The sequence below is a fragment of the Mauremys mutica genome, chromosome 6 (assembly GCF_020497125.1).
Source record: "Mauremys mutica isolate MM-2020 ecotype Southern chromosome 6, ASM2049712v1, whole genome shotgun sequence".
NCBI lineage: Eukaryota > Metazoa > Chordata > Testudines > Geoemydidae > Mauremys > Mauremys mutica.
This window is the reverse complement of record NC_059077.1, coordinates 46,612,125-46,857,569: the sequence shown is the minus strand read 5'-3', so window position 1 is coordinate 46,857,569 and position 245,445 is coordinate 46,612,125. Positions and strand designations below refer to the sequence as shown.

At 42.3% G+C, this 245,445-nt stretch overlaps 1 protein-coding gene and 2 long non-coding RNA genes across 6 annotated transcripts; 1 reads left to right on the top strand and 2 right to left on the bottom strand.

Moving 5' to 3' along the window:
* Nucleotides 1-6,560: 6,560 nt before the first annotated feature.
* On the bottom strand, nucleotides 6,561-10,831 carry LOC123373360. Its single transcript, XR_006580686.1, has 4 exons — nucleotides 10,545-10,831; nucleotides 9,610-9,728; nucleotides 7,200-7,256; nucleotides 6,561-6,918 (listed from the first exon to the last, which is right to left on the bottom strand). It is a non-coding gene; the product is annotated as an uncharacterized LOC123373360 (long non-coding RNA).
* Nucleotides 10,832-10,931: 100 nt separating this feature from the next.
* FCHO2 (FCH and mu domain containing endocytic adaptor 2) lies at nucleotides 10,932-231,715 on the top strand. 4 transcript variants are annotated; one of them, XM_045020803.1, is made up of 27 exons: nucleotides 10,932-11,138; nucleotides 33,569-33,689; nucleotides 40,959-41,050; nucleotides 54,028-54,102; nucleotides 57,032-57,173; nucleotides 57,266-57,418; nucleotides 66,945-67,049; nucleotides 83,626-83,724; nucleotides 96,573-96,669; nucleotides 126,453-126,497; nucleotides 128,453-128,525; nucleotides 133,505-133,529; nucleotides 159,336-159,390; nucleotides 165,156-165,334; nucleotides 166,293-166,304; nucleotides 170,203-170,227; nucleotides 171,831-171,873; nucleotides 177,004-177,098; nucleotides 192,690-192,793; nucleotides 200,280-200,409; nucleotides 205,769-205,880; nucleotides 206,492-206,647; nucleotides 208,751-208,883; nucleotides 210,747-210,946; nucleotides 215,631-215,695; nucleotides 230,661-230,825; nucleotides 231,130-231,715. In XM_045020803.1, the coding sequence occupies exons 2-27, from the start codon at nucleotides 33,672-33,674 to the stop codon at nucleotides 231,150-231,152; spliced, it is 2,421 nt and encodes an 806-aa protein (XP_044876738.1). In that variant the 5' UTR covers nucleotides 10,932-11,138; nucleotides 33,569-33,671; the 3' UTR covers nucleotides 231,153-231,715. The 4 variants fall into 4 exon arrangements, with proteins under 4 accessions (XP_044876738.1, XP_044876737.1, XP_044876740.1 ...); XM_045020802.1 differs by lacking the exon at nucleotides 33,569-33,689; XM_045020805.1 differs by lacking the exons at nucleotides 33,569-33,689; nucleotides 166,293-166,304.
* LOC123372596 lies at nucleotides 25,036-32,341 on the bottom strand. The gene is made up of 3 exons (XR_006580361.1): nucleotides 32,244-32,341; nucleotides 26,260-26,379; nucleotides 25,036-25,382 (listed from the first exon to the last, which is right to left on the bottom strand). It is a non-coding gene; the product is annotated as an uncharacterized LOC123372596 (long non-coding RNA).
* Nucleotides 231,716-245,445: the final 13,730 nt, after the last annotated feature.

Sequence of the window (245,445 nt, the reverse complement as noted above, 5' to 3'; positions counted from 1 at the left end):
GCCAATCAGAGTTGTAAAGTTAGAGGTTTAGGCTTTTATATAATTTGGTGGATTTGCATTCTGTTTCTGTTCCTGCTGTATTGTACAGTTGTAACTTGTTTTTAATATTAATTGATATGAGGCTTAATCACTTATCTATAGCACACTAGCACAGTTATTGACTTTTAAAATTAATGTGTTTTGGAGATAGCTATTTTGGAGGTGAGGTTTTCAGAACTGGTAGCATTTTCAGAAAATAGATGGGCTTTTTTGGATACTTTCAGAGCAAAGTGACAATACTTAGCTAATCAGTATATGAAGAGTTGTTGTTCCCTTCAGATCAACCCTCTGTCTTTTAGTTGTAGAGAGACCCAACATAAGATGAATGACTTCAGATGTTTCATATAGTTCACTGAAAATACACATAGATAATCTAGTTCTAGGTTTTATCTCTCCATGTGCATTTATAAGACACCCATCACTTTGGTTTCTAGGTGCCAGCTGCCTTTTACCTGCCTCCCCTTGAGATGAATCAGTAGGAACCCAAACATTATTTTCAAGTTGATCTGTTTCATCTCCTTGTGTCTCAAGGAGTCCTGTTAAAACAGATTAGGGAACAAAGCTTGTATAAGATTTCCTCCTGTTAGAAGACCCTAAGATACTTTAGCCATTTATCAGAGAAAATTGGGGTAAAAAACTCCAATACTGGTTTCCAGAGCTTACAGCTAAGAAAAGAGTCCTTGTTCCTTTCTTCCCTCTCTTAACAGGTCTCTTTCAGCCTCTCAACAGGTTGTACAGTGACTTGTTCCTCAGTACTAAAATGCAGGATGCCCAAGCGGTCATATAGGATCGGAAAAAAGCAAGAATTTTATCTGGGCAATAGATTTAATGAGATGAGAGATGGTCCAGTGGTTAGGACACTAGCTTAGGAATTGAGAGGGGAGATTTGGATTAAATTCCCTGCTCTACCATGTATTTCTGTGGGACCACCCATTTAATTTCTCTGTGCTAGTTCACCATCTGTAAACAAGGGGATAATATTTCCCTCTCTCACAGGGTGTTGTGGGGATCAATACATTAGAGATTGTGGAGTGCTTTGAGAGCTGATGAAAATGCTACCTAAGAGCTAGGTCTTGATTAATCTGAAATGTGGATCTCTAAAATATCTCTAATTTCTCTCCTTGCCATATTAGGAGAATGGTAAATAATGAAGAGGACAGGTCAATTGACACAGAATGATCTGGATTGCATGGTAAACTGGGCGTGAGCACAGAGTAGTACGCATTTTAATATGGCCAAATGTAATATGGCCTATACATCTAGGAACAAAGAATGTAGGCCATACTTTCACAGTGTGAGAGACTATCCTGGGGAGCAGTGATTGTGAAAAAGATTTGGTGGTTGTTGGATATTCAGCTGAATGTGAGCTCCGAGGTGGTGCTGTGGCCAAAAAAAGGGCTAATGTGATCCATGCATGTATAAATAGTGGAATACCTAGTAGGAGTAAGGAGGTTATATTACCTCTTTTGGGCACTGGTGCAACTAGAGCTTTGACTGCTAGACTGAAGAGTAAATTGCCATTTTTTTGTTCCCCACGTAGGTACTTATTCCTGTGATTAAATTACCCCTTAACCTTTTTAAGATTGAGCTTCTTGAATATCTATTTATCATAAGGCATGTTCTGTAATCCTCTAACATTCTCATGAGGCTTCTCTGAAGCCCCTCTTCTAACGTATCTGTCCTCCTTGAATTGTGGACACCAGAATTGGGCAGAGTACTCCAGTAATGATTTCACTAGTGAGTAATATCACCTCTCTAATGTTAAATAGCCCCCTGCTTATACAGACAATGGTAATCCTTTTAACTATGCTTTTCAATATTTTTTTCATTTGCGGACCCCTAAAAGAATATCAAATGGAGGTGTGGACCCCTTTGAAAATCTTAGACAGTCTGTGGACCCCCAGGAGTCCATGGACCACATGTTGAAAACCACTGAGCTGATGATATTTCTGAGCTTTTCAGAGTGTCTGCATCCCAGGATAATCTTCTATCTTTTGTCACCTGCGTTCTTTGTTCCTTACATTTGTCAGTAATAAAATCCATGTTCAAAAGAACCCACTTTACCAAAGCGATACAAATTGATCTGGGTAAGTGATGTGACCCCATCGTTTACCACTTCACAAATTTTGTAGTCTGTAAATTTTACCAGCAACAATTTTTATTATCTTAAAGATCCATTAATATAAAAATTTAATAGCATTTGGCCAAGAATAGATCTATGCAGGACCCCACTGGAAATGCCATCACAGAATAATAATTCCCCATGTACAATTACTTTTTGAGATCTATCCATTAACCAGTTTTTAAATCTATTTAATATGGGCTACACTGATTTTTGTATGGTGCTATTTTTTACCAGAAGGACAAGTAGGCCTAAATTAAATGTCTTACAGAAGTCAATTATGTCAATACAGTTGTGAACTAAACTTTTAATCACAGGTTTTCTATAAAACCATGTAGAGTGGCATTAATTATGATACTCTCCTTTAATATTTTATTGATTGTGTCCCATATGAACCTTTCTATTTTTCCTGGGGTCAGACTAACTGACATCTAGTTACCAGGGTCATCCCATTTACCCTTTAAAATATTGGTACATGAGCTTTTTTCTAGTTCTTTGGAACTTTGTGTTCAAAAACTTCTTTAAAAAAATCAACATTAATGGTTCAGAGAGCTTCTTGACCAATTATTTTAATGCTCTTAGGTGCAAGTTATCTGGTCCTGCTAATCTGTAAAATGTTTAAAGTTAATAGTTGCAGTTTTAACATCCTCCCTAGTTACTGATGGAATAGAAAATATTTCATTATCAAGATATGATATGAATAAATCATCCTGTTTGTAAAGAAACACAACAAATGTTTCTTCAAGGCCTGAGCCCTATGTATGTTCCACTATGGGTGTGGGCATTCACTCCACACACGTGCACTCAGAGAATTCTTGTAAGCAGAGTCTGTTGGTCCACACATGTGGCCTTGCCTTCCTCATGCTTTCAACCAAAGGCAAAAAAGGCAAGAACAGATTAGATAGCTCTTCTTCAATTTCTTCCATCTCAAAATATGGGAATGGAGCTTCCTTTTTAATAATCCTCCACAGAAAATTAGTAAACCCTAGGAAATCCATTCTTCCTGTAATGCTGGACCTTAAAGCAAGCCTGTTGATGATCCATATTTTCGATATCTAAATTTTGAGGCAGTGTTGATTTTTATGACAGTTCAGATGGCTTTTTTTATCCTCCTGCTTCAGCAGAAAGGATGGAATTTTGCTGAATAGTACTAGTTGCTTCCTTCTTTGCTTTTCTTTTGACTCATTCCCTAAACAGATTATTTCTATAGTGATAAGTTTTTAAGATTCACTTAGCTGATTTGGACATCCCATATTTTTCTTAAGTTAGCTTAATGTTTGTGTAAAGCTCTGAATTGATGTCAGGAAACTAAAGTGGCCAGGGCCCTGTTCTTCTGGCTTTTCTCTGCCTCCCTCTCTCCCCCCTCCCTCCATCCCATAGTGGACACAGTAGCAGGGCAGGAGCCACTGTTTCATTCTGAAAAATGAGATGTTTCTAAAATGTGAAAGTGAGGTTATGACTCCTCTCCCAGATCTCCTTACAGTACAGGAACTATGGCTAGGAATGAGGCTCCCAAACGATTATCTTGCTTATGGGAAGGAGCCTTGAGCCTCTGCTCTGCTCCTCCAGCCTTTGCTGCCATCTTCTGGTCAGAAAAATAGTTACAGCTGTAACTCTATTTCCATTCCTCTCTCCCCCACAAAGCCAATACAGGCACTAACGGTGTTACGACAACACACTCGCTTATTTTAAATAAATGAATGCCTGATGCTGACTCCCTCCCTCATCCCTTCCTTGGACTTGACCCTACAGAGTGGTGGTGGTGTTCCACCATGCTTCCAGCACATCTATCACTTCTCCAGAAACACTTCTCCAGCTCTGTGCAGTCTTGAGACTCAATCAGGTTACAGTGCCAAAAGGGATCTAAAAGACCTGTTTTGCCCTGAGATTCTGTGAACCAGCCAACCTTTCCTCCAGTCGGATTATGCCATGACACAATGCACTATTTTACATTTCACAGACCAAATTGGGAGGAACTGACTAAAGAAACAGCTTAGAAAACAGAAACCTATTATCTATCCACTGTATAGGCCCCAAGACAGTAACAGAAAACTACTTGAATTAACACTGATGCTAATCAAATGCAAGGTGTGTTGCCAACAAGCAATGTATGACCTCTTCAGAGAGAGAGCACCCAACAGAGCTTACATCAGAGGCCTTGCCTGATGACACTTCAAGCTCTGTTAGCCCACCTTCTCTTCCTCTCACTCCACCCTTCAGCTCCTTGGCCTATAACAGACACACTGCATTCACCTTTTCAAACATCAAATCCAAGAAGATCCACAAGTAAGGTAAATTCTCTCCAGGGTGTATTTGATTTAAATAAATTCATTTAAATCATGATTTAAATCGCTAGTCAGAAAGATGCTATTTAATCATGGATTTCTACATAAAAGTGCATTCTTGTTGGTTGTTATAACCTTAATACATATTCTTCACAACTCAGAGATAGATGTAGGTTTCATTTTTAGAAGGTACACGCTATTCATTTTTAAAGTGATTTATTTTGAAAACTTCAGATTAGTTTTAAAGCTATATCAGAAAATGAATGTTTGGTTATTTCATTTACCAAAGGTAATTGAAGCAGATATTTATGAAGTCATTGGGAAATGAACAATCTCCAATTCAATAGGTTAATCATTAATATTTGGAGGATTTTCTTGCCATGCTGTATTAGGAGGAGAACATCACCAGACAGACATTTAAATTGTTTTATGTAACTAAAACAACGTTATGTATTCTGGATTTTTTTCTTCAACAGCAAACATAATATTTTAACAGAACAAGCATATGAATTTTTGAATTTAGTTAAACATTCAAGTTTTTTAAAATTTGTTTTTGTTAAAATTGTTAACTAAAATAGTTACATGAAACATTTAAAAAAAATTAAATAGAATGTCAGCCAGGTCAACATGAGAAACTTAAAATGTTGGCTTCTGCAGCTAACTCGGTCGTCTTCAGCTTCATTTTCCTGTTTGTACATAATCTGGAAAAGAAAAACAAGCTTTCCTGCTTTTTCAGGTCTCAAATGATTTCTCAATTTGGAATGATATAGTCCAAAGGAAGAAAATATTCTTTCTACACTGGCAGAAGAAGCTACTGCTGTTAAGTGATATCACTTTAACAGTCTCTGAATCCAAGTGCTTAAGTGACTTCCACCAGTTCACTGGTGTGACTTTCTTTAAAACATCATCAGTAAACATATTTCTTGAATGGTTCACCCTTAACTCTGAAGTTTATTATAGTTGGCATTATGGAGGAATGATTTCTGAATGTCGATGTCATAGCCAATTCCTCTTCTTCAGCAGTTAAGGTTTGACCCTGATACTGAGTATTGAGAATATTTGCAAGAAAATGAGATGGAGATAGTGCTTGTCCCATTTGTTTTTTTAATGCTTGTGATTTAACTTTGTCATTGCATATTTCTCTTTTTAAGATCTCACCCAGTTTCAACAGCATCAGCAATAAAACAGTTTTTCTCTGCATTTTGTTCAAGGCTACAGAAATAGGCTTCAGGGTACTCAGCATGTGCTCGACATTTCTTAACACTGGGCTTAAGAGAACTTTGACTGTGACAGTGCCATCTTTTTTTTCCCCACAATTTTGTTCACAAACTGTCATCAGATTAGGCCAGTTCTTGATACAGTGCTCAAAACAGTCCACTACTGAGTTCCATCACATGTCTTGTGGGAGAGTTAGCTTGGTTCCTTCCACTTTTTTCAGAGCAGCTGCTGCAAAGTGGCCATTACGGAAGTATTTTGCAATTTCAGCAACATCAGTGTTCCAGAAATAAAGGCTAAAATCTTTGGCTAGGAGGTGCATCAAATGAGCACTGCAAACATATGCTATTACCTTGGGATTCTCTTCTAAATAATTTCTTCCTATCTTGGATACATTTGCAGCATTGTCTGTGACCAAGCTGCATACTAGGCATTTGAAATTTTTTTCACGGTTTGTTACAGCTTTTACTGCTACTTCTCGTAAGTATTCTGCTGTGTGTGCATTTCCTGATGTATCAATTGTTTCTGTAAGGAAAACATTCCCTTCTTTTGTTGTCACACAAGCACATACAACAGGATCATTGTGGATGTTGCTCCACCCATCAAGACTCAGGTTAACAATTTTACCCTCTAGACCTTTTGCACACTGGTCAATTTCTCTTTCATATGAAAGGTGGGGAAGGATAGCTCAGTGGGTTGAGCATTGGCCTGCTAAACCCAAGGTTGTGAGTTCAATCCTTGAGGGGGCCACTTAGGGATCTGGGGCAAAAATTGGTCCTGCTAGTGAATGCAGGGGGCTGGACTCGATGACCTTTCAAGGTCCCTTCCAATTCTAGGAGATAGGTATATCTCCAATTATTATTAATTATTTTTATGCTTTTATCCAGCAATTTGCCTGCTACATCTGCTCTGCTAGGTGGACTGTATCCTGGTCTTAATCACTGAGCCATGTTAATGACGTGTGGGTTCTCAATTGTGCGGAAAGGAGAGTTTGTTGCATAAACAAACCGGGCAGTTTTTTCATCAATTACCTCTTTTTGGAGTCTGCTGGTTCTTATCACAAACTTATCTATGGTTGTTTCTGGATGATGGAGATTTTTGTCTTTCTTTTTGCTACAGGTGATATACTGTGGCTATGTGATATACATGTTGTGTCTGAAACATTATCAGTGGCAGATAACTCTGAAACTATAGAAAATGATGGTGATCTTGAAGGTGGATAGTCTTCAGAATCCTGTATGTTGAGGATGGATTCTCCTAAACAAAATAAGTCAATGCATTTATTTAATTATGATTACCATACTGCTCATTTAGTATTACTCATTGCATTCACAGACACTCAGTACTACTTTAAAGATGAAATTGTAAGAGGAAGATCTGCCTATTTCAGCTATTTTATTTATCACAACTGCATCTAAAATGATAGTACCATAGAGTAACAACTATATATTTTGCTCAAACATGAGAATTCAAGAATCTTCCAGAAGGAAGACAGGCAGTCCTTAAGAAAGAAGTATGAAATAAAAAAGTTTACCAACCTGAAGATCCTGCATGTTCAGACATATTCCTTTCATCATCTTCAACACAGCTTCCTCCTGAGAAGGAACACATCTTATGATGATGTTTCATTTGGGCAACCAGGCCTTGCATTTCTTTGTTGCATTGTTTGCATTTTGCACACATGCCTGTCTTACCCACTGTAGAGGCACTTCATTAAAATATTCCCAAACTGTGTGTATTTTACAGACTGCTGCTATTATAGGTTTTCCTTTCTAGTGAGAGAATGGTATGGTAGATCTCAGATCAATGAAGGCTACACTCAGAACGACCTCAAGACTTCTGGAATATGCTGCTCAAACAGTTTTACTTTTGTTTCTGCCTATCCCTCCCTTCTCACATTTATCTCCAGACTCTGCCCCGGATAGAGAGTGGGCTGGAAACTCCACTATTGATGGCAGAAAATTAAAGTTGAAACAAAGCATTTCTTCAAGCCTATACTGAGGCTGTGTAATAGGCCAAGTAAACTTTCCTATTGGCCTCCCTTGAAGCTGCCAAATCCGGCCCTATTGAGCTATCCAGCGTGATAAACAGTGTCATCAATCCTAAGTGCCTGCAGTACAAAACAGAACCCAAATAATGTGAAAGAACTATTATCCTACTTCGCCAGAAAGTTCCTGTATATTAACGAAGGCTTCTCCAATTTCATGGATCCCCATATATGTTCCAGAGTTCAGTACATTAATTCCTCAAGGGCTACTGGGATACCCTAAAAGAATCTCAACCCAAGTCTCCCAACTGGGAGTCTGACCCATGCCCTCACTGGCTAATGAAAGAGTCTTGAACAATTTCTGATTGAAAGTGCCAACACTTCATTTAGTGAATTAATCTTCCTTTCCTCCTTCAAACATACAATAATTTGACCACTACTGAAGAAATCCACCTTGGATGTACCGTATTTTTCCTTGTATAAGATGCCCCCAACTTTTCTAACCCCAAATTCAGGTTTTTTGTTTTGTTTTGTTTTGTTTTGTTTTGTTTTTGCCGCTCCAGCCGCGCTTCAGCTGTCCCCCCCCCCCCGACTTTGCCGCTCAGGCACAGGAAGAGAACGCCGAGGTAGGGGTAGAGGGGCCGAGGAGGGCCATGCGCCCCGGCTGGTCTCCGGCGGCGGCCCTGCCCGGCTCCTGCCGCATCCCTCCCCGGCCCCGCGTCCCCGGCCGCCCGGCTCCCCGCGTCCCCGACCCCGCGTCCCCAGCCACCCGCTCACCAGCCGCCCAGCCCTGCGTCCCCAGCCGCCGGCCCCCCCGGCCCCGGCTCCCCACGTCCCCGACCCACCGTGTCCCCAGCCGCCCGGCGCCGCCCGGCTCCCCAGCCGCCCGGCGCCCCGCGGCCCCGGCCGCGCAGTTCCCCGGCCGCCCGGCTTCCCAGCTGCCCGGCCGCCCGGCTTCCCAGCTGCCCGGCTCCCCGCATCCCCCGCCGCCCGGCTCCCCGCGTCCCCGACCCACCGCGTCCCCAGCCACCCGGCTCCCCAGCCGCCCAGCTCCCCGCTTCGCCGCCCGCCCGGCCCCGCTTCCCTGCTTCCCCGGCCGCCCGCCCGGCCCCGCTTCCCCGGCCCCGCTTCGCCGCCCGCCCGGCTCCGCTTACCCGGTCCTGCTTCGCCTGCCGCCTGGCCCCGCTTCCCCGTCCCGCTTTGCCGGCCGCCCGGCCCCGCTTCCCTGGCCGCCCGGCCCCGCTTACCCGTCCCCGCTTCTTTGGCTGCCCGGCTCCGTGTCCCCATCCACGGCCGCCCGGTCCCGCTTTGCCGGATCCAGCCACGTGCAGGCAGCGCGGTAAGGGGGCAGGGAGGGGGTGTTGGAGAGAGGGCAGGGGAGTTCAGGGGTGGGGGGGTGGATAGGGGTTGGGGGGGTCAGAAGGCAGGGAACAGGGGGCTTACTTCCGTGTATAAGACTACCCTCAATTTTTAGTCTAAGGATTTTAGGAAAAAGTATAGTCTTATACATGGAAAAATACGGTATCTGTTCTACTGTTCTGGAGCAAACTCATAGAAAAGCTAGTCAATGGATAACTACAATTCATTTAATTGAAGCTAATATCCTAGAACCCAGCACAATCTGGATTTAGGCTGGGATGTGGGCTGGAACTAGGGTGACCAGATGTCCTGATTTTATAGAGACAGTCATGATTTTTGGGTCTTTTTCTTATATAGGCTCCCGTTACCCCCCCCCCCCCATCCTGATTTTTCACATTTGTTGTCTGCTCACCCTAGATAGAATCCACTTTAGGTTCTGATATATGATGTGCTGCTGTCAGTGGATAGTGGCCAGATGTCCATTCTCGTCGTCCTGGGCCTATCTGTAGTATTTGACGCTGTTGACCATGAGAGACAGCAGTTCCATTTGAGAGAGGTGGCAGCGGTACAAGGTAATGTGCTAAAATGGTTTGAGTCCTTACCTGGAGGGGTACACTCAACGAGTAGTGATGGGAAACTGCACCTCCACTACTAAATTTCTCACTTTTGGAATCAGGCAAGGATAAATTCTCTGGTCCTGTTCAACATCTATATGCAGCCACTAGGTGAACAAGTAAGACATGTATGCAAGTGTCAGCACTATGCAGATGACACAGATGGGATGAAGACTAAGTGGAGATAAGACCATACTACTGCCATCAACTCCAAGTTCTCACATAGCAAAATCCACAAGTAATGCTATTTGCCTTGTCTGGTTGGATTGGAAACTCCCAGCCTGACAGATGATGAGCTGGCCTTAGTTATACCTGCCTTTGTCACATCTCCTCTGGACTATAGTGCTGGAATCCTCATGTGGGCATGAAGCTATCAGAGGTCAAGGACCTTTTGCTGAGAAGACCTGCTTCAGCAGTCTCTATTAGTCCTGTGGGATACTACACACATATCAAACCTGTCCTCTGATCTTTACACTGGCTTCTCAGAGGATGTTAAGTCTTTATAGTGTTTGTTGTCTGGATTTAGGATTTCTAAAAGATTGCCTAAACTTCTGCCATGAAAACTTCAGTCAAGTCCATTCGTTTTGGAACAGTAGAACTCAGGGTAAAGTTTGTCTGTGTAGGAGAGGGATCAGTCTCGGGGGTTGGTCCAAGACTGGAATGAACAACTACAGGAACTAAGGAATATCAGAAACCTAATCTAACCTCCATTTGCTCCAAATGCAAAATGTGCACTCCTTTGACCTTGCCTTTTCTCTTGTGCACAGCAGCCTGTACATTTAGAACTTGTTCCCTTCTGGGGGGATTTTTTTTATCTTCTCCATAGTGCTTCCTAAGTGATAGGCCTCAGCTGAGGTTGTCTGATCAACATGGCCACTGGCAGACCACCCTCTCGGAACTGTAACCTTCCTCTCCCTCCTCACCTTTGCTTCTTGACTGACTGACTGAAGAAAGGAGTGTAGTTGAATTTTTTTTCCTGTTTTTAGAAATGGTTTACTAAGGTAGACTTAAAATATTACCACCTTCCATCGAACCTGCCTAAAGGGTTTGTTGGTTGCGTGCGAAAGTTTTTCCTTTACAGAGCCGCCTCCCTCCTTTACTAGGTTAGTTCCCCACATACATTAGCAGTGGCAAAGAGCGAAGCGCAGGGTCTATGCCTCCTGCTGCCGCCTGGGGCAGCGCGGATCCCGCGCTCTCCCCCGGCCGGGCCCCTCTCAGACCCGAGCGCCGCCCGCTCTCTACGCCTGCGCACAACCTTGGCCGGGGGCGGGGCGAGAGGTGCAGAGAGACGCCGGCGCCCTGGGGGAGGTGGCGGTGGCTGGCTGGCGCGTGCGCGGCAGGGCCGTTTGGGCTGCAGAGTGGCTGCCGCACAGTAACGGGAAGGGCGGCGCTCTGTGGCGGACGGCGGCGGTGGCTGTTTCCTCCGTTGGGTCTTGGTGGCTGAGGCCGTCGGGGCCAGGCTCATCCAGCGCTGAGGCGGCGGCGCGGTCATGGCGTCTTTCGTGGAGAGTTTCTGGGTAGGAGCTGTTGGTTGTGTCCGCTCGGGCCGCGGCTCGCTCCCGCTCTGCCAGCTGCCGGACATAGCCCAGTCCCCACCGGGGCAAGCCGCTCTGGCTCCGACGCTACCCCGGGGGTTGGGTTTGGGCCTTGGTGCGGGAGGAGATGAGGGTCGGTCGGATTCCCCTCGCTCGCGCGCCGTATCCCCGGCCTCTCCCGCTGCCGGCAGTCCTGGGGCCTCCCCGCCTCGCTCCCTGCTGCGGACGGAACAGGACAGGGGTGTCCGGGACGCACACGGAGCCGTGACCCGGTCCCTTCTGGCACGGGGCGCAGCCGAGGCTGGGGAGCCCCTTTGCCGAGTGTCCCACCCTGTTGCAGCTCTGGGGAGCCGGCTCCCTGGCTCGTGCCGAGGCTAGGGGCAGGCTGCTGTGGGTAGAAGCGGGCGCAGCTCGCTGTGCGCTGCCGTTGGATATGCGCCGATTCACGGTCCTGCAAAGCACTGGCTGGGCATATTCCAGACATGGTGACTTCTGTGGCATTACCGACCATTTATCTCGAGGGATGCTCTGGAAGGGAACTCCGACTAGGTCTAATTCGTTTCTAATCTCTCTGATGTTTATTAAAACTCTACTTCAGAGTTACAGGTTATTCATTTAACTTTTCATACAATAAAACTGCCCCGGTAAATAGCACCTATTCCAGCGTACTGCACTTGTACTGTTATTAGCAAACACAAACTGTGCTTCCGAAATCATGCCCTCCCTGTGAAATATGTTTTTCTGCCAACATAGTGGGAGCGATGCAGAGTAACATCAGGAATTTATAGCTTGTATTGAATCCTAGTTTTTTAATACCTTCCAGAATTATTCATTTAAATTATCCTGTAGTTTTAACTAATTTACTTCATTGTCTCTATACTACTACAGTGACGTTTTTTAAATTTTAGAAATATCTAAATGGAGAGAAATAAACTAAATGTTTTGAGAAATTGGTAGTCTTAATTTCCTGATTCGAGTTACTTACAGAACTGTGAATAATGGATACATGTGCATTGTAGAGAATTTTGATTTGTTTTAACTGGATTAATCCTTTCCTCAGAAAAGTTTTCAATGTTTTGTAATTATCTTAAGATTGTGTGTAGAATTTTTAAACTAACCTTCTGCATTGAAAGGTCTTAATTCAAATTTAAATTTTAAGGTTTAGCGTGTTTATCATTAAAATGTTATGTGTAACTTGAAGGGCTCTGTTTTTGTAGAAATATGGCCCTTTTAAATGTAAAGCCTATAGGTGTATCTATAATCTTGTGGGGCCTTAGAGCTCTGATGTCTTTGCCTTAATGTTTTTATAATACAAAGGTTTACAAATGAGCCATGATAGTTTCAAAGTACGTATTTGCTAAAAATGGAGCAAGGATAACATCACAAGGGAAAGTGTTGCTTTCGGTATTGTCTGCTTTGTAAATATGAATAATAGTTCTCCTTATTTACAGTAAACTAATTTTATAAATGTAGTGGAAATTTTAAGGAATAACTGCATACATGTTTTGTTTGCAGTCTTAAATTCAACAAATTTCTTAAAACTGCATGTTACATCCAGTGTAAAAATTCTGAACAGTACTACAGCATTGGAGGGGAATGCATGTTTAACTACCATATGAAAACTTTCTTTAGCTTTGTAAATAGCATTTAAAAGGATGCTTGGTAGTGTCTGGTGTCAGTTGGTTAACAGTAGAAACAAACTTGTAACCTTTTGGTGTTACTTTAACAACAGATAGAAAAATAAAATCACATATATCCATCTGAAAATTTAGTTCCTACTGTTAACCAAGAAGCACAAAATTATTGTAACTGAGATTAGATATTTTTCCTTTTTATTTACTTTGTGCACTTTTCTCAATTTATGTATAGTGCCTTTAACTGTTTAAATGTCCAGTTGTGCTTTGTCTCATTGGCAAGTCAGTATCACTCATGCATTGCTATGGGGGAGGAGTTCACATGCACATTCTTCCCCAGGTCCTCTAAGAGAGTGTACCCTAGTAGCTATAGCATTAAGGATGAGGCACAGCAGGTGTGTGTGCACACTGAGACAGGAGAGAAGTCTTAGTTACTTAGTTAAAAAACAAAGAAGTCGATAATGTCTATTTAATTTTGAATGAAACATATGCAATATTTTCTGACGTGAAAAGTATCTATAAAATCTCAAACCGCAGGTATATTATTGTCTAGTATAGTCAAATGAAATGTAGCTTAGTGCATTTTTAATGTTTTTAAAGCTTAGTCTGTCCCCATCAACATTTCAGATCAGTTCGTTGTTCAATATCATTCTTTCCACATTTCAGATAGGACAGAATATAGACCCTACAATTCCAAATGTATTAAAATGTGTAAAAATGTTGAGCATTTACAATTCAGACAATAAGGGGGGGAATAATCCAGTGCACTTAGATGTACAACATATATCCAACAAAGGTATAATTTAAACATCCTTTACCTTTACAGACCTAATGGATAGAACACTGAAGTAGACTGAGAATTGAGTTCTTCTATTCCCCACTTGGCCACTGGCTTGCTGGGTGACATTGGGAAGTGACTTCACCTTCTTGTTTCCCCATGTGTAAAACAAGGATAATTTTGGAAAGCACTTTGAGATTGACTGATGAAATGCACTATATAAGAGCTAGATATATTTATTACATAACATTCAGTTACTCTCTTTTTTTAAATTCTTCATTTATTATTCTAGAGTAAGGAGGCTGGCCATGAAGGGGAAATAAATTTAGACTACATTCTTCAGTAACTATTTTAAGTGATTACAGTTTTTGAAACTCATTTGTTGTGTGCCCTTGCCGAACCGGAGTATGTTCCAAGATTTTAGAATAAATGTTTTTTTATGTAGCAGAGGTATCCAAATTCAATCCACAAAGTTGTGAATTAGATGTTCATAGTACTGTGATTACAAATGATAGACATGGTTTGATGTGAACCCAAAGTGGAGTTGAAATCTGGAAAAAAGTCTCAAAATGTACAGTTCAGGATTCTTTTAGAAGGAAAGGATGAGACTTTCAGAGAAAGGAATGCTTGGGGTAGAAAATGAAAACATGGTTTTGTAATGAATCCATATCTATTTAGTGTTGGAATGTACACCAGTCTCCAGTTGAAACTGCACGTATGCCACATGGGAAACTAAACCATGGATCTTGTGCCTTACATGGGCCTCCACTGGCTTGAATGCTTATCCTCTTGGTAGTCATTAGGGAAGACATCAGAAACCTGATGGTCTGGTCTGATTCCATTCAGAAAGAGGGCAGTGACACATGCAAACACCCTATTTATGTAATTCTGTCTCCAGTACATTAAGCTGCTACTTTTAAGGACTTTTTTGAGAAAAGTATTCAGTAATGTACTGATGTAAACAAAACAAATGTATTTAAAAGTATTGTTTTCTTTTCACTGGCGAAAATTAAGAAACTTTTTAAATAATAGGTTTCTAAATGTTGCCACTTTTAATGGTATTTGAACAGAGGCCAGGCTTTTTTGAGAGTAGTAAAAAGTAGGTATATCTTTTTCTTTAGTGTCTGTATTCTATGGGAATATTTTAAAATACAGTACAGTAACAGAAAAAAAGATATATTGCTTTAATATAAGTTTAATACAGTTTTTTTTTCTGTTGTTGTAGGGTAAAAATACAAGACAAGTAGTGCAGATTATAAATGATTTTTTAATTCATTGTTATGAGGTAGTGTTCCAAGCATTCAGATCACTTGACTGAATATTCTCAACACTCCTAATTAGGATGTTGTCACAGAACAATGAGTACCTGATGTTATATACAATGTATGCTGGCTTAAAGCAGAGATATCAGTGAAATAAAAAGTTTATGAAAAGTATTCCTATTGTAAAAAAAAAAAAAAAGGAAAAAAAGAAATTGTAGTTTGTCAATGTGTTTTGATACTGATGCAGTAGAGTAACAATTGCTCCCTTACTCTAATAATGACTGCATTGTTGTCTTGCTACTTTTCTAGAAGAGGCCCATTGAAAACTCATCCAAACTTATTAAAATGTTTTATGAAGAAGCTAGGTACTGAGTAGCTGATGTTCAGGAGCTGAGGAAGAAAAAAGAATATATTCAGTGAATAAGTGTTATTCAGTACTTAGATAACTGGTACATATTCCATGTGGTATTAATTTGAGTAGAATTGTGGTTCTCAGACTGTCAACTGCAGAATAAAATATTTCAAGTGCAGACTAGCAGAGACAGAGATGTTAGGAAGGGATCATGGGCCATAAGAGGATCTCTTTTTGAGATGTTGACTCAAAATTTAAAGTTGGAGAACACTTGAACCAAACCACTGGTTTTTAAATTGTCGGGCATGCCCCCTGAAGGGGAAGTCGATGAGGTTATCGGGGGGGGGGGGGGGTGCGAGGACTTGACTGCTTAAGCATTTTTCTTATTTCTTCAGTGTTGCTGAGAAATTTCTCAAAGGTGAAAGAAATATTACTTGTTCTTTGAGTGTATTTTTCCGCAGATGTACAGCCCTCACTCCCCTTCCTCATTTGTACGGAGACAAGGTGGGTGAAATAATCTTTTATTGGACCAACTTCTGTTGGTGAAACAGACAAGCTTTTGAGCTTATATAGAGATCTTCTTGAAGTCTGGGAAAGGTACTCAGAGTATCACAGCTAACTTCAAGATGGAACAGATTACTAAGCATAAGGAGTTATGACATGTTGTAAGAGACCATTCAACGTGAAGTGGGCAGTTAACACCTCTGCAATTGTGGACAAAGGAGTGTTGTTAGATTCCAGATTGGATTTATGGCTCATTACAACAATGTTTTTACTGAGTTCATGATTTTTTAGTGTCTAGCAAAGTTATGAATTTAAGCTCCTGGGCTTGTCTTTTGAAGGCGTTCCGCAGGTTTCCTTTGAGGATGAGGATTGAGAGGTCAGATGTGGAGTGATCATTTTGTGAAAAGTGTTTCCCCATGGGTATTTTTGTCTTTTCTGAATAAATTCATTTGGGAGCATGGTGATTGCCTTGTTTCACCCAAATAGTTGTTGTTAGGTCATTTAGCGCACTGGATGAGGTATACCCAATGTTGTGATAGGCATGTGTAGTACCCATGGATCTTGAAAAGTGTGTTATGGAGCCTATTGATCATCATGGCATTAGAGATGTGTTTGCAGGTTTTGCATCTGTTATGGCAGGGTCCGGTGCTGCTTTGAGTTGGTGTGCCCTCATCTATGGGGAGCTTGTTTGTGATGATGAGCTTGGTGAGGTGGGGGCATTGTTTGAAGGCTAGAAGAGGGGGTTGGGGAAAGATTTCTCTCAGGATGTGGTCCCTATTGGGTATAGGTTGTAATTGCTTAATGGATACTCCTTATATTTTCCAGTGTGGGGAGGTATGTGACAACTAGAACTGTGTGACTGGTGCTTCCCACCCTGTATTGAAGCAGGTTCCCCTGGGATATTTGGGTGGCTGTAACTGTACAGGTTGCCAACTCACCACCACGGCGCTTCCTGCTGGTTGCTCCGGGAATTAGCTCTGTCCAGCTGTGGAGCACCCTCTGCAGGTAGTGTCTCATCCGTTGTCTGCCCTGCTGTTTGTCTGGGACCCACGTTGCTCCCTGGTTTGTGGCGTCCTCTTCTGGACACAGCCCTCCAGCTGTGCCCCACTTGGTTCTCTCCCCTTCCGGGGGTTTCAGCAGTCCTCAGTCTGCAGCTGCCCTTGTGGTCAACTGCATTCCCAGAATCTAGCCCCTTGCCTCAGGGGCAAGCCAAAGTCTGTATCGGGCCATGCTCCTCTAGGGCCAGGTGCAGTGTTAGGGGGACAGGGGGACCCAGGCCCACCCACTACCCCGGGTACTGGCTAAGGGATCTTCTGGCGTCAGCTATGTCCTGCCCTCCTCCTCTTCCCTCTACTGCTCACGCTCCGTTTGGCCCTTGCACCTTCTCGGCCCTTTCTTTCAGGGGCCTCACCCTGGCAGGTATCTGGCTGGAGATTTCCCTCTGCTCCCCTGAGCCTGCCCAGTGCTGCTCTGTCTAAGGTGCACAGCCACTCCAAGGGCTGCTATTAATTCTTTATCTGCCAAAGTGGGGCAACTGCCCCACTACAGTGGCCCATTCCATGATGTGATCTACTTCTCTGGAGTGTCTTTCATTCCATGATGTGATCTGTTTCTCTGGAGTGTCCTTATTTGGTGAAGACTTTCTTAAGTATGTTAAGATGTATATCCTGGGTTTTCTTTTCAGAATATATTCTGTGGTATCTGTATGCCTGGTTGTATTTGGGGTGGTTACTGGATCTGTGAATGTAAGTGTGGTGATCTATGAGTTTCTTCTGTATGGTCATCTGTTGGGTTCCATTGTTGAAGCTAATCATGGCGTCAGGGAAGTTGATGCTGGGAGTGGAGTCCTTCTTAGGATTCTTGGAAATGGAAGAGGGAATTTGGGGTCAGAATTTTCAATGGCACTGTAGAGACAATATGCTTGACTGGCAGCCATTGATAACTATCATTTTAAATATAAATATAGCAGGATATCCTTTTTCAGGGGTTCTCAAAACTTTCTGCAAATACAGGCATCATGTCACATACACCATTGCAATGAAATCACCTGTGGAATGTGGCAGCTATTATAAGTATGTACAGCAGTCCTGTCCAGCTGTTCAGGAAAAGGGGTGAAGAGCATGTTATCCAGTTAAAACTGTAGGAAATATAGGTACATTGCAATTAATCAGTTTGGAAATCATTGGTGATTCATTTTATATCCATGTATCTATCCCAGACTTGCTCATGTTCAGGTGCTACAACTCTTTTGCATACAGAGCGTGCATTGGAACTAATGAGAATTCTTGTAGGATTAGGCCGTTAATCTTTTCATCTACTGCAATGACATCTAATGTAATTTCTAAGACCCTTCAGCCTAAGACTTCTAAGGTAGCTAACTACTGCAAACATTTAGCCATCTGCCAGCTGTTCCAAGGGTAGATTATTTCATGAAGCACAAGGAAAAAGTACTGGCTGAATCACCAGAGTGAGAGAAACATTCATTGTTGCATACCAAGTTCCTGGACATTGCTGCTATTAGAATAGTTTCACAGCAGCTGAGAAATCTGATCCAACACAGCCCCCAAATTGCAAACAAGTCACAAAGAGCAAACACACACCCTGAATTAAAGGTGAAGAAATCTTCCTCACTATATCTTATGGTTGCTTCCAATGTTCCCTCTAATTTTTTCCATCCATGTGGTGGAATAAATTTTGTTACATGCACCGAGGTATGTGCCTATGTGTGCCACCAGTAGAAACAAAAAACCTAGATATAATATATATTTTTAAAAAGTTACCATAGGAATAATTACTCCAGCCAGGACAGGTTAGGCGTTTTAGAACTCAGCTTTAATTTAATTCTTTGAGTATTAAGAGAAATAAAAATTATGAAATGTATAGACTAGTCAAAACACTAAAATAACACTTTGAAAGAATAAAATTACAGAGAATATATGTGCATTGCAAGAAGTACCAAAGGTAACAACAATACAAGTATGTGTTGGGAGGTGAGTGTGACACAGAGTGTGTGTGTGTGAGAGAGAGAGAGAGAGAGAGAGAGAGTGTGAGCTGGCTGCTGGGGAAATCTGAGAAACAGTGCACTATCTCTTTAAGAAAGGCATTCAGACACCTCACTATTCAGACCATGGCAGCTCCAAGTCCTCCTGAGCCAGGCTGTCCCCTCTCCCCTGCTCTGTGGAGATGGGGGGCAAAGGGGAGGGGGACACTCTGAAATCAGCTCCCCCCCTCCCCCCCTCCGCTCAGCACAGCCAGCAGGAGGGTCCCGGGAGCAGTTGCAGGATGGAGCCATGTGGGGAGAAGGGCACCTAAACACATGCTGTGGGCTGTGTGTGATCTGCTATCAGCTGGGCGGCACTTAAATCTCTGCTGCATGGCTGCCCAAGCATGCAGTTTACAAGGAACACAGGTTGCTTCCCCCGGTTGACTCATAGGCGCTGACTTTGTGGGTCCTCCGGGGCTGGAGCACCCATGGGGAAAAATTGGTGGCTGTTCAGCACCCACCAGCAGCTCTCCACCCAGCTCACCTCCACCTCTGCCTCCTTCCCTGAGCGCGCTGCCTGCCATTTTTTCCCCCTGCGCTTGCGTCACGAAACAGCTGTTTCGTGTGGCTGAGAGGGAGGGGGGGAGGAAGGGGAACGCGGCGCGCTTGGGGAAGAGACAGGGTGGAGTTGGGGTGAGGACTTTGGGAAAGGGGTTGGCATGGAGGCCGGGAAAGGGTGGGGTCAGGACAGGGCCGGGGTGGAGGGGGCGCGAGCACCCACCCGTGCTGACTACCATAATTTCACTGCATCCAAATAGAGATTCAGCCAGTTCTCATCCATGTTCCAATCTCCTCAGACTGTTTTGTTAATTTTCTTTATAAACAATTGGGTAAAAGGCACGTATTTATCTGTTGCTACTAAGATTTTGAATAAAAGCTTGTCTACACTAGGTTTCTTAGGCATGTTTAACTCCATCAGTGTTAGATACATTGGGAGCCTTGTGTAGATAAACTGCTAGTTTTGTTTTAAGCAGTGTCTGTCATGGTACTTAAAACACTGTTGGCCTGCTTATGTTAGGAATCATAATTTTACTAACCCTGATGGACCTGAAATAGTAAACATTTCGTGAGTTTTCAACTGTAGACAAGATTAAGTGGACAAGGATAAAGTAGATGAGGGAGATGTTTCAGCATCTTTGTCCTGATTTCCTTAACCAGAATGACAATGTAAATTGAAATATTTAACAGTCCACAAAAAAAATCAGCAATATGCAAACTCATATGCCTTATCAGAATATTGTTGCATAGATTTGTATAGGGTTGCAAAGTTCCAGGCCTGTTGAATCTATTTCAACAGCGGGACAATATTTTAAATTATTTTTGGTCTGTTTGTGTCAAGAGTGTTTTACAAGTTCACTACTTTCTTCAGATCAGAAGAATTTGTATACATTGCTGGACAGTATTATAGCAGTTAAATCATTACCAACTTGGTTAATGTTTCTAAACTAATCTTTTATTTCTAAAGATACCATACTGAATGGATTCTTTCTAATAATAATAACTAATAGTAGTTGTGGGCAATAGTAGCAAGAGTATGAACTGAGCCCCCTGCTGGCCATCTCTCACCAACCCTTGCAGAGTATAACGGCTGATCTCTAGACATTGTAGTCAGTTACTTTGGTCAGTGCAGCAATTCCCCTGGGGGCTCTAGTGCCACCTGGGCTGTTACTCTAGCTCTCTTCCATGCTCCAATGACACTCATCAGGTATCCTTTTCAACCTGCCTTCCGGTCAACTTAGTTCAGATTTCTACATTTGAGGCCTTTGCTGTAGTGCTTTGGTGCCTCATTTGTTGTTGGGTAGCCTTAAGGTTACTTGGCACATCAACCCTTTGATTTTTGGTGCTTGAACCGACTTCAGGTACATGAGATCTCTGAGGTGGGTGTGATGACAGCAATGGTGTGATCCCAGGGATGCTGCAGGCATTTGAGTTCCCCTGAAGGCCTGGAAGAAGCTTGAAAACTTCTTATGCTGGAGAGTACTTGAAGGCTGAGATTGCACTGTATTGTCGTAAGCCGGCCTCTCACCTGTATAGCCTTTTCTTCAAGGGCGAACAGAGAGTCTGTTAGTAAAGCCAGCTTTCAGTGACTGCTTTTAATAGAGATCAGCAACACCATGCACTGGGTGTTTAGCCTCAAGGCCACCACAAGCTGAAGGGTCCTACATTCTCTTTTAATAAGCAAAGTCCAAAGGGTTTTTGAAAGGCTTCAAAAAGTTTTGCTGGTTTGCCACTAACCATTACTCTGCCAGATCTTTTATTCTATGGCCCTTGGTCATGTGTGTCCTGAGTGTTTGTTTTGAGGCTACAAGATCAAGGGTTGGATTTTTTGTTTTGTTTTGAAAACTTTTCAGATTACACCCTTTTCCCCATTCCTATTCCTTGGTGTTAAGACTTGGTGCTGCAGGAAATCCAGTTGCTCTAGACAAAGAGCCATCAAATAATGTCAGTGGATAAGAAGATAGCGTTGTGATGCTGGCAAACCAGATTGGATCATGGTCTTAGGCCAGTTCACTTGTTTGTTAGTATAGATCAAAAGTGAGTGTTAGATTTAAGAGTATATTCAGGCTGATTTACTTGCTATTAGGATAGATCAAAGTAAGTGCTGAATGTATAAGCAGGACTGGCTATAGGCACCAACAAACCAAGCACGTGCTTTGGCGGCATTCCGGTTGGTTTAGGTGTGTGGGTTTTTTGTTTTGTTTTTTGTTTGTTTGTTTTTGCTTCAGCAGTTGCGCTCTCAGAGTTTTTTGTTTTTTGTTTTTTTTTTTACTTGGGGTGGGAAAAAACCTAGAGCCGGCCCTGTGTATAAGTGTATATTTAGATGTTTAAACGTCCTGAAAACTAATGGGCCATTACTTGCATTGTTCTCACTTACCAATTCCTGTTATAATATAGCAGCAAACATTTACATTTGTGTAAAACCCTGTAACTAAATTACCCACCAAAGAAATCTTGTGAAATGCTAATGAAGGACTTAAGGACTTAGAAAATGCTGCTTTCAAAGCAACTGATCATTGTGTGAGATATTTGAGGTCAAGGACTCAGTATAAGCAAAAGAAAATGCCACATGGTTAAAGAGACTGTCAGTTTGTTTTCTGTGAGAAGAAGATAGAGGATCTGTCTTTGAATTCATATTTATATCTCTGGACTGTTTGGATTCTAAAAGGGCAGAATAACTGAACAAGAGGATGCAGATCCCCATAGTTATTCTGGGGAGCCCTGAAAGACTTTTAGGAAACTGGCAGTCTATTACATCACTGCCACCATTTGGAGTTGCAAACTCTGATTTACCGGTTGTTCTATTTTACCTGCTTTAACCTCTCAATAACTTTCTTTTTTTTTTCCCCTTAGCTAATAACCTATACTTAGTTTACTATAGAATTGGCTGCCAGCGTTGCCTTTGGTATAAGGTCTGGAGTACCAGTTGATCTGGGGTGAGTGACTGGTCTATTGGGACTGGGAGAAAACTGATGTGTGTTTTTTGGTTTTAATATCCTTTTATCACAAGGTTGTTTGGGTGTCAGGGTAGACTGGAGAGGCTAAGGGGGCTGTCTGTGACTCCATGGCAAGACTGGTATAATGATCCATGAGTTCACATTTGTTACTGGCTTGGTGAAATCTAATTATAGAACATACCACCAGTTTGGGGTGTCTGCCATTGTTTTCTGAAAGTCTGCCCTGAGATAGGCACTCACAGTGCAGAGCCACTCCAGACAGCATGACAATCGGTTTCTTCCAGATACTTCCTGATGAACAAAAGATGAGGGTATTGACTCATCCTGAATCCGTAACTGATCCATGAAAAAGTCAAAGATGATTGCTCAGGGAGCAAGTGTATCTCTGCCTCTTCTAGAAGAGTACTCATTATATGCTCTAGACCTGTAGATGTGTACATACATGTACCTAGAGCTGCAGTTCCTTACATCCATGTAGAGATACTTACAGTGGTTGGAAAATATTTTCTATTTGTAATAAGGAAACAGCACTACTAGTTTGTTTTGCCTTTTGGGATCTGGTCCACTCTACATGTTTTTACAAAATACTTGGTAGCAGTCATGGCCTATGTATGCAAGCTGAGTGTGTCCCTTTTTTGGACAATTAGCTGATCAAAGACACCACTGAAATATGTCATAAGGTCAGTTTGTCACACTGGTGTATTGAAATCACTAAAGTTCATAGTAAACTACTTAAAGGGCCAACTTTTCCTCAGCGCACAATTGGAGAATATATGAGCCCTACTAAACACTGATCTCAATGCAAAACCTTCCTGTCCCAGGATAGGATCAAAGACATTTTTCTTCAAGTGATTGCTCATGTCCATTCAATAGGTGTGTGTGCTCGCACCCCTGGAATGGTGCCTCTATGGCACGGTGTAAGGGGTGTGGCGCGCTCTCCCGACCCCTCAGTTCCTTCTTGCCGCCAGTGAAGGTGCATCGGAACTGCTCTGCTCCAGCTTGTGCAGCTTTCCTCTTGAACTCTTGTTCATTCATAGTTAGTAGTAACTGTAGTTCAAGTAGTTTAGATTAGTGTTAGTTTAGTTTAGCGTACCTGTGTTGGGCCATGCCCCGTGCCCCAGGCTTTAAGTTGTGCGACACTTGCAGGCGGCTGATGCCAGTGAGTGATCCACACATGGACTGTTTACGCAGTCTGGGGGAAACCCATCTCAGTGATCGCTGCAAGATTTGCAGATCCGTCAAGCCTTGGACCAAGAAGGAAAGAGACATTCGGCTTCGAGGCATTTTAATGTAGTCGGCGTTGACCCCAGCTCTGGTGCGCTGCTCCGAGTCAGCACCAAGTACCGCAGTGTCGGTACGTGGCAATCCTTTGGTGCCTTCCACCAGTCGGCACCGCTCCCCGTCCGCGGGGCACACCAAAAAGGCTAAGAAGAGGTCTTCTCCGCCGAGACACCGGAGCAAGACCAGGGGAGAGACTAGACCCATATTGGGCAGTTCTTTATCCGTGTCAGCCTCCAGACCTTTGACTCAGGTTGAGCAGAACAGCCTGGCCCACTTGGCGCTGATCTCCCCGAATGTCCCGGTGCCGTCTCTTCCGATACCAGGGGCACCACCGCCGTTGGCTCCCCGGTCCAGAGACAAGCCACCACTTGGATCTCCACCTACTCGGTACCGTTCACGGTGTAGGGAATGTTCCCGATGTGGTTCACCACTCAACAACTGCCCCGTGCGCAGTCCATGCTGGTCTCCATCATCCCCCACCAGGTTGTTTGGTTGGGTTCCGCCTGGCAGGGGTTCCAGGCACTGCTCTGCCTCAAGGGACCGTAGACCTCATGAGGGGAGTGGGCCCCGTCGAGACCGGGACAGACGGCACTGAAGGTCCTCATCTCCGAGAGGATACCGTAGCCCATCGAGATACGGGCATCGACGCTGTTCCCGTTCTTCGTCTCGCTCCAGGACCCCGCCGCGCCACCCCTTCCGCAGTCCTGGGCGTCGATCGCTGGCACCTTGCCATCGCAGATCCACCTGTCGGAGCTGATTGCGGAACAGCTGCTACTGGTGGTACTCCCGCTTCTCCACTCCAGGATCACGGTCTCATGATCGGCACCGTTCCCGACATCACCACTCCTCCCAATCCCAGGACAGCGGCCGGTTGTATGCCAGCCCAAACTCCCTTCGTAGTCCTCAGTCGATGGGACAGGCTAGTCGGTCTGAACAGCCTGTTCCGCTGGTGCCACAGCAAGTGCAGTGACACCGGGCTCCTTGGCTGGCACCGTGGTACCAATGGGCCCTGTGGGCCCCGATGCAGCCCCCGGTGGTGGCTTGTTTGGTGGCCGGAGCCCTTGGCAAGACTGGCCTCCCAGAAAGGAGTCAATGGGGCGTTCATCTCTGGTTCAGCGCCCGGAGGGCAACCAAGTGGTTGGACCTCCAGTATCAGTGGGTACGCAGAGTACCTCATTGCCCTAATTGCTCCCCGATGAAGCAATTAGGGCCCCTCCTCCACCTGTTCCGCAGGAGGACTCTAAGGCCCACCAGGAATTTTGAAAAGGGGGGCATCGAGCCTCAGCCTTCAAGCCGAGGAGGTGGAGGAACCCTCAGACTCTCTTCAGCGTCCTCTCAGCCTCGGCACCAGGCAGGAGTGCCACGAAGGGGTGGCAAAAATTTCAAATGCCTTGTGCCAAACCCTGGCTTCGTTGCCCCCCCATCTTTAAGAGGGCGGAACGCAAGTACTTTGTGCCCACCAAGAGGCATAAATACCTGTACAGCCACCCTAACTCCTTGGTGGTCAAGCTGGTCAACCACAGGGAGAGGCAGGGCCAACCAGCCCCTACTCTGAAAAATAAAGACTCAAGGAGGCTGGACTTATTCGGGAGAAAGGTTTATTTGTCCTCAAGCTTCCAGTTAAGGGTGGCAAACCATCAGGCCCTCCTGGGACGGTATGAGTTCAGTTTGTGGTGCTCTCTGCCCAAATTTGAGGACTCCCTCCAGTAGCGTGACAAGAAGGAGTTCAAGGCTCTGGTAGAGGAGGGTACAGCGGCTGCCAGGGCGACCTTGCAGGCAGCGTCGGATGGCACAGATACGGCTGCAAGGTCTGTGGCCTCCATGGTGTCCAGGAGGAGGGCTTCGTGGCTTCTGCTGTCGGGGCTATCCAGCGAGGCACAGAATTCCTTGCAGGACCTTCCGTTCGATGGCAAGGCCCTGTTTGCGGAACAGAGGGGCGTGAAATTGCACGGCTTGAAAGATTTCTGCACACCACTTAAGACACTTGGGCTCTTTGTCCTGGCTCTGGCCAGGACCAAGTTTAAGCCTCAGCAGGCTCCCACCCAGGCCACCCACTCTAAATATGAGCCCCCTTATAAAAAGTGATGGGACTGTAAAACACCCGTGGAGGCAGTCCCTGTCTGCCCCCCAGCCTGGGCCTTCCCAGGGCAAAAAAGTAGGGAAAGGTCAGTTTTGACGGGACGCCTGGGGGCAACTTACCAGTTCATACCAGGGATCCACCCGCAATAAAGCTTCCCTTCTCCAACCAGTTGTGTGCTTTTCTCCCAGAGAGGTTGCAGTTGACCTCGGACTGTTGGGTCCTTAACACCATCTCCCAGGGCTACACCCTCCAGTTTACCTCTGCCTCGCCCAAACACCCTCCATCGCCATCACTCCTGGGGGACCCCTCTCACGAGGCCCTGCTCAAGCAGGAGGTGGGGAGGCTCCTTGGCCTAGGAGCGGTGGAAGTAGTACCAGCATAGTTCAGACATGAGTACTACTCCCGCTATTTTCTTATCCCGAAGGCCAAAGGGGGGGGTGCTCAGGCCCATCTTGGACCTGCATGGCCTGAACCAGTACATGGTAGAGCTCAAGTTTTGCTTGGTCTCTCTGGCCTCCATCATCCCCTCCCTGTATCCCGGGGACTGGTACGCTGTCCTCGATCTACAGGACACGTTCTTCCACATTCATATATTCGAGGGACACAGGCGTTTCCTCCATTTCATGGTTGGGCAGGAACACTACCAATTTACGGTCCTCCCATTTGGCCAGTCCCAGGATATTCACAAAGTGCATGTCTGTGGTGGTGGCCTACCTCAGATGTCATGGGGTTCAGATCTTCCCCTATCTCAACAACTGGCTGGTCAAGGGCAGCTCCACGTCTCAGGTGTGGGATCACGTTGCGCCCCTCCTGTCCACGTGTGCCACCCTGGGCCTGTTGGTAAACGACACCAAGTCCACGTTAATCCCAGTGCAGCGCATAGAGTTTATCAGGGCAGTCCTGGACGCAACATCGGCCAGGGCCTCCCTCCCACTGGACAGATTCGAGACCCTGAAAGGGCTCATCGACACAGTCACAAAGTTCCCTGTGACCACAGCCAGAGCATGCCTCCAGCTCCTCGGTCACATGTTGGCGTGCACATGTGGTTTGCCACGCCAGGCTCAGGATGAGGCCTCTCCAGCTCTGATTGGCCTCAGTGGTTTTCCCAGTCCAGAGACAGGATGGACAAAGTCCTCCCTGTACCCGAACTGGTGATAACCTCCCTGCAATGGTGGTCCTCCCCAGGGAACATGCTCCACAGGGTCCTGTTCAGGGGCAGGCCCCCCTCGGTGGAGCTGATGTCTGACGCGTGGGACCTGGGGTGCGGAGTCCATGTGGGGAACGTTCAGACCCAAGGTCTGTGGTCCGTGCAGGACCTTGCCCTGCATATAAATGTCGAGGAGCTCAGGGTGGTCTGGCTGGCATGCGTGGCCTTCCGCTCACTCCTAGAGGGCAGAGTGGTCAAGGTTCTCACGGACAATACAGCCTCAATGTTTTACATCAGCAGGCAAGGGGCGGGGTCCACTCCTGTGCCAGGAAGCCCTCAGGCTGTGGGACTTCTGTATAGCCCATGACATTTGCCTACAAGCCCGCCACTTACTAGGTGCCCGGAACTCGCGGGCGGATCGTCTGAGCCGAGACTTCTCCTCTCAGCATGAATGGTCACTACACCCAGAGGTGGTGCACAGGATTTTCCAAGAGTGGGGAACTCCCCAGGTGGACCTATTCGCAACTCAGCAGAACTGCCAGTGTCCCCGTTTCTGCTCCATGGGTTGGACGTGGGCGCCATCTCCAATGCCTTCCTCCTATCCTGGTCGAGCCACCTTCCCTATGCCTTCCCCCCGATCCCGCTGATCAGCAAGGTCTTGGAGAAGATAAAAACGGACAGGGCCCGGGTCCTTCTGATTGCCCCGGCCTGGCCAAGACAACATTAGTATGGGACTCTCACAAGCCTGGAAGTCGCCCTGCCGTGGCCATTGCAGTCCCACCCAGACCTGCTCTCCCAGCACCAGGGCCATCTCCTCCACCCCAACCTAGTGGCACTCCATCTCACGGCATGGCTGTTCAGTGGTTAGGCCAGGAGGAAAAGACATGTTCAGAAGGGGTTCAGCGCATCCTTCTGGAAAGCAGACGGCCCTCCACGTGCCGGGCCTACCTGGCGAAGTCTCAATTTTCCCAGCAGGCAGCCGATCAGGGCATTTCGCCTGTGGCTGTTCCTATCCAACTCGTTTTAGACTACCTCCTTCACCTTAGAGCCCAAGGCCTAGCACCCTCATCCATCACGGTGCAGTTGGTTGCCATATCAGCCTTCCACCAGCCAGTGCAGAGGCACACGGTATTCTCCTATGCTATGACTGGCCAATTCCTTAAGGGATTGGATCGTCTCTTCCCATACGTCAGGTCCCACTGGGGGCCTAAACTTTATGCTGGCCCGGTTGATGGGTCCCCCATTTGAGCTGCTAGCTATGTGCTTCTGGTCACACCTCATGTGGAAGGCAGCCTTTCTGGTGGCAATCAAGTCAGCTAGACGAGTCTCGGAGCTCAGAGCCCTGACCTCCGAGCCCCCGTACAGGGTGTTCCATAAGAATAAGGTCCAGCTCTGACCACATCCTTCGTTCCTCCCCAAGGTGGTCTCCACCTACCACATGGGTCAGTACATCTTCCTGCTGGTGCTCTGTGTGAGACGGGCTCTGGCCTTTTATCTGGAGCGGACTAAGCCGTTCGGGAAGTCCTCGCAGCTGTTCATCACCTCGGCTGAACACATGAGAGGTCGCCTGATCTCCCCTCAGTGGCTCTCCAACTGGATCGCCTTGTGTATTCATACATGTTACGACCTGGCATGAGTCCCCCTGCCTCCGATCATGAAGGCACACTCAACTAGGGCGCAGGCCTCGTCGGCTTCCTTTTTAGCCCATGTTCCCATTCAGGACATTTGTAGGGATGCCACATAGTCTTCAGTACACACATTCACCTCACATTATGCGATTGTCTCCCAAACCAGGGAGGATGCTGGGTTCGGCAGGGCTGTACTCCGTCCTGAGTGTCTGTGAACTCCTACCCACCTCTAACAGATATAGCTTGGAATCACCTATTGTGGAATGCACTAGAGCAATCACTCGAAGAAGAAAAGACAGTTACCTTTTCCATAACTGTTTTTCAAGATATGTTGCTTGTGTCCATTCCACATCCCGCCAACTTCTGTTGGAGTTGTCTGGCAAGAAGGAACTGAGGGTGGGGGGAGCACACAGTGCCCCTTATATCACACCATAGAGGCACCACACCAGAGGTTGCTAGGGGTATTGTTAAGGGAAAAACTTCCAGCACCAGTGCACGTGGGGAGCACGCACGCCTATTGTGGAATGGACACCAGCAACACACCTTTTCCGTAACAGGTGTTCTTCAAGATGACTGTCTTTTTCTGCCAAACTGATATGCAAGAAACAGCTAATGACAACTAGAACAATGCTATGCATGTTGGGACTGATGGCCGCAAATTAATTTTTTAAAACCTATGGCACATCGCTACACAAGGCAACCTCGTTTGACCCTGAGATCCCAGTGGAAGCAAGAAATTTGGGTTCTTATATCACATGCAGTTAACAGATGACAATCAACTCAATCTGCATTTGGGAATAGACTTCCATATTTCTCTTGTCCAAACTGTAGCAACCACAAATGTATCAGGGAAAGGGAGCCTGTGTATCAGAGGCTCCACATCAAAGGACTTGGTGTATTCAGGAAAAACAATTACACAATGTTTTGGACAGGAGGGTAGTCCTGGATGCATTCAGAGCTTTCAGATGACTATTATCCCCAAAGGTGGTGTGGTTGAGAAGTCCTATTGGGCCACTGTTTATATAAAACAGGGACATGCTAGATCCCCTCTGGGTCAGAAAGCCTTGCTTATATAGGAGTGGTTGCAGGTTTAGGAGTTTTTTCAATAAATTCTTCCAGTGAACATTCCGGAATAGAAAGCTACTTGTCTTCGTACAGCACTGAGAAGAAGCTCCATTAGCAAGATATCCACTGTAGAAGTAGGCTCTTGTAGTTGTCTTGGAGCCCAGGAACAACACAGGTTTGCTAATCCTAACAGTCCCGTACTGGCCCAGTCAGCTAGGGTTCTAAATGCCATGGTAGGTGGCCAAAGCCAGTTCCATCAGGCTGAGAATCTGGACTCAGATCTTCATACTGATTGGGATACCCTGCTCTGTCCCATCCCAAGAGACCTTCCTTAACAGCCTGGCTCCTGACAGGATAAGGAGCTTGTAGCCGTGGTGATCTTCAAGAATATACTTTGTTTCTGATGTTTTTTGGAAATCATCTACCAGAAGGACCTACACTTCCAATTGGAAGAGTTTGTAATGTGTCTCAAATTAAAACCAAAAACCCTTTTAGGTTTACTTTAAAACTTTGAGGCCTGATTCTCCTTATACCAGCTTTACACTAATACAACTTGATTTCAGTGGAGTCACCTGATTTACACCAATGTGAATGAAATAAGTTAGTTCATTGGTATATTAATAAACCTTAAGGAACAGCATATTTTACTGAGTTTGTGGAGGAGGAATTGGTTTTAAAATAAGTTCTGAATATTTGAAAGTACAGGCATGAGCATGAACAGTTTTTTTTAAATATGGAGATATATACCTATCTCATAGAACTGGAAGGGACCTTTAAAGGTCAAGTCCAGCCTCCTTCCTTCACTAGCAGGGCCAAGTACCATCTGTGACGATGCGGTTCTGGCGGGACCCAACTGAGAGTGCCAATTCAGGACCAATTGCTTAAACAGGGAAGTTACAGCCCTAGGCTGGGGTTTTTCCACCTCTAAGGCAAACCAAACCAGCCAGACAAAGAGGACTTTGATTTCACCCCACTGGCTAACCACAAGTCACACAAGCAATTTCCTTAGACTCTCCAGTCTCCCAGTATCACCACCAGTCCCACTCGTCCTGGGGATGAATGGTTATGAAAACCAATACCCCAATAAAAGAAAATGGTTCTCTCGATCCCAAAGAATCAAGCCCCAGACCCAGGTCAATATACACATTAGATCTTACCCACAAATCACGCTGTTGCCAGTCCTCTAGAATCTAAAATCTAAAGGTTTATTCATAAAGGGGAAAAAGGTAGAGATGAGGGCTAGAATTGGCTAAATGGAATCAATTACGTACAGTAATGGCAAAGTTCTTAGTTCAGGCTTGTAGCAGTGATGGAATAAACTGCAGGTTCAAATCAAGTCTCTGGAGTACATCCCCTGCTGGGGTGGGTCATCAGTCCTTTGTTCAGAGCTTTAGTTTCTGTCAAAGTCCCTCCAGAGGTAAGAAGCAGGATTGAAGACAAGATGGAGATGAGGCATCAGGCTTATATAGGCTTTTCAGCAAAATGGAGTCTGGAGTCACATGGGCAAGTCCCTGCATACTTTGCTGAGTTACAAGGCGTATCTGCCTTCTCTCCATGGGTCAATTGTGTAGTTGATGGTCCTTAATGGGCCATCAAGCAGGCTAGGCCGAGCTAACACCAACTTGTCTGGGGTGTCATCCAGAAGCATAGCACAAGTTTGAAATGCAGACAGGATTGAGCCAATATTCATAACTTCAACTACAAAATGACACATGCATACTGACAGCATAATCATAACCAGCAACCCATAACCTGATCTAAGACACCTTATATGACCCCCTTTACATAAGATTTGGTGCTACTACAGGACCTTGGTTGCAGCCATGTTCTGTATGGTCCCAGATTATATCAATAATGTCACACCATCCCTGACAGATTTTTGCCCCAGATCCCTAAATGGCCCCCTCAAGGATTGAACTCACAACCCTGGGTTTAGCAGGCCACTGCTCAAGCCACTGAGCTATCCCTCCCCGCAAAGTTTAAAGTTCCAAAGAGAAGCATTCAAAAGTCAGTAAATCTCATGTTAAAGTTGTTCCAGGAAGGAGATTTTTGCTATAGATGTATTGTTTTCTGTTCCTCTTCTACTTGTTAAATGTAAACCTTATCATAATCCAGTTAATGTATTCCTTTAAAATATACATGCTTTGGAATATGACAGAGTTAGTAGTGCCGGGACAATCGTAAATCTTAGAATTACCTGTTTTTATGTTTGTTTGATCTGACAACCTTATCTTTGCACTTAATTCTAGAGTTTTGCACTTAATACTAAAAGTGAGCTCTTCAGAGTTGACCAGAGCCCCAACAAAGAGAGGCAAATATTCCTAGTCTTGTTTTGTGGTGAATGTGGAAGAGTAATTTTAATATGAACACAATTAGTTGTTCCTTTTCTCATGTATATGGAAACAGCTCTAGTTTCTATTTTTTGTTCACCTTTTGCATGCACACACAATAATTAACATTTCTCAAAAGGCTGGCTTTTTGTTTATAAGGTAGTGAACTGTCTGTCATAGGTGTGACAAGAGGAGTTAAGTAATACCTTTTATTGAATCAACCTCTGTTGGTGAGAGAGACAAGTTCTTCTGTGTGTCTCGAAAGCTTTCCTGTCTCACCAACAGAAGTTGGTCCAATAAAAGATATTACCTCATCCACTTTGTTTCTCTAATATCCTGCCACTGACATGGCTACAACTGCACTATCATATGTGTATCATATATGCCTTAAGGAGCTGAAAGTTTGGAAGTGTGGTCATGGATGCTGAATTTGATCTGTTGGATCAGCTTCACCTTGTGGGCTTCTGCAGGTTTCACCTTTTAAATTGAAAAGCTTTTCAAAATCAGTACATAGTTGTTTAGTTTTACCAGTAGCCTCCTGTAGAGTAGATTCCACTGAAACGTTCAAGAATGACAACTTGACAGATAACCAGTAATGTAGGCATTGCATTTTCAAATACATTCTAGGGTTAATGTGTGAGAATGTGAATGAGTATTCTAGAATTTCAGTTCCATTGTTAATAAAGAAGGAAATATCTGGTCATGGCACTACTTAGGATGGCATGACGGGTCTTGCACCATCTCTATAGGGTTGTAGTTCTTGTAATAAATGGAGTATTGACCAAGAACATAAGGACCATAATTCATTATAATGTAGTATGTGACCTCCAAATGATTGCTGCTGTTTCATTTATAACTTTGTGTCTTAATTAAAATGTTTCTATAATGGTTTCTTGTTCAAAAAGGGTGGGTACAAAGGCACGTCAATTAAAATGAGTGATGATTTGAAAACAGGAAATTATCCAAATTTCATTTAATATGAATTCAAAGTTAGAGACCTAACCTTTTTATGGATTAAAATAAAATCCTGTTAAGTCTGAGGACTTTTTCCATCTGTAGTTTTTTAATAAGTATGTTCGCCTGTTTCATAGAGTGTTGGGTTTTTTTAGGCTTAAACAAGTCCTATTTAAATTGTGTATCATAACAGAATATTTTTCAAATTCCTTTATCACATTACTATCAGGGAGTGGAGCAGTTTGCTATCTGAATTTTTGATAGATTCTAAGCAAAGTGCATAAACTCAGAAGATACCAATTAGCTAATACAGCTCAGATAAAATTGCATAATTGACTTTTGTCAGATGTTTATTATCTTACCTATCCTTGAGGGGACAAGACAATCTATGTTCTAAATTTCTATAATCAAAGACAAAGTTTGATCATGGACAGAAAGGACTGCTGCTTTGGATCTGCATGTATTTACTGTTTGTTTGTTAGCTCATCTGCTGAGTTTTGCTGATTAAAATAGTGTTGATCGCTGCTTTTCCCATTAACTGTAAGACAGTAGCTGTCTTGTCTAGTGCAGGAAAATTCAGGATAAACTTAAGAGGTAACACATTTTACACACACTTAAGGTAGGAGCTAGATCTGTATTTTTGTTTTATGCTAATAGACTGTTAAGATTTTGGTCCAAAGTAGACAGTTCTTGTACTTTGTACAACTGGATTAAAAATGTAGGAAATCAGTACTGCTGCAGATGAGCCAAGTTAATTCTGGCTACTATACCAAATATAAGCTTTAAATTCAAATTTGCTACATATAAAACATGAGAATTTCTTCTTGGAAATTTCAAGATGTATTACGGTAGTTCAACAAAACAGGGAGTTCCTGTAATTGGTTTCCTGTTATGTACAGGTTGTGGAAAAACTGAATTCAGACTCAAGAGTTGCTGACAGGGCTACTTCATTTCCATGAGAACATTGTACATTTGTTTAGTTGCTGATGAAGGGAAATTGAAATGAAACATCATCTAAAGGTTAGCTACCTTCACTTTCTATGACCCTTACTTTTTTGTATGCATAGTTGGGGTCAATAATATCCTTACATAGGCCTATTTAATAGAAGTATTTATGGATACTGGAAGCCTCATTTTCTCTTTGCCCTGCTCTCTTCCCTGACATCTGAGAAGGACCCCCTTTATGACAATGTGAGAGGGGCAGTATCAGTGTGAAGCCCAGCTGCTGAAGAGAAAATCTTCAATGCTCGTGGGGGGAAAAGAAAGCAATACCAGAAGTCCTAATTAGCCAGTGATGATTGTGTATGGAAGGGTTCACACACACAAAGCTGCAGTCTTGTTGGGGAGACTGACACAATCCCCATCCAACAGATACTTTTTACCCCATAGATGTTCACAAAGCGGTCCTTCAAAATGATGTGAGGAGTATTGAGACTAGCCTCCCTGGAGATGTTCTAGGTGAAAAAATGGCTCTCCTTCTACTCCAATAGAGCCATATCTGCTGGTGGAGGATTGGGAGGGAAGTTGGGAAATCAGTATCTGATTTCACTGCCTCTCCACATTATAGCAGAGGGTGGTAACTGTTGCTGAAAGAAACTGGAAGATCTGAATCCTTAAGTACATACATACTATTCTTACAGAAAAATAACTGACCAAGTATTATTATTTTATCATTGCTTATTATTGGTTAATATAATAATAAAAGCATCCTGATTGGTTATATCACAGTGTTTTAATATCATGTGTTGCAAAGCGCCACAGGAGACACATTAAAGAGCCACTTGCAGCTCAGGAGTCTGTCTCAGTATCACTACCTTAGACAAACTTTTAAGAAACTTTCCACTCTAACGGATTAAGGCACGTCACATGCACCAGATCAGTGTGCCTCTCCAGCTGCCAGAGAATTGTCTCATGCTACTAGCCCTGAACATATTGTCAGAGGAAGGACCGTAGGGGACCTATTGGACCTCAGGAGATGGATCTTGAGCCAGATGATCAAACCTCATCTGATGAGAATATTTGGGTTTCCTCTGCCGCCACCTCCATCAGAAGATGTGATTCAATTCCATGAGCTGGTAGAGAGAATGGCCTCCACACTGAAAATTCTATCTGTGTCAGTGGAAGAGGTATCTCATTCCATATCTGACTTTTTGGGGTGTCCTTCCAAGGGTAAAATCACTCTCCCTGTACAGAAGGGGGTACAAACACAGCTGGTTGTAGTACAGTGCCTAGCACACAGGGGTCCTGGTCTGATAGGTGTTGTGATGTAACTACTGATGGTACGGTGCTACTACTACTCTACTAGTATGTGGCTGAATCCTGCCTCTGGACAAGTTATCTCCAAAAAAGGCCAATGGTCTCTACCAGTTGAGGGTTTTTCCTGTTTCATATACACCTTGTTCCTAATGCACTAGCTGCCACTGCTGTTGTCCAGAGAATAAGAGGAGGGATGGGCTCATTTCACCCCGTTGAACAGGAAGTTAAAAAGCTAGATGCCCAGGGAAGAAAGATCTTTTCTTCAGCTTCATTGGGCATTAAAGTATATAATTAGTTAGCTGTAGTGTCCAGATACCAGTACTGTCTGTGGAAGAAGATGTCTATATTTGATAAATCCATACCTGAGGAGCAAAAGAAACTGGTCAAAGCTTTGGTTTCTGAGGACTGGTTAGTAGCCAGACATGCATTAAGAGCTTCCTTTGGCTCCTCGGATGCAGCTTGTAGGATAGCTTCAGCTATCACCTTGAGGTGCCATTCATGGATCTGATCATCTGGTCTGCCTCCTGAAGCAAGAACCCGAGTGGAAGGCCTTCCATTTGAAGATGATGAATTCCTTAGTGTTAGAGCTGATATGCAAAAACCAGAGGGTACTAGAGCTATGGCTATAAGCCCTTAAGATCTCTGTCACTTAGAAGATTTGGCGTTCCTATTTGCAGATCCCCAAGACAGCCTATTTTCTTAGTTTTCAGCCTATTTTGCTCCCAAAAGATTAAATCAGCAACAGCCGAAAAGAAAAATTTACATGTCTCCCCCAAAAGGGGAACTGGCTACGTCCTCACCTTCTTAGCAGAGATATTTGAGAGCCTCAAACCAGCTATGAGTCATTTACCTACTGCCTAGCTCCCCTCCTCCCTTTAGAAAGCCAACTTCTCCACTCCTTCAACTTCTGGTGAGTGCCATCATTGCAGACACAGAGGGATTCAGGAAGTCATTCAGAGGGGTTTCTTCATTCAATTCGACATCCACTTCCTCCCAATCCCTCCTTCAGGGATCCCTGTCACCAGTACCTGCTAAGAACAGAAGTCTGCTCACTATTGGAGGCAGGCGCTATAGAAGAAGTCCCCCTTCCCCCCCCCCCCCCCCCCCCGAAAAAAAAATGGAACAGGGATTCTATTCCATATTTCTGAGGATGAAGGTCTTCTACCCATTCTAGATCTGTGAAAGCTCACTTCAGCAACCTGGTAATTCATGGACATTGGAACCCCTGGAAAAAGAATATGCATATGAACATATTAGAATTGAGAGCAGTTTGGCGTTCTCTCAACTTCTTTCTCCCACATCTGCAAGACAAAGTGATACAAGTGGGTCAGATAATATGACAGCAATGTTCTATGTCAGCAAACGAGGAGCTCATTCTAGACAGCTGTTCAAGGAAGCTGGGGAATTGTGGAACTGGTGCATTCATCATGACATTTATCCCATAGAGCAAGTCAGCAGCCTGTGGATCTTTTGAGCAGGAATAGAAGACAGCAGCACAAATAGTCACTTGAAGAATTCAGTAGTAATGAAATATTCTCTTTGGGAGTATCCACAGATAGATCTGTTTGCAATGAAATGCAATTCAAAATGTCCAAAGTTTTGTTTTAGAGCAGAAGCAGACATTCTATAAGTGTTGTAAGTAAGACCACAAGAAGTAATTCTTCTGCTCTACTCCATGCTGATTAGGCCTCAGCTGGAGCATTGTGTCCAGTTCTGGGCGCCACATTTCAGGAAAGATGTGGACAAATTGGAGACAGTCCAGCGAAAAGCAACAAAAATAGGTTATGTTTTCTAGACCTTTACTCATGAGGGAAGATTGAAAAAATTGGGTTTGTTTAGTCTGGAGAAGAGAAGACTGAGAAGGGACTTGAAAACTGTTACAAGGAGGAGGGAGAAAAATTGTTCTTCCTAACCTCTGGAGATAGGACAAAAAGCAATTGGCTTAAATTGCAGCAAGGGAGGTTTAGGTTGGACATTAGGAGAAACTTCCTGTCAGGGTAGTTAAGCACTGGAATAAATTGCCTGGAGAGGTTGTGGAATCTCCATCATTGGCGATTTTTAAGAGCAGGTTAGACACAAATCTGTCAGGAATGGTCTAGATAATACTTAGTCCTGCCATGAGTGCAGGGTACTGAACTTGATGACCTCTTGATCTTTTCCAGTCCTATGATTCTACGATTCTGTCCATATCAGATGCATTTCTGTTCTAGTGGGGAATAGATTTTCTCTATGGTGTTCCCTATCTGTACTCATTCAAAGTATTATAAAGAAAATAAGAACAAGGTCAGAATATTTTGACTTCCCCAGCTTGGGCAAGACAGAAATGGCTTACAGACCATCATCTATCCAAAATAGTTTTTGTCTCTCAGTAACCACAGATTTCCTGACCAATTTGAGTGGTTGGATTTACTTCCCAGAACCACACTCTTGATAGCATGGACCATGGGACCTTGAAACATCCCATTTTATTTGAATTCAACAGATTTTACTAAATTCCAGTAATAATCAACCTGCGGCTGCTATGACCACAAATGGAAAAAGTTTTCTATTTGGGCAAATAATATTAAGAGATCCAGCATCAGCCTCCTCTATTCAGTCTCTTCTAGAGTATCTGCTTCATTTTAAGCCATTAGGAGTCTCTATATCATTCATTAAATTACACATAGGTATTTCTGTGCACCAGGTACTAACTGATAAGACTGTATTTACCCATGGCACAGCTGAGAGATTCATGGAAGAATTAATGAACGTTTTATCATCCAGTCAAAGAACTTACACTAAGAAGGGATCTTAACAAGACGGCTTGAGTTAAATTGAAAGAGGGTCTATTCACTGCTGTAAAAAAATTTCAGCTATTTTCCTAAGGAAAGGTTCATTTTCAGGTGTTGGTATAACCATTAAAACATGTTGATTTGCAAATAAATATAGCCTTTACACTAAATTTGGTAAGTTTTATTAGCTAAGAAGATGCACTTTATTTTTGCAAACGTATTTAAACAATTACAGACGCTTCCCGACTTACGCAAGGCATTCCATTCTGGAATACCTTGTGTAAGTCGAAAACGTATACCCAACCATTATTCGCAAAACCCCCCCCCCCCTCAGATTTCTAGCTTACTAAACTTTTTTCATAAGTGCGGATTTGCGTAAATTGGGTTTGCGTAACGCGGGGGGCATCTGTATGTAGCTTTAACATACATTTATTCAGTATCCTCATTTTTACATTTTGTTATGTTTGAAAATCGTGAATATTTCTTACGATGCGATTTTGTACTTCGACTTTGTCAAGCTGCATTTGAGTGGGAATTGGAAATTGTGTTAAATGTGAAGGGAATTAAGGTCTTAAGGTTTGGAAAAGGTTGAGAACCACCACATTATGAAAAGTAAAGGGAATAACTTCTAACATTAAAGTTCAAAAGTGGTGTGTTTCAAGATATTTAGAAATATGTTAGAGTGTGAATTGTGGAGTTTGTGGGGACTGTGTTGGTTTAGCTTGGGGAGACCAAATAGATGTGAAGAAAATAGAACAGCATTTTATAAAGGGAACATTTTTTAAATGTTTCCTCTGCAAAAATTAATGGTTTACTTTAACACATGTATAGAAGATTCTGTTGTCCTCTGAAGAGTTATTGTGCCCAAATTTGGAAACTAAATTGTCTCATGAAAATATAAACAGTAATTTTAGTTCTGTAGTAAGTTTAGTAGTCATCTATTGTTGAGCCAGTGTGCAAGGACTGTTTTATAGCTTTACGTTGGTCTACATTTTAGATGCACAAAGCAGTGTGATAACTGAAAAGGGGAGTAGGTATTGAATTGGCTACGGTTAGCATTTGCAAATAGTCTATCTAGAGTAAATAAATACTGTTCTGGCTTCTGCTCACCTTGATTTGCCGATTATTGATCTTAAGGTATTTTCTGATTTATGTCCCTGCGTATGCAGTACTAAGAATTTTCTTGCATTGAGTTTGGTAACATTGGCCTTAACTGTTGATTGAGCCAAGACTTCTCATTTCATTTTTTTTCAGTTTGGAGTTAGACCAGTAGTTGAAACAAAAAGACTACACAAATAAAGTGGAAAGACTTAAATCTGTTAGCCAAACAAGTTATATTTTTCTATTAATCAGATTTTTCTGTTCCTTTTTTCTGAGCAATGAGCTCCAGGAAACTTTGTGCCAGCAACACTACACTAGTGTTAAATTTTAAAAAAATGTTAATCCATTTATAGTTTACTGTGCTTAAATATATGCAAGATAGTCCATTTACATACCTGTAAAAAGACTAAATTGATACAGACGTGTATGTGTAAGTGCAGCTAAATCAAACTGCAACTTGCTGATTTTCATATTCACCTTTTTTGAACATTGTGATGAATGGTAACCAGAAAATTAAAATAAGATGAATACTTTTAATGTTGTTTGGAACTAGTAAAGCAAAAAAAACCAAAATTACTATTAGGTAGATCAGTGATACTCAGACTGAGGCTCAAGAGCCACAAATGGCTCTTGAATGTGTCTCCTGTGGCTCTTTGCAGCACATGGTATTAAAACACCGTGTGATTTAATTATTAACTAATCTAAGATACTAACCAGTCAAGATGCTTTTACCGTGTTATTAATCCAATTGTAGTTGATAAAATAATACTTGGTCAGTCATTTGCTGTGAGAATAATATACTATACACTAAATATTTCCCCTGTCACACTGTTTTTAAATATAAATATATAGTACTATAGTAAATGAAACAGTGAATTCACATTACTGTGGCTCTTTTGGGTAATGTTGATCGCTAATTTAGCTCCTGAGGTCTCAGTATCACTGAGAGAGATGAATGAAGGTGGTCCAGTTCAGATTGCTATTATATTCCGTTGTTTAATTGTTATATAGAACACCTTTTAAGTATGCTTGGTACATTATGAAAATAACTGTCTATGCCACTTAGTGCTCTAAAATCTAAATATCGCAAATATAATTGATAGGCAAAGGGGGATTGTAGGGGATGGAAGAGAGAGATTAATGGTTTTAGCCATTTTACCGAATATTATAGAGGGAGATGTGACAAAATTTGGCACGGGCCTGAATTTGAGGAAAGAAGAATGTGAAAAGCGAGTTTGAGTGACCAAGAGGACTGTGGACTGGTTAGTAGTGATGGAAAAGAGGGAAAGGGTAGGTAGTGCAGAAGGAAAGAGGAGTTCAGTGTTTGACAAGTTTGTTTTGAGAACATGGTGTTGAGACATCCATGAGGAAATATCAGAAAGACAGGAAGATAGATGAGTCTGGAAAGAATGGGAGAGATTGGGTTGGAGAGAGAGATTTAAGTAACCAACACAGAGATAGTAACACACCATGGGAGTATATTAGGTCATTCAGGGAGTGTGTGTAGAGGAAAAAGAAGAGAGGATGAAGGACAGACTTTTGGGGAACAACAACAGAGGTTGAGGGTCAGGGAGAAAGAATGCAGCACTGAAGGAGTACCTTGCAAGGTGTGGGAAGTTAGGAAGGTGGGGATATAGTAATACAAAAGCCCAAGGAAAAGAGGGTCTTCAGTGTAGCATACAAAATGTGCATATGAAAGAGTGGCCATGACTTGGCAAGGAGTTCATTTGTGACTACTGGGTTAATTGTTTGCAGTGTTTTTGTAGCTGTGTTTGTCCCATCATACTAGAGAGACAAGGCAGGTGAGGCAATATTTTTTTATTAGACCCAGGGCTTTGGAGCGGAGCCCGGAGCTGGAGCGCGGAGCAGTGGAGCTGCAGGTTTTTGCCTGGAGCTGGAGCAGAGTCTGAGCACAGCTCCAAAGCCCTGATTAGACCAACTTCTGTAGGTGAAAGAGACAAGCTTTCAAGTTACAAAGAGCTCTTCTGAAGGACAGCTGAAGGACACCTACCGTGTCTCTCTATTGGGTTAATTGTAAACTGAGTGGTTAGGAAATAAGCTGGGCTGGAGCAGATCAAGAAAGCAGTTGTTGTATAATTGTTTTAATAAGTTGTGCTTCATAGTTTTGGTTAAACTATAAGGTCTTTTTATTAATCTTTAGGGGGAAAGGAACAATGGCTTTGATGTCCTCTATCATAACATGAAACATGGACATCTATCAACAAAAGATCTAGCAGATTTTATAAGAGAAAGGTAAGTATTTACCTTACTATTCCTGAATTTTAGCACACCTGTGTGTGTTTACTTTTGAAAGTTTGATTACGTAATGTGATGGTATGTATATATTTTTTATGGCTTTCACAGGCTCTGCTATATTTTTCACCCCTTTCAAGGTTCTTTAGGCATACTCTGTTTGCTTACAAATGCATGTTGTCTCTTGCGCTTCAGTTATTAGTTCATTTCTACTTTGCGGATTTGATTTAGCTGACATTTGCATTAGTGAGCTAAGAAGGGTAGAGATAGAGATGCCAGAATATTCAGTGTCAGTAGTCAACTGTTTTAAAAAAAAAAAAAAAAAAAAAGTTGAGTGTACTGTTATTTAATTGTTTGAAGAAAACCATTTATTTCTTTTCTTAGGCAGTAAAAACAATATTTGTTCTAGAAAGATTAGCGTGATCATTGTGCATAAAACGAGAACAAAGACACCCCCAGGCTCTAGTATAATACCTTGTAAAATGAAATTCTCAAATTTAAAAAAATAGCAGAAAAGAGAGACTAGGAATGAAAATAGAGTAAATGGGGATGTGAGAAAAGAATATAACCAATATATACCATATTTTCAGAATTGGCAGGAGTGAGCCGCAGGACTAGCAACGTGATACTAAGGCCAACAAAATGTGGGTGTCATATCTGTACATGATTACGGGTAAATGCTCAGCAAAAACATAATGCAGACTAGCTTTTTTTATCATATCTTTCACCATTAATGGGACTCATAGCAAAGATTTTTTTTTGTTCTTGCTTATACACATAGTGTAGAGCACAAACTAGAATTTTATAATTCAGATTGTTTCTCAAATGACTTTAGAAAAGAGCCCTTAATATAGATATAATACTGTAACTTACAAAAGGGCACATTTTTATTGGACAAGTATAGATTTGTGGAACTCTTACTCTAAGTCTTTTGGTTTTTTTTAGGGTACTTTGAAACTTAAGGGACTTGACATTTAAGGACAATATTTTGTTTTTAAAAAAGTAAATATGTGAATTCTCTTCAAGGAATATTAGACTTCATTGAGAGTTTTGTATAAGTAAGTATTGCAGGTTTAGGACCGTCAACAAGAATTGACCCATATAATTTCAAGATATAGCTAAAGGAAGTTTAAAACTCTAATAAGAATATTATTGTAGTTTGATAATGTAAAGAAGGAAAACACAAATTGTGGAAAATGATTGATTTGATCATTTTCACGATTTCTCATGCACTCATAAGAATATAATCATTAGAGGCATTCAGTTCCCAGATATTTCTTTAATTAATCTTAGTTTTAACCAAAATTGAGATTCATTTGAGCATTTATTCTTAGGTGAAAATTAAATAGAAGAGGAGCTAGATTTCATTATAAAATCAAGGTTGACACAAGGGAAAGTGAGTCTTGCTGTTCTCCAAAAGCCCATCTCAACACACACACACTTCTGGAGCAAAGGAAAGTTTCAGATTGAAAAAATAACTTTATTTTGTATTAAATTTAGGTTTTTAATTAATGAAAAGCAGTGATAACACATAAGGACCTGCACACCTAGCCATCCATCTAAACAATTTTCTTTTAACATACTCACTAGCACCATCCAAGTCCAAATTATGCCATAACCACGTTTTCTGGCAAGGTCAAGGCATCAGATTCAGCCCATAGACTACCTGAATTCTGACAGTGAAACAACAGATGCATTAAAGATGCAAAGACAACAGTGCATTAATTTACACTTCGTTCTGATTTAGGAGGTTTGAGTTCGTGGGATAGGCACATTAACTGAAAGGGACCACTAAAACATTTAGCAATTTAATATATTAATACTGACATTTAATAGTCATTAGGTTTCAGTACCAATACTCCACTGAATAGGGTGCCTATCCCACGAACTCAAACTAGGTCCCATATCTTCCCAAGTGCCAAAAGCTCTGAAAGTTCCTTACCAAGCTGCCAAAACTTCCAAATTCCCATGACATCTTCTTCAATGAAACCTTTTTTGTTGTCACGGAAAAGATTTGTGGCACATAGAAAACATACGGATTAAAATAAATTGAATTTAATAATTGAGTACATGAATGATGTTGTATTGATATTCAGTTCCATTTTAAATTGGATAAAAACCTCCAATTTTGAGCTTACTTTGAAGGCACCACAGTCATTTTATTCTGCACCATTGGAATATTATAGAAGCTGGATGTCCTTTCTACAGAATTTAGGTCTATGTTGCTGTGGATTATGCAGTGCTTTTGCTATATTAAGATCCTTACAGCACTCAGAGCAGCAAGAATCTGAAATATTAATATTTTTAAAATCAGACTCTTTAAATTACTTTTTTATTGCATTTAGTGCCCACATTTCAGTATGTTCTGTCCAAATATATATGAGAAAACAGTCCCCAAAGACATTATAATATAAAAAAACAAAGAACATGCCAAGGGAAGTGGAAGAGGTATAAAAATATATACTTTGAGGGTAGCTGACATTTATTGTTTAAAACAGTGGCTCTCAACCTTTCCAGACTACTGTACTCCTTTCAGGAGTCTTGATTTGTCTTGCATGCCGTCAAGTTACACCTCACTTAAAAACGACTTGTTTACAAAATCAAACATAAAAATACAAAAGTGTCACTGCACACTATTCTTGAAAAATTGCGTATTTTCTCCTTTTTACAATATAATTATAAAATCGATTAGAATATAAATATTGTGCTTACATTTCAGTGTATAGTATATACAGCAGTATAAACAAGTTGTATGAAATATTAGTTTGTACTGACTTTACCAGTACTTTTATGTAGCCTGTTGTAAAACTAGGCAAATATCTAGATGAGTTGATGTACCCCCTGAAAGGCCTCTCTGTACCCTGAGGGGTACACATACCCCTGGTTGAGAACCACTCATTTAAAGTGAACGCCTCTCTACTTAAAACATAATTTCTTGTAGGTATCATGGTAGAAATGAGGAGAGCTTGAAATAAGATAATGTATAAAAGAGATATTTCATGTATATAGTCATTTTAGAAGAAAGTGCAAAATCAATTTTGGGAAGAGACGACAAATTGGGTTAGATTAAAGTTGGTGTCACTGGCAGCGATGTGGGAATACAATAAAAGATGCATAGATAGATAGATAGTGGGCAGACATGCAGAGGCCTTTGAGATGAAAGGGTAATATGTCTGAAGTGATGAGGAAGGATGACCTTAGCAGTTGAATTTTGAGTGAATTATAGGAGAGGGAGTAATGTGGGTGTCAGGACAGAGAGGAGGAAGTTACGACAATCAAGTCAGGATACACAGGCCTGAATATTGTATCATCCTTAACTTCACTTTATTGTGCTTAGATATTTCAATATTACAATCTGGAATGGTGTCAAGTTTCAGAGGGGTAGCCGTGTTAGTCTGTATCCACAAAAACAACAAGGAGTCCGGTGGCACCTTAAATCTATTAGTCTTTAAGGTGCCACTTGACTCCTCGTTAATCTGGAATGGACATTCTATGATTTTCTATTAAAATGCTACAAAAAATAATGTACAGTCTCATTTAAATTGAGTACACATTTTCTTTTATTGTATATTTGCAATTATTGACCCACCTATTATGTTCATCTTTACCCAGACCTTCTCTGAGATTAACCAGTCTAGCCTCCCATATGACTCCTTTGGTTTCTGAAAAGTTAATATTTGGGAAGAAGAGGATGATTTATGAAGTTGTCAGTATTCTTTTGGGAAGACAATTATCTCAAGATTTTATTTCAGGATAGTTTCTGCTGTTGAAATAGAATGGTCTCCTTCATCACTCTTCCTCTATGATATCATATTTGTTGCAACCAGAGTTAAATGGGTCTGGCACTAAACACCTTTGGATTGACAGGATGCAGTGAATGTACAAAAGTCCTGTCTTAGTTATTTGCCTGTTATGTTTACTTCCATTTATTATGATAATCTGTTACCCTTTTAAATGCCAGTTCCTCTTTTTAAAAGTAAATTTGATTGGTTCACAGAAATTATTTGTATGGGAAGTATCCAAAATACTTAAAGCATTTTCTTGAGGTTTCTAGGACTCGTGGCTTCCTACATTTACATAACATTATTTGCCAGACTTCAGTTAGATCTTTTACATGATGAAATCCCTTTGTACTGAATAGAGTGTGAGAATGCCTGCAAAGATGTTTTATTCAGTACCTTGTTGTGGTAATGACAGATTTCTCAGGCAATGCATGGTGAGCTCATCTGGACCATCTAACAGTACACAGTTTCTGGAATTTTGAAGAGTTTGAGTTGCACAAAAATATATTGGGTCTGAAGGCAGTTCTGTTGGGGCTCCCCTTCAGGAGGCCCAGTGACATTATTAACTGGGAATGTGTTTATTTGTGTTTGGCTAAAAGGAATTAACCAGGGAACTGATTTTTATTTTATATTTTAATTTAAACATATAAAATTAGTATAGGGATTTACAAAAATAAAAATGAAATCTGAAAAAGAGCTGCGTGTCTTTCAAAACAAAGTAGGCAAAAGGATATTAAGCAGAAGAAAAACAAATTTAGAAAAGAGCAAAATTAGATTTAAATCAATTAGAAATAACCAGAAGCAGAGTTGCTTTATTTTTTAAATTAGAAATAGCTATGGGTTAAAAATGGCAGAGTTTACATAAAAAACAGATTAGGCAAGGTCTAACTAAATTAAACAGTTTTTCTTTACTTTTTGAACAAATTGGGCTCAGGTACATTAGCCTTTGCAGATGCATCATCTAATCACTGTTTTCCTCCTCCCACTCACTGTTTGTTACACTCATTTGTTGAAACTTGTCTTATATTGGATTGTAAGCTCTTTGGGGAGGGGACTATGTTGTACATGCATTCGTACAGTTCCTATTGCAATGGAGCCCTGATTCTGATTTGAAGCCTATGGGTACTACTGTAACTTTCCAAACCAAAAAAAAAAAATCTGTGTTGTCCTTGAGTACTGTCAAGCTTAATCTGGCAGCTGGCTCATTTTACCATCTTCCAGCAGAAGGATTTTCTGCTTATACCCAGGAGTTGTATAAATAAATCATTGTTTGTGTACAGACTTATGACATTTCATGCATAATGGTACTTGAAGGTCTCAGATGTGCTTCAGTCTTCATTGAACAAATTCCATCAGATTTAGAGTTTCCATCTCTAGACGATGCCACCTGGAACTCTACTGACATAGTTACACAGCATTACTTTGACTAGACAGTTAGATCAGGCATTTTGAGGAAGCTGCCCTATAATTTAACTAACCCTACTCAGACCCACTGTTTTGCAGGATTGTTACTGCTAGTTACAAATTGCTAGTTACTGCTAGTTCCCAAGATTCGGATTTATATTGACAATAATTAGTTAATTCTTAAAGCAGTATAGATTAGCTCTCTTCACCCTTCACCTTCATTATTTGAGCCTTTGCTAAAGTTTTAGTGAGTGAAAGGAATTGAAGGACAGCCCTAAAATGGATTACTTCTTTCCTGGGCAGTCATAGGATCATAGACATGTAGGGCTGGAAGGGACCTTGAGAGGTCACCTAGTCCAGCTCCCTGCACTGAAGCATGACTAAGTATACTTAGACCATCTGTGACAGGTTTTTGTCTGTTCTTTAAACCTCCAATAACTGAGATTCCACAGCCTCCCTTGGAAGCTATTTGCAATTGATCACTGTCCTCTTTATAACAGCCCTTAACATATTTGAACACTGTTATTAGATCCCCGTTGTCTTTTCTCAAGACTTAAACGTGCCCAGTTTTTTTAACCTTTCCTCACAGGTCAGGTTTTCTAAACCTTGTACCATTTGTCTTGCTTTCGTCTAGACTCTTTTCACTTTGTTCACTTCTTACTTATAGTGTGGTGCCCAAAACTGGATACATTACCCCAGCTGAGGCCACTCCAATGCAGAGTAGAGTGGCACAGTTACCTCCCAAGTCAAACATAGGACAGTCCTGTTAATACGCCTCAGAATGGTATTAGCCTTTTTTGCAACTGCATCACATTACTAACTTGTATTCAATTTGTGATCCATTATAACCCCCAAATCCTTGCCAGAAGTATTACTACCTAACCAGTTATTCCCCATTGTGTAGCAGTGCATTTATTTTTCCTTTCTAAATATGGTGCTTTTCACTTGTCTTTACTGAATTTCATCTTATTGATTTCAGACTATTTCTCCAAATTATCAAGCTCATTTGGAATTCCAATCCTGTCTGCCAAAGTGTTTGCTATCACTCCCAGATTGATACTATCCACAGATTTTATAAGCATACTCTCCATTATCGAGGTCATTAATGGAAATATTGACCAGTACTGGACCCTGGACAGATCCCTGTGGGATTCCATTAGATATGTTCTCCCAGTTTGTCAGTGAACCATTGACAACTACTCCTTGAGTGTACAGTCTTTCAACCAAATGTGCCCCCCCCAACTTATAGTAATTTCACCTGGGCCCCATTTGTCTAGTTTGCTTAGGAAAATGTCACGTGGGACTGAGTCAGAATACTTACTAAAATCAAGATATATATCCTATCTGCATCTTACCCCCCCACCAGGCCAGTAATCCCATCAAAGAAGATTAGATTGGTTTGTGTGACTTGTTCTTGACAAATCCATGTTGTCTTTAATTATCATCCTGCTGTTCTCTACTTGCTTACAAATTGATTGCTTAATAATTTGTGTCTTTCTCTTTCCAGGTATTGAAGTTAGGATGACTGGTCTATAATACCCCAGATTCTCTTTGTTTCTCTTTTTTAAGGATAAGCACTATGTTTGTCTTTCTCCAGTCCTATGGGACATCATCTGTCCTCCATGAGTTCTTGAAGATAATTGCTAACAGTTCCGAAATTGCTTCACCTAGTTCCTTAAATGTCCTAAAATGAATTTCATCATGCACTACCGACTTGAATACATCTGAATCATCGAAATTTTCTGTAACCTGTGCTTTTTTCCTAATTTGGCTTGCATTCCTTCTCCTTTATTTTTATATTAATTGTGTTAAGCTCAGGGTGGATAAAAATCACTGATTAAAAAAAAAATCAGATTTTTTTATTTAAATCAGATTTTTTTGATAAAATGCTTTTTGAGGGAAAAACCTGTCTAAAGATAGTTTTAATTAAGATACATTATAGCTCAAATATATCTCATCATGGAATAGGGATTATAAATTCTAATTCTACAGTATGAAACAATATATTCATGTTTTCTTAAACAATAATGTTTAAGAAAAGTTTTGTAAATGAGTTTTAATAGTTCATGGATTAGGGACCCAATTTTATGGGCTTCCAGGGGCTTCTGTATAGATTTAGGTTAATCTTTGTGTCTACCCAATGGGACTCAGTATCTTCTAGACTGACCACTATCAGAGATGCTTAGTTTTGCAGTTCTCAAACTGTGGATTTGTGTCTCCAGAGATAACATGCTTGTTAACAGCAAAAATGTTTTTAAATAAATAAATAATGTATAGAGGTGAGAAATAACCTGGGGCAGCTCCAGGCACCAGCACAGCAAGCACATGCCTGGGGCAGCGTGCCGGTCACCCTGAGAGTGGCAGTTAGGCAGGCTTCAGCAGCATGCCAGTGGCTTTGGCGGCAATTCAGCGGCGGGTATGCTGAAGGTGCGGGACCGGCAGATCACCCACAGAAACGCCGCCAAATCTGCGTGACTAACAGACCGCCTGCAGGTGTGCCACTGAAGGCCGCCTGACTGCCATGCTTGGAAATAACAGACTTCCACCCTATTGTCCTTCTGCAAATTTGTGTACACAGAGGCCATCCCTTACCTCTCTCTAAAAGTGCAGAGTTTCAAAAAGTACAAAGAAGATTGTTGGGGGCGGAATAGATCTGGACAAGGAAAAGTCTGGAGGTAACTGTGAGAAGGGAAGGACAGGCAGTAGAAACAAAAGTGAAAATGTTTGAGCAGCATATTCCAGAAGTCTTGAGGTCTTTCTGAGTGTGGCCTTCATTGATTTGAGATCTACCATACCGTTCTCTCACTAGAAGGGAAAACCTATAATGACGGCAGGCCATAAAAGAGACGCAGTTTGGGCATAAGAACCATTCAAGAAGTATATGTGTGCTGATGATGCTTTAAAGAAAGTCACACCAATGAACTGGTGGAAGACTCTTAAGCACTTGGATTCAGAGACTGTTGAAGTGATAATCTCACTTTTAAGAGCAGTAGCTTCTTCTGCCAGCTTCTTCTTCCTTTGGATTAATTCATTCCAAATTGAGAAATCATTTGGGACCTGAAAAAGCAGGAAAGCTTGTTTTTCTTTTCCAGATTATGAACAAACAGGAAAATGAAGGTGAAGACGACTGAGTTAGCTGCAGAAGCCAACATTTTAAGTTTCTCATGTTGACCTGGCTTACATAGTTGATTTACTTTTAGGGTTTTTTTTTGTTTTTTTTAAATTCACTTAACTGTTTTAGTTAAAAACAATTTTAACAAAAAACAAATTGATTTTAAAAAACTTGAATGTTTAACTAAATTCAAAAATTCATCTGCTTGTTTTGTTAAAATATTGTATTTTTGCTGTTGAAGAAAAAAATCCAGACTATATAATGTTGTTTTAATTAAATAAAACAATTTAAATGTCTGTCTGGTGATGTTCTCCTCCTAATAAAGCATGGCAAGAAAATCCTCCATATATTAATGATTAACCTGTTGAACTGGAGATAGTTCACCTCCCAGTGACTTCATAAATATCTTCTTCAGTTACCTTTGGTAAATGAAATAACCATTCATTTTCTGATATAGCTGTAAAACTCATCTGAAAAGTTTTCAAAATAAATCACTTAAAAATGTATAGTGTGTACCTTCTAAAAATGAAACCTACATCTATGTCTGAGTTGTGAAGAATATGTATTATGGTTATAACAACCAACAAGAATGCACTTTTGTGTAGAAATTCATGATTAAATAGTCTTCCTGACTAGTAATTTAAATCATGATTTAAATCAAATTGAATTAAATCAAATCTACCCTGGTTAAGCTTCAGATCACAGTTAACCTTTTTAGTGATGACTGAAGGAAAATAGGCATTAAACATCTCAGCCGTCTTGAAGTTATGTTATTAGCTCTCCTTCTGCGCTAAGTGGTGGACTTATGTTGTCCTTCCTCTTTTTCTTGCCTCTAATGTACTTATAGAACTTTTTCTTATTGCCTTTTATGTTCATTGCTAGGTGTAAATCATTTTGTGTCTTAGCCTTTCTTATTTTGTACCTACATACATGTGGTATTCTTTTATACTCATCTGAAGCAATCTGTTCATGTTTCCACTTTTTGTAGGATTTCTTTATTATTTTCAGGTCATTAAAGGGCTCCTGATGAAACTATATTGGTCTCTTGCTATTATTCCCATCTTTCCTCCTAATCAGACTAGTTTGCTATTGCATCTGTACCGTTATCAACCTCCTCCTGTTTTTGTAGTCTGTGATAGACCTCTACCTTGACATAATCCTTGTTCCCCTCACTCCTCCCTTGCTTTTATTTTTACCCAGAGACTTTCAACTGGTCTGCCTCTGACCTCCTTCTGGGTCTCAGAACAAGTGTATATATTCTTGATAGATAATGCAACACCTCCTTCCTTTTTTCCCTTCCCTGGCCTTCCTGAACAAGCTATACCTCCGTATACCAATATTTCAGTCATGAGATTTATCCCACCAACTCTGTAATGCCAATTGTCATAATTTTATTTTACAATCTTATGTTGTAATATTTCCGTTTCTTCCTGTTTTATTCTCCATAGGCTTGCATTTGTGTGTAGGTATCTAAGATGTTGAGCAGATACCTCCACTGTTATCCCTCTTGTTGCTCCTGTGACCCTATTGTAATTCTTCATTTTCCCTCAGTGTCTATCCCTCTGTTACGGTCACCTTTTTTATACCTGTTTGTGGGCATTTGTTACCTGACTGCTTTGGACATACTTTAAAAACATCCTCGTTATGTTGGTGAGTTGGTACTCTTCTTTCCACTGGAACTTAGGGTTCCTCACTCTATTCTGGCTCAGTTTCCTAGTAGAAGTTTTGCTCTTAAAGGGATGAAAAGCAACGAAAAGGTGGGCTGCCCCACAATTTTTCCTCTTCTTTGAAAACCCCCAGTTTAACTATTGGGGATACATTGTAGATGAGCTATGTGACTGCTTGGATTGTTTTTGTATACATTTTTGTATACATTAACAACTAATTTATGTGAACACAAGCAGCCACCTTACTGGTACCTAAAACTCAGTTTAAACCCTGCTGGACCACAACATGCATTGCACCTTGAAGTCAGTAAACTTATTCAGAGCAGCTGTTAGTGAATTTCACAGGAAGGAACCTTTGCTGGAAAAGCCATAGAGAGCCATCTGAAGGAATCAACAGTTGTGCCACATCTAATCTTAAATGTGCCGCAGATTAGGAGAGGCACCATCTCAAATAAATGGATCCCAGATCATTCAGGTCTTTATAGAATGTAGCCAGCACATCAGATTGCACCAGGAAGCAAATAGGTACGGTTAATGGAGAGCATGAAGTGTAAATGTTACATGCTCGTGGTGGAAAGCAGCAGCATCCTGCACCAAGTAGGACTTTATGGTGATATTTATGGGCATCCTCAAGTCAGGTACATTATAGTGAGCCAGCCTCATGGTGACAAAGTCATAGATAAAAGGCTAGCAAGGTCTGAATTGGAGAAGAGGCCACAAACTTTTGGTCAATCTTGTGTAGAATAAGGCACTGAGCCACCTTTATAACCTGACAAATCTAGGAAATAATATATGATGATTATAATAAGTGTGTGTGTGTGTATAATATATAAAAATACATAAACACATTTTAATTGTCTTTGGGCAGGTCTACACGTAAAAAGCTGCAGTGCTTTAGTGAAGATGCTGCTACGCTGATGAGAGAGCTTCTCCCGTTGGCATAGTTAATTCACCTCCGTGAGAGGTGGTAGCTATGTTGACAGGAGAAGCCCTTCTGTGGACATAGCACTGTCTACATTGGTGTTTAGGTTGGTATAACTGCGTCTTCCGAGGGTGTAGATTTTTCCTGCCCCTGAGCAACATAGTTATACTGATGTAAGTTTATAGTGTAGACCTGGCCTTTGTAATGTGGTATAATCAAGGGCAAATTGTTCAGCCATACAATTAATAGAAGAGCAGAAACATCAAAAAGGAGAGAAAGGAAAATGTGCAATGCATAAACAATCAGTTATTAAGCTGGCAAATTTCTAGTATATAAAGTTTTCAGATTTCATGAAAATATACTACTTTGTGTTTCCCTGTTGACATCAGGTAACATTAACTTGGAGACCCTTAAAAAGTAAAAAAGAATTTTTTGAAATAAACTATCATGTTTGTAAGTGGAAAGCCTTTTCTTTCACTGTAGTTTCAAATGTGCTCGTTTTAAATTTCTTCTTAATAAACACACAAAGTAATAAAATGATGATCTCTTGAAGCCTCTTCCTTTAAAATGACAATCCAAGCCCTTACTCATAGCAGTGTTTTCTTAGAAAGATATCTGCAGATCTGTTTTTAATGTTCCAGTGATGCCTCTTAAAATGTTCTACAGAGCTTTCATTTTTTTAAATCCGAGGTAAAACATCAAGTTTTTGACCCATTGTTTTGTTTGAATTATAAAATGTATTTAATGTAGCCCCTTCCCTATCAGAATTAGATAAAAATTGAGTCCAGCATTTAGGCTGGATCTTTGTTTTGGAGGGTAGGGATGAGACAGAGGGGAACTCATATACGGAGTCTTCTCCTCCCTAGTCATCTTACTGGGAGTTGAATAAATTGATCTTCATGCTCTCTGGTGAAATTTCTTAAGTGATTACTTCTTTCTGGGTATCATATTACCAAAGGAAATGCCTTTGCCTAGAAATTCCCATTACAAGGGAAAATCAGAAACCACCCTTCAGCAATGAGCAGCTATAATCAAGACAACTGGGTTGGAAAATTCTATAATCTCCCCCACAACATTTCAAAATTTTAACAATTGATCTAATAGGTAGGAAAATAAAAAAGTCAGTTCTTATGAGGCTTACTTGGTTTCAAAAGAGATTAACTCACTAAATGAGGAAAAATGAAGGTGGAAAAGAATTCAATATGTACAGATGAGCTTCTCCAAAAATATTTCTCAGGTCATTCAAACAAAAGCACTCTAAATACCATGATGACATTATTCCTACCATGCTGTTACTCCAACCCCAAACAACATGTAAAATCACAGTATGCCATTATAGCAGTTCAGAGGGATCTTAAAAGATGAGCTAGTTCTTAGAATTTCTCTTTTAAATACCGTTTTAGTGCAACTTCACCAATTAATGTGATTGCTTTGTTTATTTTTAGTATTTGTCTATTTGAATGTCGTTTAATATCTTATAAAAGCATGTGTTACAATTGCACTACTCTGTAATTCAGAAATTTATAGACACCTCTACCTCGATATAACGCTGTCCTCAGGAGCCAAAAAATCTTACCGCATTATAGGTGAAACTGCATTATATCGAACTTGCTTTGATCCACCGGAGTGCACAGCCCCGCCCCCCCGGAGCGCTGCTTTACCGCATTATATTTGAAGTCATGTTATATTGAGTTGCGTTATATCGGGGTAGAGGTGTACTAAAACAGCCTTTGACAAATCATCCAGCAGCGTATGGATGCAGAATGGTTTCCCCTTCCCACCTTATTGTGAAGCTCTTGAGACAGTTTGATAAAAGTGCCATAAGAGCTGAGTTTCTTCAGTGTTTGTAAGCACTATTCTGCCGCACTATTCACCATCTCTGATTTTTAGCACACAGAATGTAATTTGGTGGTGGATTTTATGAGGATGCATTGAAAACACTGCCTTTGTCATTTTAAAACAATACATGGTAAGCTGTGTTTCCTTTGCTGTTCCTTTAAAGCATATATATTCATGGATCCTAATAGCTTTATTGATTTGTGATTTGGATTACTTAACATTAGGAACTTTGTATGTTTTGTTTTTAACAGGGCTACAATAGAGGAGGCATATTCAAGGTCAATGACAAAGCTAGCCAAATCAGCAAGCAATTACACGCAGCTTGGGTAAGTTAATATGTGTTTAAAAGAAAAATTATTAATCCCTGAACATTTATGCAATTAAGATTTCAACCTGAATGTTGCATTAACAGAATTAAAGTTCTAGTAACAGCCTTAACTCTGGAATCTTTTAAAATGCATTGTATTACAATAAGGCTTTTAATTACATGATTATGCAGCAGTTATAAAATCCACATGGATATATGAAAAAAGGATTATAGAAATAGGTGCAGTTTAAATATAAAATGGTTCACAAGTCCATTTACTCATACAGTCTTACTGGAGGAACAATTATGGAGATAGCTGTTGTGGCTCTGTAATTAAGGTAGAATTCCATTTTGTACTAAAGCAGGGATTCAGGCTTTTGGTTATGTATGAAAAATACAACAGATCTTCCCCAAAGTTACAGCAGGTATTCTCTGAGTACAGATTGAATTTTCAGAAAATTCAGAGTAAATTTGTTAGTTTCAAATTAAATAAAAAATGCATTCTATAAGAAATGTAGCATCTGTCAGTATTTTCTTTGTCCTGAATTATCTTAGTAACAGAAAAACAGAGTCTTCAGCCTTTCCATATAGGTAGAATTCATTGAAATCTTGTGCATAGGCTGTATTTAGGAAATTAAGTTGAAATTAAATTAATAGTTTTATCTAATTGTTGTTTGGCTAGAGACACGGTCAGATCAATAGCTCAGTTAATTCTTAAGTGGGCCCATTGTGTTGTCAAAGATAACTCAACCAATCACCATCCTTCCTTTTATAGCTAATTTGCTTGCAACAATTTTGTTGGTTGTGATGAGCTAGTAGTACACAGAGCACATCACCGGCCACCGCCAATACCAGGAGTGAGCGGGCGTGGCTTCGTGCACCCGCAGGGGGGAGGAGACTTGTGAACCCCCCCCTGCTGGACTCTATTCCCTGAGCCCTAAACCCACCGAACCGAACTCCACCATGTGAGGGTCGTCCCATCCCCATTATCCAGCCTGCTTATTCATGCCCATGACTGTCTGTAACCTGTTTGTATGAGTGATGTACCCCCACTGCCTCCTGACTGTATCTTGAACCTACCCACCGTACACCCCACATTGGGGACATGACAGACTGTATATGGTATATGCTGTCCAATACCAAAACCGCTAATATCCCCCTACAACCTGTATGTTACCCCCAATGACACAATAACTGACGCTTCAAACACTTTGTATCGTTTATTTTCAAATATTCTCTAATAAACTTTAAATCTGATAAAACTGGACAGAATCACCAATACATTTTGTCTGCTTTGCACTGCAAAGTAACTGTAAATACAGCTTAACTGGGCAATGCTTTCTAGCTTATTTGTGCTGCTCTTGTGTGCTAGTGAAACTGTTCTTAAAAGTTTTAAAAAAAATTGCAATGGTTTATGCTTGATATGACACCATCTTTAGAAATATCACATGGCAAGATTCACTGTAGGTGTCAGGTTCAGTGTTCAAGTGTGACATTTTTAATACAACAGTACTTTTTTAAATTTTAAGATGACGAAAGTTAAGATGGCTTGTTTGAGAGTATATATGAATATATGAGAGTATATATCGATCCTTGCTTCAGAGAGCGGACAGTCAGAAAAGGTAGGATGAACAGAAACAAACAACAAAGACTGCAAATTGTCAAAAATACAGAATGTTAATTTCAATCCCCCCCTGCCCTATAACAAGCACTTACTCTGTCCTGGTGCCGTAGCTAACTTGTACTGATTGCCCAAGAGATTTTCCTTCCTCCTTACATAAATAGATTCAGCCTCAGTCAGGAGGAAAAACAAAAGTGGGGGGAGAGGGGAAATGTGGCCGTAAATGTCGGAAGACCCTGCTCATAGCTACTTTCCCAACTCCATGAGGGGAGAGGCTCTCACTATTCCCTGGGAGATGGGGGAAGCTGTTGTAGAGGGAAAGAATATTATAATGCATATTTGCAGGGATACACTAATGGACTTGAACATTAATTCTGAATCTCCTTTTTAGTACTGCAATCTTAACATGGTGCTACTGTAATGTTTGTATTTAACTCCTTATTTTCTTAATGACAAAGATACATTTTTTCAGTTATTTCATGAAACTTTGCCTGCATTTATTTCAGTCTCTGATCGTCACTGCATCATTAATACCAACTATGCTTTTAGAGATATCTAAAAGAAGAAAAATCTGCCCCAGAACAGGCTTGAGAAATTTCAGTCCAGAAGGTTGTTTTAGAAAGTGTAAGCCACTGAATATAGGATCTTAAACCTAAATGTCATTTTAGCCAAGTATGCTAAAACAAGGGTTTTGTTTTGAGTTTTTCGAGTTATCTGATAATGACAAAAGATTTTCCTGTGACTTTCCAAACATTTTTGCTATAGGCTAAGATCAAGCATGAGGTTTCAGCCAAACAGGTAATTTTTCTGCATTATAAGCATCTAAAAATCTCATCCCATCCTTAGTGAGGTTCTGCTCTGAAAACAGCCAGCCTTGCATGTTCAATCTTGCTCTGAGTCCACGTGGGTGTTTTACTTGCAATATCACCAGTATGATTAGTAACAGCTGTGCATTTCTATTATTCAGTTGGTTTATGCGGGTATAACAGATTGGAATGTATATCTTGTACTTACAATGGACAAGATTGAGTAAGTTTGATTCTGTTCTGTTTTATTTATGTTGACTGTGCATGGTTAACAGGAGGAAAAAAGCAGTAAACATTTAATTTTGTCTTTGAAGTTAGTAGAGAGGACTTTGAATAGGAAAAGGAATGGATTTGAATAAGAATGTGTTTTTTTATATCATTACTCATAGAGGAGAGTGCACTTAATAAGCATATCATCAATACCTCAGGGTTCTATTATAAAATTGTAGCTTGTTTTAAAAAGAAAAAAATGGAATTCAACATTAAATAATGTTTCTCCTCCCTGTAACCTTTATTTTTAGGACATTTGCACCAGTTTGGGATGTTTTCAAAATATCAACAGAAAAAGTAGCAAGCTGTCACTTGGAGCTTGTCCGGAAATTACAAGAGCTAATAAAAGAAGTGCAGAAGTATGGAGATGAACAAATCAAAGCTCATAAAAAGGTTACTCACTCTCCATTTTATGTGTTTTCAGTTGCTTGTTACAATTAAAATATTAAACTGGTCATTTTTGACAAGTATGTGATATTTGACAGACTAAAGAAGAAGTTTCAGGAACTTTGGAAGCAGTGCAAAACATTCAGAGTATCATTCAGGCCCTACAGAAATCAAAAGAGAACTACAATACTAAGTGTGTGGAACAAGAACGTTTGAAAAAGGAAGGCGCAACACAAAGAGAAATTGACAAGGTAATTTTGCAAAGTCTTATTTAAATGCAGTGTTTTGTCAAGTTGTTTAGTAATTTATGATGCATTTTGTGAATTGGCTCATTATTATTACTTTAAGAGAAATATTCAACATCAAAAATTGCAATAGATAAGTTTAATCTTTCCCGTTTCATGTGAAACATTGAGTGCCTGTTTGTAACCACTATTTTCTCAATGCCTTGTCTCTTGATTAATTGACCTGTTCACTGTTAAATGTTGTGCAAACTGTGTAGTTTAAACGCATTATGCAGTTTTTATTTTTTTTATGGCATTTATTGAAATTGGGTATAATCTTTTCAGCACCTGCTACATCCTTTTATTAAATCTAGTGCAGTCAAATATGTAAATACCAAATACCCTTATTTTAAAATGCAGGAGTTGAGGTTATGCTTCTATTTTGCTTAGTTGATTACACTTTTTGCTTTAGAGTCTGATATAAGTAATTATTTACTATTATCCTAATGCCTGGATAATAATACAATCAGAAAGTTACTGACAGAAGTTAACATTCATTCATTTTTCTTTTAGCTTCATTGTCTAAGATTCCAATGACCTCTTAAGCTATTTTCCTGTTTTTCTTTAACAATTTAATTTTTTTCTGTGAGAATGAAATGAGGATGAAAGGGGAGATTTTTCCATGTTGGAAAAAACTGGCCTGGCCAAAGATACCATTTATACTGAAATGGCTTGAAGAGGTATTAAACTGTTTTAGTTCTGTTATGTAGTTATTAGTCTATCATGAATCCTAAATATTTGGAACAAAGAGAGGTACTGGTTAATCTTTCCAGCCAGTAAGAAATTGAATAGTAGATGAGATTGGATAACCTCATCTCTGGAGAACAATGCATACCGGGCTGGGGCCAAATTTCCCTCTTCTAGGGCCCAAATTAGAATCCAGTTTACCACAAATGTGAAGTCTGACAGGGTTTTGTGCTCTCAGTTGGTTCAAAGGAAAACAAATCTTCATATAATCACTCTTGAATTGTGGCAGTCATGCTAGGCCTGTTAACGTTCTAGGACTTAATCAAAGGAAGACGCATAAGGTATGTCTACACTACGGGATTATTCCGATTTTACAGAAATCGATTTTTGGAAACAGGTTGTATAAAGTCGAGTGCACGCGGCCACACTAAGCACATTAATTTGGCGGTGTGCGTCCATGTACCGAGGCTAGCATTGACTTCCGGAGCGTTGCACTGTGGGTAGCTATCCCATAGCTATCCTATAGTTCCCACAGTCTCTCCCGCCGATTGGAATTCTGGGTTGAGATCCCAATGTCTGATGGGGCCAAAAATTTGTCGCGGGTGGTTATGGGTAAATGTCGTCAGTCAATCGTCCCTCCGTGAAAGCAATGGAGACAATCATTTTGCACCCTTTTCCCTGGATTGCCCGGGCAGACGCCATAGCACGGCAACCGCAGAGCCCATTCAGCCTTTTTTCACTGTAACCGTATGTCTACTGGATGCTGCTGACAGACACGATATTGCAGGGCTACACAGCAGCATCCCCATGCCTTTTGCATGTTTGTAAAGACGGTTACCAGCCCTACTGTACTGGCTGCTGCTTTGCAAGTTGGTAATGACGGTAACCAGTCGTACTGTACTGTCTGCTGCTGTCATGGGTGCTCCTGGCCAGCCTCAGTGAGGTCGGTCGGGGCGCCTGGACAAAAATGGGAATGACTCCCCAGGTCATTCTCTTCTTTAAGTTTTGTCTAATGGAGAGTCAGTCCCGCCTAGAATATCAGGCAAGCTTACTAAAGAACCAGAGAGGACAGCCGCTCCGGGTCAGAGCCCCATACATCCTGCAGAAATGATGAGCTGCATGCCATTCTAGGGGGTGCCCCTGCAACAACCCCACCCGTTGCTTCCCTCCTCCCCCACCCCTCCTGGGCTACCATGGCAGTTATCCCCCCATTTGTGTGATGAAGTAATAAAGTATGCCTGAATTTGAAACAACACTGACTTTATTGCCTCTGCAAGCAGAGATCAAAGGGGGGAGAGGAGGGCGGTTGGCTTACAGCGAAGTAGAGTGAACCACCATTCTGCACTTGCTCAGCCTATAGCTGAAAATGGGAATCTGTGATAAGCACTAAAGTAGAAGCACAGGCAGGACTGAATCTCCATATGTGTGTGGACCTTTGATTGACACTGGTAAAATACAAAATGTCCCAGGATATGTATGTTGGGGGACATTTCTAAACGGCAGCTTAATTTTTTTATTTGCAGCAAAATGTAGAGGTCTAAGTATCTGATTGTGAGCCCTAGTAGCAATGGGTAGGCTGGGGTAGGCGTGACCACGCGGTGCTGCTGACTGGGAGAGGGCCTGAGGCAGAAGCCTCCAGCTGGCAGGATATTCCAGGCAGGACTGAATTTCCATTACACAAAACTTAAAGAAGAGAATGACCTGGAGTCATTCCCTTTTTTGCCCAGGCGCCCCCGGCCAACCTCACCGAGGCCAGCCAGGAACACCCACGGGATGACGATGACGGATATCAGTCATACTGTACCGTCTGCCATCCGCAAGGCAAGGCAAAGGGATGCTGCTGTGTAGCACTGCAGCACTGCGTCTGCCAGCAGCATCCAGTAGACATACAGTGACATTGAAAAAAGGCGAGAAATGATTATTTTCCCTTTGCTTTTACAGGGGTGGGGGCTGATGACATATACCCTGAACCACCCGTGACAATGTTTTTGACCCTTCAGGCTTTGGGAGCTCAGCCCAGAATTCAAAAGGTTTTCAGAGAGTGCAGGAACTGTGGGATAGCTACAGTCATCAGTCGCCCCTCCCTCCGTGAATGTCCATTTGATTCTTTGGCTTTCTGGTATGCTTGTCTCAGCTCCTCAAGTTTCATGCAGCACTGTGTTGAGCCCCTGTTGTGGCCTCTGTCCATCATGGCCTGGGAGATTTTTTCAAATGATTTGGCATTTCGTCTTTTGGAACGGAGTTCTGAAAGAACAGATTCATCTCCCCATACAGAGATCAGATTCAGTATCTCTCGTACGGTCCATGCTGGAGCTCTTTTTTGATTCTGGGACTGCCTGGTCACCTGTGCTGAAAAGCGCTCCACGCTGGGCAAACAGGAAATGAAACTCAAAAGTTCGCGGGGCTTTTCCTGTCTACCTGGCCAGTGCATCCGAGTTCAGATTGCTGTTTAGAGCGGTCACAATGGTGCACTGTGGGATAGCTCACAGAGGCCAAAACCATCGAATTGCGCCCACGCTAACTCTAATTCGAAATGGCAATACCAATTTCAGCGCTACTCTCCTCGTCGGAGAGGAGTACAGATATCGATATCAAGAGCCCTTTATATCGAAGTATAGGGCTACGTTGTGTGGACGGGTGCAGGGTTAATTCGGTTTAACACTGCTAAATTCGATATAAACTCGTAGTGTAGACCAGGCCATACTCAGAATCTCGCGACACAGCAGTAATGCCAAAGTGGCAACAGGAGACATAGGGTGTATCTATATTGCAAAGAAAATCCTGCAGCACCGAGTCTGAGTCCAGTTCAATTGGCTCGGGCTGTGGGACTAAAAATAAGAGTATAGATGTTCCTGTTTGGGCTAGAGCCCAGGCTCCAAGACCCTCCTCCCCTTTCTAGGTTTCAGAGCACATGGTCAATCCAGAGCAGGGACGTCTACACTGATATGTTTAGACCTGCAGCCCAAGCCCCACAAGCCAGAGTGAATTGACCCGTGGTCTGACATTCAGTGCTGCAGGCTTTTCATTGCAGTGTAGACATACCCTAAACTCGTTGAGGGAAGGTCTGCTTTCATGTTCTCATGGGCAGAGGTGATCCTCCTCTCAGTAAAATATCTCCACATGCCTCCCACTTAACTGCACAGTGGACTGGTTCAGTAGATCAGAAGTGCTCCCAGCTGTGGGGTTGCTGATGTTGGAAGTTTTTTGGCAGAAAGAGAGACCTGGGCATGGATCTGATCTCAATTTAAAAAGAAAAAAAAAGTGTCAGTTGATTGTGTACCTGCTGCAGAGGAAGGAAGAATCTACTGACTTTGCAAAGGATGGGTTTGCCATTCCATGGAGTATTCCTTAATTTATGTCTTCCCTTCCATTTTCCTCGGGACAATCAAGAGGTAGTCTGCAATTCCCAGACTAATTCTTATTGCTCCAAAATGATCAAGGAGTTTGATACATGGATCTCTTAATCCTGTCCTGAGAGAACAAGGTCCCTCTTCTTCTGTCCCACCACTTTTTTGGCAGACACCAGCATCCGGATCTAGAAACCCAAAGTCTCTTGACCCTGGTCTGTGACAAGACACTAACTCCTTAGGAGTACCTTGAACAGGGTAGCCTTGATGGTATTTTATTCATGCAAAAAGAGTACTTCCTTTGCCTATCATTTGGTGCGGACAGTTTTCTCTTGCCTGGAGCAGGCCAAATGATCTCTGCTTGATGGACTACATTTACAAGGGACTAGCCCCCAGCTCTAAAGAAGCCCAAATGTTGGGATTTAGCATCCTAAAACAGTCATCAGATTGGGGGACAGTGAGATCCTTCCATCTATTTTGTTTCTTGAAAGTTGTGCTATTTCGCTACCTCCTTTCAGATCCCCTGCTTGTGGTGAAGCACTGGAATGGGTTACCTAGGGAGGTGGTGGAATCTCCTTCCTTAGAGGTTTTTAAGGTCAGGCTTGACAAAGCCCTGGCTGGGATGATTTAGTTGGGTTTGGTCCTGCTTTGAGCAGGGGGTTGGACTAGATGACCTCCTGAGGTCCCTTCCAACCCTGAGATTCTATGAACTCTGGAGTGTTAACCTTATTCTACAGTGATTATATGAATCCCTGTCTGACTATTTTTGAGGCCCTCCACTTATTGGACTAGAGTTTTCTCACCTTCGGTGTGGTTTTCTTGCTGACTATCCCCTTGGTTCAGTAAATAGGATTGCTGGCTGTCCTCTCACCTTAATTTTCACCGACAACAAAATTGTCCTTTGAGCTTGTCCTAGTCTTTAGTCTAAAGTCATCTTGTCTTTTCACTTGAACCAGGACATCTCTTTTCCTAGCTTCTGCCCCAGCCTAGGAGGAAAAGCCATAGTTTACCTAGATAGACTGGAACTGTGCAGGAGGGCCAATTTAGTTGACATACTCATCAAAGGCTTGATGAAAGGACTTAAAAGGTATATTATAGCAGAATAGATAAGATCCAGTGTCCAGGAGTGTTACATGTCTCTGGAAATGTCTTGTACACTTAGAATCAGAACACTCAAGCTGTGTAATGTCCAGTTTGTGAGTAGAGAAAGTTGAAGTATGGGTTGATGATTCATGCAAAGGCCCTCATTTGGCACATTCTCCAAATCTTCACTAAACACTAGTGACTGACTTTCAGGCATTGGCTGAATATACAGCTGCATGAAACAGTGCTCCCATTTGGAGCTACCAGTTCTGTCTATATTATGTTCTCTTTGATTCCATTTTACTCAAAACACTTCGGAGACATGTTATCAAAGGTTGTACCAGTCAACTCTGGATAGAGTGGTCTCTGACCACCTTAGGAGGACAGAATATATCTTTATATCACAAACATAGGGAAACAGTTGTTATCAGAAGACAAGGAATGTGCACCTCTGTGGTGCAATGGTGGGTGTCTACTGAAAGTTCATCATACAATCAAACATTGAACAGATATTGTACTCTGAGGCATCTGAAAGGAAAGTGTTTGAAAAATCTTATTACCAAATCGGGTAACCTTAAGCAACTATCTGACACAAATCTTAGTACTTGCTTGTGTTATGGTTTCATCTTGCTCCCTGTTATGTTAGCACAAAATCTTGAACTGCTCCGTTTGTAATGACTTTACAATATTTTTTGACTGACAGCCAAGTTTTTAGTTACAGTAAATCTACCAAATGGAGTCACAACAATTGCTTGTTGAGTGTGTTTGTGTACACATGCAAACATCCTGGTTGTAGAATTCTGAAGATGTTGTTTGATTATTTGCTATTCACTTGTTCAATAATTTTCCTCGGTAAGTTTCACAAAGTAGTTAAGTTTTCCTTCTTCAAAGCACAAATTGCTCTTCCTGTGCTTAGTTCATACATAGTTATGAGATAAAGAACCTTGATTTTTGTCTGTATTATAAACCATAGATGCAGCATTTAGACTGCTGTTTCAAGTTTAAACCATTTTTTAAATTTAATAAAATAAGTCTTAGCTTAAGTCTCATAACTTGACATTTCCTTGCTTTTTAAGGATTTGAATTGGAGAGATTTCACACTTAACCTTAATTTTTTTAAACCAAGTGTTTGTTTACGAAATATTGTGAGTTTTTAATACTGCAGGTACAGAAGGGTATTTGGAAAGTGGAGGGCAGGAATGTCTTCTTCCTCTGTTTCCCTATGGTTTGTGGAGATAAAAAGGCATGGGAATAATGAGTCAAGGGATTAATTGTATGTCAGGAATGGGAAGGGGCCAGGGCTAGGGTTGCCAACCGTCCAGGATTGTCCTGGGGTTTCAGGAATTAAAGGTTAATCTTTAATTAAAGATTGTCATGTGATGAAACCTCTAGGAATATATCCAACCAAAATTGGCAACCGTAGGCGGGGCTGGTGCATTCCATCTCTACCCTCTTTAATTCCAGTACAGTCGTTTCTGCTATGCAAGACCAGCCATGATTCCTTGGAGTGGAGAAATTTCTGTCTATGCCACAGAGCTTTGGCAAAGGCTGGAAAGCCCCAGCACTCTTAGGGTACACCTACACATCAAAAAAAGGCCCACGTAACGAGTCTCAGAACTAGAGCTTGGGTTCGTGCAGCAGTGCTAAAAAGGGCTATGAAGCTGCTTGGACTAGGGCTGGAGTCTGGGCTGTGAGACCCTCTACCCTCACTGAGTTTCAGAGCCTGGGCTCCAGCCTGAGTCAAAATGTGTGCAGCACAAGCCTGAGTTAGTTGACTGGTGCACTGAGACTTGCAGCCATGGCTTGCTTGATTGATTTGCTGTGCTGGCATACCCTTAGTTTCTGTTCCTTTGGAGCCCTGGCTGCTACTTCCCCTGATTGAACTGAGGTTCACAGAGACTATGCTCCTTAGTTTTCAGTTTTGTTTTCTAATCAGGGCACAGAATGTAACCATCCTTTTCTTGAGGACAGTCTGGCTTTAATTCTTTTGGTAATGATGACATTTTTTACAGGGATAGTGTTATTTCATATTTCAAGTCTTTAGTGAAATAGTTGCCATCTTTACAGAGGACATGATTAGTTTCAGTGGGTTGCATCAGTCTGATTGAGTTGTGGGGAATAGTGGTTATTTTATGTAAGAGCCAATTGTGATTATAACAACAAAGATAATACACAACAGTAATTAACTTTGTATATCTAACATGGTGGGTTGTAATTAAGGATTCAACTCTAGTTTTTTGAGTTCTAAATGTACAGAAAGTTTAAGGAGAAATCATCTGGTTTTTTTAACAAAAGGCTGCAAAAAAGCTGAGACACTTAGGAAAAAACATTAAGTTCTGTTTCTAACTAATTCTAGTTCAAAACTGGTAAGAGTACAAAGCCTTCAGAAAATTCAGTCTTTGCTTATGGATTATATGCCGTAAATTTTGAGAAGCGTTCTTTGTACTAAAAGGGTCAAATTCCTATTTTACATTAAAAACTGATCCCAACTTAATACCGAGGCACTGCTATACCAATATATTTTAAGATTATTAATGCCTACAAAAAGGAAAAAAAAAAATTCTTGTGGTTTCAAATAATGAAATTATTTTAGATTTGAAGTTAAGAATGGACCATTGTGATCATCTAATCTGGCTTCCTGTATAACATAGGCCACAGGACTTCCCTGAATTAATTCCTGTTTGAACTAGAGCAGGGGAGGGCAAACTACGGCCCGTGGGCTGGATCCAGCCCATCAGGGCTTTCAGTCCAGCCCACGGGATTGCCAGCCCCATGGCACAGTGGGGCTAAGGCAGGCTCTCTGCTTGCCCTGGCCCTGCACCACTCCTGTAAGCAGCTGGCACCATGTCCCTGTGGCCTCTTGGGGGGGGGGGAAAGGGCTCCGTGCACTGCCCTTGCCTACAGGCACCGCCCCCCGCAGCTCCCATTGGCCAGGAACGGGGAACTGCGCCCAATGGGCGCTTCAGGGGTGGTACCCACAGGCGAGGGCAGCACACGGCGGAGCCACCTGCCCCGCCCCACCCCCAGGAGCACTGCCAGACATGCTGGCACTTCCAGGAGCAGCGTGGGGCCAGGGCAGGCGGGGAGCTTGCCTTAGCCTCGCTGTGCACTGCTGCTACTCCCGAGCCGTTTGAGGTAAGCAATGCTGGGCTGAAGCCCATGCCCTAAACCCCTCCTGCACCCCACACCCCAATCCCCTGCCCTGAGCCCCCTGCCACACTCTGCATCCCTCCTGCACCCCAACCCCTTGCCCTGAGCTCCTTCCTGCACACTGCACCCCCTCCCACAGCCCGCACTCCCTCTTGCACGCCAACCACCTGCCCCAGCCCTATATACATGGCTCTGCATACAATTTCCCCACGCAGATGAGGCCCTTGGGCCAAAAAATTTGCCCATCCCCTGAGCTAGAGTGTGTCCCTTTTAGACAAACATTCAATCTTGGTTTTAAAATTTCCAGTGACACAGAATCCAGCACAATTTTGAATCCGCTTTCTGCACTTTCTATTTTCTTTATTTTTCCCTTTTCGAAAACCAGATTCTCCCATTTTTTTGCCTCTTGAGTCTTCCAACAGTTTTTTTAAATGTTATTTGAAACTGTTACATCTTATTTGCTCTGTATTCTGACCCTGCATTTTTCCTGCACCTTTTCCTTATTCTTCAGTTAAACATCTATTTGTGATGTCTAAAATGAGCTAATCAGTTACTCCTTAGCAATGTACAAAATTCTTACAATAGGTAATATAGGTAATAACTGGAGATATACCAATCTCCTAGAACTGGAAGGGACCTTGAAAGGTCATCTAGTCCAGCCCCCTGCCTTCACTAGCAGGACCAATTTTTGCCCCAGATCCCTAAGTGGCCTCCTCAACAAACAATGTATGGAGTAGCTAGTGCCAATAGGGGAATCTAATAAGGCCTATAGTATATACTTTCTTTCCTCTTTTTCCATCCCCAGAATAGTCGGTATCCAAAAACATGTATTCTGCTACCTTTTCTCCCTGCTGGCTCTGCTACTCACCACTTTCTAGTCATCTGCTTTTCATGTCAGACTTGTAGTTACCTTTACCTTTTATGACATTTCCCGAAGACCAGGTGCACCCTGAAATGTGGCACTTCCAATGATGTATTTCATGTACAGTATGGAGTTTGAATAAAAATATGATCATTTATTGTAAGTGCCTAAATTACCATTCAGTGGAATCTTAATAAACACATTTTACTATCTTCTGCCTCATGTCCTGTTGGACATTTTGGTATAAGTCATACCCATCTTCATCTTTTCAGTAATGATAAATATAAATTGCCTTAGGTTGGAATAAATTCATTGAAAAATATAATTGTATTCTAATAGTCTTTGTGTAATCTGTTCTTTACAGGCATCAGTAAAATCAAAGAAAGCTACGGATACCTATAAACTCTATGTAGAAAAGTATGCTGCAGCTAAATCTGACTTTGAAAAGAAAATGACGGAAACTGCACAGGTAAGTGCTGGATTATTTGCATCCAGTCAAGTTTGATTTTAGATGGCCCCAAAGGGACAAAGAATTTGAAGAGCAATACATTATAGAATCATTGTGAAGTAGGTCTATTTGAAGTTAATGAGAGCTGCATATTTTTAAAAGTAATTTGGGGGACACAAGATAAATTTAGGATGACTGTTCTGTTTCCACCCGTGAGATTCCTGAATGGACAAGTGTAGGCATGGGTGTTCTAGGATTTTTGAAGGTGAGTATTGGGAAGAGAAAGTGATCTTTTGTGGGGAAAGATAGATGTGTTTGCATGTTCTTGTGGGAAAGCCGGTGATTGCTGTAGCTGGGCGTTTGATCCAGAAGGAAGTTCTTGTATTAGAGTTCAAAAGGCAAGATGTAGTAGGGCAAGACTTAGGGTCCAGGAGGGGAAGACTTGTGAAGAATAGTCTAGACTCTTTTATCTTTTTGCTAGAAGGAATGAGAGCACTGGAGTGAGTTAAAGATTTGTTGGGGTTAGGTGGGAGGATGATAGGCCATAAATAGGAATTCTGCGTGGATATAGCAGTTAGGTAAAGGGGAGAAGGGACTGAGCAACAATCTTGGTTTTGACTCCCCAAAATCAGTACATGCTTCCTCCTTTTTTTCTGTTTTAAGTTTATGTGAACAGTTGTTCCTTTTCGATAGTGTTGTTTTTAAGTGTTTTGCATTACAGAAAAATATATAGGGCAGCAATGCAAAGTAGTAGAGTGAGAAGAATAACAGTCCACTCTAACAATTTCTTTAAGGTTTACTTGCTAGGATGAATGCATAGCCAAAAATAATATTGTAGTATTTTAGTTGTCAAACTCTTGCTTCCTGAGTTCTCCTACAACAATCCAGTCCCCTTCTCTCAAGTTTTATAAAATGTCAAATCTGAGTTGGAGAAAATTCACTTATGAAAGAATGTCCTGGTTGGGTCATTCTAGTTGTTACTGGTGGTTCTGAAATTGAAAGTTCCTTGTAAGTGGAGGGTAAGTGAAATAATTGCAGCTACTCTATTTTCCCCTACTGACAGGAAAGCACTGTAATCACTTATCTAGACTAGTGCTGAAAAACTCAGATGGAAAGTTAATTGTTAAATTTCTTCCTCTTGAGTATGAAGACTTATTTGCTAATATAATTGAATCAGAAGTTCTTCTTCAAGTGATGGTCTCTTTTATAGTCCACTGAGGGTTATGGGCTGTGTGCCTAGAGCCAGAGCTTTTCCAATATAGTAGTGTCTGTTGGTCCACGGCGTGTGCCCTTGTATAGCCTCGTGGTTTTGCCCGAGGCAATAAAGGGCGGGGTGGACCAGCTGCATCTTCAGTTGGTTCTCACTGCCACATGGTCTGAGTCAGAGCTTCTGCTGTTCTCTCATCTTTGGTGACACACTTCCCAAACTTTCCAGAAAAAACGACTGGAATCATCATGAGGAGGAAATCCTGGTTACATTGCTCAGGCTTTCCTAGAGAGTACAGAGCACCGTTTCATGTATTGGCTATCCCGCTTCTACCATGCTTGGTCCCAGATAACATCAGACCGCTGGGCTCTTCACACGGAAGAGTGGGATATTCTCTCCAATTCTGCTCCTCCCCTCCCTCCCAGCCCCCTTCCCTGTCCTCCTTCAGGGATGCTGCTCACGAGCAACTCCTTATCCAGGAGGTGCCGATGCTCCTCACTGTAGGAGCAGTGGAGGAGGTTCCTCAGGCGCTAAGGGGCACGGGATTCTATTCCCAATATTTCCCAATTCCCAAAGCCAAGGGGGAGGTCTCAGACCCATTCTAGACCTGCGAGAACTCAACAAGTTCATGGAAAAATTGAAGTTCCACATAGTCTCCCTGAGTGCGATTATCCCTTCTCTGGATCCGGGAGACTATTATGCTGCTCTCAACCTGAAAGACGGGTACTTTCACATATCTATGCAGCCTGCAGACAGACGATTCCTCCAGTTTGTGGTCGACCACAACCATTATCCGTTCACAGTCCTCCCCTTCAGCCTGTCGACAGCCCCCCAAGTGTTCACCAAGTGCATGTCAGTCATAGCAGCCTTCCTCTGATGGAGGCAGGTGCAGCTATATCCCTACCTCGATGACTGGCTGCTCAAGAAAGTGTTCCAGGTAATAGGTGGAGTCTTAAGTCTGTTTGGTCAGATCCACCTTAGAGAGGCTGGGTCTCCTTCTCAATGTGAACAAGTCAACTTTGTTACTGACTCAAAGAATGGAATTCAACGGTGCGGTGTTGGACTCAGTCCAGGCCAGAGCATTCCTACCAGAGGCCTGCTTTCAAGCAATGGCAAACATCATAGAAGGCCTCAGGCCATACCCGACCACTACAGCAAGGGTATGCCTGAGTCTCCTTGGCCACATGGCAGCATGCACGTACATAGTCCAGCATGCCAGAATGAGGCTCAGACTCCTCCAAGCGTGGCTTGTGTTGGTCTACCATCCAGGGTGTGACGGCCTGGACCCTGTGGTCACTATTCCACCTCAGGTCCCTTTGATGGTGGCTCGACCTTCAGTCAGAGTGCGAGGGAGTCCCATTCAACAGCCCCCAGCCCTCCTTGTCCCTGATAACAGACATGTCTGCGCTGGGATGGGGCGCGCACCTGGGAGATATCCAGACGCAAGGCCTTTGGTCTCAGGACGAGCTCTCGCTCCATATCTATATCAAGGAGCTGAGGGCAATCCGACTGGTGTGACAAACCTTTCAGGCCCAGTTGCATGGACAGTGCATGGCAGTTATGACGGACAACACCACTGCCATGTTTTATATCAACAAGCAGGTGGAGCTCGTTCCTCTCCCCTCTATCAGGAAGTCCTCCGGTTATGGGAGTTCTGAATAGCCCACTCCATTCACCTGGAAGAGTCCTATCTCCTTGGAGCACAGAACGAGCTAGTGGACTACCTCAGCAGATCCTTCTGTGACCACGAGTTGTCCATCCATCCGGATAGCATACACAACATATTCAAGTGGTGGGGACCTCCCCAGATTGATCTGGTCACCACACAAAGCAACAAAGTGCCTGCAATTCTGTTCTTTCCAAAAACAGCCTGGGCTCACTTGTGGATGCGTTCCTCCTCCCCTAGACAAGACGTCTGCTGTACACGTTCCTGCCATTCCCACTCATACACAAGGTCCTGCTCAAGACCAGCAGGGACAGGTGGTGATACTGGTGGTAATGGTGTGGTCTCTCCAACACTGGTACACCACGCTCCTGGAGCTGTTGATAGACGCCACGATTATGTTGCTATTCCTACTGGACCTGATTCTCCAAGACCATGGTTGCTGTCACCACCCTGGCCTACAGTCCCTCCATCTCACAGCCTGGAAGCTTCATGGCTAAACCTCATGGAGCTCCTATGCTCAGAACCAGTGAGGGAGGTCTTATTCGGCAGCAGGAAACCTTCTACTAGGGCTACATACTTGGCAGAGTGGAAAAGGTTCACATTCTGGTATGTTCAAGACTGCACAGCCCCGCTTCAGGCGTCCATACTTCTCATCCTGGAGTGCCTACTACACCTGAAACAGCAAGGCCTGGTAGTTTCATCCATCAAGGTGCATCTTGCTGCCATTTCAGCCTTTCACCCAGGAGTGGACGCATGTTCAGTCTTCGCCAGCCCCATGGTCGGCTATTTCTTCAAGGGTCTGGAACATCTATACCCACGAATTAGACAACTGGTCCCGGCGTGGGACCTTAACCTGGTCCTCTCCATGCTAATGGCCCCCCGTTTGAACCACTGGCGACTTGCTCAGTCCGCTACCTGTCATGAAAGGTAGCCTTCCTAGTCACCATTACCTCTGCTAAGAGGGTATCTGAGTTAAAGGCCCTCACATGAGACTCCCTACCCATACGGTTTTCTATAAGGACAAGGTACAACTCAGACCTCACCTGGCCTTCCTTCCAAAGTTAGTGTCCCAATTCCATGCCAACCAGGACATTTTTCTACTGGTATTCTACCCTAAACCTCACGCGAGCTGCCAAGAGAAGAGGCTTCACTCACTGGATGTTCGAGTGCTGGCCTTTTACATCGAGCGCATGAAGCCGTTCCATAATTTGATCCAGCTGTTTGTGGTGGACTGGATGAAAGGTCTCCCGGTCTCATTGCAGAGAATCTCATCGTGGATCACATCCTGCATCCGGACATATTACGAGCTAGCCAAAGTTCCAACTCCAGCACTTACGGCGCATTCCATGAGGACATAGGCTTTCTCGGTGATGTTCTTGGCCCAAGTACCAATACAAGAGATCATCAGAGTGGCAACATGGTTTTCGGTGCATACATTCACCTCTCATTATGCCATCACCCAACACACCAGAGATGATGCAGCATTCGGGAGAGCGGTGCTCTAGTCAGTGATTCCATAACTCCAACCCCACCTCCTTGGAATCGATATGAGCAATCACTCAAAGAAAAAAAACGGTTACTTACCTTCTCGTAACTGTTCTTCGAGATGTGTTGCTCATATTCATTCCAAACCCACCTGCCTTCCCCTTTGTCGGAGTAGCCGGCAAGAAGGAACTGAGGAGGCGCTGGGTCAGCAGGGTCCTATATTCACTGCCATGGAGGCGCCACTCCAGGGGGCTCCATAGCTAAGGGAAAAACTCTTCAACGACTGTGCATGCAGCGTACGCACACCTAACTGGAATGGATATGAGCAACACATCTCGAAGAACAACAGTTACAAAAAGGTGAGTAACCATTTTTTACTTACCTATAACTGGAGTTCGTGGTGTGTGGTCCCTATCCATATTCCAACCCACCCTCCTTCTCCTCTGCTGTGGATCTGGTAGATCTGCAGTGGGGAAGGAACTGAAGATGCTGTCGGTCCACCCCACACTTTATCACCTCAGGTGAAACCACAAGGCGTACAAGGACACATGCGCAGACCAATGGACGCTACTGTTTTGAAAACCTCCAGGTTCATGGTGCATGCACATAACCCTCAGTGGAATACAGATAGGAACTACACATCTTGAAGAACCTCCTGTTACAGGTAAGTAACCTCCCCATATCAGTTTTGCATAAGAAACAGAGCAGTTAGAGCTCATAGTTAGAGAAGCACTTGATATATGCTTTTCCTTCAGTCTGTCTGGAATCGCAATTTCTGATCAAGCATGAGAAAACTAATGTCCAAAGTCTTGATAACTTTGTGTTAGCTGAAACATTCAGTTCCCAAACATATTAGAGACTGTAACAGCTGATTTCATCAGGCTTGTTGTTTTGTGTCACATTTTAGTAACTCAAAGCCAGGGCATATCTTTGATTCCATTCCTGAAATCTTTGTTGGCATGGCTTCAGAGAAGTTAGAGACATCTGTCTGAAATATCAGATAACATATTTCTAGCAGAAGACAATATAAATTTAGATGAAGACCTATTGAAGCATGGTCTTAAGTCACATATTCTATGCACAGTATTCTATTAAGTTTACCTCCATGCAAGTTAAACATCTTCCTATCATTCATTTGACTACAGTTTTGGCTTTCCAAGAAGGTGATAGAAAGTAAACTGGTTTCTATTCTCCTCTTAGTTATTGGTTTCATGAGGGATATATTGCATTGAAATAGCTACTTTGGGTAGTCAGTGTGCATGTGCCTTGTGTGCACAAGCTTGGAATCTTTTGCATAGCCATGTCTGTCAGGGCCACTCTTGTGCCCTTTGCCTCCTTGTGATTCCACCAAGGACGTAAAAGATGGAGAAATCATGACCTTTTATGTTTCCTCTTACTGCCAATGGCTGTGAGACAGACGCTGGACTGCATCCAATCAGCTCACGCTTTTGTTTAAGCTTCAAACTTAACTGTGAAGAAATGCTCTTCTTGTTATTTTAATTTGTAAATTTTTCATTGTATTTGGATATTCTGGGGAAAAAACAGAAGAGCTGACAGGGGAGAGCCCCCTGTACACGCTCCCTCATCCCCTATAGAGCAGGGCAAAGTTACACAACCATGAGAAAGACCAGACTCTCAGTGCTTGGGTTTAACCTCTGTCCTTTGTGTGATGGGTATAGCAGGTGTCTCTTCTGCCTCAGGGAAGCTCATGTTACATGCTACATCTGCTTCTCTTTATCCTACACTTGGAAGTCAAGGGCTGTGAGGCTCAAACTGCACCTCTTGGAGCAATCCATGAAAGTGGCATCAGACCCATTTGGAAGAAACATGGTCCCAACTGGAACCTTGGAGCCTTTCGTCACTAGTGCCCCAGATACCTCCTTGATATTGAAGACATCAGTGCAGAAGGTGGGACAAAGAGCCCCTTAACATTTTGTGTTGGATACAGAGCACTGCTGTGAATGCAGCTCCAAGTGGACCTTATGTTTACCTCAGGTTGAGGACCTTCCAGGCCTTCCAGTTCCAAAGATGGTTGGAGGGCGCTGTCAGGAAAGAAAGCCAGAGAAGCTTTGGCCCTGGTGCCAACATCAATACTGAGCCCTTCTCATGCTGATACCCGCACTGGTCAAAGAACCACTCCAGCACCAAAGTTTGCCATTCAGTATCCATCCTCACTTTTTCTCCCAGCACCAATGTTGGCACCATCTTGGGCACTGGCATCATCTTCACCCAGAACTGTCCTTGAAGGTACCACCATTCCCAGGGGAGTTCTCCTCCTGTTCTCCAAGCTACTCCTCTCTTGGCTCCAGCAGAAATCCCTCTCCAGGGAAACTGAAGCACCTTAGGGGATATCCAAAGAGCCCCTACAAGATGGGTAGTGGATGGTCCACCCACAACCTGGCCAATACCTGTATGATCTACCACCAGAGCCCTATTGAGCATATTGGGGCCCACCATCCCACCTGTCCATGAGTTGTGTCCCATCACATATCTCCATGAGGAGGAGGATATCCCAGGCCCTCTCTGCATTTGTAGCCAGAGCCCTCACACCAAAACTGGAAGAGCAAATGGTCAAGTTAGCAAAACTGACCCAGGAGATGCTCCAGCTTCCCTCCCCACCCACAGAATCCTCTTTTTTTCCCCAGCAAGACTGATCTCCTGGCTCTGGTGCTGACCCTGGATGACTTTTTACATAACTCCCTACTGGGTGAATCAGTTCTGGCTGATGGGCTTGCTGCACATGTCAGCACAGGTCTCAATCAGATTTCCAGAAAGCCCAGACCTGTTGTCACAGAGCCAAGAACAAATTTTTCATCCAGACCCAGCATCTCTACAACTGATTACCTGAATGCTGGCTGGAGGAGTGGAAAGGTCACTCTTTACATGTTCAGGACATCTTGGCATAAAGCAGGAAACCATCCATGAGGAAGACCCATTCCTCTAAATGGAAGAGTTTTTCCATATGGCCGACCCAACACAATCTAGTTCTTGACCAAGCCTTGATACTGAAGATTCTGGATTACTTAATTGCAATTGAAATATTCTGGACTCTCCTTCAGTTAGATGAAGGGTCATCTGATGATGATATCAGTGTATTGCCCTCTAATACTGTTACTTTTGATCTTCTATGTGACAGTATTGAAGTTCCTTAGGGGTGTGATTGATGTACACTTCCTCACTGGGAACAGAGCCTACCCCAAGATGAGACCTCAACATTGCACTCCTGAAGATAATGGAGCCCTCTTCTGAGCCATCAGAGAATGCCCTGTCTGCTGTCTGACCCCTAAAATAGTCTTTCTGGTTGCTATCACCTCAGCCAGGAGAGTAAGTTAGTTTCAGGCGCCCAGGGTTGAATTTCTATATACAGTGGACATATGAGACCTCATCCAAAGTTCATTCCCAAAGCAGTATCTGAATTTCACTTCATTCAAGTAATCAGCTTACCTATATTCTTCCCTAAATCACATTCCACACACAGGGAAAAGAAATTGCACATCCTGGAGATACCATGCACTATGCTACTACATGGACAGGACTAAATCTTTCAGACTGCCCCCATGCCCATTTGTGGTGATAGCTGGTCACTCTAAAAGCCAAGACATTTAATCTCAGACTGCCTTAATGGACTATTGAGTGTATCACATTGTGCTACCAGCTGGCAGAGATACTTCCCCTACTGTCCACTAAGGCATTACCACAGTTCAAGCAACATTCTGTGCCTGTTTCTGAAATTTACAATACCGGTATGTAGAGTAGTCCAGTGATGTTTGTAACCATTATGTACTGGACTTGTCTGCTAGAGTCAATGCCAGATTTGGGAGAGCATTCTCTCTTGCTCGCTCTCTCTGCCCTAATGTAGATGGAGATATACGAGTATACTTTATTTTGATTTGGAAATCAGAATAAATGCCTTTATACTTGTATAACTGCATATACAGTAAAGGGGTGGTTGCCACTCTAACTATGCCAGCAGGGTTAAAGCAGAAAATTTTTAAGTGTAGATAAGCCCTTATTTCTGTTTTAAACTACATATATTTTGGTTTAGCAGCTTCATTAAGTTGATTTGGAACAGGTTTAGGCTAAACTGAAACAAGTCACTCTTAAAATGAAATAATTAACTGAAATAAGCATCCACACAGTAGTTTGCACCAGTTTAACTAAAATAATGCAAATTTATGTACACAGATCCTTACTCTAGATGTTTTCTTAATTCTTGTCCTATCCTCAATGGTTAAGGAGAACAATTTTTCCCCTCCTCCTTGTAACAACCTTTTATGTAATTGAAAATTGTTATCATATCCCTCCTCGGTCTTCTCTTCTCCAGACTGAACAAACCCAGTTTTTTCTATCTTTCCTCATAGGTCATGTTTTCTAGCCCGTTAGTCATTTTTGTTAATCTGCTCTGGACTTTCTTCAATTTGTCATCTTCTTTCCTGAAATGTGTTGAGAACTGGACACAATACACTAGCTGAGGCCTTAGCATGGAGTAGAGTGGAAGAATTGCTTCTTGTGTCTTGCTCTTATAACACGCCTGCTGATACATCCCAGAATAATGTTTGCTTCTTTTTTTTTTTTTTTTTGGCAACAGTGTTACATTGTTGACTCATATTTAGCTTGTGATCCACTATAATCTCCAGATCCCTTTCCACAGTACAGGAGAACCTCAGAGTTATGAACACTGGAGTTACAAATTAACCGGCCAACCACACACCTCATTTGGAATCGGAAGTACACAATTAGGCAGCAGCAGAGACCAAAAAAAAAAAAAGCAATATAGTACGGTATTAAACATAAACTTCTGAAAAAAGTAAAGTAGCATTTTTCTTCTGCGTAGTAAAGTTTCAAAGCTATATTAAGTCACTGTTCAGTTGAAAACTTTTGAAAGAACCATAGTTTTTGTTCAGAGTTACAAACAACCTCCATTCCTGGGCTATTTGTAACTCTGAGGTTCTACTGTACTCCTTCCTACAGACTCATTTCCCATTTTGTATGTGTGCAATTGCTTGTTCCTTCCTAAGTGGAGTACTTTGCATTTGTCCGTATTTAGTTTCATCCTGTTTACTTCAGACCATTTCTCCAGTTTGTCCAGATCATTTTGAATTTTAATCCTATCCTTCAAAGAACTTGCAACACCTCCCAGCTTTGTATCATCCACAAACTTAATAAGTATACTTTCTATGATATTATATAAATCACTGATGAAGATATTGAACAGAACCGGCCTCAGACCAATCCCTGTGGGACCCATTCCATGTGCCGTTCCAGCTTGATTGTGCACCACTGATTACTATTCTAGTCATAGTAATAGAGTTTAAGGGACCACCAAATAGTCTGACCTGTATATTTCACAGCCCACCAGCATTACCCTGCGCCCACACACTAAACCTAACAACTGAAATTAGGCCTAAGTATTACAGCCCCCCAGGCAGAGAATAGAAGGGACTGAGGTGCACCGGCAGTCAAGGCTTATGGAAGGGCAGGAAAATGATTGCGTGAGATATATACAGATAATGCCAGCAAATAACCTGCACCCACATGCTGTAGAGGAAGGTAAAAAATCTTCAATCATTGCCAATCTGATGTGAGGAAAAATGTCTTCCAGACTCCAGATACATGTGTGAAGTGTGTTTTGAGCCAGATTATGACTTGTGAATTTGAGAGGCTAGATTGTGATTGTTTAAAAAAACAAACAACAAAAAAAAAACACACACACACACTGGACACCAGGGTGTTTATGGTTTTTTTGCTCTTTCAAATTGGTTAAATAACTTACTTCTCAATGAGTGTACATACTTTTTTTGTCTTTGAAGAAATATGATTTAGAACTAACTTTATTGTTAAGGGTTTTAAAAAAAAACATATACTTCATATCCAATTTATAAGTTGAAGTAATAGACTGGATTTTGGAGTGACAATCTATATAAAGATGTATATAGGGGGATGGATAGCTAAGTGGTTCGAGCATTGGCCAGCGTTGTGAGTTCGATCCTTGGGAGGGCCATTTAGGGATCTGGGGCAAAAATCTGTTTGGGGATTGGTCCTGCTTTGAAGAGAGGGTTGGACTAGATGACCTCCTGAGGTCCCTTCCAATCCTGATATTCTATGATTCTATGATATAGATAGCCAGATCTGTATAATGCAATTGGTACACATGTCCAGTGAAAGTAGAATGTTGTATTTGCATAGTTGCCATTTCAATTAATTGAGAAAAACTCAGAACAATTTAAATGTAAATGTTGCAAAACATTCCTTACAAAAAACAAGTGTAACCTAAGTACAAGTATGAACAGTTTTAGTCCAAGGGGGTAACTTTTTCACAAGGTTAGAAGGTAAGAAGAGAGGCTTGTAATAAGTTCCTACACGGGCCTAACTTTAGCACTTTTTTAATAATTGAGGTGTAAATGCTTCTGTGGCTTTTTTAGTTTGAATGATTGCAGATCCATTTAAAATTTCCATATACAAGGAAATATGTTTACTTACCAAATGTTCTGTGAAAGTCTCTGTCTCTCTTTAGTAGGTTAACACTGACCTAGTTACCTTCCTTGCTAGATTTGGGATAATATGTTCATTTTTGGTGATGTCACTTTATCTTTATTAAATTGCTGAAAAGAAACAGACAGTTGAGTGTCAAAAACAGTTATGCCTCTTCAGTGAAGTACTTGTATGTCAATCATTGAGGAAGTTTAATATCTTGGAATCCTGAGCAATTCAAAAGTCTACAGGTGTTAAATACTGGTTCAGAAATCCAGTAGTGACTTTGTATGAGTAGAATACAGTTCTGGGCAAGTAACTTTTCTTTTCACAACACTTTTTGAAAGCTTACAGGAAGGGATATGTCTAATTTTAGAAAACAGAAAAAAAAAAACCCCATAAACTTGTACTTTAAATTGCATTTAAGTATAGTTTGAATGCACTGTTTGCAACTATCTTTTTATGAACACGAATTCATGACAACAATAATATGGAAGCACAAAATCCTAGATAATAGGCCAGTTTCCATTCTTATTTAATACTACCTTAAAAATATCTAAGAAGCAATTTGAATATAAAAGCAAAATGTCTAAATATTAATTAGTAAATGTTCTTCCTTGGATTATTAAAACAGGAATTTGGAAAACTTTTTATTACACTGAATTTCCACATATTCATCACTTACACATTTTGACAAGATGTCTGTGAAAGTTTAGAAGATGTATCTATTTCTTAAATAAGAGTAGAAAAAGACTGCTAAATCATACCTTCCGTTTATTTTTTGTTGATCAGGTTCGAATCAACTTCTCAGTAGTGAATGAGAGGTGATAGATTGAGTGGTGGTAGGCCATGAAGGGCCATAAAATTGAAGACTTGTAATTTGTTCAAAGTGATAATGAAGGGGAGTCAATGGGGAATGATAAGAAAGAGGTGGCATGGTCAAAGCAATGGGCTAGGAAAATGATCTTCGCAGTAGCATTCTGAATGGATATGAGTAGGGCAAGATTGTATTGTCAAAGCCAGAGAAGGATGTGATAATAATTGAGACTCAAGATGAGCACCTAGACACTGTCTGGATAGGAAAGATGGTATTTTAGAGATGTTCTGCAGAAAGAATATGCAAGATTCAGATATAGCCTGCATGTGAAGACCTAGAGAGAGGCCCAAGTTAAAGATGATGCCTAGGTTACAAGCCTGAGTGACGGGCAGGATAGTGGTGTTGTCACAGTGATCAAGAGAGGACATAGCAAGGTGGGTTTGGGGGGGATGAGATTAAAAGATCTGTTTTAGCCATATCGAGCTTGAGCTGATGACTAGATATCCATAAGGAGTGGTCGGAAAGGCAGGCTGAGGTTTTATTTTGGACAGGAGACAGGTGTGAGTTGTCAGCATATATATTGGTAGTTGAATTTGTGTTTGTGAGTGAGATTACCTAGAGATAAAGTGTAAAGGGGGAAGAGAAGGGGACCCAAAGACAGGATGGCTCAGTGGTTTGAACACTGGCCTGCTAAACCCAGGGTTGTGAGTTCAATCCTTGAGGAGGCCACTTAGGGATCTGGGGCAAAAAATTGGTCCTGCTAGTGAAGGCAGGGGGCTGGACTCAATGACCTTTCAAGGTCCCTTCCAGTTCTAGGAGATTGGTATATCTCCAATTATTACCTTTATTATTATTATTACCTTTAACCCGGTGGAGACAGAAAGCTTAGGGTGAAAGGGCAGTAGCTGGAGAAGCAAGTGGAGACAAGGGTGGGATTTTTTAAGACGATAGAGAGTAAAATAAGTCGTATTGAGGGGAAAGAGCCAGAGGAAAGTTGGAGGTTAAGGGAGGGGCTTAGAGTATGTTTGAGGGAGATCAGGAGATGGGGTGCGGTCACTGAGGCAAATGGAGGGGTTAGAAGAGAAGAGCAGATGAAAAATTTGCCTCTGAGACAGGGAAGAAAGTGAGAGTTGTTAGAGGCAAAGTGGGGAAGGGAAGGCAAGTTGAAGGGAGGAGTAAGGTCACATATTTTGTCAATTTTGCTTTGGAAGAAATTGCCAACATCCTGTACAGCAAGAGACCTGAAGACAGGAGGAAGTGAGTGAGCGTTTGAGGAGTGAGTCAAAGGCATTGTGGGCATGGGATTCAATAAAGTTGAAGAAGCAGTTCTTCCAGTAGTATCCCTGTGGGTGTTCCATTTTAGGTGTGCATGCACCCATTTACCTTTGATCAGAGATTTTAGTTAGGCAGTGCCTGTTTGGCCTTTTCATGCACTCCAGCCCCCTTCATGCCCTGCACCGAGGATATGTAGATCTGCACAGGCAAACTGTCCTCAGTTCCTTCTCAGCTGTTCTGGATATCTAACATGCCTGCATCGTGACTAGCATTACTGTTTTTGTACTTTAGCTAATTTAGTTTAGTTAGTAGTAGTAGTTTATTTAACCTGGTAGTTATTTTAGAGAGTTTTTTCATGTGATTACAACCTCCGCCTCCTCTAAAGGGAGCTCCTCGGGGGTGGTTCTTGCCATGGTATGCTGGATCCTGGAATTCAAAAGTTGCTTCTCCTGCTGGGAATCCAGCCTGGTTAGTGATGGACACTCTTAGTGCCTCTGCTAAATAGGAGACACTCACATACCTGCAGCGTGCGAGATCTGCATTTCTTTTAAAAGCTGATCAAGGAAGAACAGAGAAATTAAGTTTAGGCTCCTGATGGAGCAAGCTTTGCAACCAGCCTTGGATCTGGATACAGGGAACCCTACTGTACACCGGCCTCCAAATTTTATTAATGCCCAATCAATTGCTGCTTTTCGGTCACCAAGATCCTCAACAAAGAACAACACAGTAGGTATTGACTAAATTTAAAGAAAATAACTTCTAGCTCTCCTAGTAGAAAACGTCCAAAAAGAACTAGGTCACTTCAGAGACCATGTGCTCCAGAGACTGCAGGTCCCCATAGAGGCTTCAAGCTGCTCCGGTACTGAGAGCTCTTTGAAGACTTCCAGTTCTTTGAAACACCATTGTACCAGTCATACCTCAGTACTGAAACCAAACCAGCTATTGTTGAAGCATGATGAATCTAGGGGTACGTCTACAATACCCACAGGATCGGCGGGTAGCGATCGATCTATTGGGGATCGATTTATCGCGTGTAGTGTAGACACGATAAATTGATCCCCGATCGCTTTCTTGTCGACTGCTGAACTCCAGCTCAGTGAGAGGTGGAAGACAAGTTGACGGGGGAGCCGTGGCGCGCCGCGAGGATGCAAAGTGTAGACCAGGCCTAGCAGAGACTCCATTCTATTTCACAGTACATCATCTTACTCCCTCCGGTCTGTATCTGAATGAATATCCCAGATGTCTGCACCTGTATAATAGAAGCTGTCTATGTCGTCAGTACTGGAGTCATCTGATAGGCCTTTGTCTCAACAATCAGTGCCTTCGGTACCTGCCCCATCTTCCAAGATGGGGCCACCAAAGCAGACAGTTCCCTTGGTAGTGACACCGATTACTGCAGACTCTTGACTGATTTAAACTAATTTACAGCCAGTTCCATAAGAATTTAGATATTCTAGAGACTTAATTATGTCAGATGAGCTGGAATCCTCCTTGTTAATCGATACCAGTACTGTGATCTATTGGGTCACCGAGACCATATCTTTCACTAGTACATCCTTGCTCTTCAGTACCGACTGCATCAGACAGGCAGTTGCATTCACCTCAGGCATCTGCTCCACTATTGGATTGTCAAAGATGATTCCTCAGATTCCCAGATTGTTGTAGGAATCCCCTGACTATTCTACAACAGGCATTCCCCCATCTTTCTACTATGAGATTGAATTCTCAGGGATAGTCTCATACCCCTCCTTACTGGCACGACCAGGATTGGATGCTATCTCCTTTGCCTTGTGTTCCACCTCAGTGCCCATATTTGGATCTGTGGGCTGTTTACTTCTCAAGTTCTCAAAGCCTCTGAGTTCCTCCCGAAGGGACCATTGAGGGAGACGTGCCTCTGTCTCATTACTCCCTCCTCAACAGCCTCAGGAGAAGTCTTTTGAAGACCAGGAAGCTAGAGTGGACAGGGAAGACACCCTGCAAACTAATATTCCATCATCCTCACTAGATGAGGCCATAATTCTGCCTACACCGTCTCTCGCTGATGACTTTAAGCAGTTTCAGGAGTTGATGCCATTACAAGAGGTCCAGAAGTCCCAGCATAAGCTTTTAGACATTTTACTTACAACAGCTTCTGGCAGGACGGCTCTACTAGTGGCTCATACTAGTGAATGAATGTTAGTGGATCCCACAAAACAATCTGGCGCGCAATACCCACTGGCAAATGGGTGGACAAAAAATATTACGGACTGGTAAAATAATTCAGATCCATGCTTCTAGAGCAGATGCTTCTGTTTCCAGTGTAGTCTTGTTTTCAATGTTAGATCTGACTTAGAAGCTCCCACTTTTATCAAGGGATACTGCTCAGGAGTCACCTGCAGTGGAGCATCCATAGGGACACTTTTGAAGAAGAGATTACTCTCCTTGAGCAATAACTGGAGTTGTTTGAGATGTGTGTGCCTGTGAGTCTCTGCTACCTGTCCTCCTTCCCCTCTGCTTTGGGATCTTGTCTGTCAGGATTTCACAATAGGGAAGAAATTGAGGACTGTTTCCCCATGCAATTCTTTATCCTCAGTACAGTCCACAAACAGGACTAGAGTGCATGTGCAGGCTGAATAGGCACTGCCACCAAAATCTCCTATCAAAGGTGCATGGGTGGAGCATCCAGAGATCCATATCTTGGAGAACTCAAGTTACGACACAAGGGGAGTGACCTCTCCTTTTGCTGAGAAGATGGCAGAACTCATAGTGAAGAGAACAAATTTGTAGTGGAGGAAGTAAGCCTGGTCATGGGATTTTCACCAGAGATGCTCTGCAGCATGAGAGCAGGAGCAAAGGAAGCAGATATCTGGGGTGAACCGGGACTTGGGGATTGGCAGAGCAGGTTTTGAGGTGGGAGGGAGTGGCAAAAAGATCCAGGGTATAAGAGAATGAAGCATGGAGAGTCAACAACCACATCAGTGGAAGAAAGGAAAGAGAGGGCTGAAAGAAGAAAAGTCATAAATGCTGAGGGAATGGAAGTCATGAAAAGGCTAAGTGACAGGATATGAGGATGTGAGGAGAGCAGGGCTGATGGGCAATGCTAAAAACAAACAAATAAGTAATGGTTGGAGAGGGGAACTCAGCAATAGAGAGTGGAGAGCAGTGCTTGTTGAAGACCCAGTCAAGTGAACAGCCCTTTTGGTGAATAGGAGTGTTGAACCAGTTAGCTTTCTGTTTGTCTCCACAGATATTCACAAGTACAGTTGCAGTAATTGTGTTTGCAAAAGTATGTATTGTATGTAAGCTTTTCAAAATTGTACTCTGAAAGAGCCACTAGAAGTTAGTTATGCAAGTACTACATTAGTTAGTTACTATTATAATTTATCTTCCAGTATACTAGAATTTGAATTTGAATTTTTTTCAAATGCTCAAATGATTGAATGATGCATTGTGATATGATAGAATATCTTTCTACGTATACTACCTAGCTAGCTTTAGTGTATCCAAAAATGCCTGCCTTCCTCTTACACACTTTATTAATAACTGTGGTTCTGATCTGGAAAGCAAATTGTGTGTTGGTGATTTATTTTTCTTGCCCAACCTGTCTAATACTGCAGCCGTAACATCTCAATTCACTAATTATTTTAACTATATTAACTGTTTTTGTCATGACTAATTGCTTCTGTTTACTATACAGAAATTTCAAGACATTGAAGAAATGCATCTCCTTCACATGAAAGAGATTGTGGAATCATTGTCAAATACTGTAAAAGAAATTCATTTACAAATAGGCCAGGTGAGTGTATTTAAATTAATCTTTATATTAATCTGACTATAAATATTTTTAGATTTCTTATATTATGAAAAGTCATATCACGTATTGTTTCAGCTATGATTGCCAGTTTTTGGTCCATGACATAGACTTGTCTTCCACTAGAAAAAGGAGAGATATGCCAGCAAAATTTTTTTCATGTAACCTTATGGTTCACTTTATGGCAATACAAGCTATGAAATTCAAATGTATAGATGCCACAACTATTATAGTACATCACTCTTTTGCCTTTGTAGGACTTCTTTATTACTTCCAATTGTGTAGACACTCGTGTCTTAATATGTAGGAGCAACATAACTAGAGAACTTTGAATTTATTACCTTTTTGAGCATGTAAAATCACAGTCTTTATGTTTACATATATCTGTGGCTTTATTCTTGAGCATGTTACAGTAAACACACTGGGCCAAATTAATAGGTAATATAAATGGCTGTATAAGGTACATGTGACCAAGTAGGTATAAATTATACTCTGAATGGGGTGTGTAGGGTTTTAGCAGGAAAACAAACAAGAGGGTATACATCTTTCTGTTTGCTTTTTCTATTACAGCCTTGTGCTCCCATTCTCTCAGTAAGTAAATTACACCCACTTACTGAGATATAAATTACACCAGTGTTTAAATCACTTCTAACTTTGGCCCACTGATTGCATTTATTTGTGTCCTCATAATTGTTATAAATTGAAATACATTCCTTATGTGCTTATACTTAATACATGTATGTGATGGATAGCTGCACTCGGAGTACATGTAGAGCCACGAGGGATATCATGCATTGTTCAGGATTATTCAGGGGCAGTATACACATTTCACTGATGATGTGTTTCTTTCAACCAGTATTCTTCAGTCTGGCAAAGTACTCATTCCTTATCCAAAAGTATATAATGCTAATATTTCAGTTACTTTTTTAAATAGTTCAGTCTTGATAAAAACAAAATATTATCTATATTCTGAAAACTAAACTAAAACTAAAAAAAAAAGCAAAATAGAATTTTATCAAACTCTGCAGCCAAACCTTATTTTTAGACTGAGAATAAGTATGAGAAATTTAAGACACAAAATAGCATCTTAACATAAATGTACCTCATTACCCATAATTACAGTTTCAATCAAGTTGCTGTAAGTTGCTGTTCTCCTTCATGACTTCTAAATTCTAATGTTTTTTTAATCAGATTCATATTTGGAAGGCTCTGTAAAGAATGAAGGTTTGGTTGATATAGAAATAGGATTATAGATAGATAAGGGTGAATCTGAATAAGATGATAGTACCTTTATAAAGAGGTCTGGGCTCTCACGTTGTTCCCCTTAGTATACCTATGCCATAGGAATTTTAACAGAAGGATAATTTCTAAAAGTTCAACATTGTGTAGAAGTTCAGTATTCAAAATGGTATGTGTTTTTGAGGCATGAAAATCTCAAATGTTAAATGATTGATACTCTCAGGCAAATAGGGTTATGTTTTTCTAATTTCTGGGCAGTTATCCTCCTGTGTCTGAAGACCATTGAAAAGGCTTCTCTTTCAGTAACTGCTCTGGATAAGTTCTGCAAATTATGAATAAACTTTGGGTGTCCAAAATTGATTTCTTCTTTACTTAAATGGTATATTTCCACCTCTGGACTTCCATACTCTCCATTTTATGGACTATTTAAATCCTTTGTCCAATTGGCTGTACCAGGTATTAGTGAAGTGATACAGGAACTGACTATTGAGAGTCTACTGGTTATGGCCTTAGTCATTCTGGAGAGAATGAATCAGTCTTTTAATTTTTAGAAAGGGGGAAGGAAGGGGATTAGCCCTGCTTTTAGACAATTGTCAGTGCTCTGGTTAAAAACCACTATAGTTTAAAAAAAAAAAAGTCTTCTGTGATAAATGAAGGGGGCGGGGGAGCTCCCTTTTATGGACCCTGCCAGCCAGTTAGCTATTCTCTACCTGCTTTACCTGTAAAGGGTTAAAAGTCACTGCTATGCGAAGGTAAAAGGAAGTGAGTGGACACCTGGCCAAAAGAGCCAGTGGGAAGGCTATAACTTTAAAATTGAACAATAACTCCCTTTTTGTCTGCCTGTCGTTCTTGGGGAGAGGTAGACTGGGCTGCAACTATGCTGTAAGAAGTTGGGGCCAGTTATGAAAAATCATCGGTATCATACCTAGAAACTACTCATTTGAAACCCCAGATATGTAAGTAGATCAGGAAATGTTTAGGAAGATCCGATCAGGTTTATCTCCTTTTATTTCTTTATGGCTTGTGGAGTCCTCTGTGCTAACCCAAGGTGCTTTTTGTTTGCTTGTAACTTTTAAGCTGGATCTCAAGAATTTTTTCTTGATGTTTAATCCTTGTAGCTACTCTTTTTAAATCTAACAATAGCCTAAGTTCCCAAATATATTTTCTTCCTTTTTGTTTTTTAATAAAATTTACCTTTTTTAAAAAAACAGAATTGGATTTTTGTGTCCTAAGAGGTTTGTGCACACGTTGTTTAATTAGGTGGTGGCAACAGCTGATTTCCTTTGTTTTTCTTTCTCAGCTCTTCCCTGAGGAGGAGAGTGGGTGACAGGGCTTGAGGGTACCCCACAGGAAGGAATTCCCAAGTGCGTCTTTCTGGGTTCTCAGAGGGGTTTTGCACTTGGGTGGTGGCAGATTTACCAATCCAAGGTCAGAAAAAAGCTGTGACCTTGGGAGTTTAATACAAACCTGGAGTGGCAAGTATTAATTTTTAGACTCCTTTCAGGCCCCCACCTTCTGCACTCGAAGTGGCAGAGGGAATCAGCCTTGACACCTTCTTTGATAGTTGATCTTCCAAATTTTCATTCACTGTCAAAATTAGCTTTTATATCAGTGCTGTTGGAACACATAATCAAGACTGAATGACAACCAGGATACATTTTTCTTGAACATTTTCGTGATAATTTTTTCCCTTTTTGTCCAAATTTGAAGTTTCAAATTTTGACCAGCTCTGATGATCAGTTATGCAAAAAGCTTGTGCATTTGAAAAATTTCAGTCAAGTTTAGAACATGTCACAGTACAGAAACTGCAGTGAGAATATAAAGTGATTTACTAATGGATCCAGATGTAAATGCTCTACTCTTGCTTCTTTTGCTTAATTAGCAGCATTCCATACAGTGGATCATAGTAATCTCATCAAACACTTATCCCCAGTATGGCTGCAGTTATATCTTTCATGAATCTCAGCGCAATTTCATCTGGGTCTTTATGTTCTAATTCTGCAACCTTTATTATCATTATTATTTTATTTTCTTCTTTTTACTTGCTGTGTGCTTCTATTTAGATCAGTTTTAAGGAGGCATATTCTGCATATTTTTAGTTGTACAAATGTTGCTGACATACACCTCTACCCTAATATAACACGACTTTGGATATAACACCGGTAAAGCAGTGCTCCGGGGGATCAAAGCAAGTTCAGTATAACGCAGTTTCACCTATAATGTGCTAAGATCTTTTGGCTCCCGAGGACAACGTTATATCGGGGTAGAGGTGTATATATTTCAAAGAGATTTCTTGTTCTTTTTTCTCCATGAGCAGATGCTGGTTCATAGTGTTTATAGTTACCCAGTTCAGTTGTCTCTTGCATTTAGGACAAGAATATGTATATATCAGAAAGCAAATTTGTCTGTTGGTTACAGTAGGGGACTGGAAGTCTGGAGACCTGGATTTCATTCCCAATTCTGCCCCTGGACTTTGTGAGACCTTAAGAAGATAATTTCACCTCTGTTTCCCAATTTGTAAGATAGACATAAAACCCATACTTGTAAAAAACTCTGATATCTTCAGATAAAATACCCCGTAAGTACAATATTCTTGGGGTGGTGGTATTTATTGCTGTCAGTCGTCCATCTTGAACGACAGTGGTGTGTCAAAGTAATTCAATTACTGTGTGTCATGCTGTTGCATTGCAAGTGGCTAAAATGTCCAATTCTTGAGCAATAGTCCTTGCCCCAAATAGTACAGGCATAAGGCTCCAGACCAGAGGATGAATCCAGCACACTACTAGCTTTTGAGACCATCAGCGATTTCCTCTTCACTTTCCTCTCTCCATGTATTATTTATTGGTTACTTATTACCACCATAACATTTGTAGCTTGTTCTTTTAATCTTTAGTATAATGGATGTTTCATTTCACCAGTATAATCCAAAATGAAGTCAGTGATATTATGTTTTATTTCATTTTCATATTGTTGAAAAATATGCTAGGTGCTTTACTGAAATACACAAGAACTTAACCTCTGTTATTAGCAGTGATGCAATGAATGGGTGACAAATGGGATGAGGCGGAACAGTGTTTACAGTAGCAAGATTATGTGGTGACTGTTTTTGGTATGTGTATTTCTTATAGCTTATATTTCACAACTCTGCCACTCCCTGTGTGTTCACTCTTTCCTTGTACGGTGTAATCTTTGCCTCTGCTCAGCCATCCAAACATGCCAGTAGTCTCTACCCATTTGTCAACTTCTCACGTAAACATCTCCTTCAACACAATTCCTTGCACATATAACACTCTCCCTCAATTTATCTGTGAGGTCACTTTTGTCTCCTCCTTCAAATCCCTGAAGAGCAACCTCTGCTGTTCTGCTTAAAAAAACACAGTCCAGCTGATAATGGGTGTGTTGAGAGGCTCTTGAGTATAGTCAAAACACATAATGTAAATAGGTATGTAATAGATATCCATCTATAAATACTATATTTAAAAAAACTATTCAAAGAATATTAAAGTTGCCAAATCACGCTCTCAAAAAGTTAGGAAATGCAAGAATTAAGGTTGCTTGTACAACCTTAATTCAGCTCCCTTGTGCATTATATGTTTAATTATATGAACTTATCCTATTTTTTGTATAGAACCCCTTCCTCAGTTGGTGCACAGGATGGATGCCAGCATGTGGCCCAGTGCATTATTTACTTAACACTGTCCAAACCCTGCACTGAATACAGAATTATTAATTTCTTCATTGGCTTTTCTGTGATGCTCTCATGGTAATATTTTTTACAAACATTAATGAATATATCTTTACTACAACCCTATGAGAGAATGTGATATTATCACCACTTTACAGATGAAGAACATAGATTCAGTCACAATTGTCAAGTGTTCACTATTTTAGGTGCCCAGTTCAGCCTACAGCCTGAATTTTAGCATTTTATAGCAGTTTGTGTTCTCAGCAGAGTTCCCATCAGCCTCAGTTGCATTTGTGAATATTCAGCATGTAATCAGACCCAAATGCCTCAGGTTGGGTACCCAGAAAATAAGGAACACACAGTGGCCACTTGTGGAATCTTTTTTTTGTTTTATGACGTACCTGGCATCACATAGGAACTCTGTGTCATAGGCAGGGTTATAATCCAGTTATTCAGGTGACATTCAGCTGCATTAACCATGACATCATCTTTCCTTTCTGAAGTTCTCAGCCTCATTCACTACAAAAATAGTTAAATCTTCTTTAGTTAAATGAAGCTACTTTAAATATGTTGGATATGTAAGGAACAATTTTTATCAAAATTCATCAAAACATTTTGCAATTACTGAATTACTAAACAAAGGAAGTATTATCTGCAGTTAGTGAAAAGAACTAATTGGTCCTGACCACCATCCCTTCAAGGTTTTAAAACTAGTAGATCTCATCTTCTCACACTTCATTTTTATTCATAGATTAGAAGAGGAAAAAACATTCCTCCTTTTTCAGCTCTCAGTTGGTTTCTTGACTTGGAACAAACTAATCATCAACCTGAACGTTGAATAAATTAAAATGAAGAAAATATTCTCTCTGCAGCTGCAGAAAAGGCTACTGCTGTTAAAAGCTGTTTTAACTTCAATCAACCCTGATTTCAGGTGTTTGATTAATGACTTCCACCAGTGCAGTGACTACATTTAAAATTTGGCAGCAAGTTTTTTTAAATTAATTTCAATTTAAAAATATATGTTTTTAAAGATTTTAATAGATTATTGTAAATCTTAACATTGTCATAATTTCAAGTTTATTTTTAAATAGATTTGTTTTTAAAAAATCAAATCAAATTTTTTTTTTTTTAGTCACCTATTTTTATTCAGGCAACTAATTGTATATTCCTCATTTTCAGGGTGCCCATTTTAAGATGCAGCAGTCTCATTTGCAGAACTACTAAGCACTCTCAGCTGCAACTGAAGTTAGTGGGCACTGTGTTATATAATGACTATCACCTGATTCTTCAGAGTACTTAACATCACCATTTGGCGACCCAAAATTAGTGGACTCTTTTTTACCTTAATCACTGAGCCTCAGTTCCCCATCTGTAAAATGGGCATAACAGTAGACCCTCACAGGAGTTAATTAGTTAATGTTTAGTGAAGCATTTAAATGAGTACCATAACACAGCCCATGAGAAAATTAATAATTATGTATTTAGAGCAGGGTTTTAATAGTGTGCGGTTAATAAGACATGGGCCTCACATAAACAGTGAGGATAAAACAAAATGTTGTGCAGCTGCTCATTTAGTGAGCACCATCTATTTTCTGCACTGAATGAGGCAGGGGGTTACTGGGTTTTTTTTTGTTTTGTTTTTGTTTGGGTTTTTTTTTAAACAGATGTGATCCTGTAATTAAAGATGGAATCATAAAATGTATACATAAAGATCCTGAATGAAAGTTGCACAAGCAACATTAATTCTGGACTTGCTTATATTTTGAGTGTTTGACTTTGCAAACTTAATGTGTTTTTAGCATGCATGCATGTGTGTTTTAAAATGCTGTGGCTATATGTCTGTTTTGTCTTGGAGCCTTGGGGTGGGGGCAAGGTAAATAGAGAACAAATGAGACATGCTGATGCTTTGTGTGGTAGAGAATGTTCCTTGCTATGTGTGTTTATAGCATGGAATGTAATGGGGCTTTCTGCCTGATTGGAGCCTACCACAATACATATAATAAATATTTTGTCCAATCTCTAAATAGGATTTTAGCTAGATGACTGTACTTAACCTGTAGTACTTTTAAAATTTTCTAAGCCTCAAATGTACCCTCAACTTTTCTGGTATTTCACGTGTATAAATTTTTTTTTTGTTCTTCGAGTATGTCTCTCTGTATATCTCATTGTATGTGCACATGTCTCTCACATGCACCGGTTTGGATTTTTTTTAATAGGAATGTCTGTTGGGGTTGTGCACATGACCTGTACCACCTCATGCTCTTGTGCAAGGGCAAAAAGGGCGAAATGGCTGCAACCTTCCCTCTGTTCCCTCTTACTGCTTGTGGCAGTGAAATGGAATCTGGCAAGTGTCTTACTGCTACTTTCTCTGTGTTTCAAGCTCACTTTCTATGCTATTTTGGTGAAGAAACTCTCTTCACAGTCCTTATCTCTTATGTTCTTTAATTTCTTTATTTTTCTTTTTTGAATGCCCAAATTAAACACAGATTACGACCCCCATCCCCATATATCTCTTTATACTGTGAGACAAAGTGCCCCACACTAACCAACATGGTGAACTCTAAACCCTCAGGGTTTAAACTCTCTCTCATCCCCGATGGACTCATTCCCCTGGTCAATGGGCATAACTAGTTCCTATTGTGTTTGGGGAAGACCCACATCCCTGATCAGTGTTTGGTATTGAAATCCTTCTCGTTGAGGATTTGCAAGTCAAGGCACTTACAGATGAAACTATACCCATTTGAGCATTCAATGCATGTCATCTCAGACCCAAAGGAGATAACCACCTACAAAGAATCGAAAGGGTTGTCCTCAGTGAGTACCTCTGGGAGCAGACACTGCACTCTGGCAGTGACAGAAGGACAGGGGAAAATAACACCATAGAAATTGACCCTAAACATCTTACAATGGGGGCCTTTGGCACCGGCCACTGCTACCCTAGCTTCATCAACCCCTTCAGCATGAGTACTGACAGATTTGGCATTGGGCCTCACCACCAATGTCTCTGGCATGAGAACTGGCACCAGCACCCCAACACCAGAGCAAGACCAAAAGGCAGGGCCAGGCAGAGTCAGACATGGCTTCAGACACCACCCCAAGAAGACAAGAATAGACATCATTCCTTCTAAAGGCAAGGTGTCTGTCCTCCTTTGAGAGTAGTACTAGGTAAACCAGCAGTGACACTGGCACAGACACAAGCAAAGACACCCAGTGCTGATTACAGGATCAAGATGTGCCCTCATGGAACAGTTGAGATCCCTTCCTGGGAAGTCCATAAATATTGGGATAATGCCAGGTACCGAAGGTGCTATTCAAAGAGTGTTACTCTTCATCACAGTCAACTGACCAAGTCTTCTCTCCAATGCTGAACAAGGATGATCTGCCTGTAGGCACTGAGAGAGAGTCTGTACCAGAGATTCCTCATGCAAGGCACCACCACAAGAAAGACATGAGTTGCATTGAGCTGACCAGTCAGCAGAGGGCCTGTATCCATACTCTGTGCCACCCTGGCCATACTGATGCTATTGGGGACCTTTATCTCAAATGTCCCACAGTAGATTCCCTTCCTGTGGGTTCAGAAAGAAGCGATTGAGCTCCTTCGGCAGCATCACTAACTAGACACTGCCATCTGTCCATATGGGTCAGTGATCTGGAAACTGGGAGCAATGCAAAAATCACAGCACCTTCAGTTTCCTTTGAAAGAATAGTCCTTGTCACAGGACTAGGCAGTCTTGTTGGCCTGTATGTGAGGCCCTGCCCCAATGGCTGGTGACTTGAAAGCCTTTCAGGATCTTTTGTCTCACATCATGGAGATTAGATCTCAAAACAGTGATTATACAAGAGAAATCACATAAACTCTTTGACATTTTTGACCGTGTAAGTTTCAGCCATGATTGCTCTCCCAATTAATGAGGTCATATTAGAGCCAGGCAAAGGGGCACACTCAAACCACCATCCAGCCTATTTCCAAAGTGTTGAAGAAATGTTATAAAGTGCCCCTGAAAAGCTTCAAACACTTCTGCTCCCACCCGAATCCAGGATTATTGTCAACTGCAGCAGTGCAGGAGAGGTTGAAATTGATTAAAGGAATGTCCAAAGATAAAGATCTTTAAAAAGCTAGACTAGTTCAGGCACAGAGTCCACTTGGCCACCTCACTGCAGCATCATATGGTGAACAATCAGGTGTTGTCAGGAAATTATATTTGGCAAACATGGGAAAGGGTAACTTTCATCCTGGCAAAAGTACCATAGGACACTAGAGGGAAAATAAGAGGTCACATAATTGCTGGAGAAACCCTATAGACAGCCATGGATGCCTCTGACCTGGCCACAAGCTTAATGGCCATAGCCGGCCTCTTAGCTGTTAGGATCTGGAATACCAAGAGAAGTCTTAGACACTATCCAGGACCTACTGTTTGAGGGGATGGAGCTCTTCAGTAAGAAAACATCGTCTAACATGAAAACCAGCTATAATGTTATGGACTTGCCTCGCTGTATTCTACCACATGCTGGCACGCATGTATGTGATGCTGCTTGCCAGACTTCATTTGTGAACCCTCCAGCCAAAGCTGTTCTGTTCCCCAAGGAGACATTAATTACACAGGAAAGCGTCAATGCCACATTGTGTCACTTCAGAACTGATTTGTGTTGCCTGTGAAGATTTGCACTATGTAGTTTCAGAGGACAGGCAGGTGGTTGGATCCCACAAATGTGAGTACCCTTTTCAGTCCCTATCACAACAAAGATACTCATTATGGACATCTTCTGGATGATATGCAACTACAATCCATCAGATTAATTTTTACCATGTTTGTGCCTGTCCTCTTAAACCCTATAGTGAAAGCTTTGTATTGTCTGTTAAAGATATGCATTATGTAAACAAACAAGGGAGTGCCTGCTCCTCAACTCTGTGCCTAGAGGCTATCAAATTCTGCACTTGGTGCCATTAGAATGACATGACCCTGATGGCCCTTCACCTCCCAGTAGTCAGAACCAGCCTTCTGGATTTCCTGAACAGGCAATCAGTGACCAGTCACCAACGGTCCTTGCACCAGTCCAATAAGACTGATAGTCTGTCATTGGGGATTCCTCACAATCGACTTGTTTGCTGCCAAGAGCAACTCCAGTGATCAGAACTACATCTCCAGAGGAGATCTGAATCCAGGATCATTATCAGATGTCTCAGTCATGCAGTGAAACAGAAGCTTACTGTCTGCTTTTCCTTTGATTTCCCCTGATTGCAGGGCAGCCTGCAAAACAAAGAGAGACAAACTTCTCTCACCATGATCATTCTCATAGTTTCATACTGGCCAAGTTAGTTTTGGTTGACAAACCCAGGGCAGATATCAGTTCAGCCTCTGATCCAGCTTCCGGTTCACCTGGACCTGATCTTGCCCAAAGCCACACTTGACAACAGAAGAAACAAAATTGTTCACACTAGCTGTTCCAAGGATATTCCTTTTGTTATACTGACAGGACCAAACCATTCACACTGCCGCTCCAGTTTTTGATAGATATAGCTGGACATTCTAAACGTCAAGCCATCACTTCACAGAGAATATGTAAGTGGATAACCCAATGTATCTTGCTGTGTTACTAGCTGACTAGAGTACCTCTCCCACTGAACATCAAGGTTTACTCCACAAGAGCAAAAGTAACATCCTCTAACTGCTTCAGGAATGTGCTGATAGCTGTGACTTGTAAGATCATAATGTGGACTAACCCACTAATTTTTGTCAAACACTGTGGCTTGGGACATAGTGGCTATTTTGGGAGAGCAGTACTTGAATCACTGCTCAATTGATGTAGCTGAAACGTCTCATCCCCGCTGTTCTGAGATACTGCTTGCCATTCACCTACAGAGACATACTTAAAGAAGAGAGAATGCTTGCTTACCCTACAGAAACTGTGGTTCTTCATGGCATCAGTGTGAATCCCATGACCTCCCTCCCCGACCTCCCTTTTCATAGTCCTCAGCTACTACGGCTTTGAATTGCAAGGAAACTGTGTGTGTGGTCCATGGCTGTTGCACCCTTTATGCCCTCTCATGGAAGTACAAGGAGGGACAGTGCTCATGCGTGACCCAAATGGACACTGTTGTTTAAATAAATAAATAAAAATTTGCTCTTGTGTGCATAGGGTAAGTAATTGTTTGTCATCATTTTGGTTTTCTCCTCTCTGCCACCACTTATTACCAGTGGACCAGGCATATGCTTGGTTACATTAGAATTATTTGATCTTTTTAAGAAAAATATTTTGGTTTTGTGCCAATTTTGTTGATTTGTATGCTGTTTTCATGTTTTAGACACTCTTTATCCAGCCTGGTGGACAAGTGATTGTGCTAGTGGCAATATGCTGTATATGGGGGACTCATAGCAGAAACAAGCAACTTCTGCTTTCTTCCACCAGATGCCGCCCATTGCCTCTGCAGTATGCTGAGTTTGAGTGTATCAGAGGTTTGAAGGAGTTATGAAACATTGCTAAGTTTCTATTAAAATAGTTTTATTTTTTGTCTTGCTAAATAGTACTTTATTTTCTTAATTCAGTTCCATCTTTATTATCTGAAGCTCCTTGTTATCTGAAACAGGGTCATGTTCTCTGATTTCTACTCATTATATGGGGGGAAAAAATCCCTCAGTAAACTGAAATTTTCTACATTTTAGAGAATTCTGAACTCTCAATAAATTGAAAGCAGCAAAGAGTCCTGTGGCACCTTATAGACTAACAGACATACTGGAGCATGAGCTTTCGTGGGTGAGTACCCTCTTCATCGTATTCACCCACGAAAGCTCATCTCCAATAAGTCTGTTAGTCTATAAGGTTCCACAGGACTCTTTGCTGCTTTTACAGATCCAGACTAACACGGCTACACCTGATACTCAATAAATTGAAGTTATCCATATTCCCTTATTGTATTTGGATAATCAAGGTCAAATTTTGCATAATGTTCAAGTGTGTATACCAGGAAACAGAATATTATCTTGCCTTTTAAAAAGTTAAAGGAATTGTCAGTGTTTACTGGAAAGCTTTCTTCCCCAGATTTCAGGTCTATATTTGTTTCATATGCAATTGGGATATTATACTCACTTATTTTAGGCAAAACTCTCGAAGTCCGTGCCTGGACCTTAAAAAGCTTTAGAACATTATACTGTATTATGCTTTTTTAGGAGTTATGGGGCTGTGTTAAAAATATTTAAGCAAGCTTTGGAGTCAGTGGTTTTTCCTACAGATACTACTCTGAGGTCAGCATAATTATGTGTAAACAATAAACTTTATTCTTTCCTATAATTTGTTAATGCATTGAAATGTAACTTTATTTATAGTTCAGAATTGGAATGTCTATATCCTGAGCAATTTAAAAAAAAAATTGTGCCTAGTAGATTGTTCTGCTGCTGTTTATTATTTTAACATTTTTATTTCTAAAATACCTATCCATGTTGCTGGGTTGGAGAGGCACTTTCTGAGCACTGCTCTTAGCGAGGTACGTGGAAGCTATTATTGTACAATGTTACATGTTTACACTCTCGCTCACTGTTGCTGTCCCAGAATGCTTGTCTTCCTAATTTATGGACGAGACTGTCTATCATAATTGTTGCTATGTATAATCTTTTCTCATCATTTATTTATAAAAAAATCAGTTTAGAAAGAAGAAATGGAGGAAAATCCTAGATCCATTTTCACTAACAGTCATTCTCTGCTTTGTCCCTCCTGTGAATCCTCCTTGGCACATACCTAGGGTTACAGGAACAAAGTGGTTTCATCGCTAAGATGTCTGGTCATGTTCTTCAGCCTTTTAAGAACTTATTCTGGAAGACCTTTTAAACACTTAACTATAGGAAAATCAACTGTTTTAGCTAATCAGTTTCTCCAAATATTGTTTTTTACCTTTATTTCATTTATTTTCTTAAAGGTTCATGAAGAATTTATTAATAACATGGCAAATACTACAGTTGAAAGTTTGATACAAAAATTTGCAGAGTCAAAAGGCACTGGCAAGGAGAGACCTGGTAAGAGATTATATATGCAAGAAGAATTGGAAATATAAATTTTAGAATTTATTTGGCAAGTTTGCACATTTAATACAGGTCATTGATTTTTGTATAATGTACAGTATGTTATTAATTTGTTTATAGTCTTCAATTCTCATACAATAACCTGTAATTTTTTTATTAGTGTATCATATTACTATTACTACAGTGAGTTTCTGGACATACTGATTGACAGTTGTCTTAGCTATACATGTAGGATATTTTATTGATGTAAGTGTTGTCAGAGGGGGTTTGACTGTAGCTGTGTTTGCACAGAAAGTGGGAGAGAATAAAATCTTATATTAATTACATTTTAGTGTTGAATGGTTAATCACTGAAAACAGTTGTCAGTTAATCTCAAAGTTTAAAATTCTCTGTACTCTCTTACCTCTTCTCCTTTGTGCTTTTTGCATTACAGTTTAATCACACAATCGTATATTTATCAAATTCAATATAATTTACAACTTGCCCTAAAACTTTAGATATATGATTTTACATTTACACTAATTTATCTGTGGTAATTGTTCAGTATAACTTTATTAACTAAACTTTTATTTTCAAAATTATATATTTTAGTACTTTTGCCGGTACTAGCGTGTGGACACTCTGGTTCTGCCTCTGTGCCCCCTACCATTCAGGTGTGGCATCATGGGTGAGCCCTCCTTTAGATTCTCCTCTACTGGGCTTAGACAAATCCAAACAGACCTTCTGTGTGTTAAGAGCAGCCCCCCTTTTCAGAGGATCTCATTTATTGGCAACAAAGATGGAAGTAAACATAAGCAAGACCTTGTTCGTGTATCCGTAGAAAATTCGCCATCTTGGGATCAGTCCAACTAACTTCTTGGTCCGATAGCCAAGGGGCACTCCAGGCCAAGCTCCTCATCTGGAGCCAGGACTTCTAGATTGCTCCTGCTCTCTTCCCTTGGAGCTCAGCTGCTGTTTTTTTCTTTCAGCCTGCTCCTGTTCCCTTGACCTGGAGAACAATCTCAGGTTCCTTCCTTTCAGGGTATTTCTGTTCCCTTCATCTGTGGAGCAGTTTGTCTCTCTCTGGAACCCTCTTAGTTCCTTCCCCTGGGATACTTCTGTTTCCTACCTGGGAACTCTCACTCCCTGGGGTTGCCCTCCTTCCTAAAAGCCTCCTCAACTCAGAGGAACTTCCTCCTGGGAGTATTCTTCCTGACTGAGCTTAAGAAGCCTTTTTATAGAGTGCAGGTGCTCCTTTACTGTTGACCATTAAACAGTCATTTGGGGCAAGCGGTTACTCCAAAGTGGGTCTTCACAAGGGCCTTCATGGGCAATCTAGACCCTGACTCCTCTCTTAAGGGCCAGTTGCCCCATGAAACAATGCTTTATATATTTTCTCTTTCACCAGCAGCACAGCCTTCCTTAGGGCAAATATGTAGTGGAGTTGCAACCCTGTGCAGCAGGCCACAATACTAATCAAATACAGCCAGTCTGTCTCCATCTATGGAGGAGCAGATGGACCAAATCTGAGTTGCGCTTCATTCTGTTTTAGCCACTTGAAACATTGGGAAATATGGAAATGGCAAAAAAAGTCAAGATTGTCAGCAAAAACAACACATGCCTAAACGTGTTCGGTATCCTTGGAAATTTCCGGCTATGCAGTGGCAGACTGTGCTGGAACATTTACGGGTAGCCTTGGCAGAATTTGGTTTTGGTTTCAATTTCAAAGTATGTTTTAATTTATTTATTTTTAATTTTGAACTATTTTAATTATTACAGTTCGGGTCGGGTTTTAGGGTTAAGTCAGCGCTGACAGCAGGGCTACATTGGGCTCCCTGCATGGCATAAAGGCTCAAGACATTGGAGTGTAAGGTGTGGGGGTGGCTGCAGTCCTGTCCTAGCTTAATAGAGACCCCCAGCCAAGGCTGCAAGGAGAAGGACGAACCTCGGGCTGTGGGGGAAGACATCCCACTGCTGAACAGTTCCTGGCCTGCGATAGTCCCTGCACTTCTGGCTGATGAGGGAGTGAGCAGGACCCTAACAGCAGGGCTGATTACATTGGATCCCTGCAGGCACAGTGTCCGGAGAAGGCTGTGGTCCTGGTGGGACAGAGCAGAGCCCTGGCCAGGGTCTCATCATTCTCCTCGCAGCCCTGGCTGGGACATCTGTTCCCCAGCAGGAATGCAGCCCTCTCTGCACCTTCGAGCTGCAGTGATCCAGTGTCACCCAGACCTTTGGCTGTGTAAGGAGCCCTCTGCAGCCCTGCTGTCTAGTCCTTGCTCCCTCACTCCCATGACAGCAGGGCTGCAGAGGGCTTTTCCATAGAGCTGGTGACACCCAATCCCTACAGGGACAAAGTTGTGGGGGGAAGGCTACACTTGCATAACTGATATTGCTGGATATTTTCTTGTCAATTTCAGTGTGAGCAGAAATCTACGTTTACCAACATCTGTCGATTTAAATCAGATCCTGCCAAGCCTGTTTACAGGGCATATGTTTTTGATTGCAGCAAGTAGATGCACATTCAGGGAAGCCATACGACCACAGAAGTGGGTGGCTGTTGCCTGGTGGAAACTGGCAATGCAAGACTTCTGTAGGTCAGTTGAAAATCCCTTTGGTGTTGGAAAGTCTGCTGTTAGGGTTATGTATGTGCAGACCGTTAATGCTGTGTCCTACCTATGGGTGGTTGCCATAAGCAGAGTTCCGGAAATAATAGCTGACTATCAGAGGATGGGATTTCTGAACTGAGCTGGGGCCATTGACGGCACCCACATCCCAGTATTTTGCCCACCAAAAGGGGCAAGTGAGTTTCTGAACCAAAATGTGGTATTCTCTTGTTCTGCAAGGCTTAGTGGACCTCAGAGGCAGATACATGAATACCAACATGGGAAACACTGGAAAGGTTCACAACAGCAAGATGCTGAGAAGATTGGGATTGTACTTGAAGGGGCAAGGAAGGGACTTTATTCCCTAGAAACTACATGGTTCTCTATGGTGTGTCTGTGCCAACTGTTGTTTTGGGGTACCCTGCATACCTGCTCTTAACTTGGATCATGAAACCATATTCCGACATCAATGACTCTGGGAAAAGGGAATTCAGTTACAACCATAGTAACTGCAAAATGGTTGTGGAGTGCACATTTGGTAGGCTGAGATCTCATTGGCGCTGCCTATGCACCCGTCTGGATCCCAGTGTGGCCAGTGCTTTTAACATAATCACCACCTGCTGAACACTGCATAATGTTTGTGAAGGTAAAAAGGAGTGCTTCCCATCCTATGTCGGCACAGGACAAGTCTGGTTTACAAACTTTGTACAGGCAGCTAGATCCCACCCATGTGTCCACTCATCCTAGTTCCCAGCAGGCAAGAGAAATGATGCCATGTGTTCGCACCTCTTGGCACAGCAGGAAGGCAGAGGGTGATATCTGCCTGTGCTGAGGGTTACTTTTACACCCTGTACAGCTGCTGGAAAAGCATATGAGGGAACATTGGCACATATTTGTGGGGCTACTTACTGTTGTGAGGGTGTTGTTCCCCTGTAGCAGACAGTCATTAGCTTTTCGTTCATGTGACTATTCTCTCATTACAGATAATATAGTAGGGCACCTCACTCAGATTATCACATTAGGGTTGGGTTTGTGCGGTGGAGGGTGGCAGCAAAATTGTAATGCTGTTGTGCAGTTCTTTAGTCTTAAATGGTCACACTTATTTGCATACCTCGGTTATTGGGAGCACTCAGTTGGTCTTTGTGACCTTATCTACATTTGGTTTCAGGATGTGGGGGTGCACATATTCTTTTTTAGGTGTTCATTGTCAACAGTGCTAACTGCACTTGGTGGCTGTTATGGAGTACAATCTCAAGGTTGAAACAGGTCAATGTTTAGAGGGAGTGGGGGGCATTTAATCACTAGATAGTGGCAGATGCCTGTATTGTTACTTTAATTATTTCATTTTCCTGCATCTGAACCAAGCCATAAAGATGTTTGTTTACCCATTGTCTGTGTTGTGAATTCTGCTGCTTTTAGAGCTAGCAGTGCCTTCTGTAAGCACATAACAATGTACTTTCCTCATCCGTCCCATGTATCCTTGGGACTTCGGCTATATCTTAACCTGGGTGGAGGAGATTTGGGTGTGGGGCAGACAGAAAAGTGTTTGCAGTATGATGGCACCAGACATTTATGCTATTCCATTTCATGTGCTGTGCATCATGGGGCCGAATCCCAAATGAGAAAACACCTTACACTCATCGTACCTAGGAATGAGGGACCATACACTAGTCGAAGAAACTGTGACATTTAAGTACTATGGGAGGTGTAATTGAAATATTTTAAAAGGAAATGTAAACCAATGAAACATAACCAGACTGAATCTGACAACAATGGTCAAATGTTAATGTCTCCATGCTTGTCTTCTTGCCCTCTCCCTTACCCTGAAAAGGAGGGGAAATTACTGTGGAAAATCATTCTTTGGGACAACCAGGGATGTCTTCTGTTGGTGTTTAAGGGGGGGTACTTTTGGTGGGCTTCAGGGACTCATTGTTCTGCTCGGGGATGTCCCCAGGCAAGGCGGTTTGCGTACTGGTGTATTTTGGGTGCTGAGTTGTACGGGCTCCTGCTGGTCCCTCGGGGCGGGGATTAGGTCCTCCACCTCAGCAGTGCTCTGGGTGGCAGCCAGAGGCAGTGGTGGTGGTGGCAGCTCTTCATGAAGAGATGCAATGGCCATGGCAACAGGCAGACCCCAAACTTGTTTGACCACCAGTTCTATCAGTCTGTCTGCTATGGAATGCTCCTGTTCACTAAGGCATGCCTCCTTCTCCATGAACTGGTTCATCAGTGTCTCTTCCTGTTGAAGAGACTGATTTTTCCCATGCCCTGGTGGAACTCAAACTGCTCCTGATTCCTCCTGTCCATGTCAACGAGCACATCCTCCAGGGTCTTTCTCTGTCTGATTCTGCTCTCTCTGTGGTGCTGCTCCTGTCCTCCCAGAAGAATGTTTTCCCTCTCAGGGGCTGATGGTCCTGCCAGTTCAAAGACAAGGGTATCATTTTTTTTACTTTGGAAGAAGCTGAGAAATCCTCTCACATAACATAACTTTGCTATGGAAAGTTTTGATACTATTCAGCATTCCACGAATGTAACTGTTAGACTATTCTTGATTCTCGGACAACTTTTCCAGCGGGTAAAGAAGGCGCAGAGGTTAATTAGAAGATACATATATTGATGTTTTTAAAAATTTTAAATGTTCATAGTGTCTCAAGGGGGGGAGGAAGCAGTTCTTTAGAGGGACTATATTATTAGTTTGCAGTTTCTTCTTTAAAAGCAGGCCAACATTTTGAGAGCAGTTTTCTAGGTACCAGAATGGAAAAGAGGCTTCTTGGTCCTGTGAAGGAGATCTGGCATAGATTGCCGCATGTTTCTGTTAATGGTCACTCATCTGTATATTGCTAAATGGAGGGTTTGGTCAGCTATGAAAGTGTGGGCCAAGAGACTTGTACTGCTGGTGACCCTCAAGTCCCAGCTGGAGTTTCTGCTACAGCAGAAATTTTCTAAAATTACAAGACGAGGAGACATTTTGACTGGTTATTGTCTATCTTCTCAGCTAGCATATACAGTTTACATACCATGAACGCTGCCCACCCATCCATCCCCTTCCCAGCATCACCAGATAACATTGGTGAAATGGACAGGGAATGAAAGAGCCACACTCTGCAAATTTATTTCATTCCCTGATGTTTCAGATCAGCGCATGACTAATTCCTCGCCTCTCCACTGCAGTGGGATACCTCACTGTGTTTATTTAAATGTTAGACTGGATCTTGCTCCTGCCCCCTTCCCCTGGCTTATGCAGCATGGCTCAGTGCGTGGAGAAGGCTATACACCAGAAAAGCAACAATTTTGTAATCTTCCAGGGGGGAAACGGACTGCTGTGGCTAACTTTTCCTCAGGCAACCAAAGTTTTCCCTTCCCCTTCCTAGACCTCTGCTCTCCTCCACCTCAGCTCTCCCTCTCTCCCATCCCCCTTCCACACAGCTCCAATTTATAAAGGCCTGGTAAGATTGGGAATGGTATGGGAAAGACACTGGAACTGTATATAAAACCCCTTTGCTTGTTCCTATCCGCGCAGCCTCTGGACCATCACTGCCTGTGAGCTGGCTGAGAAATGCACAGGCACCGTGATTGTACGTTAATAATCCGTTTTATAGCTTCTGTGAAATGCATAATAATGTTTCATCAGAAATCTATAAAATCATTGATTTATAGCTGTATCTTGCTCAGGGGCTCTGAAGGGTTGAAGTGGAGCGGGAGGACTGGGCTTAAAATCACAAATGTAGCACTAGCGCAAGAAAGGATATTGGTGGGGAGTTCCATTGTAATTTACCAGACTCGGATTCTAGTTCTTACCACAACTTGGGGTCCTCCTCAGGGCTATGAGCCACTTCAGGCTCAGTACCGGGAGCTGTTGACAGCACCTGATCCATCTCATTGTAGAAGGGGAATGTGTGATGAGCCCAGAGTCATTGTTGGAGTCTTTTGCCCTGCTGTACAGGGTCCTGAGGTGCTTGATGCACTGGGCTGGAGTCTGCCCAATATCAACCTGTTCCAGCCTTTGTGAAATTTCCTGGTACAAGTGTACATTTCTGCTTCTCTGGGAGAAATTTTGGAGGACAGTATACTCCACCCATATGTTGATCAGCAGCCTGGTGTTGTCAGCGGGCCAGGAGGCTGCTCTTGGAGTAGGAGCCATATCCATATGTAATGATCAAAAGAGTGCAGCGGAAAGGGGTTCTGCTGTGGTCAAGTGCAGCTTGCTACGACTGGTGGAAATGGGGGGACAAGGAGCTTTATAGATTGGGAAAGAGGTCAGGCAGAAAAGGGTTTGTTGCATTTGGGAAAGGGAGTGGAGGACTATTGAAACGCAAGACCTGGTATATGCCTCTTACCTCTGTCCATACTGCACACTGGTGCTGGTATAGGGTGGTGCCATAACCAGCACTGCATACTTCAGGTATGCTGGTTACTTGCCTTGTACTCGCCTTTAGACACACACTTCTGGGATTCAGCTGTGATGAGCTCTCATTCAGCATAATTGAGAGATTGAGGCAAAGGTAGTTCTAAATCATCTTTTCAACTCCTCTTGGTCTGCTCTAACTTATGCCAGTGAAGATCACCCAGAGCACATGGTACTTAAAGCCTGCCTGTTTCACTGGAAGAGTGGGTGGCATAGAGGAATAGCCAGCAGCCACTTTAGGACCCTTTTCTAGCTGCAGCAGCACAAAGCATTCGGAATTTGGGCCATGGATCTGGCCCAAGGACTCCTCAAGAAGATAACAGAACAAATACTTATGTGGAAGAGCCAGAAACAACTTCTCTAGGCAGTCTTTCACCACTGTGTTCCACACGAACACCTTCAGACTCCCCTATGTCCAAGGAGCTGGTGGCAGGGCAAGGCCTTTTGTTCGTTTGTTAATGAGCCTAGTGACCTGAGGATGGGCTGATGATGAAAATTGGCAATGGCTATGGTTTTGAGTCCACATCCCCTTTCCTTGCAAGAGATTTGTCTCTTAAAAATATATATATATACCCATTTATTATCTGTTGAGTTAGTCCCTATTACTATTATTTATCTCTAGTCATCTTTGCAGTTGTAAGTACTTCAGATGAGATTAGTGTCATCCTCAGCCTGAAAAGCCTGAACAAATTAGACATGAAATGAAAGTTCAAAATGCAAACCTTGACATTTACACTAGAAACTGTTTTCTATAAAGATTTCCTGATTTCATTTGGCCTATGAGAGGCCTACCTACATGTCCTAGTCAAGAACTTTCCCACAGATGATTCCCCAAGTTTCTGGCCATAAGAGAGCAGAGTCAGAATGGGTGAGCAAGCAGTCATTAGATCCTTCATAATAGTGTCTCACTCCATTATCCACTGCCTTCACAGAAATTAGGAGTAATGTGGAATCTTTCTGCAACCAAACAGTGCCAAAAACCACACATTCTCCCTCCAAAGTCGGTGGGAGATAGCATTGTCCCAGCCCTGGCCAACTAGTTTTCTCTATCTTCTTTCCTTTTCTTCTCATACTTACAGTAACCCAGGATCCATAAAAAGAGATGGCGTCAGTAATCCTAGTAACTATTCTAGTTTGGGTTTTGGACCTACTGGAATTATCCACCTCTTCATCTGCCCTTGTAGAATAATCTGTTGTCTCAAGTGCTCCTGGTATTTCCAAAGACAGGAAAATTGTGTCTGATTTCATGCATGTAGACTGAAGACAACTAATCAGGAAAGGCTATTTTTAGAAAGTGATTTGAAATTCTCTTGTCTTCAAGAAAACTATCCACTGACTGTTTCACAGTTTGGTATTAAATTAGTTCAGGGTCCATGAACTAATTTAATACCATGGGAACAAGTGCAGATCAGCCAAAGTATCGCAGATCCTTGATTATATTCAACCTAAAAGCAAATATTCTTTTGCAGCATCTGCCTCAGATGTTTAATTCATTTTAAATTTTCACCTCCACTGATTCACAGTCCCCCTTAAAAAAAATCCACAGAGTGCCATCATGCAAACTCAGCTTCAGTGTCTTTATGCAACCTGCTTTGAATCCCCGTCTGCCCCCAGGGTGTGCTTTGGGAGCCCTTCCTTTTTCTGGGGATCAAGCGCAATGAAGGGAAAGGTATCAGGGGAATTGCTTTGTTTTTTGTTTGTGTTTGAATAATAAATTGTGGTATAAGGCAAAGGACTGAAATAGACTTGAGCGTGGCACTGATTCTCTTCTGGGCTGGTGTGAGAGCTCCCCATCTTACACTTGGTGGAGATTGCAGGCAGTTGTCACAGCCTGAAGACAAAAATGGATCCAGAAGTGCTATTGAAATGGCTGAGGGGAAAAATGACAGCTGCAGCAGCTCTTGGAGCAACAGGAGTGACAACTGCAGCAACAGCAATTCCAACAGAAACTGGAAATACAGCAGCAGTTTCTGCTCCAACTACTGGGTCAGCATGGGTGAGACATAAGTTGGCATGATATCCAGTCACCCCGGAATGGGGGAAGATATCTCACTTAAGATGGTGATGGAGGATGACACCCCCCCCCACACACACACACTCGGTCTGTCCTTAGTGACCTTTGAATGGGTAGCAGGTACCCACTGATGGCCCAGAGAGGTGTGGGCCATCAAGATAGCCCTCTGCTTGCTAGGGGAATCTCAGGCTACACATCATGCTATAAATGGGACCTCAGCACACGATTATGGATCACTTTGGACCCATTTTGGAACATTTGCTGTTCAGTGAGGAAGGATATCGTTGCTGGCTTAGATGGAAACAGTTTGCACCATACTCTCAGCCTTGTGAGGTGGCTCAATGGCTATGGGATTTCTGCTTTCACTGGAAGTACAGTTCTCAGAGGAAATAGTTTGTCATGGCATTGGAGCAGTTTTGTCAGATCCTACCAGTAGAGCCTAAGGAGTGGGTCTGCCATCACCAGGTTACCCACCTAGAGTACGCATCATACTTTGTGAAGAACTTCCTAGCACAGAACTGGATTGTAGTATCTTTGAAACAGTCCTCCTACTTGAGAATGAGGCCAGGGATGGCTGGTATTATGAGGGGTTGGCCATGTGTTATGAGGCTCCTATTGGGAACAGTCTCAATGAGCCATGGGGCTTGCTTATTGTCACAGGGTGGCCATGACCAGGGGTAGACCCCAGTATTGGGTCTGGGTCTGGAGATGATGGACTTGTGACGAGGGCATCCCTGGCTAAAGGAAGGATGGGCTCCACCTAAACCAAAATGGAACCAGATTGCTGGCACTGAAAATGAAAAAGGTCACAGAGCAGTTTTTAAACTAAGGGCTGGGGGAAAGCCGACAGGTGCAGAGGAGCACGTGGTTCAGACAGAGACATCCCTTAGAGGAGGATCTATTAAAGGAGATGCTCTATGTCCTAGTAATAAGGAGAGGATGGAAGATGATAAAATACAGGTAGGATCTGATGAGAAACAGTCAAATGAAAAAAAAAGTCCCATTCAATTACATCATGTAATGGCAGACAGTTACATAGTGACAAGTTTTTAAGTGCTTATATACAAATGCTAGAGTCTAAATAATAAGATGGGTGAACTGGAGTGCCTCATATTAAATGAGAATATTGATATAATAGGCATCACAGAAACTTGGTGGAATGAGGATAATCAATGGGACACAGTAATACCAGGGTACAAAATATACCAGAAGGACAGAACAGGTCATGCTGGTGTGGGAGGGGCACTATATGTGAAAGACAGTGTAGAATCAAATGAAGTAAAAAATGTAAATGAACCAAACTGTCCCATAGAATCTCTGAGTAGTAATTCCATGCTCTAATAATATAGCAGTAGGGATATATTACCGACCACCTCACAAGGATAGTGATAGTGACTGTGAAATGCTCAGGGAGATTAGAGAGGCTATACAAATAAATAACACAATAATAATAATAGTAGGGGATTTCAGCTATCCCCATATTCACTGAATACATGTCACCTTAGGACGGGATGCAGAGATAAGGTTACTTGACCCCTTAAATGACTGCTTCTTGGAGCAGCTAGTCCTGGAACCCACAAGAGGAGAGGCAATTCTTGATTTAGTCCTAAATGGAGCACAGGATCTAGTCCAAGAGGTGAATATAGCTGGACCACTTGGTAATTGTGACCATAATATAATTAAATTTAACTTCCCTGCCACAGGGATAACACAACAGCAGCCCAACACTTGTAGCATTTAATTTTGAAAAGGGGGACTATACGAAAATGAGGAAGTTAGTTAAACAGAAATTAAAAGGTACAATGGCAAAAGAGAAATCCCTGCAAGCTGCATGGCAAGTTTTTAAAGACACCTTAATAAAGTCTCAATTTAAATGTATACCCCAAATTAAAAAACAGAGAGAACCAAAAAAGTGCCACCATGACTAAATAAGAAAGTAAAAGAAGCAGTGAGAGAGTCAAAAAGGAGGCATCCTTTAAAAAGTTGAAGTTAAATCCTAGTGAGGAAAAAACATAAACTCTGACAACTGAAGTGTAAAAATATAATTAGGAAGGCCAAAAAGACTAGCCAAAGACTCAAAAAGTAATAGAAAAAAAATATTAAATACATCAGAAACAGGAAGCCTGCTAAACAACCAGTGGGGCCAGTGGACGATCAAGATGCTAAAGGAGCACTCAAGGACGATAAGGCCATTGCGGAGAAACTTAATGAATTCTTTGCATCAGTCTTCATGGCTGAGGACTTGATGGAGATTCCCAAACCTGAGCCATTCTTTTTAGGCAACAAATCTGAGGAACTCTCCCAGAGTGAGGTGTCATTAGAGAAGGTTTTGGAACAAATTGATATACTAAACAGTAATAAGTCATCAGGACCAGATGGTATTTACCCGAGAGTTCTGAGGGAACTCAGATGTGAAATTTCAGAACTACTAACTGTAGTCTGTAGTCTATCATTTAAATCAGTTTCTGTACCAAATGACTGGAGGATAGCTCATGTGACACCAATTTTTTAAAAAGGGCTCCAGAGGTGATCACGGCAATTACAGGTCGGTAAGTCTGACTTCAGTACCACGCAAACAGGTTGAAACTAAGATCAAAATTGTCAGACGCATAGATGAACATAATTTGTTGAGGAAGAGTCAACATAGTTTTTGAAAAGGGAAATCATGCATCACCAACCTACTAGAATTCTTTGAGGGGGTCAACGAGCATGTGAACAAGGGGGATCCAGTGGATATAGTGTATTTAGATTTTCAGAAAGCCTTTGACAAGGTCCCTAACCAAAGGCTCTTAAGCAAAGTAAGCTGTCATGGGATAAGAGGGAAGGTCCTCTCATGGCTTGGTAACTGATTAAAAGATATAAAACAAAGGGTAGGAATAAATGGTCAGTTTTCAGAATGGAGAGAGGTAATAAATAGTGGTGTCCCTCAGGGGACTGTACCGGGCCCAGTCCTATTCAACATATTCCTAAATGATCTGGAAAAAGTGAGGTGGCAAAATTTGCAGATGATACAAAACTACTCGAGATAGTTAAGTCTCAGGCAGACTGCAAAGAGCTACAAAAGGATCTCTCAAAACTGGGTTATTGGGCAACAAAATGGCAGATGAAATGCAATGTTGATAAATGCAAAGTAATGCACACTGGAAAACATAATCCCAACTATACATATAAAATAATGGGGTCTAAATTAGCTGTTACCACTCAAGAAAGAGATCTTGAAGTCATTGTGGATAGTTCTCTGAAAACATCCACTCAGTGTGCAGCGGCAGTCAAAAAAAGTGCATGTTGGGAGACATTAAGAGAGGGATAGATAATAAGACAGAAAATATCATATTGCCCCTATATAAATCCATGATACGCCCGAATCTGGAATATTGCATGCAGATGGGGTTTTCCTATCTCAAAAAAGATATATTGGACTTGGAAAAGGTTCAGAAAAGGGCAACAAAAATGATTGGGGTATGGAATGGCTTCTGTATGAGAAGAGATTAATAAAACTAGGACTTCTCATATTGGAAAAGAGACATCTAAGGGGGGATATGATGGAGGTCTATAAAATCACAACTGGTGTGGAGAAAGTACATAAGGAAATGTTATTTACTCCTTCTCATAACACATGAACTCAGGGTCACCAAATTAAATTAATAGGCAGCAGGTTTAAAACAAAGAAAAGGAAGTATTTTTTCACACAATGCACAGTCAACCTGTGGAACTCTGCCAAAGGATGTTGTGAAGGCCAAGACTATAATAGGGTTCAAAAAAGAATTAGATGAGTTCATGGAGGATAGGTCCATCAATGGCTATTAGCCAGGATGGGCAGGGATGGTTTCCGTAGCCTCTGTTTGCCAGAAGCTGGGAATGTGCAACAGGGATGGATCACTTGAGATCGCCTGTTCTATTCATTCCCTCTGGGCCTCCTGGAGGGAGACAGGATACTGGGATAGATGAACCTTTGGTCTGACCCAGTATGGCCGCTCTTATGTTCTAAAAGGAAAGAGGGGAGGGGGTTCTATCCTGGGATTGGGGAGTCCACTTTTCCAGTGGGCTGTAAGGCCACAGGTACTGGGTTTGTCCTAGTATCAAATGTGATTCTGCTGGAGCCTGTGCATCTGAATCCCAAGAGGATATCCATGGTCTAAGAGGCTGTGTAGTTCTAGCCATAGTAAATGGAACAGAGATATTAGGTCTGGAGGAGTCAGGCTCAGGGCAGACATTTATCCAGGAACAGCTGATAACCCCAAGACTTCACAGGGAAGAAAGTGGGTGTGTGTAGACTACATTCTTGGGGACATCTGACCCTATCCTATGACCAAGGTTGTCTGTGTGAGGCTGGGATACTGAAATGACAACAGCTATGACTAGGCATTTAGCCTCCCAATGGTGTTGGGCCAGCACTGGGTGCCCATAGTCGGTCTTACAAGGGGCACAGTTCTGAGAGACCCAGAGCCAGGCATCAGCACCAGGGGAAGAATTGGCCTGAGGTGATCTTTTCATTCTCTGATCCCAAACTTCAAACGAGAAGGAGGGAGGTTCTTGGAGCTCAGGACACTCCAGGAAAAAGAGATGGAAAAGGCACAGTGTTGCATTGCAAACTGGAACCCAAAAGTATGCCCATGCAAAGGACAGGACCCTTCAGACCCGCTTCATGTTGAGAGATACTGAGACCATAGCTCACAGGCTTGATTTTATTTAAAACCAGAGGCATGATATGGTGTTCAGTTAGCTGTACAGATTATTAGCTAGGGTTTTTTGTCGACCATGCTTGGGAGTCTCAATATTCCCCATTTATGCTCTTGGAGCTCAATCCTGTAAGTGCCCTGACAGGATCATGCTGAACCTAGCTCCTTATTCTGAAACTCTGCTAGAGAAGAGTATTAACCTAATCCAAGTTGTGCCATGGTCAGGTCACTTATGGATGGAGTAGATACAGGAGAGTGTGCTAGCCCAATTCTTTTGGCTGAGAGTCTACCAAGAGAACAAGGACAATTGTGCTTCCTATCTGAAGTGCCAGTTGTGTCACCCAGGCATGCTCCAGTTATGTGCAATCAAATTAGGGTGGATTTGGTGTGACCCTTAGTTTGAGTAGTTGCCAATTTATTGTAGTAATTGGGGAGTATGCCACTTGATATCCAAAATCTGTGCCTTTGTGCTCAGCATCAGCACAGGCTATAGCTAGTGACTTAAAGCATTTTCCTGTCAGATCCTGAGGGTGATCTTAACCAATCAGGGCACTTCATTCACATCCCAGCTAATCCAGGATGCATGTTCCTCCATGTTAGCAAAGTGACAAGGTCCTTTTGAAGTCATGCATCACTTAGCATAAGTGGATTATGAGAGCTGCTTAGGAGGGAAATAAAAGGGTCCCAGAGTGAGTGGTGCAACCCAGTTGTGCTGGTTCCAAAACCAGATTATAGTATCTGGTTCTGTATTGACTTTAGGAACATCAATGCGATGTGGAAATTGATGCCTATCCCATTTCATTGGACTAGTAGAATGGAACATATAGTGAGGAGATGTATGTAGCCCACGAAAATGTATGCTCACATAAATTTTAGTCTCTAAGGTGCCACAAGTACTCATGATAATATTGACACTTTGCCGCCCAGTTTTCCATGATAACTGTTGCTTTACCTGACGACCTGTACAATAATGAGCCCTGGAAGTACAGTGGTCCCTGGCATGTGCTGATGCTGTTGGGAAGATCAAATGCATTCTCTACAATTAACCAGTACTGTATAGTCCAGACTTCAGAAATTTTTTTTCCTGCAGATTGATGTCTGTGATTAGGGGCTTGGGGCTGTTCTTCCGCAGGAGCTAGATGATTGGGAGGACCTGTTATATTTCGGAAGAAAACTTCCAAGAGAAGAAAAATATTTGGTAAACAAGGGGTGCTTAACAATTAAATGATCTTCCTCAAGGCAGCAGAAGAAAGTATTTGTTTTATGCTGTTGCAAATATTTCAACATGTTTGGAAGAAGTTATACAGATCATTTTATGACTGTGACTTGCTTAAATATCCCCAAAGCATCTCAGTTTCTCAAGTTTACACTTGCATCAACATTGGACTCAGGAAAGGAAGATTGTGAGCAATAATTTTCTACGATTTAGACACATTTTATGAGCAAAATATACCGTGTGTGTGTGTGTGTGTGTGTGTGTGTGTGTGTGTATATATATGATCGAGATAAACCCCGGGCGGCAGGCGAAGCGGGGACCGGGTGTAACTGCAGTGTCTTCCTGGCAGACTCTATTATTCTGCGGGCGAGTGGGGGGCCAGAAATTTGCAGAGGACATGAATTCTGGGCTTGTTTCTTTTGTTTTAAAAGTGGGGGGCATGCCATGCCCCCTTGGTTCCGGTGCCTCAAACACTGACCAGACCTCAGAGTCTCAGAAGGGGTGGGATCAGTATTGGGGTGTATGGGGGAGGGTGCTTTTTAGGATATTTCTTTTCCAAAGATCAATAACTCTGTAGTGTTTTTAAGTGACTGTGGTTAAAAAATTCCTTTGCAAAGCCTGTATTCCTTGTTTGGTTGCCATGTTGTCCCTGAAGGGGTTAACTGAGTCTCTTTTATAATGAGATGGAAATCTGAGGAAACCTGTATAAGCAGATGGGGGCACTGGGAGGACTAAGCCATTGAGTTTGCTGTCTAAGGCAGCTTGGCTGCAGAGCCCCACATCTCAAGGAAGAGGTACAAACATGAGGTCTGCACATAAGAGTGTATCTTCAGGACTTAGAGGTAGGAACAAAGTCCCAGGCTCAGTTGGCTTAAGAGCATGTGGGATCCAGCAGTTGGGACCACTCAGAAACAGCCTGGTGTCCTTCCAGAGGGCAACCAGGTTAGATTGTCAGTTACCAACTAAGAAGAAGATCTGCTGAAGCTGGGCCTCCAGCAGACTTCTAAGCCTCTTGATATATGTAGGATTCAAGGTTTCAGACTTCCGTTACACACAGAATAAAATGCCTCCAAATCATTTGGTTTGGTTTAATGGCCTGGAGTTTGTACCCAGCCAATTTTGATTCCAAAGGATTTTCCTATGGGAGGAAGAATAATGGTATTCTACTTCTGATAGCAGCTGGATACATCAGACAAATGGGAATTCAGCATTATTTGACATGACTAGAACATGAGACTTTGGCGAAGCCCACCAAATTGCTTTCCTTAAGCATGAGCTTGTATTCAGTAGTATCAGCTAGAATCAGTGCTGAAAATGCAATTCTTCTCGTTACAAAAATGTTGTTCAACCAATGGACCAGAAGAAAATAGGGGAATGGTTTTTAGTGCATCCTGGCACAAAAAGATGAAGGTTATGACCAGTTCTAGAGCCGACATTTCAATTGTCTTATTCTAACAAATTAAAATTTCCGTCTGGCAGCAATTCATCTGCTCATGAAAGAGGAAAGTTTTGTGCTGTGTACCTGTTGAATACTTAAATACTCATTCATAGGAAATCTCAATTTCAGAATCTCTCTCTGATTTCAGAAGGTAAGGGAAGTCTGTCAAATGTAGGGTTTTTTTGTTATTTACATAATTCTTTGTAGTTATAGCAGTATATTTATGCTAGAAATAATTACTACTTTTTAGTTTGGTTTAGAGAATTGGTTAGTAAAAGGCAATACATAGAAAGTATCTAAGGATTTGTTTGACTCAGTGCATCTCTTGGAAGCATGTGATCATTGGACTTGCAAGGTTGGTTGCTTATCTTTTGTTCTTTGGCACACACTACTAGGGTATATGTACACGTACCCATATACTCATGAGCTATTTAGGACACTAAATATACTGCTCTCTAGTTGTGCAAGTTTATATTTGCTCAGCTCCCAACAGCAAACAAGATACAGCAAAAGTAGAAGCATATGAGAGATTGTCAGCAGTAGAGGCAGCAAGGAAGAGGTTTGGGTTTTTGTGGTCTTGCGTTGAAAGTAAAGTGCTTTTTGAATGTATCTCTTTGAAAGTTTTGCTGTGGCCTGTGGTTTGCAGTGCAACCAAATGGCTGGAGCTGAGCCAGGTATAAAGAATAAGTACTCAGTGAACTAGAAACACTGAAATGGGATGTCGAGAAGGGAGAAGGATAAGAGATGTCATGAGTTGGCCTTTAGGAGGAAACTGTTACAGAATCAAATCGCACTAAAATGAGAGGAAGCAAAGGTACTGAGAAGTAAATAAAGCAATTAATTTGGGTTTTTTAGGTCGTGGAAGAACAGAAAGGTTAAATACCGTATATACTCGTTCATAAGCCAAATTTTTTTGGTAAAAAAGTGAAGCATTAAAGAGCGGGGGTCGGCTTATCAATGGGTCTACACCAAAATTAGATGATTTTAAGCTCTATGGAATTATTGAATTGAATATCTAATACATTGTCGTTTTGTTTACCTGGAGCCTTCACAGGCACGGAGCCCCACAGCTCCCAGTGGCCAGGGTTTGCTGTTCCCAGCCAATGGGAGCTGCGGGAAGTGGTGGCCAGCACGTCCCTTGGCCTGCGCCGCTTCCTGCAGCTCCCATTGGCTGGGAGCAGTAAGCCACGGCCACTGTGAGCTGAGGGGCTCCATGCCTGTGGACACTCCAGGTAAACCAAAACATCCAGGCCCGCTAGTGGCTTACCCTGATGGGCCTGGAGCCAAAGTTTTCCAACTCCTGAAATATAGGGTTGGATTATGAAAGGGTCATACAGTTTTTGCTATTTTTACTTACCCATCTTGGGGGAGTCATCTTATAAACGAACAGGCTAATGAATGAGTATATACGGTAATTAAAGAGTGTGAAATAAACATACTAAACTATGCTGTCATGAAATAGAGAGGGTGCAATGGTAATGGATTGCTGGATGTATACAATTATGGAAATGAAGGCTGGCTGATAAAATAGTTGAACGTGAGGACTCTATGACCAGATTAACACACTAAGCTCTCTTCTGCACCCAAAAAAAAAAAAAAAAAAAAGATTGTAAAATGATTGTGGCCAAACAGGGTTATATTATATTTGGTGGAGGGAAAGGGAAGGTTTCTTTGGACAGAAAATGTTATCACTGCAGCTGATCAGAATTTTTCTAATACTTTTTTCATTAAAAAATGGCCTCTTGTCAGAACTGAAATTTTCACTAAAAAACTTAAATTTCTGAACCTTTTTGGGAGCAGATTTGGAAATGAAAAAATTGAATGTTTTGTTGTGTTTTTCCTTCAGCTTTTTCCTTTCCACACTTACTGGAATCCTACGTTCTTTTCCTGACATTTTAAGTAATTGATTAAAAATTTTTTTTACCAAAAATATTGGAAAAAACAAAGAATTGGTGCAGTTTGAAGCATGTGAAGGAAAATGATTTCAAAATTTTTAGCAACATTGGCTTCTCCTCTTTTTTATATCCGTTAGATATTAATGTGTTGGCAATATTTGATGTTTAGGTTATGTATGTTTGTGGTTTTAAAGATAATTTTCTATATTAGAGTCCACTATAGGCACACTTATTATAAATATAATCAAATATGTTCCAAAATAAGGTAAATTTAATTGTATATCATGTTATAGAAGTGAGAGTAGAGGAGGTATTTGCAGAATACACTCAACTTCAGAAGAATGAATGAGTGACTAGACATAATCCATGTTTAACTGATGATGCTGATACAAGCAGAAGGATCCCACAACATAAAGATTGTAAGGGTAAATAGGGTTGCAAGAACCTCATCTAATAGATTTGGGGAAGACAGAGAATCCCAGATATTAATAAGGTAGTCTAGCTAAAATAGTAGGTATTAATTAATAAAATAGTCTAGTGATAAAAATTAAATAACTCATAAATTACTGATTTTGCTCTTAGGAAAGGTAAGTAAAAACAACAAACCAATAGCCCTGGCTCTTTTAAATTCATCTACAATATAGCTGTTTTTAATACAGCTGTTTCTGCACTGCTCTCTGGGGGGTACTGTTACATTATGGTGATAGCCCAAGCCATCTGAAATACCTGTCACCCAAGAGATAGGAAATGTATTATGTTAATATAATTAAGCATGTATCTTGTAGTTCTTCACTATTTAAGTGGTCATAGAGCGGTACACAGCCAAAGTTTGACTCTTTCTATTAACAGAAAATATTCCAAATATGATTGTAGTGATGGTTACAAAATATGCATGCTACTTATCATATAGCTGTGAAGAAGTGTTTGTTTTTTCCTCCTCATTTCCATAGTCCTGCAATAATTTATCACAAAAAAGTGGTTTTGATTTCAGGAGAGGCTCTAAAGAAAGGAAGTATGAGGAAATTAAAGTGTATTAAATTTAAAAATCTATATTATGCAATATATTCTACTTTCCTAATGAAATTAAGTTGAATTATAGGAAAACAGTATTATCTGTAAGGTTGCGTATATGGTTTAAATTAGTTGGTAGGCAAGTATAACTTTTGCTGGGGGAAATTGCATTGTACATATCCAAAATTTAATTGACCTTGGCAGTGCTACAGGGTGACATTTTTCTCAAAGGTAGTCTGCTCCTGAATGATTTTTCCAATGAATTAGTCACCAATTTAACATCAAGAGTGCATGTCTTTGAAGGTTTTTTTTCCTTGAACAAACATGTTTGGCAACTGCAAGTAAATTCTCACTCCATTTATGTTTGACCTCATGTATGTCTATATTACATTGTCTCCAGGAGTACAGTCTCACAGTATTTTTCTGTTGTTCCTCCATCGTCATAGAGTTGCTGGTAGTATGTAGTGACCTTCTGCACCAGTAGTTCTATTTTTAAAGACTATATATTGATTTTCTTCATTTTGTCAGATGAAGGATCAGTGGGGCACCCCTTGACCTGTCACCTGAATGGTGTGAAGTAGGAACAGGGAAAAAATATCAACGCAGTAGCAAAGTGAGCAGCAAACATTTAGGTATCCCTGTTCCCTGCCACTTGATTCTATGAAGTTAACTCATTTCTGTGTATGAACAGTTGAAAAAGCTTTTATGCTGATTAAATATTACATAAATTGCATCAAGCAGTATTCCCTCCTGTTTTATATACAGCATTTAAATACAAGTGTTCTTGTAAGATAATTACCTATCGATCCACCCACTTTAGTTCATCGTACTCAACTTTTTGGCTTGTCTTCTTTATGTCTAAGGCATATATATATATATATATAGTCACCAACTATAACTTCATAACTGCAGGTTCCTAGCTTTTAAAAATGTAGCTATATGTTCATTTTATTGTCTAAATTCTATAATTAAGGTTGAGATGGGTCAGTTGCTGATGATTTTTTTCTGAAAATAGCCTCCATCTGCACCAAAATCTCTCAGGACATTTGAGGACCAAGGGGCATTGAAGTGACTAGCCACAATTAATGACCTCTTCAGGTGGACCTCAATACCTTCTGATTAAACATGATAGTAAATACGGGTTCTCCTATAGGTTCCTGGACCTATTATCCCTAGGAATAAACACGTCCTTAACCATTAGAAATTGAACTTAACTGCTCTCCTTCCCCTGACTGGTAAAGTCTTTCAGAAGATTTTAAAGTTCTAGAGGATTTCTGGTAGCCCTTAATTGGCCCAGGAAGCCTTGTGATCTTTTTTCACCTTACTCTGAAGCATGAGGTGTGGGTCGCTTGCTGGGATCATCTGTGTGTATATCACTTAATCAATTATAGGTTAAAGACTGTATTAAGAAATTGGTCATGCCATACAGAGAGGATAAGCTATCAACAGTGTCACCCTAAATGTGCATTACTTATCTATAAGTAAATGTATTTGGAATAAAGTATTCCATTACAGGCTTTCAATGGCAGCCTCTGCAGATGCAGCCTTTAGCAGGTGGGTCATACATGATGCAATCTATAATCTTTTTGTTCTATATATGTATTTTTTTTATTTTCATAAATTACTGTTGAAGTTTCCATTGTCTAGGCTGGCATAATCAGGTCAAATGCTGAAAGACAGTGAATTCTTCATCTTTCCAAATCTATCTTTGTTAGATATCCCAGTATGTGTTTGAAGTAGTGGTCAAGTGTTTTGACTGAAATTTTTCTTACGTAGTTCTTTGGAGACCAAATGAGAAATAACATATTTTTATTTTAACTGAATGAATCTAGTCAGTTGACTCCTTTGGGTTTAGTGGAGTAACATTACAAGACATCTGTGGTTTCCTGATCTTCACTTGCTGATGATAAACAGTTTCCTAAATTCTAAACTAGTTTAAGGGAACTAACTCCTGCATCCTAATCCCAACCCTGAGACTGACTTGTACAGTGAAAATGTGTAAGGTACAACCTCCTTATATATTGATTTCTTCATCCGTAAAAGGGAAGAGAAATGCTAGGAGTCTTCTGGAAAATCGTGCTGTATAAATTATTACTATTAATTATAATAACGTTATGCTCCATTACTGCCCCCTGTCCCTTCTTGGAATGATGGGGATCCTTGTCTCAATAATGTGACATTTTTCTTCACTCAACATGGACAAAAAGAGAAATTCCATGTAGTCTTTCGGCCTCAGTGAGAAAGTTGGCTGAGTCTATGACCATGGGGGCATTAGGCACTCAAGTAGTAGTACTGTTGGGAACCACATAGGAATCTAGATGAGGCAGTTGTGTGTTCCACAGTGCTTTCTGTTGGATCATGAGGACAGGCCCTGGTTACATCTTTCTTTTGTTCGTTTGATAAAACACCCACAAAAATCCTTTATTTACACTTTTTGAAACATTTTCTTATTTTTAAAATCTAATAGAATGTAATTATAGCAGCATTCATTTTCAAAGTTTTTCCTGCCATGTTTGTTGTAATGTTTCTTGTTTGTCTTTCAGTTAATTATATATCTTTTATTATATGTCCATTTTCAGAGATGAAATGCATCAGCTATAGAGTAAAATATATATTTTAATTTTATTTAATATATTTAGCGCAAAGGTAATTGCTTAAGGCCACTTGACCCAGGCAGGGTAAATACTGTATTCTAAATACATTTTCTTATAGATCAGTAACTCCTGTTCACCTTTACACTTCAGTTGATCATCTCTGAAAATAAACTTTTACTAATTGGTTGTTCTAAAACTAGTTGTTCTAGAACAGAAAATGATTCCTTCATTATCTGTTTATTTACAAATGTGGAAACAGATTTATCTTTCATTTTTCATCAGACAGGCAGTTAAAATGGAATGTTGCTGTTAAAAATGCTACTGTAGACAAATTTATTTTGCATTTCTGGTGTCTCAGTTTGAAAACTTTGAATTTTTTGTTGATAATAAACATGAAATAGCATCAGATGATAGCAAGCAAAAGATTGCTTATGTGTTTGTGTACACACAAAATTGACCTTTATGATCCAGCTTAACATCTAAGCACCAAGAGCAGTCATTTGTTTTGACAGCAGAATTAATTGAGGCTAAAACAGTCGAAATTCCACTTGTATCAAGCTGTTCATTAGGAATTGCTCTCTGGCTTTAGTGCTGTCAGAAAAATAACTTGTCCTGCTATGATTAAAATGCAGAATGATGGTTGGTCCACTGCATTCAAGAGAGAGGTTGAATAAACTTTCTACTGTGAAAACAATTCAAAAGTGACATACTGCAAGGGGGGTCAGAATGTGCATTGATATCCAGCTGAGCTGTCAACTGGCACTGAGCCAGGCACGCAAAGCTTTGCCATTAGAAGCGGCATGAGAGGCATATGCAGTTTTTAAAAAATTGTCCTCCTTTCATGCATGATTTCATGTCAAATAAAATAAAAACTTGTTTTCTCAAAAACAAGAATATTGTCTTATCACATTGGTAATTACAAGTAGCTTTGCAATTTTTTCTTTCAATTTTATAAGTTTTAGGTTGATGAAAATTTTAAAATGCTTGTGCATATTAATGCGTTTTATATAAACTGATTGTGAAGTAAAGCTATTTTTTGCAATGAAGTGAATTGCAGTTAATAAAAGAATAGATAATTTTAAGTAGAAAAAGTAATATTACTATTCAATTTTGATTAATTTTTTAGCTTGTTGGGATTTCCCAGTCTAAAGTATACTTACAAGAGATCTCAAAGGCTATTTTTGAATGTACAATATAATTATATGTTTTCCAGCAATATTGAATTAGTTTTTGAATGATTATTTGCCTCTTTTATTTGTTAAAGAATTACCGTGTGTGTGTGTGTGTGTTAGTGTTATTTTTGGGGTGGTTTTGTTTTTTGTTTGGTTTTTTTTTTTTTTTTAAGTCTAAGTGATTCTATCCCACTAACCTAGTTGAGGTCTTAGCCAAAATTGTTGTCTCAGCCTCTCCCCCACAGTGTATACTAGTGACTTGTTGTAGCACCCTGTTCAACCTGGCTGACAAGAGACATAAATGTCTTCAAGGCCATTAGTGTCACTTCATAGATTAATTAGGTAGCAAGTTTAAGGTTGTTGTCATTTAAAACCTCTTGCATCTGTTCATCTTCCTCAGAGATGAAATGCATCCTCTTTAAAATATTCCTAGTATCCACTAGACAATGGACAAAGAATTTTATTGACATCATTTATTTCCTTTTCCATTCAGGAATCAAAAAGTAAATTATACATACATCATAGCAGTTGCAGATTTATATACCACTATTGAGCATTATTGTTTCAAAGAACAAAGCTGACCTGGCAGTTTTGGAGTGAGATTAATATTGCAGTATCTTTGGCCAGCCTTCTCTATCTTTTTTAAGTGTCACAAAACTCCATGCATTCACACACCTTTTCTAGCTAGAGGACAGGCAGTAGATACTCTGATATGCTAGGAGTGATGTCATGAGTTGAAGCCACTTACTGTGGCTTATTAATTTATTTATTACAAGTAGTATTAATTTATTATACCAAATACTGTTAATTTCAATAGAATTTGTCCATTGTTCTGATCACATTATCCTACCCCTTCAGTCATCCTACTGACTTCCCCTTTTCCATTGTATCAAGTTCAAGCTTCTCGTCCTTTACAACTCAGCCACTCCCTCCTTATTTGCTCTAGCCTAACTGATGTATTGCTCCTGTCTTTCCATGCTATTAATGCCTCTAGTCTAGCCTTATACACCTTTTAGCTTGTTTCTCCCACATCTGTATCTGTGCCTCGCACGCTGTCCCCTATCTGGAAATCTTCTGGAATGTATACCTAGAAGCTTTCATTACCCTATCTTGAAACTGTTTTCTGATTAAGTGCGGATGGGATAATTTATACATAATTTCAAGAGCTTACATATTTTGAGGCCCTCTCCTTGTTACAGGATATGCATCGAAACTCCCACTGATATCAAAGTAATTAGGATGCATATCCTATGGCAGGGTTAGCGACTGAAACTTTACATTTCTCATCCTTCTGCTTTGAAGGTTAGAGAGAATGGTGAGCTATAGTTCAGCTTATTGTAAATGTGATAATTTTCCCTAATGTGTGTTTTCAAACATTTTCATTAAATTATATATGGACTTTCATGATAAACCTATTTTGAATGGCTCATAATTTTCTCAAATATCTTACTTTTGACCTGAAACTTTCTAGATGTGGCCTCAAAATTTTTTTAAAGTTGATGGAAAATCATTTGTAATTTTTCAACTACAAGAACAACTCATTCTGCTTTTTTAAAATCCTTTTTTAAATTTTTTTTAATTTTAGTCTGGCTGAAATTTTCTATCCTTGTTACTCTGTTTTCCACAGTGTGCATCATGGTATTATCTACGTGCTCCTCAGCTAGAATAGACCTATATGGTAACTTCTTCAGTAGACTTTTTTTTTTTAAATTGAAATGATCTATGTTGATAGCATTCATTGGGTAATAGACTCCTGATTCGTATTTAGAAAGAAAGACAAGCAATTTCCAATATACTTTAGGCCATTTGTGGTACATCATTTCTGTTTAGTTTACAGGCTACATCATTATGGAGTATTTTAGAAATATAGTGTTTATTAATTAGGTGAATGTGCACTTATATTACAATTACATTCCAGAATTATATCAGTGTATATATATATTTTTTACTTTGAGCAATTGCAGAAATTTAGCACACTGGTTAGTAGTGATTAATATCTTTGTATTTTTTAATTAAACAGAATAATTAATACAATGCTACTATTGTAAATTTAAAAAAAAATCCAAGAAATGTAAGTAACTGAATGAATTTAAATTTCTCCTAGTAATGTAGCTTTTACATTTTGTGACTCAATTGTTAAATACGTTATGTTCATGGATTTAATGTGCATTTGTCATATAATAGAATGTTTGAAGCACTTCTGTAGTTAAGAAGGATTCAGTTCAAGCTCCCCCCTCCCTCCCCCCAACCACCACCCCTTTTTCGGTAAAACCATTGACTACAGGCTGAAACTATCCATGCTTGATTTAACTGAGAGATCATTCAGGGACTTTTTGCAAAGTGTGAAATTTAGTTCAACTGTTAGAGTTATCAGAATAAGTCCAAAATAAATGCAAATTACAGATTTTTTGTGTGTGGAAATAGCTCTCAAACAGCTTCATTTTAGAACCTGGAACTGGCCAAATCATAAGTCCATAGAGGAATAATCACATGTCTGTTTAGGAAAAGAGTATATTTATAATTGATAGAGATATCAGTATTCAAAAATGAGAGTATCTCTGCAGTTAATTTTCCTAACATTTGGTGTTGCACGCAAAAAAAAAAAAAAACACTTAAAAACATTTACCAAACTTTCTATTTTGGCCACTTCCATTTTCACATTGCTTTAGATTATGTAAATGAGAGAACATGTTTTTGCCATTTCACATTTCATGTGCATGGGGGAATAGGGTTCCTCCTCATTGACGTGAATTAAGTTTCCTTATCTTAACGGAGCCAGAAAGGAAGATATTTCAGTTCTTCAATTATAATACAGTGAACTTATGTTCCTATTCATGTGTACTGCAATAGCACCTAGAGATTCCAAGCAGGGATCAGGGCCCAGTTGTGCCACTGATTCTGAAGACTTTGGCTAGCCAATCTGCTTCAGGAGATGGTTTAGCCCTCTCAGTACCAATATTATATCCTGTACCTAGAAACAATCACTTTTTCTCCTTTGGATGCTGTAGTGGATAGTGCATATTCACTGTTAGATCGTTGGCTCCCAGGGTCATTGGCGTTAGCCTGTGCACCATTGGGTTTTATAAGCAATGGAGTTTGTGCAGCTAGGATCTCAGTTCACCTTCTAAACAGAAGTATATTTATATTGAGACTTCTTCAGCCTTCTGTGGTGACCCTATGTAAGCTTCTTCCTTTGACTTCTATTCAGTCCTTGGATATTGTGGAGTTGTTGATATGGATTTCTATCTGCTTCATGGTGAGCAGGTGAACACATATACATCAACATCTCCATACCGCCTTTACAAGAACAGGTGAAACAATATGGACTCCGGTGCCAGTGCATGCAAATGACTCTCAGCTCTTCCGAGATTACGCAATATATGACAAAATCACTGCCATCGAGCTGGGCACGTGCTTAGATGAGATCAGCTCACGAATGAAGAATTTCTGGTTGAAGCCGAACCTAAAAAAGAGGATGGTTATGTTGGTTGATAGAGGAAAGCATTTTGAGGTTTTTGTAGTCACAGTGTAGACTCTATGGGCTGAAGATGCACAAACACAATTAGTCCAATACACAGTTTAGGTGTGCTTCTAGATTTCTCATTGATGTTAAGCTGTCGTATAGTAGTGTTCATACATAACACCTTCTACTGTCTCTGGTTGCCTAGGAGATAGCGATCTGTTTTGGAGGATGATGATCTGGTCTCAGTTTTTCATCCTTTTGTAACCCCTCTGGCTATACTCCAGCAGTAGTATCTCTTCTTGCATCCATTTGTGCACTATATACACTTTGGTACATTCTAGTACAATAAGTAGTCCTCCTCAAGATACCCAAAACAGGAATAGAATAGATGTTTAAGTCTATTGAAATATCAGATGTATTATATTGTGAAATCATTTTCAAAGGCAGGTGGTGGCAATTGGGATGGACAAAATATAGAAGCCGTGATGGGTTCTTAATGAATTCTTAAAGTGTTTAAATGTGATATCTTCTTTTTTTAAGCAGTATAATATAGAAAATTATACTGTAATTAAACCTGAAACTTGCAGCATGCTGTCTTACTCCTGGGGGAATTCTGTGCCAAAAAATTTAAAATTCTGCGTACAATACAGTATTTTAAAATTCTGCAAAATCTGCATATTTTATTTATCAAAATATAATAATGCCAGTTTCAATTTTGGTAATTTATTTCGAAATACCTGTCAGCAAGTATGATTGTAACAATATGGACAACAAAAAAGATTCAGGATTTTTTAAAAAATTTTTAATAATTCATTTAAACTACAATACAGAAATGTAATTCTCGCACCCCTCAGAAGCAGTGCAAAGTTTTGGGGGAGTCAGGGTAATGGAGGAGCTCAAGGAGAGGGAAGGAACCTGGGAATGAACCTGGAGAGTAAATGTTGGGTGTGGGTGGGAGAAGTATGGAACAGGTTTTTTGCGGGGAGCGTAGGGGATAGTTGGAGAGCCTCCCCCATGCAGACCCCAATGCTGTCACCTCACTAGCTCCTATGCAGACCTTGTGGGGCCCCTATCCCCACCCCCTTCTTGTCCTCATTTAAGAATGACTCATTCATTTTGTAATGAGTACCAGTCAAAACAGATCAAAAAATGCTCTAGAGCACCACTAGTCTTTTTTGCATTTTTTCTAATCTAGATCAAAACATTCTGAAAGATGCACAACTTGCTTGTATTTCTAACACAGTAAAACTCAAAATACCACAAAAAGGCAGTCTCAAAGTATTTTTTATTATGAAAGCCTTTTTATAGTGAGAATGGAAACAACTTCTGTATTTAAGATTGTATAAATGTTTCCATTCTAACTCCCTGTTTTCAGTGACTGTAACTGAGTTTCTGCAGGCTTGGATCTCTACCTAAAAGTGGTAATTTCTTTTAAAGAGAAAAGTTACTTGGTTTGAGTATGGGATTTGAAAACAATACTTTTTGCTACTTTACACATAATATAACTATCCTGTGTGTTCGTAGACACATACAGAGATTGGGCCCATTATAATAGGCACTGTACAAACACAGAAGGGACAGTCCCTGCCCCCAGAGAATTTAGAGCATGCCTACACTGCAATATAAGCCCAGGGTTAATGGGAATTGCATCAGCTGACCGATGCTGGGGAACCCTGGGCTTGAGCGTCTACGTTGTATTTTAATGCTGTGTTAAAACTTTTTTCTAAACTGTGCTCAAACCTTGGGCTCTGGCATCCACACCAAAGTGTGCAGACCCGAGTCAAAGTAACCAAATCCCAGAGTCCCCAGCATGTGCCCGTCCCTTCCCTGAAATGTGGCCACTTTATCTCTAGGGACTGTGGTGCATTGTGGGAAAGCTTTACTGCCTGCCCTGCACTTGACCAGAAGCACTTCACTTTGTGAAAGTCTTGATCAGTTCATTCTCCATTGCAAACCCAGGAGGCTCTCTGATAGTGTGCTTGCAGATCAGTGAGCAGACGAGAATGGGTTAACGCTGACCTGAGCTGCTGCAGTTTGCAAAGGTGGTGAGGGTCGCTTCCATTTTCAATAGAATGGGTGGCACATTGTTAGGATAGAGAGGAATAAGGAAGTTGTCCATGGAATTGTGAGATACTTCTGGCAGACTCCCAGGACCCAAGTCAAGCTGGTTTTCGTCTACCCTGTAAAGCAATAGGTCTTAGATCCTGGGTCCTGGCTTAATTAGAGCTTGGACCCTTCAGCCCTGCAGGGTCCTGGGACCCGGGGTCTGTGCCCTGGATAGCAGTGTTAGATGCAAGGAGGGTGGTCTCAAGCACAGGCTTACATTGCAGCGTATATATACCCTCAGTGTCCAGAACAGTGAACACGATTATTAAAACGATACTGACCACTTGAAATCTATACTCTGTTTCAAACAATGAGTTACAGATAATATAAGTATTGCACCTGTCCTGATGCCGTCTGGTATTTTTGTCATGTTTACAATCTTTTCTCTATTTTTAAAAATATTTTTCTCTCTGCTCTTGCAGTATAAACCCAGACAAAACTATTTGCCATCAAAATAATTGACTCTTCAGGGTAAACAGGAGAGCTAACTACAAACAAGGAGCTGTCAAATGCACAAAATAAACTGGAAAAAATAGAGAAGAATAAACTTGATTAAAACGGATTTGTATTCCACTGTAGTACTGGAGCCATATCTGTCTTTCCCATTGTGACTTTTCTTTGCATTTCTCTTTTCTCATTAAAAAACATTAAAAACTTAATATTAATATAATATAATATGCTTGCAAATTTGAATTTACAGTCAATGAAAGGTAAAAGATTAGGTGTCCTAAACACAATGTTAACTTAGGTACTTTGAATGTAACATACATTAAATTGTACTTGCAATATTCTTATTGGTAGTCACACACATTCTGTATGGGTCTTGGCCATGTAATATTGTTGCCCTGATATCTGAATATTCAAATTTGAAACCTTACTATGATATTAATTATTTAATTATATGTTCATCATTATGTGTGTATGGTTGTGCAACTTAACTGATCACAATGCGGTTAGGGGTGTCTGAGATGTAAACTGCGTCTTAACAAGACTATCCAGAGTTAGGTATCATCATTATCTCACCTACCTTGTGTCTCTAGTACGCTGAGACCAATACAGCTACAACAACACTGCAAACTAAACTATCCAGTCTGTTTGGAAGAAAAAGATGTCACTTTCAAAACACCTCAGAAAATGTCTTTTAAAATTAAAACTAATAGCTAAGTTAGATTAATATTAATTTTCAATGTTCTTCCTTTAAGGCCTTATCGAATTTGAAGAATGCAACACAGCTAGTGCAGTTGAAGGTGAGTTCCTGCAGTAAATTTGTTGCATAATTTCTTAAATGTCTGCTTTAGGTGTCTCTATATAGATGGATATTTTTTTAAATGATGTGTGTATCAATTAAAAAATGGAACCCAGGGTATGAAGGGTATTCAACACGGTAAATAAAACTACAAGGAGTCTGGTGGCACCTTAAAGACTAAAGATGCATCTGAAGAAGTGAGGTTTTTTACCCACAAAAGCTTATGCCCAAATAAATCTGTTAGTCTATAAGGTGCCACCGGACTCCTTGTTGTTTTTGTGGATACAGACTAACATGGCTACCCCCTGATACTTGATATTAAATAAAACTGTTACTCTACTTTTAAATCATTTGAAAGGCTAATAAGTAATTGATATTTTCTAGTAATGCATTATTTGTTTTAAACTGACATTCAAGAAAACATCCAATACCACTATTTTACAGTCTTACTATACAATTGCCAAGGGATCAAAATGTTTCTCATAAACAGCTGCACTTTCATCCATAACCATTTGGTTGTGATCCCTGATCTGGCCCTCTGTTTCTAGAATATTGGACCTCAAATGATTGGAAAATTTACAAGTATTAAAGTAAGTTGCCAAAACTACAATGGAAGGACAGTTGATCAGGGAAGCACCATTTTGAGAACTATAGTCTCACACCGTAATAGTAATGGTTTTTAGTTTGATAAGGGACAAGAAAGCGAGTGCTTTCTGAAATAGACTAGAAGGAAAATGAATATCAGATCATACATTGAAGAATTATTATTTCTCCTGAGGGGAGGGATTCCATCAATCTGCCTCCTTTTTATTTTATAATTGGCTGAATTGTAGCTTCCTGATTAAAAGAACGCTAGTTTTCTCAGCCAGAAAATTTCCAAGACTGGGGAAATCCCTCTGCTGAATCCATGCACCTAATGTGTTACTAGTAAGGGGAACATTGTCATTTTGTAACGTTGTTTTCAAACTGGCAGAACAGTTGTTGACTTATTGTTCCAGATATCCAGATTATAAAACTGCCTTCCTAAAAACACAGCTTGCTTCAATTAAGAGGATATTTGGGAAGACTGGAATAAAAGGCATAGTTTTGCATCCTACCTAGCTGTTTGTGGAGGCATATAGTCAGTCCCATATTTTCAGATCTGTAGAAGTAGTAGTCAGATATGCTTCAGCATAAATCCAGGAGAGGAGTAGATACGGCAATGAATCTGATATGGTGTCTAATTGAAACTAATTTTGACACACAAGATCATTATAAAATAAAACTTGTAGTAATTATGCTTGTATCGTGTACAATTGAAAGTCATTTTACTATGCAGAATGTATTTATTATTATGATACAAAGGACTTTAACCTTTGGAATAGTTTTTATTCAGTTCCCTCTCTTTGTTGTAAACATGCTGCAAATCTTTTGACTCCACTAATTTAGTTCCAGGTTTACCCTGGAAGTTAGACTGGTTTTCCTCCTGGACTAGTTATTAGGGTTTTGGCAGTTGAATACATTAGGTGGTCTGTGGTATTGCGCATTCCATGCTTGTGATCCTTTATTAATACAATATAGAAAACTACAATAAGACTCAGTGGCGTGTCTTCTTATTTTATAATGCCTTTTTTTTGTAGAGGAATTTTCATGACATTTAATGTTGTATTGTTAGTTTTACACATTCTCTCTGAAATGTCCACCGTCTTGCATTGGTGTAAATAATATAAGATTATGGATTCATTGAGCAGTATCCATCAAATCAACTGTAAATCTTAAATAACCTCTCCCTAAATTAGTGAGGAGAGGGAATCAAAAACAAATCTGAGACATTTTAAAAAACCCATGTATTGAAAATAAAGCATTGAATATGGACATAAATGTTATACAGAGAATTGTGTTCATAAATGTATTATCTATATTGTTAAATACAAATTCATCTTGGTGGTCTTCTAATGATAAATATTTGTTCTGTAGGGATCAAACCAAGGAAAAGAAAGGCATTTGGTTTATCAGGAATAATTAAGAAAGAAAAAGATGCAGAATCTGTGTAAGTAGATTTCAAACCCGGAGCATTCAGTCCTAAATGAAAATGGAACAGCGTAATTGTGGAGATAAATATTTGGCTAATGTTTGTGACCAGAAATAATTTTACAAGGGATGTTTAAAGGCACACTATTAACTTGAAAAGGATCTTTTTCCCTGAAAAATGTGTTCCTCTTTTAGATGCAAGTAACACACCTAGGATTACTATAACTGAAAAGTTAGTGGGGGAAAGATTTTGTTTTGTTTATTTTGTGCATTTGACACTACTTTGTGTTTCATTGTGTGCTCTGCATAGGTAGTTAGACATCTTTGTCCTACAAATCATTAAGCACCTAAGTAACTTTACTCACTAGAGTAGTTCCATATAAGTCAATGATTCTACACACGTGAGTAAAGTTATGTGTGTGCCTAAGTGTTTGCAGGATCAGGGCCTTAGTTTCTCTCTTTCTGAAAAGACCCTTATAAGCAACAAGAGAAGAGCAGAATAACCTTTAACCACTTTTTTCAAGGGAATTGTTTTATCAATATGAGGAATTAAAGGATGTTCTATCAGAAAGTGCATTTTAAAAAAATTCAAGTTGGTGATATCCCTTTAAGTATGAGATAATTATGACTCATACATTTCAAAGTGTTTGTCATGTGAAGTTTCTAGAAGCATAGGAAAATAAGATTTTATTTTGGAATGAGACAAGGAACTTAATTTAAAAAAAAATTTGAATTCATAAATATTTGCTGTGTGCTTATAAGCAAAAAACCCCAAGCCTTTTTAGACAAAAATTCTGTACAGTTTAAAAAATGTTGACAGGGAAAGTAGATGAAAACTTTATGTACAACCAGACATAATATGTAAAATTGTTGCCAACATATGTTGTGCCTTCCTTTCATCTACTTTCTTGTAAAGTAGCCATTTTGATTCCATTTAGCTTTCTTATGTGAATGGGGTTACCCAGGTTCTGTAGTTATTAACTCTTCTTGAATTTTTTCCCAATAGAATTACATTTTGACCTTAACTATGGTTTATTACTTAAACTAATTTCAGATTCCATGTTACTCAATTGTTAAGTTAGCTTGTTCTGAAACCAGGAATCTCATTCCCTTGGGGAAAAAAAAATGAGGAGTCCTTGTGGCACCTTAGAGACTAACAAATTTATTTGGGCATAAGTTTTTGTGGGCTATAACCCACTTCTTCAGATGCACGGAGTGGAAAATATGGTAAACAGGTATAAATATGCAGCATGTGAAAAGATGGGAATTGCCTTACCAAGTGGGCGTCAGTACTAACGAGGCCAATTCAGTTAGGGTGGGTGTGGCCATTCTCAACAGTTCTCATAGAATCATAGAATATCAGGGTTGGAAGGGACCTCAGGAGGTCATCTAGTCCAACCCTCTGCTCAAAGCAGGACCAATCCCCAGACAGATTTTTGCCCCAGATCCGTAAACGGCCCCCTCATGGATTGAACTCTCAACCCTGGGTTTAGCAGGCCAATGCTCAAACCACTGAGCTACCCTTCCTCCCCCCACCTCTTCTACCCTGATAACAGAATGTCAACGATTTCATTGGCTACTTGGCTCACAGTAGCCCCCACAGTAGACTTGCCCACAACAGCAGCAGTGATGGTGAGCTGAGCGGGCTCAATGCTTGCCGTGGTATGGCGTCTGCACGGGTAACCCAGGAAAAACGCAAAAAGATTGTCTTCCGTTGCTTTCATGGAGGGAGGGCCGACTGATGACATGTACCCAAAACCACCCAGGACAATGTTTTTGCCCCATCGGGCATTGGGAGCTTAACCCAGAATTCCAGTGGGCAGCGGAGACTGTGGGAACTGTGAGATAGCTACCCACCATGCACCGCTCCGTAAGTCGATGCTAGCCGCGGTAGTGAGGACACACTCCGCCGACTTAATGCACTTAGTGTGGATATACGCAATCAACCGTATAAAATCAATTTCTAAAAATCAACTTCTATAAAATCGATCTAATTTCATAGTGTAGACATACCATGAATGTGACATCTCTTTCCAGCCTCACCAGAGTCAACTGCTGGAAACTTCAATCTGCTTCTCCATTTAAGAATCCTGTCGAAGGACAGTAGGCAGAACTTAGAAGATGACATTTAGCTTGTTCAGTCCTTTTAAACCCCTTATTTCCTGCTCTCCTATTGGCATTGAAATCTATAGTTTCCTTGAGGACTAGAATTACATAATTTTTAACTACATAATTTGAGTATGACATGGAATAGATTTTAAGGTCAGAAGGGACCATTATTGTCATCTAGTTTGACCTCCAACATAACACAGGCCGTAGATTTTTTTTTCACTGGTGATTCCTGCATCAAAGCCATTAGCAAGACATCCAGTTTTTATGTAGATTTCAAGTGATGGAGAATCCACTGCATATCCTGGAAATAAATTGTATTTCTAAATTGGTGATTAATCTAGTGGTTAATTGCCATCATTTTTTTTTTACAATGTCATATTCCTAGTCTGTATTTGTCTAGCTTCAGCTTCTAATCATTGGATCTTGTGTCTTTATGCCTTTTTCTGCTAGATTAAAGAGATCTGTACTATCAGAAATCTTCCTTCGAATCACCTCTAACCTCTTTGTTCAGATAAACAGATTGAGCTTCTTTGGCCTTTCACTGTAAGGCAGCTTTTTCCAGACCTCATGTCATTCTTTTTACAGCATGGACACCAGAACTGGAAAATGGTATTACAGTAATGGTCTCACTAATGCTCTATACCATGAAAATAACACCTCCCTAATTCTACTCTCTGTTCCCCTACTTATACACCTCTACCTCGATATAATGCTGTCCTTGGATGCCAAAAAATCTTACCGCGTTATATCGAACTTGCTTTGATCCGCCGGAGTGCGCAGCCCCGTTCCCCCCCCCAGAGCACTGCTTTACCGCATTATATCAGAATCCATGCTATATCGGGTCACATTATATTGGGGTATAGGTGTACATCTAAACATTGCATCTGCTTTCTTAGCCACCACATTGCTCTTTAGTTGATTATCCAGCATGATGCCTAAGTCTTTTTCTGAGCTACTGATTTCCAAAATGCAGTCTTTCATTCTGCAAATGTGACCTCCATTTTTGGTTTCTAATTTTGTGACCTTATATTTCGCTTTATTAAAACACATGTTCTTGTGAGCCCATGTTACCATGCAATCTCAGATAATTCTGTTGAACTGATCTGTTATCATCATCATTTACCACTCTACCAATTTTTGTATCATCTATAAACTTTACCAGCAATGATAATGAAGATATTGAATAGTATTGGACTAAGAATATAGCCCTGTGAGACCTCACAGAGCTGCCCTCACTGTATGATGATTCCCTATTTACACTTTCGTTTTGAGATTTATCAGTCAGATTTTAATTCATTTAATATGTGCTCATTGATTTTGTATGGATCTTCATTCTAGTTTGCTTCCAGTAGTTTCTAATCCTTCTTGTTTGTATAGTTCAGGTGATTATTTTTTTTTAATATCAAATGTTGTAAAACTTAGTTCTCATGTCTTGAGACACATGGGTGAAATCAGGTGAGCCTTCTCTTTGAGCTATCACTTGCACTTTCTGTTTTTTAAAATAGCCTTGCCTGATGCTGCTACCTTAGCTAGGCCAGCAAAGAGGTAAAATGTACATGAATTAAAAACTTGTTCACAGACGCAGACCCTGTATTTCTGTGTTCTTCTTAGAAAAACACCTCATTCTAAGTTCTTTCTTAAGGTGATATTGGAATTCCATATTCATGGTTCAGTTTCTTTGCAAGTTTTTTTGTCATTCATGAAGAGATTATCTATAGGTTGGATGTCTGAATTAACTGTTTGGCCTATCAAAGAAATGTCTGTTACCACTTTTATTATTCTTTCTATTTGTCATAAATACAGCTGTCTTTAAGAAATAATTAACAACATATTCATTTACAGTGACATTTGCGATTTGATTTTTGATGGTGCAGGTTACAGAAGGCCTGTGTACTGATTCCATATTCAGGTGTTTAGTTCAGAGTAGCTCCAGCTTGCATTTATCAGTTGTCTCGGAGAATTCCATGTCTGGTCACTTGGACTGACTTTCATTTTTGAGAACATTACTGTTTGAATCCAGAAACTACAACGGAATCTGTTTACAGTCCCATATCAAGCATTCACAAATACTAAACACCTACCAACTGCTTTTTTGGAAACTTTTTATTCTTGAAGAGGTGATTTTTATTTTATCTTTTTTTACCGAGCCTTTGTGGTGGTGATCTGTCTTGTTCCTTGTTGGTATATAGACCAGTTCTTATAATGCAACTCAAGTCTAACTAACTATGACTCCAGGGCCCACACGGTTCTTGGACATGATCTAAAAGAGTGAAATTATGGAAGAGAGAAACTCTGAACTCCATTAGCCTAGTTATAATTGTTTATAGAACAGGTTATTGTCCAAATGAGTGAATTTTTTTATATGGACAGTTTCATTAGTATTGTTGACAGGGTTTTTCTGCATGTGAACATCATCTGCATAGACCTGACTCTCTCAAATTACATAAATCTACACAAAATTGTTAAACATTTGCCTTCAACCCAGAACAATGTGTGAATTCACAGATATAACTTAAAATCCAGGCTGACACTCCTGCCTTAACTCATTCCATTATATTTTTTTCTTTTTTGCACCATGGCGTCAGTTAAGGCTGGAATGTCAGCTTTGATTTTCAGCATTTATGTGAATTTCCTTGCTTTGGTGGACTCAGTTTAAACCTTGAGTTACTTTATTTTCTCGCAGCTGAATAAAAAGAACTCACTTAATTAATATTAATGTCAGTTAAATAAAACAATGTTACTATTGCTTTTTAGGAGTTATGTGCAAAGGGATGGGTTGTAAGCAAATTAAAAACTACTAAAGGAGATTCCAGAATTGTATTAAAAAAATACATCTCTGTCTGTGCGTTTTTGATAGTTACATATTTTTTCTTTATTTTTTTACAGGGAATGTCCAGATGCAGATTCAGTTGTAAGTAGACTTATTTCCTACACAAGTGTGTAATCTAACTTTGTTGGGGCTAAAATTTAGTCAACTGACTTACCTTCTGGTATGACAAAGCAAAGTACTATTCTGTTCTAATGTCTTATTTGGAGTGTCTCTACAGTAGTTATTTTTACTGAGTTTGCAGACAGAATTTTTTAAATCTGTAATAAATTTATATTTCATAGAAACTTTAATTTTTAAACAAGACACTTTAACCATTTGTAATTTATTTTGGAAGTTTAATAGGTACTTAATGGAGTAAACTCTTGTGATGTTCTTGTAAGATCCTAGCCCTGCATTGTCATCTGCCCTTACGAATTTCTGTGCCCTTGCAGAGCCCTGTTGACTTCAGTGGGTTCAATTTGGCTTCAACAATTTATTCACATGGATGACAGTATAGGTTCGGAGATTAAATTTGTAAATGTCTGAAATTTATATTAAATTTGTTCACTCATTGGCATGATAGACACAGCTTTATTTTTGTGCTACTGTTTCACTTCTCTCAGCTCGATTTATAGTGTATTTTATAGTTTCACTTTCAACTTTGAAGATGTAGCAGTTCTAAATGAAACAGTGGATTCAGTACTATTCTGTTTGATAAAACAGAAGAGTTTAAGGATCCAAATTCATCTGTTCTTTGTTTACTATCTATGCACTTGGCTGTTTTAATGATAGTTAACATTTTGGAGATTTGGATTACCAAAAAATTATCTAGTAGTGCACTTCTGCGAAATAAGAACAAGTACATTAAGTTCTTTGCATTATTTGCTACAAAGGTACATAATTTATGAAGTCAGGGTTTTTTTTTTATTATTCACGTAATTGAAACACAGCTCTGTTATCTGTTACAAAGGCATCTTGTTTAAATTGCTGAAGGAATTTGGGCAACACAAATGTTCTTTTTTGGCTGACTTTACAGTGAAAGAACAGAGAATTAACCCTAGAATTATCAGGCCCTTAATGGAAATAATGGCTTTTGACAGCTCTAAGGTTAAATCAATGGAGTGAAACATAACTGGGTTTGATTTACAATGTTGACTTTCCGATTTGCTTATTTTGGTGCTCATGGTTTAAAAAATTAATGAAACAAATTCAATGTGCCTGGAATTCCTTTCCGATACACTAGGCATCATATGATCCTATAACTGAATTTACTCTGTATAGTATTAATTTGCAGACTGAAAATTTCATATTTTCATAACTTCTAACCAGAAAATTTGTACTTTCATTTGTTTCCCGGTCTGTATCATTCCCAGCCATTCATGAATGCACTTAGAACAAGATTTATAACTTCCATCTATTGTCTCTTTTTACGTTTCAAGCTATTCATACTACTCCCTTTGGTGAAATTCTGTAATAAAACACATTCAAAACATAGTCACTTTCACATAAAGTGATGCAGAATGCTATCTGTGTTCAGCAGTCCATATTGTACACTGGGGAATGTCACACAAAACCCCATCACCATCAGGTTTCTAATGGGCTTGGATAGATTATACCCACAGGTGTAAGATCCTATTCCCACATGGGATTTGAACTTCATGTTGGCAAAATTAATGGTGCCACTTTTGAACCTCTTGCAATTTGCTCTCTGCTCAATCTTTCTGTGAAGATGATTTTTTTAATTGCAATTATCTCAGCGAGGAGAGTGGGTGAGTTGACAGCAGTGGTGTCAAGTCCTTTCTATGAAGTTTTTTACAAGTTTAAAGTTTATCTCCACCCTCATCCGAAATTCCTTACAAAGATGGTCTTCAATTTTTGCCATAACAGGCAGTTCATTTGCCGACTTTCTTTCCAAAGCCTCACGCTCAGAGAGATGAAGAAAATCTTCCATTCATTAGAAGTGAAAAGAACTTAAGTTTTCTATCTGGACTGCACTAAGTCCTTTATGTCCTCAACACAGCTCTGTGTTGTGATAGCAGACAGAATGAAAGGCCATCTGGTTTCCACTCAGAAAATTTCATCCTGGGTTTCTTCATGCATTCATTTTTGCTACCTGTTGGCTAGTGTTACTTCACCATGAGAGTGTTGGCTCGTTCAACTAGGGTGCATGCAGCATCAGCAGCTTTTCTAGTGCAGGTACCTATTCTGGGCATTTGCAGAGCGGCAACTTGGTCATCAGTGCACACGTTTGCTTCTCATTATGCTATAGCCAGTCAGTTCAGGACAGTACCCTCTTTTGAATGTGTTCTTCTCCAGTCTCTGCTCAAGTAGACTCCAAGCCCACCTCCAAGTTAATCTGCTTGTGAATCACCTACAGTGGAATAGATATGTGCAATCACTGAAAGAAGAAATGGTTATCTATCTTTTCATAACTGTTCTTCAAGATGTGTTGCACATGTCCATTCCACGACCTGCCCTCCTTCCCCACTCTTATCAATGTCTATCTGGTAAAAAGCAACTGAGAGGCTTGGGTGTGGCTCCACCCCCATATACCAACATGCAGTGGCACGCTACAGCAGAGGGCCCTCAGGCTGCTCTGATGTGTATTGCTTAGGGAAAAAGACATCCGACAACAGTGCATGGGGTGCACAAATCTCTACAGTGGAAAGGACATGTGCAACATGTCTCAAAGAACAACAGTTACAGAGAGGTAGTTAACTGTTTCTTCCATGTGATATATACCTCACGCATTGGTTGTTACATCGGAAAGATTTCTCTTGGTATTTTGTATATGCTTAGTTAGTGGTGGTAGTAGTACCCTTTGCGTTAGATTACTTAGTTTAGTAGTTACATAGTTGGTTTTTCTCTGATCCGATGTCTTCACCAGGTTTCAAGCACCTCCCCTCCTGTGGAGTAGCTGTCCCCAGCAGTAATCCCCATATTTTGTGCGTATTGTTCCTAAGAGAAGGGCATATTAAGAAGTACTCAATTTGCCTGCCCTTCAAAAAGGCGATGCAAGTGGCTAGAGACTTGGATCTGAAGCTGCACCTTTATGGAGTGAAAAGAACAGGAGTACTCGTGGCACCTTAGAGACTACAAATTTATTTCAGCATGAGCTTTTGTGAGCTACAGCTCACTTCTTCGGATGCATAGAATGTTCTTTTTGCGGATACAGACTAACACAGCTGCTACTCTGAAACCTGTCCTTATGGAGTGAGTCATGAGGCCTGCTTTAGCCCTGGGATTAGATTGTCTGGCCCCTCAGAGAGCTTCGGTGCTGCCGGGAAGCTCTGACTCTTCAAGGAGAAGACTGTTCTTTCGTCTCCTCCTCCAAGAAAGAAGGCTTATAAAACTGACCACAGTCACTCCAAGACGTGAGGAGATTTTTCCTCTTTTAAGAGGAATGTTGACTGGCACTGGGTTTCCTTGAGTACTCAGAATAGAGCAGGGCTCTCTATCAACTTGCTGATACCAAGATGAGATCATTCCATCACCATACCATTGACTCTGGTACCATTTGTGGGGCGGCTATTGAGTCTGGTATCGACCATGTTGCTCTCAGCACCAACCATATCGACTCCACAGGCTTATCAAGCTGACAGAGATTTACTCTCCCTTTCTGTGCTGGACGCACCTGTGATATAGGAGTCATCAGCTGTGGTGGTGTCTTCTGTGGTCCTGGGACCATCTGGTTTGATTGCCCTAGAATATGGGCTATTGCAGGCATCATCTCTGGCACCACTTAAAATCCAGACTGCACAGACAATATAAGTTTCTGTATCTGCACCATGACAGCCGTTGTCCGTTCCGATTTAGTGTTTCTCTCCAGAGACAGTGTCAGCTTCTATAGCCCCAGTGCTGGTCAGAGCTACAGATTTGGTACCAGCTTCTTCTTTGATACCAACATCCTTTCTGATACCAGGTGTTAGTGCTGCCTCTATGATGCTGCCACTACTCAAGGCACTAGCTTCTCTACCTGCATAGGCACCAATGCAACCCACATTCTGGGCTTCAGATGAGTCAGAGCATATGATGGCTCCACCAGAGGTGGCTCCTCTGTTCCCTTTGGACTATTTGGAAGGTTCCTTGCATTCAAGTTCAGAATCATTTTCCATTTCTCTATCCAGGCACTGAGCTCAAAAGTCTTTGATACCTCAGGGGAGCACATCAGTACCAGGATCAATATGTTCTCTCAGTAGAGAGAGTATCAGAGGGGTAGCCATGTTAGTCTGGATCTGTAAAAGCAGCAGAGTGTCATGTGGCACCTTATAGACTAACAGACATTTTGGAGCATGAGCTTTCGTGGGTGAATACATCCACTTTGTTGGATGCATGTAGTGGAAATTTCCAGTTTCTACTGGCCATCAATGCAGTATCCCTTTCTTCTGTGGCATTCATGGAACCATTGGGATTCCCTCGATCTTTAAGGTCTCGGTCCTTGGCTTACTGTGGTCACTGAACTCTCCTGCTGTCTTGTCTCCTGGCCCACCTACAGTGGAAATACATATGGAGGTGGTTCAGTCTGAGACATTTATTGCAGGAGCAAGCAGAATCTCAGCACATCCCACTGGCCCTGCTTCCTCCTTCCTCATCTTCACCGGATGACTCGGCTATACCAGATTCCTCTTCTCATGTGCCTGATGACTTTCAGTCATATTAAGATCTGCTAAGGCGAATGGCTACAGCATTCAGGCAGAATTTGTTCAGGACAGTACCCATAGGTTGGTGGACATTCTCCAGTTATCAGCTCCAGGGAGGATAGCTTTACCTTTAAATAAAATGCTTTTGGAACCTGCAAAGACTTGGTGGTTTGCCCTCACTTCCTTACTGACTACAACAAAGCATACTGATAAGCAGTGTTATGTCCCTAATGCAGGGTTTCAGGCACTTCTACTCGCATCCAGCCCCTCACTTTCTTGTTGTAACAGCTGCAAATGAGAGATTGTGACAGGATATTTAAGAGAATGCTTAAAGGAAAAGTCTCTAAATGGTTGGATTTGATGGGAAGAAAAATATATTCAACTTCGTTTTTACAAATGCGCATTGCTAATCAGCAGGCACTGTTTGAATATGATAAAATTACCAGAATCCTCCAAGAAAGAGTTTAAGCTTTCATGGCTGAAGGTTGTTTAGTGGGAAAGATGTCATTGCAGTCAGCACTGGATGTGGCAGATTTCTCGTCCAGGATTATGGCCTCAGATGTAACAGAGAAGAGCTTCATAGTTACAGAACTCTGGCATAGTGCCCAAGGTCCAGCGAGGACCTGCATTTTGATGGTTATTTTTTTGTTTTCAGAAAAGATGGATGAGACGCTACAGTCTTTTAAGGACTCTCAAGTTACTTTATGTTCATTGGGAGTTTATACCCATGATTAAGAGATGGCATTATGGAAGGCAGCAGCAACAATACCAAGTGGTATTTCCAGTGGTATTACAGGCAGTGAGCTTATGCTGCTAGACAGCAGGACTTCTACAGAAAGAGCCATAAGTCACAGAGAAGAAGGTCTTCTGGTTCTAATTTCAACCAGCCTGCCCATCCTCCATCAGCTTTAAATAAGCAGTCAATTTTATGCTCATATCAAGGGCAGCTTACCAGTTGTCAATTTCGACACCAGTTCCTCGCCATTTCGACACCAGTTCCTCGCCTGTCCCACTTCTGCAGTGTTTGGGAAACAATAACTACATACAAATGTGTCCTAAACACTGTGGGATTGGTGGTTATGTTATCCATTTCCCATCTATCCCCCCCATCTAGTCCCTTTTAATGACCCATCTCACAAGTCGCTGCTTCTACAGCTGATCCAGACTGCACTTCTGGAGCCATAGAGGAACTTCCCCTTCAGCATTGGGAAAGGGGATTCTACTCTGTTACCTTTTTTGATCCCTAAGTCCAGTATGAGATCTATTCTGGACTCAACAAATATGAGATTCTGCATGGTAACCTTAGCTACAGTTCTCCTTGCATTAGATCATCATGACTGTTTGCAGCCTTTGATCTTCAGTATGCCTACTTTCATGGGGCAATTCTCCCAAGCCACAGGAAGTTACTGAGATTTGTAGTAGCAGGCCAACATTACCATTACACAATATTCCCCTTTGCCCTCTTATCAGCCACATATGTATTTACCAAATGCATGACTAATGGCAGCCTGTCTCAGGAGGATGAGAATTCACATCTTGCCATACATAGAAGATTGGCTAGTGAGGAACAAGTCCTCTGTCATGTCCATGGATCTCTTTGATCCGCTAGAGTTGATTTTGAACAAGACAAAGTCAGAAGTAATTCCAATGCACAAAATAAACTTCATTGGGCCCTACTAGACTCTTTGAGTTTAAGGATCTTTCTCCCACAAGAACATTTCCAAACAGATTGTTGCCTGTGTCTGTCCCTCCAATCTCACACTTCAGCTACAGTCCATGTACATCTGAGTTTGGTAAGCCATATGGCCTGTTAACACTTATATAGTCCAGCATGTGAGATTGTGCCTTCATCCTCTTCAATCATGGTTGAAGTTGCTCTGTCATCTGAGTTGTCATTCATTGGACAAGCTCATCCAAGTGCCACTGGTGATTCTGGAGTCCCTACAGTGATGGGCAGAACAGAGCATGTATGAGAGGGTGTACCCTTCCTTCCCTGACAAGCACTATATTTACTGATACCTCCACAATAAGTTGGGAGGCAAGTCTAGAGAAATTGGAAATTCAGGCTTTGTGGACAAAACAGGAAGTTTCCCTACATATCAGCATTCTGGAGCTTCAAGTGGTTGACAAAGCGTGCCAGGCCTTTCGGGCTTAGATCAAGGGCACAGCGGTTCACATACTTACCAACAGTATCACCGCAGTGTATTATGTCAACAAGCAGGGAGAAGCACACTCCAACCAGCTCTACAAGGAAGCGATAGTTTTGTCACTTTTGCGTCAAGGAAGATATTGTTCTCACAACTGCACGCTTACTAAGTGCTCTGAAATGGTTGTCCGATCACCTCAGCAGGAGTTTCTCCCAGAGTTATGAATGGTTCCTGAAAAGCAGTGTGCCGAGGTCCCTTTTCAAAGAATGAGGCATTCTGACAGTTGACCTGTTTACAGCAAAAGACAAAAAAGAAATTCAGTCAATTTTGCTCTCGAGTGGATCTCAGTACAGGCTCATTCATTGATGCCTTCCATTTGAATTGAGAATTGGCCCTAATGTATGCCTTCCCCCTGATACCACTCATTCTCAAACTGAAGCTGGAACATGCCAACCTGATACTCATTGCACCAGCTTGGCTGAGACAATGTTGGTTCTCCGACCTTCACAGTCTGTCTGTTCAATCTCTCAGATCTCCTCCCTTCATTCCTCACCTGCTGACACAACATCATAATCTGATACAGCATCCAGCACTGGGCCATCTGCACCTAATGACCTGGATGCTGCATGAGGAGGAAGAACAATGTTTGCAAGCAGTGCAGTGGCGAGTCCTATTTAATGGTAAAAAACCTTCTATTAGGTCTTCCTATTTGGCTAAGTGGAAGTGTTTTTTCATTTGGTCTTTAGCTTGGTGAATTTGGCTGATGCAACCATGTATTCAAGATATTTTGGATTACCTGTTACATCTTAAGTCCTCAAGTCTGTCACTCAGTGATTTGAGGGTCCACTTAGCAATGATCTCAGCATTTCATCCTCCAGTCTGAGAGAAGTTGGTATTTTCCAATTCCATGATGGTTAGATTTCTATAACGTGTTGTCCACTTCTTTCTTCTTTAAAAGAATTGACTCCTCCAATACTGTACTGGCTGCCCTCATGGGTCCTCCATTTGAGTCCCTAAACACTTGTTCTCTGTTTCGTCTTTGCCAAAAGATAGCTTTTCTTGTTGCTATAACTTCCACAAGGAGATTTAGTGAGCTGTGGGCCTTAATGTACTCAGTTTTTCAAAAGTAATGTCACAATTCCACCTTAACCAAACAATATCCCCTACCTGTATTTTTTCCTAAGCCTCACTCAAATGCAGATGAACAGCATATTTATTCCTTGGATGTGAGATGATCATTGGCATTCTTTCTGTAAAGGACTTACCACCTCAACTTTTTGTATCTTATGCAGATCAGATGAAGGATCTGGTGATTTCCACACAATTCCTGATAGATTCCTTCCTGCACTGTAATAGCATATGGGGTAGCTCAGACCACAGTTCCCAAAAACTGGTAGCTCATTTAACCAGGGGCCATGCGATTTTGGTTGCATTTCTCAGAGTTTGTCTATACTGGCACTTTGTCGGCAAAACTTTTGTCGTTCAGGGCTATTAAAAAAAAACCACACCCCTGAATGACAAACATTTTACTGACAAAAAGCACTGGTATGAACAGAACTTTGTCAGCAGGAGAGCCGACTAAGCCACTGCCATTCGTTGGGGTGGAAGTTTTTTGTCGGAGAGCTCTGTCCTGCCAACAAACAGCAGCTACACTGCATGCCTTTTAGCAGCACGGCTGTAGAAGCACAGCTGTGGCGCTAAAAGCCTCATAGTATTGCCATAGCCTTAGTGATGTTTCTATATTGGACATGTGCAGGGATGCTGCCTGGTCTTCCATACAGACTTTTACCAAACATTATGCTATTATGACTGTCTAGATCAGATGCAAACTTTGGAAAGGCAATTCTGCAATTGTTATTTAAGCAGATTCTAAGAGCACATTTCCATCTATTACTGCTTGTGGCTCACCTGAGTGGAATATACATCTGCAACCACTCGAAGAAAAAACAGTTGCCCTACCTATACTGTCATTGTTTTTCGAGACGTAGATGCAGACATGTATTCCACAACCCTCTGTCCCCTCTGCATTGGCATCCTCAGTCTTGGATTTCAATGCAAAGGAACTTGAGGGAGGTTAAGGCAGCTCTGCCTCAAACAGCCCTGGGTGGGGGTACAAGAGGTCCGAGGGCGCAAGCACTACCACAATGGGTACTGCTAAGCAAAGTTCTCTGGCTTTGCTGTTCTGGACACATGCACATCTGAGCTGAATACACATCTGCACCCACATCTCAAAGAACAACAGTTACTAATACAGGGAAGTAACTTTCTGGGGGGCGGGGGTTAATGGGAGGAGGAAAACTGTGTACAGTCTTAACAACAGTAATGGAGAAGAAAATTGTAGACGTTTTATTAAAAAATACAACCTCCACCAAGATTTGAACTCAGTACCTGTGATACGTAAGGGAAATAGTTTATCCGCTAGTCTTTGTGTATAAACTGGGGGAAATTAGAGGTAGCACTTTGGCCACTTTCTTTAGGACTTTCATATTTGGCCATACATGTAATAAGTATTTATGAATAGAAAAAGAAAAATAAACAATATATATATAATGAGGCAACCATAGAAAATGCATTTCCTACCATTATTACAGCAGTTCTTACAATGATCCATGGAGATCTATTTGGTCAGACTTTGCTCATGGTCATCTTTGTTTGCAGCTGCCAGATTACATGAAAAGAAAGATGATAATTTAATATTTATCTTAAGCTACTTTTCCATAGAACCAATTCCTGAGTGTTATATGATCAATAATGGAGGCTGGGAGGTAGGGGTGGTCTGTAGAAATCTGAGGGCGGTGGATTTGTTCCAAGAGAGACAGTCTCTTATCTATTTAGGTGTGGTTCACTGTATAGAAAAAGCCTTAAAACTACTGCTATAGTATGTATCAGAAACTACATGCACGTTAAAATTTCATTAAATTTATCCTTGGTTTATTAGTTTGCTTAGTTTGAATAAGGCTCTGCATGCACCTAAGGAATGCCTAGCAGAGGAAGCCTCACTTCTCCCACACAGTCGCCCAGGGGATAAGAAAGGGAGGAAGAGCTGAGAACCAACAACCAGTTGTGGTTAGCTGATTCTTTTCCCCTCTAAAGCCTGGAGACTATTCTAACCTCTGCTAGCTGGTGAGGGTTCCCTCGGGATCATATGTCAGCTGGAGTAGCCAGAGTGCAGCCCTCTCCAGATACTCCTCCTCTTAAGCCTGACATACCCACTGCTGGCTCATACTCCAGGAGAATCCCCAGCATGGGACCTGTGTGTGCTTCCCACTCCCAAGTGTTCCAAGACGAACAGGATCAACAATCTGCTGTATTAGTTATGGATAGAGTTGTATAAATAACTGATTTTTTTGGTTCACCATCAGTTGGAAGGGGTCAGGGAGTGGAGTTGGTTGGTTCAAACCAAATTCAAAATGTGTCTGAATTTCAGTGAATCAACACAATTTCATTTAGAATATTTTTAATAAAAGCCAAGGAAATGAAAAGCTAGATTCACAGAACCACCGGAGGAAGTGGTGATGCCCCCTGCCCTATACCCAGTATAGCCCAATTATTAGGGCACTCCCCTGGGATAGGGGAGACCCAGGTTTGAATCCTTACTCTGGAGCAGTGCCTGGAACTGTAGTATCCCTCCTCTCAGGTAATTTCATTTTGATGATGTCTTAATGGTTTGTTTTAACATTTGATTTTTTTTCCATTTAGGCACGAACTGTTCACCAAAATCTACACAAATTTGCTAAATGTTTCTGTCAACCAGAGTCCCAAGTTTTTCAGTGTAAAAAAAAAAAAAAAAAGTTTTGCCTGAAAAACTATATCCAATTCTAATTGTCGGTCCTTTATGGTCAGCCCTCAGGTTCAGAAGGTTGGATACTACTGGTATAGATAGTAGGTTGCAGTGTTTTCTTGACTCTGTGTCAAGTTTTTGTGGCTTTGGAATTTATAGTAAAAGTGGTGGGACATCTATAGAAAAACATGAGATCGTTGAAAAGCAAATTTTATGTCTACAATTGTAATTTATTAACTCTTCTGATCGTTGAAAAGCAAATTTTATGTCTACAATTGTAATTTATTAACTCTTCTGTCTTAATATTTTCTGGGTTTTTTTTGTTTTTGTTTTTTTAATTCATTAATGTCTGGCTGGTGTTTGAAACTTGATAATGCAAAAATGGAAGCTGTAGATCAGAGGTAGGCAACCTATGGCACATGTGCCGAAGGCGGTACGCGAGCTGATTTTCAGTGGCACTCACACTGCCCGGGTCCTGGCCACCGGTCCGGGGGGCTCTGCATTTTAATTTAATTTTAAATGAAACTTCTAAACATTTTGAAACCTTATTTACTTTACATACAACCATCGTTTAGTTATATATTATAGACTTCTAGAAAGAGACCTTCTAAGAAGGCTAAAATGTATTACTGGCACACAAAACCTTAAATTAGAGTGAATAAATGAAGACTCAGCACACCACTTCTGAAAGGTTGCCAACCTCTGCTGTAGATCCTAGAAAATTTTAAGTAAATTACTTGTCTAATTTAGGTGTCCATTGAGTTATAACCAATGACTCTGGGAAACATTGATACAGAAAATGTGTGGCGTAGTATAATACTGTGTTGCTGTGATGTGGTTTAGATACTTTGCAGTTCTTCTTCGAGTGATTGCTCATATCCATTCCAGTTAGGTGTGCGCGCGCCGCGTGCACGTTCGTCGGAAGATTTTTACCCTAGCAACCCCAGTGGGTCGGCTGAGCGCCCCCTGGAGTGGCGCCATAACGGCACCGCATATATACCTCAGCCGACCCACCCGATCCTCAGTTCCTTCTTACCGCCCGTGTCGGTCGTTGGAACAGTGGAGTGCAGCTTGCCTGTCCTCCGCTTCCCAAGCTTCCTCATAGTTCTTCTCTCTAAGAAATTGTACATAGTTGATATCTTCGTTGTAGGTTTTCTTGTTTTTGATAGTTTAATCAGTTTACTGTTAGATAGTTAGCGGGTTCAGGGATTAGCCCCCACCCGCACCCGGGACCAGAGCGTATGCCCGGCTCCCCGGGTTTCAAGCTGTGTTCGGCCTGCCGCAGGCCTATGCCTACAGGGGATCATCATAGCTCCTGTTTGAAGTGCCTGGGAGAGTCGCACTTGTCTTCTAAGTGCCCAATTTGCAAGCCTTTCAAGCCTCGCACAAAGAGGGAAAGAGACATTAGGCTTAAACAACTCCTCATGGAGGCAGCCTTAACCCCTCCGGCCGCGGCACCGCCTGCAGTCCCTCTGGACTCTCGCAGCGCCGCCACGGCGCCGGGCCACTCTACAGTGCAACCGAAAGTGCCATCGGCACCGAAACCTGCCCAGAGACGCTCTCTCTCGCCAAAGGCGAAGAAGGGGAAGGCCGCTGCCTCTTCGGCACCGCCTGCTCCAAAGCACCAGAGTGCGCCCCGTCCGGACCGCCCGGCACCGAAACCTGCCCCGGCACCGGTTCCTCCGCCACAGACGCTTCTGCCGGCACCGGCGACTCCGACCCCTCAGAGGCCGTCGAGCCCGGCACCTGTGACCTCTCCGGCCGCGGTAGAGATGCCACTGCCGTCGACTCCGGAGACCTTCGAGGCGGCGCGGGACCTCATCGCATTGACAGACCCGGCTGTGCCGCCGCCCCCGGCGCCGCCGGTGCGGGCGCCCCGTTCTATGGGCAAGCCGTCAATGCTCAAGCCGCCTGCTGGCACCGAATCCGACCGGCACCGCTCCCGTTCCTGTTCTCGCCATCGCTCACGCTCTCGACGCCGATCTCAATCTGGGCGCCGATCGCAACGCCGCTCGCAGTCCCGGCACCGCTCGACTAACCGGCACCGGTCATTTTCCCGCTCTCCGACTCGTCATTCCCGGCACCGTTCAGGATCTCGGTACCGCTACGGCCGCCGCTATTCGCGAAGCCGCTCCCGGCACCGAACATGGAAATCCCGGTCGACCTCCCGGCACCGCGCCGGTCGCAGGTCCCGTTCTCGCTCCCGCTCTCGCTATCGGGATGCCTCCCGGCACAGGTCGCCGCAGAGACGGGAAATGCAATCCGTGGGCACTTCGGCACAAGGGTTATCTGCTCCGCCCTGGCCCTCCCGGCACGCCTCGGGCTCTTCACACGCCGACAGTTACTACGTCAACGAACATTACTCTCAGGTCCCTTCGGGAGTTTTTCAGCAGTCCCATTATGCGGACCAGGACCCTCATCACTGGGGTTATTGGACCCCTTGGGCCTACCACCAAGTCCAAGGCGCTCCTGTGCCTACCACGCGCACCGTACCACACGAGTCCCGCATCCCGGAGGCTACAATAAGCTGCCCCCCAGTTGACACTGAGGTACCATCGTGTGCGGAGGAATGTAATCAGCCTGCCCAGGAACCTCTGGAACAGGAACCTTCCCAGGTCCCAGACGCTGACCGGGACACCATCATGCCCGGGATTTCTTCTTCTTCCTCTTCCCCGGATGAGGCGGTGGTGGGGTCGTCGTCTGCAGGTCCCCCACCAATTGACTTACAGGCACACCAAGAGCTCCTTCGCAGGGTGGCACTGCGAATGGACCTGCAGGCGGAGGAGGTATCGGAAGTGGACGATCCGATAGTGACCATTTTGTCAGCAGACGCCCCTACCCGCATAGCCCTACCCTTCATTAAGACTATTCAGGCGACTGCTGAAAACCTATGGCAGACTCCGTCCTCTATTGCGCCCACAGCAAGGGGTGTGGAACGCAAGTACATGGTCCCTTCCAAGGGATATGAATATCTGTATGTACACCCTATCCCCTCGTCGTTGGTGGTGCAGTCTGTCAACGATAAAGAGCGTCACGGCCAGCAAGGCCCAGCTCCTAAATCAAAGGATGCCAGACGAATGGACTTGCTTGGTCGCAAGGTCTACTCTGCTGGTGCCCTGCAGATCCGAGTGGCTAACCAGCAGGCCTTGCTAAGCCGTTACGGGCATGACACTTGGGCTGAGGTAGAGAAGTACAAAGAGCTCCTACCTCAGGATTCCCGACAGGAGTTCGCGGCCTTCGTAGAGGAAGGTAAAAAGGTAGCACGCACCTTGTTACAAGCCTCCTTAGACGCAGCTGACTCGGGGGCACGTACTATAGCCTCGGGCATTACCATGCGCCGGATCTCTTGGCTTCAGAGTTCGACGCTCCCTCCTGAAGTTCAGTACACCATTCAGGACCTTCCTTTTGATTCCAAGGCTCTCTTCTCCGAAAAGACGGACTCCAGACTCCAGAACCTAAAAGACAACAGGGTCATCATCCGTACTTTGGGGATGCATATCCCTGCTACCCAGAGGCGTCCGTTCCGCCCCCAGTTTAACCGCCCTTACTATATGCCTCGCTACAGGCAGGACTCTGGTCGGCGACGGGATCGTGGGGGACGTAGACGACAGCCTGGCAACCAACTGTCCCAGGGGCGAACCCCCTCTAAACCACCAGGGCCTAAACCATCCTTTTGAAGATGCGCCCGGGGATGGCATACCAGATCTTTCTCCAGATCCCGCCTTTCCTATTTCCTCCCGGCGTGGGCCCGGCTAACCACCGATGCCTGGGTCCTATGCACCGTGGAACGTGGTTACCAACTACAGTTCGTTTCACCCTCACCCTCCTTCCCGGTCCCTCTTCAGGGACCCCTCTCACGAGCAACTCCTCTTACAAGAGGTGCATTCGCTCCTGGCCATCGGAGCGGTCGAGAAGGTTCCGGAGAGGGAGAGGGGCAAGGGGTTTTACTCCCGTTATTTTTTGATCCCCAAGTCCAAAGGGGGCCTCAGACCCATCCTCGACCTGCGGGACCTCAACACATACATGCTGAAGTTGAAATTCCGCATGGTATCCCTCGGGACGATTATCCCTACTTTGGATCCGGGAGACTGGTATGCCGCCCTCGATATGAAGGACGCTTATTTTCATATCGCCATCTTTCCACCGCACAGACGCTTCCTCCGCTTCACGATCGCTCACCTTCACTTCCAGTTTGCGGTCCTTCCCTTCGGACGATCCACAGCCCCAAGGGTGTTCACAAAGTGCATGGCCGTTGTCGCTGCCCACCTCCGTTGGCGCGGCATCTGCGTTTTTCCCTACCTGGATGACTGGCTCATCAGGGGGGAATCGCAGGCCTCGGTCCAGCAACAAGTCACAGTGATCAAAGACTTATTCACGCGCCTGGGCCTAGTTCTCAACATAGAGAAGTCCACCTTAGTACCAACTCAGAGGTTGGACTTTATTGGCGCGACCCTGGACTCATCTCTAGCCAGAGCCTACCTTCCTCAGCTACGGTTCCAGGTCCTTACACAGCTAATCCGCGCCCTTCAGGCCTCTCATATGACCTCGGCCCGTGCTTGTCTCCGCCTCCTCGGTCATATGGCGGCTTGCACACACGTAACTCCGTTTGCCAGGCTCCGCCTCCGCCCACTCCAGCTGTGGCTCCACTCCAGATACCGTCCGCACAGGATACCGTCCTCTGGATACCCTACTCACCATTCCAGCGGGTGTCCTTCAATCCCTGGATTGGTGGCTGACCCCTTCCCACGTATGCGCGGGGGTCCCATTCCATGCTCCTCAACCTTCCCTTTCCCTGACAAAGGACGCCTCGTCCCTCGGATGGGGAGCCCATCTCGGCGATCTTCGTACTCAAGGCCTTTGGTCGGTGCAGGAATTGAATATGCACATCAACGTCAGGGAGCTCCGGGCAGTGCGCCTGGCATGCCAGGCGTTCCGAACTCGCCTCCACGGCCGTTGTGTCTCAGTCTTTACGGACAACACAACGGCCATGTACTATATCAACAAGCAAGGCGGGACCCGCTCTTCCCCCCTCTGCCACGAGGCGATACTACTCTGGGAATTCTGCATAGCCCACTCGATACATCTGGTGGTGTCTTTCCTTCCTGGCGTCAAGAACACCATCGCGGATCGCCTGAGCAGGTCCTTTCTCTGCCACGAGTGGTCGCTGAGAGCAGACATCGCTCATGCCATTTTCCAACAGTGGGGATTTCCCTATGTAGACCTGTTTGCATCCCGATTGAACCGCAAATGCCAGGAGTTTTGCTCCTTTCAAGGCCTGTCACCGGGCTCTCTGTCAGACGCGTTTCTCCTTCCATGGACTCGTCATCTGTTCTACGCCTTTCCTCCGTTCCCCCTCATACACAGAGTCCTGCTGAAGCTCCGACGGGACAAGGCACGTCTCATCTTAATTGCGCCAGCGTGGCCCAGGCAACACTGGTTCACCACGCTGCTCCGTCTGTCGGTAGCCGGCCCAATTCCTCTGCCGCTTCACCCGGATCTTATAACACAAGATCACGGCACTCTCCATCACCCAGACCTGACGGCCCTCCACCTCACGGCGTGGCTCCTGTGTGGCTAGACCAGTCGGAATTGCGCTGCTCTGCCCCCGTGCAGCACGTTTTATTGAGCAGCAGAAACCCTTCCACTCGATCTACCTACCTGGCCAAGTGGAAGTGCTTCGCTTGCTGGGCTCAAGCGCGCGACGCTATTCCTTCCGAGCTTCCGCTTCCAATGGTCCTTGACTATCTCTGGTCGCTAAAACAGCAAGGCCTTGCACTGTCCTCTATAAAGGTGCACTTAGCGGACATCTCCGCTTTCCACCCCGGTGAGGGAGGATACATCCGCTGACTACCCATTTCAGAAAGGGCCTTGACCGTCTCTACCACCAGGTGCGCCACCCGATTCCCACCTGGGACCTCAATCTCGTCCTCAGCAGGCTCATGTCCCAACCCTTTGAGCCGCTGGCCATCTGTTCCTTGCTGTACTTGTCATGGAAGACGGTTTTTCTAGTGGCTATCACATCAGCCAGACGGGTCTCCGAGCTCAAAGCGCTCATGGTGGACCCACCGTACACCGTTTTTCATAAGGACAAGGTGCAACTATGTCCACATCTGGCATTTCTCCCAAAGGTAGTGTCCGCGTTCCACAATAACCAGGACATCTTCCTTCCAGTTTTCTTTCCAAAGCCTCACGCATCCTCGCGAGAGCAACGACTTCACTCCCTTGATGTTCGTTGGGCGTTGGCTTTCTGTGTTGATTGGACAAGACCGTTCCGCAAATCCCCGCAACTGTTTGTGGCAATTGCAGACCGGATGCGAGGTCTTCCTGTCTCGTCGCAGCGAATCTCCTCCTAGCTCACAGAGTGCATACGCACCTGTTATAGCTTGGCCAATGTCCCTTTGGGCCATCTCACCGCCCACTCTACCAGGGCCCAGGCATCCTCCGCTGCCTTTCTGGCGCAAGTACCGATACAAGAGAGATGCCGAGTGGCGACCTGGTCGTCCGTTCATACTTTCGCCTCGCACTATGCCCTGGTCCAACAGTCGAGAGATGACGTAGCCTTTGGCTCTGCGGTCCTGCATTCCGCCACGTCTCACTCCGACCCCACCGCCTAGGTAAGGCTTGGGAATCACCTAACTGGAATGGATATGAGCAATCACTCGAAGAAGAAAAAACGGTTACTTACCTTTGTAACTGTTGTTCTTCGAGATGTGTTGCTCATATCCATTCCACACCCACCCTCCTTCCCCACTGTCGGAGTAGCCGGCAAGAAGGAACTGAGGGTCGGGTGGGTCGGCTGAGGTATATATGCGGTGCCGTTATGGCGCCACTCCAGGGGGCGCTCAGCCGACCCACTGGGGTTGCTAGGGTAAAAATCTTCCGACGAACGTGCACGCGGCGTGCGCACACTTAACTAGAATGGATATGAGCAACACATCTCGAAGAACAACAGTTACAAAGGTAAGTAACCGTTTTTTATCATCTGCTACATTAGTCAAGAGAGCTTCCCAGGATATGGAGCCTGAATCATAGCTCACAGAAGTCAATGAATCTTTCCATTGGCTTTGGATCAGGACCATAATGCACTTTTTTCACTTGTCCTAAATTAAGTAAAAATAGAGGCCTTCACATCAACACTACCGAGGTAAGTCAACCTAAGTTACGCTAGTCAACGTAGTTTAGGTCGACTTACTGTGGTGTCTACACCACACTTCATCCCGTCAACTTACCTTACTCTTCTTGTTCTGGTGGAGTATTGGAATCGACTGGAGAGCTCTCTGCGGTCAATTTAGTGGGTCTTCATTAGACCTGTGAAGTCGACTCCTGCTGCATCGATCCCAGTAAGTGTAGACATGGCCTTATGGCTGCTTGGTAACACTGAGAGCCAAATTTTTAAGAGCATTAAAGTCAGGGACAAGATGCTTTTCAGGTCACTCATCATTTTAGCTGCTGAGTGTAGTGATTTAAAAAAAGAAGTGTGTAAACTAACCTAACCTAAACGCCATATACCCCAAATGAGAAGTGGGTAAACTCTGTTTACCTGCATATACCCTTGACTATACTACTGATTTTTAACTCAGTGCATGACTGTGTATAGGTGCTCAAGTAACATTGTTGATAAATCATAGTTTCAAGAATATTTACAAAATCAGACCTGACATACAAAGTAATACATAGATTTTTTTAGTTGAAATTCTAAAAGAATTTACCCACTAATTTTGTGTTTTAATAGGTTGCTTGCAAGCATTCACTACATTAGAAACAATTTAATAATCGCTTGTATAAGATGAGTTTTCACAATTGTATGCTAATAAAGAAGGCAGAATTACCGGTTACTGACATTTTCCCCCCCATTATCCCTGGCTACTGCGTGGATTTTTTTTTCCATATTGGATCTGGCCAGATTCATATCTAAGTAAATGCTTATTGTGTTTATAAAGATGTTTTATTTTAATCTGTTTTAACCATGAAAGATCCTGAAATATTGAAAATAGCTTACCATTGTAATTTAAATAGTTTCAGGAGTCAGTTTGGTTGTATTATTTTATCGGCATATTCACAGCTTTTGGCTATTTGTTTTTGTTCTGTTTACTTTGTCAAGCTTCATTAGTACTTTTTTGGCATATAAACTAGGTCAGCTTGAGGTCAAGCATAGCTAAGAACCTTGTGATTTGAACAAGCTGAACTAAGGTACTGGACCATGTGAAGCTCCCCTTCTCCTGTTTTTAAAATCACACAGTTCTGAAAGTTTTCAAAAAAGAGAAATTGGATCTAAATATTCTGGATGTTAAAGTTAGAGCTTCAAGATAGAATACCAAATTTGAGAAAAGATTGATTTAAGATATTACCTTATAAGCTGTCAATGTGTTATATGGTATTAAAAACAGAAATATTTAGTGGAAAAACTCTCTTCAGCAGGAAATTAGAGCAAGGTGTAAATTCACTCATTTTTAATTGAGAACTGTTGTGCCTTGAGATGTGTACAGAGGAAAATCTTTTTTTCCTTAGTATGACATACATGCAGGCAATGATATTTACATGAGGAGTATAGTAAGAAAAAGCTGAAAATACAATTTTGGATTTCATTGTTGAAAATTAAGACTAATGAAAATTAAAATGAGCATGACACAGACCTGATATATTGCTGGTCCTCGACCCACTAGTATTTCAAAAGTGAACGTGTTGAAGCAGGAATCTGTCTGCTGCTTTAAAAGTGTTACAGGAGGGAGCATATTACACCAGTACTCTAAAGAATACACTGGTTTCTTAATCTTTTCTGGGTACACTTGAATTTGTTGCTACTGATACAGAAGTTTTTTGGTTTAGGTTCTAATGAACTTCTGTCTGCGGTTCCCAGCCAATGTGAGCTGCGGGGGTGGTGCTTGCGGCGGAGCAACCTCTGCTGGTGCAGTCTTGGGATACAGGAGGGGGTGAGGGCTTTGGGCGACGCTTACCTCGCGGGGGGCTCCTCAGAAGTGGCGACATCCCTCGGCTCCTAGGCGGCGGTGCCTTCGCCTGCAGGCACTGCCCCCGCAGCTCCCATTGGCACAGAGCTGCCTTGCCACACCTCTGTCTAAGAGCTGAGGGAGGGGGATGTCGTTGCTTCCGAGGAGGTTCGAAGCCAGGTAGGGAGGCTGCCAGCCTCGCCAACCCTTCCCCAGCACCATCGGAGGTCCTGGGCTGTGCGCTGCTGCCTCTTCCCCCCTCCCCCACCCAAGCACTTGTCATGGTCATGGGCTGTGAATTTTTGTTTACTGCCCATGACCTGTCCATGATTTTTACTAAAAATACCCATGACTAAAACATAGCCTTACTCATAAGTGATAGGAACACCTTTCCTTTCATCTCTGTCTCCCCCTGACCAGCTTTTATAGCCATATGAAAGGGTCAGCTGGCTTGCAGCTAGTCAGTCAGAGGGGCAGCTGCCTCAGTAGCACCCAAAGCAGGTCTCATTCTGGCTTTTTCCTCTTCTTTCCCAGTTGCTTTCTGGGAACTGAGCAACCAAGGGTTTCCCTTGGAAGGCTCTGTGGCTGTTTCCCAGTCCCTGACCCTTATTGAAGAGTAGTTGTAGCCATGTTGGTCCCAGGATATTAGAAAGACAAGGTGAGTGAGGCAGCAGCGTATTATCGCCTAGGCCAACAAGACCTAGGCCTAGGGTGGCAAATTTGCAGGAGTGGCAAATTTGCTCACGCCCCCTCCCCAACTCCGCCCCTTCCCCAAATCCCTGGCCTGCCTCCTCGCCCAGGCACATCGCGCTTCCCTCCTTCCATCTCCCTCCCAGGCTTACTGCGCAAAAGTGCTGGGAGGGAGGGAGAAGCGAGTAGCGGCACACTCAGAGGAGGCAGAGCAGAGGTGAGCTGGGGCCCACGTGTGCAGGGAGTAACTCGGGGGGCCGGGAACCGCTTTCCGCCCCAGCTCACCTCCGCTCCACTGCTGCCATCCCCCGAGTGCCACAACTCCTCTTCTCCCCCCCCTTCCTCCCAGGCTTGCCGCACGAAAGCGCTGGGAGGGAGGGAGGGAGGAGAAGCGAGTAGCGGTGTGCTCGGGGGATAGCGGAGGTGACCTGTGGTCGGCTGGCACAGGGAACTGCTCCCTGCCCCAGCTCACCATCACTCCACCTCCACCGTCCCCCACACGCGCCACATCTCCCCTCTCCCTCCCAGGCTTGCCGTGGGGGAGCGGAGGTGAGCTGGGGGCGGCAATTTTTTGAGGGCCTAGGGGCAGCAAATTTGTTAATCCGTCACTGGAGTGAGGTAATATCTTTTATTGGACCAACTTCTGTTGGTGAGAAAGACAAGCTTTTGAGCCACACAGAGCTCCTTTTCAAGTCTGAGAGAGAAATCTTTCCTGAACCCTCACCTCTGGCTTTCAAACAACCTCCCAACCTCTGCAAATTCATCATCAGACACAAGCCCCCCACAGACCAAGACATATCAACTCAAAGCAGCACCAGACCCTGCCAGAACAATAGATACAAAACCTGCAGACATAGCTCCACTCCTACAATGATCAACACACCTTTCAAGATCCATGGATCCTACACATGCCCATCACAATACGTGGTGTACCTCATCTTATGCACTAAATGCCCCAATAACAGTTATGTGGGTGAAACTAGACAATCACTATGCTCTCAAGTGAACTCACACAGCAAAATGACAAAAGACAAAAACACCCTATCACCTGTGGGCGAACACTTCACAAAGTGATCACTCTAGATCTGACCTATCAATCCTCCTCCTCAAAGGAAACCTGCACAATGCTTTTTCAAAAGATTAGTTTTTGAGAGAGTTGTCTCTTTTGAAACAATGCAGATCACAAAACCCAGGATGAAATGCATAAGAGCAGGAGACAAAGTATTCTTGATCAGGATATTTCCCCATGGAATGAATTTCCAGAAAAGATTAGGCAAATCTTGTCTGCTACCCTATAAAAAATGCTGCAAAGCGTTTGAAAGTCTTTCTATCATAGCAAGAATGACACTCCCATCTAACCAAACATGTCCCTTCTTCTCCAGAAATCAGACCCAAACAAATTAACCAACAACAACAGCAACAAAATAAAACCTTGTATCCCGTTTAGCGTTCTTATGGCCCAGAAAAGAGAGTCACAAAGTCCAGGGAATCCACTGAGTTGGAAATACAGCAAGATACAAAAGAGAAGAAAATAAAGTTAAGGAAGTGAACTGGAAAAGTTATTGTTTAATATTCAAATTGTGGTTATACCCAAATGCCAAAACCAAGGGAGCTGTATAAATACAAACCTAAGAGACAAACACCACCCCAGTAAAGGAAGAACGAACAAGAGATTAGCTTTAAAAACTTTTATAAAGTTTGACGAACACATTATATGATATATCATATATGGAAAAATGTTTTTGAATTTCATTATATTGCAGCAATGCAAAACATTCATATGACATTTTTTCCCACGTTTTAAGCCTTTTTGAAATAAAAGTTTGACATGTACACAGATTTTTGATCTGATGCTTCTCTTTTGTGGATGTAAAAATTTCTCTTGGTTTTATTGGCAGTATCAAAAACTATGTTGATTAATATTTGCACAGGAATTCTATCGTAATAACTGATTGAATGTACTAGACTTAAGGAAATGGTAGCAAATTTAGGCAATTAAATGACCATTGCTACATCCTTTTAGTTCTGAAACTTTCCTCAATCTATTTTGCCTCTCTCAACTTTTTTTTTTTTTTTTGAGGGGGAGGGCAATGGAGAAAGAGTATTGACTACTTATGCCCAGGCTTCTTTCAATCCATGCCTTGATTGCTATGAGATGAGGCTCTGTCAATCAAAATAAAATTGTAAAAGGTGAGGCTAAATTAAAACATACTGGATGCCATTAAAATGTAAACATTTACCACCAGATGCTGCATATTTACTAAATTATTTCATATTTTAAGTATAGGGAAAAAACTGTAGTATCTCAGAGAATATGGTAACTATTGGCAAATAAATATTTTAAGGTGACCACTGAAGCTATGTTGGTCCTTTGAGGAAAAAATAAACAAGGTAAACTTATACTCATCTTTTGGGACAAAAATTTTATTTATTGAAAAGTAAAATTAGAAAACCTAAAAAACTTCTTAAAATCAGCCTCTGACTTCTTGGTGATCCGGGATCTATTTATTGAAATTAAACATTAGAGAGATGCTTTTGAATATATTGCTCTACTTTTGCATTTTATTTCACATTAGTAGCCTCTTGGAAACTTGAAAGTAACAGAGCTTTTTCCATTTGATTGGTCTATGTTCACTTGGCAAATCTTGCATCTACTGCTCCATTTCCAGGGTAAATAATGTAATACAAGAAGCTCCTTCTTAAATTAACTACTGAAAATAAAACTATCTGTAGGGTTAGAAAGATTCATATTTTCAAGTGCAGGCATGAGGATGCTTGGCACATGCACACACAATCTGTCAACAGTTTTGATACTCCTTATTTAGATTTGAGAAATTGGACAATTTTGACTGTGTATGTATTTGTTGGTAGTTCTTTATTATAGTCAAGATGATCACATCAGAAATGAATTTATATATCTTGCAGGAATATTTCATAGTGATTTTATTCTCCTTTGTTAGAGAAACATGTGTCAGATAACTTAAAATAAATGTGGATAGTACAGAGAATGATCTCTAACCAGAAATGCTGCAGCACTCTCAAATGAAATATACATGGTTCTGCACAGAAAGTTGAACAGATTACAGAGAATTCACTTAAATACCCCATACAGATAGCCAAGACATTGTCTACACTGGACAGATTTGTACATTCTAAGAACCATATGGTCTTCAAAGCCCACTTGTACAGTACAGTGTATCCACACACAAGTGCTTCAGTTTATGTGCATGCCAAATACTGTTTGAAGTAGAGTTAATTTCAGCCCGTCTAAATAAGTTTAGTCTAATCCCTTTCAGCCTGTATTGGTTCAGATATAGTATTAGTATGAAAATGGTTCAGATAGTCATCCTACTGCTGGACCCATAAGGTAGCTGCAGCCTTTTGAAATTTCTCAGAATCCAGTGCTTCTAGGAAGTATTGCTATGAACTGTGGGGAAAAATATAAAGAGGGTGCTGCAACTGAAATTGTTTCCAACAGCTCTAATGTGGACAATGGGGCAAATCTGCAGTGGTGCAGAGAACAAGCAAGTGTTGCTGCTATGGTTATACTGATCATCTCACTAGTTCAGTCAGGATTGGTTCAGTTTTCGGGTGTAAACATGGCAGAGGTAGCTACTGGAGAACAAGAGAGCCCAAAAGAAAACCCAGAAAATCCAATAAATGACTGGGGGTAGGATTTAGTGGTCAGACAGTGAAAACATTGATAAACAAGATGTAAATAACTAGTAAGACCCACCAAACATTCAATTTAAATTGAAGAAATCCTATGAATAACATTGAAAACTACTGAAATAGGTAATAAAGCATAAACACTGTACCAATATTAAACTATACAAAGAAATACTGTTTTGCTGTCCAGACCCTCCCTTTGACAATTTCCCCAGATTGAATTTTTTTCAATTTTTTTTTACAGCAGTGAGTTTGCAGCTGCTCTGCATTATCCTCTCCCATGCTTTTTGCCAAGAAAGTAGCAAGTATTCTTAGAGGCCTTATGTCAGATTTCCTGGCCTGACTTCTTGTTGCTTTGCGCTCTTAACTGACACACTTCACTATCAGCCTTTAAATGGGTTATGAAAGAATTCTGGAGTCTGTTTTTCTTGTTCCTGGATTTTTCTTAAAAAATGTTACTGGAAGGTTGTGGTCTACTAATTCTCCATCCTCCCCCTGCCCACCCCCCAACTGCTTCCCACCACCTGCCCTTTTAATTAGAAAGGGGAGGGGGCAGAAAAATAGAAAATTTGATTTAGAAAATAACTTCTTTCCCTAGTGTTTGTCTGTAACAGACCATTAAGTTCACTTCCTTTTCTGCCATCACGAAGTTTCCTGTATGTGTCTTGGATCTATAGTTTAAAAGATTCAGGATGAGGAAAAAATGTCCAAGTCCTGCCTCAAAATTTTTGGAGCAAGCTTCTAATGCCTGTTTAGTCAGTCATATATAAACTACTTTCTTGTTTCATGCTCTTTTCCTCGTGAGTTTCTGTATTTCAGCCAAGTGTGTAACCAATCAACTTGTTAAAAGAAACAATTTAGCATCCTAATCCTAGACTGTTGTTCTTTTTTTAATAAGGGATTTATAAGAGGTCAGATTTCTACATTTTAAAAATCTCCCTGTCTTGCAGTTTTCTATAATGCCTGTCAGTATAATGTCTAAGCGCTTCACAGACAAATTAAATCTGCATGTAGAGGTCACTAGTGGACTTAAAGGAACTTTCTGCTCTTCTCCCCTCCTTGGATTAGCAGGCTCTCTTTGAGTATAATTTTATAAGGTTAAAATTGTGTGGCTAAATTTTTTAAAAATAGATGCTTAAAGTGTTGTTTTTAGTCCTGCATAAGTATCCTGATTTTCAAAAATGATGAAAGCCCAGCAATTTCACCTTAAATCATTGGGAACTGCTAAGTGCTCAGTATTTTTGAAAATCAGAAAACTCTTATGTTGGTACCTAAATAAGGATGCAGGAGCCTGATGTGAGCTTCCCATTTTTTAAAATCTTATCCATATATTTTAAAACTAATGAGGGGAAAATCTTTTATTAAAGTAATGATACAGGATTGCTACCTATGGAAGAAGAAATTACATCCTGCACCATCTAGATTTTTCTTAGTCTTCTATTGAAATATTGACTTACCAGTCTGTATACTAGTTAAGAGTGTGAGATCCTGCAAAATCAAAACCTGCAATAATGTAGCTAAAAGAATAGAATTAGAAATTGGGAAGAGATTTGAAAACTGTGGGGCCAGGAAAATAAGTGCTTTAGAGTTACCACTGCAGGCAAATAAAGTCAATCTGTATACAGTGCATTTTGTTAAAGTTACACAGATAACTCCAGACCCATTAGCACTTATTTGAAATGTGAAATCTGAACTGCCAGAGAATTTCTGAGCCATGGAGCGTAACTGGAAATAATTGCCTAATAATAATGAGTAACTGTCACAAATTGACATACTGTAATTTTAATCTGGCAATAGTGTCAAACAAAGTCTAGTATCAGAGGGGTAGCCGTGTTAGTCTGGATCTGTAAAAGCAGCAGAGAGTCTTGTGGCACCTTATAGACTAACAGACGTTTTGGAGCATGAGCTTTCGTGGGTGAATAGTCTAAATTCCTAAGTATAACAGTTTCAAGTAAAAATACATTATTGTGAGTGTACATTTCAGAGGGATAGAAGAGTTTGTCAGTGCCATAAATTTTCTTTTTTTTTCTTTTTAGAACATTCCTGACGTAGATGACGAAGGGTACAGTATTAAACCAGAAGCAAGCCAGAATATCCTTTTATCTATTGCAAATATATTGGGGTAGGATTGTCGGGGGGGGAGGTCTGGGGGCGGGGCTTGGCAGAGGGGTCTTGGTGCGGGGGTTGCAGGGGCTGGGCCTTAGGTGGGGTGGGTGTTCTGTGTGCAGGGGGATGGGGCTCGCCAGAGGGGTCTGCTTATGAGGGAAGTCTGAACGCAGGGGGGTTGGGTGGACGGGAGAGCAGTTCCCTGTACAGTGACCCCTCCCACTACAGCTGAGTAGTGGTGGGGACAGGAAGAGGGAGTGCAGAGCTTCCTGCAGCCAGGCAAGGTTCCTGAGAGTGGGTCTGACTCAGCCCCGGACTAGCAGCTGAGCCTGGCACAGAGTAGGAGCCACAGCCCTCCCACAGTGATTTACTTCACCAACTGCTCCGGGCACCCAAAGTGATGTGCCCACACTGCTGGTGAGGGGCGCGTAACTGCTCTTGCGGCTTCCCTGTCAGAAGACATTTTTTTGTGGCGACGCAAAGAAATCTGTGGGTGACATGAATTCTGCACACGCACAGTGGTGAAGAATTCCCCTAGGAGTAAGGACCTCTCAGGGTAGTTAAGTGTCATAACATACTGCCTTGTGGAATCGCCATCATTGAAGGTTTTTAAGAACAGGTTAGATGGGGGTGGGCAAACTTTTTGGGCTGAGGGCCACATCTGGGTGGGGAAATTGTATGCAGGGCTGGGGCAAGCGGTTGGGGTGCGGAAGGGAGTGTGGGGTGTGCAGGAAGGGGCTCAGGGCAAAGGATTGGGGCAGAGGAGGGGTGCAGGGTGTATGAGGGGTCTCAGGGTACAAGGTTGGGGTGCGGCAGGGGACTCAGGGAAGGAGGTTGGGGTGCACAGGGGTTGGGGTGCAGCAGGGAGCTCAGGGCAGGGGGTTGGGATGCAGGAGGGGTGTAGGGTGTACAAGTGGGGCTTGATGTAAGGGGGCTTATGTCCTCCATGTCGTTTTATACAATAACTTCCCTGTAGAAGTAAAATTCCCCAAGTATATTGCTAGCATTACTACCACCATTTTTCATCTTATACAAGTATACAGACTTGTGCTAAATTAGAGCTATATGATAGTATTACAATTGTCATTTTTGTTTGTGCCGTTTGTTTGAAGCCTAGTAGGAAGCTCTCTATTGTTATTTCTAACACTAATACTGACCTGCGCATAAGAGTCTCTGAATTAAAAAGCTAGTTTGTAGAATGTTTCAAAGGCTAGTACTGCATGGATAGGCAATTACAAATTAAAACCTTCTACCTGGCAGACTAGATGCCACACTGTATGTACAGAAGCTTACAAATGGAGAGGCATTATATTAGGAATTCACATACATTTATATCTACCTACTATGCAGTACAAACTACTGTGTAATCTGCCACTACTTGTGCACAGTCTTCAGTGCGAGACTGATCTGGTCAGCAATTTTAAATTGAAAATATATAGAACTATTATCACTTGTGAGAAACTTTGACAATTAAGAATATATTGCAAAATGTTGATGATCACCATTTTTGTCACATTCTAAACAGCTTCTTCATATCTGGGGGGAAAAATACATTCCCATGCCAAAACAAATAAAAAATTTTAATATGTTGTCATTTGGTAGCTTTGGCCAATAATTTCAACACTTTAATGTAGTGTTTAACTTGAACAGTAAAAACTATAGTTATAGTCATGTTGCTGAGTTTCTGGAACTGTGCAAAAAAATGACACTTTCCCATTTTGGGTACCATTGTTTCACCTCACCTGCAGGCTTATGGCACCACTTGACAGCTCCCCATCAGACCTCATCTAAATGTACATAAAATAAACTTTCAAATTATATATGTTGTGGGTGATTTAGGGATAGGTACATTAAACTCCAAAAATATGGCCCTTTTTGGAGAAATGCCACACACCTACAGACAATTCATCTGGAAGCTAGGTATCTTGAGGAGCTGCGTGAAGCTGAACTGTTTTCTGCCTCCCGTACTTCTCTCTGTGAGGTGATACATTCAGGGTATGCTCTTGATATGGACATCTGGGGCTCCAGTATGGCCGTGAAGGAATATTATAAGGAAAAGGAGTAGGGGCCCAAAGAGAAGGATACCAGGACACATGGTCACCCTCATAGCTTCTGCTGCTTAGATCTGTAGGAGACCTTAGACTTCCTCTCTGACCCATAAAACTTGGATGAAGAGGCTCTAGGGAAGTAGGTGGGAGATCCTTCCCCACTTTGTTGGGAGTTAGAAGAGGAATAAGAAAATTTCAATGCCAAAGGAGGGGCTGCAGAGTCAGGGCTTATAGATTGTAACCCCACAGCAGCATTCAGTACCAAAGAGGAGGTCGGTATCACTGAGGCAGTGGGCCCTCATGCTGGTAGAATGTGATGCCCTACCAATAGCAAGGGGGGACTTAGTTTCCTCTGTAACCTGGAGGTCCTTTGGTACTGTATATCTCATTGTTACTGAGTAGATGGGGCTGTTAAAATTGGGGATAAATTTATAGCCCATAGGAGTAGCCAGAGTTGAAATAATCTGTAACAACTTGCTTGGTACCAGTACAGTTATTGGCAATGATGGAGAGAGGGGGCAACTGGTGCCACCTCAGTGGTTGCAGTCTTTCTATTGGTCATTGACAGGTAGGTTCAGTGGGTGGTACTAAACAGTAGAACAATGAGCCCAACTTGGGCTATAGAATCTCCGTAGATTGGAATTAAAGGGGAGATTTTGAACTTTACATAGAATCATAGGACTGAACTCTTCTTACAGAGGTCTTTTGAGGAGACTAGCTTCTGCTCTTAGAGGAAGAATGATGTTCCTTTCCCTCAGTGGTCGTAACAGGGACAATCTTACCAGTATCTCTGGAAATCAAAGGCCGGTAGAGTCCTGGAGCCAACTGGAGCTGAGGTCACGGGGGTGCTTCTCAACACAACAGGCAGATGTACAGGGATATCAGATTAATCTCTGTCTCAGACAGCTTGCATGGGAGTGGTCAAAAACAAACATTTTAAGCCTGGTTTCTCAACTCCTTTTTGAAAGAGACTATCACACAGTACGTTTATGGGGGATTCCCCCCCAGACAAACACACAGCTCGTGTCCGTTGCTAACTGGAATTGCCATGTTGCAAGAGGGACATTATTTAAATCTAAGGTCCTTTGGATGTGACATCCTAAAGCCATGGTACCTGGAAGATTCCATTGGGAAATGAATACAAGGAAATGAAGAATTAAAATTTCCCCTCAGATTACCCAAAGCCTGTCAAAAATGGCGGGATTGGGTGCTAATGGGCAACTATGTAACTACCCTAATACATATCCTAATTCCTCAGTTCACTCTAACAAGGGGAGATAGTACTGCAGACACTGGGTGGGAGCTCCATGAAAAGCCCTGAGCAGGGAGGAGGAACTCAGCAGTGGTTGTCTAACAATGTATATTTGCATATATGGGGCAGCAATAGCTGGTGTCTGTCATGTATTCTTGGCAGATTCCAATAGAGAGTTACTCTTCCCAACAAAGATATGTACAAAATGTTCAGTAATTTGAGAGTCTTGTACCCATGGGATGTTCTCTCTTACACCTGTCTATGAAGACCTCCCTCTTTGTGGCAGTCACATTTGCTAGGAGGGTGGGGGAGATGTGGGCTCTTACAATGGAACCCCCCCGCCATACTATTTTCCACTGTTAAGGTATTCCTTAGGACACAGCCTAAATTCCTACCAAAAAAAAGTGTTAGATTTCCATATAAATCAAGTCGTACATCTACCTACATTTTTTCCTGAGCCCCATACTAATCATGGTGAAGCTAAGCTACATACATACCCTTCATGAGCACAGGACCCTAGCCTTTTAACTTCAGTGAATGAAACCTTTTAGGTCCTCTCCTAGGCTGCTGCTATTCTTTGCCGAGAGGATGAAAGGCCACCCTGTGTCCTTCCAAAGATTATTTAAATGGATTTCAGGGTGTATTAGGCTCTGATATGACCTAGTTAAATTAGATCCACCAGACAGTATTGTAGCCCATTCCAGTAGGTTGCAGTCAGCCTCAGCTGCTTTGTTGAGAAGCATTCCCATAACTGATCTCTGTAAAGCTGCCACCTAGGGCTCTTATGCATACCTTTACTAGACATTATGCTTTAGTGGAAGCATCTAGAACAGACGCTTACTTTGGCAGAGTTGTTCTGCAGTCTATTGTGAAGACTCAGAGCACCCACCACCTTAGTTAATTCACCGCTTGGGAGTCACCAAGAGTGGAATATGTATGTGGACTAGCACTTGAAGAAAGAAAAGTTATTTACCTGTTGTCACAGGGTAACTAGTCCCTGTGGCTAGATTAAGGCCAGCACTCCTGGACCAGAGCAGGTGAGCCCAATCCAGCCAATTATAGAGGGTTGGGCTACACCTGAGTCTATAAAAGGCTGCAAGTAGGCTGCTGGGCAGGAAGGACTGAGATAGGCTAAGCTTTGGGGAGGAAAAGCTTCACTGGAGTGGAGCTAGCTCCTGTGATGGGTCCCTGGAGCAAGGGCCAGGGGCTCAGGGAAGCAGCCCTATGGCTGCTGCTCCAGGAGGGGAGCAGAGCTGACTGATGCTGGGAGGCTGCCAAGAGCTGGAGTGCCAAAAACTCCTGGGAGAGATAGCCCTGAAGCCTGGGGTCAAGGCTAAAGTTAAGTCCCTCTGTTATGACAATAAACCTTTGTGACTGAGGGCTTTTCTATATTACCCACTGGATCAACGGGCAGCCATCGATCCAGCGGAGATTGATTTATCATGTCTAGTCTAGACGCAATAAATCGACCGCTGAGCGCTCTCCCGTTAACTCCGGTACTCCACCAGGGCGAGAGGCGTAGGCAGAGTCGACGGCAGAGCATCAGCTGTCGACTTACCACAGTGAAGACACCACTGTAAGTAGATCTAAGTAATGTAGCTGAAGTTGCATAACTTAGATCGATCCCCCCAGTGTAGACTAGGCATGAGACTGGGCGTGATAGCACATGCTTTGAAGCTGGGGAGAAGCGACAGCCCTGATGACACCTGTCCAGTAACAAAGATCCTTGGAGATGATGTCCACATATTCCTCAACCCAGTCTTCGGAGTCCTACAGTTGGATTCTGCAATGGAGGAGAAATTGAGGGTCAGTTGGTTCCATATCACCTTTTATTCCCTCAGTACAGGAGCATGAGCACTCTCAGAGCACATGTACAGACCCAGTGGACATTGCTAGACAAAAGACTCCAATCTCAAGTGTATGGAGTACATACACACCAAAGTGGAATAGATATATCTTGAAGAATTCCAGTTACTGTATTATTCAATAACTTCTTTACAGAGGGGCAGAAATGAGTCAGAGGTTTGATAAGTTGCCTGTAGTCACAGAGTGAGTTGGTAGCAGAGCTGGGAATAGAACTCAGAAGTCTTAACTCTCCATTTTATGCTCCAACCTGCACTGCAGACAAATTAATACTACTCCAGAGCCTAAATTTTTCCATTCTGGTCATTTGTGATTTTAAATTTGTAACAGTAAAGTTGCATTAACATACCTTCTGCATTTGTTAGATGCTTAGGGTGAAAGAATCAAAGTTTAACTTTAAAGTATGTGTGTTGGCAAACTGTGGATGGTGTTTTCAAGTAGCTATTGTCAGACCCTTTTTTAACTGTTAGTTTTATGCATGAAAGTGTTTACTTGCCGCAGATGTATATGTTGAGGAGTGTATGAGAAACTGATTTATTCACTATATAGGCGACACTAAAATATCAGTTACCTTAACTGAGAAAAACATATCAAAGAGAACCATTTCTACTCATCCAGTGATTCTGACTCTGAAGATGATGAACCAAGGAGGTTCCATGTAGAAATCAAACCTGTACAGCCAAATAATAGCTCTCACTACACTATGGCTTCATTGGATGAATTAAAAGTATCTATAGGGAACATCACTCTTTCTCCAGCAATATCTGTGAGTAATTTGTTCCATATATTACATTTAGCAGAGAATCAAGTTAATATGTTCCTTACATTTTGTTTCACATTAACTATTGACGTTACTCTTTTCTATGGAAGGTCAGATTTTACTGCGAAGGATGGGTCTAACTCCTGATGCACCAAGCATCCATTTTAATTCCAGATGTTGAGTGCAGCATGTCTCTCTCACATATATATTCATTACCACTTTGTTTCTGGGATTGATGTTAGTTCCAGGTGTGAGATATGTTCCAGGGGGCAACCTTAACAAATGAAAGGAAAATAGTGACTATTATCTTCTCCCCAAGCCCCCTACAAATATAATCTCTCTATTCTGGGATCCACGTTTTGGGTTTAAATTGCGATGTGCTGGGGATTCTTTTTAACAGATGGATGAGATTTGTATTGGATTGTAAGTGCTTCGAAGCTAAGGGGATGAGTACTATAGAAAACCCTAAGATAGACCAGGGGTATAAATAACTTTACATTGCAGATTGCTGTGTTTTATTCCTTAGGATAATAGAGTGATCCTTTTGTATTTAGGATTAACATTACAGTTGAACCTTATAAGCAATATCAGCGCAAAATGAAGGTTAGAATAAAAAGGCACATTAAAGCAAATATTTGACATACAATCTTATTTTTAAAAAACTAGGTGAAAGTCTGTGCTGGCATACCCATGCAATTCATAACGTGGGGGGCGGAATAAAAATGGCTAAGAACTTAAAAACTGGATTGTAAAAAACCACAAAGCCCAGTGATGATTGAACCTGGTGATATTTGAACCAAAAAGAGCAGTCAGCCATGCTTCTAGCTGTTTCCATTGCTTCATGCTGACTCAATAGACACTGTAGGCTTCAGAGTGACACAAAGGCAGAATGTCAGTCCTGCAGTCTTATTATATAGGTTTATTAATCATGTTTTCCCCTTTTTCTTCCGCATACTGATACTAGAGACACAGTCCTGTAAGTACAAAATCTTTTTTTAACCATTTTTAAACTAAAAATGAAATAATTCTTGTTTAAGAGAGGAAGTAAGTTCTGATGGTTAAAGCACAAGACTGACTCTAGTGGTCTGGGTTTTCTTCCTGGATCTCTCAAACGCTTGCTGTGTGATCTTGTGAAACTCATTTAATTTATCCATTCTGTAAAATAAGCATGGGTGGCGGGTATCAAAGGCAGGGGAAGGCTGAGCCTCCTCAAACAGTCTTGCGTGGCCCCACCCACACTCCACCCCCAGTCCCCTTCCTGCTTCCCAGCGCTATGCTGGGGGGGAGGGGGCTCTTCTCCCCACCCTGGGGCTAATGGGGGTTGGGGTAGGGGGTCTGCACCGCCTGCCCATCTGGCGTTCTGAGGCTGGGGGAGGTGCACTGCCCAGACAGTGCTCCAGGGCACAGCACCTGGCACTCCAGGGTTGAGGGAGGTGGGGGTGGGCTGTGCCACCTGCCTGGCGCTCCAGGGCTGGGGGAGGAGCACTGTGTTGCCCACCCGGTGTACTGGTGGGGGGCCCTCTGGGCTTCTATGGGAGTGCAGGGCATTGGGCAGAAGGTGCAGGCCGGACCAGGGGCTAACCTCCCCAAGCCCGAGTCCACCCGTGAAAATAAGTATAAAATAATAATATACACGGCACTATAGAAATACAAAGTATTCTATCACATTTTGATTCAAGTATCAGTAGACTTGCAGTAAATACAATGAAATTGTACTTAAGGAACTAGCTAAAGCAATCTCAGAACTATTAGCAATTATCTTTTGGAACTCATGCAGAATAGTTGAGGTCCCAGAGGATTGGAGAAGGGCAAGCATAGTTACCTGTCTTTAAAGGGAATAAAGAGGACCCAGGGAATCATAGGCCAGTCAACCTAACTTTAATACCTGGAAAGATACTGGAACAAATTATTAAACAATCAGTTTATAAGTGCCTAAAGGATAATAGGCTTATAAGGACTAGCCAGAATGGATTTATCAAGAACAAATCATGCCAATCCAACCTAATTTTCCTTCTTTGACAGGTTTACTGGCGTAGTGGATGGGGGGAAGCAATAGATGTAACATATCTTGATTTTGATAAGACTTTTGACACAATCCCACAAGACATTCTCATAAGAAAACTAGAGAAATATAGTAAATTCATCTTGACTGTAAGGTTGCACAACCAGTTGAAATACTGTACTCAAAGAGTAGTTATCAATGGTTAGCTGTCAAACTGGAAGGGCATATCTAGTGGGGTCTTACACGGATCAATCCTGGGTCCTGTACTATTCAATATTTTCATTAATGACTTGATAATGGAGTAGAGTGTGCTTATAAAATTTGCATGCACTTTGGAGGACAGAATTAGAATTCAAAATTACCTTGACAGATTGGAGAACTGATCTGAATTCAACAAGATGAAATTCAGTAAAGATAAGTGCAAAGTACTTCACTTGGAAATTTAAAAATCAAATGCACTACTGCAAAATGGGGGATAACTAGCTAGGTGGTAATATTTTTGGCAAAGATCTGGGGGTTATAGTTAAGGCTGCAAGTTTGTGTCAGAGGTCATGGATTCCGTGACCCTCGGTGACTTCTGCAGCGACCAGTGCACCTGGCTTGGGGGCAGCTCGGGCAGCCCTTGTGCCAGGCACACCGGCCCCTGCTGGGGCAGTTTCAGGCCATCACACCCCTCTCCTCTTCAGCAGCAGAGTTTGAGTGTGGGAGGGGGCAGAGGGTTGGGGCGTGGGATAGGGTGAGGTGGGCTCTGGATGGCGCTTACCTGGGGGGTTCCCCGGAAGTGGCAACATCCCCCTCACTCAGCTGCTAGGCGGAGGCGTGGCCACTGTGGGCTGCCTCTGCCCAGAGCACTGGCTTCACAGCTTCCATTGGCTGGGAACTGCAGCCAATGGGAGCTGCGGGGGCGGTGCCTGCTGGTGGAAGCAGTGTGCTGAGCTGCCTGGCTATGCCTCCGCCTAGCAGCTGAGCGAGGGGGAAGCTGCCACTTCCGGGGAGCCCCCCAGGTAAGCGCTGCCCAGAACCCACCTCACCCCATCCTATGCCCCAATCCCCTCCCACACCCAAACTCTGCTGCTGCTGGGGAGGAGGCGCAAGTCAGGTAGGGAGCCTGTCGGCCCCGCCAACCCCCCTAGCACCAGCGGGGGTCCCGGGCTGCGTGCCATCTCCTCCCCCTCCCACCCTCAGCAGGGGGCTCAGGCTGCCCGGCCGCCCTCCTCCAGCACCCCCGGGCAGCCCTCCCCCAAGTTTTAGTCACTGGTATTTTTAGTAAAAGTCATGGACAGGTCACGGGCCATGAATTTTTGTTTACTGCCTGTGACCTGTCCGTGACTTTTACTAAAAATACCCGCGACTAAAAGGTAGCCTTAGTTATAGTGGATCACAAATTGAATATGAATCAACGACGTGATGCAGTTGTGAAAAAGACTAATTTCATTGTAGGGTGTAGTATCAGGTGTATTGTATATAAGACAAGGGTAGTAATTGTCCTGCTTTACTTTGCACTGGTGTGGCCTCATCTGGAGTACTGTGTCCATTTCTGTGCACCACACTTTAGGAAAGATGTGGACAAATTGGAGAGAGTCAAGAGGAGAGCAGCAAAAATGATAAAAAGTTTAGAAAACCTCACCTCTGAGGAAAGGTTAAAAAAAACTCGGCATGTTTAGTCTTGAAAAAAGATGACTGAGGGGGACTAGATTAACAGTTTTCAAATATATAAAGAAGATGGTGATCAATTGTTGTCCATGTCCACTGAAGATAGGACAAGAAGTAATGGGCTCAATCTGCAGCAAGGGAGATTTAGATATTAGGAAAAACGGTCTAACTATAAGGGTAGCTAAACTGTGGAATAGGCTTCCAAGTATGGCTTTACAATCCCCATTTTGGAGATTTTTAAGAACAGATTGGACAAACACCTATCAGGGGTGATCTGGGTTTACTTGGTCCTGCCCGAGTACAGGGGGCTGGATTTGATGACTTCTCAAGCTCTACGTTTCTATCATTCTGTATACTTTTAAAAAAAAATTCTTTTTAGCTTTCTATACCTAAGAACATGTTTATATGTGTTCCATATCCCCTTGGTTCCAATACACAGTATGTCTGTGTTTACACTTATGGCATTATGTAAAGTACAGGCACTACACATGTAGCTACACGTGCCAATACAAGGCTCTGGTAGCAGGACGCTACACTACTAAAAATAGTGGGAGGCACTTCTTTGGTGAATAGAGAACCATGTAGGGTATATACTGAAGGGGTTCAGACATGCAGGGCACTTTCTCAACTCTATTCACCCAAGCCAGACCTCACCCTCTACCACTGCTGTTTATACCCATGCTGTCTGGGTGTGCAGTATGTGTGCTCTACATGCAGCTGTACATGTAGACTTACTTTTTCAAGGTGCTCCAGAACTGCTGTAGTGTCAGCTAGCTGACTTTTGCTGTATTCATGGAGTGCTGCAAACCCTAGCTTTCTAGGAGCAGTTGCTCTTAGACTGTTTTCCACTCACCCCTATCTCTCCCTCAGCTGCCAACTGCTGACATGCTGCCAACTCAGCTCGCTCTTTTTCAACAAGCCTCCATCTTAATTTCCCTGCTTCAACTCCCACCTTCAAACTCCAAATAGCCTTTCCTGCCACCTTGCCTTCTGCCAGTGCTCCCTGTTCCTCTGTTCTCCTCTCCTGCCTGCCTTACACTCACCTGGAGCCTGCTCATGTTCTGTGCCCTCCCCGAGCTTTACACTGTCTCCCCAGCACTGAAAATAAAATGGTGAATGGGAGGGGGTACATGCTAAATAATACTTGTGCCATTTGTTCTTTAGTAGATGGTTAATAAAAAATAATGTTTATTTGTATTACTTTTCATTTCTATTTTAGGCTCAAATGAACAGGAATTCACCTAGTAAGTGCAAACTTTAACTATTAGGGTATACTTTGTATTTTTCTTATCAAAATCTTTATATTTAGCATGAAAATTTAATTTCCTGATTATGATCAATTTTTATTTTTGTATTTTAAATACAAGAAAAATGCCTGTCATCAGCTCTTGTTGCCATAACAATTAATACAAATTGAATTTACAAAAAATAACCACCCAACAGATGTATTAAAACTTGAAGAAAAAAATGTTAAATGAACATTACCAGCCAGTGTTTCAAAGCAGTGAATGTGGTCCACCCAAAGATCTTATTGCATCTACTTTCCTAGCTCTCCCCAAAAGACCTAGCATCCTGCAAAGTTCAATAGATTTGTGCTGTTTGTGATCAATGATGTGGAATAAGTTCCAGAGCGAAGGGGCCCTCATTGAAAACATTCTATTGTCAGTCCTGTGTACTAAGTACTCTAGCTCATGGACCTCCTAAAATAACATTCTTCCTCTTTCACCAACCCCAGAACCATTTTAGTGTCCCAAATCCCCAAACCAAAACCTCCTCTTATTCCACTGTCAAACTTTCTCCTTCATCCCATGTTTTGTTCTCCCACTCCATAAAAAACAGCAGTTTGCCAACCCGTGATCAAAAAGTGTACTCCCAGCCACACTGTTGAGTCTCAGCAGGAGCAGGGACTTAAAGGATGGAGTCCTGGTGAGTGAGGAGGCAGATCAGGCCAAGCACTGACTGAGCAGCCGTGGAAGAGTGGCAGCTGCTGTCCCCTTGCTGGATTCTGGCTGGAGCAGTGTGGGTTCACTCTTAAAATGGAGAATCCCAGTCAATGGAGGAAAGGCTGGGTGAAGCCATGATAGCGGTGATTCCAGTCCCTCAGAAAGGAGTTGTTCTTTAGAGTGCTGTTTAATAAAGATGTGAGATCAGACTCCCATGCATTTTGAGGAGTTCAGTTCCTCCACTGACAAGTACACAGTGTAGATTACCTCAAATAAGGCCATTATGTGAAGTAGTCAGAAAATAAATTTGAAATGCTGCATGATAATACTGTTCAATAATAGCTCATTAGTATTAGCTTTTGAAACAAAATGCAAATTACATGGCCCTTATTTTGGGGCAGAGTAGTATTTGCTTCAGGAAATAGCAACTAGCCTTTTACTAGTATTATCTTGTTAGTATTCTAGATGCTAAAGAATTAAAATATTTGTTTTGAAGTGTCTCATGTTCACACTTTAATCCGCTTTTCCTAGAAAACTTAAATGACCAGTAACAGCTGCTAAAAATGAATGTTTTTTTCTGCTGCAGTAGGGACTTAAAACTGCAAAAGAGTGAAGTTGACCTATGTTATGTCCCATAAAGACATATTTTCAAAGGACCAAGACTTTCTGACAAAAATCATCCTTCATTTTTGTATGTTAAGCATATTTTAGGAAGTATTTTAGAAGGAGCTGACTCATAACATTGCATAAATAACACTAATTTCATCCTTTCCATTTCCTTCTGAATTATTTTCATTGCGGCTATTATCATTCCAGATTGTGTTTTATCATGAAGCTGAATGATTTTGTTAATCAAATTTCATGGCTTTCATTTGTCATAAAAGGTTTGTTTTTTTTTAATTAGGTGAAGAGTTAACAAAATCAAAGCATTCTGCTCCATCTAATGAGTAAGTTATAATTTAAAGTGTAGGCTTTACATTGAATTCCATTTTTGTGGGGGGTTTGGTTTGATACAGGACTGAGAAATCCATTGCTAGACTTGGCTATCCAGTTTAGGCTGGATAGCTAGTGATTCCTAAGAGGTAAGAACTTACTCAAAATTCTTTATTTAAAAACTGGGGATTTTATCCTATACTCTTCCCTTCATGGGCATTCCTTTTTTCCACCTGTTCATTTTCTTCATTGTGATTGTCTCAAATAATTATTTTAGTTATAAATATAAAATTTTATTTTATATTACAATTATTAAAAGTAATAGAAATCGGTTAACATTCTAAATTAATCTAGAAGCTACCATAACTTTTAAGGCATGCAAGTTTGATAGGGTCAAGATTTGGGCTGGTTCACATACAAGTTTTACTGATCAGTTTTAATTAGGGCTGTCAAGCGATTAAAAAAATTAATTCCACTGTTAAATGGTATTCTATTATTGTTTGTTTAAATATTTTTGTATGTTTTCTATTTTTTCAAATATATTGATTTTAATTACAACACAGAATACAAAGCATACATTGCTCACTTTATATTTATTTTTATCACAAACATTTACACTATAAAAAACAAAAGGAATAGTATATTTCAATTCACCTAATACAAGTACTGTAGTGCAATCTCTTTATCATGAAAGTTGAACTTACAAATGTAGAATTATGTACAAAAAATAACTGCATTCAAAAATAAAACAGTGTAAAACTTTAGAACCTGCAAGTCCAATCAGTCCTACTTCAGTCAATTGTTCAGACAAACAAGTTTGGTTACAATTTGCAGGAATAATGCTGCCCACGTCTTGTTTACAATGTCACCTGAAAGAGAGAACAGGCGTTCGCATGGCACTGTTGTAGCCAGCATCGCAAGATATTTACCCTAAAGATATTTAAAGATATTTATGCAAGATATTTACGCTAAAGATGCATGTTCATTTTCATAATCTGAGTCAGCAGAAGGTTGATTTTCTTTTTTGGTGGTTCAGGTTCTGTAGTTTCTGCATCGGAGTGTTGCTCTTTTAAGACATCTGAAAGCATTGTCCACATCTCGTCCCTCTCAGATTTCAGAAGGCACTTCAGATTCTTAAACCTTGGGTCGAGTGCTGTATCTGTCATAGAAATCTCACATTGGTACCTTCTTTGCATTTTGTCAAATCCACTGTGAAAGAGTTCTTAAAACGAACCTGTGCTGGGTCATCATCCGAGACTGCTATATGACATATATGGCAGCATGCGGGTAAAACAGAACAGAAGACATATAGTTCTCCCCCCAGGTAGTTCAATCACAAATTTAGTTAACGCATTATTTTTTAATAAGCCTCATCAAACATGGAAGCATGTCCTCTGGAGTGGGGGCCGAAGCATGAAGGGGCATATGAATGTTTAGCATATCTGGCACATAAATACCTTGCAACGCCAGCTACAAAAGTGCCATATGAACGCCTGTTCTCACTTTCAGGTGACATTGTAAATAAGAAGTAGTCAGCAGTATTGCCCGTAAATGTAAACAAACTTGTTTGTCTTAGCAATTGGCTGAACACAAAGTAGGACTGAATAGATTTGTAGGCTCTAAAGTTTTACGTTGTTTTGTTTTTGAGTGTAGTTAAGTTACACTTTCATGATAGAGATTGTACTACAGTACTTGTATGAGGTGAATTGAAATACTATTTTTTGTTTATCATTTTTACAGTGCAAATATTTGTAATAAAAAATAATATAAAGTGAGCACTGTACACTTTGTATTCTGTGTTGTAATAGAACTCAATATATTTGAAAATGTAGAAAAACATCCAAAAATACTTAATAACATAAGAATATAAGAAAGGCCGTACCGGGTCAGACCAAAGGTCCATCTAGCCCAGTATCTGTCTACCGACAGTGGCCAATGCCAGGTGCCCCAGAGGGAGTGAATCTAACAGGCAATGATCAAGTGATCTCTCTCCTGCCATCCATCTCCATCCTCTGACGAACAGAGGCTAGGGACACCATTCTTACCCATTCTGGCTAATAGCCATTTATGGACTTAGCCACCATGAATTTATCCAATCCCCTTTTAAACATTGTTATAGTCCTAGCCTTCACAACCTCCTCAGGTAAGGAGTTCCACAAGTTGTCTGTGCACTGCGTGAAGAAGAACTTCCTCTTATTTGTGTTAAACCTGCTGCCTATTAATTTCATTTGGTGACCCCTAGTTCTTGTATTATGGGAATAAGTAAATAACTTTTCCTTATCCACTTTCTCAACATCACTCATGATTTTATATACCTCTATCATGTCCCCCCTTAGTCTTCTCTTTTCCAAGCTGAAGAGTCCTAGCCTCTTTAATCTTTCCTCGTATGGGACCCTCTCTAAACCCCTAATCATTTTAGTTGCCCTTTTCTGAACCTTTTCTAGTGCTAGAATATCTTTTTTGAGGTGAGGAGACCACATCTGTACACAGTATTCGAGATGTGGGCGTACCATGGATTTATATAAGGGCAATAATATATTCTCAGTCTTATTCTCTATCCCCTTTTTAATGATTCCTAACATCCTGTTTGCTTTTTTGACCGCCTCTGCACACTGCGTGGACATCTTCAGAGAACTATCCACGATGACGCCAAGATCTTTTTCCTGACTCGTTGTAGCTAAATTAGCCCCCATCATGTTGTATGTATAGTTGGGGTTATTTTTTCCAATGTGCATTACTTTACATTTATCCACATTAAATTTCATTTGCCATTTTGTTGCCCAATCACTTAGTTTTGTGAGATCTTTTTGAAGTTCTTCACAATCTGCTTTGGTCTTAACTATCTTGAGAAGTTTAGTATCATCTGCAAACTTGGCCACCTCACTGTTTACCCCTTTCTCCAGATCATTTATGAATAAATTGAATAGGATTGGTCCGAGGACTGACCCTTGGGGAACACCACTAGTTACCCCTCTCCATTCTGAGAATTTACCATTAATTCCTACCCTTTGTTCCCTGTCCTTTAACCAGTTCTCAATCCATGAAAGGACCTTCCCTTTTATCCCATGACAGCTTAATTTACGTAAGAGCCTTTGGTGAGGGACCTTGTCAAAGGCTTTCTGGAAATCCAAGTACACTATGTCCACCGGATCCCCCTTGTCCACATGTTTGTTGACCCCTTCAAAGAATTCTAATAGATTAGTAAGACACGATTTCCCTTTACAGAAACCATGTTGACTATTGCTCAAGAGTTTGTTTTTCTATGTGTCTGACAATTTTATTCTTTACTATTGTTTCAACTAATTTGCCCGGTACCGATGTTAGACTTACCGGTCTGTAATTGCCGGGATCACCCCTAGAGCCCTTTATAAATATTGGCGTTACATTAGCTAACTTCCAGTCACTGGGTACCGAAGCCGATTTAAAGGACAGGTTACAAACCTTAGTTAATAGTTCCGCAACTTCACATTTGAGTTTTCAGAACTCTTGGGTGAATGTCATCTGGTCCCGGTGACTTGTTAATGTTGAGTTTATCAATTAATTCCAAAACCTCCTCTAGTGACACTTCAATCTGTGACAGTTCCTCAGATTTGTCACCTACAAAAGCCAGCTCAGGTTTGGGAATCTCCCTAACATCCTCAGCCGTGAAGACTGAAGCAAAGAATCCATTTAGTTTCTCCGCAATGACTTTATCGTCTTTAAGCGCTCCTTTTGTATTTTGATCTTCAAGGGGCCCCACTGGTTGTTTAGCAGGCTTCCTGCTTCTGATGTACTTAAAAAACATTTTGTTATTACCTTTGGAGTTTTTGGCTAGCCGTTCTTCAAACTCCTGTTTGGCTTTTCTTATTACACTCTTGCACTTAAGTTGGCAGTGTTTGTGCTCCTTTCTATTTGCCTCACTAGGATTTGACTTCCACTTTTTAAAGGAAGTCTTTTTATCTCTCACTGCTTCTTTTACATGGTTGTTAAGCCACGGTGGCTCTTTTTTAGTTCTTTTACTGTTTTTCTTAATTTGGGGTATACATTGAAGTTGGGCCTCTATTATGGTATCTTTAAAAAGGGCCCATGCAACTTGCAGAGATTTCACTTTAGTCACTGTACCTTTTAACTTTTGTCTAACTAACCCCCTCATTTTTGTATAGTTCCCCCTTTTGAAATTAAATGCCACAGCGTTGGGCAGTTGAGGTGTTCTTCCCACCACAGGGATGTTGAATGCTATTGTATTATGGTCACTATTTCCAAGCGGTCCTGCTATAGTTACCTCTTGGACCAGCTCCTGCGCTCCACTCAGGATTAAATCTAGAGTTGCCTCTCCCCTTGTGGGTTCCCGTACCAGCTGCTCCATGAAGCAGTCATTTAAAGTATCGAGAAATTTTATCTCTGCATTTCGTCCTGAAGTGAAATGTTCCCAGTCAATATGGGAATAATTGAAATCCCCCACTATTATTGTGTTCTTAATTTTGATAGCCTCTAATTTCCCTTAGCATTTCATCATCACTATTACTGTCCTGGTCAGGTGGTCGATAATAGATCCCTAATGTTATATTTTTACTAGAGCATGAAATTTCTATCCATAGAGACTCTATGGAACATGTGGATTCGCTTACGATTTTTACTTCATTTGAATCTACACTTTCTTTCACATATAGTGCCACTCCTCCCCCTGCACGACCTGTTCTGTCCTTCCGATATATTTTGTACCCCGGAATGATTGTGTCCCATTGGTTGTTCTCAGTCCACCAGGTTTCTGTGATGCCAGTAAATGTCAATAGGTATTCTGTTGTTTAACAGTGCAATTAATTGCGATTAATTTTTTTGAGTTAAGTGCGATTAATCAACAGCCCTAGTTTTAATTAACATATTTTGTTGAAAAAGGAAATAGGACCCTTTTATTCTGAAATAAGAGTTCCCACACACAAATTTGCACCGAAATAACAAAGTGTAAATTTAAAACATTTCTTTCTTTTGGTGAAAGTCTGTGTGTGAACCAGCCCTTTGACCTACATTTATCCAGCAGAATGTTTTTATGTGGCAGGGAGGTTCTCATTAGACTGATTACAGCACACAAGTCACTTCAATAATTTGGTGGTTGTTATAAATATGTATGCTTTGTATTTATTTTCCAATTTTAACTGTTACAATAGGAAGGGGAACAATGACCTCCTGGCATGGGATCTACCCTTTGTCACTTCTCTTGATTCATCTTCTTCAGCTTCATTGACATCCTCAGCCTCATTAGGTAAAATATTTGATACTAGAAATTGTATTATAAATCCTAAGTGTTTATTATAAAAATCTTCTTTGGGGTTTGTTTTGTTATTTTTCTATTGGAAGGGATTTGCATTAGAGAGAATTGCAATGAGAGAGTTTTGAAACATATCTCTCATTTATATGTACAGCAGGATACAGTGTGTTAGACTGTGGATTACTATAAGTAACTGTGTTCATTCTTTAAGCATCTGAATAAACTGAAGACAGAGTCAATTTTTTGCTAGCACTGTGCACAGCTCTTCCTATTTCCTCTATAATCCACCTACTGTTACTGGGTGCTACTTTCTCCATGGGTTACAATTCAAATAATGTATGGGGCTCTTCCTACTCCCTCACTTGTCTCTCTTCATAGGAAAGGATGTTCCCCCTTGTTTCTTTTAAGTCATTGTAACTGGATCACTGCCTCCAGAGCACCCTATTGTGGTCTGAGGTGGCCTTGTAGGCACCCTGCCCCCAGTTTCTTGTGTTCTCTGCAGTGATTGACTACCAGACCTAAGTACTGAGAACAAGATCCCCCTTCTGTGGGGTCTGACTCATTACCTCTTTTACAGAGTATAAAACTCTTCGTTAGCCCCACAAGTCCAACTCTTCTCCCTGGTTCTGGAGTCCCAGAGCCCCACCCCTCTCCCCCAAGGGCCCATGCTACAGTTCAAGAAAACGTCTCCTCCTAGGGTCAGGAGTCCCACAGCCATCCTTGTTGGGACTGTGTTGATTCAAATAGGCTTTCTCTCCTGGGTTGAGAAGTTCCATAGCCCTTTTGTTGTGACTGTGCTGATTCAGGCCAACTGCAGCCTTCAAGCAGCTTTTCCAAGCTGGCCCCTCCTTACTTAGTCCCTGCCTTCCTGGGCTGGGACAGGTCAGTAGGCAGCCATCCTTCCCCTGATGGTGTATGTCCTGGTATTAGAGAGAAGGTAGCATATATGCTGCCCTTTCTCCCAACCAACCAGGAGGAGCTCTGGGAAGGAGGGGAGCCTTCCCCTACGTGCACCAAAAGGCTTCTGGTTCTGGGTCCTTAAAGAAACAGTACCCTGTGTTTTCACCAAGCATTAATTGTTCCCACAGGGACTATCTTCCTTTCTCCCAACACCTGCCTTTGTCCTTTGCTAGGCATTTGTCCACTCAAAAAGTCACAGGAGCTTTAAAGGGGCACATTATGGAACGGGTTGACTGGCCCGTAGTCCCTACTACCCTTAAAGGGACAGTCAGTAATCCTGTTACAACAAGATTAATGAAGAACTCAGATCCTCCTTTTTTAATGCTAGTGCCATTCCAACTTTTCCTCTCCATTGGATGTTATGCGTGGAAAGGCAAAAAGGAAGCATGCGTGCATAGGTAGGTGTAATCCGTGTAAGGAGTAATTGACATTGCTATCCCAATAATTAATTGTAGACATTCTTAAAATGAAACCTATTCTTACCTTGCCTAAATGCTTCTTACAAATTGCCTTGACTTTAAAATAATGAATGGATTTTATTTTTCTCTATTTTCAGGTCCCTTGTAGAAGGACCCTATGAAAAACAATGGAAACCAACTGCAGGAAGTACCTTGATGGGTTGCCCATCTCCTTGCATGTATCTGTTGGGCTTTTAACTTCATAATGTAATGTAAAGATTTAATAGGTGTGGTAATTAGACACTTATTGATCACCACATCTGTTAATTTAAAAAAATACATTGTTAAAATCTAAGTTTACCTTAAATTAGATCCCCTGCAAGGAAGTTAGGCAACCCAGCAAGGGAATTTCCTGCAGTGACATCCTGGTATGCATCACTGGATGTTTCCCATAATGATCTGATGTAAGGAGAGAAAAAAATGGGCCATTGTTGTTACCATTTTGAAATTATGATTTCATGCTAATCTTTTGGTTTTAAGGATGTCTTTTAAATCAGAAGCAAAGTGTTCTGTTTTCAAACTTAAAAGTGTTTGTTAGTGGTGTAAACATTTCCTTTATTGAAAAGATAGTTATTTCTCTTCAGATATTACAAAAATGTATTTTTACATTGAACTGGTGGTATGATCCTTGGCAAATACCTTTATTTAACTAATTACTTTAATGGAACATGACATTGAAGAAAGAGGGTTAGTGGAAAATTTTAATAATCTTTGGATATTCTTGCATTTGCCTGTAAATGGTTCACTGGGTCACAATTATCTAGACAAATTACTTTTGTTGCAATAGATTATTGTGAGAAGTATTCCATGTTTAATTATTAAAATTGATGCTCTGAAAATTTTCACATAGCCAGGAATAAACATCCAAATTAAGGGTTTTATTCTTTTATTCAGTTAAGATCAAGCTTGACATGAATTTTGAATATCATAGCATTTTACATGGTTTCCAGAAATTTGGGTTGGCCTTCTGTTGTTGTGATTAGTTTGCTCAGGACGCTTCTATTATGATTTTCAAAAGGGTGTCTCAGGGTAGGTCCATACTTACCCGCCGGGTCGACACGGAGAGTTCGACTTCTCGGAGTTCGAACTATCACGTCTAATCTAGACGCGATAGTTCGAACTCCGAACGCGCTCCCGTCGACTCCGGATCTCCACCACCGCGAACGGCGGTGGCGGAGTCGACGGGGGAGCCGCGGAGTTCGATCCCGCGGCGTCTGGACCGGTAGGAAATTCCAACTAAGGTAGTTTGACTTCAGCTACGCTATTCGCGTAGCTGAAGTCGCGTACCTTAGTTCGACACCCCCCCCCCCCAGTGTAGACCAGGCCTCAGATGCTGCCCTATAGTGTGCAGATTTCTTCATAACCCCTATGCTTTTTTCTTGCTATTTTCTGTAGCACAATCTGTTCCTTTACAAAAAAGTTCTCTTTGTTCCTCTTGTATCCTATCTAAAGATTGTACAGCAAATACCACTAGTACCTCAGGTAAAAATGGTAACTTTTAATCTAGTTATTATTAATGTTTTATAATAGCTAAGAGACAAGAAGTGTCCCAGGACCTAATCCAAAGCCCTTTGAAGTCAATGGACTTCAGCTGACTTCAGTGGACTTTGGATCAAGCCTTATAACATTTGTTTATATGTGTTCATTCTTTGCTACAATAGAGGCTTATAACTATACAAAGTGTTAGCCAATCAGCAGGCTAGCTGACCCTAATTTACTGATAAATTGAAATGAGAGAGTATGTGTTATAAATTAGATTTGTAAAAATAGCATGGACTTTTCTAATTAACCTGTCTTTTTATTAGCTGAAATGCAGATTTTGTCAAAAACCAGCCAGAATCCAGTTTTTAAAGACACTGGGTAAAATTTCAAAGGAATCTAAGGCCCAGATTTTTAAAGGTGTTACTGCTTTCGGCATTGCAGTGATTTAGCATTGCTATGATTTAGAAGCATACATCTCGTTTTCAAATGGGATTTAGGCACTTAGGACCATAAATCTCATTTAAAGGCTACTGAGGGCCTAAATCGCTTTGGAAAATGGGATGTCAATGCTTTTGAACATTTTAGCCACAGTGAATAATGCTCACTTCAGTTGATCCTTGTCCAAAGCAAAATTAATCCGTCTGCATCTGTTACCTAATGTATACAATATTAAATAAAGTGAGTATTCTAAAATATCACAGAATAAATATAATGTACTTTGGAAAAATATGTGCCAAGGCAAAAGCAACAGTAGGCAATTATCCTGTGAAAGTACCTAAGTTCTGATAGTATTATTTAAATCAAGCTGACCTTTATTGCTCTTTGAGCTGCAGTTAGATACCAAGAGGTGGGATTTCCAAAACCACTGGGATTGGACCTAATTCAGCACTCCTTGAAGTCAGTGGTAGTTTTATCATTGACTTCAGTAGGACAAAAGTTAAGCCAATGCTTAGCTCTTTTGACAATCCCATCCCAATAATTAAGTTGCTGACTGAAATAACTTGCGAGTACATGTAACGTATTGTGGTTTAAAAAGTCACCACATGAGCATTCTTTTCCTTTTTACCACTACTTAAAACCTTCCTGTTGGACAGTGTTTTGCAGCTCAATATGAATTACTATAGTATTTAAACAATTGGTAGGCCTTGCAGCATAGAAGTAAACTTAGATCATTCAGTGAATAATTGCCCTTTGGTAGAACTTGAAGCAAACTTTGTTATCGTGAGAAAACATGATAGAAATTATTTTGGCTAGTTACGCTTTCCGTATTTGTTATTCATGTTATAAAAATGCTTCTTTCATGTACTCTTTCTTCCTTCCTTCCCCATTTCCTCCAGTATGTTCGTCTGTAGTTTAAAAAATGCAGTTTTTTATGTTTGTCTGTGCACTGTTTTAACTTAGGATCTGTAGCAATGCAAACTTTAGAAACAATGTTTAAAGCACTTAGCAGGAACAGTAAGATCTACTAAATCTGTAGATTTCCAGGCTTGAAAAATCTACTAGCCTGTGACGAGTAGGAAGCTTTCCCAGGCAAGTGCTATCAACTCTCCAGAATTGAAATTTTCATTTATTTTTTTTAATCTGTCCGTCTCCCCTTAGTGCACTGAGTGTGTGCACTCCTAAAGCCATAGAACTTTACTTAGCAGTACCCGATGGGGTGATACTCATGTCCTTTGGCCCTTGTAAACCATCATGTAGCACTTTAAGGGCAGCACAACCCTGACCCCCCCCCCTCAGTTCCTTCTCACCAGCCATGGCTTGAGTCAAAGTGTATCCGTGTGGTATTTTATCTTGCATTTCTCTGTCACGGTGCTTTTCTTGTGTATATAGTTCTAGTAGTACCCTTAGGATTTAGTTAAGCAGTAGAAGTTAGATACGATTTAGTCTGGTGTGATACCGTCATCAAGTTTTGAACACTGCCTGTCATGTGAGATGGCTGTTCCTAATAGTGAACCCAACATTCAGTGTTTATTGTGCCTTGAGGAATGGCATATTAAAGAAAAGTGCTTCATCTGCCAGTCATTCAAAAGGAGAATGAAGGTGGCTTTAGAGACTTGCATCTGAAACAATATCTTATGGACCAGGCGGCACTGCTTCAGCACCAGGGACTTCCTCAGGTCGGTTGGCCCCTCAGGGAGCTTTGGAGCTGGCATGTTCCATGGCCAGATACTGATTGCTCCCCCAGGATGAAGAAAGATTGTTCTTCTTCCTCTGGTCCCCCAAGGAAAATAACTCTCAAGATGAACTGGGCTACAGAGCTCAGAGAGATTCTTCCTCTTCTTCCAAGAAGAGTGCAGACCAGCATTGTGATTCCTCAGGTGCCCAAGATAGGGCTGGGCCCCACCTGCTCTCTGGAACTGAGACGAGATCAGTTGGACACACTATATTATACCATCAGTTCCAGTATTATTCATGGGGCATCTGCTGCACTGACGGTTTCCACGCCATTGGCATACCAGGCAGCACAGGATTTGCTCTGCCTTTCTGTTCCTGACTCTCCATTACTTCAGAAGCATTCAACTGTAGTGGACTCTTCTGTGTCTTTGGGGCTAACTGGACTGGCTGCAGAATTGTTGTTATTGTTGGCACCATCTTCCGCACTGCTTAATTGATTGAGGTTGGTCTCCTTGATACCAAGGGGCTCACCAGTACACACATTGCCTTTGGTACCAACAACTGTTTCAATATAGACCACCTCTACAATATTACTACCAGCCTTGACTTCATTACCAATGTCTGTTTTGGTGCTGAGTGTGAATGCAATGCCCCCACTAGGGCCCAAGGTGCCAGCTACTTTATCATTGGTCACACCAATGCGATCTGCGTATTAGTCTTCAGATGAGGCTGGATGTTTACTTGCCCCTGCCTGGAGATGCTCCTCTGTTGCCACTATACTGCTTGAAGGGTTCTTTAAGATTGAACTCAAGGGCATCGACTTCCTCTCTCTTGCCTTCAAGGTACTGTCCTCGACACTTAGCAAGACATTCTGGGGATCACCATCGGTACTGGGATTGCCGCCACTCCTACAATAACGATAGAGGCTCTTGGACCAGTTCCTGTTGGCCACAATGCCATATTCTCTTCCTCCTTGATTCCAAGTGACCTCCTTGGAATCATTGGGAAGTTCCTTGATCTGCAAAGTCCTGATCCTTGGCTCAGTCCAGAGTGAGTTTGCCAATCCCCTTTGTAGTCTCTCCTCCTGAGCCACCTACACTGCAAACACAGACTGAGGTTGTCCCCTCTGAGCTGGTTCAGCCTGAACCATTGTTGCAGGGGCAGGAGTTGCTGCAGGAGATACCATAAGCTCTTTTCCCTTCCTCTTCACCAGATGACTAGATTCCTCTTCTCCAGTGCCTGAGGAGTTTAAATTATATCAGGATCTTCTGAGGCAAATGGTTTCAGCCTTAGGCATTCAGGCAGAGTTTGTTCAGGAAAATACCATAAGTTGGTGGAAACTGTCCAGTCCTCAGCCCCAGGGAGGGTAGCTCTCCCTATAAATGAAGCACTTTTGTGCAAACACTTTGTGACATACCCCAGCTTCTTTACCACCGCTTACAGTAAAGCATACTGAATACTGATAAAAGATATCATGTCCCTATGCAGAGTTTTGAGTGCTTCTGCCCACATCCAGCCCCGAATTCTCTTGTTGTGATGGCAGCAAATGAACGACTATGGCAGAGGAGATGCCTGAAGATACTCTAAAAGGTTAAGATTTGATGGAAAGAAAAAATTATTCAACTTTATCTTTACAAATGCACATTGTGAATCAGTAGGCTCTGTTATCTAAATATGACTTTGTGCATTGGGAAGCTATGTCCAATTTTCCTGATAAGTTGCCAGAATCCTACAGGGAAGAGTTTAAGGCATTCATTGTAGAAGGCCAGCTGGTAGCCAAGATGTTATTGCAATTGGCAGTGGGCATGGTGGATGCTTCTTCTAAAATTATGGCCTCAGTTGTAACTATGAGAAGGGCCTTGTGGTTACAGCATTGCTCCTGTGGTCCAGCAGAGCATAAAGGATTTACCTTTCAGTGGTTGTTTTTTTATTTTCTCAAGGACTCTTGTGCTACTTTGCTTTCATTGCGGGTTTATTCGTAAAGAGACGTCATTACTGAGGTTATCAACAACAGCAGCAATAGCACTCTCAGCGATACTTCTGGTAGTCCTCCTACCTGCTAGGCAGCAAGACTTCTCCAGGAAGGGGCACAAGTCACAGAGTAGGAGGCCTTTTGGGTCCAATTTTAACCAGCCAGCCTGTCCTCCATCAACTTCAAGCAAGCAGCCATTTTGACTTGCATATTGAGAGCTGCATTCCAGACTTTATCTCCCCAGCCATATCTCCACCATTTGGGGACAGGCTGTCTCGCTTCTAAAATGCTTGGGAAACAGTAACCAAGGACAAATGGGTCCTAAGCACTGTGGGCGTCGGTTAGACCATCCAATTTCTGTTCATTTCCCCTTCCCACCCCACTACCCCATCCTTTTTCAGGGACTCCTCATGAGTCACAGCTCCTTCAACAGGTCTAGTCTGCATGCTTCATGTTTCCCCTGCAGCATCAGGGAAAGGGACTCTACTCACAGTATTTCCCGATCCCCAATCTCTGTGGTCTCAACAAATACATGAGATTCCATATGGTTACCCTAACTACTGTTCTCCCCACTTTGAATCATGACTGATTTGCTGCCCTTGATCTTCAGGATGCTTACTTCCACATGGCAATTTTTCCAAGCCACAGGAAGTTTCTGAGATTTGTAGTGACAGGTCACCATTAACAGTACACAGTGCTTTCCTTTGGCCTGTCCTCAGCTCCACGTGTTTTTACCAAATGTATGACTGTAGTAGCAGCATATCTCAGAAAAAGAGGAATTAATGTCTTTCATTTACCTTAATGTTTGATTAGTAAGGAGGAAGTCCAGAGACCAAGTCTTCTGTCTGGTCCAATTTCCGCTACATTTCTTCGATCATCTGTGAACAAAGGAAAGCCAGCCACCACAATAGCAACACACAAATAGAGTTCACTGAGGCCCTCCTAGACTCTACAGGTTCGAGGGTGTTTCTGTCAAGAGAAGGATTTCATGCAGTTCGTTGCCTGTGGCTGTCCCTTGCTCTCACCCTTTAACTCTGATCCTTGTATGCTGGAATTGTTAGGTCATATGGCCGCATTTACGTATATGGTCCAAAATGCAAGATTTCATCTTCATCCTCTTCAGGGATGGTTGAAGTTAGTATATCTCCTGAAATGTCAGTCATTGCCACTGCCCATCCTGGAGTCTCTACAGAGGGGTGGACAGATCAGATCAAATATTTGCAAAGGTGTTCCTTTTGCCCATCCTCCTCTAATCAGGACCATAGTTACTGATGCCTTCACAGCAGATGGGGAATACATCTGGGGACATTGAAGGTTCACGGTTTACGGACAGACAAAGAAGCTTCCTTTCATATCAACATCCTGTAGCTTCAAGCCATTTACAATGGATGCTGGGCACAGATGATGGGCACAGATATTCATATCCTCATTGACAATACCACCACAATGTTTTATGTGAACAACCAGGGAGGAGCTTGCTCCAGCCACCTTTGTCAGGAAGCAATAATGTTTTTTGTCAGTTTTGCTTTAGGGAAAACATCTCCACAGCCACTCACTTACCAGATGCTCAGAATAACTTGGTTGATCACCTCAGCAGGAATTTCTCCCAGAATCACGAGTGGTCTCTGAAGAGCAGCAGGTTGACGTCCATCTTCAGCGAATGGGGCATTCCAACTGTCGACCTGTTTGCAACCAAAAATAAGTTTTGTTCTCAATTGGGTTTCAGTCTGGGATCCTTTAATCAATGTCTTCCATCTGAACTGGGGATCAGCACTGAGATATGCTTTCCCCCCGAACCCACTCATTCCACAGATTGTTTTCAAACTGATGTTGGATCGTGCCAAATGAATACTTGTTGCATCAGATTGTATCGTTGCAAGACAATATTCTACAACCTTCTCAGTCTGTGTTTGACCTCCCTGATCTCTTCCCCTCTATCTTGACCTACTGACTCAGCACCATGGTCAAATTTGGCATCCAGTGCTGAGCAGTCTGACCTCATGGTGTATATGCTGCATGGTTTGATGATGGGAAGGATGGTGGGTTCAGAAGCAGTTCTGAGTGTTCTGCTTAATAGTAAAAACCTTCCACTAAGGTTATCTATTTGGCCAAGTGAAAACATTTTTTTGGTTTGATCGCTAGCCAGGGGAATTCAGCTGAAGCTAGCCAGCATTCAGGACACTTTGGATTATCTGTTACAACTTTTAGTCCCCTGGTTTCTTTTTTTTTTTTTTTTCCTCTCTCAGCTCATTGAGGGTCCACTTAGCAGCAATCTCTATATACCGTCCTCTGATCCAAAGGAAGTCTGTTTTCTCAAACCGCATGGTAATGAGATTTCTAAGAGGTATTGTCTGTCTCTTTCCACTTGTGAAGTAAACTGTTCCATTATGGGACCTTAATACTGTATTGGCTACCTTTATGGTGCATCCTGGCAACTTGTTCTCTCTTCTTTGCCAAAAGGTGGCTTTTCTTATTGCCATAAAAGCCTCAAGAAGAATGAATGAACTGCATGCCTTAATGGCAGAACCTCCGTAAATGCAGTTTGCAAAGATGAAGTGGTCCAAAGATTAGACAAAAATTTTGGATGCAAAGTGGTTTCACAGTTTCGCCTTAATGAAATATTTACCTCTGTTCTTTTGTAAGCCACATTCAAATGTGGATGAACAGCGTCTTCACACACTGGATGTGAGACAGTGCTTGGTATTCTATCTGAAAAGGATTAAACCAAATAGTTCATCACCTTGACTTCATCTTCTGTGCGGATCGAATGAAGGGTCAGGTGGTCTCTGGACAGATGCTTTCCATATGGATCATTTCCTGCATTACGACAGCATATGGGGTAGCTCAGATCACACCTCCACAGAAACCGATGGCTCATTTGATGAGGGCCCAAGAAGCTTCTGTTGCATTTCTCAGTAATGTTTTTAATACTGGATATTTGCAGAGTCGGTATTTGGTCTTCTGTGCATATGTTTAGCAGACATTATGCTATTACAACTGCATCTCTGTCAGATGCAGACTTTGGGAAGGCAGTCCTGCAGTCATTGTTCAAGTAGATTCCAAGCCTCACCACCTTTGTTTACTGCTTGTCAGTTGCCTGAGTGGAATACATATCTGCAGCCACTAGAAGAAAAAACTATTACCAACCTGTACTGTAATTGTTGTTCGAGATGTGGATGCAGATAGGTATTCTGTGACCCTCCCCCCATCCCCTCTGCAATGGAGTTTCTATTGTTGGGGTATGTCTACACTACGGGATTATTCCGATTTTACAGAAATCGATTTTTGGAAACAGATTGTATAAAGTCAAGTGCAAGCGGCCACACTAACCACATTAATTCAGCAGTGTGCATCCATGTACCGAAGCTAGCTCGACTTCTGGAGTGTTGCACTGTGGGTAACTATCTCATAGCTATCCCATAGTTGCCGCAGTCTCCCCCGCCCATTGGAATTCTGGGTTGAGAATGATGGGGCCAAAAATTTGTCGCGGGTGGTTATGGGTAAATGTCAGTCAGTCCTCCCTCCGTGAAAGCAACGGCAGACAATCATTTTGCGCCCTTTTCCCTGGATTGCCCGGGCAGACGCCATAGCACGGCAACCGTTCAGCCTTTTTTCACTGTCACCGTACATCTACTGGATGCTGCTGACAGACGCGGTACTGCAGTGCTACACAGCAGCATCCCCTTGCCTTTGCACGTTAGCAAAGACCGTTACCAGTCATACTGTACCGTCTGCTGCTGTCATGGGTGCTCCTGGCCGGCCTTGGTGAGGTCAGTCGGGGGCGCCTGGACAAAAATGGGAATGACTCCCCAGGTCATTCTCTTCTTTAAGTTTTGTCTAATGGAGAGTCAGTCCTGCCTAGAATATCAGGCAAGCCTACTAAAGAACCAGAGAGGCAAACGGCTGCTCCGGGTCAGAGCCCCATACATCCTGCAGAAATGATGAGCTGCATGCCATTCTAGGGGGCGCCCCTGCAACAACCCCACCGTTGCTTCCCTCCTCTCCCACCCCTCCTGGGTTACCGTGGCAGTTATCCCCCCATTTGTGTGATGAAGTAATAAAGAATGCATGAATTTGAAACAGCACTGACTTTATTGCCTCTGCAAGCAGGTATCAAAGGGGGGAGGGGAGGGCGATTGGCTTACAGCGAAGTAGAGCGACCCACCATTCTGCACTTGCTCAGCCTATAGCTGAAAATGGGAATCTGTGATAAACACTAGGATAGAAGCACAGGCAGGACTGAATCTCCATTTGTGCGTGGGCCTTTGGTTGACACTTGTAAAATACAAAATGTCCCAGGGTATGTATGTTGGGGGACATTTCTAAACGGCAGCTTAATTTTTTTATTTGCAGCAAAATGTAGAGGTCTGAGTATCTGATTGTGAGCCCTGGTAGCAAGGCGTAGGCTGAGGTAGGCGCGACTGCACGGTGCTGCTGACTGGGAGAGCAGCCTGAGGCAGAAGCCTCCAGCTGGCAGGATATTCCAGGCAGGACTGAATCTCCATTACACAAAACTTAAAGAAGAGAATGACCTGGAGTCATTCCCATTTTTGCCGAGGCGCCCCCGACTGACCTCACCGAGGCCAGCCAGGAGCACCCACGGGACGACGATGATGGATACCAGTCATACTGCACCGTCTGCCGTCAGCAAGGCAAGGGGATGCTGCAGTGTAGTGCTGCAGCACCGCGTCTGCCAGCAGCATCCAGTAGACATACGGTGACATTGAAAAAAGGCGAGAAACATTTTTTTTCCCCTTTGCTTTCACTGGGAGGGGCTGACGACATATACCCTGAACCACCCACAACAATGTTTTTGAGCCTTGAGGCATTGGGAGCTCAGCCCAGAATTCAAATGGTTTTTGGAGAGTGCAGGAACTGTGAGATAGCTACAGTCATCAGTCGCCCCTCCCTCCGTGAATGTCCATTTGATTCTTTGGCTTTCTGGTATGCTTGTCTCAGCTCCTTAAGTTTCACACAGCACTGTGTTGAGTCCCTGTTGTGGCCTCTGTCCATCATGGCCTTGGAGATTTTTTCAAATGTTTTGGCATTTTGTCTTTTGAAACGGAGTTGTGATAGAACAGATTCATCTTCCCATACAGAGATCAGATTCAGTATCTCTCGTACGGTCCATGCTGGAGCTCTTTTTTTTGATTCTGGGACTGCATGGTCACCAGTGCTGATCAGCGCTCCACTCTGGGCAAACAGGAAATGAAATTCAAAGTTCGCGAGGCTTTTCCTGTCTACCTGACCAGTGCATCCGAGTTCAGATTGCTGTCCAGAGCTGTCACAATGGTGCACTGTGGGATAGCTCCCAGAGGCCAATAGCGTCAAATTGCAGCCACGCTAACCCTAATTCGAAATGGCAATGTCGATTTCAGCGCTACTCCCTTTGTCGGGGAGGAGTACAGAAATCGATTTTAAGAGCCCTTTATGTCGACAAAAATGGCTTCGTTGTGTGGATGGGTGCAGGGTTAATTCGATTTAACGCTGCTAAATTCGACATAAACTCGTAGTGTAGACTAGGCCTTGATGTTAGTTGCAAAGGAATTGAGGGAGGTTGGGGCAGCGCTGCCCTTAAATAGCCATTGGAGAGGGCTATGAGGGCCTAATGGTGTGAGTACCATCCCACTGGATACTGCTAAGCAAAGTTACTGGCTTCAGTCCACTGAGTGCACACACACCTGAGTGGAACACATATCTGCACCCACAACTAAAAAAAAAAAATTACAGTACAGGTAGATAACCACTTTTTATAGTTGCAAAGATTATTTTCCATATATGAACTGAGTGGAAACCAATATTGTGCTTTCTTCCTAAGTCTGTACACCACTCCATTGCCACTGTTGCTTGTAGCTTTGACAAGTTGCAGCATGGGGTAAACTGACCAGTCTGATCAGTTTTTACTATTGCTGTTCCTGCCACTGCAGCAGCCAAGAAGGTGAGAGAGGATAATAATAGAGGAGTCCATGTACAGTAACAGCAGTCAGGTGATTTTGAGGTGAGAGAATATTCCTTTACTACCAGACACCTACTAAATAGAGGCTGATACAGAAGATAGAACCCAAACAGGATACTATATGGAGAGGGAGAGAGACTTGGAGAAAAATGACAGAGCAAAATTAATAGATTGGTTGACAATATTACAGTTAAATGATGTATACAAATAATATACAACTTTTAATGCAGACAGGGCCTGAGAGAACAGTTATTTTTCAGCTTGGCTAGTAGACTTAATCTTCAGGGTGTATATGTTTGGATTTATATTGTAGTTTTTAGAATTTTCATCTTGCTTCTAGCTTTCAATTTTTCTCTTTTCCTTCAGCTACACTAAAAGAGCAAAATAGGAGCTCCTTCTCATCTACCATTGATTTTCCTGGGTGCATAATATCTGAATCTTTGCTTGGGCACCATACAGATTCTGGGTCTAGGAGCCCATCATCACCAGACTTCACCTCTAGCTCTTTGTGCAAACCTTTTATTACAACAGAACCAGCAGGGAACACAAATACTTTATCTATTATTTCGTGGTCTCAAAATCAGTGGATTTGCTTTGCTCGTGATCTTGTTACAGCTGAACAAACAAATGCAAACCACGAGGCGCCCCAAGTTTGCATTTTAAAACTGAAAATCTCCACACTGCCTCTGCTGCTTTGCTTGGGAGTTCTTCCAGCAGCTGTGCCTCTGAGGATCAAAGCGACCTTTACAATAATATTACGTACCATGAAAAATTATTCATTGAAGAAACTGACAGTGCTGCTGAAATTTCTTCCACATCTTCGTTAGCACCACTGGACTCTAGTTTAGTTTCCACTTGTGTTCATATAGACAAGGGTATGGCAAGCATGTGTTGTGTATTGGTCTTTGCCTAATAACTGACTCCAAAAAGTAGACTGACTTCTCTCCCTCACTGTTGCTCACCTGATATTAAAATTAATTCATCCTCTCATCTGAAGATAATAAATCTTATCAATGTTTTTAGCACCAAGCCTCCTAAGTCAGTCAGTCAACATATAAATAAGTATCCAACTGAAAAAAACCCTTCTTGACTAAGGACATTGTTTGTTCCTGATCATGTGGAACTTTGCTTTTTAAAAAAGCAGTGAATATACTATGTTCACTGCCTTTGACATCCCACAGAAATCAAAAACTTCTGGAAAATTTAAATATTTAGTACTGCAAAAAGTAATTGTAGTGTTTTTTAAATTTTATATAGCTATTATTGGAGTAAAAAATCTAAAATCTGTACATATCCTTTTGATACTTAAATCAAATTTTAATGTGCAGTTGAAACTACAGTTGTGACACAAACTAACATACGTAAAAAAAAAAAGTGTTGAGACAGGTATTCCATCTCCCATTGTGTGCCTCTGATCAGAGTGTTTATCGTGCACTACCTACAGTAGGCATAAGAGGATGAATTTAAAGGGAAGATTGGTAATGTTAGTCTTGAATTGGTTTGCTTTTGGCATTTGTGGTACAAATTTAGGATGAGTGGGATTTTCAAGTGCTCAGCATTGGCCTAACTCTATTTCCATCGAAGTCATTGAATAAACTACCATTTACTTTAATAGGAACAGAGTTATGCCATATCTGAGTGCTTTTGAAAATCTCTCACTAAATGTAATTTTTAGAGAATATTCTTTTTGGTTACAAGCACATGTAAAATTATTTTTGGACAGATAATTGAATATACTATAACTCTTGTTTATCATCAAAAAGAACAGGCGTACTTGTGGCACCTTAGAGACACAAGTACTCCTGTTCTTTCTGCGGATACAGACTAACACGGCTGCTACTCTGAATCTTGTTTATCATGTAATTATGTATTTGCTTTTTTGGGGGGGGAAAAAGCACGTTTTTGATTCAGAATACTTACTGGATGATATCTAACAGCTGTTTTGAAGTATAGTTCTCAGTGGCTATGTAAAAATAGCTCCTTCTTTCACTGACGTGTATTGAGAATTATATCTGCTCATTTTAGAGGCTTATAAAAAAAATTTTTAATTTTTTTTACAATTTTTTAGTTTCTGGTAGTCCTGTTGAAAGAAGTGAGAAGTTACATGGTTTCTCACACATCAACACAATTATTTACTAAATTTTAATCATTTATAACACCTGTGAAAACTCACTGAAGGCAGTGTGGTTTCACATATGTCAGTGGCCTGATATTAAGATAATGGAGCAGCACAGCAGTCACCAAAGGCCTAACTGGCCTGTTTTATTACTGCTGGTGATTCATGAGAAATAAAAGACCAGACTTCACCCTGAGCCCATGCTGAGCATACAGGGTGAAAGCTAGTTAAAACCATCTTTTGACCTACAAACTGGGTATATTTGATATGGAATCATTTAGGAACTATAATGATGGAACCCACAATACCATTTGTAGTCATTTTTCAGAGTACCATAGAATCACATTTTAATACCATAGTCGTTTTTCTTTGTTATGAATTCCTGCAAAATAGGGTTTGTAATAACGTAGAATCTTTAACAGAAATGTAATTTATAATGGTTGCACTAAGTGACTTTTTTGTATTTTTCGTATTATCATATGACTTTTATAATACTAATGATTTCTTCACATTATTTTTTTTTCAGCCAGGCCCACAACTCCTCTTTCTGTAGGAACTATTGTACCACCTCCAAGGCCTGCTTCCAGACCAAAGATATCAACAGGGAAACTTAGTGGAATTAATGAAATTGTATGTATTTAATTTTAGTTTTTGTTTAATTATATAAATTATTTCTCAAGGAATGGTTCAACTTGAAATAACTATAATGGGGTAAATGAGTGCTTTAACGTTTCTTTTTACATCAAACTCTTCGAGAGTTTATAAATCACTCATTTTAATTGTCATCAACCTAAAATGTGCATGGAAATTGTTCACTGTGAATGTAATTATTGGTAGCATAAATTTGTTAGTATTTTTTATGCAAAGCAGCTTTTGGAGGGCTTAGGTGTGTTTGCTTTTACTTGCTCAAACAATCAATTTTAAAAACTGAAGATTGCATATATATAATGCCATATCTTCAGAAAAAATCTTGAGTGAAATCCTGATCCCAGTTAAATCAATCGCAAAACTCCCAGGATTTCACCCCCAATTTCTAGGAGAGAGAACCACACAAGGGAAGAGGAACTCATTCATATTATCAGGCTGATACTGTTTATCCATCTTATGATAAACCTTTTGAATTCTTCTGACCTAACATGGCTCACTAGGTATAGTTTTATTAGTTATGTGCATTTCTGTACTACCCATCACTGTAGTACCTGAGAATTCTTTACAGGTTCTGGGTGCTGTAAAAAGGGAGACATAAGTAGCAAAACAAAACCACAACCTCCACCATTTCAGATTTGCTCTTCCCTTGCTTGTGTTAAATTATTTGACTGAGTGCTACTAACATTTAATCTAGTCTGTCCTTATTCGTTAATCTTGGGTGTGAAACCATCCTTGTGCAACACCAGATGAATTTGGGTGAGGGGAGGCCAGGGCAGAGGGGAGGATTAATGTGTGTGGAAAGCCTGAGATCCACTCTTTCAGAATGCAGTGGCACTGCACCATCTCCAGGTTAAACAGTGGATGGTTCTTTGAAAGACACCAACCTTGCCTCGCCACTGGTGTGGCCCATAAAGTAGTCATCCATGGAAAGTGCTTGTGTATTCAGGACTGCAGGTTCAGGCAGCAGCATAAAAGTTTAGCTTCTCTGCTTTTTTTTTTTTTTGGCACTTAGCTCAGTCTGAAATAGGGTTACTTTAGGCTGTTGTATAGGCAAAGCATAATGTTCTTCTTCGAGTGCTTGCTCATATCGATTCCAATTAGGTGTGCGCGCGCCACGTGCATGTTCGTCGGAAGATTTTTACCCTAGCAACACTCAGTGGGTCGGCTGGTCGCCCTCTGGAGTGGCGCCGCTATAGCGCCGAATATATACCCCTGCCGACCCAACAGCCCCTCAGTCCCTTCTTACCGCCCGTGTCAGTCGTTGGAACAGTGGAGCGCAGCTTAGCTGACCTCCACTTCCCTAGCTACTCGTAGTTCTCTCGTTAATTCTTGTATATATAGTTCAGATTTATATAGTTGTAGTTAACTTTATTCATTTATAGTATAGTTAGTGTATATAGTTCAGAGGGGTTCGGGGATTATTCTCTTCCCCGCACCCGGTGCCGGGGCCTATGCCCGGCTCACCGGGTTTCAAACTGTGCTTGGCCTGCCACAAGCCGATGCTGACAGGAGATCCCACGACTCCTGTCTTAAGTGCCTCGAGGAATCTCACCTAACAGATAAGTGCCGCATTTGTAAGTCCTTTAAGCCAAGAACAAAAAAGGAGCGGGACTTTCGTCTCAAGCAGCTCCTGATGGAGGCAGTTCTTACTCCTCTGCCCTCGGCACCGAGCGCTGGGCAGTCTTCAAGAAGCGCTCCCTCGGCACCGGATCGCGCCGGTACCGCCAAGGCCTCTCGGCACCGGCCGTCGCTGGCACCGCCGTCCGCTCGGCACCGATCCCTCTCCCCGAGGTCGAAGAGGCACAAGACTCCTGCTGCGTCCGCGCCGCCTGCTCCGCAGCCCGAGCACTCTACTAAGTCGGACCGCCCGGCACCAATACCTGCCATGGCACCGACAACATCGGCACCGTCGATTCCGGCCACGCAAGAGCCATCGAGTCCGGTGCCTGAAAGCTCCCCGGTGCGAGCCATGGTTGAGCTCACTATTCCCTCCACGCCGGAGACATTTTCCACGGCGAGGGAGTTGATTGCAATGACGGAGTCTGCGCTGCCTCAACCCCCGGCACCGCCAGTGCGGGTTATACAGTCGATCGGCAAGCCTGCCTTGATCAGACCACCTTCCGTCGGCACCGCAGAGCGGCACCGTTCACGATCGCGGTCCCGCAGACGTTCTCGGTCCCGACGCCGATCCAGGTCCCGACGCCGCTCGCAGTCCCGGCACCGTTCTCCTTTTCAGTACCGGTCGTACTCGCAGCACCGGTCAGCTTCCCGTTCACCGGCCTGGTACACTCGGCACCAATCCAGCTCCCGGCACCGCTCCAGGCACTGTGACTTTCGTAGCCACTCCCGACGTCGAGCCTCGAGATCTCGGTCGACCTCCCGGCACCGCTCCGGTCGCAGGTCCCAATCTCGCTCCCGGTACTAGTATGTCTCCCGGTACCGATCCCTGGTGCCGCGTCGAGCGACATCAGCTAGAGAGGGAGACTCTGCCCAGGGCTTTTCAGCTCCTCCATGGCCATCCAGACATGCATCAGTGTCGTCCCGCACAGGAAGTTCATACGCGCAGGACCGTGATTCGGATGTGCCCACCAGAGTCTTCCAGGAGCCCCAGGCCCAGGACCCTGGCCCCCAATCAGTGGTCATTCTGGACACCTTGGGCGTACCACCAGGCCCAAGGCGTACCTGTGATCCCATCTCGCTCTGTTCTGTCAGAGCACCGGGTGCCAGAGGCGACAGTTAGCCGTCCCCCTCCGACCGGTACGGAGGAAGCCCCGGTTCAGCCACCAGACTCCCAGATCCCACTGGAACAGGAGGTCGTCCAGGAGCACGAGCCCACGCAGGACCCGCTTGTCCCCGGCCTTTCCTCTTCCTCCTCCCCAGATGAGATGGTGACAGGAACATCCTCCTCGGGCCCTCCTCCAATCAACTTGAGGGCCCATCAGGACCTCCTGAGACGGGTGGCATTCAATATGAACCTCCAAGTGAAGGAAGTCTCGGAGATAGAGGATCCGGTCGTAGACATTCTGTCGGCTCACGCCCCCACTAGAGTGGCCCTAACGTTCATTCGGACGATCCAAGCCAATGCGGATACCATCTGGCAGTCTCCAGCCTCTATCCCGCCAGGGGAGTCGAACGCAAGTACATGGTACCCTCCAAGGGGTACGAGTACCTATATGTACATCCTCCCTTGTCATCCAGTCCGTCAATGAGAGGGAACGCCATGGCCAGCAGGCACCAGCCCCTAAATCGAAGGAGGCTAGGCGAATGGACTTACTGGGCCGTAAGGTGTACTTGGCAGGGGCCCTGCAACTCCGCGTAGCAAACCAGCAAGCCCTGCTTAGCCGCTACAATTACAACACCTGGGCGGCGGTGGGCAAATTTACGGAATTGCTTCCTCAGGACTCCCGTCAGGAGTTTGCTGCCCTCCTGGAAGAAGGGAAGAAAGTGGCGAGAACTTCCCTCCAGGCCTCGTTGGATGCAGCTGACTCCGCTGCCAGGACTCTGGCTTCGGGTGTTGCCATGAGGCGCATTTCATGGCTCCAGGTGTCGGGCCTTCCCCCGGAGCTGCAGCATACTATACAGGACTTGCCCTTCGATGGCAAAGGCCTGTTCTCTGAAAAAACTGACTCTAGGCTGCAAAGCCTAAAGGACAGCAGGGCCACTCTGCGCTCTCTTGGCATGCACACGCCGGTGACTCAGTGCCGGCCTTTCCGTCCCCAGCCTCACCGCCCTTACCCTGCACCTAGACAAAGACAGGACTTTGGCAGAAGGCGTGGCCGAGGCGCTCGTAGGCATCAGTCAGGGCCCCAAGGGGGCCAAAATCAGGGTCCCTCTAAACCTCCAGCGGGGCCAAAGCCAAACTTTTGAAGGCACGCCCGAGGACGGCGTACCAGTTATTACCCAGGATCCGTTCCCTCCCTTTTACAACCGCCTCTCCTTTTTCCTCCCTGCGTGGTCCCATCTAACCTCAGATTGTTGGGTCCTACGCACGGTGGAACTTGGGTACCGCCTCCAGTTTATTTCGCCTCCCACCCTCCATCCTCATCCCTCTTCAGGGACCCCTCTCACGAGCAATTCCTCTTGCAAGAGGTGCGGATGCTCCTCGCCATCGGAGCTATAGAGGAGGTACCAAAGGACGAAAGGGGCAAGGGGTTCTACTCCCGCTATTTCCTAATCCCCAAGGCGAAGAGACGTCTCAGAGCTATCCTAAACCTGCGGGAACTCAACAAGTTCATGATAAACCTGAAGTTCCCTGGGGACCATCATCCCATCCTTGGATCCCGGAGACTGGTATGCCGCCCTCGATATGAAGGACGCGTATTTTCACGTCACCATTTATCCTCCACACAGAAGGTACCTCCGGTTTGTGGCCAACCGTCAACATTTCCAGTTTACGGTCCTTCCGTTTGGCCTCTCTACAGCCCCAAGAGTATTCACAAAGTGCATGACTGTAGTCGCCGCCTCCCTCCGCTGCCGTCGTATACGCGTTTTTCCGTATCTAGACAATTGGCTAATTCGAGGGACCTCCGAGGCCCAAGTTACCTGTCATGTGGGCATTGTCAAGGACCTATTCCTGCGTCTAGGCCTGATGATCAATATAGAGAAATCCCTTCTGATTCCCACACAGAGAATAGAATTCATTGGGGCCATCCTGGATTCCAATCTTGTCAGAGCCTGCTTACCTCAGCCTCGGTTTCAGGCGATGGTAACAATTATACAAGGTCTACGGAACTTCCCGACAACTTCGGCTCGCACTTGCCTAGGTCTCCTGGGTCACATGGCTGCCTGCACGTCCGTAACCAAACATGCCAGGCTTTGCTTCCGTCCACTCCAATCGTGGCTCACCTCGGTGTACCACCCGAGCACAGACAGCATAGACATGATCGTCACGATCCCCCCGAGCATCCTAGGCTCCTTCGACTGATGGTCGACGCCCTCCCTGGTGTGTGCAGGGATGCCGTTCCATCCACCTCACCCCTCGGTGTCCCTGATGACGGACGCCTCATCTCTCGGCTGGGGTGCTCACCTTGGTCAGTTTCGCACTCAGGGCCTTTGGTCAGCTCAAGATCTGTCCTTGCACATCAGTGTCCGAGAGCTGAGAGCAGTCCGCCTTGCGTGCCAGGCGTTTCAGCAGCACCTACAAGGCCTTGTGTCTCAGTGTTCACAGACAATACAACAGCCATGTATTACATAAACAAGCAGGGAGGAGCACGGTCCTCCCCTCTTTGCCAGGAAGCTATCCAGCTCTGGGACTTCTGCATAGCCCAATCAATAGACCTGGTAGCGTCCTTTCTCCCAGGGGTCCGGAACACTCTGGCGGATCGCCTCAGCAAATCCTTCCTGTCTCACAACTGGTCAATTCATCCGGATGTTATCCATTCCATTTTCCAGAAGTGGGGCTTTCCCCGCATAGACCTCTTCGCTTCTCACGAGAACAGGAAGTGCCAGATGTTCTGCTCATTCCAAGGTCTCTCCCCGGGCTCGATCTTGGACGCTTTTCTGATGCCGTGGACAAGCCATCTGCTGTACGCTTTTCCACCATTCCTGCTCGTTCACAGGGTCCTGCTAAAACTCCGCAGGGACAGAGCGCACCTGATCATGATCGCTCCAGCGTGGCCCAGGCAGCACTGGTACACCATGTTGCTAGACCTGTCGATAGCCAACCCGATTCCCCTGCCTCTTCGCCCAGACCTCATAACGCAGGATCACGGCAGACTTCACCACCCAGACCTGCAATCCCTGCACCTCACAGCATGGCTGCTGCGTGGCTAAACTGATCCAAGTTACGTTGCTCTGCCTCGGTACAACAGGTACTCCTGGGTAGTCCTTCCACTCAGTTAACATATCTGGCCAAGTGGAAGCGTTTCTCCTGCTGGTGCGAAACGCACAATGTTACTCCCACCGAGGTCCCGATCCATTCCATCTTGGACTATCTCTGGTCTCTCAAACAGCAGGGCCTGGCGGTGTCATCATTGAGGGTACACTTGGCAGCCATCTCTACTTTCCACCCAGGGGAGAGTGGCCGCTCCGTATTCTCGCACCCTATGGTTTCTAGGTTCCTCAAGGGCTTGGAGCGCTTATACCCCCAAGTTCGCTGCCCCTCCCACACCTGGGACCTCAACCTGGTTCTAACCAGACTTATGACTGCCCCATTCGAGCCACTGGCAACTTGCTCGCTGCTATACCTGTCCTGGAAGACAGTTTTCCTCGTAGCCATTACATCGGCCAGACGAGTTTCCGAGCTTCGGGCTCTCACGGTGGACCCACTGTATACTGTGTTTCACAAGGACAAGGTGCAGTTGCAACCACATCCGGCCTTCCTCGCTAAGGTGGTGTCGGCCTTTCATATCAACCAGGATATCTTCCTTCCGGTCTTCTTTCCGAAGCCACTCTCATTGCGAAGGGAGCAACAATTGCACTCCCTAGACGTCCGTAGGGTGCTCGCATTTTATATCGAGCGGACAAAGCCCTTTCGTAAAACGCCCCAACTCTTCGTCGCAGTGGCAGACCGAACAAAGGGCCTACCTGTCTCCTCCCAGAGGATTTCATCTTGGGTGACGTCGTGCATCTGCACCTGCTATGACTTGGCCTATGTTCCATCGAGCCACCTCACTGCACATTCCACCAGGGCTCAGGCTTCTTCTGCTGCCTTCCTGGCTCATGTTCCCATCCAGGAGATATGTCACGCAGCTACCTGGTCCTCGGTCCACACCTTTGCCTCACATTATGCACTGGTCCAACAGTCCAGAGATGATGCAGCCTTTGGCTCAGCAGTTTTGCATTCTGCAGCATCTCACTCCAACCCCACCGCCTAGGTAAGGCTTGGGAATCACCTAATTGGAATCGATATGAGCAAGCACTCGAAGAAGAAAAGACAGTTACTCACCTTTGTAACTGTTGTTCTTTGAGATGTGTTGCTCATATCCATTCCAAACCCGCCCTCCTTCCCCTCTGTCGGAGTAGCCAGCAAGAAGGAACTGAGGTGCGGTTGGGTCGGCAGGGGTATATATTCGGCGCTATAGCGGCGCCACTCCAGGGGGCGACCCAGCCGACCCACCGAGTGTTGCTAGGGTAAAAATCTTCCAACGAACGTGCACGCGGCGCGCGCACACCTAATTGGAATGGATATGAGCAACACATCTCGAAGAACAACAGTTACAAAGGTGAGTAACCGTCTTTTAACTCATTAAAGATTGATTATCAGGAAAAACTTCCTAACAGTAGTCTAAATAATAGAATAACTGCCCAAGGGAAATAGTAGCAGTTCATAAGTTTTTTTACTTTGAAAATTAGGTTGGATAAAACACTAGAAAAAAAATATCGTAGGGAACGATCTTGCATTAGGCAGGGAATGAACTAGATGAAGACTTCTTTTCTGGTTCTGTTTGATTCTCATAAGATTTCCTTTGTTTCATCCATTTAAAATCATTTATATGTTTGTAATGATATTGACACATTTTGTTTTAAGCCGAGGCCGTTCAGCCCGCCCTTGACCTCTAACTCCAGTCCACCACCTATAGCTCCTTTGGCACGTGCAGAGAGTATCTCATCAATATCTTCTTCGGCTTCTCTAAGTGCAGCAAATACACCCACAGTAGGTAAGTAATTCAGGCTATCTGTGAACAACTATTTTATGTCTCTATAGCCTGTAATTTTTATAACTTCTATTTTTTTTAGCAGAGCTATAAATCTTTATCCTTCAGGGCATATATAAACCACTAACTTCTGGATGTTAGGAGGAAATAGCCTTATTTGTCCAACTTAGGTTTTCTTGCCGCTTCCTTTGAAGTATCCGGTACTGAATACTATCAGAGACAGGATACTGGGCTAGATAGACCACTGGTCTGATCCAGTATGGCAGATCCTTCAGTGAAATTTTTTTTTTAATTGTTGTAGAAATGCTTATAAATGCTTACTTGGTATGCAGGATATGTATATATTAAGTGAGGGCTGTTATTTGTTTGAGATTTTATTCTACTTGATATTGAAATATTCTTTAGATATAGAGTGAATTTAATCATTTTTAAAGAAACCATTGTGTTTAGGCCGATAATCAGGTTTTGTTTTGATAATTTCTGTTATAAAACATAATACTAATAGAATTGTTTCCATGAAAATTGTTTTTAAATGATTTATAGTGATTTAAATGTTCCCTTGCCTTGCTTACAACCCCATAATTGCAGCATTATGCAGTTACATAGAAACCAAAATCTGGAATTGGTGGTCTTTTCCTTTCTCCAGGTTGAGAGAAGTAAAGGAACTAAATAAAGAGCATAAATGGTGAAAAGTAAATTAGGGCCCCAATCGTGCAATATACATGAATAGTGACATTGACTTTAGAGGGACCATTCGCCTGCATAAAGTTACATGTTCGTGTTTGAAGGATCAGGACCTTGATTTCTTTTAAAATTCTTTCAGTTTTGACAACCTAAGGTGTAACTAGCAAGGACGTTTTTTTAAAAAAAGTGTATTTTTTTTAACCTGATGTTCCTTTTGCAGGACTGATTATTATTTTTAACTACTGGACACTATTACAACTTTAGTCTTCTAAATTAGACTTAACTCCAGCAAATGTATATGGTTTCAAGGGAATTTATGGAAAAGTCTAATATTCCTTAACTAATTTATTTTATATTTTAACCTCATCTTTAATTAGATTTCTTATTTTTCAAACATCTTTCCATTTAAATAATGTAACTTTAAATTAGTGCTTTTTGTTGTTGCTTGAAATGTTTTGTTTTCTTGCAATGTTTTGTTTCATTTAAATGTAATAGATGATGATATAGTCATTGGAAAGCTCCCTACGATTGAAAAAATTTGTGACACACCTGCAGGTATTGTTCTAGAAGAAGACATATATGTGTACTAATTATCCTAAAACGGTACCTAATAAAATTTCTTTGTGACTTAACTTTCTCCAGCAATCTCTAGTATCTTCCAGCCATAAAGTAGCTTCAAAGCTAAACTGCTTAATCAGTTATGTGTTGTATTAATCATTTGAAATTGATATAACCAAACACTTAAAAATTTCCAAAAAATTCAGGTAAAGCCTGTGGTCTTATTCTCCCTAATCTTCCATCATAGCTTTTCTCAAAAAAAAAAAAAAGCAATTATCTTGAACTTTTAAAATGACAATCCTTACTTAACACTTTTAAAGAACCTGTTTTGTATGTGGCATGCAAATAAGGAGAACTCTGAAATATTTGGAAACTTCCACCATAAATAATTGTTACCTTTTTTTCCAGACAGATATTGTCCATTGCCCTCCAGCAGACTAATTTAGCAAAATTAAAAGTGCTTCAAACTGTGGTATAGTAGGACCCAGGCAACTCTTTGTAACTCTGCTGGAGCTACTCTTCATATAATGACACACTGGAGCCACTTTACTTTTTGCATCCTCAACCTCAAAACCATTTAAGTCTCAAAAGATCTAAAAATTTTGAAACCTGTGTTGCAATCTAGGGTGCCCGTTTCAGTGAAGTCTCAAAGTCCTACTAACTTTTCAGACTGCTGCTGTTTGGCTCAGGAGAGAGGCTACACAACCCCACCAATAGGCTTCTGCCCCAAGGACTTGCCACCAGAGGAAAAAAGAAGGCTGCTTTTCCCGCCGTTTCTCTTCCCTTGTTATACAGGACACTCTGTGTGGGTGGGGGGCAGATGGACCCCATCTGAAGTTTCTAATGGCATCAAAGATAGAATGGCCAGACTTTGTTAGGTCTGAGGTGTGTTGGCTGATGGCTTCTCAAACTTTTTCATGTTGTGTTACAAGGAGGCTGCTCAACTCATTAAATCAAAATGAAGTCCCTCCCCCACAACCAATTTCCTCTCCAATGCAAATCAATTCAAATACTTCCTCATCTGCATGAAAAATCAGTTCTAACACTACTGAACATCTGTTTGAAAGCCCCACACACATTCAGAATTGTTTCCCTCCTGTACACACTAAAACTGGTCTACTCCACAGTCCACTGCTCTTCAAGTTGCCTGCAGCCTCTCTAGGGGACAGTTCATTCATGCCTGCCTGTTTAAAGCCTTCATCCCCTTCAAAGTTGCTGCCTCTCACTCCTTATTGTTCTTCCATCTCAGCTTGCTTCTTTCCTTCTCCACCTCCACTTTGAGGTCATCAGCTGCAGCCACCCCCTGTCACACGACTTCCCTATTTCTGGATCTCCAGCTCCAGCCTCCTTTCTCACTCCCAACAAGGATTCTCAGCATTTTGTGCCTGGCTGCAGAGCAAACAGGCCAACAGAACGCTGATTTACAATGTTAAATCTATCTTTATAATAAGAGGGACTTAGTTTTGTTTGGGGATTTTTTTTTTAATGAAAACTTAGATTTTTGCAGAGCACAGTAAAAGCTGAAAAAAGAAAATAAATCTATTGCTTTCTAGTGCCCTGGGTATGACCAAGAAAAAAAGAAATATGTATGTGTGCACTTGCATATATTCATATATCTGTGTCTGTCTCTCCTTAAATATGTGCAAATTGTAATATATTAAGGAAGATACAGTTATTTTCAGCAAGCAAGAAATTCCTGTATTTCTTTTACGGAATGGAAAAATATATGTATACACGAAGTTTAATAGATTTTGCATAATTCTCTCTAATGGATCAGTTTGAATTTATCTATAAGAATATAAAAAGAAAAAAGTTACTGTAAATCAGCAATTTGTACCTCTGTAAAAGACTTATTTATTTAGTAGGAAGTGATCGCCTTCCAGCCTGGCTCTGCAGTTGAGCTGTCTAAGCATTACTCCCTATTGGTCTGATGAAAAGGGGATAAATTCCCATACAACTGTAGAGCAATACTTACAGCTTAAATGCATTTTTAACTCTTTGTTATAGATGACTTTGTATTATTTGCTGTCTCCATAGTTGAGCATTTCATTACAGAGATGGAAATTAATGGGTCCAGTTTTGCCAACTCATGATAAAATCATATTCCCATTAATTTCCATGAGTCTTGCAATATTTGATAAGTCATGCAATATTTTGTTTTTCTTAAAACAAAATTGTAGGGTTATGTGAAAATCTCAGCTTTCTTTTTAAAAAAGATTAACTTTCTAGCCTTTGTAGCTACAGCAAAAAGCTTGAAGATGTGGCCTAAGTGTACACTGAAAGGCAGATAAAAAGATGTCAACATAATTTCATGTTTCCACTCAGTCCACTAATATTTCTTTAGTCTGATTCATGATTTTTTAATGCCTGGGCTGGCAATACCGTGGGTTGAAGGAAGAGTACATGTTCTATTAGAGGGTTTTTATGGGAGTGAATTGTATTGGTTCATAGACAAAGTAACTATTGGGAAGAATTCAAAACATTAAAGCATCTTGTAAACAGTGCACAAGACTTTAGAGGAGAAGGTAAGGCTTGATAGTATCATCATAAGACTAAATATCTGGAATCTGACCTTTTTTTTAAACTACTCTCTCACTCTCATGCTGCTCCTTCTCCTCTCACCCCTCCTGCCTCAAATTAAACATACAGTTCCCACACCCACATGTACTTACTTCATAGATCAGTACATGTATTAACAAGCTGCTTCCCCATATTAAGGTTCCATCCTCCTCCTACAGCAGTGGCTCTCAAACTTTTTGACCCCTTTCACATAAAAAGCCTCTGAGTGCAACCCCCCCTAATAAATTAAAAATACTTTATTATATATTTAACACCATTATAAATGCTGGAGGCAAAGCAGGGTTTGGGGTGGAGGCTGACAGCTCGTAACCCCCCATGTAATAACCTCGTGACCCCCTGAGGGGTCCCGACCTCCAGTTTGAGAACCCCTGTCCTACAGCACGTACTGCTAATAAATTTGAGAAGCACATCACAGTATTTCAAAGTAAATTATAGGATTAGTTTGAAAGCAGAAACATGGCTTTCTGCTTTATGGTACCTCAGTAGAAAATATTCATTGGTCTGTTCCTGCCTGCTTATTGAAAAGTGTTAGACTTCCTTTGTGAGCAATATGCTTTGCATGAGTCAGGTTTAATAGGAGTACAGGAAAAGAATGATAATAAGCTTTCCACTGTGCTATTGCTTTCAGTAACTGGCCGTATATATTTTAGAATGGTACATTTTAGTCCCTGGTCTTCACATGTGAATGCACAACATTTTGTTGTTATGCATACGTTCACCCACACTCTTCTTATGCAGCCACAGTGTAAGAAGTCTTAACGCTAGGTCTCAGTTGGTTTTGTAGGTAAAAATTGAAACACTTCTGTGTATGCATGTGTTTGCATAACAACTTATGAAGATTGGACACAGGCCTTTCTGACTATTTTCCCCAGTACATTGAATTACTTTTAAAATGGTGCATATTTCCTTGTAACTCTGAGGCATATCCTGATTCCTTAATAGGTGGACGTAAAAATCTCAGTAAATAAAAATGTTCTGTGATCATCTCATGTGAAAAGTGTTTGCCTTCTTGATAGTGCTCGAGAATTAGTTAAAGATGCCAATACTTAATTTATGTGGAATCAGACTAATTTTATGCAGATATAATTGGAATCAGGGCATGTCCATGATGACTCTCTTCTTTTACTATACATTTTCTTCATATTATAAGCATACAGTAGAGAGTTTGTTTTATGAGTAGTACCAGCTACATGTTTAATTTCCTTTGGGTGCTGTTGGCTTTAATTAATACAATGTTACCATTTATGTTGTATCATGTATGATGTGTTCCCTAGTATCTATCTGTTTAAAATGTCATTGCAATAGTCCTGTTTTCTCAGGTTGCTTATTGTTGCTTAGTGCTTTGATTGTGTTATATTCTGATTTCAAATGTTTTTCAAATACATTTTTCCACACTTTTCAAAAAAATACTTTGGACTTTGCTGTGAAGCTGATGGTAGTGACTTCTTTTACTTGATACTTCAGTAACATAGGTAGCCAACCATTTTGAAATCTAGCTAAGCTTCTTGAAAATTAAACCTATAAACCATATGTATTCTAGGTGTTTCACGTGGTCCCAGCCCTGTCACCCTTGGAAACCAGGACACCCTGCCTGTTGCAGTAGCCTTTACTGAATCTGTTAACGCCTACTTTAAAGGAGCAGATCCTACCAAGTTAGTTAAATAGTGAATTGTTTTGACTATACTGAGTTACATTTAGAAAACAAATTGGTCTTTTTTTCTTTTCTTTTAAATATGGGGGGAAAAATGGTGAAACTTTAGAAGAATGTGGTAAATTCGTTGAAATGAATTTCTGATGAAAATGAGATGGTGATTTATCACTGGCCAGGCATAGTTCAGGTAGGTGCTATGTGTAAATTGTCCCACACAGCTCAAAGCACCTCATTTCTACCTGCAACACCCTGCTATGCCAGTTGTGGCCATCTCCTACACATAGTTGTGCCTTGTGTTTGTGGTGTGGGAAAAAAAAGTTCACCAACAGACTACTGTATGCTTTATCCACCAAACTCATTTCACTTGCAACCTCATCTAATTTTTAAATCATATCCCAAGAGGTGAAAGAGGTAGTGCAATAAGCCATAGTGCCGCCGCCTCTTCATTTAGAATCAATTTGTATTTTAAATTTATGACTTAGATACAAATATTCTGAAAACAGTAGATCTTTACTTTAAAATTAATACTGAAATTTGACATGCAGTAAGAACTGGGTATTTTTATTTTTATTCCGTTTTAATAGAATTGCTCTTTTCTCATCTCTCTCCCAGATGTATTGTGAAGATCACTGGTGATATGACAGTGTCATTCCCAAGTGGGATTATTAAAGTCTTCACCAGCAACCCATCTCCAGCTGTACTCTGCTTCAGGGTAAAAAACACAAGCAAACTAGAGCAGATTCTTCCAAATGCACAACTTGTATACAGGTTTTGTATTTTTTTATCTAATAGAAAACCATGTGATTTTAAAATGTGGATTGTTGCATTACTATTTAAAAACAAATTCTCCTATATCTTATTGTTTAAACTTTGCTGTGAATTTTATTTACGCCAGTAAATTGCCTTGTATTTTTTTATGCTTAGTTTCTGTTCAGCACTCTCACTCTAATCCCAGTATGAGAATTGCATAGATTACTAGACTTGAAATTTCCATTGATTATAATGGGAACCACATGGCTAAAACTGCAAAAATGGCTTAAAAATCTAGTTGTATGAATCTGTGGATGTCTCTTTACATACGATTTTGTAAATTAAATGTTTTAGACAAGCTCTGTTTAAAAATTAAACCAGATTTAATTTATCTAAATACATGTTTAAATTATACGAACAATGTACCTGATCACTGACAGAAACAAACTAGAAATTTCAAAATTAAGAAGACTGACACTCCCACTTCAAGGCACATAGCATTTTTTGTACAGAGATCACATTGGAATGATTGATGGATCAAGTGTCAGCCTTCACTTGGAAATCTGTTAGCTTGCAGTTAATACTGAAGTTCCTTTTCTGATATGGCAATTACTATTGTGGGGGTTTTTTTTAACTACATCTTTTATACTCTGAAACCTATTTTTTATACAGTAGATCAGAACCTTTGTGTTACTATATAGATGAGGCATGTGGTATCCACAGCAAAAGTACTTCTGAAAATTCTTAAAGGAAAAAAACCAGTGCCCATCTAGAGTAACTGTTTTGTATATTGCAGCTAGAGCTGCCTGAAAGTCAGGATTTCTGGTTTGTGAGAAATTTCTATGTTTTGAAACACCACCACATGGAGCTGCAGAGTCATATAATCCACATGGCCATGCTGCCATGGCCCCTGGAAGCCAGAGGACAGTCCCCATGGCAGGGCTGCCTCAGACCCATGGGCTCTGGAAGGTGAAAGCTCAGGGAACTAGGTAGACTAGACTATTTGTTGCTGTAGCAGAGCACTCACAGGGACAAGTGCTATCTGCTCAGAGACTCTCTCGTTGGACCTCCAGCTGTATCACTCTTTGTTACCTGTTGGCTGTATCTCCCTTCCCTGGGTGGGGAGAGGACCCACTGCAATAGAACACATGCAAATCAATAACACATCTTTGAGAAGTACCTATACTGGACATTTGTAAGATGGCAACCTGGTGTTCCATTGATACCTTCACAAAGGATTATGCCTTAGTCCCAGATTCTTCTCCAGATTCAGAAGTACAGACAGGAGGTATTACAGACATCTACACTGCCTGCATCCTTGCACTCTCACTTGTTTGGATACTGCTTACCAGTCACTCGTGTGGAATACACATAGGGACTGCCACACAAAGAAGAAAAGCAGGTTGTTTACCTGTAACTGAAGGTTCTTCAAGATATGTGGTCCCTATCTCTATGCAACTGCCTGCCCTCCTTCCCCTCTACTTTGGATCATGACTGGATTTGCAGTAAGAGGAGGAACTGGAGAAGTGTTGGTTCACGCTGCCCCTCAAAACCTCAGTATAGAGCATGAGGGAAGCAACTGTACAGGTGTAAACCAACAGAAACCACCTGCCAGAAATCTCTGATCTCAGGCACATAGAGCGCATGCATACCATGTGTGGACTAGAGATAGGGACCATACATGTTGAAGAACCTCTAGTTACAGGTAAGTAACCTCCACATTGTGATCAAGGCGTTTTAGTGTTTATAATCTTAGATTAGATTAAATTTATTTTTAAAGATACTTTTTTGTAGCTTTTTCCCCTCAAGGTGTCACTACAGGGCAGGTTTTTTTAATATTAAAAATATGTCCTCTTGAAGGAACAATCCAGACACAGCCTTAACTATGGTGTCACTGACATTCAGCTGTAATCCAGGAGTGTGTTTTTGTGTTGAATGCTAGTATTGAATAGGTAACTGATGTGCCTTAATATTCTGAAAGGTGAAATTATGTTACAACTTCTTATTGTGTTTGAAAAAAGTGTAAGAAATAAAGGGAAAGGTCTACCACTTAAAATTAAGACAACCAAAATAAGAAAACTGATATTTGTATTCTCATTCCTATCTTCATTTTACATGTAGTGATCAGTCACAAAGTGACTCCAGTACAAAAGATTTTTGGATGAACATGCAAGCTGTCACAGTCTACCTCAAGAAGTTATCAGAGCAGAATCCATCTGCTTCCTATTATAATGTTGATGTTTTAAAATATCAGGTAAATATTTTTTTTATTTGGAGATTTTTTTTTAAGGAACTTTTGCAGATTTCACATCTGTAAAGAGACTATCAGAATTATTGTTTATGTGGGCATAAAGGAGGATTGTCACTGTTTAGTTGGATGATTCTTAAGCCAGACCTACACTAGACTGTTCCAAACCATAGGACCTCACCTGGCTGCTGGATCAATTTGTGCCCTTGGTGTTTTCTTGCTGCTTCTCCTGGCTTGATGACTTTTCTGTTTGCTCATGCTTGCTCTGAGCATGTGACACTTATTCTGGGTTCCAACATTGCTTCCTTTGACCATTGTTGGCTGAGGGAAGTGAGACCTTATACTCAATTTGATGGTATTTCTCCATCTGTCTGTGTGATAATTTTTTGAATGCGGCATCCAGTCAACTCCACATTTTCAGGAAATAGGGCATAACCCTATTGATTTTGGTGAAACTGGAAAAATCAAAAGGGAGAAATGAGGGATACAAGGAGCCCCCTGCAGCTGCCATTCAGCAGCTTCATCTACCTCTGTTATTGTCTATAGATCAAAGAACCAGTTGATGGCCCTCATAAACCCTTGCCAGGATAGCAGCTCTCCCCATCTTCCAATACAGTTTAAAAACATTGATGCCCTGAAAAGGAGAGAGTGTGGGAGGAAAAGAAAAGGGTCATGGGGGACATATAGAGCACCCGGTATGGAGGAAGGGGGCACACAACATACGGTGAGATGGGAATAGGGATGCACATGAGCCCCTGGCCTGGGAGGGAGTGTGGGAGACCAGGGAAAAGGGGGGCACCTGAAGCCGCTAACATAGGCTGGCGAAGGAGAAGGCCACTCAGAACCCTTGCTGGGGAAGGGGGAGGGGGTGAGAGAGAATGGGAGACACTGGTATTGGGGGGGAAAGGGAATATGGGGGGGCACAAAGAGCCCCTGGGATGTCCAGGAGGGGGCATACATAACCCTTGGGGGACTAATGGGGGACCGTAGTATAAGACAGTGAGGGGGCACACAGAGCCCCTGTCTTGAAGGTTGGGGGAGAATGGGGAAGCACAGAGTCCCAGACATGAGGAAGCTGTTAGGGGGACACAGATCCCCTGGCATGAGGGAGAGGGTAGCATTGTGTCCCTGAAATAAAAGGGGATGGAAGGGTGGGACATAGGGAGCTTTTAAGGGGAATGTGGGGATACAAAGAGCCCCTGGGGTGTGTGATGTGCTCAGCCTACAGAAGCAGCCAAATGTGTGCTTCAACTGGTAGGCAAATGTTGTTTCTAATAGTACTTTTGGGCTAACTGTCCCATGACTATAAGTTACCTTCTGTCAATTAAATCATTATGGTCCACAAGTGAATGGGAGAAAATAAGTCCTCTCCAGGCAGATTTCTTCAGTGCAGTGTAGAATGCAAAACACAACTTGAAAACTAAACTGACACCAATGTTTTGTATTGGAAGAGCCAGAAAGGGGATGGGGATTTTAGGGGTGGAGGGGAGACAGTTAATCCCCCTTCCCTTCCCTCCCACCCACCCCACCCCCAAAAAAAAGTCTGACAAAAGCAGTCTGTGGAATTACGATATAAAAGCTACTGAGCCCAGTCTGACTTGGATGTTGTTCCCAATTAACCTGAGAATATCCCATTTAGTTATAAGGCACGATTAGATAGATGGATAATCTCAATTGTGTGTCATTAAGTAATACTTTTTGAATGAGACCTTCCTCCCCCAAAAAGAGCATTAGTGATTATTAATTTGCATTTATCTCAAATATAACCAGGATTTATAATGGAGTTAGAATCTTAATTGTGGTGTTGCTAACACAGTTCCATAATTCTTACAATAAGAAAATAGACATTTTATTTTAATTTTTTTAAAGGTATCTTCAAATGGTATCCAGTCCACACCTTTGAATCTTGCAACGTACTGGAAATGTAATGCTAGCACTACTGATGTAAGAGTGGATTACAAGTACAACCCAGAATCTATGACTGTGCCTAGTATGCTGTCTAACATACAGGTTGTCGTACCGGTAGATGGAGGAGTAACAAACATGCAGTCACTTCCCCCTGCAAAATGGTAAATTCAGTGCATTTCTATTATAGTATCACATTTCTTTCAGGACACTTGTTAACATTACGTGAATTTTGAAAAGAAATCATATTGAGAGTTTTGCAATCGCTTTAGTAACTTATTTTAAACCCTTTGATAGTGTATAATCTTATTAGATACACTTCTACTCTGATATAAAGCTGTCCTCTGGAGCCAAAAAATCTTACTGCGTTATAGGTGAAACCACATTATATCGAACTTGCTTTGATCTGCCGGAGCGCGCAGCCCCTGCTCCCAGCCCACCCCCGGAGCGTTATATCAGGGTAGAGGTTCACTCCAAAACATAGACAATATCCAATCAATTTATATTAATTCAAATTGAAAACATGCTCTCATTCCAACCATAATAAAGTAGGTCAAGCCAATGCAACTATCTGTGTTCTTTTGGACAAATTTGTCACTGGCTGTATTTTGCACTAAACTGAGCGTAACATCTTCTAACCTAATGGCCATTTCATTTGAAATTGCTTCCACGGATCATGTTGTTGAATTTGTATGTCATGTCATGTGGACAGTGTAATCACTGGAAGCAATTAACCCACCTGCTGCCATGGCTACACAGGTCAGCACCAATACTAACACATTTTTCTTCTTACGTTCTAGTTTCCCTTGTAGACAAATTAGAGACCTGCTGGTCTGTGACTTGGTATCAATTTGCCATCTATTTCTTTAAAATTTGTAGAAAGTTTTCCTGTACCCTTTTCTTGTAGTAATTAGTCACTAGTTTTTTCTCTGTTTTCAAATAAAAACAATGAGGAGTCCGGTGGCACCTTAAAGACTAACAGATTTAGTTGGGCATAAGCTTTCGTGGGTAAAAAACCCACTTCAGATGCATGGAGTGAAAATTACAGATGCAGGCATTATTATACTGACACATGAAGAGAAGGGAGTTACCTACAAGTGGAGAACCATTGTTGACAGGGCCAATCCAATCAGGGCGGATGTAGTCCACTCCCAATAATTGATGCGGAGGTGTCAATGCCAAGAGAGGGAAAATTGCTTTTGTAGTGAGCCAATTTGCTCCAGGCCCTCAAACAGAGACAAATACCTACAAGATCTTTACCAAGCATTCTTAAAATTACAATACCCACCTGGGGAAGTGAAGAAACTGATTGACAGAGCGAGACAGATAACCAGAAGTCACCTACTACAGGACAGGCCCAACAAGGAAAATAACGGAACACCACTGGCCATCACATACAGCCCCCAGCTAAAACCTCTCCAGCACATCATCAATGATCTACAACCTATCTTGGAAAACGATCCCTCACTCTTACAGACCTTGGGAGGCAGGCCAGTCCTCGCTTATAGACAGCCCCCCCAACTCGAAGCAAATACTCACCAGCAACTACACACCACACCACAAAAACACCAACCCAGGAACCAATCCCTGTAACAAACCTCGTTGCCTACTCTGTCCTCGTATCTATTCTACCGACACCATCATAGGACCCATCCACATCAGCCACACCATCAGGGACTCATTCACGTGCACATCAACTAATGTGATATATGCCATCATGTGCCAGCAATGCCCCTCTGCCGTGTACATTGGCCAAACCAGACAGTCTCTACATAAAAGAATAAATGGACAAAAATCGGACATCAGGGATGGTAACATACAAAAGCCAGTAGGAGAACACGTCAATCTCCCTGGACATTCTATAGCAGATTTAAAAGTAGCCATACTTGAACAAAAAAACTTCAGAGAGAAACTGCAGAACTAAAATCATTTGCAAATTTAACACCATTAAATTGGGCTTGAATAGGGACTGGGAGTGGCTGGCTCACTACAAAAGTAATTTTCCCTCTCTTGGCATTGACACCTCCTCATTAATTATTGGGAGAGGACTACATCCACCCTGATTGAATTGGCCCTGTCCAACACTGGTTCTCCACTTGTAGGTAACTCCCTTCTCTTCATGTGTCAGTATAATAATGCCTGCATCTGTAATTTTCACTCCATGCATCTGAAGAAGTTTTTTTTTTTTTTTAACCCACAAAAGCTTATGCTGAATAAATCTGTTAGTCTTTAAGGTGCCACCGGACTCCTTGTTGTTTTTTTGGATACAGACTAACACGACTATCCCCTGATACTTTTCAAATAAAATTTGTTTTCTTCAGGACATCTATAAATGGAGATGAGGCAGAGTTTGGGGAGCGGGGCGATTAATATCATGAAGTGAAAACAAGTGAACTGTACAAGTGAAAACTTGCATGAAGTGAAAACAAAGAACTGTAACAGTTACAAATGGCATTCATCAGGAAAAAATAAAGGGAAATGCTAGCATTGCTCAAAAACGGGAATTGGGGAGGAATTGAAAAAAAATTGGAATTTTTTCTTGATTTTTCTAAATAAAGAAAACTAAAGTCAAAATATTTTGACCAGTCCTATAGTCAATAGAAAAAACAGGGTAAATTTTTCAGTTTTGTTGAAGTTTATCCAAATTGTTTTTAATTCAAATGCTTAAAAAAATTGAACTAGCTTTAGTAAATATAATATAAAATCATATTACTTAAATCCTTAAATTTGACATATGTTTGCTGCTTTTCATTGTGGTAAGAAAACGCAGAGAACGGAAGAATTTTTCATAAAGACAAGTCTGATTTTTTTTTTTTATCTGAACCTTGCCTTGCTTAACAAACAGATGTGGTGCAAGTGCTGTAGTGTTATCGGGATAGTTTCCAGTCTTTCTGGAATTAATCCATTTTTTAATATTGTGCTTTGAGGAAGTACTATAGAAGAATCATTTTAAGTGAAGAAGCTGACAAGATGAATCTTCCTTGTTGTTCAGGCCTGCTATTCTCAAGGAGGGGTACAATTGCCAAATGATTATTAAATTATTCCACTAAGACTATGGCAGCTTTTGCAGCCTACCTGAATAGTGCTTTAATCTCTGAGATGTGCAGAGTATTTCCTAGAGCTGGTCAGAACACTTTGCAAAGATAGAATGTTTCATGAAGGTGTATTGGTTTCCACAAAACCTTTATTGGGAAGATGTTTGGGTAAAGAAAGAAGGAGAGACACTCTGGCTAGGTAGTTGGGGGCCTGGGATGCGGAAGACCCAGGTTCAAGTCCCTGATCTGGGGTTGTAGAAGAGTGGACTCAATGCTGGAGCCACCCACCTCCACAGTTGGGTGTGGCATAGCAGACTCTCCTCCTCTAGCACCCCTGCAGTCTGCTGATTCTCATGACTCAGCCCTTTGACCAGGACATGTTTAGTCCCATGCCTCCCAGTGTAACAACAATAACACAGTTGTCCAGTCCCTCTGGCTGGTCTGCCACAACAATTCTGGGCTCAGTAGTCAGTACACCCTTTTCTCAGGGCTTCCAGTAGTCCATATCCCCTTCTCCAGGGCTTCACACCGCCTCACCGCTGGCTGCTGGGGGAGCTCAGGCCTTCCCACTACATTGGGTTCCAGTCCAGGGACCCTAGGACAGGCAATCAAGGTTCACTGTGCCAGACTCCATGCTGCCATCTTCCTGGACTTCTTCCTACTAAGTCTGTCAGCTGGCCTTTCTAAAGTCAGGACACTCAGCCCCAGCCTCCTCCCCATTAATCCCACACCAGAAGTGCCACTTAATCCAATTTCTGCCCTCCTCAGGCTTGTCCTTTCACCCTCTTACGTTTTCCTTAGTTATTCAGCTGAACACCTCCCACCTCTGAAAGTCCAGATCCTGCCCTTTTATTAGGGCTCACTGCTAGAGCCTGCGCCAGCCTGGTGGCTGCTCCATCTCTCTCCTGGCCTCTTGCCAGCCTTTGCAACTCAGTAGAGGATCCCAGGGCCAATTCTTCCCCGAGTTGCCTCCTTGACCTTCCTGGTCTCTCCACTGTCTAGTCCTGGAGTGACTGCAGAGTTCCTCCTTCTCTCCCTGCAGCCCCCCTTCTGCTCCAGACTTTCTCATTTCATACTACCCACCCAGTTCTTCTCACAGCTGGGACTCATCTTTAATTTGGTCTGACCCACCCTCCCGGTGTAGCTAAGTAGCATAACTGCGCCTCAGGTCTACATTAATCCTTTGTTGCTTGTGTGGGGTATACATCCTCATCACAGGTGATCTGGAATTAAAAACTCCATTCTGAATCAGGCAGGGAAGGGACTTGAACCTTTCTCCTGAGTACCAGGCCAGTACCCTAACCACCAGGATATAATTTCAAAACCTCAAAAGTTGTCACAAAATGGAATTGTCAGCCTTTGGTCAGCTCTCATATCTACATATAGGTCGGTATGTGCTTTGGATGCTGAAGCTAGTTCTAATGTCTGCTTTGGGCGAACTGTTTTACAGTCCCTCCTCCACCTTCTTCAGCTAGCTGCTTAACCTCTTTTCAGAGATTATCTGTGGGAAAGTAATTTTATGCATGAGAAAATGAGATTACTTTTCAGTAACTTATCTAAATATACTGCCTCCAAATCCACACTTATCCACTTCAACCTGTGCCTCTTTGTAGACTTTTTTCAGACAGCTGAATCTGGGAGAGCGGGGGTGGGGGTGAAGGGGTGCCTTTGTATAACCTCTGTCTAAATCGAGTTTAGTACAAGGGTCCCTTCTTAGGGCTAACTGTTTTCCAAGGTCACCAGGTTAAAGGATCTAGGGCAGGAATATATTCTAAAACTTTGTTATTGGTGAGTAACTAGCTTTCTATTTTAGGAATGCAGAACAGATGAAAGCTTTTTGGAAAATATCTGGTATTTCAGAAAAATCAGAGAATGGAGGTAAGTCTGAGTGGGTTTTGCTGATAACTTTATTATATAGAAATAAATTATTTAATTAGAAGAAATACATTTTTATCATTTTCTTTTGTGTTTTACTTTTCCCACTCTGGTGTCTGCACCCTTTTCCATGCTATCTCCGATTCCTGGGTTGCCCTCTCATCTGGTTTACCAAGCTGCCACCACCTCATTCAAATTCACCCTGAAAACTCTCTTTACACAACCCAAAAGCTGAGTTATCAGCCAAAAGAAATAAAAAAAAACACTCTACCTTACTTCTCCTGGAAATCCCAGTATGTCATAAGAACTGCCATACTGGGTCAGACCAAAGGTCCATCTAGCCCAGTATCCTGTCTTCCGTCCGTGGCCAATGCCAGCTGCCCCAGAGGGAATGAACAGAACAGGTAATCATCAAGAGATCCATCCCGTCGCCCATTCCCAGCTTCTGGCAAACAATCCTACTCTCTCTGTCTGTCTGTCTGATTTAAAACTGCTCAGAATAGGAAGTGTTCATTTTTTGTCTTATAAAGCACCAAGAATGTTGTCAGCACTTAGCAAATAACACAGAAGAAACTGAAACTGTTCCCAGATGCTACTTCCTAATTCTCCTGAAATGCTTATTAAAAAACAACACCTAAATTCTTCAAGATTATAAATGGGTTGTTTTTTAATAAATTTAATCTTAAAATCTTAGGTTAGTTGATTAGTTTATTTTATTGTTAATTGGAAGCACAAAATGTAGTTGTTAATGAAGCAGCTATTGGAGAAGAAATGGGGAAACTACTTCAGAGTAGCTAGCACAGGGGTAGGCAACTTATGGCACGCGTGCCGAAGGCAGCACACGAGCTGATTTTTCAGTGGCATTCACACTGCCTGGGTCCTGGCCACTAGTCTGGGGGGTTCTGCATTTTAATTTAATTTTAAATTAAGCTTCTTAAACATTTTTAAAACCTTATTTACTTAAATACAACAATAGTTTAGTTATATATTCTAGACGTATAGAAAGAGACCTTCTAAAAACATTAAAATGTATTACTGGCACGCGAAACCTTAAATTAGAGTGAATAAATGAAGACTCGGCACAGCACTTCTGAAAGGTTGCCGACCCCTGAGCTAGCAGTTCTAATGACTAATCATTGCCATGGATGAGGAAATGTACAGTACATGCCAAGTTTTGCCTGTTTCAGTACCATATGAAAGTGAATAGCAGTTCAAGGAAAGGTAATTTTTAATGCCATTGTTGTATAGTTTAATTGTTGAGCTAAGCAGAAAGTGTACAATAGCTGGATAAATATTAGTTATTAAGATCACATTCTGCATTTTATGTAACTTACAATTTTATTAACCTGGGACAGGAGCATGAATCAGCAATAGAGAGAGTCAAAAGAATACACTGAAATTGGTAGTCTAGAATTTCTCTTTTGTTGCTTGCTCACTCCATCCATTTTTATCTTGATTTTCTGTCCATGTCTGACACATTCTGTCCATTTCCAAATATTATTCTTCAAGTGATTGCTCAGGTGCATTCCACAATAGGCATGCATGCTCACCACGTGCACCGGTGCTGGAAGTTTTTCCCTTAGCAATACCCGTAGGAGAGCGCCCCTAGCAACCCCTGGAGTGGCGCCGCTATAGCGCTAGTTATATACCCCAGCCGGCCCGTCCGCTCCTCAGTTCCTTCTTCCCGCCCGTGACGGCCAGTTGGAACTGTGGAGTGCTGGTCGTCCTCCACTTACCTAGCTCACCTTGGTTCTACTTGTGTGTTTAATGTACATAGTTAGTTGTTAAAATTGGTTAGTTGAGTAGTCATTAGATAGATTAGGGGGAATTAGGGGGGCTTAGCCCCTCTTTTCCCGTCCGGTGCGGGCGTATGCCCAAGACACCGGGATTCAAGCCCTGTGCAGCTTGCCAGCGGCACATGCCGGTTGGGGACCCTCACGACTCCTGTCTTCATTGTCTCGGCGAGGGACATCGACCAGATAAGTGCCCCATTTGCAGATCATTCAAGCCGCGAACGAAAAAGGAGCGGGACATTAGATTACGACAGCTCCTCATGGAATCGGCGCTTACCCCTGCGGTGCCGACACCTTCAGCTCCGCCGTCGTCCTCGGTGCGGAGCGGTCCCCGGCCGGTCCGGTACCGAGACTGTTAAGAAGCAGCCGGCACCGAAGCCCCGGCACCGCTCCCATTCACCATCTGGGAAACGGAAGCCGCAGCCCAAAGCCGTAGAGACTGCTACGTCGAGGCCACCGGTCCAGCAGCCAGTAGCGGCGCCTTTGGCACCGACCTCGACAGCGCACGGACCGTGCGCGGTACCGTCGACTCCGGCGCCAGCAGGGCCGTCGAGTCCGGTACCCCCGCACTCCCCGGTGCAAACCGTGGTCGAGCTGCCTCTCCCGTCCATGCCCGAGACGTTCTCGACGGCGAGGGAGCTCATAGAGCTAACAGAGGCACCGAGCCTCCGGCCCCCGGCACCGCCGGTGCGGGCTGTTCCGTCAGTGGGCAAACCGGCCATGGTACGGCCTGCCACTCCTGACAAACGGGATAGAAGGCGATCCAGGTCCCGCTCCCGGTCCCGATCCCGGAGACGGTCACCTTCCCGCCGTTCAAGGTCACGGCACCGGTCTCCATCCCGGTACCGCTCTCCTTCTCGGCGCCGGTCGCAGTCCTGGTACCGCTCCTCATCGCAGTACCGGTCGTACTCCCGGAGGCGTTCCAGGTCCCGGTCCCGCTCTCCGGACCGTCGGCACCGAGGAAGGTCCGGATCCCGGCGCCGCTCCCGACGCCGTTCTTGAAGCCGCTCCCGTCGACGACGGTCGAGATCGCGGTCGACCTCCCGGTACTCTTGCGGTCGAAGGTCCCGCTCGCGCTCCCGGTACCAAGACGATCGGCACCGGTACCCGGCACCGTCCACAGACAGACTGGTGGCATCGACGGCGCAGTCCCTGAGCGCCTCTGCCCCCCCGTGGCCTTCCCGCCAACCGTCGGTCGCTTCACACGACGGCAGCGGTGCAGATTACCGCGCGGACCCACAAGGACAAGACCTTGGTCCTCAGCAATGGGGCTTCTGGACCCCCTGGGCTTGTCATGAGGCTCAGGGCGCCCCCTCCCTCCCGCGACAGGGGCCCTCCGACCACAGGGTGCCGGAAGCCACCGTCAGCAGGCCCCCTCCATCGCCTCCGGTTGAGGTTCCACCGCCGCCGGTGCAGGCGGAACATCCCGTGGAGGCGGCGGCTTCACACCCCATGGACGAGCCTCAGCCACTTCCCATTGGTCAGGGCCATTCCTCGTCTTCCTCGCCCGACGAGGCGGTGGCGGGATCCTCGTCATCCGATCCCCCACCGATTGACTTACGTGCCCATCAGGACCTCCTTCGTCGGGTGGCACAAGCTATCAACCTCCCGGTAGCAGAGGACGAGGACCCGATCACTAATGTGGTCGGAGCGGAGGCCCCCATGCGAGTGGCCCTGCCTTTTGTTCGGACTATCCAGAGAAATGCCACCACACTCTGGCAGTCACCTGCGTCCATCCCTCCCACTGCCCACGGAGTGGAGCGGAAGTACTCGGTACCCCCGACTGGGTACGAGTACCTGTACACCCACCCGGCCCCGGACTCCCTAGTTGTACAGTCGGTGAATGACCGGGAAAGAAATGGGCAACCGGCGCCAGCACCAAAGTCCAAGGACGCGCGCAGGATGGACCTGTTGGGCCGAAAGGTCTATTCGGCTGGCGGCCTCCAATTACGCATAGCCAATCAGTTGGTTCTCCTGGCCCGCTATGCCTATGATAATTTCGTGGCCCTCTCTAAGTTTACAGAGTTTGGTTCCCACATCCTCCAGGCAGGAGTTCTAAGCCCTGCTAGAAGAGGGCAAGAAAGCTACCAGGTCCTCCATCCAGGCCTCACTGGACTCTGCAGATTCCGGAGCCAGGACCTTGGCATCGGGAGTAACAATGAGAAGGATCTCCTGGCTGCAATCGTCCACCTTGCCGCCAGAGGTTCAATATACATTGCAAGACTTGCCCTTCGATACCAAGGGCCTATTCTCGGAGAAAACGGACTCCAGAATCCAGACCCTTAAGGATGGGCGCATTGCCATCCGCACGCTGGGCATGCACACGCCTGCGACACAGCGGAGATCCTTCAGGCAGCAGCCCTTTCGCCCGTTCAATCAGTCCAGGTCACGGCCTGACAATGCACGCAGGGGCAGACTGAACCGCCGTAGACCATCGGGCAATCGGCGTACCCAGTCCCAGGCGCCTTCCAAGGCCCCCCAAGGGCCGAAGCAGGCGTTTTGATGGGACGCCCGAGGACGGCCCATCAGTCTCTCCCCCGGATCCTTCCCCGTTATTTTTCAATCGTCTTTCCCACTTCCTCCCGGCGTGGTCCCAGATTACATCGGACAACTGGGTGCTACGCACGGTAGAGTCTGGTTACCATCTTCAGTTTGTTTCGCCCCCACCCACCCACCCCGTCCCTCTTCAGGGACCCCTCTCACGAGCAAGTCCTCTTACAAGAGGTCGAGTCTCTGCTGAGCTTGGGTGCTATAGAGGAGGTGCCGAGCGATCTGCGAGGCAGGGGATTTTATTCCCGATATTTCTTAATCCCCAAGGCGAAGGGAGGTCTACGACCCATACTCGACCTCCGAGAGCTCAACAAATACCTTGTCAAGCTCAAGTTTCACATGGTGACCCTGGGGACTATCATTCCCTCCCTGGATCTGGGAGACTGGTTTGCCGCCCTCGACATGAAGGACGCGTATTTTCATGTCGCCATTTACCCTCCTCATCGGCGCTACCTGCGTTTCGTTGTCAACAATACGCACTACCAGTTCACAGTGCTACCCTTCGGCTTCTCTACAGCGCCGAGGGTATTCACCAAGTGTATGGCAGTGGTGGCCGCGGCCATCCGCCGTCGTCGGATACATGTCTACCCCTATCTCGACGACTGGCTAGTCCGAGGACCATCCCGCCAACTGGTGGCGTCCCACATGGCCACGGTCCTAGCCCTGTTTCAGCGTCTAGGGCTTATGATAAATGCCGAGAAGTCGATGTTGACCCCTTCGCAAAGAGTGGAGTTCATCAGTGCGGTCCTGGATTCCAATTTGGCCAGGGCCTGCCTGCCCCAACCTCGGCATCAGTCTCTGGTCTCTCTAGTTCGGGACCTACAATCTTTCCCACGGACAACGGTGCGTTCCTGCCTCCGCCTTCTGGGCCACATGGCTTCGTGTACGTTCGTCACTCAGTACGCGAGGTTGCACCTTCGCCCGTTTCAAATTTGGCTTGCGTCAGTGTACCGGCCCCACCGCGACTCCATCGATATGGTAGTCACGCCCACGAAGCCGGCCCTCGCTTCGCTCACCTGGTGGCTGGACCCAGCAGTCGTGTGTGCCGGAGTCTCTTTCCGCCCTCCTCAACCATCCGTCACTCTGACCACGGATGCGTCAGAGCTGGGGTGGGGGGCGCACCTAGCCGACCTGCACACCCAAGGTCTTTGGTCGCCCCGAGAGCTCTCCCTCCATATCAATGTCAGGGAGCTGCGGGCGATTCGCCTCGCCTGTCAAGCCTTCTGCTCCCGTCTCCAAGGGCGTTGTGTCGCGGTGCTGACAGACAACACAACAGCGATGTTTTATGTCAACAAGCAGGGTGGAGCCCGATCTTCCCCGCTGTGCACGGAGGTGATGCTACTGTGGGACTTCTGCATAGCCCACTCCATTCACCTGGTGGCGTCCTATCTTCCAGGGGTGCAGAACACGCTGGCCGACCATCTCAGCAGGTCGTTCCTGTCCCACGAGTGGTCCCTCCGCCCAGATGTGGTACACACGATTTTCCGGAGGTGGGGGTTTCCCCGGATAGACCTGTTCGCCTCCAGAGAGAACAGGAAGTGCCACCAGTTCTGCTCGTACCAGGGTCGCGCCCCGGGCTCCCTGTCGGACGCATTCCTCTGCCCCTGGACGGGTCACCTACTATATGCCTTCCCTCCGTTCCCGCTCATACATCGGGTGCTTCTCAAGCTTCGGAGGGACAGAGCCCACCTCATACTCGTCGCTCCGGCCTGGCCGAGGCAGCACTTGTACACTCTGCTGCTCGAGCTATCAGTACGAGATCCCATCCCTCTACCCTTATGGCCGGACCTGATAACGCAGGACTTCGTCAGGCTCCGAAACCCGGACCTGCAGTCCCTCCATCTGACAGCCTGGTACCTGAGTGGTTGACCCACGCTGAGCGGGCTTGTTCGGTGGCGGTCCAGCGAGTCCTGCTGGAGAGCAGAAAGCCCTCCACTCGCTCGACCTACCTCTCTAAATGGAAGCGATTCGCCATATGGTGCGACCAGAGAGACATGAATCCATTCGTCGTACCTATCCCAACGATCCTGGACTACCTCTGGTCACTTAAAGAGCAGGGTCTCGTGGTCTCATCGTTAAAGGTGCACCTGGCGGCGATATCTGCCTTCAGGCCGCCCGTCAGTCACCGGTCCATCTTCTCCGATCCGACGGTTTCCCGCTTCCTCAAGGGTCTAGAGCGTTTGTTCCCGCCAGTGCGGCCTCCGACTCCGCCCTGGGACCTGAATCTGGTCTTGAGCAGGCTCATGAGAACCCCCTTTGAGCCCTTGGCTACGTGTTCGCTGCTCCACCTGTCGTGGAAAACAGCTTTTCTCGTCGCCATAACCTCAGCGAGGCGAGTTTCCGAGCTCCAGGCCCTGACGGCCGGTCCTCCGTACACCATCTTTCATGCGGACAAGGTCCAGCCTCACCCGGCCTTCCTCCCTAAGGTGGTGTCAGCCTTCCATGTAAATCAGGACATTTTCCTTCCAGTTTTTTTCCCGAAGCCTCATGCCTCGAGTCGGGATCAACAGCTGCACACCCTGGATGTCCGCAGGGCCCTTGCGTTCTACATACAACGAACAAAATCCTTCCGGCGTTCGCCGTAACTGTTCATAGCAGTTGCAGAGCGCATGAAAGGCAAACCGGTCTCCTCTCAGAGGATTTCCTCATGGGTCACTGCATGCATCAGAACATGCTACGAGCTGGCTGGTGTGCCAGCTAACCGTCTTACCGCTCACTCTACGAGAGCGCACGCCTCATCTGCCGCCTTCCTGGCCCATGTCCCCATTCAGGACATCTGTAGAGCGGCCACCTGGTCTTCTGTCCACACCTTTGCTTCCCACTACGCGTTGGTGCAGCAATCCAGAGACGATGCAGCCTTTGGCTCCGCAGTCTTGCACTCTGCCACGTCTCACTCCGACCCCACCGCCTAGGTAAGGCTTGGGAATCACCTAACTGGAATGCATAGGAGCAATCACTCGAAGAAGAAAAGACGGTTACTCACCGTTGTAACTGTTGTTCTTCGAGATGTGTTGCTCCTATCCATTCCAGACCCGCCCTCCTTCCCCACTGTCGGAGTAGCCGGCAAGAAGGAACTGAGGAGCGGACGGGCCGGCTGGGGTATATAACTAGCGCTATAGTGGCGCCACTCCAGGGGGCGCCCAGCTGGCCCGCCGGTGTTGCTAGGCTAAAAATGTTCCGAAGAGCCGTGCACGCGCGGCGCGCACACCTAACTGGAATGGATAGGAGCAACACATCTCGAAGAACAACAGTTACAACGGTGAGTAACCGTCTTTTCCTTCTTGCTGCCCGTGAAGGTGCTTTGGAACGGCTCTGCTCCAGCTCTGCTGTATCTTTCCCTCTTTGGACTTTGTTAGTTCGTAGTTAGTAGTACCTGTAGTTACCAAAAAAAAAAAAAAAAAAAGTTTAGTTACAAAAGTTAAGTGCACCCGGGTCAGGGCATGCCCCGCGCTTTAAGTCATGCAACACTCGCAAACAGCCTATGCCTGTGAGTGACCCACACGTGGACTGTTTACACTGTCTGGGGGAAACCCATCTCAGCGACCGCTGCAAAATTTGCAGATCCTTCAAACCTCGGACCGAGAAGGAGCAGTACACACCGCTCTGAATCAGCACTGTGGCATCGCTGCACGGCAACCCAGTGGTGCCCTCCACCGGTCAGCACTGCTCTCCGTCCACGGGACACTCTAAAAAGGCTAAGAAGAGGTCTTCTCTGCCAAGGCACCGGAGCAAAGCTAGGGGAGAGACTAGACCAGCGCTGGGCAGCTCTCGATCCCCATTGGCCTCGCGACCTCCGACTCAAGTTGAGTGGAGTAGCCCAGCCCACTCTGAGCCAACCTCCCCGGATGCCAGTGGCCACATTCGGGTGCCCTCCACACCAGAGACCCTGCAGGCAGCTCGAGACATTATGTCTCTACTGGTACTGGTTGCACCTCTGTCAACAGCAAGCCGCCACTCGGACCCCCACAGTCGCCGCCTGAATGGTACCGCTCATGGTTGAGGGAAGGTTCCCGATGCTGTCATCAGCACAATGACCGTCCCACGCACGGCCCGCACTAGTCCCCGTCAACCCCCAACAGGTTGTCTGGCTGGGTGCCAAGCAGGAGGGGTTCAAGGCACCGCTCCACCTTGAGGGAACGCAGACCTCGCGATGAGAGCGTGCCCTGCCAAGACCAGGACAGACAGCACTGGAGGTCGTTATCTCCAAGAAGCTATCATAGCCCCTTGCAGTACAGACATAGACGCCGCTCCCACTCTTCGTCTCATTCAAGGTCCCCGCCACGGCACCACTCCCGCAGCCCCAGGCGTCAGTCACTGGCACCCCAAAGTCGCCGATCCGCCCATCGGAGCCATTCGCGGAGCAGCCGCTAAAGATGGTACTCCCACTCCTCCACACAGGGATCGCGGTCTCGTGTTCAGCACCACTCCTGACACCGTCACTCATCCCAGTCCCAGGACAGTGGTAGATCATATGCCAGCCTGGCCTCCCTTCAAAGTCAACAGTTGGTGGACCAGGTGAGTCAGTCCGCTGTGACGGTGCCACAGCAGGTGCAGTGGCATCTGGCTCCCTGGCCAGCGCTGTGGGCCCCGTGGTGGCTTGCTCGGTGGCCGGAGCCTCGGGGATGACCATCAGCCTCCCTCTCTCGGCCTCCCAGAAAAGGGTCAGCGGAGCGCTCATCCCCAGTCCCGCACTTAGAAGGGGACCAAGTGGTGGGACCTGCGGCATAGGTGGGGACGCAGAGCACCGCACCCCCATCATCCTTTCCCGATGAGGCGATCACGGCCCCTCCTCCTCCCATCCTGCAGGAAGACACAAAAGCTCACCGGGAACTGTTGAAAAGGGTGGCATCAAGCCTCAACCTACAAGATGAGGAGGTGGAGGAACCCTCAGATTCCCTCTTCAATGTTCTCCTGGCTTTGGCACTGGCCAGGGTGGCTTTCCCACTCCATGAAGGGATGGCAAAGATCTCAAACACCCTGTGGCAAGCCCCGGCTTCCTTGCCCACCATCTCTAAGAGGGCAGAAGGGAAGTATTTTGTGCCCGCCAAGGGGCATGAATATCTGTATACCCACCCCGCTCCCAACTCTCTAGTGGTCGAGGCGGTCAACCATAGGGAGCATCAAGGTCAACCCGCTCCTACTCCTAAGAATAAGGACTCCAAGGAAACTGGATTTATTCGGTAAAAAGATTTATTCATTCTCAAGCTTCCAACTGAGGGCGGCAAACCACCAAGCCTTGCTGAGTAGATACGACTTCAGTTTGTGGGGCTCACTGCCCAGATTTGCAGATGCCCTCCAGGAGCGTGATAAGAAGGAGTTTAAGGCTCTGGTTGAGGAGGGCATGGCTGCCATCAGGGAGTCCCTTCAGGCAGCCTAAGACACTGCGGATATGGCTGCAAGGTCCACGGCTTCTGTGGGGGGAGGGGATAGCTCAGTGGTTTGAGCATTGGCCTGCTAAACCCAGGGTTGTGAGTTCAATCCTTGAGGAGGCCATTTAGGGATCTGGGGCAAAAATCTGTCAGGGGATTGGTCCTGCTTTGAGCAGGGGGTTGGATTAGATGACCTCCTGAGGTCCCTTCCAACCCTGATATTCTATGAGGAGAGCGTCATGGCTCCTGCTGTCTGGATTATCCAGCAAGGCACAGAACTCCATGCAGGACCTTCTGTTCGATGGCAAGGCCCTGTTTGCAGAACAGACAGATGTGAAGTTACACAGTCTGAAGGACTCCGGTACAACATTAAAGACCCTCAGTCTCTACCAAGTTCAAACCGCAGCAGGCTCCCACTCCAGATACAAGCCCCCTTATAAAAAATTGGTGGGCCACTGATCAGGGTGTCTCGCCAGTGGCTGCTCCGATCCAGCTTATACTAGACTATCTCCTTCATCTTAGAGCCCAGGGCCTAGCGCCCTCGTCAGTCAAGGTGCACCTGGCAGCCATAATGGCCTTCCACCTGCCAGTGCAGGGCCACACAATATTCTCTTATGCCATGACCAGTCAATTCCTTAAGGGCTTAGATCACCTTTTTCCGTATGTTAGACACCCCTCCTCCCCCAGTTCCCCAGTGGGACCTGAACCTGGTGCTGACCAGGCTAACTGGACCTCCACGTGAGCCGCTTGCTACATGCTCCCAAGTCACACCTCTCGTGGAAAGTAGCCTTTCTGGTGGTGATCATGTCTGCTAGATGGGTCTCAGAGCTCTGGGCCCTGACTGCCGAATCCCCGTACACGGTGTTCCATAAGGATAAGGTCCAGCTCTGCCCACACCCTTCATTGTTGTTCGCCACGGCTGAACGCATGAAAGGTCAGCCAATCTCCACTCAGCGGCTCTCCAACTGGATCACCTTGTGTATCCATACTTGTTATGACCTGGCGGGAGTTTCCCTGCCGCCAATTGTGAGGGCGCACTCAACTAGGGCGCAAGCCTCGTCAGCTGCCTTTCTGGCCCACATCTCTATTCAGGACATTTGTAGGGCTGCCACATGGTCATCAGTTCACACGTTTACCTCACATTATGAGATCGTCTCCCAAACCAGGGAGGACGCCATGTTCGGCAAGGCAGTGCTCCGTCCCAACTGTCTGTGAATGCCTACCCACCTCCAACAGATATAGCTTGGAATCACCTATTGTGGAATACACATGAGCAATCCTTGAAGAAAAGACAGTTACCTTTCCGTAACTGGTGTTCTTTGAGATGTGTTGCTCATGTCCATTCCACATCCTGCCCTCCTTCCCCTCTGTTGGAGTTGTCTGGCAAGAAGGAACTGAGAGTGGGGGGAGCGCGCAGCACCCCTTATACCGTGCCATAACCGCGCCACTCCAGGGGTCGCTAGGAGTGCTCCCCTGTGGGTACTGCTAAGGGGAAAACTTCCGGCACTGGTGCACGGGGCAAGCACGCACTCCTATTGTGGAATGGACACGAGCAACACATCTTGAAGAACATCAGTTACGGAAAGGTAACTGTATTTTTTTTCCTCATTTTTGTCAATGGTTTTTTTTCTCGCTCTTCTTTCTGTCCACTTACTTTCTAAAGCAGTATCTCCTATGTCATCTAATTCTAAGGTGCCAATATCTATGGCATATAAGCATCACCGCTTAGATACTAAGGAGGGAGGAAAGATGCCATAGCATGAGTCAATCTACCTCTCATTTTCATTCATATTTACTTCATACTCTGTTCACCTTTTCCTTGCTCTGTCCCATATGCCATTGTCTCAATACCCATTGCTCCTGTTCTGATGTTTCCTCAACTTTGTCATGCTGACATCTGTATTCCATTGTCTTCCCACATTCTTACCCCTTTGTCTTTCTATATAAATAATAGTATTCAGCACTTGCTACGTAGCAGTTGATAAATATTAACTATTTGTCACACCACTTATGAGGTAGGAAAAAATTGTATTATCCCAGTTTTACAGATAGTGGAAACTAAGACATAAAAGTTAAGTAGCTTGACCAAGGCCACAAAGAGAGAGAGATTTCTAATACCAGAATAAAATGCTGGAGTTCTTTGCTCTGTCCAGTGTTTAATGTGTTAGAACATGTTGCAGTTTCTTGTGGCCAAACACCATGTTGGCTGTGCAGCTGCAAGGATCTGCCCCGTGGTCAGGTAGTTTGTAGCAGCTGAGTCAGCAAACATACACATGAAAAATAGAAGAAGTTTTTCATCAGATTTAAAAGTACTTTGCAAAGGTGGATACTGTTATGGGAAAGTGCATATAAATTGACTTGCCAAGTATGTGTCAGAGTTAGTGACAGAGGTGGGAATTGCTTTTAAGGCCAGAAGAGGTACAGTTGGGATCAGGTAGCATGACCTTCTGTATAACACAGGCCAGTAATACCTGCATCAAGCCCAGTAAGATTTTCAGCGATGTCAAACACCCACAGCTCCTGTTGACTTCAAAGAGAAAATATGTGGACTAGGAATAATTAACTTCCAAAAGGGAGACTTATTTAATTTTGATGGGACTAGTAGAAGTCATTGAGTGCTCCTTTTTCCTCCTATTCTATAATATGAAAACAAGGGAATGCTTCTTTAGAACTAAAGGAAGGAAATAAATGTTTGTTCACTGTATATTGAACATGAGAATTCACTGTCCCAGTGGCCTTGTCTACACTAGAAAAATATATAAGCATGTTTCTGAAGTGGCACAGTTCCCTTATCTACATTACAGCATTTTCCAATGGAGCTCCACTGGCCCAGAAAATGTTTACAAGTTTTGCCAGTGTAGGTGCACCCAGTCCATTGAGACAAACACTGATTAGATTTAGATACTTACTTCCTTTGTAAAGCGCTTTGAGATCTGCTGATGAAGTGCACTTTATAAGAACTGCTGTATTAATTTAGAATGAAATAATTGGACCCAGAGATGATAACGAGATGCTGAAACTGCCAAACATTGAACAATTTTACACAAGGTTCAGGGTTTGGGTATACAGATTCCTCAGTCTACTTAGTACCAGGGCAAACACCATTAAAAATCCTTTTAAACCTTTTATTAAAGATACAGAAAAAGGAAAATCAGTTAAAGCATTTGAAATGTAGAGTGTTCAGTAAGGCTTTCACTTTCACAGTATCCCTTGTTTCCTTTCCCTGTAGATTAAGGAGGAAAAAAACCCTTGTTTCACAGTCCCTTATATAGCAATAACTGTCCTTTTGGGGAGGAAAGAAAAAAGATTAGTTGAGAGGAGTTGGAGCTGTTGTTATTGCTGCTGCTGTTAAAGTCCAATCCTGTTTCCTAGAAGACAAAAGAGCACACAAAAGGGAAGAGAAAAGAGCAGCACAGGTAGAAACAGCTTCTGTCTCTGGTGTTTATTTTTACTTGCAGCCTCGCTGCTGGAGAAACACAGGCATAACACAATATCTTATCAGCCACTCCAAAACCAGGCAAACTTGTATCAGCATGGGGTTGTTTAGAGCAGGGGTTCTCAGACTTTTGTACTGGTGAGCCCTTTCACACAGCAAGCCTCTGAGTCCGACCTCCTCCTCCTCCACCCCCCCTATAAATTAAAACCATTTTTTAATATATTTAACACCATTATAAATGCTGAAGGCAAAGCGGGGTTTGGGGTGGAGGCTGACAGCTCACGACCCCCCAAGTCATACCCTTGCGACCCCCTGAGGGGTCCCGACCCCCGTTTGAGAACCCTGGTTTAGAGCATTGCTTTTAGCTGCCTTTCTGGTTAGAGGCTTACAGCAGTGTTGCAAACTATACAGTCTTGAGTGGCTAAACCAGACTCCTATAAACAGAAGGAAAAACGAGAGAGAAGAAAGAGAAGCAATAAGATAGGTAAGGAAAAGGATTGTGTGTGGTCAGACCAAGTCTCACATCCTAGGTAGTATTTGAGATTGAGCCAGAGCTCCTGGAGGTGATGATATCATCTGGGTTCCTCTTGTGGCACAGTCTGGTCACATCTCTTAGGGATTATCTACACACACAGCGCTGCAGCAGCACCAATGCAGCGCTTAGTGAAGATGCTAGTACACTCACAGGAGAGGTTCTCCCATCAGCGTAGGTACTCCACTTCCCCAAGAGAAACCCTCCTGTCGACATAGCGCTGTTTACACCAGGAGTTAATTTGGTATGACTGCATTGCTCAGGGATGTGGATTTTCCACACCCAAGTGACATAGTCATACCAACATAAATCTGTAGTGTAGACCAGCTTTAGGATTAGGATGATGAAGGCACAGTGGTGTTGCACTGGATTCTGGGGTCAGAGGAGAACGTGGATGGGGGCAGCCACAATGGTAAAGCTTGCTGCAACAGTTGTTGGCAGACAGCTGTGGGGGTTTTTGCTAATTTTCTCAGGTTTTTTTTCTCTCTCTTTAAGAGCCCCAAAAGGGAATGATGAGTGGAATAGCCCATCCTCTCATTATTTTGTCCACTCATTAGGCCTAATTTCTGACACACTAATTTTGGTCGTCTGATGTTTGGATCCACACTTTTATTTACCAGGCATGAATTTAACACAGTCCTTCAGTTATAAAAGTAGGTCTTTTTGTGTGGACTAATTCTGTTTTTCTATCTCCCTTTTGCACTTTTTCCCATTGACAGGTGTTGTTATAGTTTACTGTGATATTTTATGAACCTTTACCCACTTTTCACAGTTGAGTTTACAGCTAGGGTAAATTTGTATACACAATTATTACAATATAATCCCTCTATTGTATTATTGTGTAATCCTGTCATTGGAGGTTTTTAAGAAGAACCTGGACAAACACCTGTCATAGATGGTCTTGGTTTACTTGGACCTGATAACCTATCAATGTCCATACCAGCCTGTGTTTCTATGATTCTATATGATTAGCAACATTTGCAGATCAACAAGCTTAAACAATTATTATAGGAGACTCAAATACATTTCAGCTGATTGATCTCCACATAAAGCTATGTAGATTATGTGCTGCCTTTCTCTGAAGCATCCTTATATATTAGTTGCTGCCTTAATCAGAATACTGGACAAATAGACCAATTATGTGATTTGTTATGGAAATGTGTATATATATTCCTACACTCCCAGAAATTAGAGATATTTATATTAGTGTACTGCCTATTACTTGTGTTTTGTGAGAGAGTTTTATTTTATAATCTCAATCCATTTAATTTTGTCATTATTTGTATAGGTTCTGGATCCCTAAGGGCAAAATTTGATCTTTTAGAAGGACCCAGTAAAGCAGCTACACTTGCAGTGCAATTCATTAGTGAAGGAAGCACCCTTTCAGGTGTAGATGTAGAGCTAGTAGGCACTGGCTACCGGCTTTCCCTAGTTAAGAAGAGATTTGCCACTGGTAAGAAATTGAGATTTTTATATTTTTGAACTAACATGATTTACTAATGTAACTCTGACTCTTCTAATTATCTGTATGGAGCATTTTTATACTTTGTCTACTAATTATCTGGTATATAAGCATGGAGTACTTATGCAATGCATAATGGAAGTAGTTATTGGTGCTTACTATAAATGAAAACAAAAACACTGTTTCCAGGAAAATACTGAAACTTTCCTTTAACTAATGTTTTGTGGTCTTGTTTATTGTAGAACATAATTACTGTAAGTATTATAATTGCAAGAGGTTATTTATATTTTTTCAGGACGATATATGGCAGATTGCTGATGAACCTGTGGAAATCATTGAATCAAAGGAGCATAAGAAGCTAACTCTATTTTCTCTACCTTTCAAACACTATTTTAACATGCATTACTTTTTTTAAACTTTGACCTGTTTTACAAAATAAAAAAATGCACTTTTTTAAAGAAGTCATTTTGGGGGAAAAAATATTACTTTATAATAGCACTGAAGTGAACTTCAACACTGTTTGTAAATGATCAACTGCAATCTTTAGGGAACTTGTTTATTCAGATTTTAGTAAATTTATATGAACTAAATCAAAATACTAATCATTAGCTATATTGAAAATATATGAAACTATATTATACTGTAAACATTAAACTTAAAAAAGTAGGAGAGCAAGCACAAAATATTTTAGCTTTGCATAAATAATATTCATATATATCTGTGTCCTTAATTGCCATTGTGCAAAGCAAACAGAGGCAAAGATAATCTCTCCGCCCACTTATGTTACATTCATGTGCTATAAAAACAGTTGTTAGAAAGAGATGTATACAAAAAGTATGTGATTCCCATGTACCATATATTAAAGTGTAAATTGTTTTATATGTAAGATTTAATTTTTTTTCTTAAGTGCAATGTGTTAAAAATTGCAAAAGACAGCAGAAATACTTACTTCTGCTGTTAGTAAATTCTATGGGAATTGTGATCGTTTGAATTAATGCTGTAGACTTAATTTATTTTTATATGGATTACATAACATTTGTGCCTTTTTTTAAACTGCCTGTCCAATTTGTTGTTGATGTGCCTCACTTCCTTTCTCAGTCTGGCTCTTCCATACCATGGTGTATGTAATGCATAGAACTTCATAAAATTCCTTTGAGTGGAATTTAGAAAGTATATTTACAATAACTGGAGGTTGCTTTGTAAAATATTTAAAATACTGGATTACTTCCTTATGGGGTAATTGCAATACATGTAGCCATTGTAGAGGGAAATGAATAGCGCAAGACTTTAATATAATTACAGAAAAACTCAGTGTCAAAGTTTCAACTTTAATCTCACCAAAGATGTGTGAATTCTGAAGATGCATAAAGAATGATAAAAACAGGCTAATTTTTAAAACAAATGTAGCATTTCCCTTCACTCTGACTACTAAGTTGTTGAAGATTTAAGTGCTTTATGGACTTGTGATATGAATGTAAAGGTTGTGCTTTGTGAGGAATAGCATTTTAGAAAGGTATATTTTTGGTAGCAGCAAGAAAAGTGCTGTCATTTGCATTATTAATTTAAGCTTCACTGAAAAACTACCACTTCGTATGTTTGTATTGTCACCTAATCTATTTGCCATATGCAAAATATAGGGAAGTGATCTGAAGTGACACATTGGTAGTATTTCTTAAAACTGGTTAGTAACTTCAAAAATCTGTTATGTATTGTGCTATTGTTAAACAAGTCCTTATTAAGTGCAGAAATCAAATGTTTTGGGGCAGAATAATTTAATAACCTGAAAATGGGAACTGTATATTATAATTCTGAATACCAATGTCTATTCAGATTATATACTGGAAGCAATAATAAATTGTTTTGTTTGTGTAATAATTCAGGTAAAACCACTAACAAATTGGACTGCTAAGCTTTACACAGATGAATTTTCAGGACACTTATGTAAGTTCTGATTCACACTACAGACAAGAGAGTCCATTGTTAAACAATATACAGTACAGTATGTGCTTTTTATACATATTCCTTGTTATAACAAACCTGAATTAAATTTGACTGGAGCAGTACATATGGCTCTTAATTTGCTAAAATATTACTCTTTACTGAATAATGAACATAACTAGAATATCTAATTCTTATTGTAATTGGCATTTAAAATGGTACAATCTTTTACTGGAATCTTAATTGTAATTTGCTTTGCAATCAAGCTGTGTGTTTAACCTGATAGTTATTTTATTATTGAAATCCAAGAATTATTTTACTCTCCATTTTTAATCAAGTATTACTTACATTTCTAAATTAATGAAGTAGTTAAGTTTCAACAATTTAAACTAGCATTCATACCAGGTGATAAAACATACATTTATAATGGGTACAGGTTACAATTTTGAAGCCATACAAATTTATATAGACTTTTTATAGAGAAATCCATCAACAGTGTAAAAAAAAAAAAAAAAGATATTTGATGAGAAATGTATGTAGCAAGCTGGTTCTTGCTTGTGTATACAGCGATAACCTTTGTAGCTGCCTCCTATTGAGAAAATGAATTTTTAAACACAGTTCTAAAGGATCTGAGGTTTGTATGAAATATTAATACTTTGGAGTGTAAATTAGAACAATACAAATTTCTTACCAAAATTGTAAATACTTGATTTTTCATAAAATGTAAATTTTCCAAAAAAATTGCACCCATAATAAACATGTAATATATAATTTACAAGATGATTTATGCTGTTTATACTTACAATAATCAACAATACTCAAAATTCCAAATGCTTAATAGAGGCGTAGTCTTGTGCCACAGTATCTCGTTGGCTGGAATATATTACTTGATTTGCTCATTATTTAAAAGAATTAATAAATATCTCTACCATCTGCTGTGGAACTGTTCTCTGGACAAAACAAGAAGTGTGTTTTGATAGAAAAGGAAATTCAACAAAGAGATATGGTTTTGAGTTTTACAGATACTAGCAATATTGGCTAATCTATTCCTAGTAATGAATGTTACAAGAATAATCTGACCCTAGTGGATTTTAAATGTATATTTGAGTGGACTTCTAAAGAAAATTGCTAAATGCAATGAGCATCTGAGCCTTCAAAGCCAGTCCTAATTAATTTTGAAAGTAAGATGAGAGAAGGATACAAGGGGCAGAAATCAGGACAAAAGAAAAACATAGAAGGCTACTGACTTAAGAAGTCATAATAATATAAAGCATTTACTAAGCAATTAAAATGTCTCTTTCCCAAAACATTTTCCAAATTAGTGCACACAAAAGTTGGCAAAGATACAATATTTCATGTTTTCCTTAAAGCAAACAGTTCCATAAATGTTCTTCTAGACTTCTGAAGATAATGTTTTTGTATAAGCTATTTTTTCATTATCACACAAGGAAACCAATAAGCGGATTTAATTTTTGCTTATTCTGTATAGAAGATATACAAATGGGTGAGTGCTCCTTTCTGCACCTTTAGTCTTCACAAGTTCTAACTGACTTACGGAATGTGTATACCAATATATTCCGGGCTTCTAGCACATATCCTGAACACAGGAGGGAAGAAGCATTAGCTCTGAGAACATTCCTTCCAGAGACTGAGGCCACAGAAGCAATAGTTGTCCTGAAATAGACTTTCCATTATCTGTTTATTTCAGCTGAAAATGAAGACAAATTGTTGAACCTCTTGGTAACGAGCAAGAAGCTAAATTCCAGTTGAAACAAATACTTCCCGTCCAATCCCGCCCTCCTGCAAAAAGTACATTTCTAAAGAAATAAAGGTTCTTATTTGAAATAATCATATTGTACATGAAACTCTTAGGAGATTTATTTCCCCCTTGAGAGAGAGAGATTTTTAGAATGGTGGCTTCTGTCCTCCTTGCCCTCTTTCCAGAATCCAGGAGTGGGATAAGGCTGAGGAAAGATTTTCTGTATCCCTCATTGAGTGCTGGTGATTTCCAGCCCTGTTAGGTTCCCCTATTGCATCCATTACCTTTGACCAAGACCTACATGGGATTTCCTTCCAAAACAGTCAACTAAGTTCTGTTATCAATAAATCAGAACACTTCTTCCTTTCCAACTATTGCCCCAAAGCCAAGTGCATCACTTTTAACAATCAGCATTCCTGTTATGCTTGAAAGCAAAAGACCAAAGGCATGATTCTGATGTCAGATGTAAATCGGAAGTAACTCCACTGAAGTAGAACCCTGCATACAAACTATATAACAGAGATCAGAATCCCTGGGAATCCAGCCTATCTGACCTTCCTCATTTTAAGTGTATTGCTCCAACTACTCTAAACTGGATCTGTGCTGTTCTAACATGCTTATTCCTGAAAAGCAAGCTCTTTAATGTATTTAGATAATGACATACTTGATTGTTCACACTAGTGCTAAATAATAATTTAGATTTTGGCAAACAGTAGGACACGTGAGGTAGATAAGACATTTCTGCTTATCAAGTGGAACACAAGAGGCGTAATAAACCTGGTGTTTTGATCTATTAACCAGGAAAAAAACACTGAGTCAAATACTAGTAAATGAAAAAGGCTGCATGTTTCCAATAGGTTTGAGATGCATCTGAGTATTTATGAAACTGTTCTTAGAAATGTTAGGAAAAAAATCTGCTATATCAGAATTCCTCCAAGGCATTTCGAGCTATTTTCTTTTTTAATGCCATGTTAAATTGCAGGTCATGGGATAGAATTGAAGGTCCTCTCATGGACCGGTACTTGATTAAAAGACAGGAGACAACAGGTAGGAATGATCAGTTTTCAGAACGGAGAAAGGTAAATAATAGTGTCCCCCAGGGACGGGGACCAGTGCTGTTCAACATATTCATAAATAGTCTGGGAAAAGGGGTAAATAGTGAGGTGGCAAAGTTTGCAGCTGACACAAAATTACTCAAGCAGACTGCAAGGAGTTACAAAGGGCTCTCACAAAACTGGTTGACTAGGCAACAAAATGACAGATGAAATTCAGTGTTGATAAATGCAAAGTAAGGGCCATTGGCAAACATAATCCCAACTACACATACAAAATGCTGGGCTCTAAATGAGCTGTTATGACTCAAGAAAGAGATCTTAGTCATTGCAAATAGTTCTCCATCCCCTCAAGGTGCAGTGACAGTCATAAAAGCTAACCATGTTAGGAACCTCTAAGAAAGGGATAGGAAATAAGATAGTAAATATTATATTGTCATTATATAAATCCATGGTATGCCCACACCTTGAATATTGTGTGCAGTTCTGGTCACCCCATCTCAAAAAAATATTAGAATTGTGTATGGAACGGGTTCCATATAAGGAGAGATTAAAAAGACTGGGACTTTTCAGCTTGGAAAAGAGACAGTTAAGGGGGGATATGATCAAGGTCTATAAAAAGAACAAATGGTGTGGAGAAAGTGAATAAGGAAGTGTTATTTATCCCTAACACAAGAACCAGGGGTCACCCAATTAATAGGTAGCAAGTTTAAAACAAACATAAGGAAGTACTTCTTCACACAACGCACAGTCAACCTGTGGAACTCCTTGCAATGAGATGTTGTGAAGGCCAAACATATAAAAGGTCAAAAAAGAATTAGGTACGTTCATGGAGGCTGAGATCCATCATTAGCCAAGATGGTCATGAATGCAAGACCATGCTCCAGGTGTCCCTAGCCTCTAACTGCCAAAAGCTGGGAGTGGACAAAGGGGTGGATCACGCAGTAATTGCCCTGTTCTGTCCATTCCTCTGAAGCACTTGGAATTGTCAGATGACAGTATTACTGGACTGGATGGATCACTGGTCTGACCCAATATGGCCGTTCTTATGTTCTTAAGTCGTGCTCATGAACAAACTGATGCGCAGGTCTCTTAATTGAAAATGTAACAATCTTTATCTTCAACTCTTTGTACAGTATTGTTTCTTGAGTCTTTCCTCCCAGACCTTATCTGACCTGCCTCCTTGACATGCAGATGTTACCTTTCCCCTTAGTTAATTTAATTCATTATCGCTTCACTGTTTCAAAACCTCTACAAACCACATAAATTGTTTTTAAAGCATAATGCAAGATCAAAAGCAATATGTTTTTTAGAAAAACAAATGGTCTTACCTGGGTTACTTATAACCCTTCATTAAAAGATTTGTAAATCTTGGGGCTTGTACACACTACCACATATGTCTGTATAAGTTATGTCGCTCGGGGATGTGAATAAGCTACCGTTTGAGCGATGTAAGTCACCATGACCAGAGCGCTATGCTAATGGCAGAGCTTCTCCTACCAACATAGCTACCGCCTCTCATGGAGGTGGTTTCATTATGCCGACAGGAGAGTTCTCTCCCATTGGCATAGAGCATCTTCACCAGTAGTGGCACAGTTGCATTGGTGCAGCTGCACCACTGTAGCACGTCAAGTGTACGCTCGCCCTAATTTACCTTTCACTATTTATGCTGTAAGGGGTTTTGTTTGTTTGTTTTTTCTGAATTACTATCAGGCTGGCCAATAGAAAACAGAAGAATCTTTTTTTAATCATTTTTACTTGCCCTATTATTGAGTTTATTATTTCTTTTGTAGCCCTCAAGCATATACTATTGCCCTTAACAAATTGCTGTAAAAGAGACCATCCCTGCCTCTAAAAGCAGCCAATCTAGGACCCATATTCTACAATAAGGTCTTGTGGGCAGATGCTCACTGAAGTGAACGGAGTGCCCACATATTTCATTGCAGGATTGGGCCCATCTCCTTTGCCCACATGGAGCCCATTAATGTCAATGAGACTTCTCACATGTGCTAAATTATGCATGTGGGTAAGTGTTAGCAGGATGAGAGTCTAATTTTAAATGTGAAGCAACTCATGACTAAAAGAGGTAGAACAGATTATACAAGGTCAGGAAATAACTCAGGTTTTGTCTAAGTTCCATTACAAATTATTTTTTTTAGGTTTTTACACATTTCAATAACCTCATGCATAACTGCCACGTTTTCCTTGTCCACTTGCACTTTGTTTAAATCAATGCCTATTTGTTCTTTTCTACTTTTTTTATCTTTCCCAATTTTGTTGTCTAGTTTAATGTTGTTATAGCCCATTTTGCATGCAACTTTTAACCTTTGCTGATTTTTGTTTTACCTATTGTCTTATTTCTTTACTCCAACTCTGTTATGAACCAATACTATTTTTTTATTTTTAAAATGTCATTTAATTTTAACCTGTTATATTCATTTTAATACTTGCCTGTATCCGCTTTCTGTATCTTACTCATTAGATGACCTGTGGTCACTTCAAACCTCTATCAGCGCCCCAGCACCTCTGCAACAAAGACACCATCTGTTTCCTAGCACAAAGTTGGCAAAGCTCCTCAAGCTGTAAGTTTTTTGGTCTGTAGAGGCAATGGTGATAACCCAGCCCTTTATTAGTAGTCACATACCCTTAGAATCTCCCAGTGAGTTCCCTCTTGATCATGGTTAATGAAAGAGATCTCCAAAGGAGCAGCACTTCCCCAACTTGCTCTGGCTCTTCATCCATCCAGCTTCTTCTGGTATTCTTTAAATGCCCCTTCCTTTCTTCTGGTCAGATCCACTCCTTCTATTATATGGACTTTCATTTTCAAGACTCCATAGCCTTTTAGTCTCCACCATGTATCCCAGTTCTTATATTGGCAACATCAAGAGTGGTTTCAGAGGCCTTGCTTCTTGGTCCCCTATAGCACCATGCCCTCTACCTGTTCCCCACTGCCTACAAAAGGCTACTTTTGGCAGGTCTCAACCGAGATGTCTACAACCACTGATGCCACCCACCTCTTCCCCCATTATTTTGGGGGCCCATCTTGCACTCTTAACCCACAATTGGGACTTGATCACTACAAACAGTTGGGTCTTAGAAATTATCCATCAAAGATACTCCCATCGAGTTCCTTTCCCTCCTCCTTCATAAACCCCTTTCCTGGTCCCCTTTCAGGGACCACTATTATGAGGTGATTCTTCATCAAGAGACAGATGCCCTCCTACAACAAGGGGCAATAGAGCGTGTCTCACCTCCATATCAAGGGAGAAGGTTCTGTTCCCCGTATTCTGTCACCTCCACAAAAGATGGAGGGTGGAGATCCTTTCTGGGCTTTCAGCAACTAATCATCTTTATTCAAAAGTCAAAATTCAGGATGGCTACATTAGTATCGACAGCCCCTACCCCACTGGAAGGATGTGGTTTGAGGCTCTTGACATGAAGGATGCATACTTTCAAGTAAACATTCATCCCTCCCATGGAAGGTTCCTGCAGTTTATGGTGGGCTAAGAACATTTCCAGTTCAGAGTCCTTTCCTTTGGGCTAGCAACAGCACCAGAGTGTTTACAAAAGTTTTCTCTGTAACTCTGTCATATTTGGGCAGCCAACACAGTTTTCCCATATCTGGACAAGGAGCTCAGGACTAGATGATCTCCTGAGGTCCCTTCCAACCCAGATATTCTATAACTAAGGACTGTCTCCAGTTATTGGGCCACATGGCCTCATGCACGTTTGTGATTGTTCCATGCAAGACTTTGCTTTTGGCCTCCTCAAGGCTGGTTACATTCAGTTTATCAGCCTGAAAAGCACTGCATGAACTTGCGGGTCGTAACTGCCCCAAAAGTCCTATCTTTTCTATTGTGGTGGAAAGTCCTGCAAAAAGTCTGCCAAGGTCTCATATTTGCTTCACCATCTACCAACTAGGACTCTGATAATGGGAGCACCAGAGATTGGGGAGCATATCTAGACTATCTTCAGACACAAGGCTGGTGGTCCCGAGAAGATTTTCATTTACACATAAATATGCTAGAACTCAGAGCACATGTTCAGCATGCAGAACTTTTCAGCCCCTCCTCCAAGGGACCACCATTCAAGTCCTGATAGACAATACTGAAGCAATGCACTACGTTCACAAACAAGGTGAAGTGAGATCATCCCCTCTCAAAAGGCGATTAATTTATGGGACTGGAGCATAAACACCAGATCAATGTCATAACTCTACACTTATCAGCTATTCAAAACAATGTGGCAGACCAACTCAGTCTGTAGTGCTTTACCAGTCATGAATGGACTCTCAGTTCTCAATGGGTCTTTCCACCACGGATCTCTTTGTCACCAATTTGAACAAGAAGTGCCAGGCATTTTGCTCCTGAGGCGGTATGAGCCCATGGTTCCTTTTGGATGTGTTCCTGATCCAGTGGAATAGAGACTTGATACATGCCTTCTTGTCAATCCTGTTAGTCCCCAGTGTCATCAGAAAAGTAAGATGGGAAAAAAACCTGATACTGAGAGCACTATCACAGGTATGTCAGTTCTTGTATTCAAAACTGATGCATCTATCAACTCAGCCACCCATCACTTTTCCAGATCTTATGGATGTTATTTCACAAAATCAGGGCCTGATCCTATGCCCAGATCACTTGCCTCTACATGACAGCATAGATGCTAGCTCGTTATGTGAACTAGATAGGAGCTGTTCCACCAAAGTACAATATATTTTGATTCAAAGCAGACTTCTATGGACTAATACAGAGCCAAATAGAAATATTTTTTGCTCTAAGCTCCTAGCATGACCTTCAATCCTTATAGCTATCTATTGCTGTTATTCTGAACTATTTATTATTCTTGTAACATTCAATCAGCCAAGTTAAGAGTTCCTTTAGCTTTCAGCAGCATCTGCCTGTCAGCCTCCAATTCAAGGACATATTACATTCACACATCCAACTGTGTCCCAGTTCTTGAAAGGTCTGATCCACGCATTTCCCCCAGTGATAGACTTTCCCATTCTCTGGAACTTAAATATTGTACTCTTGGCCCTAATGAATACCCCCTTGCCTTTGTGCCTTTAGCATTGTACTCCTTATACCATTCCTCTATCAAGACAACATTTTGGACCCCCATTTTTTCTCAAAGGGTGAGTGAGATTCAGATGCTAATGGCTGGACCATCACACTGAATTTTACAAAAACAAGGCGGCTTTAAACTAGGTTTTACGGGGCAGGAGAGAAACCCGACAGGTAAGTCAAAAACATGGAGACCTGGGTGAAGGGTCAGAATCTTGGCTGGGGGTGGGGGGAGAAAGGGGAGGAAAGCATAGCTGATTAGAGCAAGGACAAAGGAGAGACGAGAGAACATAGAGGGGAAATTGTTAAGGATCATCTGGCCCGCTGACTAATATCCTATGATACTCATCTATGGAAATGGCAGAGGTTTTCACCGAGAATGTTGGTAGTGATTGGATGTCTAAATGAGGTAAGATCAGAGGCTAAAATAGGGAAAGAACAATTTAAAAATTACTTAGACAAGTTGGATGTCTTCAGGTCGGCAGAGCCTGATGAAATGCATCCTAGAATACTCAAGGAGCTGATTGAGGAGATATCTTAGCCACTAGCGATTATCTTTGAAAAGTAAGGAAGACAGGAGAGATTCCAGAAGCCTGGAAAATGGCAAATATAGTGCCAATCAATAAAAAGGGAAATAAAGACAATCCAGGAATTACAGACCACTCAGCTTAATTTCTGTACCCAGAAAGATAATGAAGCAAATAATTAGCAAACATCTAAAAGATAATAAGGTGATAAGTAACAGCATGGATTTGTCAAGAACAAATCGTGTCAAACCAACCTGCTAGCTTTCTTTGACAGGGGAACAAGCCTTGTGGATGGGGGGAAGTGGTAGATGTGGTATACCTTGCCTTCAGTGTTCATGAACCGTTTCTTCTAGTAAAGAGTATCAGTTTTTGAAAATGCAGAAATTATAATTTTAAATTGCAACAACAATACTATTCTATTTTTTAGTTCCCTCAGTTTACCATTTTTAAAAACTGGTGCGGGTACTGTACTCTTTACCAGCAGTAGGCTGTAATCTGGCTAATTGCCGCATTATCTGAACTTTCAATTATCTGATCTGGTCCCAATTAGACCAGATAAATGGGATTCTGCTGTATTTAGACAAGTTGGACATCTTCAAGTCAGCAGGGTCTGATTAAATACATGCTAGAATACTCAAGGAGCTGACAATAGATATCTGAGCCATTAGCTATTTCATCTCTGAAAATTCATGGAAGATGGGAGAGATTCCACAGGACTAGAAGAGGTCAAATATATTGCCAATCTATAAAAAGAGGAAGAAGGACAACATGAGGAATTACAGACCAGTCAGCTTAACTTCAGCACATGAAAAGATAATGGAGCAAATAATGAAGCAATCAATTTGCAAACACCTAAAAGTTAATAAGGTGATAAGTAACAACCCATATGGATTTGTAAAGAACAAATCATGTCAAATCAACCTAACAGCTTTCTTTGACAAGGCAACAAGCCCTGTGGATGGGGAGAAGCAGTATATGTGGTATATCTTAGGTTTTTAATACTGTCTCACATGACTTCCTCATAAACTAACTAGGGAAATGTAGCCTAGATGGAGCTATTATAAGATGGGTGCATAACTTGTTGGAAAATCATTCCCAGAGAGTAGTTATCCTTGGTTCACAGTCAAACAGGAAGGATGTATTGAGTGGGTCCACAGGAAATGGTTCTGGGTCTGTTCAATATCTTCATCAATGATTTAGATAATATTATAGTACATTTATAAAATTTGCGGATAATACCAAGCTGGGAGGGGTTGCAAGTGGTGGGGAGGATAGGATTAAAATTCAAAATGATCTAGGCAAACGGGAGTAATGGCCTGAAGTAAATAGGATGACATTCATTAGGGACAAACGCAAAGTACTCTACTTAGAAAGTAACAATCAGTTGCACATACACAAAATGGGAAATGACTGGCTAGGAAGGAATACTGTGGAAAGAGATCTGGGGATTACAGTGGCTCAAAAGGTAAATATGAGTCAACAGTGTAACAATGTTGCAAATCATTCTGGGATATATCAGCAGGGTTGTTGTAAGCAAGACACAAGAAGTAATTTTACGACTCCATGCTGATTAGGCCTCAGCTGGAGTATTGTGTCCAGTTCTGGGCACCACATTTCAGGGAAGATCTGGACAAATTGGAAAAAGTCCAGAGGAGAGCAACAAAAATGATTAAAGGTCTAGAAAACAGAACCTATGAGGAAAGAAAGAAAAAAATGGTTTGTTTAGTCTGGAGAAGAGAAGACTGAGGGAGGACATAACAGTTTTCAAGTACATAAAAAGTTGTTACAAGGAGGAAGGTGAAAAATTGTTCTCCTTAACCTCTGAGAATGGGACAAGAAGCAATAAAGCTTAAATTCTAGCAAGGGAGATTTAGATTGAACATTAGGCAAAACTACCTGTCAGGGTAGTTAAATTCTGAAATAAATTGCATGGGGAAGTTGTGGAATCTCTGTCCTTGGAGGGGGAGGAGGGCAGCTCCCTTTTGTGAACAGGTTAGACAAACACCAGTCAGGGATGGTCTAGATATTACTTAGTCCTGCCTTGAGTGCAGGGGATTGGACTAGATGACCTATTGAGGTCCCTTCCAGTCCTACACTTCTAGTATTCTCTAACCTCACTCAAGTTCTTACCCAGGGTGGTCTGAACTTTCATTTGAATCAATCTACATGCCTTCTAGTGTTCTTCCCCACACCCCATTTAACTTCTGGAGAAACCACACTTCATATGCCTGATGTTGTGAGAGCACCCTCCTACTATCTCCAAAGTACAAAGCCTTTCCACAAGTCATTTAGGCTATTTGTAAAAGGTAGGCTATTTCAATCCAAAGACTCTTGAAATGGGTATCAGATTGCATTAAGATAGTCTATAAACAAAATAAATTAGAACCACCTTCTCATATTAAAGAATGCTCTAGTAGGGCCCAAGAAACATTCCTGTATCAGAAAATTTGCAGGGGAGCAGCTTAGAACTCCGTGCATACTTTTATTCAGCACTCCTCACTAGCTGTAGCTACAGGGTAAACAGTGAGGTGGCAAAATTTGAAGATGATACAAAATTACTAAAGATAAGACCCATGCAGACTGTGAAGAGCTACAAAAGGATCTCTCAAAACTGGGTGACTGGGCAACAAAATGGCAGATGAAATTTAATGTTGATAAATGCAAAGTGATGCACATTGGAAAGCATAATCCCAACTATACATATAAAATGATGGTCTAAATTAGCTGTTACCAATCAAGAAAGAGATCTTGGAGTCATTGTGGATAGTTCTCTGAAAATATCCAGTCAATGGGCAGCGGCAGTCAAAAAAGCAAACAGAATCCTGGGAATAATTAAGAAAGAGATAGATAATAGGACAGAAAATAACATGTTGCCTCTATATGAACCCATAGTACACATCTTGAATACTGCGTGCAGATGCGGTCACCCCATCTCAAAAAAAGATATATTGGAATTGGAAAAGGTTCAGAAAAGGGCAACAAAAATCATTAGGCGTATGGAATGGCTTCCATATGAGGAGAGATTGATAAAACAGACTTTTCAGCTTGGAAAAGAGACAGACAAGGAAAGATATGATTGAGATCTCTAAAATCATGACTGGTGTAGAGAAAGTAGATAAGGAAATGTTGTTTACTACTTCTCAAAACACAAGAACTAAGGGTCACTCAATGAAATTAATAGGCAGCAGCTTTAAAACAAATAAAAGGAAGTATTTCTTCACACAGCACACGGTCAACTTGTGGAATTCCTTGCTGGAGGATGTTATGAAGGTCAAGACCATAACAGGGTTCAAAAAAGAACTAGATAAATTCATGGAGGATAGGTCCATCAATGTCTATTAGCCAGGATGGGCAGGAATGGTATCCCTAGCCTCTGTTTGTCAGAAGCTGGGAATGGATGACAGGGGATGGATCATTTGATGATTACCTGTTCTGTTCATTCCTTCTGGGGCACTGGGCACCGTCAGAAGAAAGGATACTGGGCTAGATGGACCTTTGGTCTGACGCAGTAGGGCCATTCTTATGTTCTTAAGATCTGAAACCCAGTTTGGGAGGCAGACCTATCCAGTCTTTATTTAAATAGAGCTCCTAACACCCACTTCCTTAGGGAGAGAACAGCTGCTAACCAATCTCTTAGGGCTTGTCTACATTACAAAATTAAGCCAACTTAAGTCAATGTACAGCCATTGCAGCAATTAAAGCAGTGATTCACATCCACACTTGCTCCTTCTGTCAGTGGTGCACATCCTCACCAAGAGCGCTTCCACCAACTGAAGTGGGGTATTGTGGGATACTGACAGCTAGAGCCCAGCAGCCCTTGTGGGGCTCATCTGTCCCCCGCACCCCACCACTGACAGCTGCCCCAGTGCTGACAACTCCTGATGACAGCCAGATGCAGGCTCACAGCTGGGCCCCCTCCGCCCCGGTGCTGACAACCTGCCCTATTCAGCCAGGTGCAGGGTTCACAGCTGGAGGAGAACGTGGAGTTATGTCAGTGTAGTGGGGGACTTACTTTGGCAGAAGCAGCATTCTAGTGTAGACACTGACATAATTAGGTTGACTTAAGCTGTCTTGCGTCAACCTAACTCTGATCTCCCTGCACCCAGACCCCACACCAAGCAGCCTGCACTCAGATTGCCCCACACAGAACCATCCCACACACACACATGGCTTCTCTCAGGCTGAGCCTGCCCACTCACACCTGGTATGCCTGGCATGAAGGAGCATGGCCCTTGGGTAGGCCCAGACCATGCACTGTTTCAGGCTTGGGTGCAG

Bases quoted from the DNA above. Each gene is read 5' to 3' on its own strand.
- FCHO2 (XM_045020802.1), top strand. From the start codon at position 11,112: ATGGCGTCTTTCGTGGAGAGTTTCTGG. The intron at 54,103-57,031 runs GTAAGTTAATAT...CTTTATTTTTAG, and splicing joins AGCAATTACACGCAGCTTGG to GACATTTGCACCAGTTTGGG. The intron at 96,670-126,452 runs GTAAGAGATTAT...TCTTCCTTTAAG, and splicing joins CACTGGCAAGGAGAGACCTG to GCCTTATCGAATTTGAAGAA.